General features: G+C 35.4%; 1 protein-coding gene and 1 long non-coding RNA gene across 5 annotated transcripts; one reads left to right on the top strand and one right to left on the bottom strand.

Moving 5' to 3' along the window:
- Positions 1-50,731: 50,731 nt before the first annotated feature.
- On the top strand, positions 50,732-205,845 carry SNCA (synuclein alpha). 4 transcript variants are annotated; one of them, XM_019464356.2, is made up of 6 exons: positions 50,732-50,948; positions 52,664-52,809; positions 62,629-62,670; positions 70,690-70,832; positions 196,023-196,106; positions 205,326-205,845. In XM_019464356.2, the coding sequence occupies exons 2-6, from the start codon at positions 52,689-52,691 to the stop codon at positions 205,356-205,358; spliced, it is 423 nt and encodes a 140-aa protein (XP_019319901.1). In that variant the 5' UTR covers positions 50,732-50,948; positions 52,664-52,688; the 3' UTR covers positions 205,359-205,845. The 4 variants fall into 4 exon arrangements, with proteins under 4 accessions (XP_019319901.1, XP_019319910.1, XP_019319928.1 ...); XM_019464365.2 differs by having other exon boundaries at positions 50,733-50,916; XM_019464383.2 differs by lacking the exon at positions 50,732-50,948 and adding an exon at positions 50,955-51,093.
- Positions 173,952-177,638, bottom strand: LOC109275952 (uncharacterized). Its single transcript, XR_002084456.2, has 3 exons — positions 177,542-177,638; positions 174,588-174,697; positions 173,952-174,412 (listed from the first exon to the last, which is right to left on the bottom strand). It is a non-coding gene; the product is annotated as an uncharacterized LOC109275952 (long non-coding RNA).
- Positions 205,846-288,358: the final 82,513 nt, after the last annotated feature.

The raw sequence follows: 288,358 nt of genomic DNA on the forward strand, positions 1-288,358 counted from the left end.
AAGTCAGGTAAAAAAAATCAAATGGAAACACAAAAATCGTAAGCGTGTAGAGAACAGGAAGGAATAGTGTCTAAGGTCTGTGGGACATCTTCATACAGTAGACATACATATAATCTGAGTAAATATGAAAATAAAGGAGAAAGATTAGGACCAAAGAGAAATTTTTAAAGATAACAGACAAAAATTTTCCAAAATTGATAAATGACATCAATCCAAACACTCAAGAAGTTCAGAAAACTCCAAGAAGGAAATTATGCCTGGGCATATTGCAGTAAAATCCTGAAACACCAAAGTAAAAAGAAAATATTGAAAGCATTCAACAATTAAAAAAAAAACAATTGTATTACAAAAAGGTTAGAACAATTAATGTTGACTTTTCATTGCAGTTAATGCAAGATGACAATAAAATGACTTTTTTAAAGTATTCAAAGGAAAAACTGACCTGTTAATTTAGAATTATATATCTAGTAAAAATATCTTTCATAGTAAAGGGGAAATAAAGACATCTTCCTCAGGCAAAACCTGAAAGAATTTGTCTCCAGAAGACCTGCATGCCAATCCACTGACAATTTAAATGAAATGGATGTATTCTTTTAAAAAAAATTACTAAAAGTGATAGAAAGAGACATAGAAATCTAAAAAGCCCCATTCATAATGAAAACTTTTCAACAAAGAAAACTCCAGGCCCAAATGGCTTTCCTTGAAAATTCTATCAAAAATCTAAAGAAGAAATATCACAAGTCTTCATGAACTTTGATAAAAAAAAAAAAAAAGAAGAGAAAATAATATATCACAGCTCAATTTATGAGGCCAGAAAAACATGAATATCAAATACTACAAAATCAAATATTTCAAGAAAAATAAAACCACAAACCACTATCCTTCACAGAAATGAAAACAAATACTCTAACTAAACAGCACTATGTAAAAGCTAATATATCATAACCACAAGGGGATTATTCTAAGAATTCAAGGTTGGTTTACATTTGGAAATCAAGCAATGTAATTCTAAAAACAAAAGAAAATAAATTAATGTTTAAAAAGTATGTGTATGTTTCTAAATAGGTACAGAAAAAGCACTGGAAACAATTAAATACTGGTTTATATTAAAATCCCTGTGAACACTAGAAATACAAAAGCATCCACAAAAAAATGTACTGATAATATGTTTATTAATCATGGAAGATTACATGCTTGTCCCTAATATAAAGAGCAATCAAAAATATTTGCTCTTACAACTTCTGCTCACTATTGTGTTTGAAGTCTTAACCATTGCAACCAGGTAAACAAAAGAAACAACAAGCAGAGTGATTGGAAAGGAAAAAGTAAAATGCCATTATATAGAGATGGTGTAACTATGCACGTAATAACTCTATGTAATCTTCAAAACTAAAAAAATAACAACAACCACCTACTAATTAGGCAAGTTCACAATATAATGAATCTAAAATAGTCAATTTTTAAAAAGAACTAAATCGAATTGTTCACACTGATTTTAAGATTTAATCTACAGTAGTTAGAAGAGTATAATAATGGTGTTCTAAATGTAAGGGAAAGAGAGTTTTCTCTAAAAATAGAACACTCAAAGAAAAGAGTGAGTCCAGAAATCAACCCACACGGATTTTGAACAAAAGCACTGTCAACTCAATGGTAATAATAAAAAAATCTTATTAACAAAAGATGCTGGAGCAAATAAATATGTAATTTTTAAAAGTCAACCTTCACCTCTAATGCACTCAAAACTTAAAATTAATTTAAGATGGATCATAGGCTAAATACTAAATAAAAACTAAACCATAACCTTCAAGTAGCAAACATAGAATAGCTTTATGATCGTTAAAAAGATTTCTTTGATGGGGCACAGAAAGCATGCACCATAATAAAAGGTGATGCATTGAATCCCTTCAAAATTAAGAACTTCAGCTGATCAAAGGACACAATTAAGAAAATGAATAGCAAGTCCTACATTGGAGAAAAATTAGGAATTTAGATATTTATCCATCCAGAATATAAAATGAATTCCTATAAATCAATAACAAAAAGACAAGTGATCCAATTAATAAATAAGCAAAAGCCCTTTGCAAAGACACATAACAAGGGAAGATATACAAATGGCCAACATACATATGAAAAGGTATCCAGCATATTCATTTATCAGAGCAAAGCAAAGTAATTAAAACCATAATTAGATAACATTTCTAGGCCATTAGAAGAACTAAAAACAAAACAAAACAAAACACCTCACAGCACTAAGTGCTGGAAGGGAGTAAGGCAATCAAAGCTCTCATATATTTCCAATAGAAATGTAAAACGGGGGGCACCTGGGTGGCTCAGTCTATTAAGCATCCAACTTCAGCTTAGGTCATGATCTTGTAGTCCGTGAGTTTGAGCCCCACATTGGGCTCTGTGCTGACAGCTCAGAGACTGGAACCTGCTTCAGTTTCTGTGCTCCCTCTCTCTCTGCCGCTCCCTAACTCACATTCAGTCTCTGTCTCTCAAAAATGAATAAACATTAAAAAAAAAGAAGAAATGTAAAATGGTACCACCACTTTAGAGAACTGTGTGGCAATTATAAAGTTGAAAGTACATGCATCTCACCCTTGACAAAGGAATTTTACACGGACATATTTACCCAAGAGAAATAAAACATGTCCACAGGGGCGCCTGGGTGGCTCAGGTTAAGTGTCCAACTACGGCTCAGGTCATGATCTCATGGTACATGAGTTCAAGCCCCACAACAGGCTCTCTGCTGACAGCTCAGAGCCTGGAGCCTGCTTCAGATTCAGTGTCTCCCTCTCTCTGCCCCTCTTCTACTCATGGTCTCTCTCTCACTGTCTCAAAAGTGAATAAACATAAAAAAAAAAAAAAAAAGTTCACAAAAAGACTTGTACAAGAGGATTTAGAAAAGCCTTATTCATAGTAGTAGCCCCAAACTGGAAACAACCCAAATGTCCATTAAGAGAAGAAGATATAAATAAAGAGTGAAATGTCCATACAATGAAATACAATTCTCCAATAAAAAGAATAAAATGCGGATATATGTAAGAACATGAATGAATATCAAAACCAATATGTTGAGTAAAAGATTTGAAACAGAAGAGAATTTCTGTGCTATAGTTCTCTATGCATATGAAGTCCAAGAACTGGAAATGCTAATTTATGGTGGTAGAAATCAGAAAGTAGTTTCTTCTGGGAGTAGGAGGATTTTTTTTAATGTTTATTTATTTTGGAGGGGAGAGGAAGAGGCAGAGAAAGAGGCAGACACAGAATCCGAAGCAGGCTCCAGGCTCAGAGCTGACAGCACAGAGCCTGACACGGGGTTCAAATTCATGAACAACGAGATCATGACCTGAGCCGAAGTCCGGCGTTTAACTAACTGAGCCACGCAGGTGCCCCGTGGGAGTAGAAGGATTTATCACAATGGACATGAAAGATAGTTCTGGGATAATGGAAATAATTTACATTTTGCTTTGGGTTGTGGGTATTGAATATATGCAATTGTCAAAATCATTGAATTGAACACTTAAGAGCTGAGCATTTAATTGTATATAACATATACATTAATTTTTTAAGTGTGAGAAAAATAATTTAATAAGCTTGAAATCAAGAATGTTTGCCCCTTTCTAGCAGTGAGCTGATCTTTCTTAAATCAAGTATACAGTTTTCCTTTTCCAAATACAACAAATCTAATTCTTCCATTCATCTGTGGAGCAGAGATGATCACCAAGGGCAGAAAGTCAACTTAAATTGGCTTGATATTTACCAAAAATTTAATATGCCTGGAACATGATAGGGAGGAAAAGAATACAGTGGGACACTAAGAAAACTTCACTGTTAGAATCAGGACTAAAATTAGGTTTTCTAAAACCAAGTCAGTAGTCTTTCTGTACTTAACTCTGTCTTTATAATATATTCTCTTTAAACTACCTAAACCCAGTTCAATTTAGAGCTTAGAAGATTTTTTTTCTAATTTTATTGATGGGGGAAAATGTTAAACTACTGTTTAAACAGCAAATATATTTACATATATATACACACACATATGCAATTACATACATCTATATATCTGTATACCTATATATCTATATCTATCTCTCTATTTACACTTAAGCCAAAATATTGGTAAAAATGGTTCAATATCAAGAATATGATATCAAGTTTAAAAGCAATTCAACAATTGTTATTTTTTTTTACCATGACAAAAACACACTTAAGGTAGGAAAATGAAAAGCCAATAATATTTCCCTAATTTATAGAACTAAAGAAGTATGGTCCTTCCACTAAATGTCATTGTAACATTTAGATGTCCTCAAAATATGAAAGTGATCTTTTGATGAGGATTACTTTTCTTAAGCAGCAGGAAAATGGTTAATATAACACCCAAATTTAAATAAACATAGCTTAAATTTAGAGATATATCAGCTGCTGACAAACTCTCATCAGTAATAAATTTAGGAAATGGCCAGATGTCATAAACAAGTGCAATAAGCAGAACAAAAATAGCTCGCCAGGCACTTCACTTTCACCTGAAGTATTCTCAGTAACTGTGATGTGTAACTTATTATACCCCATTCCTTCATTAGTTGTATCATTACTGTTCACTTCTCACAAGCCAAATTATAAATCAAAAGGTAGCCTTGTGGAAGTGGATTCAGTATATAATTTGTAACAATACATCAATAGATTGAAGAAGATGTACAGTATTAAGTATGTAGCCATACGAATTAATGCTAGGTACACCATTACTAGAGTTGTAGTAACAGTACTGATTACAATGACATCTTACGTTCACCCTGGGCAACTCTAAGGAACACAAAACACCTTTCATTACTATTCCTTTCTCAGGCCTTCATTTAAAAAAAAAAAAGAGGAAAGAAAAGACATATGATCTATTCGTGTATTATCATTCACACAAAATGAGAACACTTGCTTTTATAGTCAGAAGAACTCATTTTAACAACATAAGTATGCTCAACATTAATTCTCAAATTTTGGAGATTTTGTATGTCATGACTAGAAACAGCCACATTCCCTTGGAGTCCTTTAATACCTTAGAATAAGCAGTTCCTGAATTTAAGAAATGTGTTATAAATGTGTTGGCTTCAAATTTACAGGTGACATTTTAATTTGTATTTTAAATATTTAAGTATGTATTTAAGTATGCATTTGCCAGATTAGAATTTAAAGTCAATTTAAATTTAACAACACACCAATAAAATTAAGAAATTACCTCCATCGGCAGTTATAGTTTGGTGCTTCTCTTACTGTATGCAAATCTGTGTATCACTGGTGAAATTAGAGAAGCAGAAAGGGAAAATATCTGCTCAAAACATTCTGATGAATATGGGCAAGAAATTCTCCAGATTTTCATTGAAAAAGCCAAGAAATAACCTTCCCTTTAATTTTATCAGTCCTTTTGCCTCCAAATCCCAATAGATAATAATCTCTATTTTGAGTACGTCTACCCTAATAAACATAAAGTTTTTCGCATATTTCCATTGACCACTTTCTTCTGAATTCTTTAACTATTCCTTTTAGAACCATAGGCAGTACACTGTAGAAAGAGGGAAGCATGGCAAATGGCTTCAGGTTTGAACCTGAGATCTTTTTTTCTCATCCCTGCTCTGTCATGTACCACTGGTATGGTTTTAGATCCATCTCTTGATCTTGCCAAGCTTCAGTTATCACCTCTGTGTTCTTCCTCCAATGATTAAATGGCTCAGTGCATATGAGACCATTTTATACAAGGTAAAGTAACACATTGGTAAAAGTTGGAATCTTTTTATCTCAAGAAACCAGAGCTATACTTTGCCAATCCATGCTTAATTTCCATTAAGTTTCCTCTCCCCTTGCCTGGGCAAGAGCCTGGGCAAGACCCACCTACCCTTGAATGTCTTTAATCCTTATTGTTACTCTATGCACTAGAAAGCCTTCTGTGTGCCCACCCTGTTTTATAAACTCTCACTGAACAGATAATAACGGTTTCTGGATTTTCCCTTCTGAGGCCAAAAGAAGGACAGATTAGCACTGATTTGCCTTCTCCTGACAATTATAATACTTGCTAGCTCACTATGCACTGATTCTGTGCTAAGCATTGCATTAAGTGGCACGTTAGCAATATTAATCTTATTTAATTTCTCTAACAACCTGTGACAATATGACTCACAATCCTCATTTTACCAGGAAATTGATTGTCAAAGGTATAGTTGCTGATGGGGCTCCTGATGGGGCGCTGACTTTGGCTCCGGTTGTGATCTCAGTTCCTGAGTTTGAACCTCATGTCAAGCTCTGTGCTGACAGCTCAGAGCCTAGAGCCTACTTTGAAATCTGTGTGTCCCTCTCTCTCTCTCTCTCTCTCAGACCCTCCCCCACTCATGCTCTGTCTCTCTCTCAAAACTAAAATAAAACATTAAAAAAAAAAGGTATAGCTGCTGAAAAGTGTCAGACTGCCATTTGAATCCGGGTCCTTTACATCTACCGCTTAAACTAAACAAACCCTCTCCCCCAGGTTAACCTGATCTCATGTATTAATTTAGATTCTTAATTTTTGTTAACAATAGAAGTCAACTTCTCTTACATTAGGAAACTGGTGGAAACAGCAAACATAGATCCTGGTTTCAAAAGAGAGCAGCCGTATTTGCAAACGCACTGATTGTCTTCCCCTGTGGCTTCTACCCCAGAACAATTGGAATATGTGTAAAATTCAAGGAGCAACATGCTGGGTCCAAAGAAGCAACAGTTTCACAAAGCAAATGCTGTTGATTTAGATGATTCAGTCAATCCACTGGAAGAATAGGTGAACAATTGACTGGGCCACGAGCAAAAAATAATAACCTTGCAACAGTTTTCAGTATAATGTTTTTCTTAAGGTTATTTTCATAAATATTGTTAAATTCTGCCAGAAGATTTTCTCTACCCACATTCCTACTGGATTATGATGTGTCATACATTTTAAAGGAAATAAGTGCTTTAAAATTCTTTTTCATTGTATGTTACACAAAGTGCTAACACTACTAATACTCAAAATAGACCTGTAATCTCATTAGAAGCAACAATAGCAAACTTCCTTGTCTTGATTTTATTTTCTTTCAAGTAGCATGTTGATTAAAAAAAAAATCATTGGTCGCTCTTACCTTAATATCCTTTTCATGTGGGTATATACTAAATGCTGATACGTGGAAACTTCTGCTGGCCTCTCTTCAGGCTGTCTCCGAATATTCACTTATTTTCAGAAGCAGAGAAACAGGAGCTTAAGAGGGGCAGGGGGAAAAGCACCCTTACAATGGCCTTGCCATTATTCTCTCTGTGAATGCCTAGCAATAGAAGCCCAGAGACCAAGAAACTAAGATGCCTGAGGGCACTGACCCCAGCACGCCTTGTGTCTTTTCAGTGTGGCATTTGATCCTAGAGTCTTACTAAAAAGTGTTATCCAAGCTGAAGGTTTAGTCACCATTGTGATTAGCATATTCCAAATAATGCAAGGCTAAGAGACTTTTCTCAAAATTCTTGAGGGCAACATATTTTCATAATTAGCAATATTTAAGCCTGCATGAAAGCAGGCATGATATGGAAATCATAGTTATTAAGATTCAGACTTTTAATTCAATCCCATTTAGAAACAAGAAAAATAAAATGGAAACTAGGGTAAACTGCTCTAGCTTTTTTGATTAACACCCTTATTGCAGCCCTGGGCTGCATTCCTGAGAGAATTTCATAGTCACACCTCACTGATAAATCTAATGCTAGAGCATTCTATAGTTTCTTGTACAGATCCTGTAAGTGGGTGGAAAATGAGTTAAGAGTCTGCATCTTAGACAGAATTTTTCTAAGACAGAGAAATTTCAGTCAGCTGAATCCCTTTACTCAGCTTCTGTCTGTTTCAGCCTTTGTCACCTTTCTTCTGTTGAGTAAGCAGATCTTCCTCTGTGAGCTGGGGCCAGGGCCTGTGCTTTGTCGTCTTTTAAATTCTTCAGGACCAGTCTTGCACAGGATAGGTGATCCATAAATACATAGTGTCTACCTCGTAGTTAAAGTAGTGGAAACTTTGACATACGTTTGAGTTCTTCCTCACATATAATGTACTCCCTTAGAGATTTTTATTTCCAATTAGCTGAAACTCCCCAACTAAGCATAATGTTCATTTTTGAAAAACAGTCTCCAGATTTTAGCACATTCAAATACCTCTGTGTGAAACATTTTGGGAAGTTTAGATGCATATGGGTGGAAGTTTGATTGTTTGTAACTACATTTCAGTGAGTTTTTAGTGTCTGCTTTTGAGGGACTATATATATATATATATATGTATACACACACACACATATGTGTATATATATGCATATATATATACATATATATCCATTCAGAAAAAAAGGAACACAGTAGGTTTTTTGTTTGTTTTGTTTGAGGCCAGTATTCCATTAGCTACCTAGCTTTTAGGAACTAGGTAGAACCATAACATAATATCATTAATCTCTCACATGAAGTAATTCATTTTTTTAATGTTTATTTTTGAGAGAGAGAGAGAGACAGAGAGACAGAGTGTGAGTGGGGGAGGGGCAGAGAGAGAGGGAGACACAGAATCTGAAGAGACTCCAGGGTCTGAGCTGTCAGCACAGGGACTGATGCAGGGCTTGAACTCAAGAATCGCGAGATCATGACCTGAGCGGAGTCGGACCCTTAACTGACTGAGCCACCCAGGTGCCCCTCACATGAAGTAATTCAAAATTCAATCACAGAACTCTATAAAAATACAAAGTCTCGGGGCGCCTGGGTGGCGCAGTCGGTTAAGCGTCCGACTTCAGCCAGGTCACGATCTCGCGGTCCGTGAGTTCGAGCCCCGCGTCAGGCTCTGGGCTGATGGCTCGGAGCCTGGAGCCTGTTTCCGATTCTGTGTCTCCCTCTCTCTCTGCCCCTCCCCCGTTCATGCTCTGTCTCTCTCTGTCCCAAAAATAAATAAAAAACGTTGAAAAAAAAATTTAAAAAAAAAAAAAAAAAAGAAAAAAAAAGAAAAAAGAAAAAAAAAATACAAAGTCTTGAAGAGCATGGCATTCAGCCCTCCTCTGTGCTCCACTACACTGCCCTATTTAGAGTCTAGGTAGAAAACTCCCGAATTGCTTTGTAAATACATTATCCCATCACAAATAGGATGAATTAAATAGTCATAGGTGAATAAAAATATGTTTGCTCTGACACTAATGTCTGACTTAAACATTACACTGTAAAATTAAAAATTATGCCTGGATGCCCATAATTCCACATAAAATTGAAAAAGATGAAAAAGTTTTTGAAACAATAATTGTTTTTTATGAGAAAAATATAAAATGATTTTCATAGAAATGTGAATTTGATAGAAAATATTGTGTGACCATTGGGCATGACAACATTGAGATTCTACTGTTCAAATTATTCTGGTAAAGTTAGTATCTTACTCAAATTTTTTAAAAATATGAAAACTCAATATTTTTACATAATTTAGTATACAACACATGTTATACAATGTCTATGTATTATTATGTATGTACTATATCATATCTGTATACATGTATCCATACATAATCTACATGCATAGCATATAGAATATATAAATAATTTAGTTTGTGTGTGTATACACACACACACACACACACACACACACACACAGAGGGAGAGTATATGTGTGTATATATATCCCAAATAACTCTAATACAAAGTAAAGAAATAAGCATTTTAAAGAGCCCAAAGGAAATAAATAGGGGAGTCATTCAGAGGTCACTTTTCATCCATTCATTCTCATAAATGTATGTGCATGTGTGTGTATGTATGGAAAGAGAGACAGAGAATCTGTGTGGAAAAGTAACTTTGTGAGTCAAATTTTCTTTCTTTGTATCTCATCACTGTATCTCTAGAACGTGACACATTTATGTATTTATTAAATACTTGTTGAAAGCAGTTTTCAAAACTAACGTCAAGTTTTCTGAAACTTTCTCAGTCCCCAAATATCACTTTTTCTATAGCGGCCAGAGGTAATTTATGTAAAATGTTAATCAGATTATGTACACTCCTGTGTGTATTAAATTCTTGTCTTCCCCATTACGTCTAAAACACAACCCAGATTCTCAGATGCTAATGATCTTACCACTTCAATCTCATCTGACACCACTCTCTTCTCTGCTTATGATGTCCCTGTCACGTTGATGTTCCTTCAGTTCTCAAACTTGTCACTTTGTCATTGAACATTTGAGGCCCCTTGCCTACAAATCTGTCTTCCCAGTCTTCCCAAGCCTGCTTTTTTCTCATGATTAATTCTCAAATTATATAGTTCCCTCGTCCCTACAAGTATCTCCTTCAAATATGTATTTTACAATTAGTTGTTCATTTACTGTTCATTTCCTTCCTACTATATATCACAATTAGCTGTTATTTCATTTATTTATTTGTTCTCTTTAAAAAAAAAAGTTAAATGTTTATTCATTTCTGAGAAACAGACAGAGCATGAGCAGGGGAAAGGCAGAGAGAGAGGGAAACACAGAATCCGAAACAAGCTGTAGTCTCTGAGTTATCATCACAGAGCCCAACCTGGGGCTCAAATTCACAAATCGTGAGATCATGAGCCAAAGTCAGACACTTAACTGAATAAGCCAACCAGGCGCTCCTTGCTTATTTATTAGTTTTTAAGCATTGTCCCCCAGACGAGTCACTAAATTCCATGATGGCAAAGGAACATGTTAATCACATTCAGTTATTTTATCTCATTGCTTAGCACAATATCTAACATACAGTAGGTTCTTAATAAGAATTGAAATTGAGAGGCACCTGCGTGGCTCAGTCAGTTGAGCATAGGACTCTTGATTTTGGCTCAGGTAATGATCCCAGGGTTGTGGGATTGAGCCCTGTGTCAGGCTCTGTGCTGAGCATGAAGCCTGCTTGGGATTCTCTCCATTTGCCCCTCCCTCCTGCTTGTGCTTTCTCTCTGTCAAAAAGAGAAAAAAAAAATAAAATTGAGTGAATTAAAAGTAACTTCTGAATACCCATAACTCTTTATTTGTATTTCTCTTTAAACAATTCTTTCTACTTGTGTTAGAGCTATTTGGAATATAATTGGAATATAAAGTGCTCACGTATCCAGGGCAAGACATGCTCTTTATTTCCTTTTTTTATTATCCATAGCACAGATATGCAGTCTTCTGAGGTAGATACTGTGATATGCTACTCAGTTTCCTCTCCAGGAATAGAGAATTCATTCCCCCAACTGCTGGAAGACAGCCTACAACCATCAGCTTTCTTTGGGAATTATCTCAGCCTTGCTCAGTGCCATACCTCCTTCCGACAGTTGCCTGCAAAAAACAATCAGAGTTGAAATATGAAGACTCAGCTTCCTCAGTCTGACTAGGGCTGATTCTAAATGGGATTGACTTAAGTCTTTGCTGGGACTGAAAAGCATCTCACCTTGTCTCTCAACCCACAACTATTCCCTCAACCTTATGTAAGTGTTGATCTCAGGAACACTCTCTAATAAACTTCCTTGGAAGTAATCTCCATCTCATAATCTGTTTTCCAGACAACTTGACCTGCATCATCTGCAAATATTTATTTCCCCCTTTTCCACAGTAATAGAGACCCTTTTTTTTTGGCTGAATTAAAGTCACATGTCCTAGTATTCCCTGCAGTCAGTTGTGGCCATGTGACTAAGTTTAGTGGGTTATAGCAGAAATTGTGTGTCCACCTGCCAGAATATGTTCTTAAAAATTTCATTTGCATCTTTCTTTGCCCCTTCCTCCTTCTTACTGGATGGAATATCTGGAGTTACCTTGAATCCTGAGAATAACTTGGAATCAAAATCCATGCAGGGCATAGCATTAGCATGGAGGAGTCTGGGTCCTGGAAATTGTGATCTATCACTCCAGTGCTGGACTGACCATGTCCAGGCTTCCTGAATAGAGAGAAAAGTAAACTTCTATCTAGTTTAAGCCATGCTTAATGGGGATTTCCAGTGATTGGCGTCCAACCCAAATGCTAACTGAGTACATGACACAGAGCTTCAAACATTGTTTTGAAAGTTGAATCAATAGGGGTGCATGGGTGGTTCTGTCAGTTAAGCAGTCAATTCTTGATTTCAGCTTAGGTCGTGATATCGCAGTTCATGAGTTTGAGCCCCGCATTGGGCGCTGTGCTCACAGCGTGGAGACTGCTTGGGATTCTTTCCTCTCCCTTTCTCTCTCTCTGCCCCTCCCCCACTCATACTACCGCTCTCTGTCTGTCTCTCTCTTTCTCAAATATAAATAAACGTTAAATATATACAAAGAAAGTTGAATTAATAAATGAATAATTATAGGAAAGTTAATATTTTAGGCAAATTTTCACTGTGAATGTGAATAAGAAATAATGAGAGAACAGACGAAGGCAAAGATACCTTAACAATGGGACTCATTCCTTGAATGGCACCTTAACAATTTATATTTGAAGGCAGAAAAAAAAGTAATATAAAATGTTATGCTCTAGTTAAATCACCTTGAATAAGACTATAAAAAATCTATTCTCTATAGTGCCCCAATTTCCCTCTTTGCTTGAATCTTTACTATAAACATGAATTTATGTCTTCTAAGATGTATTTGGTAAGGCCTAAAAAAAGAGGGTATTTTAGACAATCCTCTAAGAGCAATACTATTAAAATCATTCAATTTCAAAGGGAATAAATCATGCTAAAAATGTTGACATTCTCTCTGCACTTGGTGAAAAACAATTGGCTCCTAAGAAACTAGTGTGCTAGTAAAATATAACAAATTTAACTTTTCATCTGACGATAGAAGAAAAAGAGAATTTGATACTACAAAATGATCTTATTTATATTAGAAATTTCATTGTGATAAAATACATCATTATACAGGGGAGAAAAATAGTCCCAGGTGTTGACTCTGGAGCTGGAATTCAGTCAAATCTGAGTTCAATTCTTGACTCCAGCATTTATTTGCTATATGATCTTGGTGAACTTTTTCAGGTACCTATATTTCAATTTCCTTATCTCTTAAGTGGGACATACCTACTAATGCTTTCTTCACATATCGAGGCTATAATAGGTTAACTTGGATCTTCAATTTTTCCTAATTCTTGAGATCATACTACTTATTAAAAAAAAATAATGACATTGACATAACCCATCTTTTCAACTTTGTGTCCCCAAACTCTCTCAATGGAAAAACTCATGATACCTTACATTTAAAGCATATCTATGGAAGTGAAAAAACAATTCCACCTATGGGAAGTTGATGTCATGATATTCAATGTTAGTCAGAGATCAATCTACATCATGAAAAATTTACATGGTGGCTTGAACATGTCAGAATTCTCAGATCCCCTCTTCCTCATACTTGAGTGACACAGGAAAGTTTGCCATCAGTTAGCATACAACTTTTGGAAAAGGAGAAGAGGGTTAATTAAAGTTGTCTCCTTCATTCAGTTCAGATTCAATAATGTACACTGGAAGATGACACAAAATCATATTTTTCTGGTATTTAATAAATGGGGTCATCAGCATCAAATCATTTTCTACATTCTCTATACCAAGTAGTTTGCTATTGAAGAGTATTTAATGAAGGAAGGTGAAACTCAACACATACACGAAAAGAGAGAGAGAGAGAGAGAGAGATGTTATCATTGATTTTGAACTAAAAAGGGAGAGAAACTTTTAATTTTTATAAAAATGTATCCACAAGCTTGAGGAAAATATATGAAGGGAAAATTGGAGGCTTTTAAGATTCCTGCTAAGTGTTCATATGACCTAAATCAAATGCTACTTTGTAAATGCATTGCAATAATGTTGGAACTAAGACCTAACACTCCTAATTGTAATATATAAAATAAATGCTTATTTGAAAGGACACTGGGCCTCCACTTATCCCCACTGGGGCCATTTTCATGTTCTATGATGTAATCACCTGTGCTGCTATTTTAATTTTCTTTTCTGTAGTGATTTCATGTAAAGTTAAAATGTATCTAAGCTATATGTATGTAAGCCAAGTCCTTTATGACTAACAACAAATAATAAAACAACAGATCTATGATTTAGGTAATAGTATAATAAATTAGTTGTATTAGTAATAATAATGATATTAATGCATTATTTTTGAGCATCTTCATTTAAAGTCACATATAGTATAGAATTCAAGATGCTTGTAATTATAATCAACATCTTAATTCTCTAATTTAATACTAAAATATTTTAATAATAAGATGATTCAAGGTGAGACTACATGGACAGTAAAATTGCCATTAGTTTTTAGGAAGTGTCATTGTGTTTGGATATTGGTGCAAACCATTTGCAAAAAGACATTTTGAAAAATCAGGGAGGGGCGCCTGGGTGGCTTGGTCGATTAAGCATCCGACTTCAGCTCAGGTCATGGTCTCACGGTCCGTGAGTTCGAGCCCCGCCTCGGGCTCTGTGCTGACCGCTCAGAGTCTGGAGCCTGTTTTGGATTCTGTGTCTCCCTCTCTCTCTGCCCCTCCCCTGTTCATGCTCTGTCTCTCTCTGTCTCAAAAATAAATAAACGTTAAAAAAAAAAATTAAAAAAAAAAAAAGAAAAATCAGGGAAATTTGGTTATGGACTGAGTGTTAGATGAACAGGAATAATCTGATATAGTTGCATGTGATAATGGTTTTATTGTTACATAAGTATATGGCTCTGTTTTTAGAAATGCAGACTAAAGTATTTGGGTAAAATGGATAGATCTGGAATTGCTTTAAAATATTTCAGCAAAGGAGAAAAAGAATACAAAACACAATTTTATCAAAATATTTTTTTGAGTATAGGATATGTGGGAGTTTATATTATTATTTTCTCTTTTTCGAATACATTTTTAAAGGAAGACTGAGTGCAAAAGCAATAAAAAGTTGATGTCTTGGAAATGCATTAAAGAAAAGAAATATCTTGCTAATTTTTTTAAATGCTATCTATTTTGCTTTCTTATATTATTGCTCTTGCAGAAAGTGCAATAATGCTAACTGAAAGTTAAATTCCCTCCATAGGAATTTGTGTCATGTGTCACCCTAGACCACTTGATTACCTTTACAGATGGCATATGTGGCCACACAGCTATGCCCCAACCACATCTGACCATGACTCTACTCTTGCTTACTGTGAGCAGCACAGGTCTCTTTGGATGGTTTTACCACAAGGCCTTTGCACAAGCTGCTTCTTTGGTCAGGAACATACTTCTCCAGATATCCACATGCTTGCCCCCTCATTCCTTTAGGTCTTTTCTTAATTGTCTCATTGAGGCTTTTCCTGATTATTTTATGTATTCACTTATTTTTAAAATTGAGGTGTCATTGACAAATAAATTTAAGATATTTAAAGTGCATGACATGATGATTTGATAGACGTATACACTGTGAACAGATTCCCTCCATCCAGTTAATTAACACTTCTATCACCTCACATATTTACCTTTTCGTGTTCGTGAGAGATTTATGTTCCATTCTTTAGCAGTTTCAATTATGCAATACAGTGTTATTTATAGTCACATTACACATTAGATCTGATTGTTTTCTTTAAAACAGTAACACCCACCTGCCTTATCCCAATATTCTGTATCTGCTTTATTTTTCTTATATAGCACTTATTATTATATCATATACTCTATAATACACTTATAATTTTGTGTGTTGTCTGCTCCTTCTCCACAGCACTGTAAACGCCATGAAGGCAGAATTTTGTTCCTGTGTAGTCACTATAGTATTTCAAGTACTTGTTAAATACGTTAATGGGGCAGATTTTGAAGAGAGAAGAGTAGAGATACAGCAATTGTTACATTTTCATCACTGGTTACTAGGCAAGGATTTTGGCAGTGGGAGAGGGTATTGAAGACAGAAGAGCGGTGTTGCAAATGTGGTTCATCTCAAAAGGGCCAAGAAGCACAGAAACATTCTCCTTGTTCACAAATATCTCAGACAACATTCCACACCATAAGATTCCATTTGAGTCAAAGTTATGTTTTAAAATATAAGCTCTTTGTAGAGTTAAATCTTTTATTTTTTCATACTTTATGATGAATTTCTTAGATGAGATTAAGTACAGTGACAATTAAGAAATGATGAATATTTTCATGTGACAGTGATGAATGAAGAAGTCATTTGGAACATATACCAGACAGGATGGAGCACTTTAAACACAGAGGCCTGTGGGAGACAGAGAGAACAAAGTGGAAATGGGATCCCAAGTATGTAAAATACTGGCACTTTAATCAATTTTATTTTATTATTTCTAAATCAATTTTATTTTATCTATAAATATAACCTATAAATATAAAATATATCTATAAATAGTACATATAAGATATTTATACATTATGTATGTTTTGTACAACATAATATATTAATTATGAAATAAGTATAATACCTATAAATATTAATATATACATTTTTATAACAAAATGCTATGTTAAGAAACTGATAGCTTAAAAAACATATTTGAAATCTGAAACCAAGTCAGCAAAACTAAAAGGCAATGCATGGAATGGGACAAGATATTTGCAAATGACATATCCAATAACAGGCTAATATCCAAAATATACAAAAAACTTATAAAACTCAACACCAAAACAACCAAATAACCCAATTTAAAAATGGGCAGAAGTTAAGAATATACATTTCTCCAAAGAAGACATCCAGATGGCCAACAGACACGTGAAAAGATGCTCAGCACCACTCATCATCAGGGAATGGCTAAAATCAACAACACAGGAAACAATAGATGTCGGTGAGGATGTGGAGAAAAAGAAACCCTGGTGCACTGCTGATGGGAATGCAAACTGGTGCAATCACTCTGGAAAATGGTATGGAGTTTCCTCAAAAAATTAAAAATAGAACTACCCTATGCTCCAACAATCACACTACCGGGTATTTACCCAAAGAATACAAAAACATTAATTCAAAGGGATACATGCACCCCTATATTTATAGCAGCATTATTTACAATTGCCAAGATGTGGGAGCAACCCAAGTGTCCATTAATTGAAGATATGGTTTATATACGCACACAATGGAATATTACTCAGCCATGAAAAAGAAGGAAATCTTGACATTTGCAATGACATGGGTGGAGTTAGAGAGTATAATGCAAAGTGAAATAAGTCAGAGAAATAACATGATTTCAGTCCTATGTGGAATTTAAGAAACAAAACAAATGAGCAAAGGGGAAGAAAAAGAGAGAGAGAAAGAGAAATCAAGAAACAGACTAAATTATAGAGAGCAAAATGATGGTTACCAGAAGGGAGGAAGTTTGGGTGATGAGTTAAATATGTGATGGGAATTAAGGAGTGCACTTGTGATGAACACCAGGTGATATATGGAATTGTTGAATCACTATGTAGAAAAGAAGGGGGGATCTGAAACCAGAGTCATCATCCTATCTGTAAAGTGTTATTAAATATATTTAATAAATGTATTATCTCATAGTTCACAGAAATATTCTTTGAAATACCTTTATTTCTTTATGGTTTTCATATTTTCTGAAATTTCACCTGAATACATGCTTGAATTGTCTTGCACCTAAATCTGAGACAAAATTTTCATCATATTTAATATTACATTTTCTGGTCAGGTACCCATTTCAACAAATATCAGAGCCAGAAACAGATCCTAAGTAAGAGAAGTTTAATAGAAAAAGAGTATAGAGGGGAAAGAGAGAAAGCAACAAGATAAGGAAAAAATGATAGATGAAGACAATGATACTCATTTAAAGGATTTTCTTGTTTTGATTTTCTAAACTGTTTTTTGCACTAGTTAGCAGTAGGCTTGAGAAAGTAGTAGGACCTCAGTTGCCTTAAGTATAAACTAAAGAGGTCCAACTAATGATCTCTAAAGTTAGTGATGGTAAAATGTTTAACCACTGTTTTTGTAGGAGGTGAGGAGAAGCCTTGAAATCAAGTTTCAACTTGAAATCAACTGTCATTTGTCAGTTTCTTGTATATAAACACTTCTGCCATAGCTACCAATATGAAGGTAGTGAATGCAAATTTGCTTTCATAAACTGGTGAGCTGGCTCCATCACACCACTGAGGTTCTCTCCAAATCTAAATTATGTGACTCCAGTCCATATGAGCATGGGTGTATCCCAAGACTTGAGCAGCACCTCTACTTTCTGATTAATTGATTCCCTTAATGGTGCCTTTCCCTTTGAACTCTAAATAGATACTGAATATAACCAAAGTATTTTAGACTCATGTGAACAATAATTTTACTGCATGTATGCATCTGCTCTTTAAATCTAGTTTGGTTTACTTATCTCAGGAGTTATTTTTTTAAATTTACATCCAAGTTAGCATATAGTGCAACAATGATTTCAGGAGTAGATTCCTTAATGACCCTTACCCCATTTAGCCCATCCCCCCCTCCCACAACCCCTCCAGTAACCCTCTGTTTGTTCTCCATATTTAAGAGTCTCTTATGTTTTGTCCCCCTCCCTGTTTTTATATTATCTTTGCTTTCCTTCCCTTATGTTCATCTGTTTTGTATATTAAAGTCCTGATATGAACGAAGTCATATGGTATTTGTCTTTCTCTGACTAATTTCGCTTAGCATAATACCCTCTAGTTCCATCCACGTAGTTGCAAATGGCAAGATATCATTCTTTTTGATTGTCGGTATACTCCATTGTATATATGTATCACATCTTCTTTATCCATTCATCCATCGATGGATATTTGGGCTCTTTCCATACTTTGGCTATTGTTGATAGTGCTGCTATAAACAATGGGGTGCACGTGCCCCTGTGAAACAGCATGCCTGTATCCCTTGGATAAATATCTAATAGTACAATTGCTGGGTCATAGGGTAATTCTATTTTTAATTTTTTGAGGAATATCCATACTGTTTTCCAGAGTGGCTGCACCAGCTTACATTCCCACCAGCAGTGCAAAAGAGATCCTCTTTCTCCATATCCTTGCCAATATCTCTTGTTGCCTGAGTTGTTAATGTTAGCCATTCTGACAGGTGTGAGGTGGTATCTCCTTGTGGTTTTGATTTGTATTTCCCTGATGATGAGTGATATTGAGCATTTTTTCATGTGTCGTGTGGCCATCTGGATGTCTCTTTGGAGAAGTGTCTATTTGTATCTTTTGCCATTTCTTCACTAGTTTATTTGTTTTTTGGGGTGTTGAGTTTGATAAGTTCTTTATAGATTTTGGATACTAATCCTTTATCTGATATGTTGTTTGCAATTTTCTCCCATTTCATCAGTTACCTTTTAGTTTTGTTGACTGTTTCCCTTGCTGTGCAAAAGTTTTTATTTTGATGAGGTTCCAATAGTTCATTTTTGCTTTTGTTTCCCTTGCCTCCAGAGTTGCTGCAGCCAAGGTCAAAGAGATTATTGCCTGCTTTGGGAGTTAACTTTTTTAAGGTAGAATGTAGAGTATGCTTATGTATCCACAAATTTAGAAATATTCTTAAGAACTTCAGGGAATAGAGTCCAAATTATTTTAATGCCAAGAAAAAAATGGTAAATTAAATATTTTCTTTCATGTTTTAATTGAGACATAATCATCATACAATGAGTTGCACATACTTGAGATGTATAATTTGGTAAATTTGACATATGTGTGCAGCCATGAAATCAACACTTTAATCAAGATGATAAATATATCTATCATTCCCAAAACTTTCTACATACTCCTTGCAATCCATCTCTCCCACTCTCCCCATATTCCATCCTTATGCAAACACTGATAGTATTTGTCACTGTAGATGAGTTTGCATTTTCTAGAATTTCATGAGTAAAATTGTATTACTATTACACGATTACACTGGTTTCTTGAGCTCAGCAAAATTATTTTTTATAGTTATCTGTGTTGTTGAATATATCAGTAGTTCATTTATTTTTCTTGCTGAGTAGAGTTTTATTCTCTGCATATACTCCAATTCATTTATCTATTTATCTGTTAATAAACACATGGATTTTTTCAAGTTTTTTAACTACTACAAGTAAAGCTGTTATGAATATTCATAAATAAATCTTTGCATGAACATATCCTTTCATTTTTCTTGGGAAGATATCTCGTATCAAATGGCTAACTCGTGTGGTAGGTTTATATTTAACTTTAAAAATTTCTTTTTAATGTTTTTATTTATTTTTGAGAGAAAGAGAGAGTGAGCAAGCAGGGGAGGGGCAGAGAGAGAAGGAGACACAGAATCTGAAGCAGGCTCCGTGCTGTCAGCACAGAGCCTGATGTGGGGCTCGAATCCACAAACCGTGAGATCATGACCTGGCTGAAGTTGGGCGCCTAACTGACTGAGCCACCCAGGCACCCCTGTATATTTAGCTTTTAAAGAAACTATCAAACAGCTGTCAGCACAGAGCCCAATGTGGGGCTCAAACTCACGAACGCTGACATCATGACCTGAGCCAAAGTCGGACACTTAACTGACCCAGGTGCCCAATTTACCTTTTTAAATAATATGTTTGTCTGCTCTTGATATCAGAGTGGTGGTGGTCTCACACTATGAGTTAGAAAGTATTCACATCTCTTCAATGTTCTGGATAGATGTTTGTATAGTATAGATGTTTGTGTAGTATAGATATTATTTCTTCCTTAAATGATTGGTAAAATGCTCCAGTGAAGCCATCTGTGTCTGGGATTCCTTGTGGGAATATTTTCATCTATAATTTCATTTCAATTTCTCTAATTAATATAGAGGAATTCAGATTATCTGCTGACCTAATTTCTTCTTGAGTGGTATCGGGTTGTTGGTGTCTTTCTAAGAGTTCACTTATTTAATCTAAGTTTTGAAACTATTGGCAGGAAGTGGCTCAAAATATTTTCTTATTATCCTTCTTATAGCTATAGATTCTCTAGTATTATCTCTTCCATTACTGAAATTTATTCTTCTATTGTCTACTTCACTGATTGCACTCTAATCTTTATTACTTCCTCTCCTTTTGCTTATTCTTGGTTTTACTTGCACTTATTTTCCTAGTTTTATTTCTTTTTAATATAGGCATTTAATGCTGGAAATGTCCTTACTTAATCTGTAATTCCCAAATTTTTATATGCTATTTGTTCATTTTCATTCATTAAAGGTACTTTGAAGATCCCTTTTTGCTTCCTCTTTGACTCATGTGTTATTAAGAAGTGTATTATTTAATTTCCCAACATTTAGGGATTTTCTGGGGAAGCTTTTGGTCGTTGATTTGTAATTTAATTTTATAATATTCAGAGAACATGCTATACATGAGTTTAATTGTTTTAAAATGTATTGAGACTTGCTTTTATGGCTCAGGATATGGTCTATCTTGTTAGATGTTCAATATGCACTTGAAAATGGTGTGTGTGCAGTTGATTTGGGGTGGAGTGTTCTAAAAAGATCAATTTGGTCAAATTTATTGATAATGTTATTTAAGTCCTTTATATCCCTAACTGAATTTGTGTCTACTTATTTTATAATTATTGAGGAAAGAGTGGTGAAGCCTATAATTATGGATTTTTCTATTATTCCTTGAAATTCTAAGATTCTAAGGCCCCAGATCTTGCCTTGTGATGTGCATGCCATATTATCCTGGAGTTTTTCCTCGATGGATCTCATTTAATCAGGTGAACCTGTAAAAGGAAAAAGCGTCCAAGTAAGAGGGATTTGAAGTAGGATAGGAATTCTGTGTGAGCGAGGCTCCCTGTTCCTGGCTTTGAAGATGGTGGGGTCCAGGTACCAACATCCAGCCAAGAACTGGGGACCTTAGTCTTGTGGCCACAAGAAAGTGAATTCTGCCACAATCTTGTCAGCTTGGAATAGAACACTGACCTCTAGATTAGAATATAGGTTATCTGACATTGATTTCAGCCAACTGAAGCTGAGTAGAGAACACTGTGCCCAGACTTTGACCTATGGAACTGTGCAACCTAATAGGTGTTTTAAAGTCATTAAATTTGTGGTAATTTGTGATGCATCAGAAGAAAGCTAAAACAGTGCATAAACATTTAAGATTTCTATGTCCTCGTAATCAGTTGAGCCCTTCATTATTATTAAATAAACTTATTTACCACGGGTAATATTCTTTGATCTGAAACCTACTTTGTCTGATGTTAATAGAACCACTCTACATTTCTTTTGATAAATGTTAGCATAGAATATCTTTTACCATCCTTTACTTGTAAACTGTGTTTTATATTTAATTTGGATCTACCAGAGGCAGCATGCACTTACTGTTTAATCTGATGTTGACTGTCTTTTAATTGGGATGTTTAGACCTTTACATTACTGTGACTCATCATTATATGTGATTATTATATAGTTGGATGTAAAGTTGCCATCTTGCTATTTGTCTTCTATTCAACCCATCTGTTCCTTTGCCACCACTCCAAATCCCCTTTTTTTGCCTCTCTGACTTCTTTTGAGTTAATCAAGTGTGTTTTATGATATACTTATGATTTTTATTTGTTGGATTATTAGCGATAACTCTTCATATTATAATTTTAGTTTCTGTAGTGTTAATAGTACCTATCTTTAACTTATCACTGCTTCCCTTTAAGGGATGTTGTTCTACTTATACTTAAGTGTAAGAACCTTACAAAAGTATTCTTCCTATTCTGCTCTTCCAGAATTTGTGCTGTTTTGCTATATATTTTTCTTCTACATATGTTATGAACCACACAATATGCCATCATTAATTTTTGAATTAATAATTATCTTTTAAAGAGATTTAAATAATAAGACAAAGAGCCTTTATATTTATTCATGTGGTAACCATTTATGGTGCTCTTCATTGCTTTGTAGAGGAATTCATTTTCATCTGGTAGCATTTTCCTTCTGCTTGAAGAACTTCCTTAAAATTTTCTATAGTGCAGGTTTTCTGCTGCTGACTTCTTTCAGTTTTCATATGGGTGACAAAGCCTTATTTCACTATTGTTATTATTATTATTACTATTTTACAATTTAGTGATACATTCATTATTATTTTTGAAAGATACTTTGGCTGAGTGAGGAATTCTAATAGTCTTTTTCATTCAGTACTATAAAGATATTACTCTAAAGTCTTCTCACTTACGTTGTTTATGACAAAAAAAAAAAGAAGAAAAGAAAAAGAAAAGTACTGACATCCTTATCTTTGTTCCCCTATATAATGTATCTTTTTCTCTAGCTTCTTTTAAGAATTTTTCTTTATCACTAGTCTTAAGTGATTTGATAGTGATTTGCACTGGTGTGTTTTTCATGTTTCAAGTGCTTGTGGCTCTTGAATCTATGGGTTTAAAGTTTTCACCAAATTAGGGGGGCAATGACCATATTTTCTTCCTCCACCTTTGAGGGTTCCAATTACACATATATCTGGCCACAGTCCATTGATTTTTTTTTCAGTTGTTTTTCACTCTAGGTTTCATCATGGGTAATTTCTATTACTAGGTCTTCAAGGTGATTGATCTTCTTTTACAATGTCTTATCTGCCATTAATAATCCCATCCAGTGTATTTTCCATCTTGGATATTATTTGAGTGTTTTTTTTAATCTCTTCTATGTCTACACTTACCATGTTTAATCTTATTTCTACCTTATTGACCATATTGAAAAGAGTTAAAAGCATTCAATGTCCTTGCCTACTAAATCTATCTTCTGTGTCATTTCAGTGTCACTTTTAATTGATTTGTTTTTCTCTTCATTATGTGTTATATTTTCCTTTACTTTGCGTGCCTGGTAAATTTCAATAGTATATCAGACATTGCGAATTTTTCCTGTTGAGCAATAGATATATTTGTATTGCTTTAAATATTAAGAACTGCTCTAGGGTATGGTTAAAATACTTGGAAATAGTGTGCTCATTTCAATTCTTGCCTTTAATTCTTCTTAGGCAGAACCAGAGGAGCATTTAGTTAAGGGCTAGGTTTTCTTGACTACTGTGGCAAGATTATTGTTGGTATTCTGGCGTCTTGTGCAGTATGTTGTTTTCCACTCTGGGTACCAAAAACAGGCACTATTCTTGGCCCTGTGTGATCTCCGACATTTGTCCCCTCTACATCATCTGCGTGTTCCTTTTCCTGGCTTCAGATTGTTTCTTCATACATTTATACTCAACAGTACCCAACTAAATACTTGGGGATGGCACTCTGCAGAACTCTGAAGGTTTCTCTCTGGATAGCTCTCTTCCCAGCAGTACTCTGTCATGTAAGTTCTAGCCATTTTTGCTTTCCCAGTTTCCCAATTCCATCCACTAACTTCAAAGAGAACCCACAGCTCTGTTTAGGATCCTTCCCTGTGCCATGATCTGGGGAATTTCTGCAGGCAGTAATCTGGGACAACCACGAGGCTCGCCTCAGCTGTTGCTCCTGTGTCAACAATCACTGTTGCCTGAAATCCAACGTCCAGAAAGCAATTGTTTCATATATTTTTGTGTTTTTGTAGTTGTATCAAGCAAGAGGATAGAGCCAATCCCCGTTACTCTATCTTGGATGGAAGCAGAAGTTTGCTAGTTCAGTTTCCTTTGGGGTTTATATCTGCTTGAGAGATATAAGAAGGAAGACTTTTTTTTTAAATTTGTTTTATTTTAGGGAGAGAGACAGAAAGAGGGTGCGCAAGTGGGGGAGAGGGGCAGAGGGAGAGAGGAAATCTTAAGCAGGCTCCATACTGAGTTTGGTGCTTGATCCCATGACCCTGGGATCATGACCTGAGCTGAAATCAAGTCAGATGCTTGGGGCACCTGGGTGGTTCAGTCCATTAAGCATCTGACTTGGCTTGGGTCACAATCTCACCGTTCATGAGTTTGAGCCCCATGCTGAGCTCTGTGCTGACGGCTTGGAGCCTGGAGCCTTCTCCAAATTCTGTGTCTCCTCTTTCTGCTCCACCTCTACTCACACTCTCTCTTTCTGTCTTTCTGTCAAAAATAAATAAACATAAAAAAAGAGTCAGATGCTCAACCTACCGAGCCACCCATGTGCCTCATGGCATCATTTTTTATAGTTGCTAACTTCTGAGTAAATAGTTATATAATATTTATATTTATAAAAATCTCAAAGCTATAATGCCTGTTATACAATATAAAAGAAATGACATGAGCTCTTAAAGCCAAATTTAGAAATATAGCATGAATAAAGCACCATATATTTCTCTCTTTTTAATGTGTTGATAGCACAGGATAAAATGATCTTATACTATTTTTTCTTGAAACCTAGCAAAGAAATTGTAGGTTTAAAGGACATGCAATTTTATTTCAAAACAGCAGATGGCAGTATCAAATTCTAGATTCACCTTACAATTTTTTTTTTCTTAAACTTTTTTTTTTTTTTTTTTTTAACTCATAATGCTTGGCTTACCCTCAGAAACACAATTAGCTTTAATTCAGGAAATACAGGTTTACAGGCATTAATTCCTGGAAAAAAACAAAGGTTTGCAGTATCTAGAACAAAACACTTTTTTTTTTTTCAGAATTAATATCTAACTGTAGTTAAAAAGCCAGTTGATCAAATTTTAGAGGCATTAACATCAAAACAAATGAAATCAAACTCCTAATCCAATTGATTACACTAACAGCCCTGGAACACTCCACTTTAAAACTAGGATAATCTTTTCTGAGCATCAGCAGAGATTCCTGAGGGAAAAGGCTGAACTAAAGTCCATGAAAACAAGGTGGCCACCAGGAAGCCCAAGGCCTGATGGTCCTCTAGATTCTAAAGGTAAAGTTAAAATTAAGATTTAGAATAAATTAAAACACTGCAATTTGCCAAACTGTTCTTTTCTTTCCCTTAAGAACTATAGTCCAGGGTAGAACATATGGGGAAAGAGCTGAGGAGAAGGAGGAAAGATGGAAGAATAAATAGTTTCATTCTCACAGAAGAGAGATATTCCAGTCTGGTATAGGAAGAACAGATTTATTTCCTGTGGAATTATGCCATAAACACGACTTCTTGATAGAAGGGTTTAGTCAGCGACTTTATCCCGATGACTCCCTTATTCTTATTCTGGTCCATCCTGGAGCTGCCAAGGAGGGCCAGGGGTAGAGTCGCCAACGTCAAGTGCTCATCTGTTCCTGTGTCTATGGTGTCCCACTTGCAGCAATGCCAGTGATATATCATTCTGTTTTGCCAAGTAGTTTGCTTAGTACAACATTCTGGAAATTTAGCCTCAAATATTCTCTTGATCTGTCATTATCCCATTTCTCCTGCTTATATCTTTTTTTTCCCTCTCTTTTCTTTATCACTCAAAAGTGAATTATTTACCTTTTTCTCATCACTTAGCAAAGTATTAATAATTTGGCTTTTTCCACATTTCCTACCTCATTCTTTTCAACTTCTTATTATGCTTGTTAAAATAGATTTCGGATGTAACTTTTAATTCCATTTAATATAAACTTTTTTACTGTTTCAGTGTATCTCTACATGTGTAACTTAGAGGAGACCCCTGCTGTGGTGTGTACAATCACTGTCGTCACTTCTCTACTGAATTGGTATAAATGTCTTGTTCAATTATTTCAACCGCACTACAAACAGTGTGCATTTGCTACACGGATTTAGTGACTTCAAGAATAAGATTTAATTGCCTTTACCTATATTCCCGGGGTTTAAAAACAAATAGCCTTAAGTAAATCACTCACTCTCAGTTCCTGGTTGTGCAGAACTCCACGGTGTTATTATCGTGACATGCCACAATGTTTTCAAAACAAAAACAAAAACAAAAACATAAACATGCAAATAAACCGAGACAAAGTTCGGTGATGTCTGGAGCTCAGTAAGGGCAGGACTGATACCCCTGGCACAGCGGCGGGGGTCTTGTTAACAGTCTGTATTCCACCAAAAGGGTAAAAGGAGGCACAGGAGTAGCAGATTCAAGTGTTCACAGTGACAAATAAGTATAGACACAAGTGAAGGAAGATTAATTTTTCTTGAAAAATACACATATATGGTGCTGTCTTTCCTATTTGCACTTTTCACGGAAATGCGGCACATTAGGGTTAGTTTCCATTGCAAAACAAAAAACAAAAAGAAAAAAACAACCCAGAGAAATGAAAAATAACAATTGCTTAAATAAAGAAATAATTTCTCTCTTGTGGAGAAGTTCAGAGATAACCAGGTGCTGGGATGGCAACTCTGTTCCAGAAAGTTTTCAAAGTCCAAAGCTACATCTAATCTACTACTCTGCCATCCTCAGTATATGTCCCAAGTCCTCAGGGTCCAAGATTGCAGTAAAAGCCTTCCCCATTATATCTGTGTTTTAGAAACTGGAATGAAGTACTACATGGAGAATAAAAGGAGGCAAAAAGCTGTGCAACAGTTGCCTTTAAAGGAAGGTTCCAGAAACTGTCATATGACACTTGTGCTAACGTTTAATTGACCAAAACTCAATCTCATATCCCACCAAGCTGCAAGAGATTATAGAAAAATGTGCCTTTCCTCATTCTATCTGAATGGAGATCCATTATCCCTGAATATTTCTCAACACAGAGATCTATGCAGCCAATATCAAAAAGTCAGTATGGACACAAACCTAGTCCTTTAACTTTGAATAGAAGTACAAATGCTGTGTTGATTGTCTCTGTTTCATTTTTGGTTGTGACAATCAAATCCAAATGAATTTGACTGAAATTAAAATAAAATAAAATGCATTGTATTCTGTTGTTATGGTAACTAGAATGGTTGAAATGCATGCATTATTTTCACAGCATAAATGATACATTTGTAACCATGTATTTTAAAACAAATTGCTGTGGGATTTGCCTAACAGCCAGAGTATAAAGGAGTATTTGTTTCTTAGTTGGCAAAAATCACAGTTTTGACTAATTTGACACATTTTTAGCAGTTCTGTAATCCATTTGATTTAATTAAATCGCCAACTTGTTTTCACAATGAGTAATGGAAATAAAATTTAAAGGTCTAAATAGAAGAAAATTAAACTTGAATTTCCTGATTAAACGACCTAAAATTTTTATTTGCAATTTACTAACTGAATGAATAACTAATTTCACTGGATATGAACCATCTCAAAGAGAATATGGCCACTTGCATGTCACAAAGGATTTAAAGTAAACTACAGACTATGTTCTTAGAGTTGACAAAATGTTAAAGCCCATGTATTTGGAAAATCAATATTTTGCTTATGACATGTATGTGTATGAGATGTGCATATGGATAAGTGGATATAAAGTTGTAAAGATAAGGCAAATTTTAAACTTTTGACAACAGTGGTAACTTTAATATTTCAAAAACTTTCAAATGCATTCTTTTGACAAATGTTCCATGGTTAAATAAAATGTTAACAGAAGAGTGAAAGATATATAGGAACTCTCTGTGCTTTATAGCTCCTCTGTAAATCTCCTAGTTTTTCAAAATAAAAAATGTTTTTAAAATGTTCAGTCTTGGAATGCATTAGAAATGTTAATTCAAATTTTATCGGTGTTACAACTAATATATTAATATTACATACAGAAAAACAGAAAGTGAAAAGGTTAATTTGAATATGACTGTTGTTTTAAGCCATTCACATTCAGCCTTAACAACTTTACCTTGAGTTGGTCCATATCACTTCCCAACTCAGACACATGGTAAAGTTACGGTAAACATTTAAAAGTAAACAGGGGCACCGAGATATCAAGAATTCACCATATGTCAGGAAATGATAAATTTCCACAACCTCTTAGCACCAATGCCAGGCTGTCTTAGAGAAATCATATCTCACATTCATCAACAGTGGACTCACAGCTTTGTAAGGCAAGTGTGAAAGGAAGTATTTATTTCAGTGATTCTTAAAAATGTTGAAAAAATAACCCCTAATTCAGTTTTCCTCTTCACTCAAGTTTTTTCTTACCCCCTTTTTTTTTTCACAATTAAAACTACCACCATTTTTCTAGATGTCCAAGAGAAAAAATTAACTCAGAGATGTATGATTTTTGTTGCTGAAATACAGGTTTGTATTTATATTCAACCCCTCCTTTCCATCAAACCTTCCAGTTCAGCATGCTTGTAATCTGGACTGCCGGGCACCTGCTCCCACATACCCTCTACCTTTTATTGTTACACAATTCATTCCTGGAAGCACCATTAGCTTTTTCAAGTGCATGTCAATATCTCTGTGCCTGCCCTGATGCACTCCCTCCCCGACTCCCCTCCACACACACATATTCAAAGATTTTAAGGCTTAATACTGAGTTCCAGCATTCATTCTATTCAGTCCAATAAATCAAAAGCACGTTTTACTACAGGCTGTGGACTAAACACTTTTATTCGCAAAGAATTAAGACCAAATGCCTGCACTTGTGAAAACAGTGGGGAGTTGGCCATCCAACATTGTATTCATTCCTATTGCCCAAATTTTTAGTCTATTTTAGGAAAAATGGACACTAAGCTCTCTAGATCTGCTCTCCACACTTCTCTCTGCACTTAAAATACCTACCCTTTCTCCATTTACTTTTTTTCCAGTTATCTATAAAGATCTATTTGAAGAACCTCTATTGCAGTTTTTTTTTTTTCTAAACCATACAGCAACAAATGGTCTTCCCATTTGCTTTTAAAGAAAACTTATTGGGGCGCCTGGGTGGCTCTGTTGGTTGAGCGTCAGACTTTGGCTCAGGTCATGATCTCACGGTCTGTGGGTTTGAGCCCCGCCTCGGGCTCTGTGCTGACAGCTCAGAGCCTGGAGGCTGCTTCCAATCCTGTGTCTCCCTCTCTCTGCCCCCTGCCACTCTCACTTTGTCTCACTCTGTCTCTCAAAATTAAATAAATTAATTTTTTTTAAATAAAGAAAGAAAACTTATTTACACAATGAATATGTGCCTATTAAGCTCCAGGACACAAGACATTTAGAAAATGAGATGTGATTATGTAACAATTTCAACTTGTACAAATCAAAGACTGCAGAAGCAAAGTTCAATAATAGGAAATTTTGGAATTGTTTAGACACAAAGAAAGCCTTCTGGCACATGCTTAGCACATTCTATTTAATATTAATATAATCCTTGTCTGTGTTTTTCATCCTTTACTAGTTTGTAAGCTTCTTGAGGAAGCAAGGATATTTTTAATTTTCTTTTTTTATAATACTTTCCATTTTATCCCACACAGCCATATAATGAATTGTTTGTTAAATGTATCATAATCTATTTACCAAACCTAACAACAGATTAAATGTAGGCAACATGCTGAGAGACAATTCTCCATAGGTCTCTTACCTCTCTCTATGTCTTATAAGAAGGTGCACTCACTGCCTTAGTTTCAGAATGTATTTCCAGAGATATTGGTATGCGGAATGCCTTGGACTATGATGAGAGTCTTTCTCCAGAATAAGAGCAGATTTTATAACAGTTTTTGGAAAATAGTCATAACGTTTTATTCTAAGGAAATGGGCAGACATGTATATTCTTCATTATAAAAGATTTGGGTGTCTCAATATAAAGGTTTTCCTCCTGTATGCAAACACCCGCATGCACAGGCAACACTGTGCTGTCCCGTGGGGATTTGGGTGTGTAGTCTGGGCCCTGCTATTACTAAGGGTAAGGAACTGTCTTTCAGCTCTGACCCAGGAATCTTGGATCTTCCGTAGCATTTGTGAAACTGTGGCTGGCTAGAACTTGCTGGTTGCCAGTAGCTTAAAATCTTGGACTCTTTGTAGTTCTTAACTCAGTATTTTGAAAAATATAGAAAATTGGAATTGGAGAGAACTGAGGCACACGTCATGGTCCTCTTCTTCAGGATAGCAAAAGCCAAGAAGGACAAAAATATCAAGTACTGACAACTCTCATCCACATCTGTTAAGAGTACAATTTGATATCACCACTTTGAAAAACCAGCAATCTCTACTAAATCTGAGTATATGCATACCTTATGATCAACAATTCCATCCGAGAATGAGGACCCCCCAAAGACGCTCACTTCTCTCTGGGATGTATGAGTGTTATCTTAGCAAAAGGGACTTTAAAGATGTGATTAAGGTTAAAGACCTTGAGACTGGGTGCTTATCTTGGGTTATTCAGATGTGTGTTTAGTCTATGTCTGAAGGCTCTTTGTGTTTTCCTCCCGTGTTTTAACATTCCTTGATGTTTACACCTGGCGAACGTGAAACAAAGACCTTGTGCAGTTTGCTGCTGCTGCTGCTGCTGCTGCTGCTGTTTCGCTGGCAGAGGGAGCCCTGCACGTTGGCTCAGTCTAAGTGCCTGAGAACTTTTCCTTCGGTGCGTGGCTACAGACCTTATTTGGAAATAGGGTTTCTGTAGATGCAATCAAGTTAAGATGAAGTCATGCTGTATTAGAGCGGGCCCTAAATGCAGTAACTTGTGTCGTTGTCAAAGAAAGGACAGGAGGACTTGGATACAAAGGTGTAGACACACACAGATGTGAATACAGAAGCACAAACTGGAATGATGTGTCCATAAGCCAGGGAATGACATGGGCCCAGGAGAGAATTCCTCCCCGCAGTCTTCAAGGGGAGTGTAGCCTTGTGGACACCTTGATTTCAGACCTCTAGCCTCTGGAACCAGGAGAGGATAAATGTCCATTGCTTTAAGCCAGCCAGTTTGTGGTGCTTTGTTAAGGCGGCCTTAATAAATTGATGTAAGTACCCATCTCACATGTTTTTTGAGATAGGTTGATGACATGATTTATATGGCAGTGTTTGAAAAGAACTGTCCACTGTTTCACCTCAACATCCTCATGGGACTGAGTCTTGAGGTAAGATGTATTCCTCTAAGCTACACATCTAAATAACAGATTAATCCTCCTGAGACAGAAAAAAGGAATGAGGTGGATGGGCAGAGAAATATATTACAAAATCAGTTGACTGGAAGGTTTTTATACTCCTTTAGCTTTTAGCTTTTTACTTATTTATTTATTTTTAATGTTTATTTAATTTTGAGAGAGAAAGACAGGGTGTGAGCAGAGGAGGGGCAGAGAGAGAGTGAGACACAGAATCCAAAGCAGGCCCCAATGAGTTGTCAGCACAGAGCCCAATGCGGGGCTCAAACTCGCAAACCATGAGATCACGACCTGAGCCACAGTCAGACAGTTAACTGACTGAGCCACCCAGGTGCCCCATCAGCTTTTTATTTTTTATTCTTCACATATGAAAAGAAGGGACATCGATGTGGGGTTCGGTGTCTAAGTGGGCCCAAAGTATAGCAGTGGTTTTCTTTATCTAGATTCGGAAATTACTAGGAATACGGCAAAAGAGAAGAAAGCAGAGAATAAAGAAAAATATTACCTGTATTAGTACTGAAGCTAAGTTGGAAATTGCAGTTTAATTTAAGAAAGCAACAGGCCTACTAACTGAATCACAGAATTGGTAAATTTACTCCCTCATTCCTCAGTACCACAAAACTACAACAAGCCTCCTCCAGGGCCTGCACAGGTAAGATTTAGGGCAGAGCCCTAGGGTGTTCTGGGCTTCTGTCTATAGAAAATTCATTTAGAAATGTATTACACAACCCATCGGTGCACGAGGGGTATAGTGATTTATTGATAAAGTTAGAATGGAAAAGAGGTACATAACTTTTCTTATTGTACATTTAATGCAGGTGAAGATTCTTCACAGTATCAGACATCACTCTTCTTGTTCAGATCCAGGAACTGTGTCTCCATGCTTATCGTCAAAGGCATGGTTCTGGGTAAATTTCATATCTCCCACTTTGAGAAAAAGGTAGTAACATGTTATTCACAAGGCATCGGTTCTTCAGAATCCATTTGTATTGAACTGATATGGGTTGCCTTGCCTCTGCAGTTGCCTAATAGCATTTATTTAATGCCGCTTACAGAATTACTCATGATGTAGCATCATGGTGGATGCACCACGCTGCCTGTGAATACCAGCTTCTGAAGACTCAAGAGTTATTACTATGCTTTGTGGATGAGGATCATACAAGTCTTAGAGTATATAGGAAAATGTGAACAATTTTTTCTCCCCCTCACGTTAAATTTACTCTTGGGAATTTTATATCATAAACCTAGAACAACTCATCTTCCACGTCTTCTCTTAAACTCTTTATGATATAATCACTGACTCTCCAGAGTGTGATCTCACCTTGCCTCTCACACATCATCACCAACGAGGAGGACAGGGGACGGGTGGGGGGAGGGCTAGAGACAGAGAAAGCATAGAAGCCACATTTGCACAAGAATGTCCATTTCCATCTCTAGCACCATTTAAGACCAACTTCCTGGGGCACCTGGCTGGCTCATACGGCTAAACGTTGGACTCCTGGTTTCAGCTCAGGTCACGATCTCACAGTTTCATGAGATTGAGCCCCACTTCAGGCTCTGCACTGACAATGCGGATCCTGCTTGAGATTCTCCCCCTCTCTCTCTGCCCCTCCTCCACTTGCACTCTCTCTGTCTCTCTCAAAATAAATAAATAAACAAACAAACAAAAACCACGCACACACAACAGACCAACTTCCTAAGAACATGACTTTGGGCTTTACCATGTTGAGAAGCAAGAGAGGACATTGATCAGAAAGACTCAAAGGCAATGTAGAGCAATTAACTTGAAAGCCCTCAGAGCAGATATGTGTAGCTACCTCTGGCAGTTCGCCTGATGGCTGGTCTGGAGCTTGCAGTGAGTGGCACGATGGCTGTGGACAAAGGGTACCTTCTAGCATTTCCGTTAGTGAGAGTTAGTGAGAGTCAGTAGGTAGCCCATAGTCCTGAACTGGTCTCATGTCTAACATGAGTGAGTGGTCACCCTACAAAGGCACATCAGCACAATTCTGACTGAATCTTTCTTACTAAAGAAATACTTCTCTAGCCAGTGGGAAGTGATTCATGACATGCTCTGACCATAAGGCCCCCGAACAAACCTATAGATTGAGCCCTGGGATTCTTCAGAGCATCTGGTTGACTGTACAAGGCTAGAGGGTTAGAGAGTGAAACCTCAAAAGGGAGAAGGAACTAGCCTGTGAGAATCCTATTCTAGGCTGGGAGTGCCCCTTCTGGAAAGCTCTGGTTACCTGGCTGATTCCAGCACTGAAGGAAGAGAGAGTTGGAGAATTTTGAGGAAGCACTCCAAAGTATGGGCAGTGTCAGGAGTAGACTTCTGTCATGAAGAAATAGGAGGAAAGCTGCTATTCCCCATGTGGTAACAGAAGAGGTTGAGCCAAGCCGAATAGTGTATCCTTCCTATTTTTACCCATTGTTTAAATGACCCCATCTTCCTAGGGCAGAGTAAGAGAGAAAGAATTCAGGAGAATTTAGGAAAAATCTCTCCTTATGGAAGCCCAAGAAATGAAGGGAAACTGTTTGACCTTAACAGTAGAAATAGCTGCCTTTTCTTCAGCCATCAAAATAAAATTCAGAAAGTTCATGCATAACTACACTCTCCTGGTAACACCTTGCTCATCTGAAGTGAATCTCAAAACAATATGTTTTTAAGTTTATTTATTTTGTGACAGACAGCACGGGTTGGAGAGAGACAGAGAGAGAGGGAGAGAGAGAATCCCAAGCAAGCCTTGTGCTGTCAGCATAGAGCCTGATATGGGGCTGGAACTCTTGAACAGTGAGATCATGACCTGAGCCGAAACTAAGAGTCGAATGCTTAACCAACTGAGCCAGCCAGGCACCCCTATCCTCCACCCTTTTCAATCCTTACTCTTTTCTGATTATCTTATAAATAATGCTTAAGAAACTGGCTTACTAAAATTATAATTTCAAACTCTCTTGCTGTGGGTTTGAAGGTACAAGTGCCTCAGTTGTTCATGTTCACCCCCTATGTCAACAGAGAGTGTGGTTCACGTGAAAAGCTAGCTAATTACAACCCACTTGGACAAGATGAAATTTTACTTCTCTGCTTTAAGTAACTTCAGTCTGATGACCGATCTCAGCCACAAACCTCCGCTGACTTGTAAGAGGAGGAAGCCTTCAAACTAAAGTTTGGAGCATTGTCATATGTTCTTGGTATATAACCTCCTCCTTCCCCCTCCCTGTTTGGGATCTTTGCCACAGAGCCCATAAACAGGGATTTACAGAAAGTTCTGCCATTTTCCAGGGAACAAATTAAGGACCATGAAACTGAAATACCCAGTGCCATTTAAATATATAAATATGTACAGCAGCTCAGTGTGCTTTTCACTGGATTAACAACATGCTGTTAAACCATGGTGCTGCCAAAGGACCTGATATTTCAAAGCAGGAAACATTAGTGCTAGAAAAAGAGGAGAAGTAGATCTAGGTTATGTCCATGATCCCTTTGTGAATATGTTGTCTGCTTCATTGCCTAAAGCAGAACAAAAGAACGTGGCAAAAAAGAAGAAAATTCTGGATCAGCCCAACCTAGGTCCTTCGCCCCAATGTATGCCCTTTGCTAGTCTGTTTCCTCATCTGCAAAGTGTGTATCATTATTAATACTCAACACAAGTCGGATGACTGAATGAGGTTAATTAATTTAAAGCACTTAGGTCACAGCTTGAGCCATAATAGGAATCAATAAACACTTAGCATTGATGTTCGCAATCTTCACTTTCATTTGGATGATGGAACGATAGTATACTTATAACTTATATATTCATAGGATTAATGTAAAGAAAAACCAATTGTTATAAAAATAGTCCAAAGAGCTAAAATAAACTGAAAGTAAAGTAGTAAAATTTTCATTTACTTTAACTTGTGTTTATTTGACATCAGCCAAGTGACCATTTCAGTCAGTGTAATTCAAGGGTTCTCCAAGTATGGTTCAGGGGCCAGTAGCATCAGCATCATCTGGGCAGTGAGTTAGAAAGGCACATTCTAGGGACCCATTCCAGGCCTGCTGAGAACCACTGATGTGATGTAGTTGGGGGAAAACCAACCAAAGCACTTTATTTAGCATCATGCAGGGAAAAAAAGAAATCTGGTATTGATAAGTACTTCCTCAACCTTTAAGTACTTATTCTTATGGAAACCAGATCTGACTATATTGTTACAAACAAAGTTTTACATTTTTTTCACAATGTGTTTTTCTTTTGTGATCTATGTTTAGGGAAATGCTCATCCCTGAACCCAGATATAAACTCAGGATCAGCCTGTTTTCTACCTATATGTCTCTCTTTTCACCCCCCCTTCTCCCTGGACCCCACTCTCCTCCCCTGCCTCCCAGAACTCATTTTCCTGGAGCCCTCAGCTTATTCTGCTCTATCCTTCTATCCAAATATGCTGTCCAAAGCATTCCTCTTCTCTTTCCCTGTCTAAACAGCCAGAGCCTTCATTGCTACAAGAGAGCCCAGAGCAGCTCCTGAAGACAAAGTCTCCACAGGGAATGAAAGATTCTCTGTCTTAGCAGTGGTGGCTCTGTGTCCATGCTGTGCCTTCTGCCCAGACCAATATTTCTTAATATTTTTCACATCTTCACTCAGTCTCTTCAGTAGAGTCTCTGAACTTCCTCAAGAGTCCTTCTCTAACCACTCCATATAAAAAGCTGCTCTCCTCCCTCCAGGAATTTTACAAGACTTCCCTCTGCTTTGTTTTTAAATTAATTATCTCTCTATTATGTAATATTTTTTTATTGAATGTCCTGTCATTAGATTGCGAGCAGGTCTTTTCCTCAAAGCAATACACGCCACAACACAGGCACACAGTGAACACCACCAGCGTTCAAATGTAAAACTCCGAAATGCCCGCCATTTTTTGCAAAAATAGCATATACCCAGTGCTTACTTGAGTTCACAAATATTTATGGAGTGCCTAATGCCTACCAGACATTTGGCAAAGGACTAGGTAGAAACAATAATAGGGTATGCTCCTTGCATTGGAAGAGTGTGAACTCAAGTGGTCATTGGCATAATAACAAGAGCATACACAGTAGCATGGGAATGCTAAGGCCAATTTTACAGATAAAGAAGTGTTTTCTAAGAAAGGGTGATGAAAAGCTGAATCTATTTTAAAACTGGTAAATATACTTTCAAAAGGCAATAAGCATTTATAAGTTCTATCAATATTATAAATGCCATGCTTTATTCAAATTAGTTCAGACCACATTTTCAAGAACAAAATAGATTTGTCTTATGTATGTATGTATGTATGTATGTATTTATTTATTTATTTTAGAGAGAGAGAATGGGAGAAAGCACATGAACGAGGGAGAGAGGAACAAAAGGAGAAAGAGAGAATCCCAAGCAGGCTCCATGTTCAGCTTGGAGCCCGACCTGGGGCTCAATCCCAGGATCCTGAGACCATGACCTGAGCCAAAATCAAGAATCAGATTCCCAACCGACTGAGCTAGCCAGACACCCTTATTCTTTCTTTTAAATAAAAAATTTATTGAGTTAAAAGCATTATCAAATACGTCTTGTAGCCATCTTCTACTCATAATCCCTTAACATCCTCACAAATTTCCAACACAGAAACTGGAAAGCCTTTTGACTTCCTTCTCTTTCAGTTCTAACTTGCAAACTATCTTTTAATTATATCCAATACACCTCCTATGTTTGCCAAATATATTTCCTCCCTTTAGTGCCTTTTCACCACCAGTGCCTTCTCTTTAGCTGGAGTTTCAGCTTCTAGACTAGGAACCATGAATACTGACATGAACAGGACCAAGCTTTGCTTCAAGGACTCATGGTCCACAAGAACAAGTCAAACATGTAAGGCAAGGTAGCCACTTTACTGACCAAATTCACCTTGTCTGAATACAAATGTGAAGGTTTTTTTTTTTTCTTTATTGCCTTTAACCATACTATGTTCACTTCTTCTTTCCAATCCTTTGGTAGAATCTTGGTAGAAATAATATTTTCCTGACAAATTTCGGCTATCCAGTTATTCAGTCCAGAAGATGTTAAAGCTTCAATAGCATACAATCAAACTTCCTCTTCCTCCACAGAATGCCAAGTCTGTGGCTTACAACCTGAGGTGAGGTGAGAGTATTTGTAAATACTCTCCATTTCAGGTCCTTTAAGGATTTTCTAACAGCCACAGTTGGTGATAATATTGAATTTAACTGTAGTAGCAACAGTTTGGCTATTCTAAACATGAGCAAGTTTATGTTACCCAAAGCATCATAAAACTTTCCTATGGTGTGTAAATTTTTAAGGGTGACCGATAAACTAGACTGGAGCGTTTCTAATTCTGAAAGCATTGTATAATGGAGCGTCAATGTCAATTGGCTATGGGGCTTGAAAAAAAAAGGTGTTTGGAGATGAGGAAGAGCTACTTCTTGAACCTGAGAGATGACAGCACCATGAAAGTCTTACCTGGAGTCATTACTTTTGGGGGAAAAAATCCTACTGTAACCACTTGAAATATCATTCTTCTATCTTGTGAACATTCCATATTTACTGAGAAAGTTGCCAGAAGGGGCCATTTGTCATTTTGATCACTTAAAATCTAGCATTATGAATTCAATACTGCTAGCTCCTCTGAATTCAGCATACTCTCTAGGTAGAAACTGTCTGACACTTTTTCTTGTTGGAATTCCTTATATTTTAAGTAAACACTAAGTGTTAATGCATGTCAAATCTCTTCTTGGCATTTTGAGATTTTCAACACCTGCCAGCTCTGAAAGTTAAAATCAGGTGAAAAACATGCAATAGATTAAAAATCGAAATCTCAGAGCATTGTAGATATAGTTCAATAATTTTAAAAGTTCAAATGTCTTGCCAATAAACAATAAATAATAATTTATTATTTTGTTTTATTATTTATTTAAAAAATTAATGTTTATTCATTTTTGTGTGTGAGAGAGAGAGAACATGAGCAGGAGAGGGGCAGGGAGAGAGGGAGACACAGAATCTGAAGCAGGCTCCAGGCTCTAAGCTGTCAGCACAGACTGCGACGTGGGGGTGGAACCCACAAATTGAGACATCATGACCTGAGCCAAAGTCAGACGCTTAACCAACTGAGCCACTCAGGAGTCCCTAATTTATTATTTTAAAGAACAAAAACAAAGAATGTGTGAGACAATTGAATCACTCAAGCAACAGCTTTATTAAATTACTGAAATGAGTTCAGAGAAACATAAGATATTTATATTAATATACTTGGCTGTTTCTGAAAAGGGGATGAGTCAAAAATTTCTCGACAATTGATATTAAACAAAATTTTTGTTCAGACACAAATGAGAATTTAATTTGGTGTTCTCAATTTAAATCATGTACTTCAATTTAGACTGTCTGCCAATTAAAAATCAAATGAATCTGCTATGAGAAAGCTATTTTAGGAACTAATACAGGTGATGAAAATTAAGGTTATGCATTATTGCTATGAATTTCTGATGATCACTATGTTGACCATAAATACATGTACATTCATACATATATATGTATATGATGAATGCTATATGTAACTAGAATTTAAAACAACAACAACTATGCATTAGTAGGAAAAAAACTTGAACTTTTCACAGATTTTAAAAGCAAACACTTGTGAAATGAACAAAGAAGAGAAGCTAGAGGTGGAGAAAGAGCTGGAGATAGAGGAAGGGGAGGAAAGAGAGGAGGGATATGGGAAGTACCCCTTCAATAAACAGAGTGATAAATCGGCACATTCTGAAAATGTTATGTAATATACAAAGTGAGACTTGTTGGCAGCTACAGGTTAGACTTGTTCTTTGTGTAGCGACTGTATTGAGTACCAACTAGGCTAGGGATACAATAATAGAAAAAGCACAGGAACTGAAGGCAGGAAATCTGGTTGAAATCTGGGCCTGACACTTAAAGCTCTCTAAGGACTCTGTTTTCTCATGCTTCAAGTGAAAAGGAGAAAGCGATTAATGATTCATATCTCAAAAGGTAATGTGAGAATTAAGTGCTATATGAAGCCATAAGCATATTACCTGCCCCAGGTTAGTGTTCAAGAAATATTATCCCTTTTCTTTTTCACTACGGGAGATAGTGGGTTCTTAATTTTTGTACATTTTCTTGTCTGTTTTACATATAGGTATGGGAAGGCAAGAAAGTTTCTTGAGTTATTTATAAATTTATGACTTGGAGAAAATATGTTTTCAATCAAATCATCTTTGTCCACTGAGTGTGCTATACTAGCTGGTGAAGAGCGTTGGTTTGTGAGATTTGGTGTGGCAATAGTAAAATAGGATTTTATACATCTGTATGTTTAAGCAGGATTTTCACTGTGGAATTTCAAAATGCCTTTTCTTGTTTATATTCTCCTAATTCAAATGTCTAAATTAGTTACTGAGGTATAGACTAAAGTTTACCTCTTTTGGCCTTATTGAAAGAACTACAAAAATTACATGGAAAAACATACTAGAAATATTATTGCACATTTGATTCATACATTTATTATTAATTATTTTAGGTACTAAGTAAGGCTAATAATCCGAAAGATTTGTTTACTGAATCTGTTTATGTTTTTACGATAAATTTTTTGTAAACTATTCTATAATTTTATTAGTTAAGAATAGTGTCAACTTTCTTTTATCCATATCACTGAGTATATAAGTAAAGTTTTATTTAGGAAGACAGGATCAATAATAGATTTTTCAATAGAGACAACCTAATATAAGAATTGTTTACATTGTGTTGAAAGGCTGAAAAAGAACCTAATGGGATAACACAGAGATTAGTAAATATAAGAAACAGGTGTTACCCATAGGGCTGGGGCAATGAAGGTCAAAGTTTGAGTTACCAGAACCTAAAATCTCAAAGCAGGACTCCTGTCAAGTTGGTATGCACACTTCTGAGGAGAGGGTGCTGGCATCTCCGGAGCTCAGAGCTGCAATCAGACCCCTGAGGAAATGAGACCCACGAGGAAGGGGCAGTGCCTGGCTGGCTGGTGCTGATAACTCAGAAGCTCAGGAGAAGAGCCCCACCTGGTTCACCTCAGGCATTTGAGGAAAGAACGCTGCCTTCCTCATCCTGGAAACCCTGAGGGCAGCAACAAGATTGTTACCAGAAATCTATGAAGCACATCATGGAGCCAATTGCTTCTACTGGCATGAAGGAAGATGGTTGGAGTCGGGTGATAACAGCCAGCAAGTAAGGATCAAATCCCTTCTCTTCTGTCTTCCACTATGTCTCTCAAGTCCTCAACTGGTAGAATCTAACAGCAGGCAAAGGAACATGGTTTGTGGATCCTAGCCCAGCACCAGTGAGGAAAGAAAGGAAAAACACACTTGGACTGAGGAACAGTAGCTTTGTAACTGGCACAGTGATGGGTTGTAAGTTTATAAAAATCTTTCTCATCATCAGTTTTGCTCGGCACATTCACTTATTTGGATATCAGTGTGTGTTGGGCGCCTGAGTGGCTCAGTCCGTTAAGCAAACATCTGACTCTTGATTTCGGCTCAGGTCATGATCTCAAGGTCATGACAGTGAATCCCTCTTCAGGCTTCATTCTGGGCCTAGAACCTGCTTAAGATTCTCTCTCTCCCTCATTCTCTGCCCCATCCCCTGTTCACACATGTGTATGTGCGCTTTCTCCCTCTCAAAATAAAATAAAATAAAAATGTATATCAAGGTGTTTATTTTGTGATAATTCTTTGACAAGGAATTGAGTATTTGGTGTTCATGAAAAGCAAATTAATATCTTAATACAAGTTTTAATGCAATGTTAATTGTCTTGATTTAGATACAGGGAACTGTCAAATTACCGTCATCTGTTCGATTACTCAAATATGAGAATCTAGTTGTAAAATTGGCATTCATTCTGGTAAATTATTACTTTTGTATCAAAATTTGGATATTCATTAGTAAGATATGTTTTCTACTTTAGGACTCTAAAGTTTAAGTAATAGTTTATTATTGTTATCATCATCATCATATCATTACATCTACTGCACAAGTACCCTGCTATGGTCTTTATTCATACAACCGTATCCTGTGTCCTGAATTGGCCCAGTGTGGAAGTCAAGCATCTCTATTTAATGTGTTCAATGGAGGAAAATGTGACAGTGATTTGATTAGGCACATATGTATATGTTTTTAGTATACAAAGGAGACTAACCCTTAAGGTTGCCAAACTGCTTCCTGCTTGTGTAATCATCTCTATTTTCAGTGCTTCTTTTCAACACCTATGAGCCTGCATTTATTTAAAAGTTCCACTTGAATCACAATTTTATCATGGAGTATACATAGCAGGAACCAAAACACAGTCTATTGCAGTTGGAAGGACAGGAAATCTGAGGAATATACTATAAAACCAACATAGTAACCAGAGTAGTCTAATGTTTCCCAAGGGATCCGTGAATCTACACCTTACTGGATGGTATCTTTCAAGTTTTATTTTTCTTTGCAGAGTGTCCAATAGTTCTGTCTTTGAAAGTGTTTCTGCCAAGATTGATAATTTCAGAACTGAGTCTGGGAAGCAAACAATCCAACATCCAGGTAAAAAGAATGGAGAAAGATGAATACATTTTTCAAGTTTGTTCTTTTTTTTTTTTATTCTGATGTTTCTTCACCCTACAAGAATAAATGATTCTACCGGCTGGATAAATTTGTTTCATCATAGAAGATTAAGAATGATAAAATCAGTAAAGGTGGAAACTACAGGTTAGAAAGGGAAAGAATCAAAATGCCTGAATGAACCTTATTCTAATGAAAATACCAAACAGCCAAACTAGAAAGGTACAATAATATTTTGAATAATATTTGAATCAAAGTCAAAATAACATTTGAATATTTTCACATACACATTTGCCATTTAAGAAGCTTTGGGGGCAAATTGCCAAGTTCTAAAGATATATACTGTCAAAGTCAAAGAAGAACCCTAGTCCTCACAGGAGTTGCTTAGGTGAGTAGACAGTTTCCTACAAAAGGAAACAGTGGAACCAATGTCTGTCAATCATTTGACGTCAATCATTTCTTAAGGAGTTTTAATTATCAACAACAAAATTGAATGGTTTTAAACAAGTTATTCTGAGAAATTTGTAATAAATACAAGATGCACTTGGGCCACTTCTCTTTTGCTTCTAGGTGGACTCTTTTTGTTTATTTATTTATTTTTAATGCTTATTTATTTTTGAGAAAGAGACAGAGCATGAGTGGGGGAGGAGCAGAGAGAGAGGGAGACACAGAATCTGAAGCAGGCTCCAGGCTCTGAGCTGTCAGCACAGAGCCTGACGCAGGGCTCGAACCCATGAACTGTGAAATCATGACCTGAGCCGAAGTCAGATGCTTAACCGACTGAGCCACCCAGGTGCCCCTAGGTAGACTCTTTTTGATGCTTCACATTTGTCTTGGTGCTTTTTTGCCTAACTGGGAAAGTGTCTTCAACCTTGCTTCCTTTTCATCCAGTTAGTAGCTCATTCCTGTCCAGAACTAAATCTATTCTTTACTTCCACAAACACTATTTCATCATAGGTGGCATTTGTCTCAGGAGATGAGCAGTAAAATGATTTTTTTTTCCTTTTTTTCCACTAAAGTATGCTTTATAAGTTAAGTAGAATTAGCTATTTCACACACCATCATGGTAGTTATTTACATACGTTAGCTCTACATTTTCACAAGTTTATTAGGTAAACATAGCTAACCTTTCCTTCTTAAAGAGCAGAGGGCAAATGGAGGAAAAAGTCGATTGCAAATATCTGGGTGCATTGTGCCACTTAAGAAGAAAATATGGAGACACAGGCTTCATCATTTACTAGTTATGTCACATATCACATAAAGAGTAAGTGGTCTTAGCACAATATGTAATCAGAAACTTAACTTGGAAAATTACATTGCTAATTTTATGGGAAAATGCAGGAATGTTCTTACAATTGTAGTAAACAACATAAATACCTTTCTTTGAGTGTACTGAGGATAGATCTCATTATTTTCTGAGCATAGATCTCTAGAAGTGAAATTGCTCAAATGTACAGACATTGCATGCTTTGGGTACATATTTTTAAATTATCTTTTTAGAAAAGGTAATTCTTAACAGGAGAGTCAACAGGTTATCTCATGTGCCTGACACAGTGATACTTTGTCTGTTTTTCCTTTTCTTGTATGCATTTATTTCTAGTAAGCTTGTGCTATTTGTGTAACAACAAAAACTAATATTTGTGTATCTTTTCAGTCAGTCCTATCATGGAAATCCACTTTGATTTTTAACATGTGTGAGAGTGTTATTTTAATCATTTAAATGTTCCCTACAGGTTAAGACAATAATCCAAGATGATTAAGGAGATTGAATTCTCATTTAATTGATTGTTGTTATAGACACAGAGAGATAAACTAAGCCATTAAACATGAGTTGCTTTTACTACCTGGCAAATCTTTTCACTGCTATTCTTTCTTCACTGCACATAACATCTACATTATGTGTATATGTGTCTATTAAAATCTTTTATCAGTATTTTAATGATCTTATGGGTGTATGCTACTTCCTTACTTGAAAATTGGCTGTACGCGTTTGAGTAACATCAGTGAGATTTTTTTTTTTTTATGTGAATTAGATTTTCCTTTTGGTGATTGTGTGAAGATGTTTGAGTGTTATTTTTCTTTGTTATATATGAACTTGAAAACATACCTGTGAAATCTCTAGTTAGATTTCCTGTAGGAATTAAAGATTTACATACTGAAGCAGATTTATTTCTGCACTTTAAATTTTGATAATGTAAAATAAAAATATATTTTTTAACCATCCTCAAATGTTTAATATCCACTGCTATCAAAAAAATCCTTCATTGTGATAATCTGATTACTCAGAATTTCTTCCTATCCTGATCTACAAACAAAAACAAAAACAAAAACAAAACATCTTTGAGTCTAATATTTTTGTGAGGAAAATTAAGGGGAATTTATTGATTTTTTAAAAATATAATTTATTGTCAAATTGGCTAAAATACAGTGTGTAAAGTGTGCTCTTGGTTTTTGGAGTAGATTCCCATGGTTCATTGCTTACATACAATACCCATTGCTCACGAAGGGGAATTTAAGTCAAAATGGGCTCAGCAGAGAATCCATGAGACTTAAGGAACAATCATTGCTTACCAGAGAAGTTGATTTAAGAGGAACTCATTCATAGTACATAAATATATATGAACAATTATTAGGCTGAATATATAGACAAGCTCTTGTCCCCTTCTTGTGAAGATAATAGAAGACAAATTGAATTCAAGTGATATTTATAAAAATTAAAAATGAAAATTAATTTTAAAAGGATGATTGATTACATACATGATACAATAAAATTTTCTTAGTCAAGTGGTGTTACAAATATGTATTTATTGGTGTCATTATGTTTAAATGCTAAACTGTTTATCAAGTAGCCATTAGATAATAATTTCTTCTCTGAATAATTTCCTTTTCTTAATTTCTTAATAATGTAAATTTTTAATTTTGGGTGGGATAGCAAGCTTCCAAAATATTAATGACATGCTTTTTATATACAGTTGAAAAAAAATAAGTTTATTTATTTTGAGACAGAGAGAGTGAGCACTGTCCTGCTGTCGGCATGGAGCTGGGCTTGAACTCACAAACCTTGAGCTCGTGACCTGAGTTGAAATCAAGACTTGGATGTTTAACCGACTGAGCCATCCAGGGACCCTAAGAAAAATTCTTACATGCCACTTACTATTATCTACAATCAAATTATCTACAGAGGGAAATATGTTAGATGCCTGTATAATTTTGATATTAGAAGAAAAACATGCTCATTTTATTAATTTGCTGTGATTTCTGTTTACAAAGCATTATAACTTCAATTCAAAACACTACACAAGACATTATAATTTCTCCTAAAATATTTTTTTCATCCATTTATTTTCTCCCCTGCTGAACTCAAATGCTCCTGAAAAGTAGAAGCAGATCTGTCACTGTGTTATCAGTCTGTCCATTTTTCACTCACCTGGAACATTAGAGGCTGAGTTTATCTCTGAATTGGATATTCATTCTGAAGTTTTTCAGAGCTGCTGTCTCAATGAGTCTGGCAAATTTGGAAACCATTTGTTTTGCTTTTATTTTTCTCCCATGGCAAATCAACATAATTCATACAGAGTTCTGCCACCACCCTTTTAAAGAAACCAGGTTTCAAGAACGCAAAACTGCCGATAAAAGATAATAAATGTTAATTCTATTGCTATCACTATTATTTCTTCAGGCTGCTGAAGCAAATTCTATGAATGATGTTGCTATTGTAATCCATACACTAAGGAGAGAAAGAGATACCCTCTCTCTAACATCCCACAACCTCTCTACCTGGCTGAAAATGTCTTACTTCCCATAGTAAACCAAAGTGATTGATAGGTATCAGATATCTCAGGTATGTTGTGGGTGGGACGGGAGGTTGGGGAAGGCTTAGAATAATGTTGAAACTGCTGTAGTGAAAAAGTGCTTCCAAAGGCACCTTAAAATAGGGGGACTAGGTAATAATAACAACTACTTATACTGAGAGATTCCACTGCGCTTGGTTCTTTGCTAAGAACCATATTATTTATTCCTTACAACAATCACACAACTGAGATATCCTCATTTCATAGATGAGAAAATTAGAGGTTAGAGAGATTGGATATTTGCTCTCAGTCACTGCTACTAAGTGGTAGAAACTTGGTAAGTCTCTGTGTTTAACCTGTACCTAGTACCCCTATTCTCAGAAATCTACCAGGCTCACTAGGGTTTAGTGCATTTCTTAAGCTGATTAATATGTTTTTTTCTTCTAATACTAAAACATTTGAACTTTTTAAATCCTAAAATATTTAAATATCTTTCCTATCTGGCTTCAAAGTCTGTATCTTACAATTGCGCATGTCTATATACTTAGCACCACAAAAACCGCAGGGATATTCAAAATGATATGCAGTTTAATTTTACCTATTTCACAGGGCACTTTCTCATGGTCACAATTTATATTTATTCTACATTTTTGAGGATATATTACAATATTAGTAGATGTGATAAATTACATCATGCTAGAATAAATGTCCATTATTTTTTGCTGCCTACAGTATTGTAGAAACAGTATTGTAGAAGTTGTTGATGGGGTCAAATTAGAGAATCTTCTTCGGACACTATGCTCCCTCTTCATTGTTCTTCATATCTTTTGGAGTAACTCTATTGCCCTGTCTCAAGCTCAACCCCTTTTAAAAATCCTATGCAATGTCATCCCAACTTTATCCATTAGGCTTTCCCTCCTGTGCTCACTATGAAATTAATGATTAATTTCACTGTGAAATTACAAGAGAAGCCTACCAAGATACTTTTCACACATGTGCAGAAGATGAGAAAAAGGTACTGATAGAGAATAAGATACAAGTGACCCAAGAATCAACATTACATTGCCCCTTGTGTCCAAAGATAGTAAAGATTGTATTTTCCTCACTTAAACACATTAAATCAGCTCTTATCAGCTCTTTAGTACTTGGTCCTAAGAAGCTTCCTTATTTATCATGTCGTTCCATTTTGCAGCACAAGCTTACCACATGGTACACCTAGAAAATTAGTTGTTGTAAGGGGAAGACAAAGAGAGTCTAGGTTAACCATGCATCTCATATAATGTTAATCTCTAGTTAAATTACTGTATTAAACTCAGATAAAACAATCCTATTAAAGAGTAGCAAAATATATAGATTTCATTTATCAAAGAGAAAAGCAAACATATATGTAGTAGTTGCTAAGAAAATGTGCACATCAGTAATGTCTCCCAATAGGTTATTCTTCCATATTCTTTATGAAGTACAAGCCATTCAGTGAGTCAATTTTTTTTTCGAGTTTAAAATTTAAAGTTATACTTGTACAGTTAAAAAATTACTTAAGAGTATGCTGTCAATCAATGATGAAAAGAAAAATAATATCTCATTAACTTCCAGTTTCCTTTTTTGTCCGTGAGTAATTCCATTTCCTTAAGAATACAAAGCTAAGAGACTATAAATAGAACATAAGCAATGTCACTATTGATATCACCAGTAATTAAAAGTTTATTGAATGCTTACTATGTTCAAGGCACTTTGAAGGAAGAAAAGAGGAGTAGAATATAGAATTATAACTATAATTCTAAATGACAAAAAATTGGTTTACAATTCTTTCTTTTCTCTTTCTTTCTTCCTTCTGTCCTCTCTCTTTTTTCTTCTTTCTTTCTTTCTTTCTTTCTTTCTTTCTTTCTTTCTTTCTTTTATTTCTTTCTCCTTCCTTCCTTCCTTCCTTCCTTCCTTCCTTTCGTCATCTTCCTCTACAAAGAATTACCAATGTAGAAAAGGCAAAATTTCAAATATGAATGCTCTGTTTTGTAATAACTTAAGTTCTTCTTGATTTCTATGGTCAAATCCAAATTCAAAGGCTATTGGGTCCCACCTTTTTCCTCCCACCCCATACCACATCCAATCTGCAGGGTTATAGAGAGTAACTGTCAATGGAGGAGACTATTGCACCTTTTGGAACAGTTCTTGCTATATTATCTCAGCTTTGCCACTTTCAGCCTTTACCAAAATACTTTGAGCTTCAGGTTTTCTGACTATAAAAGGTACATAATAAAACTTAATTTACCACTTGTTGTGATTAAATGATACAGTACATTAGTCTTTTGTGAAGCATAAAGTATCATATAAAGGTGTTTTGGTATCATGCTGTGCTATAAGAAGCACAAAAATTTAACAACCACTCCCAAATAATTCTCTCATTGGTCTGCCATGAGACCCAAGAATATACCCCTTTGACCTAAAGCACTAGGTTCCCAGGAGGTCCCTTTTAAACTATAAATATATCATATCACATATTAAATAATTGTCATAATAGTCTGCCAAGGTAACTTGCAGTGTTAGTTCACAGTGGAAAACATTATTGCAGTAATAAAAAAAAAAGCAATAAAAGGAAACAAACTACTGACACATGCAACAACATGAATAAACTTCACAAATATGTTGAGACAAAGAAGGGGAAAAATTTCATACTGTATGATGCAATTTTTGTGCAATTCTAAAATATGTACAACTAAAAAGAGCAAAAGGGAATTTTCTGGGGTGATGAAAATGTTCTGTCCGCAAAACAGTGTGGATTACACTAACACATGTTTTTCAAAACTAATTATTAGGAACACTGAAGATCTGATGATTTCACTGTATGTAAATTATAATTGAATTTTTAAAAAGCCCATCTAAGTGTTATGGTGGTTATTTAAAAATAGTTCTTATATTTTATGCATAGAGTATGAAATATTTACAGATAAAAGGATATATGTAATTCTTGGGATTTAGTAAAACATGAGGGGTGGTGATGAAAAATGGGAAGTGGTTGAACAATATAGATGAAACATGATTAGCCATGCGTTGAAAAATGGTGGCAGTTGGGTGATATTCACATGGAGTCATTTATTCTTTCTGCTTTTGTTTTTGTTTAAACATTTTCCATAATAAAAAGTTGAAAAGAGAGAGGTCATCTGCATTAATCTCATTTACAAGAGAAAGCTGTGAACAGAGGACATAACTTGTTTAAAGTCTCAAAGCCAGACTGCAAACCAGCTCTTAAGTTTAACCTTTTTCTGATCCCAAGGAAGCAAAATAGCGTTTGGAAAGGCTGCTTTTAAAAAAGGCAGACCAGGGGCGCCTTGGTGGCTTAGTGGGTTAAGCATCTGATTTCCGCTCAAGCCATGATCTCACGGTTTGTGAGTTTGAGCCTCGCGTGGGGCTCTGTGCTGACAGACTGGAGCCTGCTTCAGATTCTGTGTCTCCCCCCATCTCTCTGCCCCTCCCCTGCTTATGCTCTGTGTCTCTCCGTATGTCAAAAATAAACGTTTAAAAATTATTAAAAAATGATGAAAAAGGCACACCAATAATGCAAGGACTTGTTTAAGCTATATATATATATATATATATATATATATATATATATATATATAATTTGCTTCCTGTTTCTCTTGGTTTCAAGGGGTTGTTTTGTAGATTTAACTGTATTTTACTCAAATTTAAGATAAAACAAAACAAAACAACAACAACAAAAAACATACAGCTAAGACTTGTTTTTCCCCCTTTCAGTGCTAAAATCATCCTCTCAATTCAGGCAAAAACAGCAAATGCATTCTGTTAGAGGGAGGAGATTGCTTCTCCATTCTGGTGTGATCCAGGAACAGCTGTTTTCCCTCCAGCTCTGAAAGAGGTGAAAATGTGTTAACCGATGCAAAAATTGTCAAGTCCGCGCGTATGTATGCGTGTCTGTGTGCGGGATGGGGTAGGTGGGGTGTCAGCTCCGAGGGCAACGTGCATCAAATCAGAAAGGTGAGCCGTGTGTGGGAGGGACCAAGAAATTGAGTAATGTTTCGGGAGAATAAACCCCGCTAGATTTGTCTCCTCCATCAGGCACTTGAGTGTGGAAAGTAAATTCCATTTCGAGAACGAAAAACCTTATGACCGCTTGATATCGACGTCTGGGGAATATTGATTCCGTATTCCACGGATGGGGGGAAAAAAAATCGGCGTCTGGCAGCCGCTGATTGGTGGACAGGAAAATGGTGACAGTGGGGTGGGAAGAGGACTCCGAGAGCCTCCTCCTGCCTCAACCTGTAACTCTTCCTTACTAGTCTCCTCTGCATCCGCCGGACCCTTTCGAGCTCACCTGACGTTAAGAGCAAGGGAAGATCTGAAGGATGTTCGAACAAAAGCATCTTAAACATTGTGTCCTACGGCCGTTAATAAAAATCACAGCGATCCCAGGGAAACGTGCTCTTCTTGGGAGGGCTTCCTGCGCCGCCTGCCTCCTTCGGTAGCCTCCCAAGAGGATGGCTCTATCTTTGGTGGTCGAGCTCCCAGGCCTCCGCTCCCCCAGGCTGGCTCCCACAAGGGGGTCCAGGGAGGAACCAGAGGGGAAGGCGGAGACAGCGAAGGAGGGGGGGTGGGAAAGGGGGAGAAACATCAGCCTAACAGCTCGCGATCGCCAGGAGAGTCCCCTTGATCCTGAACTAGAGCGGAAGCGCAGACTACCCCACCTCCCACCCCCACCCCGCCGGGCCCAGGCTGGCGTCTGGAGCCGGAGGTGCGGCCTTCCCCCCGCCCCCATCCCCATCCGAGCAGAGGAGTGAAGTGCACGCGGCTGGGAAAGCGGCGAGCGCCGGGAGAAGGGCGGGGAGAGGCGCTGACAAATCAGCTGCGGGGGCGGCGAGCGGAGGAGAAGGAGGAGGAGAGAGAGGAAGAGGAGGCAGACCGCGACGACCAGAGGGGACCCGAGCGAAGGGGTGACAGACCCAGCGCCGAGACGAGGGGCGAGGTGTGTGCTAGCTGCAGGGCGGACCCGAGGACCGAGCCGGCCCTTGGCATCCTGGGCGCTCTCTCCCCGCCTTCCCTTCCGACCCTCTGCCTCTTTCTCTCGGATCCAATTGTGCGGGGGACGGGGAGTGGCAATTCGACGACAGGTTCGTGGGTTCGCCTCCCACGCCCCCAGCCTCTCATCACCCGGCGGCGCTGACGGCAGCCTCCTCTGGGGACCACCCCGGTCCTGGTGCCGCCTCCTCCCTTCCTGTGCGCTTCTTATCCTCCCCCTTTCCATTTAAATAACATCGGGGAATTGTTTTGAACAATTTTGTGTAAGGGGCGGGTGGGGAGGAATTGTACTTCTGAGGATCGGAGGCACTCAGGTAAGGACCAATGGATCTGAACAGGCAGCTTTGGAAATGCTGGGGGAAACCCGGGGGAGAGGAGTCGTGCGCTTCTGGGAGGGGGGAGGTGGTGCTGCAATGAGGACCCGCTGGGTCAAGTCTCTCCGAGGTGGGTCCCTATCTCTCCAGCGAGCTGGACGAAAGTAAGTTGACCTCTCGCTTCCGACTCGGCTCTTCTCATCCCCAAAGACCGAGAGGTTAGGCTGCTGCTCCGGGGTGCGCTTTTCCCCTGGGGAAACGCGAGGATGCTCGATGGAGCGCGAGGTGCCAACTTTTATTTCTCTGTTACCTTAAATCCCCCAGTCCGCCCTCTCAGCGTTCCCGGTCAAGTAAGCAAGCTGCGTTTGGCAAATGATTAAATGGAAGTGCAGGGAAGGCAGGTCAACAGGTGGTAAGGGGTTAACAGGTGCGGGTGCCTGGTGGGTGGTGAATTCAGGCGCGCGGAGAACGCCCCCTCGGGTGGCAGGCGCGAGTCAGGAGACTGCTCCCGAGTGTGCACAGGCGCCTGCTCCTGGCAGATAGCTGGGGGCGAGCGTGGATGGTCGGGTAGATTAGAATGGGTGCGGGTGGGCTCGCTGTGGGCCTGAGGTTGGCCACACCCAGAGTGAGTAGTTCTCTTCCCTCCCTTCTCTGGGATCAACCAGTTAGCCCTCTTCTGGAATTCATTTTAAGACTGACTCCGACCCCATGCTTCTAGCTTCTTTTCATTTTCTTTTCCTGTAATCTTTTAACCATACTTATTTTTATTTTTATTTTTTAAGATTTTTTTTTTTAATGTTTATTTTTGAGCGTGAGTGGGGGAGGGACAGAGAGAGAGGGAGACACAGAATCCGAAGCAGGCTCTGAGCTGTCAGCACAGAGCTCTACGCCCGCCTGGGGCTCGGACTCAGAAACCCACAAACTGTGAGATCATGGCCTGAGCGGAAGTCACAGGCTTAACAGATTGAGCCACCCAGGTGCCCCTGAACCATACTTCTAACTTGTTTTGTCGCTCTTTGGACTCTGGGAAGTTCAAAGAGGGGTCCATCTTTTCATGCAACTACACTTGGAAGATACATTAAGAACAACTAGATGATTCATCTTAATCCATGTTTGGGCAGCTAGAGTTTTACTAGCCAAGATGGATGAGGAATGCTAAATTTTTAATGCAAAAGCTAAAAAAAGGCTCCCCCTTCCCCACCCAGTGGTTGAAATAAGAGTATGGTTAAAAGTGTCACACACTTTTGGGAGTTATACTGATCTTTCTGTGGTTTTTACCTTGGGTGGTTCTAATTTTATTATATTCTGCTCACAAGTTCTCATTGAAATTATATTTTGTGTTCTCCAGTGTAGAGTAAAGGAATTCATTAGCCATGGATGTATTCATGAAAGGACTTTCAAAGGCCAAGGAGGGAGTCGTGGCTGCTGCTGAAAAAACCAAACAGGGTGTGGCAGAAGCCGCAGGAAAGACAAAAGAGGGTGTTCTCTATGTAGGTAGGTAAACCCCAAATATCATTTTGATGTTTATTTATGACTGATGGGTTATGATGATTGATGCTCTAAAGGCTGGTATTTCTTGCTTGATTCATTTTTGCATCATCACTTGTCAAAAGGATAAACTGAGTCAGGGGACTGTGTGAGTAGATAAATGCGTATATTTAGAGCCAATAGTAAAAAAGTGAAGAAAATTTGTTTTCTCAGCTGATTTCATTTTTTGGTGTGAATGCTTCTGTGTATAAGTGACTATATTTCAGGAAAAGTTTTGAAAAGTCAGTCTCAAAAAATAATTAACATTTTTAAGAATCGAAATCATTCATAGACCTTTGATTTTTTATCATGAATAATATTGGCAAATTTTAGTGTATTCACATTTTAAAATAAGACCTTTTGATATGGCCCTGGGATATGTAAAAAGAGACCTACTGTGGCCCTAAAAAAGGAAAGGACAGAAAAATCTTTGGTACAGTTCATCCTTGCGACTACTTGGTAAACTGAAGATTAATTACCCCCCAAAAGTGCTTGATGCCTGCTACTAATATCCCAGAGATATTTGTCAAATGGCACACATACTAAATAATGAGATGAGTGCTTATTTCTACTTGTTCCACATTGCCACTTAGTAGTATTCATGCAGATCCTGACCCTCTTCTTATCTTGAATGGTGCCTGGTTGAGTGTTATTTTGTAAATCCCTTCGGCTTCTTTGGGGAAGGAATAGACACACACATAGTCAAACACTCGTCCACATGGACACATGCCCACAGGCACATGCTCACTTTCGGCCCATTCTGCCTCTCCCTTTCTCTTCTGCTCCTCCAAGCTCTTCCACATTCTCTGGTGGTAGCTGTAGCAGCAGTAGCACAGGGTATGCATAAGGTGGAGGATGAACGTATTGGGCGGCGAAGGGCGCTATGCCTGTGTCGGTGGGTGAAGGACAGATACACTGTCTCTCCAACGTGGATGCACTGAAGAAGAGTTACACTTGGAATGATTTTTAAAAATGCTTCTCATGTTATTTTTTCTCATTGTCCATAGACTCTATATTGGCTTGAGTTTACTGCAAATCTTCAGTTAAGTTCTTCTTTTTCTATCTTAAGACATATTTTCAGAAAATCATTGAACTAAAGAGTGTTACAAGAGGAAAAAGTGATGACTTAATTTCAAGTGGTTTTGTAAAGTGTGAATTAGATCTTTTTAGATGAAATTTGGAATACGGAATCAGTGATGTGCAGATAATCGATATCTTTATACTTGTCCTCAGTTTTCTAAATTGTAAAAGTGTATACTTAGAAATACTTTTTGATTTTAGTTTATAATTTTGTAACTTTAAATATTTTTTACAATGCTGGTATTTATGCCATTAGTTTGTAGTGAGTCCAGAAACTACTGAATATTAATTTAATACATTGCTCTTTGCTAGGTAATAAACACGTTTCATCATCTGGAAAACTTTGTTTTCATTGTCAACTATGAGTTTGGGCAAATAGAATGATTTTATTTCTTAGAGATTAATTCTGTTATTTACTCTGACACTATAATATAAAATTATAATTTTTTTATGTCACATGTATTTTTAAACCATCTTCAGTATTTATCATGATATTTAATACATAGTGCATTCTATAAATTGTGTATTGGTTGTGTCCTGAAGGATAATTAAAATTTGAACTCAAACAGAGGTTTTAGGATGAAAACTCACCCTAAGAAGACACAGTATGTAGGTCAGGGGTTGGGAAACTTTTCCTGTAAAGTGCTATACAGTAACTATTTTGGGCCATAAGATTTCTATTATTAATCAACTCTGCTGTTGTGGTAATGAAAGCAGCCATAGACAATAATTAGCTGTATTCCAGTAAAATCTTACTACTGGAACAGGTGGTGAGTCGATTGGGCCCATAGACCGCAGTTTGCTGAGTCCTGGAAAAGTAGAGAGAACATAGACTTGATGTCAGACAAACCTCAAATCTAGTCCAGGCTATGTCATTTATTGCCTTCAGAAGACTATAAAACTTAACTACCATCTATGAGCTTTATTTCTTCATTTGTAACAATGTGATTTAGATAAATGCAACTACCTTGCAGAGTTTTTGTGAGAATGTCATAATAAAACAAAACACATGAGTGATAAAGTACACTTAAAAAAAAGAGACTTTTTTTTTGTAGTGGTTTAGATTCACAGCAAGATTGAGAGGCAACTAGCAGAAGTTTCTCATGTACCCTTTGGCCCCACACATGCATGGCCTCTCGCATGGTCAACATCTCCCACCAGAATGGTACATTTATTAAAATTAATGAACTACACTGACACATTATGATCACCCCAACCAAATCCATAGTTTAAGATTCCCTCCTTGCGCTATACATTCTCTGGGTTTGGACAAATGCATAATGAAGTATATCCATCATTATAGTATCATCTAGATATTTTTGGTGTCTTAAAAATTGTTTGTACATCATTTATTCATCTTCCTCTATCAACCCCTGGTAACCAGTGATCTTTTTACTGTCTCCACAATTTTACCATATCCAGAATGTCATATAGCTGGTATAGAGACTGTTAAGATTGGCTTCTTTCACTTAGTAATATGCATTTAAAGTTCTTCCTTGTCTTTTCATGGTTTTATAGCTCATTTCCTTTTAGCATTAAATATTAATCCCATTGTCTGGATGTATCACAGTTCATCTGTTCACCTACTGAGGGACATCTTGGTTCCTTCAAAGTTTTGGCAGTTATGAATAAAAATTCTAGTTCAACATCCATGTGTGGGCTTGAGTGGATGTAAGTTTTCAATTCCTATGGGTAAATAGGAAGGATCACTACTGATGGATCATATGATAAGTACATGCTTAGTTTTATAAGGACGTAACAAATTGTCTTCCAAAGTGGCTGGACCATCTTGCATCCCACCAACAGTAAATGACAATTCTTGTTGCTCCACATCCTTGCCAGCATTTGGTGTTTCAGTCTTCTAGATTCTGACCATTCTAAGAGGCATGCAGTGGTGTCTGATAGTTTTAATTTACATTTCCCAGATGGCAAATGATGTGGAGCATCTTTTCATAAGCTTATTTGTCATCTATATATCTTCTTTGGTGGGGTATCTGTTACGTTCTTTGGTCTGGTTTTTAATCTGATTGTTTATTTTCTTACTGAGTTTTAAGAGTCCTCTATATATTTTGGATAATAGTTCCTTTTCAGACATATCTTCTGCAAATATTTTCTCTCGGTCCATAGCTTTTCTCTTTACTCTTTCATGGAGGTGAAATTTTTAATTTTAAGGAAGTTCAGCTTATTTATTCTTTATTTCATGGGCTGTGCTTTTGGTGTTATATCTCCAAGTCATTGGCATACCCAAGGTCATGTAGGTTTTCCCCTATGTTATTCTAGGAGTTTTATAATTTTGTTTTACAATTAGGTCTATGATCTTTATTGCATTAACTTTTTGTGAAGAGTGTAAAGGTGGTGTCTAGACTCTTGTCCTCCCTTTCCCCTGCCTCTTCTTCCTTCTCTCCTCCTTCTTCTTCCCCTCCTTTCCCTTCCCCTCCTTCTCCTCCTCCTACTTCTTTTGTTCCTCTTCTCCTTCTTCTCCTTGCCCCTTCTTCTCCTTTCTTTTCCTTCCTTCCTTCCTTCCTTCCTCCTCCTCCTCCTCCTCCTCCTCCTCCTCCTCCTCCTTCTTCTTCTTCTTCTCCTTCTTCTTCTCCTTCTTCTTCTTCTCCTCTTTCTCCTCGTCCTCCTTCTTCTTGTGCATGTGGATGTCCAGTTGTTCTAGCACGATTTGTTGAAAAGACTATCTTTGCTTTATTGTAGTGCTTTTGTTCCTTTGTCAAAAATCTGTTGCCTATATTTATGTGGTTTTATTTATAGGCTCTCTATTCTAGTCCAATGATTTATTTGTCTACTCTCTTGCTATTATCACACTGTCTTGATTACTGTAGGTTGAAGGCAAATAGTGTCAGACCTATGATTTTATTATTTGACTTCAATATTATCTTGGCTATTCTGGGCCTTTAGAATCTGTTGATATCTATAGTTTTTGCTCTCCCCGTAAACTTTAGAATCTGTTGATATCTGTAAAATAACTTGGTGAGATTTTTATTAAGATTACACTGAAATAGGAGCACATGGGTGGCTCAGTCGGTTGAGCATCCAGCTTCAGCTCAGGTCATGATCTCACAGTCCGTGAGTTCGAGCTCTAGCTCAGAGTCTGGGTCCTGCTTCAGATTCTCCCCCTCTCTCTGCCTCAACCCACTAGCATTCTGTCTCTGTCTCTCTCAAAAATAAATAAACATTTAAAAATTTAAAAAAAAAGATTGCACTGAAATATACATCAAATTTGGAAGAACTAAGATTGCATTGGACTATAGAGTAAGTTAAGAAGAACTGACATCTTGATAGTATTGAGTATTCCCATCGATGAACATGGAATATACCTCTTTTTATTTAGTCCTCTGATTTTGTTCATCAGAGCTTTTTCTTCATCCAGATCTTATATTCTATTCTTATAGAATAGATCTTATATTAGATCTTATATTCTATTAAATGTCTACCTAAGTATTTCAGTATTTTTTGGTGCTAAGATAATTGTATCCTGTTTTTAATTTTCAATTTCACTTGTTCATTGATGGTATATAGGAAAGTGGTTGACTTTTGTTTATTAACCTTCTATCTTGCAGTCTTACAATAATTGCTTCTTTGTTGTTTTTTTGTTTGTTTGTTTGTTTGTTTTTTTGTCGTTGTTGATTCTTTAGGATTTCCTACATAGACAATCATGTCATCTGTGAATGAAGACAGTTTTATTTCTTCTTTCCCAATCTGTATACCTCTTATTTCCTTTTTGTGTCTTGTTGCACTGGCTAGGACTTCCAGTATGACGCTTGTCCTTTTCCTGATCTTAGTAGGAAAGCTCTAGTTTCTTGCTATGAAATATGATGTTAACTGTAGGTTTTTTTGGAAATATTTATCAAGTTGAGGAAGTTCCCTTGTATTTCTAGTTTACCAAAAGTTTTTAATCATACATAGATGTTGCATTTTGTCAAATGCTTTTTCTGCATCTACTGATATAATCATGTGACTTGTCTTTTTTACCCTGTTAATGTGATGGATTACTCTAATTAATTTTTGAGTATTGAACCAACCTTGTGTACCTGGTGTGAATTCCACTTGGTTGTGGAGTATAATTCTTATTAAATATTGTTAGATTTGATTTGTTAACATTTCACTGAGGATTTTTGTAAAGCACACTTTTATATAGGAGCCATGGTTATTATTATCAAACAAGCTGTCCAACAGAATACTTACTTTGCCAACATATTTTCTTTTCATCTTTTCATTCTTCATTACAAAACTCATCAGTAGCTAGAGTGAAATACTGGAAGTGGCTAGAGAAAGTTTTGTAATTTCAGTGTGGCTGAAGATGTTTAGCACACTGTTTTCTTAAGCCTACAGATGAAAGTAATCTTATTCCTTTATAATATATTTTTGGCAGCTACCTTTTAACTAAGTGAGGAACTACCATAAGAATCAGTGTTATTTTATGATTTTTCTTCATTTGTGATATATTTGTATACAAATATTCAATCAATATACTTCAGTTTAATAAATAACAATTATCTCAATCAAATGGGTCAGACATTATAAGTATAGAGTCAAATTGAAAAGCAAAAACATTCATTTTCTTTATGTAATGCCAAGTATTATAACTGTAAAGGCAAAATAATTATCTTCACAACTCTCCCAATGCCACTTTGTTCAGCAAGCAGCAATGGTCAGGAGCATGGATTAATATCAAGCTCTCAAATAACAATATGCTCCAGATGCATCAAGTTGACAGAGTCAACATAACATGTACAATAGCAGTATATTTGAGTTCTTGCAACTCCTAGGCATTACTTTCAACCTTTTCCACTCTGTGCCTTTGTGAAGTCATGAGACATAAGATGGGATAGTTTTGGCCACCTCAGCTCATGCAAGCCATCAGCACTGGTCTCTCTTCAGTTTACTAGTCACTTAGCCTCTTGGTACCTACTTTGTAGCTATAGGTTTTCAATGACAGATTACTCATCAATAAAATGTTAATTATTAATTACAGATAATAACAAACAATTGACAGCAAACCACAGGTGATTGGTTTGATATGAAGCAACTTCGTTAAGACTCTCATTTATCTTTAAATCAGGATACATTCCGTGATTTAGCCCAAGGTCAAATTCTCAGCTATTACTCAGGCAGAGAGGAAAGACCACAGACCAACTGTTACACATTTATTTCAAATAGTTGTTTTTAAAAATATGGGGTACAAGGAGTGAGTAGTAGTGATAAGAAGTATTCTCTTAAATAAAAGGTGTTCTCCCCTTGTATAGTTCCAGGATGCAAGAAATTTCCGACACCACAGTTAGTTGAATAATACCAGTCCCTCACAACACAGTTGGAATTTCTGTTACCATAGTGCATATACTATGATTACATACATTACAAACTTTGCTCCTAGCCCTTCAGCCCACAAAATGCTACATAAACAACAGAGACCCATTATAATCCATGATCAAGTTACATCACTTCTTTCAAAGTTTTTCAGTGACTGGTCATTGTACATCTGCTATTCAGCTCATACAGACGGCAAAGCCTCTAGCTATATTGCTTCTCCCAGTGATAGACCCATGTGATATTTCGCAAAATGCATAGTTGAAAAAAAGAAATTGGCCACAAAATATGGAAATGCAGCAAAGAGATGAAGTGAAAATGGCTGGAAGTAAAATTTGAATAAAAAATATTTTATTTATACAACAAATAGCTGACTTTGGGAATGGTGACACTGCTACTGTTCAGGAGACGCAATAGATAGCCAGTGGAACTGATCCAAGCTGACTGAATAAATGGAAGAAGTTGTCATGAATAAGTTGAAGATGTTCCAGAGGAAGTGCTGCTGCAAAAGTACCCCATATTAGAGGAATGGTCAGAGATAGAGCGTGATGCTAAAAGGGTAACATTTTGGAAACTGATCTAAACTTACAAAAGAGTATGACAATTTAAGACTTAGGAAAGATGCTCACTCCATATAGAAAGCTATACAATGAGAAGACAGCAGCACTGTTTCAACTGCTCTTGATAAGCTTTTTTTTACAAAGAAATGAAACAGTTTAATTCTCAATGTCTTAAATTACAGTAAACAAAGTAAAGATTTTGCTAGTTTTTCACTTCCCTATAAATTTATAAGTGAGTATGAGAATTTTTAATGTTTTGAAAAAAACATTTAAAGGTCATGGGACAATTGTAATGTTTACCACCAATTAATTGTCATTTTCTTCATTGATTTTTAAGACCACTTTCTACAGCTTCACCTCAGCTTATGCATGCTCACCTTATAATCCCACAGTACTGTGCAAAGTGAACATTGACTGTAAAATATGCACGTGTACATACACGAACACATTGACACATCCTATGATATATATATATATATATATATACACATATATATATATATAAAACGTTATCTTGTATCCTTTTATATATTTAATAACTGCACAATTTCATTTATGTGAATTTTTGATTAATGACTTGTCCTATATTTAACCTGCAAATCCCTTTACAAATATTATATGAAAATAATAATAATGATTTCTTACTATTTCCTATGTATTAAACACAGTTTTAAGAACTTTATATGTATATTTCCTTTAGTTTCATGTTAACCAACATGATGTATATTTGATTATTGTGACAAAGGTTTAAATACAAGAAATCTAAACCCAGGGCCCACATTTAAAAAATTTAATTTAATTTAATTTTTATTATTGAAATATAGTTAACATTCAATGTTACATTAGTCACAGTTGTAATAGTGATTTGACAACTCTATACATTACTCAGTGCTCACCATGGTTAAGTGCAACCATCTGTTGCCATACAATATTACTGCAATATTATTGAGTATATTCCCTATGCTGTATTTTTCATCTCTGTGACGTTTATTTTATAACTAGAAGAGGTTGTACTTCTTAATCCCTTTTACCTACTTCACCCATCTCCCACCCATCTCCCCTCTGGCATCCACCAGTTCTCCATATTTATGAGTCCATTTCTGTTTGTTTGTTTTGTTGTTTAGATTCCACATATAAGTGAAATCATATGGTACTTGTCTTTCTCCATCTGATTTATTTCACTTAACATAATACCCTCTATTGTTCATCCCTACTGTTGCAAATAGCAAGAGCTCATTCTTTTTTATGACTGAGTAGTATTCCATTATATATATATATGTGTATATATATATATATATATATACATATATATATACACATATATATATATATATACACACACACACATACACACACCATATCTTCTTTATCCATTCATCTATCAGTGGACACTTAGCTTGCCTTCATATCTTGGCTATTACAAATAATGCTACAATAAACATAGGGATGCATATGTCTTTTTGAATTAATGCCTTTGTTTTCTTCAGGTAAATATTCAGTAGTTGATTACTGAATCATATGGTATTTCCATTTTTAATTTTTTGAAGAACTTCCATACTGTTTTCCAAAGTGGTTACACCAATTAATGTTCCCACCAACAGTGTCCCAAGGATTCCTTTTTCTCCACATCTTTGCCAACATTTATTTCTTTCTTTTTGATAGTCACCATTCTGACCAGTGTGAGGTGATATTTCATTGTGATTTTGATTTGTACTTACGTGATGATAGTGAAGTTGAGCATCTTTTGATGTATGTGTTGGCCATCGGTATGTCTTTGGAAAAATGTCTATTCAGATCCTGTATCCATTTTTAAATTGGATTATTTGTTGTTTTTGATCTTGAGTTGTATAAGTTCTTTATATGTTTTAGATATTAACCCCTTATCAGATATATCATTTGGAAATATCTTCTCCCATTCTGTAGGTTCCCTTTTCATTTTGCTGATAGCTTCCTTTGCTGTGCCAAAAGCTTTTTATTTTTCTGTAGTCTCAATAGTTTGTTTTTGCTTTTGTTAACTACTTCAGGATACATATGCATAAATATCTTGCAAGGATTGATGTCCATTTTGACTTGATTTTTGCATATTGTGTAAGAAAGTGGTTCGGTTTTACTCTTTTGCATGTAGCTGTCCAGTTTTCTCATCACCATTTATTGAAAAGACTGTGTTTTCCCATTGTGTATTCTTGCCTCCTTTTTCATAGTTTAATTGGCCATGTAGTGTGGGTTTATTTCTGGGGAAAAAGTACATTCTCAACTACAATGCTATAGTTTATTTTATGTTTTATCTTTATTGGAAGTCCGTAAATATATTCAAATTGAAACTTCTTAACTACTTTGAAATTATTTTATTAAATATGATACTTTTCTTGACTGTTTAGCAAAATGTAAGTTTAAATATGATACATCCAAATTTCACTTAATGCCTTATTTATATATTTTCATAAAAATATTTAGTAAACATTTAGTGAGAACCAAGCGATGTATGGAATTGTTGAATCACTATATTGTACACCTGAAACTAATATAACACTATATGTTAACAAACAGGAATTAAGATAAAAACTTAAAAAAAATTGTCTTAATTGGGGGTTAAAATTTAATGGGAGACAACTTCCTGCTAGCTTTGCTTTCTTCTATTTGTGGTGTGATTACTGGATTTCCTTGTTTTAGTTTTTTGTTTGTTTGTTTGTTTGTTTTAACCCCTAAAGATATCTTTCCATATGGGCTTCTTCAGATTGAGAATTTTTTTTTATTAGTTGTATTTAAAGCTAGCTAATCAGCAATATAAGGAAAATCTGAGACTTATATATGTTTTAAATTTGTTTTTTTATAGGCTCCAAAACCAAGGAAGGTGTGGTTCATGGTGTGACAACAGGTAAGCTCCATGGGGCTCATATCCAAGAATGATATGGAAACTAGTAAGCATTAATCATTCAGAATGTAATTGTAAGCAACCACTGTGCTCATAGGAAAGCATTCTAAGGGAACATCAGCTTTGTTTAACCTTAATTCTTTATTACATATTTTCAGTAGGTCAATATTTATTATCAATAAATAAAACACAAAATATTTCACTGTCAAAAATGATGGCTCTGAATTGACCAGAGAGGTTTAATTTATGGTAGTAATAGCATTTGAATATTCTGACCAACATAACATTTTGGCAAACTGCTGCCATAAATTACATACAGGAATTGCCATCTTTCAAGGATTAATATAAAATTTTCTGTAGAGTATATTGAAACATTCTGACATTGAAGTATACTCAGTATAATATTTCCTTGATGATTCAGAAAGCATTTATGGAAACACCCTTGGAATGATCAGTGAAGTATTTATTGTATTTATCTCTACTTGGCATAATTTCACCAAGAATCTGAATAGGTCTATTAGAAGATTATAATAACTTAATATCAAAATGATGAAAATGATGGTGGTGATGAGGAGGAGGAGGAGTATGATAGGGCTAGAAATAGAAAAAAAAAATGATAGGGGAACTGAAGTTTAATAATCTCAAGAGCCCACAGACTTGCTGTGATTCAGTTTCATGTTGTATGTATTCCAGGCTGTCTGGCAGATGCGGTAAAACAGGGTATATAATGAGAAATATAATTCATAGGATAAGAAAGCAGTAAGTGTAATAGTGTCTCAGAATATACCATGTTCTTATTACTGAATTAAAAATGGAAGTGGGGAAAATCAAGTGGGAGTATTAGTATAGTATTGTGCTTGATCCCATAACTCTGGAGCCAGACTTCCATGGTTCAAATTTCTGCATGTCGTTTATCAGCTGTGTGATTTTCTGCAGGAATCATAACCTTTTTGTGATTTAGTTTCCTCATCTATAAAAGAATAAAGAGAATTAATGTATACAAACACCTAGAGTAATGAAGGCAAGTAGTGTGTACTATGTAAGTGTTATTTATCCTCACTGTATACTGGGTCTATCTTGAACAACATTTTTACAGATAGTGGAGAAAAATGTTTCATATGACTATTTTATATATACTTTTGATAAGTAAGTGAGGGTGCAAAATTAAAACAGAACGCTTTGAAACTGTTTCTGCTAGAAGGTAAATTAAAGTATGCTGTTTGTTTTGCTGTGTTGGCAATCCAATCAATATGTAATGCCCAGAACTAAGCAAGTAAATGAACTGTATTGCCTTGTAGGGACCTTTCCATAAATATGATGTTATTAAGCATGATTTTAATATGACCTGGACAGCAGACAGTTGGAGACTACTATCTGAAGGGCATAGCTAGATTAGTGGTGTTCCAGTTGGTAGTTGAAGAATCCCTGTAGTTTAGAAAGCAGATAAGCTTGTGGCCCAATTTGGAGTCTGTGTCATTCTCCAGAATGGCAGAAAGTAAATGAGTTTGTGTGTGTGTGTGTGTGTGTGTGTGTGTGTGTGTGTGTGTGTGTGTGTTACTGAAGTTTGTACAATAAGGCAACATTTTAGCCTGCCACCTTACGTTTCCCTGATTTTATAATATTGAGAAGTTTGCATATCATGTCTTTACCATACTGAGGAATCTAAGATAACCCATAGTAACGATGTTTTCATAATTTAGTTTAATCCAGGGCTTCTCAAATGTATTTGACCTTATTTCAATAGTTACTAGGATTGAATGAAACCAAGGTTCCACACAACACTATGGAAAATGCTGCTAAGCAGCAAGGCCATGATGATTTTGATGTGGGTAATATTCACAGCCATTATATCAATCAACTACCCTGGCAATAGTAAGATATCAAAAATGCCATAAGTAGTCTGACCAGGAGGAATGCATTGGGATAAATCTGCAATAAATACTACCATCCTTCTCCCATATCAGGTAATGAGTAGGATTATTTAATATAAAATCCAAATTCCAAGTGTAAGGATAAATAAGATAATTACCTCAATAGTTAAGGAGAAGAATTGGTCTTAAAGCAGAAATGAGAAACTATTATATAGAATATAACATTATCAGCTAATGTGAAAGGAAAAATTTCCTCAAGATTCATCCCATTACTTATTTTTGCAGAAATATCAGCTTCAATAAACTTACTTAGACTAGGAGTTTTCTACCTCAAAAATTCCAAGAAAACTAAATCCCCCCAGTTAGATAATCTCATGATAAAATCTAAAAATCTCTACCTTAAACCCTAGCTTTTTTTTATCTCAGTTCATTATTGTTGTAGTGGTCAACTTAATGCATTATGTTATAGAAAAATATGAGAGTGTATTTAATCTGGACTTACTGAATGACAAATCTTTGAAGGTGCTTAAAAAAAAGTAAATGTTGAGGGGCACCTGGGTGGCTCAGTCGGTTAAGCGGCCGACTTCGGCTCAGGTCATGATCTCACGGTCCGCGAGTTCGAGCCCCGTGTCGGGCTCTGTGCTGACAGCTCAGAGCCTGGAGCCCATTTCAGATTCTGTGTCTCCCTCTCTCTCTGCGCCTCCCCTGTTCATGCTCTGTCTCTCTCTGTCTCAAAAATAAATATTAAAAAAAAAAAAAGTAAATGTTGATTGGGGCCCCTGCGTGACTGAGTCGCTCAAGCGTCTTGACTCTTGATTTCCGCTCAGGTCATGATCTCATAATTTGTGAGATCCAGCCCCGCAACTAGCTTTGTGCTGGTAGTATGGAATTGGCTTGGGATTCTCTCTCTCCCCCTCTCTCTCTTCCCCTCCCCTCCCCTGCTTGCCTTCTCTCTCTCTCTCACTCTCAAACTAAATAAATAAACATAAAAGTAAAATAAATGTTGATAAAAGCTTACTTTTTTTTTCTCATGGAAGTATGGTTTAAAGAAATTCCAATTATTGGAGATTTTCTGAAGGTTTTGATTCTTAGAAACAAAAGTTTATTACATGATAATGAACACAGCCAATTTCGACATGCTATAATTTAAATTACCGTATTAAAATGTTTCATGATATAAATTTATTTTCATCAAATATATAATTTGTACTGTTAAAAGCTAGGTATTCTTAACTTTATAATTGTGTTTAATAACAAGGTTTGGTTTTACTATATCTATTTGAAAAGTTGGTGCCACATTTCCTTTCTGAAATTTTATTTTTGACTTAAATCTAATGATTGAAGTTAATGAATAAATTACAGAATACACAAAATTTCTCTTAATGCATTCAAATAATTTATTGGTGTCTGCTGTGAAATAATATAAAGAGAAATAACAGGATCTCTGATTTTAATGAACTCCAAATAGACTGATGGAGGTGGATAGACATAATGGGAAGTGAATAATTCTGGCACAAAGTTCAATAGCAGAGATATATCTAAAATTTTATGAGATCACAGGAGAAGGAACAGGACACCTGTTGGGAGGAAATGTTTTTAACATGGAATTGGACATCTGAGGTGGGTTTTAACAGCAGTTTGAATTTGCTGAGTAAATAGGGAGATATCTGAGAAGGATCAAAGCTCCTGGCCAGAGGGAACTATATGAAAGAAATTGGGAAAGACTGGCACATTTGGGGGAAAACATAAAATATTATACTATCAGTAAGTTGGAAGGAAGTATCTGTTTTGATCCTGGTTATGAGGTCTTTTCCCTTAAAAATGAATATTATTTATCAGATGAAAAATGACTAATTTGAATGTGTCTCCTTTTGTTTTGTCATCTTTTGTTTGGCATTATCAACGGAGAAACAATGTTCTTAAGAGAGGGACTTGGGGCTTGAGATCAGTGGATAATCCACTAGATAAATCAAGTCCAATGAAATCTTTTAAAATGTGTCCATTATTGCTACAGGTATGCTCTGTCATTTTGTAATGTAACTAATTTACTTATTCTTACAATGATAAAACCTGGTGAATTATAATAAAGTACAAAGTGCATTTTACCGTGAACTTTATGTGCATTAAAAGTAAATTAATGTGTATACATATACAAAGCATGGTCTAGATATTGTAAAAATAACCTTTCACGGCTGGCAGAAAAAATACAAGTCTATAAAAAGATCAAAATTTATTCTTGTCTTTGAGATACTGTAACAAGAAAGTGTTCATTTTTCAAGCAAAATTTTCTATTGATGTTCTTGGAAAAGAAAAAAATGACAAGTTAAAGCCCATAATTCACTATTTTTAAAGGATCAACATTCTGGAAATGTTTTAAAACATGAAATCTCCAGTACATGTTCTCACTGACACTGAAATTGAACTTTGCATTGGGAATAGCCATTATTTGTTAGGAGGCATCAACGGTATCCCTAGAAGTGGCAAAACGCAAATATCAAGCAACATCTTCTGGGGACTCTTCCTGGTTTTAGACGCTAGGGCCATTTCAATTTTGCCATGTTGCCCAGAACTGAAGAGTAAGCATCTATCCTTACAGACCACCTTACTTCCATGACCTGCTATTTCAAAACCCTATTGCTTTGTCCACATTGTTCAATCATTGCCTTCCTCCAATGAGTGACATGAAATCTGTACAATAATCATGTGATTAGCATATCACACCGACTTAACAGCTGACAGTGTAACTCATCGAATTCCTTGGGGTTGGACTTATCTCGAGAGGATGTACACAAGCCTAAAACATAACCTCCCGCCCTCCAAAAAAGTGTCTCTATTTGCTTAGGAGAGGGCCTTAGGAAAAGTATCACTCAAAGCCGCAAATTCTTGAAATCTGGGGGAAAAGCAGAAAAGAAAGAGTTTATGAGGCAAAATGAAGGCAAACGTTACATAAATGGAGATAAAAGGTGCAAGATGTAGACTTTATAAGTGTTATAAGGTTTAGATGAAGAGAGATTGTTTTATTTCTCTATCAACCTTGAGATTATTAACAGAGCAGAAGATCTTGTGTTTTGTTTTTTCATAGAAATCTTCATTTAATTGAAACAAACATTTTTATTGGAGTTTCCTTTATTTGGGAATTGCATGGAGGTAATATACAAAGATTAAAACAGCAATTATATCAGATATGGTTTTAGAGAAATTTTGATATGAGATTAAGTTTTGCTTCCAAATCTAATCCCAAACTATTTACACTGTCTTCTCTAAATTTTTACCTTATTAAAAAAATCTACTGAATCACCATATTGTATTTTGTTTTATGACAATAAATTATAAGTTTGCTCAACAAACTTCATTTTCATACTAAACACCTAGCTCTTTTGTTGCCATTAAAATTGTTGAAAATCAATCTTTTTATTTCAAACCCTGTTTCGACGCTTGAAGTTTCATAAAAGGATTAAAATTTCTTCATAACCATACCTTACTCTATTGTTCATTTTTTTTGGCTTAAGTTTTATTTTAATTCCAGTTAGTAAACAGACAGTGTTATATTAGTCTCAGGTGTACAATGTAGTGATTCAATAATTCCGTGCATCACCTGGGGCTCACCATGACAAGTGTACTCCTTGATCCCTGTCACCTATTTAACCCATGCCCATCCCTTTCCCCTCTCGTGACCATCAGTTCTCTATAATTAAGAGTCTGCTTCTTGATTTCTCTCTCTCTCTCTCTCTCTCTCTCTCTCTCTCTCTCTCTTTCTTTCCCTTTGCTCATTTTCTTTGTTTCTTAAATTTCGCATAGGAGTGAAATCACTTATTTGTCTTTCTTTAACTGACTTATTTTGCCTAGCATTATACTCTCTAGCTCCATCCATATTGTTGCACATGGCAAGATTTCATTCCTTTCTATGTCTAAATAATATTTCATCGCATATATTGCATCTTCTTTATCTATTCATCAGTCAATGGACGCTTAGTTTGCTTCCATAATGCTACTATAATCATTGGGGTGCATGCATCTCTTTGAATTACTGTTTTTGTACTCTTTGAGTAAATATGTAATAGTGTGATTGCTGGATCATAGGGTAGTTCTATTTTTTTAACTTTTTGAGGAAACTCCATCCTGTTTTCCACAGTGCCTGCACCAGTTTGCATTCCCACCAAGACTGCACAAGTTTTCCTTTTACTCCATATACTCACCAATACTTGTTTCTTGCATTGTTGATTTTAGACATTCTGACATGTATGAGATACTATCTCCTTGTACTTTTGATTTGCATTTCTCTGATTGTAAGTGATGATGAACATGTTTTCATATGTCTGTCAGCCATCCAGATCTCTTCTTTGGGGAAATATCTGTTCATGTCTTCTGCCCATCTTTCATTTGGATTATTTGGGTGTTGGGTGTTGAGTTCTATAAGTTCTTTATATATTTTGGATTCTAGCCCTTTATCAGACATGTCATTTGCAAATATCTTCTCCCTTTCTATAGGTTTCCTTTTAGTTTTGTTGATTGTTTATTTCACTGTGCAGAAGTTTTTTATTTTGATATATTCCCAGTGGCTTATTTTTGCTTTTGTTTCCCTTGCCTCAGGAGACATATCTAGAAAAAAGTTGCTCTGGCCAATGTCAAAGAAGTTATTGCCAGTGTTCTAGGATTTTTATAGTTTCAGGTCTCACATTGAGGTCTTTAATCCATTTTGACTTTATTTTTGTGTAAGTGGTCCAGTTTCATTCTTTTGTATTCAGTCTTCCCAATACCAATAGCTGAAGAGATTGTCTTTTTCACACTGGATATTCTTTCCTGCTTTGCCAAAGATTAATTGATCATATAGTTGTGGATTATTTTCTAGGTTTTCTACTCTGTTCCATTGATCTAATTGTCTATTTATGAGGTAGCATCATATTGTTTTGATCTCTATAACTTTATAGCTTGAGGTCTAGAATTGTGATGCCTCCAGCTTTCCTTTTCTTTTTCAAGGTTACTCTAGCTATTTGGAGTCCATTGTGGTTCTATTCCAATTTAAAAAATTTTTTTTAACGTTTATTTATTTTTGAGACAGAGTGAGACAGAGCATGAATGGGGGAGGGGCAGAGAGAGAGGGAGACACAGAATCGGAAGCAGGCTCCAGGCTCTGAGCCATCAGCCCAGAGCCCGATGCGGGGCTCGAACTCACGGACCGCGAGATCGTGACCTGAGCTGAAGTCAGACGCCCAACCGACTGAGCCACCCAGGCGCTCCTCTATTCCAATTTTAGAATTGTTTGTTCTGCCTATGTGAAAAATACCATTGGTATTTTGAAGGGATCACATCACACTGCTTTGGGTAGTATAGACATTTTAACATTGTTTGTTCTTCCAATCCAAGAGCGTGAAATGTCTTCCCATTTCCTTGTGTTGTCTTCCATTTCTTTCATCATTGTTTTATAGTTTACAGAGTACAGATCTTTCACCTCTTTGGTTAGGTTTATTCCTAGGTATCTTATTATTTTTGGCGCAATTATAAATGGGATTATTTTCTTAATTTCTCTTTCTGATGCTTCATTATTGGTATATAGAAACGTAAGAGATTTCTATAGATTTATTTTGTATCCTGCAACATTACTGAATCCATTTATCAGTTCTAGTAGTCTTTTGGTGGGGCCTTTTGGATTTTCTATAAATAGTTTCATGTCATCTGTATTGTTCATTTCAGAGGGTAACATGAGCACATATGTGTTGTGTGACTAGGAAGGTATGGTGAAAATGGGCATGCTCGGTGAGATTAAAGAATTGGCGTTGAAATTGAAATAAATAAATACTTACTTCATCTCATAATAACTGCACCTGGAATCGTTGCTTTCTGTAAACTTTCCTTAATAAAATGTTAACCAAACCTCAATTGCTCAAAGGCTTTCAACTTGTGATCATTACACTTGAAGCACGTTTTAATATTTGCAGGATTACAACAACATATCTTAGCAAAGATTTAATGTTTGTCTAAACGACACTCACTTAAAAATCTCTGTAGTTTTTATTTCTTCTGACACCTCAGTTATTTATGGTATGTGTAAACACAGGTCTTTAGAAGTTAACAGCTAGTGGAAGTGAAATTATTTTAAGTCCCAGTTGTTCCACTGTCCCACTGTTAATCTGCTGTTCTGGATTTATCCCAGTGGCTGAGAAGACCAAAGAGCAAGTGACAAATGTTGGTGAGGCGGTGGTGACAGGGGTGACAGCAGTTGCACAAAAGACAGTGGAGGGAGCAGGGAGCATCGCAGCTGCCACTGGCTTTGGCAAAAAGGATCAGTTGGGCAAGGTATGGTTGCATACATTTTATGTTGCATTTGCAAAGTCTCGGGATCACAATGCATTTTCATGGAAGGCAAGAATAAGATGCTTATTTGAAGGAGGGCTGACTCACCCTCCTCTCGTTAAAAAAAAAAAAAAAAAGATCTACCTTCATGTGTGCATTCTTTTTGGAGGCATTAATCCAGATAAATGCCGTGAAAACTGTACAGTAATCATGATTGTTTCATTTTCTGGAAGAAAGTTAATGAAATGAACAAATGTAATAAATATGAAAAGAGCTATGACATTTCAGAAAGAATGGGTGCTTTCACGTTAGCTATGAGTCTTGCAATCTCTCTTTGTTGAAACATAACAAATGCTTTGTGCCCAAATGACAGATTTTCAAAATGAAGATCTTTTAGTTGATTTCTTTATAATGACATCATCTCTTATTAAATGGTACATTTGCTTATCGCATAGCAGTTCATTTGCAAATACATGTTTGTGGGAACGAAGAGACTTAAATTGTATACCAACTGGAGATTGTGCTTTTGGGGTGATTTTAAAATTCTCAGAACTTTGAATGCATTTCTTGACAAATATGAGACGCTAGTAAGAATATACAAAAGATACTATGACTTTCATTTTGACAGGTAAGTGATAGAAAATGAGATGTCAACTGGAATATGAAATTTCATAAATTTCGAGACCACAGCAGCAGACATTTTTGCTGTTTCTCTGACACCATGGCCTCCTTGCTACTCCTTAAACAAACCAAGAACTCCCTTGCCCTGGCTCCTCTCTCTGTCTAGAAGGCTCTTCCCCAAGGTTGTATACTTGGTTCACGGCCTCATCTTCTCAGGTCTTGTTAAATGACACCTTCTCAGTGAGGCCTACCCTGTACTACTTGAGATTGGAGTCATTCTCTTCACCTCTGGTATTCCCAGTCTCCCTACTGTTTATTTTTTTCCTTTTATACCAAAGCATGTATCACCTTTAAGAATCATGAATAACTTACTTTTTTTTTAATATCTGTTGTTATTTTCTTTGCCGCCTCCTAAAATATAAGCACCATGAGGGTGGAATATATTGATTTTGTTCACTGATATTTCACAAGTATCTGGAACAGTACCCGACACATAGTAGATAATTAGGAATATTTATTAAGAAGGAAAAGAAGGAAGGAAATAAGTAAACAAGCAAAGTGATTTTTATTTCTGTATCTAATAATTATGTGGATAGTATAGCAACTGTGGCTATTCAACTATCTGAAAGTTATAACCAAAGAGATTTTGGAATAGATATTTTGAAAAACTATAAGAAAATAGCTTTACTTGCTGGCAAACTACTCTGGGTTATTTCCACTCCATACAATGCTATGTAGCAGGCCTGCTTTGATGGATCATTAAAACATTGATATTAGAAACACAGGACTAAAAACCTGTGACATACTGAAATTTATCACATGTATTTATATCATCTGGGAAACTTATGCTAGTTATAGAAAATCTGGGCTGGGCTTCTAGTGAAGTTCTTCAGCCTACACTGAAATGTATGGCTGGTGAAGGTAGTATTCTTCTGTGTGGATTACGCTTTTCAAATAATCATATTTCTTGTGCTAATAGTCATACAAATTTCTACGTTCTGTCTCAATTTATAATTATATTTGTAGCTTTAGTACTTTTCAAAAGTTAGGAGGGACCGCAGGTATTAGTACAGAAGCAATTAACCTGTTTGGTGTCCTAGATTCTTCTGCCAAATTTGATAGAAGCTGTGGACTCTCTTCTCAGAAATATACACAATGAAAGGCTTAGGGGGATCTTGGAAGCCCATAAATAGACAGAGTCCATGATTTAGACCAATTCTCTGTGCAGATGGGGAAAGTGAAATCTGCAGAGGGAAAGCGAGCAGTCCAAGATCACATGGCCAATTGTAATTGATTGGATACCAGTACGGCTTTTCCCATCCACTATGTCCCTTCCCTAATCACTTACCTTCCCTTTGAGCTTTTATAGCTGACTTGTGGACAACCAGAAATAACTGGAAAAATTCTATGCTTCAGAATATTAAAAACAGGGAAACATGTACCATCCGCTTCCCACCCCTATGTAAGGCCTACAGTGTAAATTGCAAATAAGGCATGAAAGTGCTTCATTTCTTAAGAAATTGGGCTTGGTTTTTACTTTTCTAAAAATATTACTATTATCTTCATACTTTAAAGCAGAAATCTAAATGATATAACAAAATTAACCATTTGGAGATATTTCTCTTATGTGTACTTACAAGTTCTTCCAAGTTTTTAATATGAAAATGAAGCCATAATACCTAGAAATTGCAGTATAGTTCTATAAAAAAAAATTAAACTAGAATTTAAATAGCTGATTTTCATCCTTGCTCTATCACCAACAGGCTGGATGACCTTTTGAGAATCTCCTAAAACTCTTTCTCAAATAATGAGAAACTATACCAGAAAACTGTTAAAGCCCAATTTAGCAACAATGTTCTGAGTTTCTATTATAACTCAAGAAAGATGCTAATAATCTTTCCGTTGTGGCTGTATCTATGAAATCCCCCAAATGCTAGAGAGTTTAGATAAATCATTCAATTTGCTCATTATGAGATTGTGAAGTAGTGTAATTTCATCATTCAAACTCTGATCAAAATGATTCTGGTAAATGGAAATAAGCAAATTATCGAAGCTTTAACCACTTGTTAATGATTCCATCGACATACTCATTCTTCAGTCAAGAAATAATGCTTGCTCACTGTATGTCAGAAAACTATACACTGTTTTTTCTCTTCATTAAGCTTACAGTCTAGTGACAAAGATTAATAATAAGCATCTAATTGCCACACAATATGTATGCAGTTCTAAACTGTGAAATGCTATGGAGTACATAATGCTGAGGATATCCCAGCTAGTATGCAATAGGGGTAAGGGAGAACATTACAAAGGCTTCCCTGAAGAAGTGATGTTTGCACTGAGATCTAGAAAAATGGCTGGCAATTAATAAGCAAGTGGAAGTTGGAGAAAAAACATTGCAGGCAAAAGTAACAACATGAGGAAATCTCATGTGGTAGGAGGGGACTATGGACTGTAGCTGGAGCCACAGAAAATAAGGTAGAAGGAGCTGGAGAGGTGTGTGGAGGTCACATCCTGGTTGGCTGGGTTGAGAATGTTGGTCTTTATTCTAAGAATGAAGGAACCTATTAAAAATTTTTAAGCAAGGATGTCAGCTTATAATTTTGCCTGTTGAATAGATGTCTCTACCTGTCAGGCAGGAAACAGATTAAAGGGAGGGAAGAGTGGAAACCAGGGACAGTTAGTGGGCTATGATGGAAAGAGGAGATGAGTGCATATTCTAAGATGTTAGTGGGGGAAGAGAAAGGAAAGGATTAATTTGAAAACTATGTAGGAGGTAATATCAACAAGATTTGGTGGTTCATTTCATGATACTGGAGGGAAGAGGGATATGATTAGCAGGACTACTGGGTTGTTGGAGTGGACTGTTGGCTGTGCCATTCTGTTGGCAGTTGGTGCTTCTCTTGAATATCAAGAACACTGCAAAAGGAGTGGCTATATTGATGTTTAGCCCTCATGCCTTTTGAGAGTATTTGGCTCATTACTCCCTGATTAGTGGAACAAATCTCCCCCCACCCCCCGCCCGCCCATTTCTTTCCTCCATCCTTCTCTCCTTCTTTTCCTCCCCTTCTCCCTTCCACCCTTCCTTCTTTTCTTTATTTCCTCCCTGTGGTGTTTTCTCTTCCCCTTTTTTTTTTTCTTTAATCAAGAGCTCCAGTAGCTCATTTTGGTTTTTCTGGTTTTTGATAAGTTTATTTCTTTGGGAATGTTTGCTTTGGTGTACTCTATCTCCTTTTGATGTTAACAGAGAGATATAATGACAGATATGTAAGTATTATTTTGAATTTGAATTTCATATGAATGAAGCTATCCTTAGATCTAATTTCTAATTATAAGACATTAGATTAAAGGACAAATAGGATGTCTTGAATTTTAAGAATTTACTTTATCAAATATTATTAGCTCCTCTACTGAATACATTAGAATAATACATCTACTGATCTATATTTTTACCTGTGTGCACACAAGAGGTTATAGCTACACAATTTATTTCCTAAAGCTTATTTGATTGGCATGGTAGAAAACAGGCTGCAAATGCACTGGCAGAAATACTCGATCTTTAAGTTCAAGCAGAGTTATATAGACAAAATTTGTTTACTACTTCTATTGAGAACAAGTTATCTGCTGATACCAAGACTATTACAAACCAACAATCAAGTAAGAGGTTCTGTAGTACATTTATGTGTGCAGTATACAGCTAGTCACTACATTGACTCCATTACAACCCCTCAACAGTGCTTTGCATGTGGTTACTGCTTAAATAAATCCTTGCTGAACAAATGAGCGTTTATTTATTGCTTTCTGGAATACTCTAGAAGAGCTGGATCCTCAGTGTCCCTGAAGTCTATACTTTTGTAAAATATATATTTTTCAATTTATAGAGAGTGAAAGTTCTGCATCTCCTATAGAGCCACTGACTGACAAATAGTACAGGAGTCAGCTTCATTATCACATGCCATTTAGGCATTGAACTATCTGCATGGAAATTAATAGGTTTCATTCAGGAAATAAGCTTGAAATATCTATAGCCTCAGATACTTGAAATATTCAAGTTCATCTGTTTTTATTTTTCCTCAGAATCAGAGTGAAGTGCCTAAACAGTATGAAAAAAATAGATCAGATTTTAAGAATTTTTTACTGGCTCCAGCCTACTTATCTGGAAAATATTGATTTCAAATGGATAGTAGCATGCATACGCTGTGCTCCTGCATTAATTCATAAGAAGATAGCTAACCAAGTTTGTGCTGGAGGAGTAAAACACAGCAGGAATGAAAAATAACAGGTTTGACATAATTTATAACATTTAAATGTCCTTCTACTTAACTTTCCTTTGACTTAGCAGAGCTACGATGTCTAGCTTGATGCAGACTTATTTTTAAACACTTGAGTATTATAGACTTTCTAATCAAATAATCAGATGATGGATGTTGACATCAGCTAACTCATTTATGCTGATTTCATAAATAAGCCAAAGGTGACAGTCAATCTTTCAGATTTCTTTGAAGAAGCATATACCTATTATAGGTATAATCTTAATAGTGTATTGTTTATAACAAGGTAACAGGAGATGTCAAGATTAACAGCATCATAATCTTAGCTTAAAGCATGTTGTAACTAAAGAAAAAACCTAATTGATCTGATTTCTTTGTTTTAACATGTCTATAATCAGTAATATTTTGCAATGTGGCATATAAAAAATCAATATTTGAAGCTCATATGAAAGTCCACTAATATTACATGGAGTCTCTCCACTTGGAAACACATCTGTTATGTTGGACTTTCTTTATATCTCATAATATTTCACTGGGTTCGGGAAGGACTAATCATGATTCCTAATGACACTTAATCTTGTAAGGTTGTGAATGGGAAGGTGCACAATAATTGTACATGAAGTTGTAAGGAACATAGGCTTATGGTTATGTTTTCATTAAAATTCAATAGCATTCATTCATTTAATGGGTACTTTGTATGTGCTGGACACTCAGCTGGGCACCATGAGGAATACAGAGGTGGATAACACACGGATAGCTCCAGCCTTCAAGAAATGTGGGGTCTTGGCATAGCACTGACATATTTACCCCTGGGAAAAAGGAGCATCTCTGCTCTTTGAGACTGTGTATGTATCTGTAAAAAGTACATATCCACCATAAGGGAAAAAATGCTTGTTGTTAAGAATGAGAGAGAGATCTGTACTCTCAATATATATTCTACTTTAAATTTTGTTTTTGTCAGCAGGCCATGAAATTACCTCACACACATAGAGATAACAGCCACAATATTTTAGCTGTTTAGACAGAAACATAAAAATTCTCCCACCTGAGTCCTAGGACCAGTTGTTAATAATGTGTAAGGATTATAACCCCGCAATAGATACATGACCACAAATCCAATTTCTGTCTTCAAAGAACCAGTTGTGATAGTAGTTGTGTTTGTTAGAAAATGTATTATAGGAAGAGTCTGATAGAACTGCTTCAAGGCACACCAGCAAATAGCTTTAAACCATATTTCTGAAATTGGCTTATTCCTTCATAAATGCTTAATGTGAATTAAAATTCAGTGAATGCACCGTGAAAGCAATAACCATACTTTTATGAATCAGTCTTTACTGTGCATGTGGCTAACACCTATTGCAAATGTCCCTTCACCTGCAAAAAGAACATGATAATTTTGATAGTTTCATGAATCAGATACTATTATATGTAGAAAGATTTCAAGCTAAGGTGTTTTCATTTTAAAACTCTGCTACCATCTGAGCCGTATTTCCACCTCGTAATTCAATGGAAAACCTGGAAAAAGAATATTAATATGTTTCGGTGACAGGAATAAAGGTAATAGATGTATTTTTTTCATTATGACATACAGTAGTCATTTCCCAAACTTCAATGATAATCAGTTTTCTTGTTTCTAAAAAGTAAGAATAATTCGAATTTCTGCCCTTTCAGATATAGGCTTTTAGTTTTCCAATTTTCAGGGAGATGGTTGAGGGTGTTTGCTTTATCAAAAGAAAATAGATATTTAAAAAACACAAAAATCTAGGGCAAAATATATTTACTTGAATTCAAAGGAATAGAAATAAGGTAAATGAGATGCCAATTGTGTTTTGCATGCAACTACACAATTATGGAACTAGAGTTGAATGATATATCTCATCAACCCAATTGTTCCCTGATGAGGAGAAAATAAGTAGTTTGTAAATTCAAATAGGAGGTAATTCTTTTATAAGAAATTTTATCAAAACTTTGCAAAACATTGAAATCTTTAAGTTACAATTTTTTAAAGTTTAAATTCAAGTTAGTTAACATACAGTGTAGTCTTGGCTTCAGGAGTAGAACCCAGTGTTTCATTATTTACATATAACACCCAGTGCTCATCCCAAAAAGTGCCCTCCTTAATGCCCATCACCCATTTAACCCTTCCCCCTACCTACTGGCCCTCCAGAAACCCTTAGTTTGTTCTCTGTATTTAAGTCTCTTATGGTTTGCCTCCCTCTCTGTTTCTATCTTATGTTTTCTTCCCTTCCCCTATGTTTAACCATTGTGTTTCTTAAATTCCACATATGAGTGAAATCACATATCTGTCTTTCTCTGACTTATTTTGCTTAGCAGGATACACTCTAGTTCCATCCACATTGTTGCAAATGGCAAGTTACAATTTAAATATTCCTCTATCAGGTGATTCTAGAATCACTAAACAGATATTTTGAAAATTCTCAAAGTAGTAATTAATTCTTAATATGGCTATGGTGGTACATTAATACAAGGAACACTGAGCTAGAAATTATGTGTTTTGAATAAATAAATAATTGAATGAATAAAAAAGTTTTTTTAAAAGAATATATATTTTATCTTCCTGGTTAGAAGTAGAAACTACCTTACTTTTCCTTTGTGTTCTTCACACTAACACAACATAATAAATTTATTTGGAACTGAATTCATAAGAATGAATTCATTTGGCAGCTTTTTAAATTGTGAACTATAACATGTGAACTGTTAATTTATGAATTTTAGAATTTAAGAGTTTAAGACTAGAATTTAACTGTCTGACAAGCCATAATAGCAAATTATCTCCAATTCACATACGTATACACACTTTATCCTATTTAATTGTTGGAAATCCTCAAAAAAGTGGAGAATTGTCCTTTCAATATACACTGTGCTAATTTATGCCACAAGAGTTTTCTGAGTATGTACATACAGCTTTGTCTGAAGGGCCCAGTTTTTGGCCAGTAGACTGTGTATTATTTGCTATCTAGTGAAATTGGAGAAAGCACGTGCTCCAGCTACATCACTGAGTTTGAAGATTAATATAATTGTCATGAAAAGCATACAATGGCATTAAAAATACTTCATCTTCAATTTTTACCATTATGATGTATGTAAAGTAGGCACCTTAAAAAGTAATCTTCACTAAATACTAATAACTGCTTAAAGTAATAACCTTTCCCTCGTAGTCTTTCTGCAAGGGAAACTAACACTTGGGAATTTAAAACAAAAGCAGTTCACAAGTTTTCTAATTAAAGCTGCTCTATATCTGTTCTTTTGACTCCCCATGATAGCCACTGACCTTTATCTTTGTACTGGGTTTCTGATTTACCTGCATCATTTGATTTGGTCATGTGTAGGAAAAGCATGGCTCAAAGCTCAGGGCATGGGCTTTAAGTCAGGGAACATGGAATTGGTCTTGTCTCCCTCTGCTGAGTGATATCATCTCACCCCTCTGAGCATGGATTTTCTCATCTGTGAAATAAAAGGGCTGGATTAAATGAAGTCAAAATGTTTTAAGTATGTTTAATGGCTTGAATTTTAGGCCAGTTTGTTCAGTTACACATTGCCAGACCTCAGAATTCATTTAACCTTTCTAAACCAAAGCTACTTGAGTGTCTGTAACTGGTCAGCCACCGCACAGAGTCTTTGTGAATGAAGTGAAATCATGCACACAAAAGATAAACATGAACTGTAACATGTTATACAGTGGGGACATTTTATTAAGAAGCGGCTGTATTTTCATTGAAATGTGTTAGATATATAATTAAAGGTCTCATTTATACAAGTAAATTGTAAACACAGAAAATGTAAAAACCATTCAATGAACATCCTACTTTATTTAGCTAAATAAAATGAAGTTACATTACTGTTATTTTTCCTTTGATTTCCTCAATGTGGTTCTACTAAATATTACACACATGATATAAATAGAAAGAAATAATTTAGGGAAACAGGTGTAAATGAAGTTAAAATTTTTTTTCTTTGAAATAGAAGAAAATCCCAGAGCCCTAGTATCTTATTAGGAGTAGAGGTGCTGTCTTTTCTAAATGCCTTTTTAATACCAAAGCCATAGAGAGTAGTTCTGGGCGTTTAGTGGAGCTCAGGTCTGGAGCTCAGGCTGACTGAAATTGTTCTCATTCACTCTTGCTGTCTTTTTCTTAATAAGGTTGGTGTGTAGGTCCTGGGTTAGAGATATTTAGAGAGATCATCAGGACTAAGCATCTCATATTTAAATCCTATTCTTTTATAGCCATTTTCTATAAAATCTCTTGAACAAGGCAAAAGAAATGACTTTCTTCATTCCTATGAAGTTTTTGTACCAAATGCTGATGAAGCTTCCTGCTGACCTGTATAGGGACATGTCTAAGATTTGTCCGTGTATCTTCTCGGCTCCTTCCCTTATACTCAAAGGAAGGAAAGTCCATTGAAGGGAAGAAGGCCAGAGAGTTTTTCCTGAAGCTAATTTTCTATTTCAAAACTTTCTAGAATGGGAGCTTCCAGAGGAGGTACAATCCCAAGCTTATCTGACTTTGACACCTTCATGATAAGCACTAATGCTTAGTTCATAACATTTAAGGCCTTTCATTTAATGTTTAGTTATTTCCCATGTTAAGCAGACTTATTGTATAAATATTCAACCAAATGCAAGGTTTACTTGTTGCCAGAACTTAACATGAGCTCAAAGTTTCCTCTCCCCAAGTTCACCTGAAAATGAGGTGATATGTCTGCAAAGGGGGAAAGAAGGAAGGATAGGAACAACAATATCCTTGCTCTTGATTGGGCCTGGTTTTCATTTAGCACAGCTATTAATGTCCTGGGGTGACTCTCTGATGTGGTATGTGGTATGGTCTAAATGTGCCCATCTATCCACTCATGTTCTCCTGTCATCCCCTGCTTCTGTCATCCACACTTGGCCACCAGAGCCCATATACTCCTCTTTTTACCTGATCTGGGCTCAGGGGAAACTTAGGAACCCCTGCCACACCAGCCTCAACTCTCAGGAATCAGGGGATGTAGGTGTGAGGGGAGCAAGATTAAACTCTCCAACTTGGTATGTCAGCCCCCCATGTCTGTGTGATTATTTGCTCATACTCTATTAGCATTAGGAAAATTATTTGGTCTTACTCTTCAGGCAGAGTCCCACCAGGGAATGAGATGTGAGCTTGCCCAGCTCACAGACCTCTCCAACTTCATGAGTTACCACTCATAAAGAAATATTCAGAGAGAAGTATTCAGAGCAAAATACAGATTCTGACACTCCACTAATACTTTCTTTCAAATCTATTTGCCTAGAAATCTCTCTCCTCTTTCTTTTTATACTTTACTGTTGGGAAAACAATGGAAAAGGGTCTGGCACTTGAGCTTTTATAATTTACTTTCAGTGGCTCAACTGTGATCTTATTTCACAGCAATCCTCACACCTGTTTAAATGTGGGATAGGGAATTGCCTAATACAGCTATTACCCAAGGTTACAGTGCCTTCAGTTGGTGTTTCACATTTCTGGCAACTTTATGTGACAGATGTCCACTCAATCACCAACATGATGGTTGGAGCACAAATTGATACATATCATTCTTGAGTACATGTTGGAAATCTATATTAAAGGCACTGAAATTATGTATATTCTTTCAATCAACAGTTTCACTTCTAAGAATTTAAATGACCATTAATTTAGGGGCACCTGGTGGCTCAGTCAGTTGAGCGTCTGACTCCTGATTTTGACTCAGGTTATGATCCCAGGGTCATGGGATTGAGCCCCACATCAGGTTCTGTGCTAAGCATGGAACCTGCTTGGGAGTCTCTCTCTTTTTCCCTCTGCTCCTTTCCCCCCAGCTTATTCTCTCTCTCTCTCTAAAATAAAATTAAAAAAAATAAATTATCATGAATTTATTTATTTATATTTTTTGTTTATTTATTTTTGAAAGAGAGATGGAGTGTGAGCGGGGGAGAGCAGACAGAGAGGAAGACACAGAATCTGAAGCAAGCTCCAGGCTCTGAGTTGTCAGCACAGAGCCAAATGTGGGACTCAAACTCACAAACTGTGAGGTCATGACCTGAGCTGAAGTCGGATGCTTGACTGACTGAGCCACCCGGGGGGCCCCACTGATCACGAATTTAAATATAAGGATATTCATCTCAGCATTGATTATAATATTAAGTTGAAGAAAATTGTTAGTAGTTTGACAATAGGGTTTTAGATAAGGTTGATAAGGCCTAAGATATGGGTGATCCATACAGTGGTATGCTGAACAGCCATTAAAATGTTGGAGTAGAAGAATAGAATACTTCATGGAGTGGAATGACGCTCTTGTTGCATTAAGTGAAAAGAACAGATTACTAAACAATATGAACAGTTTGTATAGTATTACCTATTTCTATTTAGAAACCATCTGTGCCTGGTGTATGTATGTATAAAGACCTCAAGTAAATGCATCAGGCTCTCAGTTTTTCTCAGTGAAGCACTCTTTGCATTTCTGGTTGAATAATATTTTGCTTTGGAGAACTCTCTCATTCACAGGCATTGCCTGTGAGATGCCAGCACTATCCCTCAGGCATTACAGCAACCACAAAAAGTCCTCCCACGATGTCCTTGAGGAAACACTACAGTAGACTTTTTCTGGGTCACGGATTATAGTCATTTTATTGGCTCCCCTTGCTTACTTATATTTTCTTTAATTTCCTTTAATAAGTATGTATCAGACTCATAACAAAAGCATAATAAGCGGTGTTTATAATATTCCACTATATTCAACATTTATGTGACTAAACATTCTGCTGGTTTGACCATAATTAGAACTTAAAGAAGCCAATTTTCCTTCTTAGTGTCCCAGTTCTGTTTATGTTTGTTCAACGAATTAAAAAAAATCAGTTTCATGGGTACTTAAAAATATAGTTATACTATTAGTTATTCATCCATTCACCCATTTACTCATCCATTCATCTGGTCCGTATTTGTTAAAGTCATGCTGTGTGTGAAATGCTATGCCAGGCATCATCAGAAATATAGTGATGTACAAAACCAATTTATTGTGCTCTAGGCATTGATATCTAGCTCTTCATCATGATGAGTATATGTAGGAGTTTGTTAGTCTATTGGTTTCACAGACTGCTTGAAGATTGCTTCCCCAACCTCCTTCCGTTTAAGTTTAGAGAAAGGCTGTCTCTGAGTGAGGTATCATAGCACTCATAGTCTCTTATTATTTCTCAGATATATCTGGCTATAGTCCTTATTTCTCTTGATCCCAACTGTCAAACCAAATTAAAATACCATTTCAGCGATTGTCTTTTTATTTATCTAATAATACTGGGTACTACCTCCAAATTTCAAGATAAATTTGAACAAAGATTTTTGCAGAGTAATGAGTTATACTGCCTGAATGAGTTTAATGCTTTATTCGTTCTTTCATTTTTGGCAAGTTTATCTTGCCTTACAAGATTTGACTTTGCAAAATTTTAATGCAAATCTTTTGGGCTCTGAGAAAGCTGTCATCATTTTATATTCATGTATACTCAGATCTCCTTAAGCTTGCAAATAAACTTTTAATGCTTTTGTTAATCTGATGACATATAGAAAGTTGTAAAAGTAGGGGCACCTGGGTGGCTCAGTCGGTTAAGCGTCCGACTCTTGATTTTGGCTCAGGTCATGATCCTACAGTTTGTGGGTTCCAGCCTGTGTCTGGCTCCATGCTGGCAGTGAGGAGCCTGTTTGGGATTTTCTTTCTCCATCCCTCTCTCTCTCTGCCCGTCTCCTGTTCGCGCACACACATGCACATGCTCTCACGTGTACACTCTCTCTCTAGAAATAAACAAAACAAAAGAAAAAAAAAGAAAATTGTAAAAATATACTTTTTTTAACTGGAGTTTACTTCTCTTGGAATTAGATAAATTCATCCACAGTGTACAATTTATTTTATATATGAACAAAGACCTTGTACATGGACTAGGAAGACCTTTATATGCTTTAGTCTTTCCTATAACCTGTGAGTATCTCATTAATAGACACTGCCTTTTGGTCCTAACTAGAAGATCTGATCATCCCAAATGCCTAAAGTCACATTTTAAAATGTTGTATTTTTGGACCTAAGAGTTTATTGAAACATAATAAGAATGACATATGTATTGAGGAGACGTAGAATTCAGTTGCAAATAGAAATTTGAAAGTAATTGATACCGTTCTAAAAAGAAACTACAAACAATGTGACTTGAGGAAGGTACTATTTTATGCTGTGAGTGGTGGGTTAGTGTTGTTGATGTGTGTATATACACGAGGGTGGGTGCGAGGTGTGTGTGTGTGTGTGTGTGTGTGTGTGATGAAATTTATGGTAGCAATTTAGAAATCTTCTTGGTCCTTCTCAGAGTTCAACCATTTTATAAATGCATCTACATTGATCTATCTTTGGAATCTATGAAATGGCTTTTGGCAGTACTTTCCTTAACATAATTTGGAAGTTACAAGCTAGATTAGTTCTGGAAAAATTAGCCAGTGGCTGTCCACTATCTATAGAATCAAGCCCCAAGACATAATCTTGTTATTCAAGACCAATTTTCTTTGGTCTCTCTTTCTTTTTAATCAGAGATGTCACAATTGCTCGACAAAACTCTTCAGTCTAGGCAGACAAGTGTTTTCAAAATACTTTCCAGTTACCTCATCTAATATGTAATTTTTAACTCTGCTTTACCTTCGAGAAGGCTTTTAGGCTTCCTGTCTGAATTTTACCTGGTCTAAAAAGTCCAGCTCAAGCCTCCAGAAATACAAAACAGCATTCTGTAACTGCTGAAATGTGTAGCAATTTCACCTTACTTAGTGTTCCTAGCATCTGCAGATATACTATTCATATTTGGTTGCTTAGGTGAAAACATTGAAAGAATCCTTGATTCTTTTTCTTTCACATCCTCCATCCAATTCTATAGCTAATCAGTTCACCTGTATTTCAAAATATACCCCTGATCTTACCATGGCTCCTTTCTCTGTTCCACCATCCTTGGCCAGGTGTTCATCATTTCTTCACCTGGACTCCTTCCCTGGCCTCTGAAGTGACCTCCCTGCTTCTACTCACACACCCCACTCTGTTCCCTACCAGTCACAGTAATTCTTTTGAAACAAAACCCAAATCATCCCTCCCCTGCTGTCAACCATCTAGTGGCTTCCTTTCACAGACAGAATGAAATCCAAATCCTTACTGTGGTTTACAGACCCTACATCCGGTGGCTCTCACTAAGCTCTATGTCCTTTCCCTTTTCCACTGGTGCACTGCCCTCCAGCTATGCTGGCCTTCCAAGTACATTTCCAATACATAATAAGTGTATATAAAATGAATTTTATTCATTTAAATAGGGACTGTTTTTCTTCTTCTGAAAGCAAAGGCAAATGCTATAGTCTTCTGCAAAAAAACTAAATAACCAGAAAATTTTTTTATCTTAATTTAAAAAGACAAACTTCAAGAATGTATAAAATGGCAAAGGTCATTCTCTACTTCAGATTTCTGTGTGATTTTTGGTGCATATTAGTAAGTTAGTATATTATAGAATGTGGGCCGATTCTAATAAAATTACTTGTATCTCGCATACTTATCACAAAAGTTCTTGCTTTTCCATGCTTGTATAACAATTCTAGTTGATCCTACATGGGTATGTGAAATTAACTTTCTCCCTAAGAACAATGTAATGTTTTTACTCGTAAGATAAATCTTGGAGATTTAAAAAACTGTTTATCACTATATATTATTCATATTCCATTAAATGTTTTCCTAGTAAGTCACATAAATTAGATTGACTGTTGGACAGATGGGCAGATCCACATGCATCCAATATTAGGCAGTTGGTGAGCATGAGATGCCAGAAAGAAGATGAGGAATATCAAGGCAGGAGGCTTCCTATTGCTCTTGAAAAAGAGGATTCTTTTGCTCCTCACTTTCTACTACATGTTTTCCTTTGAAAGTAAAGCCTTCCAAAGCAACTTTCCACACTTTCTATCTAAACACACACTCAGTGTTTTCTCATGATAATTGATATGTAAATAATAAAATGGAATGTTTAGGCAGATTGATAAAGGGATTTTCCCTTCCCTCTGCCTTTTATGCAAGGATGACAGCTATGAAATGTGTTTCCTTTGCAAGGAATGTGACAGTGTTCAGCTATGAGAAGATGAGAGGGAGAGAAAGGCTGCATATGGAGGAATAGTGTGTCATTTGTCACTGCCTGGATTCATCAGCCATGTGGAACTCCGGGAGGCACTGGCTGAGATACCAGTCTTCTTTATTTATTTTTTCCAGAATACGTCAGCAATACAGATTTCATTAGGAGCAGAGAAAAACATAAAAAACCAGTTAGCCTTTGTGATGGGGAGCAGTCATCTCAGAATATTGATCAAGAGTCAAAAAGAAGGCTTTTTGTAACTTATTTCATCCATAGGTTACACTGATTTATCTAGAAAATTTTAATTTCAGGATGTATCTTTGGATAAAACAAATGAGGATCTGTCTAAAACTACAGATAAATTCTACCAACTGTAATGTTTGATCTGGTGGAAACCATTTTAATTTAACAATCCCTTCTCTATAAGAGGGGATCAATGGATACCCTACAGCAAAATTATGTATAAAGGCCCCTAGTTTCACATCCAGTGCAGATTTTGCATATATTTGATCTTTCTTAATCCAAAATATATCTCTCAGATCTAGATGTCAGTGAAAATTGAGTGAGCAAAAATGCTTCAGGGCCACAGTCTTTTTCTACTTCCTGTCCCCAGATCCCTTCTAATTGATAGAGTAAAATGTGATGAGCCAGAGAGCAGACCACTGTGGCCTTTTCCATACTGCCTCACAAAGGTAGAATTAATGGCCACAGTGATGGTGATCATCCTCACTTTTTATGTTCAGATAAATTTGGATATTTGCTTGGAGTTAATACTTTCTACCACAGTAAAAATTTGGGGAAATTAGTTATATAAATCAGTGTGCCAAATTTTGTTTTGTTTATCCATTTTATTTTGAGTGGTATTAATTCAGCGCTAAATTTTCATTTAGTTATTCTCTACCCAAACTTTGAACCCATATCAGCCAAACATATAGAAAGAAATGGCTTTTGCTACCATCATGGTTAATTCTTCTTTTATTTTGTATTTTTTGGTTAATTCTTTTAAAATTACTTTTAAAAATTTGGTAAAATATGCTTTAAAATTTATATTTATTGAATGTTTTTCATGAACTCTTTTTTCCTTTGAATACATGTATAATTGATTTGCAACTTACTTTTTTGTTTGTTTTCTAATTTATATTTCTAATTTTTTAATGTTTTTTTAAATTACAATTCTGGTGTAGTTAATATAGTGTTTTATTAGTTTCAGGTGTACAATATAGTGATTCAAAAATTCAATGTATCACCCAGTGCTCATCATGACAGAGTCCTTCCTTAATTTCCATCACCTATTTCACCCATCCTCCCTGCCCACCTCCCCTCTGATAACCATTAGTTTGCTCTCTATAGTTAAGAGTCTGTTTCTTCCTCTCTCTCTCTCTCTTTCTTCCCCTTTGTGCATTTGTTTTCTTAATTTCCATACATGAGTGAAATTGTATGGTATTTGCCTTTCTCTGACAGATTTATTTCACTTAACATTATGCTCTCTAGCTCCACCCGTGTTGTTACAAATGGCAAGATTTTATTCTTTTTCATGTCTGCATAATATTGCATTGTGTGTATATAGCACCATCTTTTTTATCTGTTTCTCACTCAATGGACATTTGGGCTGCTTCCATATCTTGGCTATTGTTAATAATGCTGCTAAAAACATAGGAGTGCATGTGTCCCTTTGAATTGGTGTTTTTGTATTCTTTGAGTAAATACACAGTAATGCAATTACTGGATCATAGGGTAGTTCTATATTTAACTTTCTGAGGAGCTTCCATACTGTTTTCCACAGTGGCTGCACCAGTTTGTATTCCCACCAACATTCCGCGAGTGTTCCTTTTACTCCATATCCTCACCAACACTTGTTTCTTTTCTTGTTGATTTTAGCCATTCTGACAGGTCTAAAGTAATATCTCACTGTAGTTTTGATTTGCATTTCTGATGATGAGTGATGTTGAGCATCTTTCCATGTTTGTTGGCCATCTGGATGTCTTCTTTGGAGAAATGTCTATTTGTGTCTTCTGTCTATGTTTTAATTGGATTATTTGGTTTTGGGGTGTTGAATCATATCAGTCCTTTGTATATTTTGGATACTAACTCTTTATCAGATATTTCATTCGCAAATATCTTCTCCCATTCTACAGGTTGCCTTTTAGTTTTGTTGATTGTTTCCTTTGTTGTGCAGAAGCTTTTTATTTTGATAAAATCCCAAAGGTTTACTTTTGATTATCAACTTGCTTTTCATGTTAGTTTCTATTAACTTCTGAGTTCTAATATTCTTTGCTTAATTTGTTTTCTACTTGTTTCTTTTCAGACTATTGAAGGACGATTTATTAGGTTTTTGGGTTTTTTTTAGAATTATATCTGTTACTTTAGGGAATGTGTGTGTGTGTGTGTGTGTGTGTGTGTGTGTGTTTAAAGTTTATTTATTTATTTTGAGAGAGAAGGAAGAGAGGAGGGACAGAAAGAAAGGAAGAGAGAATACCAAGCAGGCTCCCCATTGTTAGTGCAGAGCCTAACATGGGCTCTCTCTCACAAACCAGGAGATCATGACTGGAGCTAAAATCAAGAGTCAGATGTTTAACCAACTGAGCCACCCAGGTGCCTCTGGAATGTGTTTTAAAATATTTTAAATGCAATCACCAGTTAATACAGCATTGAAGTTTTTCTTGTTAGAGATACGTTATTTTCTCTATGCCTTACTGGAACAGAAGTTGGCATGATACTGTTACAATGTATTTAGCTGGTGGGGCGCCTGGGTGGCTCAGTCGGTTAAGCATCCGACTTCGGCTCAGGTCATGATCTCACGGCTCGTGAGTTCGAGCCCCACGTCGGGCTCTGTGCTGACAGCTCAGAGCCTGGAGCCTGTTTCAGATTCTGTGTCTCCCTCTCTCTCTCTGACCCTCCCCCGTTCATCCTCTGTCTCTCTCTGTCTCAAAAGTAAATAAACATTAAAAAAAAATTTTTTTTAAATGTATTTAGCTGGTATTAACTCTTCTAAGGTGCATTGTTTCTGGGAATACCATTGTTTGGCTTCACTGGGGTACATTTAACACAAGCTGATAGAGCCAGTACTTCTTTTCAGGGCCTATTACCGCATAGACGTTAAAACTTGGCAATCTTTCACCTGCCTATTTCAGAATCTTTATGTAATCTCTGTTAGACACACATTTAAGTTTTTAGTTTTCTTTCTTTTTAAATGTATTTTGAATGAAGGTTGAGGTGATCTCTTAAATAGCAACCAATAGTGATTCTAACAGCAAAATAACTTAAAAGGAACCTTGTTGCAAGTATAGAACATAAGTGAACCCACAAAAATTATATGAAATTATAGTTATATCACCAACTCCTTTCACATCTGATATTCAACTAATATTTGATGAATTTCCATATGGTGCCATACACTATGGTAAATTTTAGGATACAAGAATGAGTAAGAAATGCTCTTAGATCTTAGGGAAAAAGAATATAGCATCTCTGTGTAATAGTTAAGCCTGAAAAATCTCAGGAAAGCTAAGGAATAGTTTTCTCGAATCTGTTTTATACTCTAGACGGTTCAGTGTTTTCTTTTTTTTTTTTTCTCCTTATCAGACTATCATCATTACAAACCTATTAACTTCTTGGAAACCATGAAAATGAGACAGACAGGATACTAAATCTGCCACAAATTTATCCTGATATTCTATCAGTCTTACTTGGTACTGAAGGTCATAAAGAGAATGAGATAGTTTTTATGTGTGTTGGTCTTTCTTGCTTGCTTGCTTTCTTGCCTTCTTTCTTTCACTGATAGAAGAAAAACAAAATCAAACAGCAATATGAATACAGAGACAATGACTGGAACTGATTATTGAGTAAATAGGAATCCTACCCTTAAGAATCTCCATGTAGGGATGCCTGAGTGGCTCAGTCTGTTGAGCATACAACTTCGGCTCAGGTCGTGATCTCATGGTTTGGGTTCGAGACCCACGCTGGGGTCTCTGTTGTCAGTGCAGAGCCCGCTTCAGATCCTTTGTCCCCTCCCTCTCTCCACCTCCTCCACTGGCTCTCAGAAAAAAAAAAAAAGAAAAAAGAAAAAGAAAAAAAGAATTTCCATGTAAAGATCCTATACTTATCAACTATCAACAAGCTATGAAGTAATCTATTGTATGTAGTGCAGTTTGAATTATAGTAAATTGAGTTCTAGAAATGGCCCCTTTAGTTAAGGATATATAATGTAGCTTTTTCCAACTTTCCTTGAAAAGTGGAATTATACTAACTTCATTAGCTTTGTTATCATGAACAAATTGCTTCATTGTTCAGTTACATTCTCTATAATAAATGAGAATAATAAAATTCACATCTAAGAGATGTGATAGACTGTACATGAGATAAATATGGACCCAGAACCTGGCACAAAAAAGCTTAGTATCTATAGTCTTCAATGATTCTTTCTTTGTATTCCAAAGGAAACTTGTACCATGTTTATAGCAGTGATCAGTTGTAATGTCATTAGTTGAGTGCTTTCTTGCCAAATTGTGAGCTCTTTGGGGTAAGGGCCATCACAGATATGACCCTATATTTTATATAGTGTTTTATGATTTTCAGTTGTTTGCATAGTATCAAATACATAGCATAGTTAAATGCATATTGTTATTACAACAGTTTCATGCTAAGATGGGCAGAATGAAAGAATATATTTTTCATTTTGCAAATGCATATTCGAGGCTGAAAGGAGTCAAGTGAACAAAGGTCACATGTTTGTGAGTGGCTCCGATGGAGGAAACTGAATCCACTGACTCTAAGTTCAGTACTCTACTCTCCCGTTGAGACTATCACATATCCCAAGAATGTTTCCAATGCTGTATCACATGATTCTCAGCTATATATTTGTATACATCAGAAAAAAATGTCCTGCTACTCAACATTGCTAACAATTATCAGGTACTGATGGTCATTACTGTTGAAATCTTTACCAAATGATACACTGATATCAGTGCAAGAAAGGACGAAGAGAGGTTTATATCCTGTGTATGTCACAAATCTACTTTCTTCAGTCTCTCGTTAGTTAGACAGTGAAACTGTTAGAAAATTCTTTATATTTATCATACAACCTTTTTATAATTTCAACACATTTTCTTGTCACTGTAATTAAAAAGCAAAACTTTGGTTGTCTGATCTTTTCTTGGCTACTCGCCTGTCCATTTCAAGCTGTAAAGCCAACTGTACACCTACTAGAATGACTAACACCAAAACACTTGCACCTCCTAAGGCTGGCCAGGATGTGAAGCAATGGGAGCTCTAATTCATTACTGGTGGGGATGCAAAATGGTACAGCCACTTTGGAGGTCACTTTGGCTTCTTACAAAACTAAACATACTCTTACCATATAATCTAGCAATCGCATTCCTCAGTATTTACCCAAAAGAGTTGAAAGTATATCCACATAGGTTTATATATGCAATGGAATACTACTTGGCAATGAGAAAGAATAAAATCATTCCATCTTCAGCAACATGGATGGAACTGGAGGGCATTATGCTGAGTGAAATAAGTCAGTCAGAGAAAGACAAATATCATACGTTTTCACTCATATGTGGCTCTTGAGAAACTTAACAGAAGACCATGGGGGAAGAGAAGAGGAAAAAAATAGGTACAAACAGAGAGTGAGGGAGACAAACCATAAAAGACTCTTAAATACAGAGTAAAAACTGATGGTTGATGGGGGGTGGGGGTGAGGGGAAAGTGCGTGATGGGCATTGAGGAGGGCACCTGTTGGGATGAGCACTGGGTGTTGTATATAAGCCAATTTGACAATAAATTATATTTAAAAAAAGGAAAGTACATCCACATAAAAACTTGAACATAGATGTTCCTAGAAGCCTTATACATAATTGCCAAAACTTGGGAGAAACCAAGATGTCTGTCAGTTGGCAAATGGATCAACTGTAGTGTACTCAAACAATGCAATATTATTTGGTGATAGAAAGAAATAAGGCATCAAGCCACAAAAATATGGAGGAAGCATAAATGCATGTTTCTAAGTCAAATAAGCAAGTCTGAAAAGTCTAAAGACTGTATGATTTTAACTCTATGACATTCTGGAAAAAATAAAACCATGGAAAGCATAAAAAGACCAGTTGTTGCCAGAGGTTTGGGGGAAGGACAGAGGGAGAATAGGTGGAGGACGGAGCTTGTTTAGGGCAGTGAAGCTATTCTTTTTGATACTGTGATGGTGTGTGCATGACACACAATTGTAAAACTCATAGAACTATACAGCAGAAAGAGTGAACCCTAAGATAAATGATGGATTTTAGTTACAGTAATGTATCAATGTTGGTTCATCAGTTTTAATGAATGTATCATATTAATGTAATATGTCAATGATAGAAAAATTGGGAGAAGGGGGAAAAGCTGCATACGGAAATTCTCTGTATTTTCTGTATTATTCTTCTATAAATCTAAAACTTCCCTAAAAAATAAAGTCAATTTAAAACATTGTAAAGCCAGATGAACTACAGTACCAATATAGTAGGAACCTTATTTTACATTATTTCACCTATGCAATATATATAATTATGCTTCACTTTGGTAAGACTCACCATACAAATACCTGGATTTAAGGTTTATGGGGAAATTATTTGAATTCCAAAATAATCCTTAATTGTCTTCTTCTCAACTAAGACAAATGGAGCAGTTAATGTTTCGTTTATTCACAGAAGATTGATGCACGTAAGATATGCCAGGAATGCATTCAGAAACTGGGAGATGGTATACTGACAGCTCCCACACAGAACTTTAGGGCACCGTGTGGTATTTTTTTCCTTCCTCCTTCAAATTTCATTTAGCCACACATTCAACTAATACTTACTGTGGGCTTGGGATCTGGCACCTCGCCGAGTACTGACAATACTCTCTTTGCCATCAGGGTGATAGAATGTACAAATACCACCTTTACCTATAGTCTTACTTTGGTTTTTGTTTGCTTGTTTTTGTTTTTTTCTTTTTTGTTTGCACCTCAGGAGATTGTAAGTTCTTCTGAGGATAAAGACCACATTTTAGTCACCTTTGTAATCTCCATAGTATCTAGTACAATGCCTTAAAAAACGATAGGCTCCAAGAATTTGTTGACTCAGTGAATGAGTACATGACTAAATTAACAAACATCTTCATATACTTTCCTGCTTCTTACAGAGTGTGACCATTAATACTGAAACCGTCTCATTTCTTTATGATCTCAATACTTTCTTCTTGGGAATAGTGCAGTTTTATAGTTCCTACCTGCTTACTGCTCTTCATTGTAAGTTTTTTTTTTCCTTTTTGTTAAATTTAAATTTTAGTTAGTGCAATATGGGTTTCAGGAGTAGAATTTAGTTATTTATCACTTACATACAACATCCAGTGCTCATTACAAGTGCCCTCCTTAGTACCCATCACCCATTTAGCCCATCCCCCTGCCCACCTCCCTCCATCAACCTCATTGTAAGTTTATATCTCTATTTCACATGAGAGTAATAAGGGCAAGAAAGCATTCTTAGTAAACTTTTGTATTCATAACGCTTTTTATTAAATCAAAGTGTAAGAGGTAATATCGGTGTGAATCAGTGATTATTTCAAGGCTGTGTGCACAAAATATTGCCATAATTGGGGCTAATATGGAGAAAACACCTCAATGACTATTGCTAAAGCAAATGTAATTTGCTTTGCTGTAAATATTTTGATATGAACTTATTCTGTATCAGTTATAATTCCTGCAGAAACAGATGGTACACACAAATTAGGTAATTTGTGGAGACTTCCATAAAGTGAGTAGTTATGAAGGGTTGGATAGAATTAAGATGTAGTGTAGTACTTCAGGATAGTAACAGTGTACATCATTATAACCACTAGGCCTAACTGAGGAGGGGCAGGAGAGGAGTTACAGGTTCTGAGGGAGTGGGAGGAGGAAGAGAACAGGTATATGTGCATGTGGAAGGAGAGAGAGAGAAATTGAGAGCATGAGAGAGAGAGAAGGAGAAAACATGTGAATAAGCAGAGGTTGTTTAAAGACAGCTGCCTGCCAGGATCTGTGACATTTGGATGGACACAGATTGCTTACACTGACCTGGAAGGGAATGGATATTTGGGAAACAAACAACTTGATCCTACTTTCCTCCTTCCATTTGTTCTTCTGATGCTCCCATTGGCCAAGCACACATGGTAGCCACATTGATATAACCCTATGGTTCTCATTGCTGGAAGATGAAGGCAGCAATTTTGTTCCCAGGGGACATTTTTGGCTGTTTCAACTTTGGGAGGAAGGAGGTAGGTGCTAATGGGTTCCAGTGGGTAGAAGCCAGGCGTTCTGCTAAAGTTCCTCCAACAACAGAGAAGTATCTAATTCAAAATGTCACTAGTGCCAAGGGTGAGAAACCCTGATGTAGTTCATGCAAGTTATCTTCCCAGGGCGCAGAGCAAGAGTAGAGGGGAGTGAGTTTCTAAGGAGGAAAAATGAAGAAACCAGCATATTTCACAAAAGAAACTAATAAAAATAGCAGACATGGGAAGAGATAGGACTGAAAACATAGAAGTGTCAAATATGTGACTGGTAGTCTTTTACAGACGTTATTAAAATTCATCCTGGAGTGCGTAATATTTAGCAGACCAGGTTTGTCTTTAGAGAAATAGAAATCCTTGTGAGATTTATACAAGGGTTGATTAATAAAGGGCACACACAATCATCAGATTACAGTCAGTCATGTTATGCAAATCATGGGCAAGAACATAATAGAACAAAGAATTTCATGAGTATGCAGGCAATTCTTTCTTCCTTTCATTTATGTACTCTGAAACGCTATGGTGTACATTGTACAATAGCCACGTAAAACGGTAAACTTGACATTTAGACGGCTCTATATGTTTGCACATACCAAAATTCATGGTCTTTCCACCTATTTGATATTTGATTCTTTTATTTATCTCCACTTTATTTCCTAGAGCACTCTTCGACAAAAACTGTTTCTCATGCTTTTACAGTTTAAGGTGTGTAGGTTCCTGACTTACTCTCTGAGTTTTGCTTTTTCCTCAGCAATATCATATATTCTCATTAATGTTTATCTCTTTATATATTTCTAGTGGGCTGTCTTTCTTAATATACACTCTCGTATTTCTCTTTGTCTAGTGCACATTTTACTTTAGATATCACATCATCACTTCGGTCTAAAGTTGGGCCTAATCTTTTTCTCAAACAAGGATCCCCTCCATATCAGTTATCACCTAAGACATCGGTATTTTCTCTATGACCTATGGCATAAATCTTTGGTGTATTCACAATCTCCTTCTCACATTTGCTATAATATGATTCTAAGGATCCTTATTTTTTCCGTTTGTTCTTTCAATCTCTTTCCTGTCCCTTCCATTATGGTTTGGATAGGAGTCTTACTAACTCATGCCTACATTAGTGCATAGGCGCTCAGTTCATCTTATCTGTGGCTTACCTTGTCCTCCCAGTAAATTTTTAACTACCATCTGCACTGATTCATACATCATTTTCCATTCAAACATATGCAAAAGTTTGTCATCAGATCAATATTTTAGTGCTCACATTTTTTCTTACGTTGTTAAATCTTTTGTTCATTTTTTATTCACACATTTAAGAGTTGGCTAACATTTGAACATCCACAAAATGTAGTATGTATCATATGAACTCTCTAATATCAGTTCATTCATCGTCACCAGAACATATCAGGCTTTTCTATGTTCCTGTATATACTTAAAATCTTTTCTTAATTCACAAATATCTCAGGCCTATACTTTTGCTCAAGATCGCAAAAATTCCTGCCATAAATCTTTATAGAACCATTTGCCTACACTACTCCTATTGAACTTGTCAGAAATGGCTGTTCATATTAATTATCTTTTCAGTACAAAATATTTTCCCTATCTTCATTGTAGTTACTTTAGTGTTGGACTGTGATTTTTTTCCTCTTAGTTTCTCTAATAGCTAGTACAATTTCTTGCACATAATAGGTGCTCAGTGTTTCCTGTTCACCTCCTTGTCTGCACTGTCCAATATGGTAGGCACTAGACTTACATATTATTAATCCCTTGAAATGTAGCTAGCCTGAATTGACATGTGGTATAAAATACACATAGGATTTCAAAAACTTGAAAAACATAAAATTTCCTAATAATTTTTATATAGATGACACGTGGATATTTTGAATGTTACATTAAGTATAATATTCAGCTGTTATTTTTAGCTTTTCTCATGTGTTACCTAGAATGTAATTTCAAATTACATATGTGACTTACCATATAATTGTATTGGACAGTGCTGTTCTAGGCAATAATGTGCATGAGTGGTTAATGTGCACTATAAGCATGTGATCACACAAAATATTTCATATTCCTTGATGGCACATTATTCTCAAAGTTGATTCTGTTGTGTATGTATATAGTTAACAATGGTAATGGGAGAGAGCAGGGTAATAGCAGGTTTCCATCCTTTTTACTAACTTGTAAAGCTATACGTGATACCCCAAGTATCTGAATACTTAAGTAATTTTCATTCACTTGAAGAATTCCAAGGATGTGTATGGACCTTCATACTGCTTTTAATTTTGTCTCAATGAGAATTTTCCTTGAACTGAGTATATGGTATTCAAACCTATCCCCGTTTTCTGAGATTGCCTTTTTATATCACTGTGATTTCCAAAAACATTTAGGGTTGTGTACTGCATGTTGCACAATTTGATTGATTGCACATGTATCAGATGCTCATTATTCTAATATTTCAAACCCCTGGGGTGTTTATTTGAGTTTTATACAACTTGTGTCCCAGATTTTGCTGTTTTTAACCTACATATTTAAAATTTTGATTAAACATTATGGAATTTCTAAGTGGCTCAGCAAAAATAACTGTCCTTCCTATGAGGAGCTATACAGTGTAGTGGTTAAGAGTATTGGATCTAGAGTCAGCGAACCTGTGTTGCCAGTCTGTGCAGTTACACACCTGCTGTAGTACTGTTTCTTCACCTGTAAAGTGATGATAACAGCAATAGATTCCAGAGTGTTGCTACAGGATTAAACGAGATTAAGCATCCACACTATATGTGATGCATAGTGAACTTTCAAAGAATGTTAGGTATCACTGTTGGTATTTTAATCCTTTAAGTATCTCAGCTTCTTCTCTATCAATAAAGCTAAAGTTAATATTTCATATAAAACTTGTAGATAAACAATGAAAAGTTTCCAAGTACAGTGCATATTTTCTATTTTCTGAACATTGATTTAAAATTTAATAGGAAAAGTGTAATATAACATTTGATCTTTTATTTATTTATTTAATATTTATTTATTTTACAATTCTTTTTTAATGTTTATTTTTGAGAGAGACAGAGACAGAGACTGAGTGTGAGCTGGAAAGGGGGGCAGAGAGGGGGGCACAGAATCTGAAGCAGGCTCCAGGCTCTGAGCTGTCAGCACAGAGCCCAATGTGGGGTTTGAACTCACAAACCACAAGACTGTGACCTGAGCTGAAGTCCGACACTTAACCAACGGAGCCACTCAGAACTTTTAACCGACTGAGCCATCCAGGTATCCCTCTTTTATGAATTCTAACACCATTGGAAGTAAAATTTCTGAACAAAATTTTCACAAATCAAATTAAGCAACATTTTTAAAAGATAATGTGTAATGACCAAGTGGAGATTATCCTATGAATGAAAGATTGAATAAATATTTAAAAATCAATTGATATAATTTATTCAACATTTGGCCATTTCAATAGATTCAGAAAAGCATGTGACCTAAAAGAACATCCATTCCTAATTTATTTTTTTTTAAGTTAGCAAAGTCAGCAAATTAGGAATAGGAGGGAATTTTCCCACTCTAATAAAGGACAGTTATCAAAAACCTAACATCATATTTAAACATGGAATACTAAACACTTTCTAAGATAGAGAATAAGGCAAGGATGCTTACTTTCACCATTTTTACTTAATGAGAATATTAGGAAAAACTATATGCCAATAAATTCGACAATGTGATAGTGGGTCCATACTGTAGGTCCTAGAAATACAATAGGGCAGGAAAAAGCAATTAAAAGCATAAAAATTGGGACAGGAGAATGAAAAGTGTCTGCATTCACCAATGATCTGTTTGCGTGTGTAGGCAATCCTCATAAATCAATAAAACAAGTGGTAAAATGGTTCAAGGTTGCAAGACAGAAAATACAAGATCAATATACAAAATCAATTGAATTTTTGTATACTAGGAAAAACAATTCAGACATGAATTTTTTTAAATGTCATTTCTAATAGTGTCAAATAATGAACTATTTCAGAGATAAATTTAACACAATATATACAAAACTTCTATACTAAAGACGAAGAAATTTCCATCTGGGTTTTTATAGACATTGACAAACTAAGTTTATAATTTATAAAGATACTCGAAGGACCTAGAGTAGCCAAAACAGGCTTGAAAGAACAAAGGATGGTATGGTGTTAGAAGAGATCCATTAACAACTTTTAGAATGTACTCTAAAGCTACAACAACCACAACTGTGTAGTATTAACAAGAATAGACATATAGCGGGGCACCTGGGTGGCTCAGTCAGTTAAGCATCCGACTCTTGATTTTGGCTCAGGTCATGATCTCACGGTTCATGAATTTGAGCCCGGTGCCAGGCTCTCCGTTGACAGTGTGGAGCCTGCTTGAGATTCTCTCTCTCTCCCTCTGCCACTCTCCCACTCTTTCTCTCTCTCAAAAATAAGTACATTTAAAAAACATTAAAAAAAAACATTTAAAAAACATGAGTAGACATATAGCAAAAGAATGAAACTGGACCACTTTCTTTTTTTTTTTTTTTTTAATTTTTTTTTCAACGTTTTTTTATTTATTTGTGGGACAGAGAGAGACAGAGCATGAACGGGGGAGGGACAGAGAGAGAGGGAGACACAGAATCGGAAACAGGCTCCAGGCTCTGAGCCATCAGCCCAGAGCCTGACGCGGGGCTCGAACTCACGGACCGTGAGATCGTGACCTGGCTGAAGTCGGACGCTTAACCGACTGCGCCACCCAGGCGCCCCTGGACCACTTTCTTATATCACACACAAAAATAAACTCAAAATGGATTAAAGACCTAAATGTGAGACCTGAATCCATAAGACTCCTAAAAGAATACATAGGCAGTAATTTCTTTGATATTGGCATTTACGATATATTTTGAGATATGCCTCCTCAGGCAAGGGAAACCAAAGCAAAATTAACTATTGGGACTACACCAAAATAAAAAGTTTTTGCACAGCAAAGAAAACCATCAACAACAAGAAAAGGCAACCTACTGAATGAGAGAAGATAATCTACCAATGAACTATCCAATAAGGGGTTGATATTCAAAATAGATAAAGAATTTGTACAACTCAACACCAAAAAATCAAATAATTTAAATAAAACATGATCAGAGGGCCCAAATAGACATTTTCCAAAGAAGACATACAGATGGCCAATAGAGAATCACTAAAATAAAAAGCACAAAACATAACAAGTGTTGGTGAGGATGTGAAGAAAAACCAACCCTTGTGCACTGTTGGGGGTAGTACAAAATGGGGGAGCCATGGTGGGTAATTATATAAACATTTCTCAAAAAGTTAAAAATAGAATTACCATAAGACCCAGTAATTCCACTATTGGGTATTTTCCCAGAGAAAACAAAAACACTAATTCAAAAAGAGATATGCACTCCTATGTTTATTGCAGTATTATTTATAGCAGCCAAGATATACAAGCAACCGAGTGTCCATTGATAGGTAAATAGCTAGAGGAAATAATATATATATATATATGTAAACCTTTGACAAAGAAATAACATTTTTACAGCATAAAGTTGCCTTATTTTTGTGAAAGGATTAATTTAAGATTTATTTTGACATTAAAACTTCAAACTAAAGCAAAAAGTGGGGGAGATGATCTTCCTGGACATTGCTGCCTTAGTGTGCCAAATTGCCTTGACCAGTCTCGGAAAGAGGTGCATGTTAAGGGGAGAATATTTTAAAAGAGGGAGTCTGTAACTCAGTTTTCACAACTGTATTTACCAAAACAGTGAGGTCAAATGTAAAATTGATTACAATGTGTGTTCAGCATTATCTTATTTGAAAATAAGGGGACATCTTCACTTTGAAATACATGTTTATTAAAAAATTTTAAATATACATTTTATGCCTGGAAAAAAATACTCATATGGAGATGAGTAACTTGTTCTGTGAGTGTTCTGCAAGACACACAAACATTTGTAATAAATTTTAACTTGATAAATGAGTGATGTCTTGTGATACGAGTAGTCCATGATACTGAACATCACATGATCACAACTGAGCTAATGGTTCTTGAAATTCGCTTTGATATACAAGAGCTTTGGATGACAAGCATGTTTCCAGAACAAATTATGCTCAAATTCAAGTGAGCATATATATATATATATATATATATATATATATATACACTGATATATATATATATATATACTGATATATATAGTGATATATATATATAGTGATATATATATATATATATATATAGTGAGATATATATATATATATATATATATATATATATATATATATATATATATATAACTCAGCCATAAAAGAGAATGAGATCTTGCCACTTGCAAAAACATGGATGGATGTAGAGGGTATGATGCTAAGTGAAATAAGTCAGAGAAAGACAAATACCATATGATTTCACTCATTTGTGGAATTTAAGAAACAAGACAAACAAAAAAGGAGAAAACAAAAAGCAGATTCTTAAATATAGAGAACAAACTGGTGGTTGACAGAGGGGAGGTGGGTAGGGGAAGGATTAAATAGGTAGGAAGAATTAAGAGTATATTTATCTAAATGAGCACTGAGTAATGTGTAGAATTGAATCATTATATTGCACACCAAAACTAATATAACACTGTATGTTAATTAAACCTTAATTAAAAAAATAATAGGCCTGGGGCGCCTGGGTGGCTCAGTCGGTTAAGCGTCCGACTTCAGCTCAGGTCATGATCTCACGGTCTGTGAGTTCAAGCCCCGCGTCAGGCTCTGTGCTGACAGCTCAGAGCCTGGAGCCTGCTTCCGATTCTATGTCTTCCTATCTCTCTGACCCTCCCCCGTTCATGCTCTGTCTCTCTCTGTCTCAAAAATAAATAAACATTAAAAAAAAATTAAAAAAAAATAATAGGCCTGAAGATAAGTGAAATATTATCATAAATCCAGATATAGCCCCACTTGTATATTGTCAATTTATTTTCAGCAAAGATGAAATTCACTGGGAAAAAGAAAGTCTTTTCAACAGCCAGTGCTATAACAACTGGATATCCATAAGGGGTGGGGGGGGGGGGGGGAGAATCTCTACCTTTTCCTCATACCATATGCAAAAGTGAACCCTGTATGGATCACAGATTATATGTAATATAATAAAAAATTTTGTGGTATATCGTACAGTGGAATACCACGTAGCAATAGAAATGGAATGAACTGATAACCTCAGCAACATGGATGAATCTCAAATGCTGAGTGTAAGAATCAGGCAGAAATGAGCATATACTGTAATTCTAGAACACACAGATCTCATTCCCAGAAACAAAAAGTAGATCACTGGCTGCTGGGGGCAGGAGTTGAGTATTGATTAAGTCATCTTGGAGGTAGATGACAAGATGGTATTAGAATTACAAGAGATTAATTGGGGGCAATATCCGTGAAAGCTAAAAAAAGAGAATGGGAGCAAAATTAGGCCAGGAAGATCTTGAGACCACAATGCAGTTTCACTATCTGTGCAAAGGGAGGTAGAGGGACGAATTGGGTAGGAAGAGCCCCTGGCTGCAGGGCAGCTCTGAGGCAGTCATGGCTTCTGACAGTGGGGTCTGGAACATAGATTAGTGGTTCAGTCATGCGCTGGGCAGAAATCTCCCAGCATTAGTTTCCATGCTGTTCCCGGTCTTTGGCAGGAGGCTGCCTCGGTTCATATGCAGGTGGATCCCATAGCTACTGTGGCAGGAGACGGACAGCACTGCCTGTTGCTCTTTGGCTTCTGAGTAGAGATCCAAGAGATGTACCTTCATGGCCACCACACTGGGCCAGGGCTGAGGGGCCTGGAGAGCGGGGATTAACTAGAAAAAAACACAAAGGAAATTTGGGGGAGATCAGAAAAATACGTGAGTTCTTGATTGTGTTAATGGTTTTTTGGAATTATACAATCAAAATCAAAACTCTAGAAATAGACATTTAAACTGTGTATATCATTGAAGTAGATTAAACCTCAGTACAGTTGACTAATTTTTAAATTATAGACTTTCCTTTATATATGAGAACAAATCTAAGAGCAACCTCCCCTCTAAAAATTAGTTGCCTAATGATCAGCCCTGCAGGAGTTACCTTATAAAAGACTAATGAATGAAACATGATATTTAGCAAGTGGAGGTGGGGGGGTGGGTAGGAGGCTAGACCTTGTCCTAAGTTCACAAACTTCAAAAGGTCCGCTAATAATATACATTTTGAAAAGGCCACGGTGTCTTCCCGGTATAAATTTTGGGTCCATGAAATGTTTAGATTTTACTTCGAAGATCTATTGAGGGGTCTGGAGAAGCAAAATACGAAGGATCTCTTTGCTAGATGAGATATTTGGCTTTGGGATGAGGTCGTGTTAATTACACAGTGGTGCTTTCCTATCACTGGTCACATGATGAATTGATCCTCTTTGTGCTAGGCTTGCTCCCCTTCCCATAATCTGTTGTTTTCATTTTTTTCAACTCTCTGTCTTTACCGACTTCCCTCACTCACAGTCAGTCATAAAATCTGTGATTTTATTTTCTATATACAAAATTTCTTGGATTCACCTCAGGACTTCAAAATCTCTTTGGTGGATGTTTGCGGTTGTCTCCAACTCAGCTCTGTTTTTCTCTCCCTGCAGCCATCCAAATTCATGTCTCATAACTTGGAGCTGTCTGCTGCTTAACATGCAGTCAGCAGCTCTCCTCTAGGTTCAGGACAGGCTCCTAGGTATTGACTTAGGAGCCCCTCTGTGTGCCAGCTCAGGCTTTCTCTCTTACCTCATCTCTTATCTCTGCTGCCCTGCATTTTCCCCTCTGCTTGTTTGGTGCTCCCTCAGCATACCCTGCATAGCTTATCATCTTTGATGATACATGGTAACTTTGTTAAATGCTGTTTGCCAAAATTTGACAAGGATCTTCCTAAAGGCTAGGGTCAATTGTGTTGTTCTCATTCTTAAAAACTCCTCAGCATTTTACCAAGTCGTTAAACAGAGAAGAGCCCCAAATGAAATAAGTCAATTGTTATTTAGTGGGTGATTTCTCTTTTGCTTTACATGATTTTAATAAAAAGTAATAGTTGTGATCTTTTCTATTATGTAAAATACATAATATGAGTTTGACGTAAATTTTAGGAAAACTAGAGATATTTCTTCCTAAAAGTTTTCTTTCTATAAGCTTCCTGTTTTTCCACAAGATGCAAAATAATAGAAAAAAAAAATTGAGTTTCAATATCCATCCATGAAGTGCTATTATGACAAATAACACTCAGGAGGTATTTGTCTTTTTTTTTTTTTTTAATTTTTTTAAACGTTTATTTATTTTTGAGACAGGGAGAGACAGAGCATGAACAGGGGAGGGTCAGAGAGAGGGAGACACAGAATCCGAAACAGGCTCCAGGCTCTGAGTGGTCAGCACAGAGCCCGACGCGGGGCTCGAACTCACGGACCGTGAGATCATGACCTGAGCCGAAGTCGGACGCTTAACCGACCAAGCCACCCAGGTGCCCTGCTCAGAAGCTATTTGAATTCTCACCACATTTATTAGGGGCAGACTCTAATCTAGATTTTTCTGTTCTAATGTCGAGTAGTTTCATGGGAACGCTATACAAAGGCTTCCAAACTGGTATTTTTTTTCTCAGATACTGGGTTTATTTTCTTCTCTCGGAATATTTAAGAGGACCTAATTTTCCTAGTGAATTCCTCCATGTAAACTTGAGCCAATTTTAGTTGTCAGCCTTCCATCCAAAGAGAGCAAGATTTACCCTGCCCCGTGGGCACTGGAGGTTGTGTCATGTGAAGTGAACAGCTGCTCTTTATCTCTCTCTGCTGCTCAAGTAGCTCAGAGTCTTTCCTTAGCCCCCTCACAATAGAAATAGGAATATTATGCCCATTGCATGACCTGGTGATATTTTTAGCTATAATACTGTATGCAGTTGTAATAGATGCGGTTCCATGGGCATTGCGGACTTTTTAACAGTAGTTAAGTCCACGTTTAATAGATCAAGGAATCCCCAAATAATAATCCTGTGGTAAATGAGGTCTAGATTGTAAAATGGTAAGAACTAAACTGGCGTTAAGTTTATTATGTCCAAACTAAATAGAGGAAAATTTCATTAAAGTGCTCCTGAACTTTTATTTCTTTCTTCACAATTTCTTCTCATAGCCCAGTTAAAAGAAAAAAAAAAAAGCTACATTTTATGTGAAAAATACACAAAATATGTGTCTATTGAGGATAAAAATATTGGAATCAGGATGATTTCTTCCCTCTTGCTCTCCAAAACACCCAGACTACTGACTTGGCTTTGCCTAAGTGTTTTCTCTACCTCCAACATTCCATGTCTTTTCAGGTCTTCAAAATTTTTCAGTTGGCTTGTAATAATAACTTTATAATTGCTTTCTGTAACTATACACATTCCTGCTACATCAACATAATATATTGTATTGGTCGCACCCTATCACCTCAAGGTAAGAGCCTGCCCTAAGTGACTGAGACTTGGAACATCTGTTACATTGACTAATAGTTTTCAGGACCTCTCAGGGGCCTTTGGGAATTATGCAAAATACTGTGAGTTTGGTAGGGATGTGCAATTTGAAGGAAGTGTTCATGCCTGCTTTCAGGTTTTAATAGGCTTAAATAACACTTAAAACATTAAGAACTTTTACAGTATGGAGAATTCAAACTTCTTTTCATCATTGTCACCAACTCAGCCATCACTCTTTATCCTATTTTGAGTTCTGCAACAAAACTTTTAAGAAAACACACACAGAACCAGCTTTAAATGGTAGGATAAAAGCCTCCCTGAGGTTCTTTTCCTACACACAACTAATACTAATTCAACAAATATTTTTTTCATCTCCAACTTTGTACCAGTTGCTATTCTAGGTACTAGAGATACAGAGATGAAGCACAAAAGATTTTGCTTTCATGGGACAATTTATAAATAAGTAAAGAAATAAACTAACTTGGATAGGTCTAGGTGCTATAAAGAAAATAAAGCAGGGCCACCTGGGTGGCTCAGTCAGGTAAGCATCCGACTTCAGCTCAGGTCATGATCTCCCAGTTCATGGGTCTGAGCCCCTATCAAGTTCTGTACTGACAGCTCAGAGCCTGCAGCCTGCTTTTGACTCTGTGTCTCCCTCTTTCTTTGCCCCTTCCCTGCTCATGCGCTGTCTTTCTCTCCCTCTTTCCTTGAAAATAAACATTAAAAAATTTAAAAAAAAGAATGTATGTTACTTTAATTAATAATATTAATAATGATAATAATACCATTTGTTGATACTATGTGGCAGGTACTATGCTACCAGTATTCATAAATGTAACCTCAATTAATCCGCAAAACAATATCTTGGTATTAATACCTTTAGCTTACATATAAGAAAATTGAGGTTTAAAACTTCCTTCTGATAATATGGTTACTAAGTGACAGTATAAAAATTTTGGCTTTCATTCATTAATGTAAGTTGACTGAGAGCTTGTCCAGCAGTGTTCTAAGATACTAAGATACAGTTAAGAACAGAACAAACAAAATGCCTGCCCACAAAAAATGAGCACTTTTATAGTGGTTAGGCAAACATAAAACAAAGAAAACAAGTATAATTACATGATGTTGGATTATGATAAGAGCTATGAATGGCCTTAAGCTAGAAAAGTCAAGGAAACATTCCCCCTGAGAGCTTCCAGAGATGAACCGAGCCCTGTGAACACCTTGACTTTAACCCAGTGAGACCCCTGTAAGACTTCTAACCTGCAGAACTCTAAGCTCATCAATTTGCGTGGCTTTAAGCTACCAAGTTTGTGGTAATGTATTTAACAGCCACAGTGGAATAATAGTATGTCAAAATAGTTGTATCACGGAACAATAAACTGTAAATATGGCAATACCTATGGAATTATTGTAAATGCTGAAGAAGATAATGGATTAAAGCTCTAAGGACAGTATTTGACATAAAGTGTTGCATGCTGTAATATCATTGTCAAAATCTAGGGGCTAAAACACTTGGCATACATGTAAGGAGATATAAGATTTTCTTTCCGAAGTAGAGGTTAGAATAGAGTATATCCTGATAGATAACAGCTATCAAATAAGAAGAAGCTGAATGTTTGGGTTAAATCTAATTTAAAAGACAATAAGAGATCCATTGTAGGCTTTTGAGAGGAAAATGCAGGCTAAAGGATAGATTAATCTCTGACTACAGTATGTATAAAAATAAAGACATGATGGAAATACCGGGAGACTAGATTGACACACTGTATATACGTGTGACAGTGATGGCCAGGAAATTAGCATAGGAATAAAGGATATCGGAAGTAAACCAAGGAGATTGTGTTTGGATAAGCATCCAAGAAATAAACACAAATAATGTTTAGTTTCTATATGTCTTTATTTCCCTTCAAAAGTGTCCATGATACAAACAACTCAGAGGTGAAAAAGTGTCATGATGTTCTTAGCACAAGTTGGAAAATTTTGCTCTCCTGAAGCTAGAAAGCCCTTTTCATTTTTGAGTGTTTTTTATTTTCCCAAATGAAAGAAATTTGGAAGGGTCAATGTCTATGTATGAGGGTAGCCAGTTCAAAATTACTTGTTTGCAAAACATTTTTACCCATAGAAACCATTGTCATATAACATAGAAGCAAGCAATTCAGTTGTAGGTATATTTATAAAGTGCTGGAAAATTGTAATCAGCATGATTTGAAACAACTGTATATCATCATTTTTGAAAGTGGTTAGAGTTAAAAACATTTCACCAGGCTAAGTAATGATGATGGGGCAGGGTAGCAAGGGGACGGGATTTGTATTGTGCTTTCTTTGTGGACAGAGAAACACATTCTTCATTTTTGTCACACTGCTAAATCACAGCCGTGCAGAATTTATTAATGTATTCTTGTGAGGCAAGCAAAAATCCACCAGAGGAAATCAACAACTTGTTCTCCTCACACCCAGAAAGCAAGATGAGAAACATATCTATCAGTGACTTTAGTTTTGACCTGTGGAATAACTCCTCTTAAGAAAAACAAATTAATTCAATGGCTATCTATTTAATCTTTTGACCTTTATTTTATGAGAGATTTTTCCATATGACATGCAGAGCTGTCCCAATTATGTCAGCGTGTCCCTGAGATAGGTGAGACAGGACTACAAATATTATATAGCACAAAGTCTTTAACAACAGTTATATACCAAAACATTACTTAAATTCTGTATAGTACAAATAGTACTCATTAAATCAGAAAGAATTTTATAAAATAATGAACTAAAGCAGTTAGAAATATTGAATAGTAACTATTATTTTGAACTAGTTTGTGATGTTCCAACTGTCAATATTAAATTGATAACTGATGAATGTGTGTGTGTGTGTGTGTGTGTGTATGCACGCATGCATGTGTATGTATACATATACATACACAGCAGAGGTGATATCCTAGAGGGCGGGATTCATTTACCCACATAGGGTGTTTCTGAAATTGTCCTTTCTTCATCCCATTGTCTTTAGCCATTGTTTATATGTGTTCCCATTGTTCTCCTACCATCATTTGTCACAAAGACATGGTCCTCTCCCTGCCAAGTGCTACTAGAGATCTAGGATATGGAAATTTAGACAGCTTTCACTACCTACCAAGAATGAGACCATGAATCCTGCATGTTTGCTCATGAAGACTCAGTCCCTTTCTGCAACAGCCAGGAACCCCTCTCCCCTGCCTAGAGCTTCAAGACTTCTTATCTTGCTATTGAGAACTAGGAAAACTTACTGCTGAGGACTAGGATAACTAGTACAACTAGTCACTAGTAGAGAAACCTGGGTGTTGAGAATGGACCCTTAATATTTCTTGGTTAGGTACATAGTACTGATGATACACTGTTACAGTTTCATGACAGTGAATAAGACACCCTGTTGTGGACTTGCTTTGGGAACTAAAAAACATCCTTAATGTAATTTCTGTGGAAATAAGGTCATTGTTTCAGCAAATGACTTACAAACACAGTTTTGGAGCAGACACATTTATAATTGAGGAGACAGTGCCCTAGGCAACAATGTTCTCTTTCTGTTATTATCATGTCATAATTAGTTTTCTTATATACCCTCACATGTATTGGTTATTTTTAGCCCAGTTTGGTTGTAGTATTGCAGATATTACTTTTCTGTTAATTTATCAAAGTCCTCAGTAAAATTTTATATGTAGTACATTAATCATGAGATTTCTTATAAGATTACTTAGAATAATTAATAGATGCTGAAATTATTATATAAAATCTAATTTATTATTGCATTAAATAAAATACTGCTAACCAGCCCTGTCTTTATTCATTTGAGATAAATTTTGGCATTTATTGTGAATATTCACAGAAGGGAATATATTTTTAGCAGGAATCTTGTATACCTCCTACACAGAAATGGAATAATTACTGAAACAACTGAGACAAAATGTTTTAGAATGTATACAATACACTTCCTATAACCTCTTTTGTGACTGCATTTGCTTTTACCAGAAAAATCATGTTGGCTTACACATATGTGCTATAAGTAAGCAGTGTTTTAGTTTGTGATAAAAAAAAAAAAAGATTAAAATTTTAAGCATATAAATAAGGTCTTCTTTGTAATCTGAGTTATGCTACTGGAAAATTGGGGGAAAAAATGTCATGTTCTCATGTGGCCCTTGACTTTCTGAGTCTAGGAAGATATTTCATAACGAAGGGACAAGAGAATAAATATTTTTACTTTAATCTGACTGAAAAATACACTTTTGTGTGCTTGACCCTGCTATTTAGGAAAGTAGCAAGATGCTGGTCATCAAAGGCAATTATAAGTCTGGGCAGCCAGCTCTGATTTTTCAGACGACTCAGGTATTCTTTTCAATTCAGACAGAATTTTGAGAGAAATATAAATGTTCATATTAGGTAGTCTCTCGGGGGATGTTTTTACTATCAACTTTTAAAAATGTTCCTTGCTAACATTTTCTTTCATGCACTATGTTAAAAATGAATTAATTCATTCATCTTCCCATGTTCTTCTTGTTTTTTCTTCCTTTTCTCATTTCCCTTTCCTCTTGCTATGGAGACACACAAACATGGGTGCCTGATATCTGAGCAAGCCTGAGGAAAGGGGTTGCCAAAGACAGCTCAACTGCAGTGTGCCCAGAGCCAAAGAAGTGGGAGAGGGAAAGGAGAGAGCCCGAGATGGTTGGTGGAAGAGGCAGCCAGAGTGATTATCATATTTGTCACACTGGACAAATAATTGAACAAATGATAAGTGCATAGTAATTTTAACACTCTGGTTTGGATGGTAGAGGTGTAGCATTGTTGACTTACTGGTTGTAAGAGTTGTATAGTGTCAGTTGGATGGTGTCTTTTTGTTTTGAGGAGGTAGATATTGGGGTATTTAGGTTAATGCACTATTGTGCAGGGAAAAAAGAAATATATATATATATATATCTGTGTGTGTGTATACATATATATATACACACACATATATATGCATGTATATACACACACATATATATACATATATATACATATATATGTATATATATATAATTTTTCTTTAAACCCAAGTTAGTTACATTATAGTGTAATAATGATTTCAGGAATAGAATTTAGTGATTCATCACTTACATATAACACCCAGTGCTCATGTCAACAAGTGCCCTCCTTAATGCCCATCACCCATTTAGCCCATCACCCCACTCAACGCCCCACCAGCAACCATCAGTTTGTTTTCTGTATTTATGAGTCTCTTATGGTTTGTCTCCCTCTCTGTTTTTTATATTATTTTTGCTTCCCTTCCCCTATGTTCATTTTTTTTGTTTCTTAAATTACACATGTGAGTGAAATCATATATCTGTCTTTCTCTAACTTATTTCAAATAGCATAATACACTCTAGTTCCATCCACGTTGTTGCAAATGGCAACAATTAGTTTTGCTAATTATTTCCTTGGCTGTGCAGAAGCTTTTTATCTTGATGAGGTCCCAATAGTTTGTTTTTGCTTTTGTTTTCCTTGCCTCCAGAGATGTGTCAAGTAAGAAGTTGCTGTGTCCAAGGTTAAAGAGGTTGTTGCCTGTTTTCTCCTCTAGGATTTTGATGGCTTCCTGTCTTATGTCTAGGTCTTTCATCCAGTTTGAGTTTATTTTTCTGTATGGTATAAGAAAGTGGTCCAAGTTCACTCTTCTGCATATTGTTTTCCAGTTCTCCCAACAGTATTTGATGAAAAGACTGTCTTTTTTCCGTTGGATACTCTTTCCTGCTTTGTCAAAGATTTATTGGCCGACATTTGTGGGTCCATTTCTGGGTTCTCCATTCTGGTCCATTAATCTATGTGTCTGTTTTTCTGTGAGTACCATACTGTCTTGATGAATACAACTTTGTAATACAGCTTGAAGTCCAGAATTGTGATGCTTCTATCTTTGATTTTCTTTTACTTTTTTTTTATATATGAAATTTATTGTCAAATTGGTTTCCATACAACACCCAGTGCTCATTCCAACAGGTGCTCTCCTCAATACCCATCACCCACCCCCCCTCCCTCACTCCTCCATCAACCCTCAGTTTGTTCTCAGTTTTTAAGAGTCTCTTATGGTTTGCCTCCTTCCCTCTCTGTAACTTTTTTCCCCCTTCCCCTCCCCCATGGTCTTCTGTTAAGTTTCTCAGGATCCACGTAAGAGTGAAAACATATGGTATCTGTCTTTCTCTTTATGACTTATTTCACTTAGCATAACACTCTCCAGTTCCATCCACATTGCTACAAAAGGCCATATTTCATTCTTTCTCATTGCCACATAGTATGCCATTGTGTATATAAACCACAATTTCTTTATCCATTCATCAGTTGATGGATATTTAGGCTCTTTCCATAATTTGGCTATTGTTGAAAGTGCTGCTATAAACATTGGGGTACAAGTACCCCTATGTATCAGCACTCCTGTATCCCTTGGGTAAATTCCTAGCAGTGCTATTGCTGGGTCATAGGGTAGATCTATTTTTAATTGTTTGAGGAAACTCCACACTGTTTTCCAGAGCGGCCGCACCAGTTTGCATTCCCACCAACAGTGCAGGTTTCCATTTCTCCACATCCTCGCCAGCATCTATAGTTCTCCTGATTTGTTCATTTTAGCTACTCTGACTGGTGTAAGATGGTATCTGAGTGTGGTTTTGATTTGTATTTCCCTGATGAGGAGTGACATTGAGCATCTTTTCATGTGCCTGTTGGCCATCTGTCTGTCTTTTTTAGAGAAGTGTCTATTCATGCTTTCTGCCCATTTCTTCACTGGATTGTTTGTTTTTCGGCCATGGAGATTGGTGAGTCTTTATAGATTTTGGATACTAGCCCTTTGTCTGATATGTCATTTGCAAATATCTTTCCCATTCCGTTGGTTGCCTTTTAGTTTTGTTGACTGTTTCCTTTGCAGTGTAGAAGCTTTTTATCTTCATGAGGTCCCAATAGTTCGTTTTTGCTTTTAATTCCCTTGCCTTTGGGGATATGTCAAGTAAGAAATTCCTGCGGCTGAGGTCAGAGAGGTTTTTTCTTGCTTTCTCCTCTAGGGTTTTAATGGTTTCCTGTCTCACATTCAGGTCCCTCATCCATTTTGAGTTTATTTTTGTGAATGGTGTAAGAAAGTGGTCTAGTTTCATCCTTCTTCATGTTGCTGTCCAGGTCTCCCAGCACCATTTGTTGAAGAGACTGTCTTTTTTCCATTGGATATTCATTCCTGCTTTGTCAAAGATTAGTTGGCCATACTTTTGTGGGTCTAATTCTGGGGTTTCTATTCTATTCCATTGGTCTATGTGTCTGTTTTTGTGCCAATACCATGCTGTCTTGATGATTACAGCTTTGTAGTAGAGGCTAAAATCTGGGATTGTGATGCCTCCTTCTTTGGTCTTCTTCAAAATTACTTGGCTATTTGGGGTCTTTTGTGGTTCCATACAAATTTTAGGATTGCTTGTTCTAGCTTCGAGAAGAATGCTGGTGCAATTTTGATTGGGATTGCATTGAATGTGTAGATAGCATTGGGTAGTATTGACATTTTAACAACATTTATTATTCCAATCCATGAGCATGGAATGTTTTTCCATTTCTTTATATCTTCTTCAATTTCCTTCATAAGCTTTCTTATGGTTTTCAGCGTACAGATCTTTTACATCTTTGGTTAGATTTATTCCTAGGTATTTTATGCTTCTTGGTGCAATTGTGAATGGGATCAGTTTCTTTATTTGTCTTTCTGTTGCTTCATTGTTAGTGTATAAGAATGCAACTGATTTCTGTACATTGATTTTGTATCCTGCAACTTTGCTGAATTCATGTATCAGTTCTAGCAGACTTTTGGTGGAGTCTATCGGATTTTCCACGTATAGTATCATGTCATCTGCAAAAAGTGAAAGCTTGACTTCATCTTTGCCAATTTTGATGCCTTTGATTTCCTTTTGTTGTCTGATTACTGATGCTAGAACTTCCAACACTATGTTAAACAACAGCGGTGAGAGTGGGCATCCCTGTCGTGTTCCTGATCTCAGGGGGAAAGCTCTCAGTTTTTCCCCATTGAGGATGATATTAGCTGTGGGCTTTTCATAAATGGCTTTTATGATGGTTAAGTATGTTCCTTCTATCCTGACTTTCCCGAGGGTTTTTATTAAGAAAGGATGCTGAATTTTGTCAGATGCTTTTTCTGCATCGATTGACAGGATCACATGGTTCTTATCTTTTCTTTTATTAATGTGATGTATCACATTGATTGATTTGGGAATGCTGAACCAGCCCTGCATCCCAGGAATGAATCCCACTTGATCATGGTAAATAATTCTTTTCATATGCTGTTGAATTTGATTTGCTAGTATCTTATTGAGAATTTTTGTATCCATATTCATCAGGGATATTGGCCTGTAGTTCTCTTTTTTTGCTGTGTCTCTGGTTTAGGAATCAAAGTAATGCTGGCTTCATAGAATGAGTCTGGAAGTTTTCCTTCCCTTTCTATTTTTTGGAACAGCTTGAGAAGGATAATTATTATCTCTGCATTAAATGTCTGGTAGAATTCCCCTGGGAAGCCATCTGGTACTGGACTCTCTTATTTTTGGGGAGATTTTGACAACTGATTCAATTTCTTCACTGGTTATGGGTCTGTTCCAGTTTTCTATTTCTTCCTGTTTGAGTTTTGGGAGTGCGTGGGTGTTTAGGAATTTGTCCATTCCTTCCAGGTTGTCCAGTTTGTTGGCATATAACTTTTCATAGTATTCCCTGTTAATTGCTTGCATTTCTGAGGGATTGGTTGTAATAATTCCATTTTCATTCATGATTTTTTCTATTTGGTCATCTCCCTTTTCTTTTTGAGATGCCTAGCTAGAGGTTTGTCAATTTTGTTTATTTTTTCAAAAAACCAACTCTTGGTTTCATTGATCTGCTCTACAGTTTTTTTAGATTCTGTATCTGTTTATTTCTGCTCTGATCTTTATTATTTCTCTTCTTCTGCTGGGTTTGGGGTGTCTTTGCTGTTCTGCTTCTGTTTCCTTTAGGTGTGCTGTTAGATTTTGTATTTGGGAATTTTTTTGTTTCTTGAGATAGGCCTGGATTGCAATGTATTTTCCTCTCAGGACTGCCTTCACTGCATCCCAAAGCGTTTGGATTGTTATATTTTCATTTTCGTTTGTTTCCATGTATTTTTTAATTTCTTCTCTACTTCTGGTTGACCCATTCACTCTTTAGTAGGGTGTTCTTTAACCTCCATGCTTTTGGAGGTTTTCCGGACTTTTTCCTGTGGTTGGTTTCAAGGTTCATAGCATTGGGGTCCGAAAGTATGCATGGTATGATCTCAATTTTTGTATACTTATGAAGGACTGTTTTGTGACCCAGTATGTGATCTATCTTGGAGAAGGTTCCATGTGCACTCGAGAAGAAAGTATATTCTGTTGCTTTGGGATGCAGAGTTCTAACTATATCTGTCAAGTCCATCTGATCCAATGTATCATTCAGGGCCCTTGTTTCTTTATTGATCCTGTGTCTAGATGATTTATTCATTGTTGTAAGTGGAGTATTAAAGTCCCCTGCAATCACCACATTCTTATCAATAAGGTTACTTATGTTTGTGATTGTTTTATATATTTGGGGGCTCCCATATTTGGCACATAGACATTTATAACTGTTAGCTCTTCCTGATGTATAGGCCCTATAATTATTATATAATGCCCTTCTTCATCTCTTGTTACAGCCTTTAATTTAAAGTCTAGTTTGTCTGATAGAAGTATGGCTACTCCAGCTTTCTTTTGACTTCCAGTAGCATGATAGACAGCTCTCCATCCCCTCACTTTCAATCTGAAGGTGTCCTCAGGTCTAAAATGAGTCTCTTCTAGATAGCAAATAGATGGGTCTTGTTGTTTTTATCCATTCTGATACCCTATGTCTTTTGGTTGGAGCATTTAGTCCATTGACATTCAGTGTTATTATAGAAAGATATGGATTTAGAGTCATTATGCTGTTTGTAGGTTTCATGCTTGTAATGATGTCTCTGGTACTTTGTGGTCCTTGCAACATTTCACTCACAGAATCCCCTTTAAGATCTCTTGTGGGGCTGGTGTAGTGGTGATGAATTCCTTCAGTTTTTGTTTGTTTGGGAAGACCTTTATCTCTCCTTCTATTCTGAAAGACAGACTTGCCGGATAAAGGATTCTTGGCTGCATATTTTTTCTGTTCATCACATTGAAGATTTCCTGCCATTCCTTTCTGGCCTGCCAAGTTTCAGTAGAGACATTCATCACTAGTCTTATCGGTCTCCCTTTATATGTTAGAGCATGTTTATCCCTAGCTGCTTTTGGAATTCTCTCTTTATCCTTGTATTTTGCCAGTTTCACTATGATATGTCATGCAGAAGATCAATTCAAGTTACATCTGAAGGGAGTTCTCTTTGCCTCTTGGAATTCAATGCCTTTTTCCTTCCCCAGATCAGGGAAGTTCTCAGCTATGATTTGTTCAAGTACACCTTCAGCCCCTTTCTCTCTCTCTTCCTCCTCTGGAATCCCTATTATATGCATATTGTTGCGTTTCATAGCATCACTTAGTTCTCTAATTCTCCTCTCATACTCCTGGATTTTTTTTATCTCTTTTTCTCAGCTTTCTCTTCTTCCATAATTTTATCTTCTAATTCACCTATTCTCTCCTCTGCCTCTTCAATCTGAGCTGTGGTTGCCTCCATTTTATTTTGCAGCTCATTTATAGCATTTTTTGGCTCCCCATGACTGTTTCTTAGTCCCTTGATCTCTGTAGTGATTGTTTCTCTGCTGTCCTCTATAGTTTTTTCAAGCCCAGCAATTAATTTTATGACTATTAGTCTAAATTCGTGGTCCGTTATATTAGTTAAATCGTTTTTGATCAATTTGTTAGCTATTGCTATTTCCTGGAGTTTCTTTTGAGGAGAATTCTTCTGTTTCATCATTTTGGATAGTCCCTGGAGTGGCGTAGAACTGCAGGGCACTTCTGTGCTGTCTGCAGTAACTTGTGTTGGTGGGCGGGGCTGCAGTCAGACTGTTGTGTACCTTATCTTCCCTTCTCCCAGGGGCAGGATTCACTGTGGAGTGGTGTGGCCTCTATCTGGGCTACTTGCACACTGCCAGGCTTGTGGTGCTGCTTTGATGGGATCTGGCATATTGGCCGGGGTGGATCCACAAGGTGCACAGCAGAGGGAGGGGTAGGCTTAGATTGTTTTGGTGTTGGTGGTCCCCTGCAGAAGGCACCCTGCAGCACCAGGAGGGAGGCAGACCCGTCAGAGAGATGGATCCATAGAAACAAAGCTTTGGGTGTTTGCTCAGTGCAAGCAAGTTTGGTGAAGGGAACTGGTTCCCTTTGGAATTTTGACTGGAGGATGGGAGAGCGAAATGGTGCTTGCCAGTGCCTTTGTTTCCCTGCCGAGTTGAGCTCTGTATTCCAGGGCTCAACACTTCTCCCTCCAGGTGTCCTCTTGCCCTCCCGCTCTCCGAGCAGAGCTGTTGACTTTTAACATTCCAGATGTTAAGTCCCGCTAGCTGTCAGAACTCACACAGTCTGGCCCCTCTGCTTTTGCAAGCCAGACTCGGGTTCTCTGCTTTGCCAGGTGGCTGGGCTGCCCCTCCACCGCCCCGCTCCCTCCTGCCAGTCTGTGTAGCGCACACCGCCTCTCCACCCTTCCTACCCTCTTCCGTGGGCCTCTTGTTTACACTTGGTGGTTTTCTGGGTTATTTAGGCAGATGTGGGTGGAATGCAAGTGATCAGCAGGACGCGGTGAGCCCAGCGTCCTCCTACGCCGCCATCTTCTCCCTATTTATCTGATTTTCTTTTTCAACATTACTTTGATCAGAGTCTTTTCTGGTTCCATACAAATATTAGAATTGTTTGTTCTAGCTCTGTGAAGATTACTGATGTGATTTTGATAAGCATTGCATTGAATATTATGTAGATTGCTTTGGGTAGTATTGACATTTTAATAATATTTCTTCTTCTAATCCATGAGCATGGATGTTTTTTCCTTTTTTTGTGTTTTCTTCAATTTCTTTCATAAACTTTCTGTAGTTTTCAATGTATAAATTTTTTCCCTCTTTTGTTAGGTGTATTCCTAGGTATTTAATGGTTTTTGTTGGGAAAAATATTTTTATGCTGGAAAAAAATCTATAGTTATGTTGCATGCCATGTATACATAGGGATATACATATGCATATGCCTATACATATATAGATACATATATATGTCTTGAGTATTTTGTATATGTATTTGAGTTTTTAAAAAAGAATTTGTTTTAAAGGAATTTGTTTTTTAAAAAATTAATTTGATTTAAAAGAATTTGTTTTTAAAGAAACAAACAAAAAAGAATTAATTCAGTGAGTATCCATTGAACATGTGTATACTAAAAATCATGCTATGAATTTCTATAAAAATAATCAAAAACAATAAAAGTTTATTTCTCATTCGTATAAGTCCATGGTAGGTATGTTGGGCTAGGGGGTGAGTTTCCTGCACGGGGTGACTGAGGGACCCAAATTGTTCCCATTTTACAGCTTCACCATCCTCTAAGGGGACATATCTATTCCCAGTTTGAAGTAGCATACATTATTTCCTCTCTTCCTCCACTGGATATTGGACACAATTAATTCAAGACAGACTGGAAAATGCAGTAGATAGCCACATGCCCTGACAAAGAAGGAAAAACAGATTGTACTAGACAACTACCAACCTCTCATACAACCTATTATTAAGCACGTTTGTAGATACATGTTGACTAGAAGGAGATTGTTTTTGTTTCACCAAACATATACTGTACAACTTTTCTTTTGTTGGAAACGAATTAAGTTTTGGGGATATTGAAATTTTATAAACAGACATAGTAATTCTTGTCAATGAGCTCAGAAAGGATGGATATGTGTAAAAATATCATACCTACGTAGGGCTTGTGTCATTTAAGTAAAATGAATATTCATGAGTATAATTTTTAGCAGTAAGTTTCTGTGAGATGGCTAAAAGTCATCTTTAAATGTTATTATGCAAAGGAGAAGATGATTTGGGTTTGGAAGTTAATAATAATACTTAAAAACAGTTCTTAAATTTTTTAGTCTTACTTTGCTATGTGTAAACATATTTATACCTGCTAACATTCAGAAGGTAGAGACTGTGGTTTTACAATCATGACAAAAATACAACATGGTAATAATGCAAGTGCTCCATTTTTTACAACCAACTAAGTCATGTTACCTGTTTTGGACCGAATTGACCATTAAGATTGATCTGGCTAAGAGTGCAGACATGGCCAAATGTGGAGAACCCATCTGTGTTATAAGTTTCCTTATGCATTCTTATCCAAATGCTCCTTAAATTTTTATTAGAAATGTACTCTGGAGACCAGACACCCTCTTGGCTGGATCATCACTTTTATAACAAATATATATGCTATTCTCACTGAGATATTTTTAGACATTGCCCTACTGGGAGTTTTTTCAAGTAATTAATATATAGCTTTTGTAGCAGCTTGAACTTGGCTTCTTGGAAATAATTCACTCTTAGCAGAATCTAGTGCCAGAAGAACATTGAAAGCTTCTATGAATGTTAGCTAGCTCAGAACTTCCTTTCTTTTCTTTTCTTTTTTTTTTTTTTCTTTTTTTATTTTTTTAATAGTTTGTCTTGAGGACAGGCCTTGTTTAGTAGAAGAAAAGTTTATTCTATTTATTATCTTCAAGTTACCTCCTCTGTCATTTCTCTGATTTTTTAAAGGAATCCAAGGTACTATTTTGGTAAGTAAAATTTATGAAGAAAAACCAGGTGAAGTATTGACTTTGGCTTATCTCTTACCTTCTAATAAACTTAGCCTTAAGACGCTTTTTAACTCACTTAGTTTTGATATGAATGAGAAGTTCTGCATTCAGTTTTTAGTTCCTACCAGAGTATCATACTATACTGTGACTGCTCATGGAGAAAAGACCTTAAAAATATATTTATTTCTTCTAGGTTTATTGACATATGATTGATAAACAAAAATTATATATAGATTATTCAGCATGATTTTTAAGGTATATAATGTAATGATTTAATATACATATATATTGTGAAATGATTACCACAGTCAAATTAACTAACACATTTGTCACCCCACATAGTTTCCATTTTCCTTTTTTATACTTGTGAGAATGCAAATATACAATACAATGTTAATACAATACTAATAATACAGTATTATTAACCATAGTCACCATGCTTTAAATTAGATCCCTGGAACTTATTTATCTTATAACTGAAGGTTGTACCATTTAGCCAACACCTCCCCTATCCCACTAATCCCTTGGTAACCACTTTTCTACTCTGTAGTTCTAGGAGTTCCATATTTTTAGATTCCATATATAAGTGAGACCATACAGTGTTTGTCTTTCTCTAGCATATTTCACTTAGCATAGTCTTCCAGATTCATCCATATGGCCGCAAATGACAGGATTTCCTCCTTCCTCATGATTGAATAATATTCCATGACACATATGCACGTACACACACACACACACACACACACATTTTCTTTATTTGTTCATTCATAATGTATACTTAGGTTTTACCCATATCTTGGCTATGGTGAATAGTGCTACAATGAACATGGCTGTGTAAATATGTCTCCAAGATATTGTTTTTATTTCCTTTGGATATATACACAGAAGTGGGATTTCTGGATCATATGGCAGTTTTATTTTTAGTTGTTTTTTTTTTTTGGTTTTTTTTTTTTTTTTTGAGTAACTTCCATACTGTTTTCCATAATGGCTGTACCAATTTACATTCCTATCAATAGTATACAAGCGTTCTTCCTTTCTCCACATCTTCATCAACACTTATAATCTCCTTTATTTTTGATAGCAGACACCCAACAGGTGTGAGGTGATACGTCATTGTGGTTTTGATTTGCATTCTTCTGATAACTAGTGATGTTGAGTACTTTTTTTCATATACCTGAGCCATTTGAATATCTTTTTTGGAAAAAAAAATAAAAAGTTTATTCAGGTCTTTTGGCCTTTTTGTGATTGGGTTATTTGGGATTTTTTTTGTTTTTTTGTTTTGTTATTTATTTATTTATTTATTTATTTATTTGCTATTGAGTTGTAGGAGACTTTCATATATTTTATGTATTAACCCCTTATTAGATACATGGTTTGCAAATATTTTGTCCCATGTTATATGTTGCCTTTTCAATTTGTTGATTACTTCCTTTTTTGTATAGAAGCTTTTTCTGTAGTTCCTCTTGTTTAGTTTTGTTTTTGTTGCTTGTTTTGATGCTGGTAGTATTATAGCCAAAAAATCATTGCCAAGACCAATATCATGGAAATTTTTCCCTATATTTTTTTGTGGAAGTCGTGCAGTTTCAAGTCTTATGTTTAAGCCTTTAATCTGTTTCAAGTTAATTTATTTGTGACTGGTATAAGATAGACATCCAGTTTCATTCTTTTGCATGTGGATATCCAGTTTTCCTAACACCCTTATTAAAGAGACTATCTTTTCTCCCTTGTGTATTCTTGGAGCCTTTGTCAAAGATTATTTGACCATATTATGAGCTTATTTCTGAGTTCTTTATTCATCTATGCATGTATTTTTTTTCCAGCACCATTCTGTTTTGATTATTATGGCTTTGTAATATGGTTTTAAACCAGGAAGTGTGATCCCTCCAGCTTTGTTCTTTCTCAAGATTGCTTTGGCTGTTTGGGGTCTTTTGTGGTTCTATATGAGTTTTGGTATTATTTATTCTATTTCTGTGAAAAATGTAATTAGAATTTTGGTAAGAATTGCACAGAATCTGTAGATTGTTTTGGGTAGTATGGGCATTTGGACAATATTAAATCTTTTAATCCATGAACACAGGCTATCTTTCATTTATTTGTGTCTTCTCTAATTTCTTTCATTAGCATCTGGTAGTATTTAGTGTATATATCTTTCACCTCTTTGGTTACATTTATTCTTAAATATTTTATTCTTTTTAATGCTGTTGTATATGGGATAGTTTTCTTAATTTCTTTTTTGGGTAGTTTTTTGATAGTGTATAGAAACACAACTATTTATTATATGTTAATTTTGTATCCTTCAAATTCACTGAATTTGTTTATTGGTCCTAAAAGGTTTTGGGTTTTCTATATATAAAATCATCATCTTCAAATAGAAGCAATTTATCTTCTTTTCAATTTGGATGTCTTTTATTTATTTTCCTTGCATAACTGCTCTGGCTAGGACTTCTAGTACTATGTTGAATAGAAGTGGTGAGAGTGGGTATACTTGTCTTTTTCCTGATCTTAGGGAAAAGACTCAGCTTCTCATCACTAAGTATGATATTAGCTATGGGCCTGTCATATATGACCTTAATTATGTTGAGGTACATTCTTTCTACACCTTGAAAAGTATATTTAAAATTAAGTATATTACAAAGCATTTGGTACATATGGCAGCATAACAACCTATTATTAACTGTGCTATAACCTATTTATCCTCCCTTTCTTTTAGCTTAAAAAAAGAATTATTTTCATCACAATTATACATAAACCCACATCCAACAAACATCTGGGAAAACCATCAGTACTGCAGTTAGAATATGACATAGAGTATCCTGGTAGAGAGAGTTCTATATCTAGTGATATCTAACATAAATTTGAGTCTCAAATCTGTCCCTAACTACTGCTGTGTCTATGATCAAATCATGTGACCTCTTATCATCTCAATTTACTTATGAATAAAATGCCACTCTTTATTTATAATTTTATATATTATAAATAATGTGATAAACATCCTTACATTTAAATCTTTGTTTATATATTCATTAATTCCTTAGGAAAGACAGGAGAAATAAATTGAAGATGCATGTCTGCTGCTCAAAATATTGAAAACTCTTTATGTGCAATCAATGTAATGATATTTAGTAAATATTTCTCATTTTTAAATTTATTCAAAAAAGGACTTGCTTAAATGAAAGTATTGGACTTAGCTCTTAAAAGTGATTGAAATTCAGGGCACATTTGTTTTGAATTGAATAGATGAACAAATGAATGAGCTGATGTAAATGAACAAACAGATAAAGCATATAAATTTTATATTGTCTATAAACAAAGATTAGGCTTTTAATTCTAAAAAGTAGTGGAGTCAAGAAAAGCTAAGTTAGCTTCTTTCTTTCTTTCTTTCTTTCTTTCTTTCTTTCTTTCTTTCCCTACTTTAGTAAGGAATTGAACATATTTGAAGCAGAAAAGTATGAAGTGGGATGTATTAAATTCATTAAGAAAAAATTGGTTACATGTAAGATTTTGGTCTAGAAAGGTTGAGGAGAATGAGATATAGAAAATAAATGGAATTTTAAAGTCAAATATTTTAAGAAAAAAATAATCTAAAATAGATTTAGGAAACCAAAGCCAAACAAAAGATTGTATAGGAAAATACCTTTCTTTAATGATAGGCTTAAGTTCAAAGTGGCAAAAGTTAGTTCAGAGTGGATTTTCCTGCTTATAATGGATTACTGTGTTTTGTTTTAAATCTGTTCAATTGTAATTTATGGGCTAAATTAAAGTAACAAGATACTTCTTCATAAAAAAAAAAAAAAGTTATTCACCGTCTTGCTTTTGTAGTAGTTTCCTGAACAAACACATACAAAGTCACTAAAAAATTAGCAGAATTGTACAAAGTCATATAACGGAGTATTTCTTTTGATGTCTATATAAGTAGTTGATCCTGTAGAAATGTTTTAGGAAATATACTCAGTATCACATAATTTAAGAGCTCTGTGACTTTTTTGTGTCATTTACCATCCCTCAATCTTTTGTGTAATATGAGAATAATATTATTTAGCAGGCAGTGTTATATGAGAATCAGATGGAAACATACATGCGAAAGCACTTTACAAGTGGTAAAACAATATATATATTTTTATTACTGTCATTAATGTTTGATAGATAAAACTTTCAGCTTCACTGAATGATCTGTATTTTCAATTCCTGGTTACACTGGTTTCCCTCTAACATTTCCTGAGATCAATGAATAAGACATTTCTCTTAAATATATTGACCACTGTCTTTCAATGAACATACTGGTACATTTTTATAGTAATGCCAAAACATAGTGAAATTTTGAAGCTCTTTGTACAGGATAAATTTATGAACAGGATTAAAACTAATGAAATGAACAAATGAATTTATATGAAGCATGTCCCAAAACATTTCATGTCTAAGAGGGGGCCAATTTCAAGAAATGTCTGACTTTTTTTCATGGACATTTCAAAATAAACGTAGCTCATATGGTACAGTTTTAAGGAAAGGAAAGAAAAAAAAAGCTAAGAATTTCTGGAATCCTGCCAAAAGTATAATTTGGCATTTTATCCCACCTTCTGGATGCAGTTGATCAGCACATTACATGATGCCAAGGGCACAGTGGAACTAGAAGAAAACCAGAGAATTCAGTGTTCTTGCTCTCGAAGATCAACATGTTTTGTTAATAGCAATAGAATTCTGTCATTCCATACTGCAAATCTATATTATAGGATTTCTGGAACCAATCTCTTTTATGTTGCTAGACTTTCACATTCTCTGCCCACACTAACTTAGAAAAGTAAACATTTCTTGATACATATTGGTTGATAGTCCCATTCCGTATTTCTAAAAATAGTTCCTTTAAAGAGAATTTATGTATTCAGATTAAAGTGATGAAATACATATTCATGTATTTCAAATAAAATATATTGATATCTTAAAAGAAAATAATTAGATTCTTAAATTTTTGGTCAAGTAGAATGATCAATCTTAAATAAGTATCTAAGATTTGTTTAGCTTCCACTACGTTAGGAAGGAATAACTTAAGGGAAATTTTAATAAAGACATCTCTTCATACATGTGGCAGTTTTATGTTTAGGAAATACTACCATAGGCATTTTATAAACACATATTAAATTCTTGATACCCTTGAGAAGCTTCCAAAATGCCAGGGAAATTTCAGACATAACTGTGATTGCAGAATCTCCAGTCTTAGCATTGGAATGGACCATAATAGGCCCTCTTCTTCAGATTCATTTTTAAACCCAGAGTAATTAATCTTCCCAAGATCACAAAGCTAGAAGGTAGTGGCATGGGCACTAGCACAAGTATTACTCTCCTAAGTGCTATATAGTCTTCCTACTACTAAGCCTTCTATGTTTTAAAAGTATTGAAGACTATCTCTACTATTGATGTTCTTTCATTGATATATTTCATATTTTTTGTCATTTGTTTTATATTTTTAAGCAATTGAGATATAATCCCCCTGTTCCCTATTTCCAATTCAGCTTAAGGAACTTAGGATAGATAGATGATATATAGATATAGATATACATATACATATACATATACATATATCATCTGCAAGATGATTGATAGTGATGCATCCCGTACAAATGTTTCTCTCCAAGTCGGGGGTTTCTCTGCTGATAATAGAAATATTATATATTATCAAGTGTACAAAAATCTTCTTCAACAAGGAATTTTCATGCCCCCCGCCTTATTATAGCAATCTGAGTATTGTGGTCCCATGTTCTCCTAGTGTCTGTGTTTAAGTCTTTTTGTTCACAGGTGAAGGAAGCGTGTATACGTAATTTGTCTAAGAGATTTGGAGTGCTCATGAAAGATGGCAAAGGGTCCCTTTTTCACTGATAAAAGTAATTCAGAAAAATTACCCAAAGATCATGTCACAGACTATATGACTATAATACTATGTCAAATTTATAGTTTAAGGTATTTTAAATACAGACATTGAAAAAAGATATAGATCTCATAAAAATAATATAAGTAGTTTTTTATTACTCACCTCCCTATTATGTGGGTCAATAATTTTAAAAAAAGAAAAAAATAGCTTTCTTTGATCTACCAAAAATGTGTATGTAAAAATTAGAAAGAAATGTGTATTTTCTCAAGTCAGCTCTCTAAAAAATTTTGAATGTGAGAATAGAAGTTTGTCCTTGAAAATTCATCACAAACCCAATCTGTATGCCTTTCCTGTTCCCTGGTGGGCTGTATCAAATAACTGGAATCTGGAGCTACCATTCTCATTCTTAAAATCTTTCTTAACATTCTGTTGATTACTGGAATAAATAATTTTTGTCTTACCTGATTCCTCTAACATCATAGTGATTAGGATCTTAATGTACCCTTTGGTCAGCAGAAAATAATTTAACCACTGATGGAAGTGGTAAATTAGTCCAAGAACAATTAAAATTAAGCTTAGAATTCTAAGGAGTAAAATAATTCTAGGGAAATTTGCATTTAAGTCATTAGTATGACACAACATGTTTGCCCACGCATGCCGAAACAGCCAATTCCATATGGATATTTTTATTCACAAATAAGTAACCACATGGGATCCCACTGTTGCTTCCCAGCAGCAAGAGTATTTTTCTAAAGGTAAAAAGATATTTAAAAAAAAATTATGTGTTGCTTCAGCTAAAGCAGGATATTTTCCATTGGTAGTGGCTTTTAAAATTAAAACAACTTCAGTATGTAGGTCATTAACCTTGGGTATGTTCTTTCTCGTCATGATCTTTAACCATCGGTTCTCAAATCTAAAGTTTTTGTTTTCTTTGCTAGATTATACTCATTCTCACAATACTGATATGATTTCATTATATTTAAAGACAAGAAAACTGTAAAAGTAACACCTTGCACCTCATTATATTTAAAGATGAATTCCTAATGAAATACTTCCCTCTGAGATTGAGAAAGGAATCAAATGACATCTATGCTACTTGGATAGACTAGTTCTAAGTGGTTTCTGGCTCTTTTTTTTTTTTTTTTTTAAACATGTGTCTTAATTTTTTTTTTTTTTTTTACCGTTTATTTTTGAGACAGAGAGAGACAGAGCATGAACGGGGGAGGGTCAGAGAGAGAGAGAGAGGGAGACAGAGAATCCGAAACAGGCTCCAGGCTCTGAGCTGTCAGCACAGAGCCCGACAAGGGGCTTGAACTCACAGACTGAGAGATCATTACCTGAGCTGAAGTTGGACGCTTAACCGACTGAGCCACCCAGGGCCCCTTTTTGACACTTATCTTAAGGAAAAATAAGAAAGTTGGTTATTCAGCCGAATTTGCTTTGAGAATATGTTTATAACATAAATATTATATTAGGAAATGTTTTCCTTTTATGTTCTTGTTTAAGAGCAAGGTATAAAGGATTTTAAAAGTATCTACAGCAAGTATGTATGCCTAAAGTAAAGGAAAGTTGGGTGCCAATGACATTAGGTGAAACAGTGTACTATTATCTTACTATAAAGTTATTTAACTGAAAATATAAGAGTACCTCTTGTTTACGATTAAATGTCAGCTACAATCAGGATTCTACCTTCACTAGGATACATAGTTTGCTTTTTCCATACGTGGTGTTGAATGATACTGAGATACGTGCCTCTTTTGTGGCCACAGCTTTGTTCTAGTGCAGTCAGCTAGGCTTAGACATGCTCTTTTAGTGTGTGAAAAAGTGATACCTGGTGTGAAGCTATGGGTCCAGAAGGGTGTGACTATGAGCTCTATGTTAAGCAGGAAACCATAAGACTTCCAGTTGCATTTGTACAAGTTAATGAAACACATTTCACTCTTTTCCCATAACATCTTATTTATGCCAATCTTGTTACAAACTAAAACCCGTTGATCAATGTTGTGTTTTTTATTTTGCATTAGATGTAATATATACGTAAGGCCTTATTATGTGAGGCTCTCTATACAAAAAAGTATAATTCAATTCATCAATCACATATTGGACCTGTATTCAACTGCCCTTAGATTTTATAATCCAATTGACAAGTGGAGATGAATTAATCCATCACTTAGTCAATTAAACAAACCAATTAATAATATAACTAATACTTAATTTCTTTAATAATCAAACTATGATAAATTAAATCAATGTGTTAATAAATGTTTTATGAGTATTATAGGCAATAACTTTGGAGAATAGTGATAGTAAAGGGTTGGTTCTCTGAAAACTAGTCACACAATAGTGAATTTTAATCAGATTCTTGAAAACTTTTAATGAGAGAAATAATATTGAAGGCTTCAAATATTCTGATGGCAATGCATAAAAATGCTTTGAAGAGAGAAGTTAGGGGTAGGAATAAAAATTTGAAGGCTATAACAGAGTCATCTGAAATCTCAAGATTTTGGAGTGCTTATTTATATAACTGTCAGTTAAATACTTAAAGGATAGTTTCTTTAAGAAAAGAAAATTCTGCTAACAATGGCTTATGCATAATAATTTTACAATAGTATTTTCCCTAGTTTATGCAATAGATTTAAAAGGCTTCTGAAATGATTTTCATACTACTAATTGATGGGCTTTTACAAAATGATAAGCTGGTAAAGTATTTTTTAAGGTCCCTGTTATAAATAATATGTGAAATATTTGTCATTGGTTCTGAGGTACTAACCACAAACTATTCTATACATTCATATGTTTCCTGAAAACTCTTTAGAAATTTTTGTCCTCTTTAACACTTGTTATCTCTGTGTTCAGGTTTGGAGTAGGGATGTATATTTCCTAATAGCAGAAAAAACAATCAGTGTCTAAGGGGTATAACATGGGTCAGAAAACCCAGTGGCACCAGAGGTCTACACTGAGGACTTACCAAAAGGTAACAAAACACATGGATAGAGATCCTTGAAAGGTCTTCCTTTGGAGTGAAAACCATGCACATACCCTCACCTTCATACACACACACACACACACACACACAGAACCAGTAGGCCTCTGTGAGGTAGGAAGGGATGGCCATGATAGTACAGACAAGCATTCTGAATGGCCATTTAGGAACAGGTTTCAAATTTCCACAGGGACATGGCATGGACCCAACCTAAGCTATTACAAGTACTTGGCATCGAGAGGCAGGATTCAAAGCAGGAGCCTAGGTGTACAAATTGAGGAACCTTGGACAGGGGAACTATGTCACTGAAATATGGGTTTAAAAATACCCACTCCTCTTTGGACAGGGCCTTCAATGCCATGCAGGGTTTGTATGTGTGTTGTGGGACATAGATGGCAGGGAGATGATTCTATAAGCCAGGATGCTGCCATTAGCTTATGAACAGATAAACATTAAGGAGGAGTTAGGTAAAAAAGCAGATGCCCCATGATCAGTGCTGGGCACTTCCATGATGAACCTAATAGAAAGGTGACTTTGTGTCCATTGTGCCCCAGATCTGATCACCAAAGAGAAGTAAATTAAGAACAGATTATGGACAGGGGCACCGGGTGGCTCTGTCACTTAAGAATCGGACTCTTGGTTTCGGTTCAGGTCATGATCTCACGGTTTCATGAGTTTCAGCCCCATGTTGTGCTCTGTGCTCACAGCATGGAGCCTGCTTGGGATCCAATCTCTCTCTCTCTCTCTCTCTCTCTCTCTCTCTCTCTCTCCCTTTCTGTCTGTCTCTGCCCCTCCCCCACTCATGCTGTCTCTTTCTCTCAAGATAAATAAACTTGAAAATAAAAAGAACAGATATGGACAGAGAAATAGGGAAGAGACCCATTAAACAGTGATATCTTAGGCATTTTCACCTGCTTAAGTATTTAGAACCTTAAATCAACCTGGTTCTGGCATGTGAGAGGAGGATAAGCATCATGGGAAATCAGTAGGTCTGGCAATTCCAAGAATTTCAGAGAAATGCTATGGAGTAGTTTGTTGTTTTGATTATAACTAACCTCACAATTGAGATCCCAAATACTAAATTGTTGGGGATTTTTTTTTTAATATGATCTTTTGCCTCATTTTTTTAAACATAGTTTTCAAGATTCAACATAGTTTACAAGCATAGTTTATGAGCACATGCTTCTTAACAGCTGGGACTTTTTCTCTGCATATCTCTGTGATTCCATAACAGGAGGTTTGAAAAATTTCAAACCCACTTAACCATCCAATCTTATGCAACCCGTATATTCACAAAACATTTGTGGGTCACACTGTGGGTTAGAGATACAAAGATAAACAGAGGTCATGGTGTCTCAAAGTATGTAATACAATGTGATAGGTATAGTATTGAACATCTGCAGCACCAAATCACTTCTAACTAGGCTTTTTTTTTTTTTTTTTTTTTTTTTTGCCTCGGTACCCTTGTACCAGTCTCTTCCTTGCCTTCCTTCCCCTTCTCTTAGCCAACTCTTCCCTCTACTTCAAGACTTCCTGCAGACATCGCATGCTCCAGTCAAGTCTCCCTAACTTTCTTCTTCCCAGCCTGGCTTATTATATATTCTTCCTCTCTGCTTCTGTGGCACCTGTGTTCACTGCTGTCATTGCACCACCAAGTTACTTTACTACCTTTCTGTCTCCTCCAGTTAGACTCTGAGCTCACTGAAAGCAACAACTACTACATTCACCTTCGACATTCATCCTGGACACCATGCTAAGACCGTGAGAGGGAACACCCGGAGATGAAGCTGGGAAGTAGGGTTTGCCATATAGCGAGTCACTCTTTATGTCATGTGCATCTCAACTCTAGCCGGTAGCAATATGAACACATTGACAGTGTTTCAAAAGGGGTGAGGTGAAATCACATTTCGATTTTAGAAAGAAAATTCTGAAAACATACATAGAATTAAGGGAAGAGATTAGAAATAAAAATTCCAATTAAGAAATTTAAGCACAAGTATGGGTGAGACATCACTGCAGGTCTGACCCAGATTTCAAATGTGGCAATGGATAAAATAGGTAGTAATTTGAGTGTGAGGGGTGAGAGGGAGGAAAAGAGAGGGGTGTGAAGAATACTAAGTGTGGAACTGTTTTTAAGGAACAAATGAAAATTTGAGTATTTGAGTTAATCAGGCCTAATACCCACTTTTGGAAAAAGTAAAATGCTTGGCAACTTACATTTCAGCCATGGGCTAAGAAATAATACATATAAATCTTCACTTCACAACCACCTTCATATACTGGATTTGACAAAGGAGTCCAGTCGGTTCCATTGCTTCCAAACTCCATTACAATCCAAAGCTAACAAAACAAATGAATTCTACTTACCCCAAGAATCCTATATAAAAAGTTATTGCCTTTTTTTTTTCTAACCACGTGTCTAAGTATGGGTAGAACTTTTACCTATGTTTTAAGAAATTTTTACTATAACCATTTATATACATCAATGTTTCAAGTAAACAAATCATTTCCCTAACTAAAAAAATTATAACTGGGTAAAAGTATTTTTTCCATAAGAAACATAGAAATGTTATAATAAATCATTTTAGAATTAATCAATTTTTTTATAAATTAAAAAAATTGATATTTATTTTTGAGAGAGAGAGACAGAGAGTGAGTAGGGGAGGGACAGAGAGAGAGGGATACTCAGAATCTGAAGCAGGCTCTAGGCTCTGAGCTGTCAGCACAGAGCCTGACGTGGGGCTCAAACTCACAAAGGGTGAGATCATGACCTGAGCTGAAGTCAGACGACATTTAACCGACTGAGCCACCCAGGTACTCCAAAAATTAACGAAATAATTTTTAAATATTTATTATGTAAAATATGTCAGGTCACTTTAAAAGTAGTACGATTAAAAAAATACTTCAGTTTCATCTGCTAGCTATTTCTCAGGATGTTTTTTCATATAATTTCACATTTCATACCACTATTACAGTTTTTTTTTCTTCATATCTTCATAAGATATACTTTTGTATACCCCAGACCACCATCCTGGAATCCATACTTATATCTGAATAAACATTATTAGCTTAAGGCTATTGTTAACATAGTTGTAAGAATATGCGTGAGTTTTACCATCAAGCAAATAATTGCATTGTATTTTATGTTCAATCCGAAAATACAAAATTTATTTTCAAACCCATAGAATGCTGATAAAGAAAATGGCCAGAAGACTCTGGGCTTGATTTTTAAAAATCTGAGACCATTCGTTGGTGGATTAGTGAATACTGTACAGGAAGATGATGAATAATAAGAATTAGTGAATACTGTATAGGCAGAACATTAAGGCTGGCTACAGGATTCAGAGGGTCAGGAATGGATGCATGATCCAGCAAAACATCCACATCTGTGCTCTTCTGTAATGTTTTTCTGAAACTTTAAAAGACAAAGAAGAAACCTTGGGAAACACTAGGTATTGACAGCTCTGGGTGCTGATGAATAAAAATGTAAGTTGCAGAGCGCTGGCACCTTGCCCAGGCACCATTGTATTGGGACTGCTTTGCAGCAAGGCTGACTGACAGAGGTGAACGAAAGCGACACTTGGTTCTAGTCCCTTTTTCCTTCAGACTGCACTTGACGCCTTCCCCAGGTTACTATCTGTAGCTGTGAAGCCTGAGAAAAGATGCCCATCTCATTTTCTTTCTCCCTCACCACCTATCTCAAGTTACATTGGGGAAATATTAGTTTCTTCAAGACTTTGGCCATGTGTGTTCTTTTGGTGAGTCAGCTTCCTTCATATTCTTTCATCCCACAAATATTTCTGAGCTGCCATTCAGTACTTGATGCTGTAACTGTTACAAGTGTGTTTTACAGGTCTGTTTCCTAAAGCCCACAGTTGAACAAAAAGTTTACAAATGAGAATTCTGCGTTCATTTATTCAATCATCAAATATCTACTGGACATCTGTAGTTTGTCAGGGATTGTATTAACACTAGTGAGTCAAAGATGAACATGAGAAAACCCATACTTAAAGAAATTTCTGTTGCTAAGTTTTATAGTAGAAGTAGGTTCTGGGACCTGAAAGCACAGAGGCAGGATATGTTTCAATAGGAGCGGGGCCTTGTCTTAGGTTTGTTGGAAGCTGGAAGCTGATTTTGCAGTATAGTGGAGGATGCAGGTAGTTTATCTGGGTAGAAATCCCTATGAAGAGGGGAGAGTGTGACAGGTCAGGTGAAAAGCCGATATAAAGCAATGTTATTGAGGGCAATGGAGTCTCAAATTCTCTGTTATCTCAAGAATCATATGGACAGTTTCCCTGAATTATCTGTTGAAGGACAAGAGAAAGAAACTCATGAACTTCTATCTCCCATCATGTGAAAGCTGCCACTAGGATATGAATTCCGTGATTTGCTGCCGGAGTCCCTCTTAGGTTTGGCACTGCAGAAACCCCTCAGCAGAAATAAAAAAGGCACAGCATTTTAAGGCAAGATGCTGGCACAAAATAAATCAAAGCCCATGGGAAACTGCATCCAGCACTGGCTGGAATCTGAGGAGTTGGCAAAGGACTGTGAGAGTGACACTTTTGATGTTCCTTTTGATCTGATCTGTAGTTCTTCCTGTGTAGAGGTGAGCAAAAGCATGCTGGACAAGTGGATTAACAAATGAAGAAACATGGCAGCAAAGAGTAGGTCTTCAATTCAGGAAAAGTCAAGATGCGATGTGCTTTTCCTGACTCTGAGAGTCAGAAAGAGAATGTGTGTGAAAGAGGAAGAAGTTGAGATAAAAAGTTAGGTGGGGTGAGACCTCATGCTGGAGAGAGTTGACTTTCTCCTACAGGGGAAGAAAAGCTCCTGAAGGATTTTAAGATTTGTATTTTAGAATGGGACCTTTCTCACCAATATTGAGGTCTGACTTAGGGGCAGCAAAACTAAGGGCAGAAAGACCATTCTGATGATTGATGATGCAGAAATGAGAAAAGTGTCATCTGGAAACAAAGCATGAAGCTACCTAGGATATATAATCAAGAAGATTTAACAGGTTGGATATGAAAGGAGAAACAGCAAACAAGTCATTTGTTTTGTTTGTTTTTGTTTTTGTCTTTCCACTTCTTCTCTCCAAGTGTGGATGAACTCTATAAACACTTATACCAGAAAGTTCTGGGCATTCATACTTGTCTCTTTGATGAGACAAGTAAGCCCTTATATATTTAAAATGCATAAACCAGTTTAAATGTCAGGAAAAACATTTAAAGCATAAACAAATTCCCTGGATGGGGAGAGGGGAGAGACCTGGTTTAATTTTTTGCTGGCAATAAGGTTTGTGATTTTTGTACATGATGCTTATATCTAGACTCACATTTTGCTAATTGGAAAGTGTTTCTCTTTGTAAGTACTGCTACCACTGTTATATGTTTTAATGTTCCATTTTTTGCAAACTTAGAAATCTATGATCAAATAATCATCTCTGACAACTTTTAAAAAACATATTTAAATATGCAATCTGCATGGCTAATATGTAGAGGCACAAAAAAGAAAGTCCCATCAGATTTGGGAAAAATCTATAGTTTATTTACTTGTAATTGCAGTTCTAGCTCTGGAGAAAGGCAGCTCTTAGGTGTTTCAGCATCATACTTCCCTAAATGAATAATACAGAGGAAGAATTATCACTAGAGTATAGTTGAAGTAGCAGTCAGTTGTCAAGCACAAAGGCCAATCCAGTAAAAATGTCCTTGGCTTCCACGGCCTCAGTTGAAACGTTGGCCTTTCTGTAAAAGATGCAAACAAACAAAAACCAACTGAAAAGAATCTGTTGCAATCAAAAAAAAAAATTTTAACGTTTATTTATTTTTGAGACAGAGAGAGACAGAGCATGAATGGGGGAGGGTCAGAGAGAGAGGAAGACACAGAATCAAAAATAGGCTCCAGGCTCTGAGCTGTCAGCACAGAGCCCTATGTGGGGCACAAACTCACGGACCGTGAGATCATGACCTGAGCTGAAGTTGGACGCCCAACCAACTGAGCCACCCAGGCGCCCAAGAATCTGTTGCAATTTTGAAATACGTTGAAATTTTATTGGGGTGAAGCCACCTTCCCTTAAATAAGGGACAATTTGCTGGTTGTTTTCTTCCTAGGCAGATGGGACTAATGCCCTCTTTCTCTATTTAGTCTCAAAACCTCATCTGTTATCCTGTATCAGAAAAGCAGGACACAATAAGTGGAGATGTTATGTATGGGGGTAATTTGAAAAGGGACTGGTAAGCAAATAAGGAGATTAGTATGGACACAGGTGGTTTGGGCTGGGGGAATGATTTGAAACCAAAGAAATAATAATTAGCAGAACCTGGTGCATGGTGTGTTTGTTGCATCAGAATGCAAGGAAGAGAAAAACAGGCAGATTTTTGTCTCCAAAGATTAATCTTCAATGAAGTCCTGGGACTCTTTTATTATTGGGGGATAAAGAAGTCCCTGACCATTTCATGTAGAATGTTGGTCACTTGGAGATGTCATATAAACATAAATTTATACTATATACTAATTGAAAACAAAGAAATTGCCTGAAGAATTTCAAAAGAAGGTGACTCAATGATTTTTAGAACTAGTATTGTATGATAATTCAAAACATGGAAACTGTTGAAGAAAAAGGAATCCAGAAAATGATGAGATGACCTTTTATTTGTGTCATAGTGGACTCTTTTCTATGATTGTGGGACAGGCCTGGAATTAAGAAAGGATGGTCAGCTGGAAGTCAGCTACTGATGGGTGAAATCTATATTGAAGCCAGTGCTGGATGCAACACAAATGTCATCACTATTTAATATTATTGAAATAGTAGGATTAGTTTTGATGTTTACTGCTAGTACCTGTACATTTTACTACTTAATTAATACTTGTTAATCTTAGTTTCTACCTAATTCCTAGTAAAATAGAAGGCATAATACTAAAAAACAAAAACAAAACAACAAAAACAAATTTTATTCTTCTTTTAAGAATGTCATATTAATGTGGTGGGCAGGATAATGCTCTCTGTTCCCCCCACCCACCCCTTATTTGATATTTATTTATTTATTTATTTATTTATTTATTTATTTATTTATTTTGAGAGAAAGAGCATGCGAGTGGGAGAGGAACAGAAAGAGAATCAGACCCAAGTGGGCTCCAATGCGGGCCTCAATCTCACCAACCTGTGAGATCATGACCTGAGCAGAAACCAAGAGTTGGACGCTTAACTGACTAAGCTACCCACACGCCCCTCCCTTCCCCCCTCTTTAACCTCTAAAAATGTCCGCATTCTAATCCCTGGAAACTGAGAATATGTTGTTTTATGGAAAAGGAAAATATGGTTGCATTTGGAATTAAGTTTGCTAATCAGCTTACCAAGGATTGTCCAGGTGGGGCATATGTAATCACAAGGGTCCTTATAAGTGAAAGAGGTAGGAGAGAGCTTCAAGGTTATGCCACTTGAGAAAGCGTTGACCAGCCATTGCTGGCTTTCCAAGAAAAGCCATAGACCCAGAGGGGCATGTGCCAAGGAATATGGGGAGACTTGGGAAGCTGAAGCAGCAAGGAAGTACTTTCTACTCTAGAACCTCCAGAAAGAAATGCAGGCCTGCGGACATCTTCACATTAGCCTGGTGAGACCCATTTCTGACTTCTTACCTCCAGAATTGTAAGAGAATGCATTTCTATTGTTTTAGCCAGTACATGTTTTGTGATTTATTATAGCGTCAATAGGAAATGAATATAATTAAAAATCCTAAAAGACAATTCAGTGGGCATAATACTAAAAGAATTTAGAAAAGATCATAACAATTTTGTTACCAGTTAGGAATTTAAAATTCATTGTTCCTTTTAAAGCACAGTCCTTTCAACTATGTAAATATCCCTTTGAATTTCATAGAAATAAGTATTATTTGATGACTTGTGAAAACACAGAATTTAAAATGTAAGTTAATGCTATTAAAAAAGAAACAGAAAGAACATAGTACACAGAAAGTCTGTCTAATGGACTTCATATCATACACCTATACCAGTGTTCATGGATTCAGAGGTGGGTTATGAAATATGATCCTCAAACAAAAATCTTAAAGGAAAAACATATATTATTCAATGAAAACTTAATACACCTGTTATGGGTATAATACACCTGTTATAGATGCATCTTTTGAACACTAGGCTGTATTTATTTAAAATTTTAAAGATTAAATCAAGGATGGTAGTAGTTCCTAATTTAAACGTCTAATCTAAGACATAGTTCTGATGTGGAACAGTTGTTTGATGTTTAAAGAAAAGAAAAGGCTAAAGAAGTCCAGCTACACAGTTATACTGTGGATACTCCATAACTATTAATTAAATTTTACTGGTTATACATTAGAGGAAAATGTTTCATTTTACTGTCCTTTAAAAAGACAAAACCCAGAATTTTTACACACTGCTAAAAGAAAAGAAAAATCAGTATTAAGTGTATGAAAGAGGAAAACTATCTTTTATTCACTTGTCTTGCATATTTTAGAAGTAAAGTTCAACTGCCCTTTATGTGAAAAAAAATAGTGAAATAGTTTAAGGAAAGTCTAAGATTTTGATTTTAAATAATCCACTCAAAATAATATTTTCCTTAAATGTTCATGCTCTCTCTTCCACCAAGTCCAGGTTTAAAAAAATAAAACCTACTTGGACTTTAAGGTGGAAGAAAAAAACTAGGTGTTTTGAAAATATCACACTTTCTTGCCTCTTTTTATTTTTAATACAGAAAAAGAAATTGTATGGATTCAGTTTGTCCTGGGATCTCACAAGTATCAGTATTTCTCTCTCCCCTTATCTTGATAACAACTTGAAATAGGATCTCAGTAACTAAAGCAAAATTGGGCTCTGAGATTTGGTTAAAAATTATTTGGCTGGGAGCCTGTTGCTGAGGGAAGAAGTAACAAATCCTGAGCATATTTTTGGAGCCAAATGCCAAATTGTCTGTGCTTAGTATCACAGAATCAGCCTTACCCTTCAAAATGATTCCAGACCAAATGCCAGAAATGTTCTGGTTCTGGTTACAGAATTTACAAGGAGCAAGAGGCAGAATGCCACTTCTATGTGACCCTTCATGTTTTTCAGATTCAGTGTCTTTTGCTTTTTAATCCTTTACCATTCTGATTTTCTTTACATTTCATAATTTTTAAGGTGATTACTTCCATAAGAAGCACTCTGTATATGTATATATTTTAAACACTCAAAAATTGCTCAAAGTATCTTGCAGTATAAAATAGATGTGGGGGGAGACTTAAAATGTTCTTTCCCTATGCTGCCCCACTTTAGCATCTGTATTTTTTAAATTTTCCATTGTTAACACTTAATTTAGTGATAGTAACTGTTACCAAGGCAACTCTGTGACTCCACCCAGATAAAAACAAGTCTTTAATCTTGAGGATGAGTTTCTATGTCTCTGAGCATAGATTCAGGATGCTTACAATTGAGCAAGTGTGTGTGTGTGTGTGTGTGTGTGTGTGTGTACATATATACACGTATATATATATATTTCACATATATATGTGAAAAATAAAAGAGAAGCATCAAACACATCTAAACTTTTTTATCAGTTTATAGATATACATTTATAGTTATGCCTTTTTAGTCTCAGTTTATACAAATAATTATACAAAGCAATTGCTCTCTGTGTAAATATCAAGTATTTCCAACAGACTGAAGACTTTAATAAGGCCACTCTTGTAGCCATCTATTTGTTTACCTTATTTCTTTCTTAATCTTGCTGCTCATTTTTGCTTAAGTCTTTCAGCAAATGCTTGTGACCTCAATCTTATCCTGTGGAAATACTGGTAATGACAAAGTACATATTTCAGATTAAGGTAAAATAGAAACAGAATGACAGTTCATGGAGAAAAATCTCCTTCTGTACTCAAATAATGCCCTTTGTTTTGTGTTTCTTAATCTTGTCTTGCTTAATCAATTGTAACCACCTTGAATATAATTTATACATTTAGGAATAATTAATACAGAATCAGAGATAATTTAAAAGTGGAGATCTATAAAGAATTAAATGAATTACAATAAATTCTCCTCACTTTCAAAAATAGATTTGCACTCATTTTTAATTTTCACTTTATTTTGACTGGAGCAGTACCCCTTTCATCTAAGGAATTAACAACATCACCACATTTGAGTGAGAAAGACCTTTAGTATCTTCAAGACTGAAGGTACCACATGACTACCAAAATCATAAATTTGTCATCTACTAGTGACTAGGCACTTTAATTACACTCAAACGTGCAGTAAGAATTCCTCAAGCAAATTCTTCTTTCATATTATTTTGAGATCCTGTAGGTGCTAGCATCTCATTCTTTCCAGAATCTCTAACATCTAGCATTGTGTTGGTCATAGAGCAGATATGTGCTGATGAATTGCATAAGGATATATACAAGGGACAGAATTAGCACTGTTGGAGGAGATGTAAAAAGATAAAGAGAACCTTTGGAGGGTTCATCTTCAAAGCAAAAAGTAATATCTCCTCATTTCCTGCTTAATTGCCCTTTGATTTCCACATCAAAGGGCACATGCAGCACTATACTATTTCCGTGTGTCTTGAATCTAACACCTACTCCTAGGATATACTATTAATTTAATAATACTTTTATTAACTACAAATCTAACTACAAACATGCAGCACTATACTATTTCCATGTGTCTTGAATCTAACACCTACTCCTAGGATACACTATTAATTTAATAATACTTTTAGAAGAACTTGGGGAGACAGGCAGAGAGGAGACTATATGTAATAATTTTAGAAATGTATCCCAATATTAGAAACCAGGAAAATATGGAAAATTGTGGGTCATTGAATCAAAGAAACAGTATTTTAAACTACTTTGTTAACTATGACTTGGTAGCAAATTATTATAATCACTGACTTATATTGGGCACGTAATATGTACCGGGCATTGGGTTATGGCCTTTATATGTATTATCTCATTTAATTTTCACAATAACATAGAATGTAGGCATTTTGAGAAATTAAGCAAGTTACCTTTGTTCAAAGACTTACTAATTAGAATTCAGAAATATCCAACTCCAAATCTCATACTTTTTAACCATCGTACTCGCTACATTAGCTCTCAAATTTATTTGCAACCCAAATATTAAAAGGCAAGTTATAAACTTAGAGGCACCATTGTATCTACTTACTAAGCTTTATCTTCAAACGGTGGTTTTATTTAGTTTATAGATTAAGAAGCATAGCATATTTTTATATTATGTAACAAGAACTTATTTATATATATATATGCACGGGCATGGTTACAGATATGTCTATCTCTTATGCTGTTTCACAATGGCGGAAAATAACAAAAAATGAAACTCTATACATAGATATTAGGCCTGTGGTATCTGAAGAGAAAGAAATGCCCTACAACAGAGGAAGGAAGTATGTGAAGTATTCCAGTAAACAAAGGCCCTTCAGTCACAGACTTAGGAAAATAACAACCAAAACACACTTAAAATTTCTCATGAAAAGTACATAAAAAGACCACTTTGTTTAAACAAACTATGTTCCATAACTACGTAAAATGTTCTGTCAAATACTGCAAATTTTTTTCTGAGATCTCTCCTGCCTGTTTTAGATTAATAGGACATGGCATACTTTTTAATTTGCTTTAATTTCTTAGATGGCAGATAGCAAACATGTTAGAACAGTGGTCTCTGGGTTGGTGTTGATGTTAGAGTTTTGCTTTCCCACTTCCCAACTATGCCATCTTGGGCAAGTCACTTTGCCTCTCTCTCAACTCTTTCCGAAGAAGAACAATAGGAATACTCACCTCAAACAAAAAGCTATTAACTGTTTAGAAATATGTCTTGTACATAGTGAGCACCCAATGCATGTTGGATTTTATTGTACTCTGGAAATGGAGCGTGGGATTATCAAAGTTATGTTTCTAAAATTCTCCTAAGTGACAGATTTGGAAACAATTATGGGTCTGTTTAAGAGAGATTGGCATGTGTTTTTAGGATAAGACCATTCCACTTCAGCTTCTGATGAAAGGGCATATCTGAGTTCTTACCTTTCAATGTCAGCCTTCTTGCCTCCATCCTGAGATACAGAAGCTTTGATGGGACAAGGTAGAGTTTTCATTGTCTGCAAAAAATTTCCTAAATCTTTATCTGCTTTTTTAAAAGTTTATTTATTTTGAGAGAGAGCACACAAGCAGGGTAGGGACAGAGAGAGGGAGAGAGAGAATCTCAAGCAGGTTCCGTCTGCATTGTCAGTGCAGAATCCCACATGGGGCTCAATCCCACAAACCATGAGATCATGACCTGAGCTGAGATCAGGAGTCAGACACTTAACCGACTGAGCCACTAGGTGCCCCTACTGCAAAAAGTTTCCTAAAGGAAGTAGACACCCCCCTTCCGTGTAGCCCCAGAGTCTGATCCAGCCCACTATATATATAGTGTGTGTGTGATTATATATATGTATGTAATTATATATATGTAGATATATATAGATATCTATATATAGATATATAAGTTTATTTATTTTGAGAGAGGGATAGCACACAAGTGGGGTAGGGAGAGAGGGTGAGGAGAGAGAGAGAGAGAGAGAGAGAGAGAGAGAGAGAGAGATTGAGGGGGAGAGAGAGAGAGAGAGAAAATCCCAAGCAAGCTCTGCATTGTCAGAGCAGAGCCTGATATGGGGCTCGATCCCATGAACCACAAAATCACAACCTGAGCCAAAATCAAGAGTTGGACATTTAACTGACTGAGCCACCTATGCGCCCTTAGATATATTTTTAAGTCCAGGGAATTCTGTGTGTAGTATATTTTTACTATATGGGTGTGTAGTTTCTGGGAATAAAATATTCAAAGTCAGGAACCAGAGTCAAAGTCGTAAGTTAGGTCAACACGTCACCAAGTCGATTTGTGTGTCACTTGCATAAAAGCCCCAATTGCTACTAACTTGACTTCCGTTCTTTATTTACCAGCTATTCAACAAGTGCCTACTATGGGCCAAGTCCTTGACTTGATCTGTCTTTTCTTATATTGTTGTCTTCTGCTGCCCCACTCTTCAAACCATAAACATACGAAGTAAAAAAAATGAAAATCTGTCTTCTCATCAAAACCATGTTTTAAACAAGCCATATTTTTTTATTGAAAATGTATATTTCATCCTAATGAAACTAGTGTTTATGGTGTACTATTCAGAAATTTCTGTTTGTATCTGGACAAATATATTCATGTACATAATTTTGGGGGGATTTTCTTATATTAATGTATTGTACCCCATTTTGCTTTTTACCTGATTCCTTGATATTGTCTTAGTTGAGTCTTGACCTAGTTGAGTATTAACCTAGTTGAGCATTACGGGACTCCAGAGCCTTCTAACCTGGGCTGCCTGGTATGAAGCATGGTGGCTTATCACAGGATTTCCTATGTAAATCTAAAAAGACATATTTGAAAATCAGGTCTTCTGCTGAAGTGGTAAGGTAGAGTTATGATACCTATTTTATTTTTGCAAAGAGCTAAGTGTCTTGCAGATCACATAATTTTAATTATATAGGATTTGTGTGTACATGTATTAAAAAGCTATAAATCCCTTTAAGTTATAGAAGCATAGCCATGATAATTAGTTATCTAAATTTGGTAAGCATCTGTGGTGCTCTAATGTTGCTTCAGTGCAAAGTGGAGTTTTACTTAGAAATGTAAGGAACCATTTAAATCCTATTTAATAGAAGTCTGTCAGTGGCTGAAATATATACCAATACACAGGCAAACCTGCAACCTACCTGTTCAGTCACAGCTCAGCATCCTCAGACTTCATTTTTTTTCTCTCATTTCTATAATCCAGATGTGTTGGGTAATTGGAAAATAGGAGTTCTATTGCTTAGGGGGGCAGCCCATGCAGAGGGCTCAGTCCAGGCGGAGAGTGGAATTAGAGCAAGCTACTTTGTAGTGCAGAGACTGTGATGGCCCAAGTGTTGGAGGTGTAGCCATCAAAGACTCCTTCGTCCCTCCATCCAGTTGATCATGGGGGCCTAGAAATTTCACTTTCCAAATATTTTTTGATTCCATTTTTCCTCCCAAGCTTATCAACATTCATGTAGTTCAGACCTCCTCATCTCTCCCCTAGTCTCTACCTAGAGGTCTCTGAAAATGCAATTGTGCATAATCCCAGCTACAACACTTCCATAATTACTTACCACACACACACACAATAAAGTCCAGACGTCTTTTTAAGGCATCCAGATACTCTATGACCTAGCTTTGTTTTCTTCACACTAATTTTCTAGCAATTGACTTCTAATGACAATGCAGACCTAGTCATGACTGCATTATAAATAAATTTGAAGCTGAAGATCCCAAAAGATGATGCAATGAAATTTTTACATTGGTACTGCAGGAAGCCTTATACTATAATGGGTGAAAGCTTGCTCTTTACCGTTTCACATCCCATTTGCCAACTATGAGACGTTGGGTAAGATGCTTTAATCTTTTCCTTTTTTTTTTTTAAGTTTTATTTATTTATTTTGAGAGAGACAGAGAGAGTGCAGGGTGAGGGAGGGGCAAAGAGAAGGAGACTGACAGCACCGAGCCCTAGTAGGGGCTCAAACTCACAAAACTGAAGTAACTCACAAGACCCAAGATGAAATCCAGAGTCAGACTCTCAACCAGCTGAGCCACCCAGGCACCACAAGATGCTTTAATTTTTACGTGCCTCAATTTCTTTAATAAAGCTTTGAGCACAGTACATGTGTTAAGTGTTGAATAAGTGTTTAGCATAACAGTGACAGATTTAGTGGTAGTGGTTATTATAATGAGAAGATTATTGATTCGTGCTTAAAATAGTTTGCTGGGTGTAGATCTATGGCTATAAAACGAAGGTTAATGACAGAATGACCTGGAAAGAATTCGCTTCGGGATAATCAAAGGTAGTGATGGCAGAATAAATAAGGACACCAAAGTGTGAACCCACAATAGCAGAAAGAATGAAGCCACTGGTCTTGCCGAACTAGTGTTGGGGAAAGACAGATCAAAAAGGCTATCATGTCTTTTTGACCTCTTTTGCCAAAATGGAAATGAGAAATTTGGGACTTAAAAATTAGGGCAATTGTAACATCTGGTTTCCAGATAATTCTTATCCCTAAAAACAATTCTATAAGAAACCCAGAGGATAAGAGGCAACTATGGATAGCATTGCATTTCAAATCGTCTTCTACTTACTAAAATTATAGCTTGTTTCCAATATGAAAATAAAGTTTGCAAATTAAAAGAAAATGAGTTCCAAATTTGTGACAGGTAACATGAGGATAAAAACCTTTTAAGAGATGAATTCCATCTCTTTAGAGATCAAGTACATGACTTACCAACGTCCAATCATGCCTTCAGCTAGTGTATTTAAAATCATAATTCCAAAATGTTAATGATGCCAATTAACAGTACAGTATCTCTGGATACTACTGAAAATAACTTGTGCAATTTTATAGTTAGTAAAACTGAGAAGCAAGAAATGTTAATATTCTACCTGAATGTATATGGAAATCCAATATCAATGAAATTATTATCTGTTGGGACTAGAAATAAATGAGAACTCTTATAGCTTTCCATTTTCTATTTTCCTCAATGGTGCAATCCCATTGAAGATAGTTCTGCATAGTAAGGTGTGTATATTCTTTCTCTGAGGTTAAAAGAGTGAACATACTGATTTCAGGATAACTATTAAATTAGTTTATAGTTAGGTAGCAATTATATTACTAGCTTTGGCCCTGTTACCATTTTCCATTTGATTTTATACAGTGGGGTTTTTAAAAGTTGAACGCCTTTTGGTATCCATAAACTTTACTGAAAGATGTTTTTATTTGTTAGAATCCACTTATTTTTATAATCATAATTTCACTCTTACAGATTTCTTATAGGATTACTACAAATGATTTATAAAGTACTAAATTTCATTGTACATATAAATAAGCTTTTACTCATGGGAAAAAATATTGATCTGCAGTTACTGAAAAGGCTAATCAAAAATGTTATAGCTTTAAATGTTATAGAATTTATATTTTGAAAGTTAGATGTTGGGAAAAATCATGATCTGTGGGTATATTAGAAGCTACCAATAATTCTATCAATTATATAACTATCCAATACCACATTCCCTTAGTGAATAATATTAAATTTAGTAGTGAAAATATATCAATGTTCTAATCCTGCATAATTCAGCTAATTTAGAAGTGATATCTAAACCCATTTTAAATTTCATGATATTTTTCGTCCAACCTTCACTTATTTACTGAATGAACTTATTGAATGCCTACAATGTATAAGGCATTGTATTTAGCCTAGCATTTACACTGTTATGTAGGTTAATCTTTGAAATATTAATGAAGATACTGACAAATAAAACGTCTGAGGAAAGACAAAGGGTTAATTAATTTTAAAAAATGACATTTGAGCACTAGTTTTTTGTTTTTTGTTTTTTTGGTTTTTTTTTTTTTTTTTGCATGGCATAAAGTTACCACCTTTACTAAAAAAAAAAATTAATGTTTATTTATTATTGAGAGATAGACACAGAGCATGAGCAGGGGAGGGGTAGAAAGAGGGGAAACACAGAATCTGAAGTAGGCTCCAGGCTGTGAGCTGTCAACACACAGCCTGACGCGGGGCTCAAACTCACAAACTCCAAGATCATGACCCAAGCCGAAGTCGGTTGCTTAACCAACTGAGCCACCCAGGCACCCCAAGTTACCACCTTTATTAAGAGTAGATGTTTCAGATTTAGGATGTAATACTGAAAAATCAAGCTCACTGAATAGTTGCTACGCTGATGACCTTGTTACATGAACACAAAGTGATGTTGTGTACTGGCTACATGCTTCAGCTTCCATAATGGTTAATTCCTTCCATCCTCATTAGTGATTTTTCTGAGCTTTGGGATTTCCTATATTGTCTAGAGTATAAAAGCCTATTTATCTAAATGAAAAACAAAGACTAAGATATAACAAATGTGAATGAAATATAAATGGCTTTATCAATTTATTGTAGCAGAAAATGGATGTTTGAGAAATTAAAGCTGACGCTAGATTATATAAGTGCTTTTTAGCTAGAAAATATCCCATGTCAAGTTCTATGTACTTTGGGGTTGAGAAAGAAATAGAATTTATTTTTATGCACTGTCATCTGTTTTCTAGAAGAGCTCTCTGATGAAGGAGCACCATGTAAATATAGTAGATATGTAATTATAGGCTTTCTTGACCTAGTTCCTAAATAATAGATGTCATTTTAGGAACGAGTCTAATACTTTCCTTTTGTTCCAGACTATATTCAGACACATATCCACTCTGAATCCCAGAGTGGGACCATACTGTTCACATACCCCGTTTAGTCCTCATGCATATAACTCCTACCAAGTGGACCATAGGATAGTGACTGGCTGTGCCTACCCAGGTTCATGGTGTTTATTATTATGGTTTCATGGGGAAAGGCAACACTTACAGATAAAGTGGCATGAAGAAGAATAATCCACCAGACAACTGACCCATTGATTTACCATCTCTTCCCTTCAAATGGTTTTCTTCTGAAATTGCAGCTGGCACAGGTCAAAGTCAAGTTTAAAAAGCTGTGGTTCTCCACAAACCACTATCTTCCTTGGCATAAAAGAGCTTAAGATCTTAACCATTTCCTTCCTAATGGTAGTAGTTTGTATTTTCATGTTCTGTTAATAGTATTAAATATAATTATACTAAAATATCAGCAAATATGTAAAATAGGGTTAAAAGGGTAAATTAAATGGGATATCTGTGTTAACTATAAATAATGAAAATGATGATAGTATGCATGTATAAAAATAACCTATTGTAGAGAAAGGGGCCGCATTATAAATAAAAACACTTAGAAAACAACACTTTTGGGGTGGCTCAGTTGGTTAAGCATCCAACTCTTGATTTTGGCTCGGGTCATGATCTTGTGGTCCTGAGACTCATCCCTACGTGGGGTTCCACTCTATGTGTGGAGCCTGCTCAAGATTTCTCTCTCTCCCTTAGCCCTTCTCCCCAAGTCATGCATATTCTCTCTAAAATAAAAAACAAGCAAACAACAACAAATACACTTTTTAAAAGAGTACAATTCAGTCGTAAGTCAGGAAACATATTAATAGATGTGTCTGTAATTCGGATTGTTTCCTCTGTGTGCATGTAAGCTTTGTCTTTTTTTTTCTCATAAATAAGAATGCCAAAGTAGATAGCATGCTTTTTTTCTATACATGTTTCTAAATGGATTCCTCAAAAGATGGGTGATTGATTAGATTCTCTTACCCTGTGAGAATATATAAAAAGTCCCAGTTAAATCAGCTGGGGCCCTTATTTATTTCCTGGGGCGCTAAATAGAGGGAGCCATTCCCGATGTATGTTGTTCCAAAATTCACAAAACTAATGTGGAAGTTAGGCAAAGAAGCTGATGTAGCCCAGTGAAGCGTTTGCCTGCTTGTTTGTGATTATACAAGCACAATTAATGTGTAACATATGTTTAAAACTTCTGTAATAAGGGCTTTTTTTTTTTCCACATACTGCATCATAAAAAAGACTAGATGTCAAACAAATTCAATGATGGAAAGGATATGAGTGAGAACATTAGACTAGGCAATTGAGCATCGCTGTTTTTCACCACAAATCTGTTTCATGCTTTGCTCACTTAACGCTGAATCCACTTGAACTCTGATGGCTAGATTATATTCTTTGGGATAAATTTTTGTGCTCCCATATAGTGCACAGAATAGCATTGATCATCGGTTATTTTCTTGTCTTTGAAGACCTCTCTTTCATAACCATCTTAGAATGTTTTAATCATCCTTAAAGTACAGCCAAAGACCACCATCCCTGGTAGGGTTCACATGGACAAAATGTAAAAGGGATTTTAAGTGAAGGTCATTTTAGTCCTCAGATAATGTTAATCACATTGAAAACAAATCTGTCACTGAACAGAACTCCAAATACTAGAGCCATTTGCCAAATGTGATCTGTTAAAATAGGAGTTCTGGCAGTTAAGATGTGTGTTCTGTCACACATGAGAGCATTTGGGTCTCTGAAGATTCATATGAATGCTTAGCTGTTATTGAAACATCTCTTCATAGATGACTTACTAAATGTCTGTTTTTGCATCAGATGATGGTTTACAAGTTAATCTCTTGCTCTCAGTTACACACACACATGCATACACCCATACCCTTTCTTCCCAAATAGCTTATAAAGTGGGAGAAAAAGACTTTGATTTCTGACTGTGTGATTTGATAATATTACACAGGCTCTCTGCTCATCATCTGCTGGTCACACAGGCAAAGTTTATGGTATCAATGATACTGAAAACAATGCACATATTAGGAAATTAGCAGTCTTCCGAAATAAGTTTTATTGTAGTTTTAAAATTACCCAATGTTTTTATCTCATGCTTTATAATATTTAATAATAGAACTGACAAATTCAATTTTTAACTGAACTGTTCAGAGTAACTATCCATAGCAACCCCCTAGCACCCAAATTTCAAATCTTCTTTTCCTGCTGTAAATAGTTTGCCTAGAATAGGTAACATGGTCAGCTCCAAAAAAATCCATATCAGGATTCATCGCATTCAAACAGAGATTGTTTTAAAGGTGATTTCGTGCCAAAGCTGTCAGTGAGTCAAGCACACCTTAAAAAGTGACCTAGAACAGTGAATTCCAACCTCTCAAAACACATACCTATTGTTTTTAAAGATATCCTTGTTCTTTCCTGATACATTGCATTATGCACATATTCCTTATAGTCACAGAATGTTTATATTTCATTTCAGCATCTCTGAAATAAACATCTATATTTTAATCTTTCTCATTCCATCAAAAATGTCTCATGTAGAGATACTTCTGCAAGTTACATACTGTGCTTACAACACTAGGGGTGAAAAGAGGTAATAAACAAAACTCCCAGTGTAAATGTGTGGGAGGTGTTTGAAACTATAGACTGAACGGTTCCAACAAGAAATACATTTGTCCAGTCCAGATTGCCTTAGCTTCCAGATTAAAAAAATATTTTGGGGGGCATTGTATACCTGATTTTATTAAATGGCTGGTTCTCTTTTTATATACACAGAATTTATATTTCTGCCTATCTTTGTAACTGGTGCCTAAAAGCTATTATTGAATAAATGGCTAGCAATAAGGACCAATATCTATACAAACTCACCCTTTATTTGGGTGTAATTCACTATTTTCAGGTGCTAATCGCCTCTAAGAATGACAGCTGCAATTAGTTAAATAAACCGTATGTTTACTATTAGAGCATTAGGCTGTTTATAAGCCCAAATAACTAATAAAATTGCTATCTCCTATTATTACTGTTTACATTATCAGATGCTGAATTTTATGGCCTTTTCCAATTATTCCACTTAATTTTTTGCTGCTCATCCATTTGCTGAACATCAAAATAAAACCAGTCAAAGAGAGAAGGGTTTTTAAAAGCCTAGACAACTGTACTTAAAATGAAAATAAATGCCTTATTTGTAAACACTTATTTTTATATTGTATATTATCTAGGCCTTTTAAAATGTATTATTCTTATAAGTCTAGGATTCCTATAACATTTATTTAGACTGGATGATTTTTTTAAAATTGCTTTTAAATTGCTTTTGAAATTATTGAAGAATATAACTCTGCATTCCACATTTATGTCCAAACATTTAATTTTAGCAATTTCGCAGGCTCCCTAGAAAACCATCATTTACTCTTTTACAATGTAAGGAATATATGACAAAGGTCATCTTTCAACTTTCTCTAAACACTTCTTTTCTATCCCCTTTTGTTAGGAATTCTGAAAGACTAAATTTTGTCTTAAGTTTCACAAAGCAATTTAGGAGAATATTTAAGCTGGAATTCTTTTAAAGCTGTTATTTTCAGGACACATTAATATTGCATGTTTTGGGGTTATATATGTAATGAAGATCCCAAATATTGGTTAAATAAGATTTCTCATTTGTTAAATATATTTACTAATTTAAAGTTATGAAAGATATCTAAGTGTTTATACTTTTTCCATGCTAATAATCATAAAGAGTCTTACCCAGTGGTCATATTGGCTATACTTTGTGGAAGTTTTTTTTATTTGTTTGTTTCTTGTTTGTTTGGGGTTTTTTGTATACAAAGAATTCACATATTTGCCTTCCTTAGTGGAGCTGATGAAACAAAAATATAACGAATATATTCTGAGTTATATTTGCATTTTATGATAATTATGTTTAGAACGAACCTTTAAAATCTTCCAATGATTTACTTTACATTTGTATATTTCTAAAAGATATACTTTTTACTGTCAAAATATGTGACTTTTTAGTTCTACTCAATGTTTTTAAATGTGGGTCTACAAACAGTGCATTTAAAAAAAAATTTATCAAACAATAGAGGACAGTTGCCTGAGCCCCAATTGGAGACAGAAATGGATGGCTGAACTTTATCACTTTAAACCCCCCACTGTTATACAACATGGCCACACAAGTGAGCACACAAACCCATCTGAGCCTCAGTGCTATAAATGTTTTAATAGTTTTCTTGAAATCTGCAAATGGAACAGTCCACAGATGATGCCTCCTCCTTTGAATGTCATTATTATGTCCTTTACAAGTTAATTAATAAAAAAAAAAAAACTTAGATGTTTCATTAGCATTTGATGAAACCTTATTATGCCTTGATATTTTGATTCTGTGGGTGAATAAAAATCCTTGGAGAAATGAAAATCTTGGAACATGTGCAAGAATATCCACGAGGTATCAAATACAGTTTTTAAAAGGTTTGCAAACATTTACTATTACTTTTAAAACGTGTTACATGTGATTTAATAGAAAGTATCATATAGTTTAACTTGTTTCGAGATTAAAAAGTAAATGTTTACTTCTTTGTTTAAAATGGTAATTCTAGTGATGAGAAAAGCAATTTGCCCATTATAGCTTAGTTAAAAATAATCTTTATCAGTTACAGAATGTAGAATTACTTCATTAACTAAGGTAATATTTCAAGTAGCTAACCCTAAAAAAAACAAAAAATTTCCATGCTCTGTTCCGTTTCCACATAAACTTATTTGTTTCATCTGTGGTGGGGGAGGGGTGGAATCTAGCCATGGCCATAAACTCTACTATCATCACTTTCCTCTCCAATGCATCCTACTAGATCCATAGGGAAGTAGGAGAGATAGAAGATGGTTCATGATAGTTCATCAATATCACAAGAGAGAAAAAGATACTGGTAGCACATGTTGTGCTGACAGCAGCATATGCATGCCAGTGAGAGCATACCAGTATTGTCAAATCAGTTGCAATTTTTCATGGTTGAGAATCAAATGAAATGCTTAAATGTATTGAGTCATTGGACTTAGTGACTAATTACAGCTAGATTTATGGCTGTGCTAAAATAAAGCTACTTAGAAAACAGACTAAATTCCCTGAGATACCCAGCCTGACTGATGACTCACCTTAAATTTGGAAAGCATCATTTATCCTCACTTCTTTGTTTGTCTGTTTGACGGCTTGCCAGTATCCATTAAGTAGCTGTGAGGAAAGGGAAAAGTGCTGTGTGGGTGCATGACAAGACACTGGGATTGATTTGTGGCTTTTGATAATTCCTGGATGCTTTTATCTGCTTTAGTGTAGAAACAGATCTGCAACTGCTGATAATCGCTGGCTGTTACTATCCCAGGCGTCACTTACTTAACCCAAGTAACTTCAAATCTGACAGCCTGAGGATAGACATGATTCCCCTCCATTGCAGAATTGCATCTGCAGGGCCTGAGCCTCCCCTCTGGCTCCCCACTGATGTACTGGAATCTCCAAGGGTATCTCACCTGTGCTTGAGAACAAGTCTGCTCACTTTTATCTGCTTTGCTTTGCTTGCTGAAATCTGCTGCCCCCAAGTTACTAAGGGAGGAATCCTTCCACAGCCACCCTGGCCAGTGACCTTGCTTCCTGTGCCCTCAATCAAAACAGTGCCTTCAGCATTTGCTGTGGTTCTCTCTCTCTTCCTCCTTAAGCTCCCTAGAACCAAGCTGGCGAACAGACTAACAGACTACTATTTACACTTTTGCACCTCTATACCAGCACTTTTATCCTCCTGAGACTACCTCCCTTTTATCATTTTTTTTTTTTGAACAAAGCATCATAAAATAGATACTTTGAGCACATAATGAAAATAGGAGCCTGTTAGGCATTTGGATTCAGACAATCCAGTTTATGGAAACTTCATACAGGAAGGTCACATTTAAATTGAGATGGAAAGAATGAGAAGGGGCTGACTATGTGATGAGAGAGAGAAAGAGCATATGAAATTTTGGGGTGGGGTGATGGAAAGGCGAGACAGAAGGCAGGACATGTGAAGGCCTTGAGAAGGGGAGAATCTGGTCGTTTTAATGGCATGAAAGGGGCCAGACTAGCTACAAGCTTTGAGAGAGAAAGGAACAGAGGCTATAGATAAAAACGACCACAGGTTGTATAAGTTATAGTAAAAAGGATTTATGTATAGACTGGTGGGAAGGCATTTAAAATTTCTACAAAGGGGATTAATATTGCCCAATTTATGTCATTTATGATATAAAACCAAAAATGTATGAAAAACAAGTTTTTTTAAAAAAAGGAACAACAAAACCGTGGTGATATTTTTGGATACAAAATGCTTATATACCCATTTTCACAATGTAAAAATCTTTTAATATAAATGTGAACATGTATGAGCTTAGGAATATGAAGGTTTATTGGGGAATATTGTTAAAGGTGGGATTTATTACATGAATAAAATTTATTAGGAGGAAACTTCTCAATATCTATTGAGTTACTGCATGCACATTTTTTGTCTTCTTAGAAAGCTGTGAGAAATTATTAAGTAATGTCCATAAAATGCTTTTCATTTCTTTGAAGAAAGCAACATTATAAATAGAAAAATTGCAACTGGTAAGTCCTGACAGTTTCCAAAGTCCTCATTCAGAAGCAAAGGGGAATTTGCTTATTGAAATTGCTCATATTCAGCTAAGTTCTCAAAAGCATTTGTTTTCATAAATTTCTTCAAAACATAAGGAATCTTGAGTTTAAGTTATTAAAAAAATCTGACTGTATTATATTTTGAAAAAAAAAACTATACTTATAACCGTATCATATAAAATGCTTTATATCATAGTGAAAAGGACTACCATTCTCTTTGTGCCTTTATAAGCATATCTGTCTGTGGCATCACAACTATCCATTTATTGAAGGTTCTCAGATCTTGACCACATGCCATAATAGTAATGTTTTAGCTACTGTTGTTCATTTTACATAAGCCTCTTAAGAAATAGACCCAAATTGGCACAAAAACAGTAGATTATCAGTACAAAATTTCATTGTTGTGTACTTTTTTTTTCAAAAAAAAATGTATGTTTGGGGCATCTGGGTGGCTCAGTCAATCAAGCATCTGACTTCAACTCAGGTCATGATCTCATGGTTTGTGGGCTCGAGCCCCACATCAGGCTCTATGCTGACAGCTCGGACCCTGGAGCCTGCTTCAGATTCTGTGTCTCCCTCTTTCTCCTCTCTTTATCTGCCCCTCCTCCACTCTCTCTCTCCATGTCTCTGTCTCAAAAATAAACATTTAATTTTTTTTTTTAAATGTATGTTTTTCATACTTTCATCACAAATACAAATTTCTTTGGCTTTAAGCAATAAAGCCCAATGCTTTTCTCTTAGAATATCTCCCTCCTCCTTTGTAAGTTTTATACTTATTCACAAAGGACTATTCCAATATCGGATGCTATTGTCTGTGGTTCTTCCTGGAGCAAGTGTTAATTAATCTCTGTGGGTGTGTATGTAGACTAGAGATGGGGGAGGGGGGAGGAGGGGCAGCTGTCAAGGGAGTTGACCTCATCTTTATAGGAGAGCAGACTGATGTTCTATATAAAAAGCTTTTGGAAAAGGAAATGGAGCAGCCACTTCCCAGGGGCTCCCCCAGTGGTCAGAATCCTTCATTGCTTTAGATACTCTGGCTTTTGTTCTTCTGAGCCCACTTGATTGGATGGGTTGCCATTGTTCTTGTTCATAATTTGGCATATTTTTACCTGTGCTCTTCAGAAAAGATGCTTGGGATAGGATAGATGCATGCTTTCTCTGAAAACACCAAAGTACATAATACATTCCAAATGGAAAGGGAAATGAAAGAGAAAATATATTTAAAAAATAATTTATAGAAACACCCCATGGGATGTATGTTTTTAAAAATCCATCTAATGTTCTTGCTGAGTTCCTACTAAGTGTATTATACTGAGGAGAACTTAGATATCTAGAAAATAGTTCATACCTTTTTATATATTTACTTTTCAGTGTGAAAGTTTCCAAAGAATTCTACTTATTGAATTCAGGTAACAAATTATATTACTTGGGGAGATTATAAATAAAACATTTTCTGAGGTTTTAGGTAACCTAAAATTATATAGAATATAAAAACTAAAAGAGGAAAAAATAATTCAACAATGCTTCGGGTGAATATAGAAAATGGTTTTTCTATACTGTATTATAGTTTCAACAGTAAAAAATGTCTTTCAGACAAAAGTAGCATGAATACAAGTCAAAGATTTTATTCAACTAATTAATATAAGAGCCAGGAAGCTGGTAAGATTGGTTCAAAGGAGAAATTGAGGAATAAAGATTTACAGAAACAGTGAGTCAAAGAAATTCTAAAATGAATTGGCTAATAGATGCAAAACTGGTTGATATTTTACTTGTCAATGAACCTTTAGAATTATGTGTTCTACTGAATGAAAGTCTGCAATTTAACATAAAACTTCAAAGTGTTTGGGCTCCAATCAAATAGTTAATTGCAAAGTCTAACAGCTCTCGTCTCTTAGATAATTTAATTGTTGGCAAGCTGTTTAAAAATATTTTAAAAATCTATAGTAATCCTTTTTCTTTGTTCCCCAGCTTTAAATTTCCTCATGAGCATAAGTGCTATGAAATTTTTAAATAATAAAGACATCCCATAGGCTCCTAAACACCTCCAAAAAGGCATTCTAGTCTATGGTATGTATGTGCACTTACACATTTGTTTGTGTATTTGTATATTAACTAAATAAGTGATGCTTAGAGTCTGTTATTAATTGATTTTATAGCAGATGGTGTGGTCGAGAAAGAAAGAAGGGAGAATGAAACATTATTATAATAATTACTTATCTTGTATTCAGTTTGTTTTCTTTTTCTAAATTCTTTAATAGAAGTCAGAAGGTAGCAGTTTCTGGGAAATGTGGCAAGACTTAAAAGTCATCTTCAGGAGAAACTAGAGATTTTTGAGTGGACGTTAAATGGGGAAAGTGTTTCTTCTTCAATGTCTCTTGTACTTGCGTTTGATTCATAGAAAGGTCCTCACCTGTTAAATTTTAAAGGTACTGCTGAAAGGGATAGAGACTATTAATGAATCCCACTAAAATTTTGATGGTTTAGAAGATACAAATATTTTCTCATTTGCCTGGAATTCCAATCATTAATGTAAACACTGGTAGACAGATTAAACACAAGTAGCATGCTGGTATGCATGTATCCCTAAAGGTACACCCACACATATCCAGGTGTTCTTTGAAAGGCAATGTGGCCTGGTACTGGAGAGCATGGCTTCCAGAGCTCACATACTTGGTTCCATTGCCTATAAGTGGATTGAATTGGGGCAAATTAGTTATGTTTGTAGAGTGGACCTCATCTTAGTACCTACATCCTAAGATTATGGGAAATAGCCCGATGAATAACAAGTAGTAAATCGTCAAAAAAGCATTAGCTACCATTATTACCTGGCCTATAGTTTCATTCTATAATCAAGGTACTTTAACTTTAAGCATTATTTATACTCATTCATTTTTTGTAATTTTGAAAAACCACTTTTTTTTTCCATTGTTAAATACTTTATAATTAATGCATTCTTTTTTATCCAGAATGGACCATCTGTAATGGTTTTGGGAGACTTCTGCAAGGAAATTGGGGCTAAGGACTAGAGGCCACTTCACTGCCTTGGATGATATAGTCACTGGGATCAAGGTTTTTGTAGAATTGTAATCTCTCAGAAAAGCTGATTACATTTTAATTTTCCCCAGAGAAAAAATCTTTTCTCAGAGAAAGAAAATTTAATAGCCAATGAATATAAATTTTGCAATAGCAGGTAAAAAACAGAGTCACTTTTAATCCTAACAAAATCATCCTAAGAGCTTATTTTTAAAATTCAGATTCTTATTGGTTAGCCCCCCAAAATTCTGATTTAGTAGTTAACCATCAAAGCTTAGAAATCTGCATTTATAATGAGTACCTCAGGTGATGGGCATGCATATTGGCTTTAATGTACCATAAGTGCTTATACATAAAAGGAAAATAAATTAAACAATTTAAATTTGGCATAAATATTTAATATCAAAAATATATATTTGTACGTATTATACAACAAATCATATTATGGGGTATTAGTATCTATTTTTATTTGGATCTGAATCCTAATTTCTGCTATAAATCACTAAGGGATTGCTATTTTACACAATTTAATTCAGTTTATTTTTTAATAACTCTTGGTTTTCTGTTTTCTCCACTGGTGTCTTTATATATATTTATTCATTTTTAATTTTTTTCTTGGCATTATTTGCTAGGCAAAGAACTATAGAAGATAAAGATGAATATGATTTTATCCCTGCTCTTAGGAACTTAAAACCTCCTAGAGGACATCACCTACACCAATAATCTTATGACCATTTATGCTGAACTAGATCCCTGGGGAAAGCATTTAGCATGGCACATAGCAAAGGGAGATTAGCTCTGACAGAGGATATCATGGAAAATTTTATAGAAGAGGTATAGTTATTCAATGATTGCTTTTACTAGGTGCATTTATTATTCTAGAATCTAAGGATATGGTAATGATGAAGACTTTAGGTCACTCTTCTTAGATACCTTCTCTTCTGGTGGGCATGAGAACTGGCCTTAGAAATAGGTAACTAAGGAAATTGGTGAGGAAACCGAAGTTCTTATCACTCAGTTTGCTTGCTTTTATTTGCATTTTTATTTTAACACAGCACAATGTAATAAGATATCTTCCAAATATCCATGGGTCAACTTTGGTTGACATTCCTGTAACCAAGAGCCAGGTTCTCTGATCATTACATTAACCTGGGAAGGCCCCCCCCCCATCCCCAAAAGTAATGTTGTACCACTCTCACGCTAATGAATTATCAGTTTGCTTCTTGTTTCACTAAGTTTTCACATCTTACGGTGGTGATCTAGTCTAGGTATAACTTTAACATCTTGATCACAACAAGCACCTGATTCATATTTTTTTTACTAGCTCAGTTGAAATCTGATTAGATAAGTACATTATAGGCTATAAAATGTGTGCGAAATTCATAATGACCTCCTTTAAAAAATTGCAGAAATAAGATTAAAGCACATTCTGGAGATCTTTTTGAGAATATCTGTATATCAGAAAATTTGGCTGAGAAGCAATCTTTTTCTTAATGTATTTTTTTCTCTTCTGAAAATGAAGAACTAAAAATACTTAAAGATGCAGAACAGCAACCTGTCTCCAGTGATCCTCTCTTAATTAATGTGGTGATCTATGTGGAGAAAAGGGACAATTGCAAGAGTCCCTTAATAATTATCTAGCCAAGGGCTTCAGATAATTACAGCAGGAAGATTTTCAAGACACAAAACACTATGCCAAATTTGACCTCTCATTTGATTCAGGCATTTGTTTTAAAAATCTTTTATTTCGGGGCGCCTGGGTGGCTCGGTCAGTTAAGCATCCGACTCTGGCTCAGGTCATGATCTCACGGTTCGTGGGTTTGAGCCCCGTGTCGGGCTCTGTGTTGACAGCTCAGAGCCCGTAGCCTGCTTCAGATTCTGTGTGTCTCTTTCTGCCCCTCCCCTGCTCACACTCAGTCTCTCTCTCTCTCAAAAATAAATAAAAACTTAAAAAAGTCTTTTCTTTCATGTTGATGCTTATGCTTCATAAAGTCAGCCTGATATCAGATGGATCAGGAAGGAAAGACAGTGCTCAGTTCACAGTTGGAGGATTTCAATATAGTGAACCAGTCTTTAAAAACACCAGTAGTGAGGATAAGAAGATGTAGTGGAAAGAAAATCAAGTAATGCTCCGGTAGGAATAGGGAAACGTGGAGTGGAATAATAAAACATATTCAAAATAAGAAGTATTAACTCTTGGCAAGGGAAAAAAAATAGTACCAGGAAATGATATGTTCCATTTGTGTAGATGATCATTAATTAGTGTTCTTGCTGTGGGAAACATTTGGAAAAAATGCTGAACCATCACATTCATGAATATTAAACCACCCATTAGCAAAACTTCCCTTTTGCTTAATTTCACAATTGATAGTCTAAATAATATTCGGTCCCCCCCCCATTGCAATTAAATAAAAAAAAAATTAAGCCTTTGGGTGAGTTTCTGGACTTTATAAATTCAGTTAGAAACTGCATAAAAATACTTTGTTTTTGTTAAAAGCCAGCTTGCCTTTGTGATCTTTCTAAATCTTTAAAAGGTCTTTTATCAGCCCTCTCTCTAACTTGAATAATGGCATGCTTTCTGAAAATGATAAACTCTCTGCTTGGTGTGCCTCAAGATACAGAGTATATAAACCATCCTTGGAGATCGAGCTCTCAATTCTGAATTGTCCTTTGGGAGACCAGGCAAGGACACTGCTTTGTATTAAGTGGCCCCAGTATTAAGTATAGCCAGAGGCAACACTACATTTTCTAAATACCTTATATTCTTTTAAAAATGACTGGCATGTCAATGAGATTTAAGTTGAAAAATGCATAGATGTTATATTTTCAGTTTCCCATCTTCCCCGCCCCCGCCCCCCCCCCCCCCCCCGAGTTATTTCCCTATTTTAGCAGCCTTTTCTCTCAGGTGCCTTGCACTCCACAGTGGTGTGTGTTCACACTAACCAAGGCAGTTGTCTTGCCTGCCAGAAATAGCTGTGACATTTAAAGAGAGGACCAGACGAGAGAGCAGTCTTTAACACCCAAGGCTGAATAGCTAATAGTGAAATTGGGACATCAGTTACAGAGATTTAGGGGTAATATGATTACAGGTCCATCTTTACATGTTTTATGGAAGTGATTTCTATCCTAAATATGATTAAAACTAACCCATGTTTATCTTGTTTATTGATTTATTAATTCATCAATACATATTGTGCTATACTGTGAAGATAATAAAACTGAAAGTCTAATAATTCACATCTAGACACTCACTGTATACATGTTGTATAACACCTACCTGTAACTGATGTATGTATGTGGTTTGAAAGTCTTGTTTTATAGGTATGCAGATGAAATACAGATTATCTAATCTGTTAAATTATAATTTATACCTTGAAAGAAGCTTCAAGTTTCTAAACTACTGATACCCTATTGTATCATGCTGCCCTTTTTCCTGAAGTAATGTTTGTATGTTTCTTTTGATGAAGTATGTATCTAGTTGATCATTGTGGTTTTCATACTTGCTTCAAGGAACTCTGTATTCCTTTGATGTGCCTAAATACCCTGTCCCAGGCGGAGAGGAATTGATGGAACCACGTCTATCTATTTACACAGAGATTTTAAAAACTTTCTTATGAAGAGATAGTTATATTATACTCAATAACAATTATGCTATGATAATGATACAGAAGTTTAAAATGATTGGCTTGTTGGGGTGCCAACAAAAAGAAAAAAAAAAAGAATGCCAGAACACTGGAAAAGTTAGGGCAAGAGAAGATTAAATAGTTCCCCAGACTTAAATTCCAGAGATATTAAAATTAGAAGAAGAGTATAAAATGAAGGTAAATTGGGGCACCTGGGTGGCTCAGTCGGATAAGCATCCTACTTCGGCTCAGATCATGATCTCACGGTTCCTGAGTTAAAGCCCCGAGTCGGGCTCTGTGCTGACAGCTTAGAGCCTAGAGCCTGCTTCAGATTCTGTATCTCCCTTCTCACTCATGCTCTGTCTCTCTCTCTGTCTCTCAGAAACTGAATAATGTTAACTTTTTTTAAATGAAGGTAAATTAAGCAATAAAAGTTTGTATAGGAATGTGCAAAACAAATACAATAATTCAGAATAATTAAATGTAGATTTATATTGAATTGTTTTTAATCTTAAAAATCAAATTTCATTTCTTCTCATTTTAAAATGTATTATGGATTGGGGCGCCTGGGTGGCTCAGTCGGTTGAGCGTCCGACTTCAGCTCAGGTCACGATCTCACGGTCTGTGAGTTCGAGCCCCGCGTCGGGCTCTGGGCTGACAGCTCAGAGCCTGGAGCCTGGTTCCGATTCTGTGTCTCCCTCTCTCTCTGCCCCTCCCCCGTTCATGCTCTGTCTCTCTCTGTCTCAAAAATAAATAAATGTTAAAAAAAAAAAATTAAAATGTATTATGGATAGTCTCTTTTGCATATGTCAATTTTATGCCAAAGTAGCTTTTTTCTTGTTTGCAAATGCTTGGAATTATTAAAAAATGTTGTATGATTTAGGAATTTGGGTGAATAGAAAGTGGTTTGGTATATAAATATAGTGTGTGTACATATGTATGTCTATCTATATATCTATGCTTTAGACTTGGCTTTTAGTTAATGTAACAAATCGGGCCATTCAAATGATTTGTTTAGAAACTAGCTATGGGTCCAGAAAGTCACTCTGTGACAAGAAACTGGCAGTAGAATGCTGTGGTGGTTTTTCATCTATTAAATCCTATTATTGCTGTAAAACAGTTGACAATGAACTCAATCATGTGCGTAGTTCAAAAGTTAGACTAAATCCTTTGCCTACTAAAGAAAAATCAGGATATTGTGCTGGTTGGTTCAACGAAAAAATAACGATACCCAGATTCCACTTGGCACTCATTACTTCTCAGCAGCTGTTTCTTTCTTTCTAATTGATATTTTATTTTTCAGAATCCATTATAAAATTTTTCTATTTAAGACCACAACACCACCATAGCAATTAAAAACATATCTTTAGCATAAGATGAGGCTTTTGAAGTCAGTTTTACTGTTAAGCATCTTTGTGACTTTAGGCAAACATGCAATCTTTGATATTCATGTTTATCATCAATAAAACGAGATGATTAACCATGAGATCATCCAATAAATATAAGCTGCTTCCGCTGCCTTTGTCACCCTTAGATCCTTCATATTTATAACCTCATTAACTATCTTTTTGTAAAAATAGAGACCATATGTTTCAGGCTCCTTTGGGTTCTCCTGTTTCCATTAAGAAATATATGTCCAGACACATGTCCTGCCTCTTCCAAAGTAAACATCCCTGTGTTCTTGACTCCATCCTTTTCTCTCTCTTTTGAGATTTTTATGTTACCAACAAAATCCCTGTCTTGTGAAACTCTATCCCTATTGAAATCATTAAAATCTCTCCATTTCTTTTGTTGTCATTGTTTATTTTTGAGAGAGAGATAGAGTGCGAGTGGGTGAGGGGCAGACAGAGAGAGAGACACAGAATCTGAAGCAGACTCCAGGCTCTGAGCTGCCAGCACAGAGCCTGATGTGGGGCTCGAACTCACAGACCGTGAGATCATGACCTAAGCTGAGGTCGGATGCTTAACCAACTGAGCCACTCAGATGCCCCTCTCTGTTTCTTTAAAATAAAAACAAAGCAACGAAACAAAAAACAAAACCCAAAAGACTAGTAGTCATTGCAAATCCCATTACCCTAAAAATTAATTGTCCCGACAACTTTCTCTACTCATAACTTCTCAGTTTTGTCTCCAAACCTGGCCTCCCACTGTCCTATTTATTCTTTTGTTCCCTGAAATCTGACTTCTTCAACTTTTCTGGATTATTCAACAAACGTAAATATTTAATAAACATATATGCATCCCATTGCATAAAATAGTTAGTACTAAAAGTGTACCTGTGTTCTTCTTTTATTTTCTTTTTTCAGTTTTTGAAACCGCCAGTGATAGTACCAATCTGTCAGTAAAACTATTTTCATTTAGCTTCTAAAATATTGTTTCCTGTCTGCCTTTGCTTTTACCTCTTTTTCCTGCCTTGCCTTCCAGCTAAGAAGTTTCTTCATGTGATACTGTAATGTTTTCTTTCGCTTGTCTCTTTTTCTCTTAGTTTTGTGAGCTCTGATGACTTCTATGGAGTATTCAAAATATACCTATATTTCCAAAGCCTCAACTCTAATCTCATATTTTCAACATATATTTATGGAGGCACCTCAGCATCAATATAATAAAAAATGACTGGCATTAAAATTTACTTTGTCCTCTTTTTCTCTGTTACAACTACTAATGGTCCCCATCTTCCTAGTCAAACTCAAAGCTTGTTTTTATCCCTTTTCCTTGCGTCATCTGTGCATTCAGGTAATGTGGGAGCTTAAGAGCCTCACATTTTTGTACATTTTGAAAGTGAGGCACTAGCTGCCTTCTGTTGGAGACTGTATTTCAAGGATTTTTGTAAAGTGAACAGCCTTGGAAGATAAAGATAGTTTCTTTGTCTAAAGCAAAGGGTGAGTGTGTTTATAGCCTTGGTTAGAGATAATGTCCCATTCTGGAGCAAAGGAAAGACATGTTCACTGCCTACTATAAAAGATTCAGGTTCCTAGACCCTGGATTCCTCCTCTGTAAATGCAATTCACTGACTTGAGGTGTCACCTGAACTTCCCTGTAGGAATTAGGACTTAGAGAATCAACTCAAGAAAATGATGATACTTTGGCTACTACTGTTGTTATAGGTAAAAAAGACATTTACCTCTGACCCAGAACTCTTGTGTTTTTGGCCAGTATCTGTAAAACTGTGGGAGACTACCTTGTTAGCTTGCAAGTAGGATAAAATCTCAGACTTCTCACAGTTCTTAAATATCAGTGGCTAAATTCTGTCCATTCAACTTCTACATCTCACCAAGGCAGTCCCTTTGCTCCATTTCCATTCCCATTCCTCTAGTCACCAGACCACCTCTTTCCAGATTATTGCTGTGGCTAATCCACTTCATAATCCTTCCATTTAATAATAATTTCTATTAGTTGAGTAGGTTGATATTGGCAATAAGATTGCCTGTTTGATAATAATATAACATAAAATATATGGAAGCTCTATCTCTGAATTAGATTATAGAGAAACAACATTTTCTGTTTCATAATTTATAATTCGGAGGAATTTATTGATAAATAATATAAAAGTTATCATTGGTCAATTCATTGTACAAAATAGGGTTAATTCTACATTTGTCTTCTCAAATTGTATAGCCCCTTAAACACAAATACATTACACATTTTTGGAAACAAGTCACAGTGTTACCAAGTTATTGTGACACCTCGTCTTAAATACTAATGTTGCAATATTGGTTTTTGCCATTTTTTTAATAATTTCTTTTTTAATTTATATCCAAGTTAGTTAGCATATAGTGCAACAATGGTTTCAGGAGTAGATTCCTTAATGCCCCTTACCCATTTAGCCTGTCCCCCTCCCCCACAACCTCTGTTCTCTATATTTGAGTCGCTTATGTTTTTGTCTCCTTCCCTGCTCTTATATTATTTTTGCTTCCCTTCCCTTATGCTTATCTGTTTTGTATCTTAAATTCCTCATCTGAGTAAAATCATATGATATTTGTCTTTCTCTGACTAATTTAGCTTAGCATAGGTATTTGCCATTTTTAAGACCTCTGTACTCTATATTTTTTTCCCATGTATGTCTCTCTGTCAAGGTTATAATTACCTGATATAGCTGTCTACAGTTTCATAGACACATTACTAACCCTTCTGTGAGATTGACCCAAGAGTCTACAAAAATAAGTCATAATACAGGTTTTGCTTTTCTTCAATTATGAGAAGTTAGTTATTGCAAGGATAAGAGGTGCTTCTTTACCAGCATTATAAACATCAAGAAAAGTACATTCTTCTTTAAGTACTGGTGCTGTGAATATTTCTTATCCTCGGTCTTGTTTAAATATAACATTACTTGTAAATCTTTAGTTAAAAGCAATTAGGACAGTGTCCTTGTAGCATTTGCACTGATATATAAAAGGCAAATGCTATAGAGCTATCTCACTTGGATGTACTCAGAATATAACAACCTCAATCTACTACAAGTTTTCAGCTGCATTTCTAGGCAGCTGAGAGAAAGGAGACAAAAAGGATGACTTGTGAACCAGTTTGAGAAAGGCAAAACTCTGAGGTCCAATGGAGAGTCGCATGTAGCCAGTCAGTGAAAAAGGCAAAAGCTTCAATTCTTAAAACAGTTGTTTGTTTCAATCATTCCCCCCACACAAAATCTTTATAAAAATTAGCAACAAGATGAAAATATAACAGGTAATATGTATTGAGACAATATAGGATGTACATTTATTGGGATACTTAGATCACAAAAATAAAATGTTTAGGGGCAGCTGGGTGGCTCAGTTGGTTAAGTGTCCAGCTTCAGCTCAAGTCGTGTTCTCATGGTTCGTGGGTTCAAGCCCCACATCTGGCTATGCACTGACAGTGTGGAGCCTGCTTGAAATTCTCTTTCTCTTCTCTCCCTGCCCCACCGCCACTTGTGCTCTCTCTCTCTCTCTCAGAATAAACTTTAATATATATATATATATATATATATATATATATATATATATAATATATTAATATATAAAATCAGAAATTTAATATATATTATATATATATATTTATATATATAATATATATATATTTAAAAATAAAATGCTTAAGACACTCCAGAACCAAGTAGATGCCTAGTAAATATTTGTATTGTTCTGACTGCACTGGTCATTATAGGCTATTTTATGTATATCATTTCATTTATTACAACAGTCTGGGACAGGTTTTATTATTATCATTTTCCATTTGAGACATCTCATAATCTCACAGATACCATCTACTGCTAGGTCAGTTGGCTACCAAATCCCATGCTCTTAAAAGCATATTTTTTCCTTGTCTTCCCAACAACAAATAATATATACAATTGTTGGAGGGAGGGGACTATGACACAAAGTATTTAGAATGATTGTGTAACCACATTTTTAGTTCCTCAAGAGTAATAAAATTAGGAATCATCCTTAATGTATAGTTTCCAACACACACACACGCACGTGAACCCACCCCACCTACTCTTTGTAACTGTAGAGACAGTTGCAGCATCTTAAATACAGAATATTCTGTGTTTTTTTTCCTCCTTTTTATACAGAAATTTAGGAGTCTCCACTTAATAAAAGCCAAAAAGAGATCTAAATAAATCAAATTAAAGAAATGAGAATGGTTGAAAATTAAATCCAGAACTCCAGAAATAATGGATGCTTTAAAAGTGATTAAAGAACACAAATAAACATTTAGTGCCTAAAGAAAGGAAAAAAAAAAAAAGACAACATTAAACAGAGCAAAGGGTATTCACTTGTTGTGATGAGGAAATAATCTTTGATTCCCCTTCAAATTCTCTGTGGGATAAGGCAGAGTAAATAAATAAACATCATGACTAAGTGTAATATCTGCCCCATGGACTTAACGGGCCATTATGTTTTATTATGATAACCAAAATAAATTTGGTGTAGGGGCTTGGGAGAGATTGCCATTTCCAAAGTAAAGCTAAGGAAGACAAGGCTATGACCCAGGCAGAAGCTTTATTCGTTGATCAAAAGGATTGAAGAAGGAAGCTCAAGTGATGATATTGCAAAGCATTCTAAAAAACTGTGGTTTCTGTGCCACATATTTGGGGGCAAAATGAACAGTATTTCTGACAATTTTATCATCTTTATTCTGTTAAAAGACACTAAGGAAAAGGTTTAAACCAGAAAAATGCTATGCATTGAATTAATAATAAGCTATTTTTCTTTATAAAAATTAATTAGCTTAGTGTTTGCAGATTTAATAGCTATATGGTAAAAAATACATTCTATCTGGTTTTGTCCTTGTAAATACATTTCTCATAGACAAAGAGATAGGCAATTCTTTTAGTTCCTTTTTTTTTTATTCTGATAAAAAGAGGGACAAATTTCTAAGTAGTAATAGACTTCAGATATTTAATCATAAAATATTTTGTGTGTTTTAAACTCTTCATTTTTCGAAACTTGATTTTATCTTGTGTAAGCTCAGATTAATGTTTCGATAAGAAGTTTGTTGTTGTTTTTCAAGAATCTTGACAAATAATATTGCATAATAGCTAAGTGCCTTTGGAGCCAGACTGCCTATTTCTGTTAATTCATTGATAAAATAGAGATAATAGTAGTAACTTTCTCATAGAATTGTTTTCTAAGATCAAATAATGCTTGTGAAACTCTTGAGACAGTACCAAATATAGAGTAAGCTATAAATGAACCTTAGTTGTAAAATGGAAAATTAAGCATTTTAATATTTTACTTGAATGACCTTATAAGGATACACCCAGGCCATTACCTTTCTTGATAATCTTTTAAGTAGATTTCCTTTTATCTCCGATGTGTTGAAACATGGATAGAGGTTTTCAGAGGAGACTTTTTCTAAGTAACCAAAAGAAAGTAATGACCGTAATAGTGTGACAAAGCTTAACAATGAAATAATTTACAGGATAGGGTAATTACAACACCCACAGAAAGTGACAACTGTGGGGCCTTGTTCCCAGAGTTCTTTTGTCAGTCATAGATGCTACTGTGACATATACATGGTTTATGTATACGTACACTATAGAATTCCAGATACTATGGAATATAAAGATATTCCAACTTGAAGGCTGAGATCCACTTGAAGAGTTTTTCTTCCATTTCTTCAAAGCCTTTCACATGTGACTGGCCTCTGTTCCCAGTAGCAAGGAGACTCTTGGAACCTCAGATATCACATGCATCTGATTACATGTACTGTGCTGTGCTCTGGCTTTCTTACGGCCTTTCCTAGTCTTACTTTCTTAGATGAAGAAGACACATCTTTATACTGCTCTTTAAGATTCTCCTCCCAGATTTAACATCCACTAGTCTTGAAGCTACTGTATTCACTCTGTGCTTCAGAGCCCTATTGGTCCCATCTAGTCTTTGGTGTATGAGCAGTTCATTTTGCCTGACATATTTTCTCCCAGTCAGATATTAAGACCAGTTTCCCCCGAGTTTTGAAAACAAATACCTGGATCTTGGATCACTGAGATTTTGATGGCAGATTTTTTTCTTTCTGGGAGCCTTTTAGCATTCCTAACATCCCTAAAATATAGAAGAAGACTCCTGATCTCTAACTCCTCATTGATTCTGTACCCAGTTGCTAGTTTTAAGACTTGCCTCCATATATCAGTGCATTTGAAAGGTAAAATGACTGGCTGCTTCTGAGCTTAACACAAGAGTAGATCTTTCTTAGTTTGACCTTTTATTTTGATGTCTCATTCAATCACTATCCAAGGGGGTGTTTTTAAAATTTAAAATAATAAATTTTTAAAAAATGTGTGTGTGTGTGTAGTAGCATTTTTCATTAATTGAAGAAGAGGATTAATTTTTATATGTGAAAACAAAAAATAGTTTATTCCTAGACTTCCCAATGTACATTAGTGTTTGGAACTAGGTCTATAACCAAGTAACAGGAAAAAAAAAGCTGGCGGTGTTGCTCTCCTGTGAAGTCTTATTAGGTGAGTCAGCTAATTACATGGCATGGTCATAAATATGGCAGTGACTGAGCTGCTTGCTATGCTTACCAAGAAGAATAAAGTTTTAAGATAGAATATTACCACTTGGCTATACAATGGAAATTTCTTCTAAAATATGATTTCACACTAATTCTTGATTTATAGAACAGTTATTTTGTAATTTATGATTCAATGTATTTAAAAATGGGTTGAGAGGTAATACTGATAAATGGCATCCAAAAAAATTCCCAAATAGGTTAATGTATTAATTTTGCACTCTCCTTCATTTTAAGCCTTTAAAAAGTCAAACTAATTTTAATTGCATCTGTTACCTTTATCTTTCTCTCTCTGAGTGGATTGCCAAGACTCAAAAATAAAAGGGCAGAAGAAAATAAATAGTATGCTAAGAAATTATCCAAAGTAGGGTATAAGTGGCTTCTAAATACATATTTCTATTGAAGACTGGTTTCTCTAAAAGTATCATTTAATTAAAATAGATTTGAATTTTAAAAGTTTATTTACTTTGAGAGTGAAAGAGAGTGCACAAGCAGGGGTGGGTCAGTGAGAGAGGGAGGGAGAGAATCCCAAGCAGGCTCGATGCTGTCAGCGCAGAGCCCAACACGGGGCTTGAACTCACAAAGTATGAGATCATGACCTGAGCTGAAATCAAGAGTTGGTTGCTTAATTGACTGAGCCATCCAGGTGCCCCTAGATTTGCATTTTTAATCTGAAAAGATTCCCCTGTAGGTATGAACTATGTGTAGTGTATAATGTGTTTACTGTACACTTATGGTGTTCATCAATTTGACTGTACCCAAGTGATACAGATGGTTGATGACATAGTAATTTGTAAATTTGCTGAGACAATCTGAGTAGGTGTATAACGCATGAAGAGTGTAGGTTGCTTTGCCACTAAGAAAGCCTAGCAGATGACCAGGAACTATATCTTCCCTCAGTCTTGTTGCTAGGTTTTGTTTACCGTGGCATATGCAATTTATGATGAAAATCATGTGCTGTAGTTGCACTTTTTAGTTAAGAGAATTACAATGGTCTCAGGAGCTAGCCTCAGAGATAATCAGTGGTCTAATATAATACATGTGGTATGTGTGTGTTTTCCCACATCCTAAAGCATGCTTATACAAGTGAGTAGTAAATGGTGACAGAAAAATTGTGGGCTAAAACATCTAAAGGACAACAGGAGATCATATTATCAAAACTAAAATGTTCTATCTTGTTGGAAAATTAGGCCAACAGAATCTAAAATACTGCTATATTGAAAAAGCAGTGCAAAAAATTCAAAATATTGTACTTACAGATTTGTCTCTATGGCTGTACTAGGCCTATTACCTTTTAATTCCTGCTGATGCCTTGCCCTCCCACTAACTCATTCTCTTTTACATCTATCTCACTACATAATTGAACAGATTAGTCCAATAGGCCTCAACCCCAAGGTCTCTAATGGCAAATAGCCATTAATGCTTATGCTGCCTTATTTTATGCATTCCTAAAGGTATAGCATTGAATGGGCCAATTCTGCTGATCATTTTAATTCTGCCCTAGATCTAAACCATAACTATACCCTACCCTTAAAAAATAGAATTTTAATTTAACCATACATATTTGGAAAAGGGGGTAGGAGTTCATTAAGTGTCTCTTTAGCAATATTTTTTATTCTTTGGGTGTTGATTACACCAGAATATGTCAATTTTCATGGTTTCTCATGTCATAGCAGTTAATTACTAGAATGCATTTAAACACTCTTTATAGTCTGGGAACAAATATGATCATTACATCATTTTTTAATTTTCTATTCATAACATTAAGACTTAAAGTACCGTGGTGTTTCTGAAGTACAAATATTGTTTTGGTTTTAAAGATTAAATAACATTGTCCAAAGTTTTTTTTATTAGTATTATTCAACTTCTTTTTTTTATAAAATTCCTTGTTTAAAAAAAAAGAATCTGATTTTGAATCAGATGCTTTTTGCTCTCCATTTCAAATGACATTATTAGAACACTAAGAACTGACAAAAATTTGAAAATATTGAATATATTTTAGCCTTATTTTTAAAAATGATTCTTACACCTGCCTACTTCATTTTATTAGTTTTGAATAAAATAAATGTCGCTTAGCCCTGTCTGCACACATTTCATTTACTTCCTTTTTAAAAATCAAGAGTATATGATATGCACATTATTTTAACAGTCTATGTCACTTTCCTTGGAACAGGAGTTCTGAGCTTGATTTCAAATCAAGCTATATCAAATACTGGATTCTTTAAGATGGGTGCTATGTTGAACCTTTTTTCTCTCTTAAGTTGGAGTTCTTTATTTAGTTTCTTTATCATTAGAGTTACTCTCTTTTGTTTGAGCTGTTGAGTTATTTGGGGTTGATTAACATTGTTTTACAATGCAGCAAAATAACAGTTCTACCCAAAATATCTTTCAGTGTAAACACAGTGAGGAAAATGTTTAAGGCCTAGATGACTGGCAGTGGATGAAGCCATTATTAAAAACATGATCAGGTGTTGCTTCTTAGAGTCTTTAGAACACCCTATCCATTTGCCAACAATCTTCATAGGTTTCCAGCTGAAAGATTTTTTAAAAAGTGGTTTTTTGATATATTCACACTGACAGCAAGTACATTGCTCTACTCTAAACCAAACGATGCTGCAGAGTTTACAGTTGATGATGTGGAGTAATAATTTCCAAGGAACATATAAAACATTTGCAGGGCCCTAGAAACCTACATTGTTAACAACCCCAGATGATGGTAGGTTTTGCTTGAGAGGATTGTTTGCAGAAGCAATTTTCATCTCCATTGTGCATTAGAATAAATATACAAAAAACTAAAAGTCCTACAATTGAACAAAAATAATTTTGTTATGCCAAGTATATTAACTTACATTTGTTAAAAGAATAACTGAGGCATATTAACAATTTTAAGGGTTTATTTGAGCAAAAAATTAATTTGAATCGGGAATCTTCCAATCTAGCAGGTAGAAAGGAGCTCGAACTGTACAAAATGAAAGACTAGTAGGCAGAAGGGAGTGGGAACAAGGAAATTATATGTAAGTAAAAAAAAGCAGGTTGGTTATGGGAAGGTTACTTTCCTTTAGGAGATGGCAGGGCATTTATCAGGCAGTGAACCTAACTAGTGTTCATCAGGAGATTCCCGAATGACTCCTTTAAGATTCCCATTTCTGGGAGAGCTGAAACTTTAATGAAATTAAGTCTTTGTTTGGTGATATCAGGCTTAGCTTAAATGACTCCATTCTGGGCCTATCTCAGTTTTGTTGTTGTTGTTGTTTGTTATTAACCATTTCCCCCTTTTGATCAGATTCTCAACCTAATTAAGAGATTTGATACTTTAAGGCATTAGCACTACTTCCAGTTACCACTCTGGAGCTCTCATGGTTTTTGCTGAATCTCTGCATAGTACTCACAGCTCACAACGTCAAGTTCAAATTTTTTAAGTTGGTCATTTTCTTTGTTCCTGTTATGATGTTCTATTCTTAGGGAGGTCATTTGCTTGGTGGTTAGCAGCTGTTAACATGCATTTAAATCTTTTGAGAAACTACAGTGCACCGGGGAGACTACTATGATTATTATGGGCAGGATCATTCTTGATGTGTGGAGTGCACTTTACAGCCGTGGTCCCCAGGACCCAAACCAATCAGACTCAAGTCAAAGAAAGACCCCTTTGAAGGGGTCACGTTTTTAAACCAATTGGATTGTTCAGTAATCTTATGTAGCTGAGTCTCAGCTTCCTCAGAAATGTTAATCTAGGTGCAGCAAGTGCTGTTGGCCACAGGAGTGGTTCCTGAAAATAGATAGCCTCATTTATACTTATTCCTAGCCAGGGGAGTAGGGATCTGCCAAAGCTAGTAAATCTTGAATCATGTATGCCTTCTGGTAATTCCTGTTTGAGCCTGTGGCTCAGGACTGGAAGCATGACAGCCATGGAGGCTGGTAAAATGTAAGGGTCTATAGACAAGTGGTTTTATTTTCTTTACCCTTGCCTTGTCTCACTCTCATTGTATAGAGCCTGGTTGCAAAATTCTCCGGATTGGGGTTGTTAACTAGAGATAGGGAAATGGGCCTCTAGTGTTAGGGAGTCTGACATGACAGAGACAGGAGGTGTGAGATATGCACCTGAATTTTTATAGCTTGGAATTTGGCTGCAATGTCAGTGGTCAAGAGTCCTTGGTAGGGTTCTTTCCATGAATCTCATTTTTGCAAAAGCATTAGAGTAACACAATGATGGTCTATAAATAACAAAAGACTTTAAAATGCCCATAGATAAAGATCTGATGACAGTTCATTATAATGGAATTGATGAGGAATCTTGATTATTTCTGTGACATACATTTTAAGATAATAGCTGGAATTATGACCGATAACATTACACCAGAATATATCATATTTTTATGAATTTTGTACAAATTTGAGAACACATATTTATAACATGCATCTATTTATCTCTATATAGATGTATATATAGATATATATGTATATAGATATATATGTGTGTATAAATATATATCATATGTCCACAAATATAATCTAAGAAGGTTTATCATCAGTTAATAATGCTTAACACATAATTTAACATACCAAATAAACCTAATTGTTTTATCATCTCTCTTTTACAAGGTGAGAGACAACCTCATTGAGATTTTCCAGGGTTCCTCTAGGAATTCTCAAAATTAGTTTGAAGTTAGAATTTGATTTTAAGAAAATGTCAAAAGGTTTGATTAATTAGGATTACAAACCATTATAAAATAGGACTTAATCATCTATTTAACAAAAGTGACGAAAGATGTTAAAGGCAAATACACAGGCTACATAGTGATGGACAAAAACTTAGCTCTCTTAATAGAAGATTGGGTCTTATTAAGTAATCAAAAACCCGATCAAGTCAATGTGAAGCACAATAAGTCACTTTGGTAAGACACAAGATCTTTGCTAACCAAGCAGATGACTTAAAAAGTAAAGAGAAACCTATGTTTAAAATGTCTTATTATGAGCAGACCAATAATCTAAGGGAATTTTTTCCTTTTAACAGACAAAACCAACTTCCAGTTTTGTACCAGTATACTTTTGATATTAAAACTATTTTAAAAAATTAAATCCATTCTGATCTTAGCCATCATGACCACACATAAAATTCCTTCTCCAATATTCATTTTCCACAAACCTTCTACAACTTTCATGTAGCCATTCAGATGTTTTCCTCTTTCTCATTCTGAAACTATTATTTTACATTCCTTAGCAACTTTTCATATATAGTGGTTTCCTTTGATCTTTATTATTTCTAAGTAGTTTTAACAACATACATTGATTAGAATTCTTAACTCTTAGAATTCTTCATTCCTAGTGAAAACTAAGAAATCAGCAACTGTGGGTTGTTACACGAGCATTCTGTGGGATTGGTGAATTTATAAACCATTTAACACTACCTAGAAGCATATTCTTCTTGTAGTAAATTTTCCAGTGTGGCATCTTTACTAATGGACCCAATTATCTTTAATTCCTCTGTAAAAGAAGGTTTCTCTTACTACATCTATACACTCTATTGAACTTTGCATGCAACTTCTTTTCCTAAACATGCAGGTATATGTGTAATCTAGGCGTGTTTTTCCCATGTATCTTATTACTGTAATATATTCTGGCTTGATACACTATAATAAAAACTTGGGAACAAAAATGTTTCCAAAAGTGTTCAACATTTGTTATATAACTTTTGTTGTTGTTGTTTGCTTGTTTTTGTTTTTGTTTTTGGTGTGGTAAAAATGAATAGAAGCTGAATTTCATATTTTATGATATGGATTATGTTTTGAAAACAAGTCTTTACTATCCATAAATATGAAATATTAATGTTATTTAACATTCAAAGCATAATTAGGCACAGTTCTAAATTGGAGTTAAAATTGAAATTTATTAAGAGATAAAGTGGCAAATATATAAGTTAAAGATAAAATTATATCTGGTAATTAAAGTGTTTCTTGTGATAATCTCTTTGGAATAGCTGCTAAATGTTTTAGTATACTTAAAAATCTACTAATACATGGAGTTGGCAAATATAGATCACATAGTCATATTCTGAAAAACATATTAGTGTTAGAGACTACTGAAATGAATTTTATTAAATTTGTTAAGAAAAAGGACATACACAACTGATCATCAACTGATAGATGCTGTTTCTTCTATACTCCATCCATTCCTCCCCACCCAAACCTGGATAATTTCAAAGCAAATACCTAGATATCTTATTTAATAAGCAAACATTTGATTATTTAATTTCTAAAAGTTAAAGACACTTTTTTTTAATGCAAAAGCCCAATATATGATCATCCTTAAAAAGTAACTCTCTACCCAGTGTTCAGACTTCTCTGTTTCATATTTGCTTAAATCAAGATTCAAGTAAGACTAAAATAACATTCTTAAGTTGCAATTTTCTGACGCTCTCATCTACTTTAATCTATAGCTTCTTCAAAACTGTTTACCTTGAAATTTACTTGTTGAAGTATCTGTATTATTTGTCTTGTATCACTCCCCATAGTCAGAAAATTTGCCAGTTACATCTAATGTGAACATGTTCTTCAGCCCCTTGCATTGCTGTAAATTGTCAAATCTAGTGATAGATGTGAATCCAGTTCAGATGTTTGGCAAGGATATCTTATAAGGAACACAGAACGTGTGGTTATATCTCAAGTCTTGTTAGCAGCCATTGCCAATCATTGCCTAGATTCCATGTAAAAGCATGATACTCTATTTTATCTTCTTTAGAGTATATCTAAAGAGAAAAGCTTGTACTCACCAACTATTTGTTTAACCTAAAGTATAGTTTGTACAGGAAAGGAAAATACATTCCTGATGATTTCTGAGATTACATTTCTCCTTGTCAATTCTGACTCTAATTTTTTTCCATAAAATAATCTATCTCCCACCTATTCTGTGCCTTTCTCATCCCACAGCATCCTATTCTGATTACCGTGTAATAAACGTTACTGAAGATTTTGGGACACCAGGCTATGAGGGGGGAAGGTAGGACAGTGAAATCATATTGTAGCACAGGACTCCATAGAAAACAGGATGTTGAATTAACAGTTATCCTTGTCCTTAAAGGATTTTGCTTACTTACGTAGCAAGAATCATCATGGGAGTAGGCCTTTTACACTGTCACTTCATTCCTACCAGTTCCTTGACCCTCACTAATTTCCCAGGCATGTCTTTGAGGTAGATTTTTATACACACAGGTGATTCATTAGAGTAGTTTGACACAATTTTCACCTATGCTTTAACTAATATTGTTTTTCCTTCTGGGTAGACTTCTATAATATGAAAGATGCAATGGCCCCATAGAATATATAATATTACTGAATAAAATTCTTTGATGGGTTCAGCAATCAAATTACAAGAATTTCATTTACCAAAAATAGACTCTTAACTAGGTCTTAAAAGGATAAATTGGACATAGGGACATAACAGAAAGTCAAATTTTTCAGTTACTGAAATCTGCACTTTTCAATTAAAACGTTTGAATGCCAGAACTCTCCGAGAACTTCAGAACAGTGGTTTAGAGCATAAGTCACCTGTGCCATTTTGACTCTGAGTAAATTATTAAACCTCTCTAAGACCAAGTTTCCTATGGAAGATGTGGTTGAGGATAGTTGGTCCATAGTTCTGTGAGCTGTCCCTGTTCTATGTAATATAAAATAGTTATTTAAGATTTTTAGTCAGTTAAAAATTTATTCAAATATTAATGTATTCAATAATTTCATTCTCCAGAGAACAACACTTATAAAGTCCAGCAGTCAGACTTGTGAACACAATATATTTATGCCTTTAATGAGTTAAAGGTTTCTGAAAGTATAAACCTGTTCTTGTTACATGCTGATAGTTGTTGAATACCCTGGGATTCTTTTTGATTGCCTACTTTTATCTTTTCCCCTCTTTTTTCTGTTAGATAACAAAGATTCAGCTGGGTATATTTTAAAGATCTAATTGGCTTTATTAAACAAATACTGAATGGGGCAGCATACCACCTAGCAAGTAGAGGGAGGGCCCAGGGAGATACACAAAATGAAAAGTTTTCATAGAAAAAGTGTGAGGCAAGAAGGTTATTAGAAAAAAAAAAAAGAATTATTTCAGGTAACCCCACTTTCTAGGGGAAAACACAGGGTTTTGTTTGTTTTTTATTATTTTTTTTTTATCATGCATATTACTCTTCCTTTGAGGGATGGAGAGGACCCAGGTGGCAGACTGATTGGCACTGACCAGTATTCCTGACTGGTGAAAACTACATTTCTGGGGGAGGTTGAAGCTGAAATTAGAATAGGTATCAAGCCCTGCTATAGGAACTTAGTCTAAGTGACACCATTTTGGGCCTGTGGTTTTCTTTATAACAATTCTTCACTTTTGAGCAGACTCTCAGCTTAACTGACAGATGTTATCAAGCTTGAAGGCATTGGCTTCTCTCTAACCTATCTCACTGAAGTTCCTACAACTTTGTTTGCTCCTCTGTGAGGCATCAATAGGCCATGACATTTTTACTTAACCTCTGTGATATTCATAGGTCACATTTTCCAGTTGACATTTTTTAAGTTGATAATTGTTGTTGTTGTTCCTTAAATGTTCCAGTCTCAGGGGGATAATTTGCTTGGTGGTTAGTAGCTGCAAACATACATTTAAAGTTTTTTGAGAGAATATAATGGACCAGGGAGATTATTATGATTACTATAAGCAGGATAATTCCCCAAATTTAGAATATACCTTGGAACCATGGTCCCCAAGACCCAAACCAATCAAAGTCAAATAAGTCAAAGAAAATCCCCATGGAAAGGCATACCTTTTTAAAGTCAAGCAGCTTGTCCTTATTTTGAGTTTTAGCTTCCTCAAAATTGTCAACCTAGACATGGCAGGTGATGTTGTTCAAAGGACAGACACCTCCTTGATCAGCTAAAAGATAATCAAGAGCTCTTCTGTTATCAAGGACAACTATGGCTGGAGAGTTTAAAGACATTTGTTGGGCTACTATTACTTTGGCAGATTTTTTAATGATTTCAAGAAGTAGGGAGACATTTTTGATTGTAGCCTTATTTATATTTATCCCTAATTGGGGAAATAGAGACCTGCCAAAAAGAGTGAATCCTGAATCACAAAAGCCTCCTGAGAAGTCCTATTTAACTCAACAATGTAAATTTAGGAGAAACAACTAATGAGATGTCTTATTTTGCTTGTGAAAAATTAGGGGCACATGATTTTCTCTTTGCCTGAAATCAAAGATTTCCCTGCCTTAGCAATGGCCTGAGAGATACAGATGAGGGTGTTATCTTTCTAGGCCAATGCCAGAGGAAAGGAAAGGAAAGGAAAGGAAAGGAAAGGAAAGGAAAGGAAAGGAGAGGAGAGGAGAGGAGAGGAGAGGAGAGGAGAGGAGAGGAGAGGAGAGGAGAGGAGAGGAGAGGAGAGGAGAGGAGAGGAAAGGAAAAGAGGAAGAAGGGGTTTTATGTTCAGTTAATGTATGAAGTCTTAATCTGGAACCTTGGCAGGAAGCCATCTACCTCAATGTCAGCTACTTCTCTTCCTTGTCAATTTGATTTAGAGGTCTCTACCATCTTTTAGTTTTGCAGCAGTGTCAGTGGTCAGAGGCACTTGTTAAGGTCCCTGTCAGTGGGGTTCAAGGGTTGTCTTCCTCTGATGACATTTTAGACCAGCCACCACACTGTAGAGGGTGACCAACAGGTTCTTTTAAATTAGGATCTAGCAAACCTTCTTTATAGATGACATCCTATGGATGACAGGCTTGAGCATAAGACATTAGAGATTTACGGTAGCTGATCATACTAGCATGAAACAACAAGGGATCAGCAAAAGGCTGTATACTGATAGGATTTCAAGTTGATAAAGTTTTTGGTAAGGCTTCTAGGATTAGGCCAGTGAAGTGGATGCCTTAATCACTGGTGATAGTGGAAAGTACACATAAATGGGAAACACATTTAAGTTTTTTGTTTTTTTGTTTTTCCTGTGAGGGCATCAGACTTGGAGCAAGGAAAGACTTTAATCCATCTAGAAAATGCATATACAATAATAAGAACATATTGATAACCATACAAGGTAGCAATTTAGTGAAGTCTAGTTGCAGGTGTTTTGTTGAATTTACAACCATTATTTCTCCATATGAAATTTTCTCATTCAGAAGCAAACTGGTGCCATGTCAGAGGACATTAAAATGGCAAAAGTCTGGCAATGAGGGGCCATTTTTGCAGGAGAATGGACTTCATCACATGTACCACAATCCTATAAATATAAAAAAGGCTTAGTATTATTTATTTGACAGTGCTTCCATATAAATTACATATGAAATGCCCAATTTGTTTAACAAATCTTTTGGCATATTTCAAGTTAAAAAGGCATTTAAAAAAGGAATTTGATTTTGGGGGCACCTGGGTGGCTCAGTTGATTTAGCATCTGACTTCAGCTCAGGTCATGATCTCACAGTCCATGAGTTCAAGACACCTGTCAGGCTCTGTGCTGACAGCTCAGAGCCTGGAGCCTGCATCAGATTCTGTGTCTCCCTCTCTCTCTGCCCTCCCCTGCTCATGCTCTGTCTCTCTTTCTCTCAAAAATAAACAAACACTAAGAAAATTAAACTAAATTTAAAAAGAATTTGATTTTGGAAGTTTGTCAAAAATACCAAAAAAGGGATTTTAAATAAAGCACTTATTCTAAATAGGATCACAGATAATTATGAAACTTAATATTTAAAAGGTAAAAAATCTTATACAATAATTTTACTAAAACCAGACTAAAAGTCCAAGAAAACTGTCCTTTTAAAAAAGACAAAACCAAATTTTAACTTTGCACCAGCTTTTGATATTAAATCTATATTAAAAATAAATTTTTTAAATCTTAGCCAGCTTGACCATATATTAATTTTCTAAAGGTTTGCTTATAATTATTTTTTATATTCTGATTTTGTCCTTTGTATTTTTCTCCTTAAACTAACCTCTATTTAGGACAAAATTACTTTTTTTCCACCTCAACAAAAAAATGCATCTTAATTTTTCACTTCTTTTATTATTTATTTATTTATTTATGCTGAAAATGTATCCTTTCCTGGCATACAGAGATGTTTCCCCTATTTTTAGTAGTTTTAATTACAAATATTGATTAGAACTTTAACCCTTAGAAAGCTTAATTTCTAGTCAAAACTAAGAATAAGCAATTGTGAAGGGTCACATCAGCATTTTTTAAATTTTCAAATTTATGAATATATTTTAAAATTTCTAGAAGCATGTCTCTTAAAGTTTTCAAATGTAGCATTAACATTTCCAAATATCTTCTAGTTTCTCTGTAACAAGCCAAAAGTAGAAAAACCTATGTTTATTAATTAATATTTTAGTATTTTGTCTTATTTGGAAATTAGATATTTATATTGTTATGGAACCAGGCTGGAACACTGTCAGAAAAACCAAGCAAAATTTGGAGATCTTGGTGGGTTGGAGATTTATTTAACACCAGCGGGCTCAGAGGAGACCGTTTCTCCAAAAATCTGAGCGCTGAAGGCAAGTGGGAAGTGTAATTTATAGTTGTCAGCTTCCATATCTGTGGTGGGTTTTCTCATGTGCGGCAAACAGGGCAAGAAGAACCCGGAAGAGGGGTCTCTAAGCTAGAGACCAGAGCTTGTTTTAGTCCCCTCGGCCATCTTTGGCACAGTACTTTATTCATTTCTCCAACATTCCCCCCTTTGATGCCTTTAAAAAAAACTTGCCAAATACTTGCCATCAGACAGGCCTACAATACCTGTAGAATTGGGCATATTCCTCTTCATGAGGTCCCCAAAATATCCTGAGGTTCCTGCACCTGCCTGGAAGTGACCTTCATTACTCATCTGGTGAGGCTTCTGGGAAATCTGTAAGCAAGGTATCAGGCCAACATTTCCAAGGGGCTTTATGGCTCCATGTTTCATAAAGCCAACCTTAGTTCCTTAAAGCTATCTGGTCATATCTGAGTCTATGAATGTCACTCTGAAATATGACATTCCAGTCAAAGCCTTGGTAAAATAACCAGTATTTCCAATGGTGAACTGTTACAAAATGAACAGATTCTTATTGAACTTATGCAAACAATTATAATTGCCATGAAACAAAGAATATTCACCGAGAGTTTTTGAATTTCAGGAAGTTATGTAGAGAAAAAAGATAAATGCTTCAGTTTTCAAATGAATGCTTTATGACATTTCTGTATATCATAGATATCTTAAAAGAAAACTTTCCTTATTCTGAAAGAGGAAACATTAGAGAACCAGCAATATTTTCAACCAGAATCATAAAACTATAATCTTCTTCAGTTCATTTAATCCCATGTTCCTAATTGTTGTTCAATTTGAATGCAGCTTTTTAGTTCTGGAAATTCTTACCCATTTTAGTATCAGCCTTAAAGATGTTGAATACCTGTATTTGTCCCCAAAGTCCTTTTTATAAATCTCCTTGAAGAAGAGACACGTTTTGTGAGAGAATAAGAATAATTATAAATGACAAAATCTTAGAAATAGACATTGTTAAAGATCTGATGAGAGTTCGTTATGATGCAATCGACAAAGAAATTCAGTTATTTCTGTGACACATAACACTTCAAGTAATCAGAATATTAACTGATGACATTATACCAAAACACTAAAACTTTAGGAATTGCATATATATATGGGCAGTTACAGCATTTACCTGTGCAATACAACCTAAGGTTTACCATTGTATGACAGTGCTTTTCCAAGTAACTTAGCACCCAAAATAAAAGGGCCTAATTGGCCAAAAAGACTTAATTTACCATTTAAATCCTGGGAAGTTTGTTAAAACCTTAGGAAGTTATAAGCACATCCTGAATAGGATTACAGATCATTACAAATCTTAAAACTTTATTTATTCAACCAAGGTGGCAATAAGAGACCCTAAAGGTGAATGTATAGCATTATATAGTTGTTACCAAAACCTATCTCCTTTAACATAATCAAAGACCTGATAAAGATGAAACCTAAAACTTTGGTTTTCCCGGAAGACAAACCATTGTTTGAATTGTCTTATCAAGAGCAGATCAACAGTCCAAGAAAACTTTGTCATTTGAACAGAGAGAAAAGCAGAATTTCAACCTTATACCAGTGTACTTTTAAACTTCCATTCATCTCAACCTTAGTCCATCCTGAGCACACATAAAATTCCTTTCCAAAGATTTCCCTTCATGAACCTTCTACAACTTTCCGTTGCCTTCAAACTTTGTCCCAAAGCCATTTCTCTCCAAATAACCAGTCTCATTTAGGACAAAATTATTTTCTTCTACCATCAACAAAAACAAATTTCCATCCCTTATATCTTTCTTACATACTTCCTACTTTCCTATATACAGGGTTGCTTTCCGTATTTCCATCAGTCTTAAATACACTTAGCAGAATTTTAACTCTTAGGAAACCTTGGTCTCCATTGAGGACTTAGTAACCAACTGAGAGGTGTTTACACCAGAGTTTTTTTAGATGGTAAATTCATGAACCAATTAAGTACAAAGCATGTTTTCCAATAGATCCAAATAGCCTTAATTTCTCTGCAGTAAGAAGTTAAAAACACAAACCTATATTCAGTAATCAAAGCTTTAGCAATTCATTCTATTTGGAAAAGACCTAGTTGTCCAAGGGGGTGTACTTTACTCCTTGACCTTGAGGATGGGAGGAGGAGCCAATGGTGCCTGAGGCACTGAGGAGGGTATTGGAACCAGCTACGTAGACCACACCCACGTTGATGCAGAAACATCAGGGGGAGGGGAAGGCAGAGGAGGAAAACCTAATTTAAAACCTTAACTCAGAGGAGCAGCCACCATGTTTTTCCACCAAAGTGGAATATCCACATCAGGCTAAAGAAGACCAGGAATTTCCCCGAAACAAATGGAGTTTCAGCAACTGCTTGGGAACATTCTTTAAAGTCCCCAGCCCGAGGCAGACTAACCACAGTTGGCCCCAATTATAGCTATTAACCTGGGAAAGGAGGGAGAATCCTTCACATTATGAGGCAGAGGAACAGGGAGAGAGAGTCAGTGTCCCCTTCAGTCTGATTCTCTCTTGGCCAGACCAATAAGGTCCCCTTCTCAGCGTTCCTCCTGATATCGGCTGGGTTTTGAGGGCCCCTTCCGATTCGGACATTCATTCTTCCAGTGTCCCTTCTCTTTGCAGTATGCACATTGGTCCTTTGCTAAGGGGGCTCTGGGCTTCCCCCATTTTTGTGGTTGGGGTCTTCCCATCTTTGCAGTGTCTGTTTCTTTTAGTGCTGCTGCGAGAAGGGTGGCCTTCTTTTTTAGTCTTCTGTTCACTTCTCTTTCGGCTGCGGCTTCTCTGTCATAAAAACTTTATTGGCGACCACTATCAGCTGAGTGATAATCATCCCGGCAAAGCCCTCCAACTTCTGGAGTTTGCTTCTGATATCTAGGGCAGCCTGTGCCACAAAGGAGGTATTTACCACTTGTTGACTTTCTGGTGTATACACGGTATGCTTCACATAGTCTTTCATAGTAGTCTCCGGGAGTTTTGTTTTCTATGCTCTAATAAAACTACTTTTTTGTACTGAATTTAAGGTTATTGGTCTAGATAGCTAAATTTTCCTTTAATATTTGTGGAGGAGACAATTAAGATTTGTATTTGGGGACACCTGGGTGGCTCAGTAGGTTAAGCGTCCAACTGTGGCTCAGGTCATGATCTCATGGTTCATGAGTTTGAGCCCCTCATCGGGCTCTCTGCTGTCAGAGCCAGCTTCTGATCTTCTGTCCCCCTCTCTCTCTGCCCTTCCCCACTCATGCTTGTGTGTGTTGTCTCTGTCAAAATAAATCAACATTAAAAAAATTTTTTTAAAGGTTTGTATTTGTCCTTGGCAAGTCAAGTTCTAAATGGCTTTAGCCCTTGTTTTTTCTTGATAAAAATTACCTCTCTGAAATTTGCATTTTAAAGAGATGGACTAATTTCCTGGCAAAGACCAGGCAGCACACTGAACATTTACAGTTCAATAGCATAGGAAAAAAAAAAAATGCAAGCACTTTCTAGAATGACTTATTCTCTCAAGGCCAGGATTTTTACAATATTTATACATATTTTGAGATAAATAGGAGGTTGTGGGATGGGCAAAAAAGATTGGTGATCTTTGAATTGCTTCTGTAATCACTTCTGATCCTGCCAAGACTAAATTCATAAAATAAGAACAGCTTTTTTTTTTTTTTTAATTCCTTAAAGAATTGGGTTGCTGTGTAATGATATCAAAAGACTGACACAACCATCCACCTATGAAAATGTCTTCTTTTCCTCTGGGTACTTTGAGCTTAGCTGAGAAGGCCTAAAAGTTTTATATCAGGTTCTGAATATCAGCTTCCAATTTGGCCAAATTTCTGATTATACAGTTGTTAAGTCTTTTCGAATATCTTCTCAGGTTTTAGCTAGGACAAACAGTAAATATTTCTGGCAATATCAAACTTCATGCACCCAAGAGGAATCCTCAAAAAAGGTGTAAAAGATACAATTTTTTTGATATCTGGAATTACTCCCATAGATAGCCAAAAAAAGAACTGACAATCTGAATGTCCCAGGCAGGCAGAAGCTCAAACCATTTCTTAAGATGTAAAATGAGAAAAGCACAAAGAAAATACTTAGGCCTGGGAGGGAAAGAATAAAAACCTAATAGGTCTAAATTTGGACCAGAAGAGATAACATGAATTTTTTTTTAAGGTTTTATTGTAATCACCCAGTTCTCAGATCAGCAAATTCATTCCATAACCCCCATCACCTATTCACCCCTCCCCCAGGACCCTCCAGTCTGGTAACCATCAGTTTGTTCTCTATAGTTAAGTCTGTTTTTTTGTTTGTCTCTCTCTCTCTCTTTTTTCCCTTTGCTCATTTGTTTCATACATTCCACATATGAGTGAAATCATATGGTATTTGTCTTTCTCTGACTTATTTCACATAGCATAATATATTCTAGCTCCATCCATGTCCTTGCAGATGGCAAGATTTCATTCTTTTTTGTGGCTGAGTAATATTCATTATGTATGTATGTGTGTGGATATACATACATATATATATGTATCATGTATATATTTATATATAAGATACATATATATTTGATATATTTGTATATAAGATATATATGTATATATATCACTTATTCTTTATCCATTCATCATCTATTGATGGACACTTGGGTTATTTCCATATCTTGGCTATTGTAAATAAGGCTGCAATGAACATAGGGATGCATGTATCCCTTTGAATTAGTGTTCTTGTATTCTTTGGGTAAAAACCCAGTAGTGTGATTGCTGGATCAAAAGATAGGTCCATTTTTACCTTTTTGAGGGACCTCTATACCGTTTTCCACAGTGGCTACACCAGTTTACATTCCCACCATCAGTGAAAGGGTTCCTTTTTCTCCACATCCTTGCCAACACCTGTTGTTTTTTTGTGTTGTTGATTTTAGCCATTCAGATAGGTGTAAGGCAATATTTCATTGTACCTTTGATTTGCATTTCTCTGATGATAACTGATCATGAGCATCTTTTCATGTATCTGTATGTCTTCTTTGGAGAAATGTCTGTTCATGTCTTCTGCCCATTTTTCAATTGGATTATTTGTTCTTTGGGTAGTGAGTTGTATAAATTCTTCATATATTTGGGATACTAACCCTTTATCAGATACCTCTTTTGCAAATATCTTCTCCTTTTCTGTAGGTTGCCTTTGAGTTTTGTTGATTGTTTTCTTTGCTGTGCAGAAGCTTTTTATTTTGATGTAGTCCCAATAGTTTATTTTTGCTTTTGTTTCCCTTGTCTTAGGGGGATTATTTAGAAAAAAAAGCTGATCTGGCCGATGTCAGTGAAATTACTGCCTGTGTCTCTTCTAGGATTTTTATGATTTCAGGTCTCACATTTAGGTCTTTAATCTATTTTGAATTTTTTAATGTTTATTTATTTTTGAGAGACAGAGAACATGAGAGGGGGAAGAGCAGAGAGAGAGACAACATAATCTGAGGCAGGCTCCAGGCTCTGAGCTGTCAGCACAGAGCCCAATGCAGGGCTCGAACTCATGAACCGTGAGATCATGACCTGAGCCGAAGTGGGATGCTCAACCGACTGAGCCACCCAGGTGCCTGGTCTTTAATCTATTTTGAGCTTATTTTTGAATATGGTAAGAGAAATTGACCCAGTTTCATTCTTTTACATGTTGCTGTCCAGTTTTCCCAACACCATTTGTTGAAGTGACTGTCTTTTTCACACTGGATATTCTTCCCTGCTTTGTCAATGATTAATTGATCATATAGTTGTGAGATTCTTTCTGGGTTTGCTGTTGTATGCATCTGTGTGTCTATTTTTGTGCCAGTAGAATACTATTTTGATTACTGCAGCTTTGTAATATAACTTGAAGTCTAGAAATATAATGCCTCCAACTTTTCTTTTTCAAAATTGCTTTGGCTATGTAGGGACTTTTGTGGTTCTATACAAATTTTAGGATTGTTCTAGTTTTGTGAAAAATGCTGCTGATATTTTGATAGGGATTGCATTAAATCCATAGATTACTTTGCGTAGTATAGACATTTTAACAATATTTGTTCTTCCAACCCATGGGCATGGAGTGTCTTTCCATTTCTTTGTGTCATCTTCAATTTCTTTCATTAATGTTTTTTGTTTGTTTGTTTGTTTGTTTTATTTACTTTGAACCAGTGCAAGTGTGGGAGGGGCAGAGAGAGAGGGAGATAGAGAATCTCAAGCAGGCTGTGTTCTGTCAGCGTGGAGCCCACATGGGGCTCAATCTCACGAACCATGAGATCGTGACCTGAGCCCAAATCAAGAGTTGGATATTTTACTGATTGAGCCACCCAGGTGCCCCATCAGTGTTTTATAGTTTTCAGAGTATAGGTCTTTTACCTCTTTGGTTAGGTTTGTTCTTAGGTATATTATTATTTTTGGTACAATTGTAAATGAGATTATTTTCTTAATTTTTCTGCTGCTTCATTATTGGTGTATAGAAATGCAACAGATTTCTGTACATTGATTTTGTATCCTGTGACTTCACTGAATTAATTTATTAGTTCTAGCAGTTTTTTGGTGGAGTCTTAGGTTTTCTGTATAGAGTGTTATGTTACCTGCAGTGAAAGTTTTACTTTTTCCTTACAATTTGGATGCTTTTTGTTTCTTTTTGTTGTCTGATTGCTGTCTCTAGGACTTCTAGTACTATGTTGAATAAAAGTGATGACAGTGGACATCCTTGTCTTGTTCTTGACCTTAAGGGAAAAGCACTGACTTTTCCCCCTTTGAAGGTGATGTTAGCTGTGGATTTTTCATATAGACGTTTATTATGTTATCTTCCTTCTAAACCTACTTTGTTGAGGGTTTTTATAATGAATGGATGTTGTACTTTGCCACATGTTTTTTTCTGCTGCTATTATAATGATTATATCAACAAGACAAAGGATAAAAACCATATAATACATCATGTTGATTGACTTGTGAATATTGAAACACCCTTGCATTCCAGGAATAAACCCTACTTCATCGTGGTGTATAATTTTTTAATGTATTGTTAGATTCAGCTTGCTAGTATCTTGTTGAGGATTGTTGCGAGATATATTGGCCTGTAGTTTTCTTTTTGTGTGTGTCCTTATCTGGTTTTGGTATCAGAGTAATGCTGGTCTCATAAAATGAGTTAGGAAGCTTTTTTTAATCTTCTATTTTTTTTTTAATACTTTGAGAAAAGAATAGGTAAAAGGCTTATGTAAATGTTTGGTAGAATTTGCCTGTGAAGCTGTCTGGTCCTGGATCTTTGTTGGAAGTATTTTGATCACTGATTCAATTTCATTGCTAGTAATTGGTCTGTTCAAATTACTGTCTCCTACTCTTACAACTAAAAGAGCTAGAGAAAGAACACACAAAACCCCAAACCAACAGAAGAAAGAAAATAATAAAGATTAGAGCAGAAATGAACCAAATAGAAACTAAAAAATAGAAGAATCAATGAAACCTGGATCTGGTTCTTTGAAAAGATCAACAAAATAGATAAACCTCTAGCAAGACTTATCATGAAAAAAAAAAAAAAGAGGGAGGACTCAAACCAAACCAGAAATTAAAGAGGGGAAATAACAACCTATACCACAGAAATACAAAGTATTATAAAAGTATGTTATCAAAAATTATATGCCAAAAAATTGGACATCCCAGAGAAATGGATAAATGCCTATAAACATATAACCTACCAAAACTGAATCCGGAAGAAATAGAAAATTTGAACAGACCAAAATTTTCCTAATTTTTCCTAAGAAAAATTAACTTATACTTTTTATGGTTTCTGCTTTATTCACAGAAAATTTATCAGTGTGGTATAAAACATGTTTACTAATAGATGCAAATATTTTTGATTCCTCTGTAAAAGTGAATAAGCCTATGTTCAGTGATTAATGTGTCAGTATTTTACTTGGAAATAATTTTGATACTTAATGAATTTAACTTAACTCATCACTTAGCAAAACTTTAAAGTTTAAGGTTATCAAAAAGATTTGGGGAAATGATCTTAAAATGTCACCTAAACTTTTTTATTTAATTTATGCCTATTCAGTTTGCTTCTTAATTATGTTTAGATTTGGAACATTAGACAAATCAGCTCTATTCTAATTTTTTTTTCTCTGAAAAATTTTGCAACATAGTGTGAACCTGTTTGAATAGTAAGCCTAGGCAGAATAAAAAAGTCTATTATAGTATATAATACTATAGTCAGTATAGTACTGACTAGTATTATAGTCAGTGTTGATAAGTCTAAGATATGTTTATTATAATCAATGAGCAAACTGAAATTACCTTTAATACTAAAACTTTTCCCAGGTCTCGTGAAATTGACAAGCAGTTCCTTTAGTTTCTATTATATTTCTGAGATTTTTCTAAAAAATTCTTAAGTTATAAGCACTTATATTTAGGCCAATTAAACAGAACTCTTTACAAATGTTTGTAGTACCATCCAGAGGTAGAAAATATCACATTCTATAATAGAAACACATAAACATATAATCAGAAACCTTATTGTTTAAAAATGTTTAGCCATGAGACGAGTATGATAATGCAAAACTCACAGGGGGCCCTCATTCTAAGGTAGATATGGGAGTGCCTGTAAGGTCATTAACTTGATAGACTTCTGTTTATGCTCATGTAAGGCAATTTAGAGAGAGGAATAGGATGAGTATTGAACTAAAAGAGGATAGAGGGAAGTAGTAAGAATTGTCTGAGTCTTACAGTCTTTTGCATTACTTTTTGCATCTTTTTATTTTTTTATGTTTTTTTGCAATGAAATTTTCAGTGAAGCTATTTTTGGAATTTTGAAGGTTTTACTTTTAAGTACACTTTTTAAATGATCTTATCTAATTGGAACATTCCTCATAGTGGCCATTGTAATTTTATTGTTTTAAATAAAATTTTGCCATTTCTGTAGATATTCACGCATTCTGGGACCATAGTTTTTAGAAATAAGCAGGTGTGCTAGAAGGTGGTGTGCTTGACTGTTTAGAAAAGGATGCCAAGTCTTTGGGTTTCTCAGAGCCAAGCTGTTATCTAAAAGGGATATGCAGGTGGGTTGGGAATCGTGCATGTTTTACAGTGTATCTTGTTGCACAGAAACGTTCTTAAAGTCAATGGCTTACCTAGTATCTAACCCACTGTGTAACCAACTTATACTAATGCGGTAGTCTTTGTATTAGGTGGTGTGCACACTAACATCTCTTAAATGTTCAACCCATGCCCACCAATTTTTGCAGGTTTTTGGTGTCCAAGATTCCCTTTAGCAATTAGCTTTTATCTCATGTGCACATTAACAGGAACCAATAGTTACCAAGGAAACAAAACTGTGGACACCAGCAGGAAGCAAAAAGGATTGAACCAGCAGACCTCAGAGAATGGGGACTCTGGACTAATTCCAAATGTAACTGCCACCAGCAGTTCTTAATGTGGAATCTGAGGATAGAACCCAGGGCCAGGTTTCAGAAGTTACTGTGAACTTGCCAGTAGAAGTTCCTATACACATCAACAGCATTTCCAAATGTGGACTAAACCAGCAGACTCCATTAATGGAGACTGTGGACTGTAACTGGGAAAGGATTCCAAACTGAAATTGCAGACTGAAATAAGAGCTAAGGACTAGCGTTCTGTTAGTGATCCTCCTGTCGGTCTACACTGTAAAGGAAATTAGATTGGGAGCTAGATGCAAAAAGAACAGAGATCAAACTCAGAGGAATCACCAATGGCCCTCAGAAATGGTGAAAAAGACAATGAAGTCAAAAGTGTTGGTGAGGCATTGGGCCTCTGTTTCTTATCTCAGAACGTTGTCAGAAGTTTATGTCAGTTGTCAATACTGCCACAAAATTTGTTATAAAACAAAATTCAACTGAGTAAATTTGGAGATCTAACTGGCTTTACTCAATGATTCATGAATTAGGCAAATAGAAAGGAGTTCCATAAGCTGCAGAAAAGGAAAGTTTTTTAAAGGCAGAGAGGGAATGGCAGGAGAAGAAAAAAAAAAAACGTTGTTTAGGCAAGATCACCCTCTTAAAGGGAACAGAAATGGTCTAATAGCAGATTACCTCTAGTGTTGACCAAAATTAGTTTGGATGGTTAAAGTTTATATTCTTGGAGGTGCTAAAACTGCAATTAGGTTAGGTATTAAGACTTGGTTTAGTGACATGGGTCCTTAACATAAGTGGTTCTATTTGGGGCCTGTGGTTTTCTTTTTAACAACAGGTTTGCCTTATTTTCCTCATACTTAACTATCACTAAAAGTTACCTAAATACCAGTAGTGGATTAATGATGTCATTTGCTCTTCCCTGTTAAAAAAGGTATTATTGCCCCATTTTTTCACTGTCTATTTGGTGCTTAGAAAAACTTAAGAAACTTGCTCAACATCACAAAAGATCTAGAATCTGGGATATCAGGAAGATATGGCAGAGTAGTAAGTTCCTAAATTCACCTGGTCCCATGGACACACCAATATAACAGCTACATATGTTATCTGGCACAACAAACCTTCCATAGTTAATCATAAAGCGGAGGCCACATGGAATAGTGTAGAAGGCAGACACATAATTGGGAACCAAACCCCCCAATGAGACCAATCACAAATGGGAGAGACATCACAGATAGAAGAATGGGGGGATCAGCACTGAGAAGATGAGTCCCTCATAACATTTGGCTTTGAAAACCAGCAGGGCTTAACTTAGTGAGCTTTTGCTATCAGCAGAGCTTAATTCCAGGCACTTTTAAAATCAGTAGACATAGTTCTGGGAGAGCTAGAGGGTGATAAGGTACTGAGTCCCTGTCCTAAAGAACCAGCATGGTAAATAACCACTGGGAGTAAAAGCATAGAAGCGCAGTTAAAAAACAAACCAAACAGACAAAAAACCAAAAAACTGTTATATATTATGAAGGAGAGTTATTTACTAATCTCAGAACACGTGCTGAAGGGACAGGGATCTTCAGGAGAATTATCCAAGAACAAAAGTGCCAGAAGATACCACTTATCTTCCTCCTTGCAAGACTAGATAGCTGGACACTTGCCAGAATTAATGTGAACACATCCCACCTCTCTTGCTAGCACCATGTGCGAAGTGCCCACATTCCCCTGCAGACTCACCCTATGCAACTCACCTGTGTCAACAGGGCATCCCTCCAAAGCAGCTCCTGCCCCAACACACCCTGTAAGCAGCCCCACCAAAGGCTGTTGCCATTGCAAAATGATTCTTTCCCTGGCATGAGGAGAAGAAAAAAACATATATACCCGTAAACTCACAGTTCCTGCACCTGAGTCTTTTAGCTGGCTGTGCAGGGATAGTGCTTTGCCTTTTGGTTCATCTGCAGCCCTGGCAGACATACTGGGTGCGACATTGGGTTTGACTGACAACCTTGCCCACCATTGAAAGCCTCTCAGGGGCTCCACAGGGAGAGCATTTTGCAGTTTGGTGCATGTGCACCTGTGGCAGACAGACTGAGAGCAGACAGCAAACCTGCCTGCTGACATGCCCTACCTAAAAGCCTGTAGCATCCTCAGACAGACCTTTCAACAGCACAGCAACCAAATACTGATTATTGCATCCACAGTGGGAAAACTGGGTCATTACAGCTGACTTGACTGAAGGCAAATGCAGCTCAGCCACAACAGGAGAGTATACATGCAGCCCACATAGGAGACACCCCTGAAATGCCTAGTTCTGGTGACCAGGAGACATCGTGCTACAGGGCATCACAGGACTTCTTCATAAGGCCACTACTTCCAAGACCAAGAGACATAGCTGACCATCCTAATACATTGAAACAAACACAGAGAGTGAGACAAAATGAGCAGAGGGATATATCACAAAAGACCAAGACAGAAGCACAGCAAACTAGCTAAATGAAATAGAGATAAGCAATATGCCTAATAGAGAATTCTAAGTAATGATAATAAAGAAACTCACTGGACTTGAAAAAAGAGTAGAGAATCTCATTGAGACCATCAAAAAAAAAAAAAAAAAAACCAAAAAAACAGAAATATAAAAAAAGAACCAGGTAGAGATGAAGAACTCAATAACTGAAATTTAAAAAATACACTAGAGGGAATCAATAGAAGATTAGAAGATACAGAAAAATGAATCAGTGATCTGGAAAACAAGGTAAGGGAAAGCAAGCTAAACAGCAAAAAGAAAAATTAAAAATGAGAATAAGTTGAGGAAACTCAGCAACTTCAAGTCTAATAACATTTGCATTATAGGGATATCAGAAGGAGAATAAAGAAGGGGATAAAAATTATTTGAGAAAATAATAGCTGAAAACTTTCCTAATCTGGGAAAGAGACATTCAGATCCAGGAACACAAAGAATGACTACCGTCACTAAGGAGGTTCACACCGAGGCAAAATATTAAAATGACAAGAAAATAGTGATAAACAGATAATTTTAAAAGCAGCACGAGAAAACAATTATATACAAGAGAACCTACATAAGACTATCAGCTGATTTTTCAGCAGAAATTTTGTAGGCCAGAAGAGTGTCATGATATATTCAAAGTGCTAAAAGAAAGAAACATGCAACCAATAATACTCTATCTAGCAAGGTCATCATTCAGTATGGAAGAGATAAAGAGATTCCCAGACAAAAAAAGTTGAAGGAGTTCATCATCACTAACCCAATCTTCTAAGAAACATTAAAAGGAATTCTTTTAATGGAAAGAAAAAGCCATAACTAAAAAATGAAAGTTATGGAAGAAAAATATTCATAAGTAAATGCAAACATATAATAAAGGTAGTAGATTATTTATAAAACCAGAATGGAGATTCAAACACCAAAACAGTTAAATCAATTATATTTACAAAAATCAGTCAAGGGATTCACAAACAAAAGGATATAAAATATATCACATACATAAAAACTGGGGAGTCCATGATGTAAAAATTTAGTGCTTTTAGAATGAGTTCAACTTAGCTGACCATCAACTTAATATAGTCTACTATACACATAAGATGTTATATATGAACTTAATGGTAATCACAAATAATGAACTTATAATAAATACACAAAAAAGAGAAAGGAAACCAGGCATAACACAAAAGAGAAAGGAAACCAAGCATAACACTAAAGAAAGCCATCATACCCAAAGGGAAGAGAGCAAGAGAAGAAGAAAGGAACAGAGAAGAATGACAAAAACAACCATAAAACAAGTTACAAAATGGCGGTAAGTACATACCTATCAATAATTATTTTAAATGCAAATGGACTAAATACTCCAATGAAAAGACACAGGGTGACTGAATAGATAGAAAATAAGACCCATCTATATGCTGTCTATAAGATACTTCAGAAGTAAAGACACATGAAAATTGAAGGTCAAGGAATGGAAAAACATTTACCGTGAAAATGTAAATGTAAAAAAAAAAAAAAAAAAAAACCTGGGGCAGTAACACTTCTTAAATAAAATAAACTTTAAAACAAAGACTAGCAAGAGACAAAGAAAGGTACTATATAAAGGAAAGAGGATAAAACAATTGTAAATATCTATGCACTCCACATGGAAGCACCTACATACATAAAGCAGCTATTAACAGACATAAAAGGAGAGATTGACAGCAATGCAGTAATAATAGGGGATTTTAACATTTCATTTACATCAGGGGATAGATCATCCAGAAAGATAGTCAACAAGGAAAAAGTGCTTTTGAGCAACAGATTAGACAAGATATATATAAATATATTCTATCTAAAAACAGAAGAAAACGCATTCTATTCAAGTGCTCATGAACCATTCTCCATGATTGATCACATGTTAGGCCACAAAAAAACATCTCAATGAATTCAAGAAGAAAGGAATTATTTCATGTATCTTTTCTGACTATAATGGTATGAAACTAGAAGTCAATTACAAGAAAAATTATGGAAAGAACACAAACACACAGAGGCTAAACAACATGCTACTAAACAATGAATGGGCCTACCAAGATCAAAGAGGAAAAATAAACAGAAAAAAATGAAAATGAAAACACGATAGTCCAAAATCTTTTGATGCAGCAAAAGAAATTTGAAGACAAAAGTTTATGGCAATATAAGCCTACTTTCAACAAGAAAAATATGAAATAAACAACACCAATCTTATACCAGAAGGGCCTATAAAAGGAAGAACCCAAAGTGAATAGAAGGAATGGAATAATAAAGATTAGAGCAGAAATAAATGAAATAGAGATTAAACAATAGTAAAGATCAATGAAACAAAGATATGGCTCTTTGTAAAGATCAACAATATTAAAAAAAGAACTCAAATAAAATTAGAAATGAAAAGGAATAACACCACAGCAATACAAAAAAAAAATCATAGGTAAATATTATAAAAAATTATATGCCAAACTGGAAAACCTAAAAGTAGTAGACAAATATCTAGAAAAATATAACCTTCCAAAATGGAATCAGGAAGAAATAGAAAATTTGAATTACTAGCAATGAACTTGGATCAGTAATCAAAAACTCTCAACCAAAAATCAGGACAAGATGGATTCATGGGTGAATTCTACCAAACATTTAAAGAGTTAACAACTATTTTTCTGAAAGTGTTCAAAAGAAAAAGAAGAGAAAGAGGGGGAAAGGGGAGAAGGGGGATGGTAGAGAGTGTTGAAGAGGGGGGAGGAGGGAGAAGAGGGGCAGAAGGAGCGGGGAGGAGGAAGGAGAAAAGGAAAAACTTCCAAATTCATTCCATGATGCCAAAATTACTCTGATATCAAAACCAGAGAAAGACACTGGGAAAAAAAAAAGAAAACTACAGGCCAATATATATGATGAACATAGACATAACATCCTCAATAAAATATTAGCAAAACAAATTTGATAATACATTAAAAAATCATTCACCACAATAAATTGGAATTTATTCCAGGGATAAAAGTGTTCACTATTTGCAAATCAACCAGTATAATACATCACATTAACAAGAGGAAGGATAAAACCATATGATTATCTCAATAGATGCAAAAAAAAATAATTGACAAAGTACAACATCCACTCATGATAAAAATCCTCAACAAAGTTGGTCCAGGGAGAACATACGTCAACATAATAAAGAATATATATGAAAAACCCTCAGATAATATCATATTCAATGGAGAAAAAACAAAAGCTTTTTTTTTCCTAAGAACAAGACAAGGATGTCCATCCACCACTTCTATTCAACATGGTACTGTAAGTCCTAGCTACAGTAATCAGACAAGAAAAATAAAAAGCATACAAATTTATAGGGAAGAAGTAAAACTTTCACCATTTGCAGATGACATGATGCTATATATAGAACACCCTAAAGACTCTACCAAAAAACTACTAAAACTGATAAATAATTTCAGTAAATTTGCAGGATATAAAATTAATGTACAGAAATCTGTTGCATTTCTATACACTAATAACAAAGCATCAGAAAGAGAAATTAAGAAAAAAGTCCCATTTGCAATCACACTAAACAGGATTAAATACTTAGGAATAAACTTAACCAAGGAGAAAGACCTATACTTTGAAAGCTATAAAACATTGATGAAGAAAACTGAAGATGACACAAATAAATGGAAAGAACTCATAGAAGAATTAGTATTGTTAAAGTGTCCATAATACTCAAAGCCATCTATAGATTCAATACAATCCTTATCAAAATACCAATGGCATTTTTCACAGGACTAGAACAAATAATTTTTAAATTCATATGGATCGACAAAAGACCCCAAACAGCCAAAGCAATCTTGAGGAAGAATAAAGCTGGAGGTATCACAATCCCAGATTTCAAGATATACTACAAAGCTGTGGTAACAAAACAGTATGGTACTGGTACAAAAATAGACACATGGATAAAGCAAAGAGAATAAAGCACCCAGAAATAAGCCCATGCTTATATGGTCAATTAATCTACTACAAAGGACACAAGAGTATATAGTGGAAAAAAGTCTTCAATAAATGGTATTGGGAAAACTGGATGACTATATGCAACATTATGAAACTGGACCGCTTATACTATACACAAAAATCAACTCAAATCAATTAAAAACCTAAATGTGAGACCTGAAACCATAAAACTCCTAGAAGAAAACATAGGCAATAATTTCCTTGACATCAGTTGTAGAAACACTTTTTTTAGATATGTCTCCTTAGACAACGGCACTGAAGCCAAAAAAAAAACTTTTGAGACTACACCAAAATAAAATGCTTTTGCACAGCGAAGGAAACCATAGTCAATAAAACTGGGACACATGGGTGGCTCCGTGGGTTAAGCATTTGACTTTGCTCACACAGTTTGTGAGTTCGAGCCCCACATCAGGCTCTGTGCTGACAGTTTGGAGTCTGGAGCCTGCTTCAAATTCTGTGTTTCCCCTCTGTCTCTCTCTCTCTCTCTCAAGAATAAACAAACATTAAAAAAAAAAAAACAAAAACAAAAAGGAGCCTACTGAATGGGAGAAGATATTTGCAAATGCTATATCCAATAGGGGTTAATATCCAAAATATATAAATATCTTATACAATATAAAAAAAAAAAAACTAAAACTAAAACAATACAATAAAAAAAATGGGCAAAGAACCTGAGTAGACATTTTCCAAAGAACACATACAGATGGCCAACAGACATGTGAAAAGATGCTCAACATCAGTAATCATCAAAGAAATGCAAATCAAAACCATAATATTTATTACCTGACCTATCAGAATGGCTAGAATCCAAAAGACAAGAAATAACAAGTGTTGGTGAGGATGTGGAGAAAAAAGAACACTTGTGCACTGTTGATGGAAATGAAAATTGCTGCAGCCATTCTGGAAAATAATATGGAGTTTTATCAAAAAATTAAAAATAGAAATACCATATGACCCAGTATTTCCACGACTGAGTATTTACCCAAGGAAAATAACAACACTAAAACTAGTGCATAAAAAGATGTATGCACTGCTATGTTTACTGCAGCATTATTTACAATAGCCAATATATGGAAGCAACCTAAGTGTCCATGGAAAAAATGAATGTATAAAGAAGGTGTGGTGTATGTACACACACACAATGATATATTACCCATGAAAAAGAAAGAAATGTTTCCATTTGCAACAATATTGATCTAGAGGGTATAATGCTGAGTTAAATAAGTCAGACAAGAAAAACAAATACCATATGATTTCACTCAAATGGGGAATCTAAGAAACAAAAAAAAATGAACAAAGAGACAGTCTCTGAAATTCAGAGAATAGGTGGTTGCCAGAGGAGAGGTGGGCGGGGCAATGGATGAAATAGGTAAAGGGGATTTAGAGGCACAAACTTCCATTTATAAAATGAATATGTCACCGAGATGAAAAGTATAGCATAGGGCATATAGTCAGTGAGTTTATAACATTGTTTGGTCACAGATGGTGATTACACTCGTCATAGTAAGCACTGAATAATGTATAGAATTGTTGAATCATTATGTTGTACACCTGAAACTAATATAACACTATATGTTAATTATATTTCAATAAAAGAATCTAGAATCTAGAAAAGCTAAGATTTGAACTCAAGGCTTGTGATGCTACAGACCTCATAGCTAACCACTATTCAATAGAACCTGTATTCTTGGTTTGTGCTAACAGGTGAAACACTATAGAAACAATATCTTTATTCCACATTTAAAAAATAAATGGGCTTTTTGGTGTATAAAAAGGGAGGGCAGGAGAAGATGATATATAAACTCCTCAGCCCTGCTAATGTAGGCATGAGCTATAGTTTGACCTTTTCTCGTGGGCATCCATTTCTTTTCCTTCTGCCTTCCTGTCAGTCACTGATAAAGATAGGAAGAACTATTATTTGCACAAGACATATTTTTAAACATAACCTACATTGGCTGAGGGACTATTTGATCTCTTTGAGTAAGTCCGTTTTAGGCTCCCATTGCCCCCTCTGCTTTTTCAACTTTCAGTGAACTTTATCTTTTTATAATCACTTTACTGGAATCAATGCAAAACAACAAAAGGTATTAATGAAGGATACTAGTAGAGACATAAGTTCAAGCTGAGTTTTATGGCATCTTGTTTCTAAAGAGAGAGATGTGGTAAATTTGAGGATCATGCGTTTGGTTTGTGTGTGTGTGTGTGTGTGTGTGTGTATGTATGTATATATGTATGTGTGTGTGTGTGTATATATATATATATATATATATATATATATATATATGGTTTCAGTTTTGAAACTTCAGAAAACAATTTCTTTGCCAACACTTAAAAATAAATTATAAAATATGTATACTTTCACATTACAAATGGTTATATAAGTTAACTTACAAAAAACTAAAAACATAACTACCCGATAAAACGTACTTTTAATATTTTGTTGGGTTTTCTTTATCTTTTTAGCTTTGTATCTGAATTATACACTGGTGATATCTATAATATATACAATTTTGTATCTTTCTAAACATTATATCATGAATATACTATCATTTTTTCACTGCTGTCATTGATCCAGTAAAAAAAACATATTTGGACTATAGCTTTGGACTATTTCCTGGGTAGTGAATTACTTGGGAAAAAATTCTGTACATTTTTAGGTTAATAATACACCACCATAATGTTTCTGCAAAGGTATTGCATAGTTTAGAATGCCAGCAGTAATATTAAGGAGTGCCATTTTTACAACATTCTTACCATTTGGTATATAAGATATTTTCAAAGTGTGCTTAATTTTTAAAAAGTAAAAAATGGTACCTCATCATATTCCCTTGTGCTTCCCATTTAGAATGAAGAAGGAGGCCCACAGGAAGGAATTCTGGAAGATATGCCTGTTGATCCTGACAATGAAGCATACGAAATGCCTTCTGAGGTAAAACTTTATATACATACAACTCTGAAAGTAAACTTCAGGAGTTCAAGTTGGGTCTTTCTAATAAGCAGTATCAAAAATCTGTCCCTCTCAGATTTTCATTACATTTGTTTTTATTGAAAATTATTTACTCTCTAGAGGGATAAGTTGGCCAAATCCAGAATGTTTTGTGAAGACAACTTGAAAACTAGAAATGGTTTTTACATTTGTAAAGTATTGTTTAAAAAAAAAAAGAAAAAGCTACAGAGACACTATGTTGTCCACACAAACTAATATTTGTATTTGCTTAACCTTTACAGAAAGTGTTTGCTGAACACTGCATTGGAAAATTATTTTATTAAATATGGTGTTTTTTAATTTAAATTTTAGTTAGTTGACATACAGTGCAATATTGGTTTCAGGCATAGAATTCAGTGATTCATCACTTATATGCGACACCCAGTGCTCATCACAACAAATGCCCTCCTTGATACCCATCACCTATCTAGCCCATCTCCACATCTCCACTTCATCAACCCTCAGTTCTCTATCATTAAGAGTCTCTTGTGGTTTGTTCCCCTCTCTTTTCTTTTTGGTCCTCCTCTTTCTAGAAGTTCATCTGTTTTGTATCTTAATTGCCACATATGAGTGAAATCATATGGTATTTGTCTTTCTCTGATTGACTTATTTTGCTTATCACAATACATTCTAACTCCATCCATGTAGTTGCAAATGGCAGGATTTCATTTTTTTGATGGCTAATATTCCATTGTGTATATATACCAAATCTTCTTTATCCATTCATCAGTCAATGGACATTTGAGCACTATCCATAGTTTGGCTATCATTGATAATGCTGCTGTGAACATTGGGGTGCATGTATCTCACTGAATCTGTAGTTTTGTATCCTTTGGGTAAATATCTAATAGTGCAATCAATGGATCCTAGAGTAGGTCTATTTTAGTTTTTTTGAGGAACCCCATATTTTTCTCCAGAGTGGATGCATCAGTTTGCATTCCTAACAACAGTGCAAGAGGGTTGCTCTTTCTCCACATCCTTGCCAACACCTGTTGTTTCTTGTGTTGTTAATTTTAACCATTCTGACAGGTGTGAGGTAGTATCTCATTGGGGTTTTGATTTGTATTTCCCTGATGATGCATGATGTTGAGCATCTTTTCATGTACCTGTTAGCCATCTGGATGGCTTCTTTGAAAAAGTGTCTATTCATGTCTTCCGCCCATTTTCTTAACTGGGTGATTTGTTTTTTGGGTATTGAGTTTGATAAGTTCTTTATAGATTTTGCATACTAATCCTTTATCAGATATGTCATTTGTAAATATCTTTTCCCATTCTATAGGCTGAGTTTTAGTTTTGTTGATTGTTTCCTTCACTGTGTAGAAGCTTTTTATCTTGATGAAGTCCCAATAGTTCATTTTTGCTTTTGTTTCCCTTGTTTTCAACAACATGTCTTCTTACTAAGAAGTGATTCTGGTTGAGGTCAAAAGGATTGCTGCCTCAGGGCACCTGGGTGGCTCACTCGGTTAAGCATAGGACTTTGCCTCAGGTCATGATCTCATGGTTTGTGAGTTCCAGCCCAGCATTGGGCTCTGTGCTGAGAGCTTGGAGCCTGGAGCCTGCTTCAGATTCTGTGTCTCCCTCTCTGTCTCTCTGCCCATACCCCACTTGCACTCTGTCTCTGCCTGTCTCTCAAGAATGAATAAACGTTAAAAAAAAATAATTGCTGTCTCTGTTCTTCTCTAAGATTTTGATGGTTTCCTGTCTCACATTTAGATCTTTCATCCATTTTGAATTATTTTTGCATATGGTGTAAGAAAGTGGTCCAGTTTCATTCTTTGGCATTTCGCTGTCCAGTTTTTCCAAATCCATTTGTTGAAGAGACTGTCTTTTTTTCCATTAGATACTTTTTCTTGCTTTGTTGAAGATTAGTTGACCATATAGTTATGGGTTCATTTCTGTGTTTTCTGTTTTGTTCCACTGATCCATGTGTCTGTTCTTGTGCCAGTAGCATACTGTCTTGATGACTACAGCTTTTAATATAGCTTGACATCCAGAATTGGGATGCCTCCAGTTTCATTTTTCTTTTTCAGGATTGCTTTGGCTATTCGAGATCTTTTGTGGTTCCATACAAATTTTATGACTGTTAGTTTTAGTTCTATGAAAAGTGTATATTTTGATAGGGATTGCATTAAATGTTTAGATTGCTTAAGGTAGCATAGACATTTTAAAAATGCTTGTTCTTCTAATCAATGAGCATGGAATTCTTTTCCATTTCTTTGTCTCCCCTGCAGTTTCTTTTATAAGTGTTCTATAGTTTTCAGAGTACAAATCTTTCACCTCTTTAGTTACATTTATTCCTAGGTATCATATTGTTTTTCATGCATTGCAAATGGGATCAATTCCTTGATTTCTTTTTCTGCTGCTTTGTTATTAGTGTATAGAAATGCAACCAATTTCTTCATGTTGATTGTATATCCTGAAACTTTGCTGAATTCATCTATTACTTCTAGCAAACTTTTGTGTAGTCTTTTGAATTTTCCACATAGAGTATCATGTTGTCTGCAAATAATGAAAGTTTTACTTCTTCCTTGCTGATTTGGATGCGTTTCTTCCTTTTCTTTCTTTATTTTGTCTAATTGCTGAGGCTAAGACTTCCAGTGCTATGTTAAATAGTAATGGTGAGAGTGAACATCCTTGTCTTGGTTCTTACAGTAAGGGAGAGGCTCTCAGTTTTTCCCTATTGAGGATATTAGGTGTAGGTCTTTCATACATGGCCTTTATGATGTTGAGGTGTGTTCCATCTATCCCTACTTTATTGAAGGTTTTTACCAAGAATGGATGCTGAATTTTGTCAAATGTTTTTTCTGCATCTATTTACAGGATCATATGGTTCTTATCTTTTATTTTATTAATGTGGTGTATCACGTTGATTGATTTGTGAATATTTAACCAGCCCTGTAGTCTGGGAATAAATTATAATCAATCATAGTGAATAATTCTTTTAATGTACTGATGAATTTGATTTTGCTAGTATTTTATTAAGAATTTTTGCATCCATGTTCATCTGGGATATTGACCTGTAATTCTCCTTTTTAGTGGGGTCTTTATCTGGTTTTGGAATGAAGGTGATACTGGCTTCATAGAATGAGTTTGGAAGCTTTCCATCCATTTTTATTTTTTGGAACAGTTTGAGGAGAATTGGTATTAACTCTTTTTTAAATGTTAGATAGAATTCCCCTGGGAAACCACTTGAGCCAGAACTCTTGTGTTGGGAGATTTTTTTTTTTTTTTTTTTTAATATTGATCAATTTCTTTGCTGGTTATGAGTCTCTTCAAATTTTCAATTTCTTCCTGTTTCAGTTTTGGTAGTTTGTGAATTTCTAGGAATTTGTCTATTTCTTCCAGATTGCCCAGATTGTTGGCATATAATTTTTCATAGTATTCTCTTATAATTGTTTGTGTTTCTGTAGTAATGGTTGTGATCTCTCCCCTTTCATTCATGGTTTTATCTATTTAGGTCCTTTCTCTTTTCTTTTTGATAAGTCTGTATAGGGGGTTATCAATTTTGTCAATTCTTTCAGAGAATCAGCTCTTAGTTTCATTGATCTGTTCTTTTTGTTTGTTTGTTTCTATATCATTTATTTCTGCTGTAGTCTCTATTATTTGCCTTCCTTTGCTGGCTAGGCTTTATTTGCCTTTCCTCTTCTAGCTCCTTTAGTTATAAGATTAGGTTGTGTATTTGAGACCTTTCTTGCTTCTTGAGATAGACCTGAATTGCAATATACTTTCCTCTTAGGACTGTCTTTGCTGCATCACAAAGGTTTTGGACTGTTGTGTTTTCATTTTCATTTGCTTCCATGTATTTTTTAAAAATTTCTTCTTTAATTTCCTGATTAACCCATTCATTCTTCAATAGGATGTTTTTAACCTCTGTGTACTTGAGTGCTTTCCAAATTTTTTTTTGTGGTTGACTTCAAGTTTCATAGCATTGTGATATGAAAATATGCATGCTTTAATTTTTATCTTTTTGTACTTGTTGAGGGCTGATTCATGACCAGTATGCAATCTATTCTGGAGAATGTCCCATGTGCACTCAAAAAGAATGTGTATTCTGCTGCTTTACGATGAAATATTCTGAATATATCTGTTAAGTCCATCCAGTCCTGTGTATCATTCAAAGCCATGTCTCCTTGTTGATTTTCTGCTTAAATGACCTGTCCATTGTTGTAAGTGGGGTGTTAAAGTCCCCTACTATTATTGTATGATTATCAGTGAGTTTCTTTATGGTGTTAATTGATTTATATATTTGGGTTTTCCAAGTTGGGGGCATTAATATTTATTATTAGATCTTATTGTTGGATAGATCCCATAATTATGATATAATACCCTCTTCATCTCTTATTATAGTCTTTGTTTTAAAATCTAGTTTGTCTAATATAAGTATGGCTACTTCAGCTTTCCTTTGACCTCAGTTAGCATGATAGATGGTTCTCTATCTCCTCACTTTCAATCTGCAGGTATCCTTAGGTCTAAAATGAGTTTCTTATAGGCAGCAAATAGATGGATCTTGGTTTTTTAATCCATTCTGCTACCCTATATCTTTTGGCTGGGGTATTTAGTCCATTTACATTCAGAGTGATTATTGAAAGATATGAATTTAGTGCCATTGTGTTACCTGTAGGGTTTGTGTTTCTGGTAATGCTCTCTGGTCTTTTATAGTCTTTGTTTTGTCTTTTTTTTTTTTTTTTTTCTTCACTCTAAGAGTCCCCCTTAAAATTTCTTGCAGGGCTTGTTTAGTGGGCATGAACTCCTTTAGTTTTTGTTTGTCTGGGAAACTCTTTATCTCTTTTCTTATTCTGAATGACAGCCTTCCTGGATAAAGACTTCGTGGTTGCGTATTTTTGCCATTCAGCAAGTTGAATATATCCTGCCACTCCTTTCTGGCCTGCCAAGTTTCAGTGGACAGATCTGCTCAGAAACTGATCTGTCTTCCCTTGAAGGTTAAGGCCTTTTATTCCCTTGCTGCTTTCAGGATTCTTTCTTTGTGTATTTTGTGAATTTGACTATGATATATCTTGGCAATGGTAGCTTTTGTTAAGTTTAATGGAGTTCTCTGTGCTTCTTGGATTTTGATATCTGTGTCTTTCCCCAAATTAGGAAAGTTTTCAGCTATAATTTGTTTGAATAGACATTCTACCCCTTTTTCTCTCTCTTCAACTTCTGGGACTCCTCTCATACAAATGTTACTACATTTTAACAAGTCACTGAGTTCCCTAAGTCTGCCTTCATGATTCATGACATTTGTTTCCCTCTTCTTTTTAGCTTCATTATTTTCCATAATTTTATTTTCTATATCACTAATTTATACCTCTGCCTCATCTGTCCTTGCTGTCATGGCATCAATTTGGGTTTACATCTTGATTATAGTATTTTAATTTCAGTCTGACTAGATTTTAGTTCTTTTATCTCTGCAGAAAGGATTCTCTGGTATCTTCTATGCTTTTTCAAGCCCAGGTAATATCTTTATCATCGTTTTAAATTCTAGCTCAGACATCTTACTTATATCTGTATTGATTAAATCAATAGGCCATGAGTTCTAATTCCTGTTCTTTCTTTTGGGGTGAATTTCTCTGTCTCATCCTTTTGTCCAGAAAAGAAGAGAGAAATAAAAACAAAAACAGAAACAAAACATTCCCCAGAAACAAACAAAAAAACAACAAACCTAGATCCTGGGTTTATTTTTGTCTGCTTATTAAAGGAATCTAGATCCAAAAATTAAAAAATATATATATGTAATATATGTGAAAATAAAAATAAAAAAGAATTAAAAATAAGAAAGTAAATGAAAAAGTAATAATTAAAAAATAAAGAATCAAAATAAAGAGGAAACTAGATCCTATTTCCCCTAGAGCTGAAGCTTTGGTGCACTCTATGATTAGTAGACTTGGTGCAAGAGAGTCCATGCTGCTCTTCTGGGGGAGAGGCCTGTTGTACTGATTCTCAAGCTGACTTGTTTTCCTAGAAATGTGCCTCTAAGAGGCAGAAGGATAGGGCTCCAGCCTCCACTAGGTGGTGCTTGTTTTCTCCCTGAAGGCTTTCAGAGCTGATGGGTGGGATGAATATAGCAACATCCTACTCTCTAGCCTTGGAACTGAAAGATCAGTTCCCCACTCTTCAGGGAGCCCTCACAGAAGAGTATTCAATCACTCTTCTTGTGTTCCCAGTTTCTGTCAGAACCCTGTGTTCACTCTGCCTGTGTTCGAACTTTTTTATCTCAGGCACATAACTGAGTTTCAAAACTCCAGATTGTAAAGACTTCCACGGCACCTGCTCTGTTCCTCTGGGGGAAGGTCTTGCTTCATTTTTTGCAAGCCCATGCTAGGAAAGCAGTCACAACACCCCATGGCAGTTCAGAGTTTATGTCAAAGAGCAGAAAGCTGGCACCCCTGCTTGATGCCCTCAGCCCAAGTCCCAGCTCCTATGCCTGGACACAGCTCAACACATTGGTGCCTCTCAGACCCATGGGATCCTCAGACCATGAGATCCATGGGATTCTCAGACCACACTGCCACTCCTTGGATTCTGCTCCAATTGGCCATGCGAGCACCTTTAAGGCATGCACATCCCCCACTGTGAGGGACTTCTAAAAGTTCAGATTTTGTACCCCACTGCTATAATACTTTGCAGTAGCCTCCGTAAGCAGGTTTCCTCCCAGCCGCCATACTCACAGCTTTGTCTCCCCCAAGTCAACACCTTGCATCTCCCACCTTCTGGAAGGTGGTTGCTTTTTTACTTGTAGACTTGCCATTTTTGTTCTCTCACACCTCTGATTGATTTCTTGGGTGTTATGAATGATTTGATAATTATCTAGCTGTGTTCAAAGGATAAGACAAGCTTTTGCCATCTTAACTCCCTTCAAAAACTTACTTTCTAAAATAAATCCCCAGATGGAACTTTGTATAAATCAACTGAATGCCTAAGGAAAGTAATTATTATTGCCATACATTTCCAGCAAGATATTTGCATAGTAAAATAAAAGTTGCCCACAAAAATTATAGAGTAAAAATATGATAAGTGCATGGTTTGCAACATTGACGTATTTCAATTTAGCATTTTAAACAGCTAATTTACCTATGTTAATTTGGAAATAAGTTTTTTTTAAATAGAAAATGTATCACAAGGAAAATTGAAAAATACTTTTAGATTAATGAAGCTGACACAAGAAGAAATAGAAAATCTGAATAGACCAATAACAAAGTAAAGAGACTGAATTATTGTTAAGAAAATCTACTCACAGGGGCACCTGGTGGCTCAGTCAGTTGAACGACTGAATTTGGCTCAGGTCATGATCTGACATCACGTTTGTGGGTTCAAGCCCCATGTCAGGCACTGTGCTGACAGCTCAGAGTCTGGAGCCTGCTTCAGATTCTGTGTCTCCTTCTCTCCATACCCCTCCCCTGCTTATGCTCTGTCTCTTTTTCTCTTTTAAAAATAAACATTAAAATATTTTTCTTTTAGAAAGGAAAAAGAAAATCTACACACACACACACACACACACAAAATCCCAGGACCATATAGCTTCACTGGTGAATTCTATCAAACATTTAATTAATAACTATTAATTATAATTAATACCAATTAATTTCTCTTCCAGAAAAAAAAAAAGAGGAAGCAATACTCCCAAATTAATTCCATAAGGGCAATACTACACTGATGCCAAAACCAGACATCATAACCAAAACACATGTAGTATTCATTAAAAATTAAGTTAAAACTAGTAGTAGTTAGGTTAGATATTGGCATTAGTAAAAGACATACTGATAATCCCATTTATAGAAATTGAAATTAACTTGGTTTTTTTGCTTAGATTTTTACCAATAATTTTGAGTCTTTTTAAGTTCAGCACAATGCTAAACACTATAGAAAATACGAGAAGGTTAATTGATAGTACCAGGACACAAGTAGTCCATCCTAATAAGTTTGATAAAAACAAATACAAATTTACTGTTTCATTTATTCATGATGATTCCTTTAACAGACATTGACTGTCTTCTATATATCAGGCATCACAGGGCAAAATATGCAAGATACACAAAAAAGTATAATATTTTACAGAATCTGTTTAGAGTCATCGGGAGTTTTATACAAGAGTTGATGTTGATTGGTGTGGTAGGGGATGGGAGATAATGATGGCCAAAATGAAAGGAAGATATTCTAGAACAGGTAATATTGGAAGCAAGGCATGTCTGAGCATGCATAAGGATATGTTTGAGGAACAGTGAATAATTAAACAGGATTTCAGTTTAGGGAACAGAGAATTGTGACAGATTAAGACTGCAGAGATGAGTCAACGACAAATTGTAGAATACTAGAAGAACCTTCACATTTAAGTTTGTACTGTATTCAGAAAGCAACTTGAGTTATTGAAGGTACATTTATTTGTTTTAAAGCAGGATCTTGATTCAAGTTATTCTTTAGGACGACTATTCTGACCACTTTAGTTAAGGCCTTTAATATTTTTATTGTGGATGTTATCTACATATTGTTTGGGGACAGGGGGATTTAGAATAGAAGTAATAACTGAAGCCAAGGATGAAGAAAAGATTTTCAAAACGTCACCTGCCTTAATGTCTTTGTCTCCCTTTAAGAATTAGAACATTTTAGCCCTGGAAGAGGATTTTAGGCCACTTGATTTGGCTCTCATAACTTACAGTTGAGGAAACTGGGAGCAAGATAGACCACCTAACTTGTTCTACACGATTAGAACATATGATTATTGGGGCGCCTGGGTGGCTCAGTTGGTTGAGCATCTGACTTTGGCCCAGGTCATGATCCCACAGGTTGCAGGTTTGAGCCCTGCATCGGGCTCTGTGCTGACAGCTCAGAGCCTAGAGCCTGCTTCGAATTCCTTCTCGCTCTGCCTTCCCCCCCCTCACACTTTGTCTGTGTCTCTCTCAAAAATAAATAAGCATTACAAAAAAAAAGACCATATGATTGTTAAATGGCATCTGGATACCCTAACTCTGAGCAGCAAAATTCATTTTTATATTTGACAGGAAGACAAAACTGTTACAGAATAAGATCATATTGTGTATAACTGAATAGTTGCAGAACCTTTATTCAAGGTGGTGATCCATGTCCTATCTCATTCACCCTAAATCCTTGATTCCTGATGACTAATATTAACACTGCATGTTTTCTTTTTGGTTTTCTTCATATTAGGAAGGGTATCAAGACTATGAACCCGAAGCATAAGAAATACTTTTACTCGCAGTTTCTTGAGATCTACTGAGAGATGTTCCATCCTGTACAAGTACTCAGTTCCAACGTGCCCAGTCATGACATTTTTCTCAAAGTTTTTACAGTGTATTTTAAACTCTTCCATCAGCAGTGATTGAAATTATCTGTACCTGCCCTTACTCAGCATTTCAGTGCTTCCTTCTCACTGAAGTGAATATATGGTAGCAGGGTCTTTGTGTGCTGTGTGGATATTGTGGCTTCAAATCTAAAAGTTAAATTAAAACACCTAAGTGACTACCACTTATTTCTAAATCTTCACTATTTTTTTGTTGCTGTTCTTGAGAAGTTGTGATTTATTATCATATATTATAAGATTTCTAGGTGTCTTTTAATGATTCTGTCTAAAAATAATGATGTATTGTGAAATTTGTTAATATATACAATACTTAAAAATATGTGAGCATGAAACTATGCACCTATAAATATTAACTATAAAATTTTACTGTTTTGTGATGTGTTTTATTAACTTGTGTTTATATATAAATGGTGAAAATTAAAATGTCTCATTATAAAGATCTTATTTTTAATCCCATCTCATTTTAAATAATAAAATCATGCTTATAACAATGTGAACTGAGAACTCCCACAATTAAAGTTCTTGACAGCCATTTGAAGGAGAAGGAATTTTGGAAGAGTTAAGCAGACAAGATGGAACATTAACCCTTTACTCTGGGAATTTACTGAAGCAACACTACCCAAAGTATGTTCTGATGTGCAGTGGTGTCTTGAGAAGCTATACAGAAAAAATGGGTTCCACCGAACAGTGATTTTAAGAAATAATTTTGACTGTCTGCTTCAGATATTAATAAAACATATTAGTACATTAAGGCTCTGAGAGAATCTGGTTAACTTTGTTTAACCCAGCATTTTATTTTTATTATTTCTAAAATCAAACCTTCCTATCACTCACCCTAGGAAATGCCTTTAAACATTTCTGGGAACTCCCAGACCATTACCTTAAGAAATGTCCATTCAAGTGGATAAATTCCTAGAAATGATATCTTTTAAAACTAAATCAGGAAGAAATAGAAAATTTGAAAAAAAAAGATTACTAGCAATGAAATTGAATTAATAATCAAAGAACTCCCAACAAACAAAAGTATGGGACCAGATAGCATCACAGGGAAATTCTACCAAATATTTAACGAAAAGCTAATAGCTGTTCTTCTCAAAGTATTCCAAAAAATAGAAGAGAAAGGAAATCTTCTCAGATCATTCTGGAAGGCCAGCACTACTCATTTCTCAATTTACAGTTGTACAAAAAGAATAAAGTACCTAGAAATAAATTTAACTGAAGAGATGAAAGACTGTAATCGGAAAATGTTAAGTCACTGGAGGAAAAAAAATTAAACACTATACAAATAAAATTAAACACTATACAAATAAATGGAAAGATATATTGTGCTCATGAATTGAAAGAATTAATATTTTTAAAATTTCCATACCACCCAAAGCCATCTACAGATTTAATTCCTATCAAAATGCCAATGGCATTTTTCGCAGAACTAGAACAAAGAATCCTAAAATGTTTATGGAACACAAATGATCCTTAATAGCCAAAGCAATCCTGAGAAATAAGAAGAATGCTGAAGGTATAATACTCCCTGACTTCAAGCCACATTACAAAACTATAATAATAACAGTGATATGATATGGCACAAAAACAGACCAGTGGACTAGAATAGAGAGCCCAGAAATAAACGTATGATTATATGGTCAATCAACCTAAGAGAAAGGAGGCAAAAATATACAATGGGGAAAGACTGTCTCTTTACTAAATAGTGTCAAGAAAACTAGACCACTATCTTAAACATATACAAAGAGAAATTCAAAATGAACTAAAGACTTAATGTAAGACCTGAAACCATGAAAGTTCTAGAAGTAAACGTAGATGGTAACTTCCCTGACACTGATCTTAGCAATATATTTTTGGGTCACTTTCCTCACACAAGGGCAAGAAAAGCAAAAATAAACTATTGGGACTATACAAAAATACAAAGCTTTTGCACAGTGAAGGAAACCATCAACAAAATAAAAAGGCAGCCTAGTGAATGGGAGAAGATACTTGCAAATGATATATCTGATAAAGGGCTAATACCCAAAATATATAAAGAACTTCTTCAATAATAAAAAAAAAAATAGTCCAATAAGAAAATGGGCAGAGTACCTGAATAAAATTTTCCAAAGAAGACATACAGATGGCCAACAGACAAATGAAAAGATGTTCAACATCACTCATCATCAAGGAAATGTAAATCAAAAGCACAATGAGATATTACCTGACTCCTGTCAATGGTTAACAATAAAAAAGACAAGAAATAAGTGTTGGCAAGGATGTTGAGAAAAATGAACACTTGTGCACTATTGGTGGGAATGAAAATTAGTACAGCCAGTCTGGAAAACAGTATAGAGTTTCCTCACAAAATTAAAAATGGAAGTACGATATGACTTAGTAATTCCACTACTGGGTATTTACCCAAAGGGGGGGGAAGAAAACCTCCAATTCAAAAAGATATACGCACTTCTATGTTTATTATAGCATTATTTACAACGTCCAAGATATGCAAGCTTTCCAAGTCTCCTTTGATAGATGAATAGATAAGATGTGGTATATGGGATATTAGTTATAAAAAATGAGATCTTTTTGTGTCAACACTGACGGACCTAGAGGGTGTTATGCTAAGTGAAATAAGAGAAAGACAAATATGATCTGATTTTACTTATATGTGGGATCTAAAAAACAAAACAAATGAAGAAACAACAACAAAAACAAAAACCAGGCTCTTAAATACAGAAAACAAACTGGTGGTTGCCTGAGGGGAGGTGGGTAAGAGAATGGGTGAAGTAGGTAAAGAAGATTATGAGGTACAAACTTTCAGTTACAAGACGAGTCATGCAGATTAAAAGTACAGCATAAGAGATATAATTAATGAGAAAAATATTGATTCTCTAGGTGTGTAAAAATCTTATGACTTTTGAATTCTGCTACATATATGAGTCTCAGGATACTTTTTTAAGCAAAGGTTTTCTATTTAGGAAAGATTCATTAACTCCCTAGGGGTGCCGATAGTAAATTTGACTATGAAAACCCTATATGAATTGGTTGAAAAACTATTTGGTTTACCTTTTTAGTTATTCAGGAGAAAAATAGCAGTTACTTTTTAAAGTCACCAGTACAAAGTATATTTTTAAGTAAGAAGATTCTAGAGGTGCTAGGCAGTTTTTATGTGATTGTGAGTAATTTGATGTATATTGGGCATTGGCAAGGAAAGAGAAAGGAATGACTGTAATGACTCTAAGCATGATCACCATAGAAACTTCCATTTTTGCCTAATTGGAAAGGGACCTCTGTGAGTGTTAAACCGCCTATGTGGTCTTAAATTGGAAAGAAGTGATGTCTCATGTTTGATTTCAACACATTAATGAGTATTTTTAATTAGGAGAACAACATGAAAAATTAAAATATCTTTGTTCAAAAAGCATTCTAGTACTAATATACACCAGTGGTGGTTATCTTGTACCAAGCACTTAAGCAAAAAGTTGTATAAGACACACAAGCCTTTTCAGAAAACTTATCTCCTAGCCACTGCTGAGGCATCCATCTGAGAAGTAGTCTGAACATTAGACTGGTTCTAGGTTTACTTTGCAGATACCATTCCCTCAAGTTTGAGTTATTCAGCCTTATATGACTCTATGGGGACTTTAACAAAACAAGTCAGGGTGGGCTTTGGCACCCAAATGACAACATAACAATCTAATATATGGTTTGGCCTTAAAAGTTGGATTGTTATCAAAATCTCCCCCTTAGTATGAGATGCAAAATATGTTTTCTCATCTTTCTGGCTCATGGTGTAGGCAACTATTGGATTAAACACACACATATCTCAAGGACAACCATCAATTTTCAGAGATAGTGCTGTCTACATCCGTACTGAGGAAGAAAAGCACACTTTTCTAACAGCAAACTCTAAAGACTTCTCTGTCCATTGTACTGACATTACTCTGTTTTATCCAGGATGAGTCATCTCACTGTATTCTTTGTCTTGGGCAGGAGGGCAATGGGGGTGGCATTTCCCTGTGAGCTCTGCCCTGGCATTGGAAGAGGAAATTTTTTTTTATTACTGTGTCAAATATAAATTTAAGTCATTTATCAATATTAGCTCATTTAATTCTCAAAACAACCCTAAGAAGTTCCATTATTATCCTCATTTTCTACATGAGCAAATTGAGGTTCCTGCAGGCTAAGTAACTTTCTCATAGCCACATGGCTAATAAGTCACAAAGCCAGGAATCCCAGTTATTATAGGGCCAGAGTCTGTGTTCTCAGCCCCTAGCCCACATTGTCTCTGAGAGTAAGAACATACAGCTGTGTGAGAGAACCCTCTAGAAGTTTAGGGACTGGGGTAGCGGCCTTGCTTTTCTACATATGATTATTAGAATATTCCTATTTTTCTTCAGATGTCTATGTCCAGAATAAGTGATACTCATATATATATATGTATATATATATACATATATACATATATATATATGTATATATATATACATATATATATATATGTATATATGTATATGGAGATACACTTCTAAGAGAAAGCAGTGAGACCCTGATTTCCCTGATTGACATTTCCTTGTAATTAAGTGTGCATATCCTGACGATAGAACTAAGTTATTTATTTTTAGTAGAAAATAAAAATGTTAAGATAGTAAAAAGCAGTCCTCAGTAAGGTACACTTTGTCATTTTTTCTGTTGAATCACAGGCCCTTACTTTCTGTCAAATGGCGTACACATATGCCCCACACAAAGTATACATATATATCATATAAGTAGTATTTTCAATGATACGTACTTAGGAATATAATGCCTGAATTTATAAATAAACTAGAAAGGGCAAGCATTAAGAATTTGTATTTTTAAATGTGGACACCTTAACATTTCATAATACTTTGAGTTTCTAGGTATATTTTTTGATACAGTAATATTGCATTTAATATTTGAGTAAGCCTAGATTTACATAATCCAAAAGGAATAGAATAGATGTAATGCAAACTATTTCAAAATATAATATTAGTTCTGATGTTTCTTGTATAATTATCTAAGATTTCCTTTAATGTTTCATTGTTGCTACAACACTATCTTTGATTATTTTAAGTCCAATAGCACAGATGGTGTATTGGAAGTAGTTAAAAAAATGTTTCTTCAAAAAGTGGGAGTTTGAGCCTCTAATAAGTTTTGCTGATATAATATACTTCTCAAGTCAGGTGGGATTGCATAGGGGATTTCCAAAGTTGTCCTGCAACTAGAAGTTAATATACTGGGATTGCTTCTCTTATGAACCCTATGAAAATTTATCCTCAATTTCCATTAAAGGTCAATGACCAGAAATTCCCACTGTTTCCATGGCAACACAGCAAGATATGGTGCCTTGGAAATGTGCTGCATTTTAATTAGGTTCCTCTAGGGCTTCCTAACTGCCTTTTGTAGGTAAACTAAATACCAGGTTGCCCTATATCTTGCAGTGAGATGAAAGCTAACCCATGTCTGCAAATGTCAAAGCTAAGCTTGGCTCCAGTAAAGTCAGATCTAAACAAATAATAGTAGCAAGTCTATGTGTTTACCTTAGAAAAGAATATAATACTTTTTACCTAGAATAGTCGAGGATGTTTGCTTAATTAAGCTGGCAGGAGTAGTAGGAAGAATATTGGATTTAAAACCATTCTAGGCAGGCTGACTTTCAGTTATGTCACTTCCTACCTTTTCTACTTTGAGCAACTTACTTAATCTCGCAGTGCCTCTATCTCCTTGTCTGTAAAAAACATAATACTGCCTCAGAGCATTGTCATATGGATTAAATGAGTTAATATAAGTAGAATACTTAGAAATATGCCTAGCCCAAGATCAATGACTTAGTGATGCTATTAGGAGTAGTAATACCAGTAGTATGGTAGCAGTAGTAGGGTATAGAAATAAGAAATATTTAAAATATTCAGATATAGTCAGTAAGAAATATTTAGCCAAAGTAATAGCCAAAGTAATCTCAAGAAAGAAGAACAAAGCTGGAGGCATCACACTTCCTGATTTCAAATTGTATTACAAAACTATAGCAATCCAATCAGTATGATATTGCATTAAAACAACATAGATCAACGGAACAGAATAGAGAGCCCAGAAATAAACCCATGCCTGCATATGGTCAACTAATTTGCAATAAAGGGGTCAAGAAAATAAACTGGGGAAAGGACAGCTTTTTCAACAGCCACATGCAAAAGAATGAAACTGGACCAATACCTTACACTATACATAAAAATGAACTCAAAATATATTAAAGACTTAAGTGTAAGACTGGAAACCATAAGACTTCTAGAAGGAAACATATGCTATACGCTGTTTGACATCAGTCTTGACAATGATTTTTTTGGATCTGACACCAAAAGCAAAGGTAACATATGCAAAAATAAACAAGTGGGACTGCATAAAACTAAAACGTTTCTGTACAGCAAAGGAAACCATTAACAAAATGAAAAGGCAACCTAATGAATGGGAGAAAACATTTGCAAATCCTGTATCTGATAAAGGGTTAATATCCAAAATATATAAAGAACTCACACAATTCAAAAACAATATGATTTAAAACTGGGCAGAGGATCTGAATAGACATTTTTATAAAGAAGACATACAGATGGCCAACAGCTACATGAAAAAGTGTTCCACATCACTAATTATCAGGGAAATCAGCCACAATGAGATATCACCTCACACCTGTGACAATGGCTATTATCAAAAATACAAGAGATAACAAACATTGGAGAATATGGGGAGAAACGAAAATCCTTGTGCACCGTTGGGGGGATGTAAATTGGTGTGGTCACTATGGAAAATAATGTGACGTTTCCTCAAAAAATTAAAAATAGAACTACCATATGATCCAGCAATTCCACTTCTAAGTATTTATCTGAAGGAATTAAAAACACTATCTTAAAAAGATATAAGCATCCCATGTTCATTGCAAGATTATTTACAATAGCCAAGGTATGGAAGCAACCTACATGTCCATGAATGGAAGAATGGATACAGAAAATGTGGTGTGATATGTATATATAGCGGAATATTATTCAGCCACAAAAAAGAAGTAAATCTTGCCATTTGAGATAACTGGGTATTATGGTAAGTGAAATAAGACAGATAAAGATAAATATTGTATGATCTCATTTAAACATAGAATCTAAAATAGTGGAATTTATAGATGCAGAAAATAGGTGAGTGGAGGGGGAGGGTGTAAAGGTGGAAAAGGTAGTCAAAAAATATAAACTTCCAGCTATAAAATGAGTAAGTCATGAATAAGGATGTAATATACACTATGGTGACTATAGTGAACAATATTATATATTTGAAAAATACTAAAAGAGTAGATCTTAAAAGTTTTCATCACAAGAAATAAAATCTGTAACTGTGTGTGGTAATGGATATTAACTTGGTCTGTTGTAATCATTTTGCAATATATGCAAATATTAAATCATTATGTTGTACCCCTGAAACTAATGTTATGTGTTAATTATATCCCACAAATAAATTTATATTTGTATTAATCAAGATTAGGATGATGTAGAAACACTTAGGAGACTTGAACAGAGGCTATTTACTAATAGCTACGGGAGCATTTTAATGGTCTAATAACCAGTATGGATACTAGTAGACTAATAACTAGCACCAAAATACATCAGACAATTAAGAGGTAAATATGCACCAAAACCATAAATACTAGCTTTACAGAACACATCTATCTTTAGATTCAGCTATACTCACCAAGCCACAGTATCTTCGTATTGAAGTGATATATTTTGCTGTTCATATTTATACAATATGTTCACTGATTTTGGTTCTGATCACCAGGAAAAAGAAGCATATATAAAATTAAAACACACTGGTCCAAAACAGGTTATCATCAACCACAAGGGGAAAAAAGGCAATTGAATCCCATCCATTTCCCAAAACTCATCCATTCCCTAATATCTTTCCCCAAACACCTGCCATTTGGTAGGCTCATCTTGGGCCCCAAAGAAGCAACATTTTACCTGACAACTTCTGCATTACACTAGAAGCAACAGAAATACCAGCAATCAAATGGTTCCAGGAAAAGTATTGTTTCTCTTTATGTCTTTAGTGAGTCCCTGGATATCATTGCTGCAAAAGAGCAAGTGAGCTGGTAAAATATTGTCAGATCATCCTCTGTAGCAAATGCTAAACGTCAATCAGTAGGACCATGCACGCTTGTCCTTTTACCCTCGGGACTGTTTGGCACAGACTAGGAAACTAAATTATAGTAGCAGAAAATTATTATTCAGTACTGTATTTCCCAACAAAAATCAACCCTTGTGGTAAAAATAACCGAAGACTAAATCCAGACAGATGAGCATCTAGAACATATTATTTGTGATGTGAGACCTCCCCCTAATCTCTATGGAAATGGTTAAGACAAGTTTTGAGAGGCTGCCAAACATTTGTAATTCAGCAGGACCGACTCCTGCTGTTGAAGATGAAGTGCCATGTTGAATGATGAGAAGTCTGGCAAGTTGTTTTGGCAAACGTCCCCAGCAATAAGCCATGGGTACCCTTGGTGGCTTATACCAAACTTTTAGCTAGGACATTTGCCTGAAAATTATGAGCAACAGTGTAAAACTGAGATAAAGACCTTTTTCATAAATTTTAAAATCTCATCTGAACCAGAAGAAAATACCTGATTTAAAGCAATTGTAAATTATGTATTGTTAATAACTGATTCTGAGCTCTAATTATCACAGCAATGTTTAGATATGAAATGCAGTGGATACTCACTGCCATTCTAATAAGAAGTTTGGCACAACTCAAAGTTATGTCCAAGAATAGCTCTGGAAATCAATATTAAGGAGTTTTGATCTGGCTGTTTTGTTACCGCCCATGGGGAGGATAGACATTCTAATGCTACACTCTGTTGGCTTTTCACTATCAGCCTGAGTTCCAGGCCATTAGACAGAGCTTTCAGTCATCGTTTTCATGCCAACAATTCCTGGATGCACTAGAAGTAGTTCGTTCAAAGTAATTCTTTCTGGAATAAAAAGGATTTTCACATAATAGACACCTTTTTATAGATGATAACTCATATTGACAGTTTGTAATTGACTTGAATTCCTCGAGCTGTTTCTTTACTGACAACCTTTCCCATTCTTACTCCCACACAACACCCATCACCAGTTTAATGCAGACCAATCTATAATGTTGCATATTTAACTGTGGAATACATTCAATATGAAGGTGTTGATGTTGTAATCTTTAACACTTAATATCTGTATAATGTTTCTGACTCTGAATGCATTTATCATTTATATCAAATATACCTTCAACAAAGTCAGACAAGAATTACAACAAACAAACAAATCACCAAACCAATGAACAAAAAACCCATCACAGTGAATTGTAAAATAAGGCTGATATTTTTTAAGTGACAAATTTTTTATAGAGAGTTGATAAATAAATCTACTGAGAATATGGTGTGGAATAATATATTTAAGCCCTACACTGACATCTAAGTTTGTTGGTAGCACTATCTGAATGGGAAACACAAAGACTGTATAATTTTCAGTGTCTGAAGAAGGAAGATATTTTGTTGATGGAGGTGGTTAGTATCGTTATTTTGCAGAGGAATATAAAAGTCCTTTTAATTTTTCCTGTTTTTATATCCAGTAGAAATTTATCCCCAAACAACTATTTTAAAAACAAAACACAGCAAATGGAACCCTTCAAAATCATAACTCCTGGTAGTCAGAGACATACTTATAACCAGAATCATTGCTGAAGAAGAAATAGTGAAAGTCCTAGGCCATCCTAAGGATGGGTGGCTGGGAAAATTATACTGTCCTCCTCTTCAAAGCAGGCCCACATTATGGGCAGAACAGACAGGGACAGATGTTTCAGTTTATCATCTCTTCTAGGTTTCTAAAAGCAGTGAGCCAAAGTCCCAAGCACTGCCTACTCAGTGACAGAATTAAAAGCATTACTTTTCCTCGAGGAGAAGGCCCTGTGAGGTGATCCATACAAATTAGGAAGGCATCTCATGATATTCAGGTATAACAGGCTCAGATACTTGTAGTATAGGACATTATTGGGAGGAACAACATTGTAAGGAAATGCTGGGAAGAAGTCTAGATAGAGAGGCAATAGGGAGATAACTACACAACAAATGACAAGAAGCCAGGAACATGCATGTGAGATACAATACTAAGAATATAGGAACAAGAACTGTTTGTCCGGACAGCAAAAGGAAAGTCTGACAGCAGGCAGCTGCATTCCGTCCACCCCAAGCCAGGAATCTAGCAGTAGAATTCCAGAGCTTTCGGTACATTGGCAATATTAGGGTCAGGCTACAGACCAAAAGACCAGGGTTTTGAATAGATTAACAAAAAGCTCTACTTAAAGTGCCTTATCAGCCTAGATAGCCCAAAATGTCAGCCTTGACTGAGAGGTACTTGGCAAAATACTAAGCAAAGTTCTTACCATGGTTTCGATGCTCAGAAAAATTAAAAAATTTTAAGAATTAGTGTTGAGAATCTTATGTAGACGCAAATGATGTCATATATATCTTAGGCTGAGGTAAAGCAGAAGTATGAAAAATGTCATTTTCCCATGTATTTGGGCCTACAATCTCTATGATACAACGCATATTTTAGTTCATTTTTTGTTTTGTTTTCTTGCAGGGAAGAATCAAAGCCCCCAACATACAAATTCCAAGGAGCAGATTAATTGGCATTGTGCTTTCTGAAAATCCTCAAAGTACACATTTGAAAAGTTTAAATTCCTGGCTAGAACCTTGACGGCATTTGTGTTTCGTGTGGTTATCTAGTTAGTTTCCTTTTTGGTGGATGCCTTCATCTTGTTAAGTTCATACAGGAGTTGTGATTAGGTTTATTGTAGTGAAATTCCCCCACACGACAGCAAAGAGAAAGAACTGTTCAAAAACAGTCTAGATTGTTAAAAGGTACAAAAAACAAGGAGTGAGACCAGCTCAAGATTTAGAATCCAATGCAGATGTAGGAAGAAAAATCAATCTCCATAGCTCTGAACGTCAGTCTATCAACGAGGGCTGACAGCTTTCTCAGAAGATTAATTCTACCTTTCCTCCCCCATTAGCTCCTCCCAGTGGTAGAGAAGCCCTGCCCACCATGACCACAAAGTTATGGGCTAAGGCTCAGAAAACTATCTAATTTTGTAATTGTCCAATTCCTTTATTTTATATAAAGAAGTAAACACCCAAGATTGCATGGTCTTGCCATTTTGGACAGAATTAAACTTTCAACCAATAAAATATTGCAGTGAAAGCTAATAAAGGTGAATTCTACCCTAATTCATAACAATACTCTAAAACATAATTTCTAGAAGGCATAAAAATATTAACACTAAAAATCCTCCAACATACACTGGAAGCATAATAATGCTCCCATATGGTGATAATTATTCATACAACAGATTCCGGATTTACTATTTCCTGGTCCTTGGAGCCACTGTATCCATTCCTACCCCCATACTTTCCTTATTGCTTAAGAGGAAAAAATGTAATCCTTAAGTAATTTCTTTAAAAAGTATAGTAAATTTGGGGTGCCTGGGTGGCTCAGTCGGTTAAGCGGCCGACTTCTGCTCAGGTCATGATGTCGCCCTCCGTGTGTTCGAGCCCCACGTCGGGATCTGTGCTGACAGCTCAGAGTCTGGAGCCTATTTCAGATTCTGTGTCTCCCTCTCTCTGACCCTCCCCCGTTCATGCTCTGTCTCTCTCTGTCTCAAAAATAAATAAACGTTAAAAAAAAAGTATAGTAATTTACATACAAATATACAAGAAAATAAACATAAATTTTTATGTCTGAATTTTAAACACAAAAATAAGAACTAAATATATACGTAAAGAATGACCCATATACTCATACAAATGTAATCTTATCAGGTTCTTTACTGAACATATTCTCAGGCCCTTATAGTCCAGTTCCAGGTTGAATCTTGCACACAGTAAATATCTGAATGAATGAATCAAGCTATTAGATGTTATTCCTAAACATAAAATATCTTGTCCTGGATATATTAAGATTGAGATAGAAAGAAACTCTTTTGTACATTCACTAATGTGAAAACATGATTAAAATTTGTTATTTCATTCAGGTGTAAAATTAATATAAGTATGGCATGGATAAACTTTCAAGTGCCTACCATCAAGTAGAGTGACATTTACTTTTGAAATGCTACTTCTCTGTCCTTTAAACCATGACCAAGTTACCTTGATCCTTTAAATAAAGGGACTTTAGGTCACTGGAAAAAAAAAAAAAAGGTAAGTGCTTATCTTTAGGAAAAGAAAAACTCAGTCATTTCAGGACACCATCAGCTTAAAAGGAGGCAGCACTTTTTTGGGACTATGTTTGACATTTTCCACATATTTCAAGAAGGTCTTAGTGATCTAAAATTGTAGCAGATGGAATAGCAGCAGGTGTGAACTCAGCAAATATACAAGAGATAAGATTCTAAACTAGGCCAGTCACTTAAGGCCTTTGACAATTGAGGACTAGAAAAGATATCAAAGGATATCAAAGACAGTGGATAGACTAGAAAATATATCAAATAGTGTGTGTATGTGTGTGTAATGCATTAAAATTTATAAATTTTTTTTGACATTCCATGGATCTAGATCCTAGTACAGAAGACAATAAGCATAGGAAAACAGAGGTAAGAGATACCAAAGTAAAAAGAGGAAACTTATTCCTAACTACTATGTAAACTAACTCAATTACTGTACTTTTAACCTTAGGCAAATGCTTCTCTAAAGGCAAATTCTTATTTATTTTGAAAAGTTCATCCCAAATACTTGTTCTATCAGTTATTTTGAAATTGTCCAAAAAAATGAAAACATATTGACTATTTTTAAATCAGAATCTTTGGGTTCAAGTCTTACCTCTACCACATTCTAGCTATGACATCCTAGGAAACATCTTAGTCCCTCTGAAAATAACATGTAAATTGGAAATAATGGAACTCACATACTTTGTTGTAAAGATTAAATAAAATCTATTATAATTAATTACTCTTAACATCTAGTATTTCTTCATTTCCATTTTCTCATCTTCAGTGTTATGAGTCAAAATTTTAAAAGATGGAATATAATTAAAATGTTATAGATATTATTCAAATAAATATGAATTACAAATAAATATATCTGTTTAGGTTTAATGCGTAGTAATTCCTTACATTACTATGGTGAATATTATAAAGAGGGGGAAAAACACTTTGAACAATAAGAGCTTAGGGCAAAAGAAACAGAAAGAAAAATGTTTTACATACATCCCAACTTTGTTATCAGTGTAAAATTACTTTTCTATACATTATGTTGGAGAGAACTGGGTAATTTCCAAAAAGCCTTTTGATTCAGTAAGAAACACATAAACAAAGAAACTTAAATTAAATTACAAAGTAAAATCTTATTGTTTACTTACATCATCCTAACTTATGTAGAGGAAAAAGAAAAATGACAGAAAACTATAAATACTCCATCCTTAGACATACATTTGAAATAGACTGCACACTACCCAAATATAGCATGCATTTTGTACTTTTGGCTGTAATAGAGCACAGAAATGTTTTACAAGCTGTTAAACTGACTAAATATTATGCTTGTGAGTATCAGTAATATAAATTCAGTAAGGAAAGTCTAATATATCTTTAAACTTTATCCACTAAAGAAATACACTTAAAATTTTGTATTCTAAATACTGTATTCCAGAATATATACAAGGGGGGTGGAAATAATGCTTGGCTTTCTTGTTCTTGGTTCTCTGATAAATGCTTCTATCTTTTCACTTGCAGGTGATTCATAAGGGCAGTGACAAGGGCAAAGGCACACATTATATTACGTAAAGGGCAGGAGTAAAACTGCAAAACTTCAGTTATCAAGAGCTGACTAACCTTCATAGTAGCAGTTCCAAAAGGGAGGTTTAATTTGTGAGTGAACCAAGAGGTTCAAGTACCAATGGTAGGTTTTAACAATCACCGTTAAATATATGCCAAAATTTGAATTTTATATAAAATTTAATATACACATATATGTGTAGCTTTTTCTGGATAAAAATATTTATGACCGTCTACTTCTAAAGTGGATGTGACTCAGGAGAGGTTAAGAAATTAAATAAGATGCCTGGGTAGCTCATTCTGTTGAGTGTCCGATGCTTGATTTTGGCTCAGGTCATGATCTCACAGTTGTGAGGTTGAGCCCTGTGTTGAGCTCCATGCTGGGCATGAAGTCTGCTTAAGATTCTCTATCTCCTCTCCCTCAGCCCCTCCCCACTCAAAACAAACAAACAAAAATAATAAAAGTGCACTTCCTGCCCAAATATTCAGTGATAGATAATCAAGGAAAAATTTTATAATACAATTCAAATCAACCAAGTTTTAGTGAGAAAGATAGCAACTGTGCCTTTGACATCATGCTATTTTCCAACAACCAAATAACCATAGTTTTGCACAACTGGGTAAGCTGACTGCTAGGTCCCAGCTGATGAGTAATTCTTTGCATTGACCTTTGAAAAGTATACTGCCTGGCTCTGTCGTCACTGGATCCTTACTTCTTCCTCCCTAACTGGTCACTAGGTGAACAGGAAAAACAACAACAACAAAAATCCAACACATCAGAAGAGCTAAAGACAGTGCAGAAAAAAACAAAAGAAACAAACAAACAAAAAGACCTTTTTATCAGCAAGCTGCACATGTTAGAGTCATTGGGGAAATTTAAAATGTGATAAGTATAGCCAAGAGCTATATTTTTTGCTACAGAATTACCAGAATTTGAAGTTTAGTCCATTGGAAACCTATGTCAAAAACAAACCAAACCGAAAAGAAAAACTCTGCTAATTAAACTTGAAGAGGAGTGGATCTACATTGTCATACTTCCTCAGACTCAAACATTCTGTGTAACTGCTTCTAGTGTTACAAAGACCTATAGGACTGATGTCCCTTGTGAATGAGTTGGAAACACATTTTACTTCTACAAGAATCACAGCTGTAACCTAAAGAAAGAAAGTAAGAGTGCAGATCATCCTTTTTTCCTACCTATTTTTATGAGCTGTTCAATTACATCCACAAACTCCATTTAAGCTGACAACTGGCATTTTTCTTTTATTCCCTCTGCTCATACTAATGTTTTTAAGCTTCCATGTTCTCCTCTAGTTGCACCATCTTGTTTTTGCCTACATCTGTTCTTCATTAGCCTCCCAGGGCGGTAAGTTTTTATACAACAATATTTATGGAGCACCCATGATGAGCACGAGACTGAATATCCATTTGGGAAAATTTGTTTCAAGACTCACAAAGCTAACGATCTTACAAGAGAGCAAAGGACAAAAATAGCTGCTCCTTTATCCAACAAGAGTAAGATGAATTTTTTGATAAGTGGCTTTTTTGTGTGTGCAGCAATGAGATAGGGATTCACTTCCTTGATTTCTCATTCATAAAAGGCTATTTTGATATTACCTAAGGTTTGCTTTGGAAGCTATTGCTTCTCATTTGTAAAATGGCAAGCAGCTTTACATTTAAAAAATAATTACAAATATTTTTAGAAAATCTTCATTGTTAAAAAGCTGTATGTTACACATATAATATTATTTAAAATGCTGAGCTGATTATTATTACACTGTGTCCTTTAATAGCAATCTTTATACTGCTGTTATTAGATAGGATATTGAATTACGAAAACATTTATGTGGTATATTAGAAATGTACTGAAATGAGGTAAGAATATAGTTGTCCAAAAATATAATAAATGAATTGATTTAAATTCATTAGATACTGACTGAATACTTTCTGTATACTTAGATTAAGGGCATATTCTGTCAACAATTTTATTGCAGTAAACTGTAATATTAAATGTGGACTTTGTAGTATGGATATCCTTGGAATTTTGTTTCATTGTTGTTAATGTAAGCATTCTAATTTGAGTACAAAATTTTGGAGAGAAGTATCTGTAATACATTTGTTAGGAGGTAGGAGAAATGTAAAAGGGGACATTAACATTTACAATGCAAAAATAGATGCCAACACATGATAAATACAGTTTAAATATATTACTTGAGATATATTTGTTCGCAAGTAACAGACACCAAACAGAGGTAGATTAAACAAATAAACATACTTTTAGGAAGATACTGCCACATCTCACACAAGCTAAGCTAGAGCTGAAGTGGGTCTCAGGTAAAGCAGATATTCTTTCAGAATATCTGAGCAGGTTCTTTCTGTGGGAGTTCATAGGCCTCAGGGTATTGCCATCAATAAAACTCAACTACTAGAAGCTCCTAGTCTCTGTGTCTCTCATTCCAGCTTCCTAAATCACTGGGATCAGGCAATGGTCACTGGTTACATGAGGTGTCCACCTCAGACCCAATAAACCACAGCAGGCCTATAGAATAGCCATGACTGGTGGAGACCCCCTTCTGTATCAGTTTCCAAAGGTAGAGAATGGTTGTCATCTAGACACTAAGCCAAAAGATGTTTCTTATAACCAAAAAGAAAAGAGTGTGATAGTTTACCAAATTCAATTTTAATGATAATTAAAGTTGATGATCATACTTTAAAGAATATCTGTTCACCAGTTATGGGCAGAATATTTCCTAGTTCAGCAACACAACTAAAATGTGTGTTCAGTCTTCCTTTGTAGTACACAGAGAGATACAGTATAAAATAAATTCAATTTTATTCATATAAGTAAACACTCAGATTTTTAAAACCCAGCTCAATAAGCTTTAATTTTTCTCTTTGCGCCTTCCAAAATCTTAGATGTGAAATGCAATCATTCAACTGTATTAAATTTTATAGAAAGTTGAAAACCTAATGGTATGAAAAAAGAATATGGTGACTTTTTTATACACTAATGCGTACATAAAGTAATATGTGGGTATGCTAACTTTTAAGAAATAAGCTGTGGTGGGGGGACAGTTCCTGGATGGCTCAGTTGGTTAAGTGTCTGACTCTTGATTTCAACTCAGGTCGTGATTTTACAGTTTGTGAGACTGAGCCCCACAACCAGCTCTCTGCTGGCAGCGCAGAGCCTTCTTGGGATTCTCTCTCTACTTCTCTCTCTCTTCTCTGCTCCTCTCCTTCTCGCATGCTTGCTCACTCACTCTCTCAATAAATAAATAAATAAGCCAGCAAGCAAGCAAGCAAAAAAAAAAAAAGCTAGGGTTCCCTTTTAAACATTACAAGATACTAGAGTTTCTGATTGCTCTTAGATTAAATGATGTTACCCTATTACTGACTGTACTTGATGGAGTTAGTGAAGAAGTTGTTTTTGTTTTGTTTTGTTACTTGCTTTCCAAGAAATAATAATACCTCAGCCTTATGTGCTTTAGCATTCAGAATTTACCAAAAACTTCAGTGGCTATACAAGTAGCACATAAATAAGCAATGAACAACAACAACCAACCCAGCAACAAAAACACTGAGTTCTTTGAATAGTTACATAATCTGCCCTTGGTTTTTAAACAACACAAATCTGCCCATTCTACAGTGGCATAATGAGATGACCAATAGAAATCATGGGTGATTCCTTATGATTACTATAGGTGAAGAAAGCTGATTTCAGTGGCTTGTGAAAGACTTCCATGGTCAAAAATAGCTGGATTTGTTTTCTCCCCTCTGATAATAACCAAGCACTTAACTCCTTTAATGAAATCCTTTTGTTGGATCATGAGAGTGAAGAATGGAAAGCAGGAAATTTCAAGATGAAGAGACAGACTCTCTTTGTCTGAGCAGCTGACTGCTGGGCCAGAGCAATATCAGGGGGGCTCAAGCTAAAAACAGAAATGACAAAAAAATACAACAGGCTCCTTTGTACATTCAGTGGCATGTTAGATTCAGGGCCAGATACTAGCAGTGAACAGACGACAGGAACCAAGCATGGATGTCTGTGAGGAGATGAAAGCCTTGCTGTTTTGCACACTGGCAAATGACATGCATGGAAACACCAGGGATTTTTCATGAAGTTCCATCTTTCTTGTCCTGCCTTTCATCAAAGAAGGAAATCAATTAAATTGGGAGCCCTTGACCTTCACCCTCAAGGATGCAAATTGGCAAGAATGGCATTGCTTCTGTGAGAGCATGCCAAGCCGCCTAGAAAGGAATTGCACTGGGAATGAATAGCAAAGATTTCTGGCAATATAGATGAGGGAGGGTGTGAAAACAGATTCCATTACGTTCCACAGGTTAAGGCAGCTTTACTAGAATTTTGACACAGTTGATTCTAAAATTAACCTAGAACTATTACTAGGTCTGTCAAGAATCCTAGTGTCTACTTCTAATAAGCTTGAGCAACAGCTATGGCCTAGAACTCTCTGGATCATTCCCTAACACATCAAGTTGTCCTGGCTAGGCCAGTTTTAGATCAGTGGAAACCACTAGCTTAGTTGCAATCTATGTCTTATTGTGAATCAGAGGCATTCCAGTAGATAGAATCAAATTCCAATATAAGCTATTAAAATTAGCCTTATTCTATTTGTAATATATTAAAAAGTAACCAGTGATTGGACTTAGTGAAAATCCTCACACAGGTCCAAAAACATCTAATACTTACATATTTAATAGAGTAATTACTCTGCTCTTTGCTGAAGTAGGGGCTTGTAACTCAGTTTGAATTTTGTTTACTGGAAAAGGCATCAAGTAAAAAGATAGAATGAAGTTTGATGCAATTGGTTGTTATTAAACTTTATTCAGTTGAAATGGATGAAACGCCAGAAAAGGGAAATATACAGGCTGCTACAACATATCAGGCTTTTGGAAGGTTCAGTGGAAGTACTAATTATAAGGACAATGGAATCAGATAGCTCTTGCTGAGCATAATTGATGCATTGGAGAAAGACACTGAATGCCTAAAGGTAATTTCACAAATCAAAAGCACAATGTGAAATTCAGCCTCTAAGACTGCATATAAAGTAACTCTTATCATTTACAGTCTACAACAGAGAAAGTAGAGGATCCCAGCCAATAGCAGATCTCCAAGGGTTGAAATCTCAACTACATAAAGTCAAGGCTTTAGTTGGATAGAGGTGGAACTCTGAGACATGAGAAGGCCATGTAAGTAGAGAATATCAAAGCCTCAGATCCACTTCAACACCCTGGGTCTATAGGAATTTTCTGCCCCTCTCTGTTAGAGGAAGAATCAAAGGGTTCTAGTTTCCCCTTGCATAAAGACAATGCATCATCCTCTAGATTGTACCCCATGCTGCCAAAAGAACCTAATCCCACATCCCCTCCTAGCCACCAAATCAAGATGTAGCATCAAGCCACAGCAGAGCATGGCCAGTCAAGTGCTGGGACCAGAGGAGAAGAAATGGCTATATCCTGAAAAAGCTGCATGATTTAGGCAACATGTGCTAGCAGAAGCCTAGAAATTATGTATGGGGCTGGATTCTGAAGGTGGCAGACCATGGAGTTGCAAATGGGGAAGGGAGGTGGGGGTGTGGATGAAACAGAAGGTTGTATAATTAAGAGTTTACTGACAGCAATATTCTCCCATAGTACAGGATCTCCTAATCTGGCAATATTCTCCCATAGTACAGGATCTCCTAATCTGGCAAGGACCTCAGAAGATGGTGCTGGTATACTGATTTTTCAGTATGCTAATTAGAGCGTTCTAATTCTAACTTGGTTGACACTTAGAAGTTTGGAGAGAGCACTGACCCACAGTATGTGAAATAGAAATGGAGTAACTGCAGTAGCAGATAGTGAAAGCAGGAATGCTAGATCGGTATCTACAGGAGTTAGAAAATCTACTAGCTGACCATGTTTCATCGGTGGAGTTGGAGGATACTTCTACCAAAATGATAAATTATGCCAGTGAGAGGGGAGCATTAAAACCACTATCAGTGGTTACTTTTCCTCTAGAAGAAAACAGTAGGAGATTCTGCTATAATTGGGCTCAATCGTAGAACTGGGAATTTTAGAATCCCAGAATAATAGATGCCAGGTAGTGGCACTTAACTGTCAGAAATAAAATAAACTCAACATTAGGCTGTTAGAATGAATGTAATGAGCTGCAAGGTTGGTATGGCAAACAGGGGACCTGAACCACAAGGTACCATGGAAATGGTTGATAAAACACAGTTTCTTAGGGGTAATCTAGATGGGCAACCAACAAGGATATTGTTCAATCCATGTAATCAAAAGAAATCAAGAAAGGAGATTAAGGGCACCAGGCCCAATAAAATATTTCAAATGCTTGCTCAGGTTTCAGATCTAAGCCATTTTGCAGATCTTAAATAATGACTAAGGTCCTCAGGAGAAAGGGCCCTGCAAGACTCTAAAATTGGGAGAATATGTAGAAAAATTACCCCTACAGGCCTCAGAGAGGTAGACATTTACTCAAGTAACCATATAATAATGAGGAAAAGGGAATACAAAATATTTCAAAGAAGGTTCTTCACGGGCCTGAGTTAATGTGATCATCAGTAATGTGAAGAATATAATAAAGGTAATACTCTCTGAGGTTCAGTTTATAGGGAATTCACTGGGTTCCCAGACCATCCAATGTTTAGTTCTCTGGAACCTGGTCCTGAATAAATGGTTGTTCTTAGGATTCCCACATAAATTCCTCCTCCTAATTCATAGATTATGTTGTTGTGAGAAAGGCCACATGGAAGCATCTAAAACTGACATCATCGCACCCCAACCCCATTGGTCAAGTCGGTAAATCAAAAACAATGTTGCATGTTGGAGGGAATGGCAGTGATTAGTGCCACCTTTAAAGGTTCAAAGGACAGGAATGATGGCCCCCATTATATTCCAGATGAATTCACTAGTCCAGTAGATGAATTCTGTTTGCTGTGTAGGATATGGATAATTAACATGGGCTCAGATACATGGTGTGTGGCCATTGATCTAACAAATGTTTTCATTTCTATTCCTATTAAGAAGGAGGATAAAAAACAAAGTTGTAGTAATAATGGAACAGACAGAAATATACTTTTATGGTCTTGCCCTACGGCTACATTAACCCTCCTACCATCTTTTATAATATATTTGGAAATGATCTGGACTGTCTGAATATTTATAGAATATGAGTACACATGTGAGTATACTTTATGGGTAATATCATGTTAATGGAACTGGCTGAGTGAGAAGTCACAAAGATGTGAGAAGTTTTGATTAAATGCACAAACTACAGAGGATAGGAGACAGACCTTATGAAGAATCAGGGTCCAATACATTGGTAAAGTTTTGAGGGGCTCAATGACCTGGGTCATGCTGGATGTCCCCTACAAAACTATTGCATCTCACACCTAAGAGGATTTTGGTGTCATGCAAGCTAAGAAGATAGCACTTTTGAGTCTGTGGCAAAATATCCCACTGGTGGGAATAGTGCCCTGACCTTTAGTAGATGGCACGAAGCTGCCAAACTGGAGTGGAATCCAGGGAAGAAAGGTGCCCTGCAGCAAGTCCAAGCTGATATGAAAGCAGTTCTACAACTAGGGCCATTGTCATGTGAAACTACTATTTTCACATTTCTGCACGATCCAGGTTAAAGTAAAGGACGGTTTAAAGGATGGTTGAATAACAACTCTAAAGACAGATATCCCCTGGAGCCATTTGTTTATATTCCAAAGTGGTGCAGAAAAAAACCTAGAGATGATTTCTTCTCCTCCCCCGAGAAGGTTTGTTTATATCCCAGAGCAAAAGTCCCTTCTGGAGAGGAAGAAGGCAGATGTGTCATGATTTCAGAGTTCCTCTTCTATATTGCAACCTCTGTATGTGCCAAGTAATATCTGTCCCTCACTGTGTGGCTCAAAGGGGAATTAGGGCCCTGCTAAGATGCTCGGTGAATAAACTGTCTTATCCAGAGGCCTGCAGTTTTTGTTAGTAGCTAGACTGGTAGAAGAAAGACCAGCTAACTCATTAACTTCACAGTAGAATAACTCTCAGATCCTTCACAGTTTCAGACTTAAAAATGTGACCCATCATTTGGGGTGGAAAAAAATATGTTTTATGCAATTTCTGGCAAGTCCTAGTTGGAATTTCACAGCATAAATCCTAAGGATTTTGGAACTAGAGAATACTACCTACCTACAACAGAGAATTAAACGCCATTAAAAACAACACACACACACACACACACACACACACACACACACACACACACACACACACACAGCTTCTGGGTTGGTTTTTAGCCCCAACAGAGATGAAGATTGTATAGCTGGCTGGCATGAGCCACGAAAGATCATAAAATTGTAGTAAGGAAACAGAAGACTAAGTCTAAAGTTCCAGTGAAGAGCACAGAGTGGGCAATGCTGCCTCTCAACCCCGAGAGATAAGAGAACACGTAGCTCTGCTTGAAAGAAGAAGAGGTTAATCAAGGTCTTCTAGGGAAAACAAAATTTATTTAAATCCAAATTATGCACAAAATATTTTGTAAAGAGTTTTGGGATCTGGAGTCCATTGCTAATGGAATTGGAGACTCAGGGAAGAAGGAGTGTAGGAGGCATAGAAGAGGGTGTATGGGTCAAGAAACAGAAACATACAGTGGTACTGATATGAGATAAGACAAAGCACCACTTACCCAAGAATCTACACTTAAATAATGGTTGAAAAAATAATAATGGGAAGCAGATTGATCTTAGGTCCCAAAGATCAGTGCATGATAATGAATGACAGGCATTTGGTCAATGAGATGATTCATTTTATGTGTCATCTTGACTGACTGAAGGGATGTCCAGATAGCTGGTAAAACATTATTTCTGGGAGTGTATATGAGAGTGTTTCCAGAAGAGATTAGCATTTGAATCAGACTGAGTAAAGAAGATTCACCTTCCCCAAAGTGTCTGGCATTATCCAATTCTTTGAGGACCCAAAAAAGAATAAAAAAGGCCAAGGAAGAGTAAATTCTTGTTCTCTTTTTTTGAGCTGGAACATCCATCTTTTCCTGTCTTCAGACATTGAAGATACTGGTTCTCTGACCTTCAGACTCTGGGACTTACACCAGCAGCCCTCTAGCTTTCAGGCCTCTGGCCTCAGACAGGGAATTTACACCATTGAGTACCCTGGTTCTCTGGCCAGTGAACTCGGTCAGAATTATACCACCAGCTTTCCCGGTCCTCCAGCTTGCTAATGGCAGACCATGGGACTTCTCATTCTCCATAATGGAGATAATAAATAATCCCCTGTCATAATATCCACAAAAAGTATTTTATATTAACTATATATATCCTATCAGCTCTGTTCCTCTGGAGAACCCTAACTAATACAGTCAGCTTGGGACTTAACAGTCACCAGAATGCAAGGCTGAGCATTAACAGCCTCACAACAGAATGGGGCAATTTTTAAATGGCCAGCAACTGACAGCAGTAACAAGAACATTGGAGGCAAGCATTCCTCTTCTCCCTGAGATGGATAGGAACCCAGCTGGGTATTCTTTTTCCCAACCTGACTGTTTTCAGAAAGAATTAATGAAACTCTAGAAGACTGCCAGGCCCACAGTTCCCTTTTAAGAACAAATGATTGTCTTGAGCCAGCGTGAGAAAAGCAAACAAACCTCAATTGACTAGACACATTGCTAAAGTAACTATATTTAGGTGAAACTGCAGAGGCCAGTGCAGATGATAATGAAACTAACCCAAAGAGATTCTTGGGGAGGCTTGAGAGGTCACACAAAGGTGCATAGAGAGGCCAACGTCAGTTGCCCTCATGCTGTATTCTCAATGATACTAGATTATTCTCCTAGGTCTCCCTGAAGCCCATTCTGCTAGAAGATTCCATGTCTGAGGATGGAGCATATACTAACACTCTCAACCCTATTTCCCCATGTGTCCACCCTCATTGTAAAGAAACTGGGTGGCATTTTTCTTATTAGTAAAAGTAATTATGCCATAAGAGCTAACATTTTCTGAAAGCTTAAAATATGCCAAACGCTAGGCTGTGTTTTTTTTTAAGCTTTATCTTCTTTTATACTTAAAGATTTGTTTGGTCCTATTATTAATCTTACTGTCATATAAAGGAAACCAAGGGACAAGGAGGTTAAATAAACAAATCACATAAATGGTAAATTGTGCAACTTGATTTCAAACTCAGGTGGGTGACCTCAGAGCCTGTGCACTGCAACTACTAACCATGTTGCACTGTGTTTTTCCTTTCACTGTTTATTTCCATTTTCACTTGGGAATCTCTCTGTTAGGACAGGTGAATGTGTCTAGTGCAGTCAAATATTATGTTTGCTCGCATAGAAATAAATAAAATTGCAAGATAGAGGTAACCAAAAGTAGATAACTGGTTAATGTGAATTGAGCCAATTCATTTAGAAGACAATTTTTTGTTCGGAAGGGCAGAAAGTAGAGAACAATTAACTATCATACTTCAAACCTATAAAATAGAGCACAGGTCAGATGCCACCTTGAACACTTTTAGCCAAGTTGTAAAAACATGCAAGTCTGTTTTGGTACCATAGATACAAAACTTAAATTTCAATTCTAGATTTTATGTTCAATAAAAAATGGAACATTTGTCACATATATGCATTTTTTCATATATCAATTTCCATGAACTTTATTTGTCAAATATCATTTATATTTAGATCTCTAGGAAGGAAGTGATTAAAGGACAGATTTACAAGTAGGTTTTATCGTGCATTAACTCCTTCTCTTTCCCCATCCTTGAAACCTAGCCACTATTGTTGTGAGGATTCCCAGGCTATAAGGAGATGCCAAGTGTAAGTGTTCCAGCTGCTAATCCCAGTTAAGGAGTATATATGACAAGGCTGACAGGTAAATAAATGGGCACACACTCAGATGATACCAGTCCCCAGGCTACAAGGCTCATCTCTGAGTGTAAAACCTATCTTCTCATCTTTCAGTTCTCTAATTAAATGTTACTCCCTTACAGAGGTTTTTTTGAACTCTCATATTTAATTAAATTGCCCTTTTATACATTATCATAATACTTTGTGGATTCCCTCCATGATGCATATGGAATATAAGTATAGATCTATTTCTATAGTTATTCATTAAAAATTCTGTGCTCCCCACCCATAAAGAGGTCAGGAGGGGTTCTTTTTGGTAAAGAGGTCAGGAGGGGTTCTTTTTGGTTCACCCTGTGTCCCTAGTGTTGTAATTCAAATACTTAGGAGACATTCAGTACATATTTGTTATGTAAATCAATTGTTATTCCAATTACTCCAATATTACTTCTAAGGAGCTGAGGCACCAATGTTCTGAGAATTCCTAGATGCTCAGAAAGACGATTGTGTTTGTTGCCCTAGGAGATTGAAAGGGTAATGGTAGAAGACTGAACAGCCCAATTTTCCATTTTGCATTCCTATTTTAGTTAAGCGTATGTATGTTTGTTTGTTACATAAAGAAGTACCTCATCTGAGCAGATTTTATTGTAAACTCTTCTTCTTCCTTTGGAACATACAAATGACTTCTTTTAAAATGACGTTGCTTCTTTCTCTGCTGTGCTCTAACATCATTTATCATTCAGAGAATGAAGCTATGGTATAAAAGATGAAAAAAAAAAAAAAAGGAGGGAGTCCAGAAGACAAATTTAATTGTAACTAAATGGATGATGGGCTGGGTGACCTAGACCTGGATAGGTTTCAAAATTTCCTACATATATGGCTCTGCAAAGCTGGAAAAGCAAAGGCTTCCTGATGGAAACAGATGCACATATATAGGCAGCTATATGTGTGGTGCAACTTAACGCCATGCAAAGTAGTGATAAAGACCTTGGAGATCTTTCCCAGGGGCAGCATGTTATAGTAGAAAGAAAAAGGGCTGTGATGTCAACAGAACCTGAACCTGACTCTTTTACTATTTAGCTGGGCCTCATTTCCAAAGGGGCCTAATGAAATTAGAATTAAATGAAATAATGCATAGAAAACACAATATACATTAAGCTCTCAAAAATTTTAATCCTTTTGTCTGATAAATATTAAAGAATCAAATTTATAGCAAGCTGTATGTATCTTAACTGAATCAATATAAATTTTCTGGCTGTAATATTGTCCTATATTTTCACAAGTTGTTACCTTTGGACGAAACTAAGTAAAGAGGAAAGGGGATGGCTCTGTGTTGCTTACAGTTCATGTGAATCTATTATTTTAAAACATAAAGTTTAATTTAAAAAAGTCTAGCGAGAAGGAGAACCTCAGTTCATACAGTGCCACAGCTGATAGAATCTTTAAAAAATTCAATTTTGGGGGGGAGCCTGGATGGCTCAGTTAATTAAGCGTCCTACATAGGCTCAGGTCACGGACTGGTGGTTCATGAGTTTGAGCCCCACTCAGGCTCTGTGCTGATAGCTCAGAGCCTAGACCCTGCTTCGGATTCTGTGTCTCCCTCTCTGTCTGCCCCTCCCCTGCTCATGCTGTGTCTGTCTCTCTCAAAAATAAATAACAAAAAAAATTTCAATTTTTTACTCACCATTATTTTACAAATTATATAAATGAGTCATTCCACAAGTGTAAGTGTAAAGAAGCTCAATGCTGTTAAGTGATGGGCAACATGTAGCTAGTTATTGATCAAGTCAGAAAAAATGTTGTGTCCTAGTTCCCAGTTGGTTTTATTACCCAAATATAAGTAGATTTTTGAAGAAGAGTCCTTGACATCTAAGTATGCTTTATTGTTCTAACTCTGGGGTTGCTGTATTTGTATCTATAGACTTTTATAGAGATGACTATTTTTTATGAACAATCTTTGTGATTCTTAATATAGAATTTCACGAAATCACTTTATGTTATACATTAGGAAAGACTCTTTTGGCAAATAACCTTGAAATCTCGGAAACAAGTTTGAATAACTTGTTTAATAAGATTTCTGGTATCCATTTTCTGTTGCTGCTTTTAGACAGAAATGCCTTTCAGCGGTTATATGCATTGAGTCTTACCGTCTACAGGACAAGAATAATGCTATAGCCAGTAACATATCCATTCTCTTATTTGTTGAAATATAATGAATGGGAAAAATTCAACATTACAAATAGAACACATGGGATGTACTAATTTAAACACTTAACTTGAAACATCATTTAGGGCTAAGAAGGGCTTTGGGTAGTATGTCTTAGCATACCCCAGACATCCCCCCTCTCAAAAGGCCCTATTTCTTTGGCTGTCTTTAATATTGTCATTGTTTTTATTCCTATTGGTTACATCTGGATACAAACATCTCAGAAAAGGGTGTTTGGTTACCACCAGTGTTTTAGATTGCTTCCCAACAGAAGACTAGCTGAAACTAACATCCATCCTAAGGTTATAAAACACAGGATAATTAAATTTTGTTGGAGGACACATTAAACCATGGTAAGGAAGGGCTGGTCTTTATGGACCAGTACAATGGGACCTAATGCAGTAACACATCTTAGTTAAGGGTAGAGGGTGGTAGAGGGCAGTAAATCAAAATGGGGAGAGAAATATTGAAAAGGTTTCAGAGAAGAACATTTTAGAAATACATTCTACTATTTTACTATTATTATTACTATTTACTATTACTAAATACATTACTACTATTTTATTGTCATATATATAGTAAAATAAAATTCTTCAAAAATGTTAGGTGTGAGTCTCATAAAAACATACTAAAATTATTGGGGCGCCTGGGTGGCTCAGTCGGTTGAGCGTCCGACTTCGGCTCAGGTCATGATCTTGCGGTCTGTGAGTTCAAGCCCTGCATCAGGCTCGTGCTGACAGCTCAGAGCCTGGAGCCTGTTTCAGATTCTGTGTCTCCCTCTCTCTCTCTGACCCTTCCCCGTTCATGCTGTCTCTCCCTGTCTCAAAAATAAATAAACGTTAAAAAAAAACTTTTTTTAAATAAAAAAAAACATACTAAAATTATTAAAATTAACATTAAAGTGATGGGATGGGGAGGTACAGGATATAAATGTCTTCCCATAAAAATTATTTGTGTTATTAAAAGAGAATTGGCTATATTTTTTTAATGCACTGTAAGCTCTGATGTTATAATGAAATCTCTTTTTTTTCCACTACTTGACTTAAGGTTCCAGCTAGAATAATATAAGTATACTCTTCAATTCTACAAAAACAATTATTCAAATTTCTTTTCTGTCATTTTGGCTATCTATTAGAATAGCCCTACATAAGTGGGTATGTCACCCTGAGCCCTCAAGAGAAGAATCAGGCTTAAGGCAAACAGCATAAATCAGTCTGACATGAAAAACTACATAGTAGTTCATTCTGCTGCCATTTTGGTATAGCTACAATCAAGCCATTGCTTGAATTCGATTTGAATTTACTGTCTTTGGCACTGCATTAGAAAACATGAAAGCATTCTTTAACATTTTCTTTCAAGTATATACAATTCCTTATTATTGAGAATGCCACATCTAAATGAAACAATGTGTGAGGACAAATGATGCATGACACTCATAATATCTTAGCATATGTGGCAATGTTTACCTAATATATTTCTCTGATATGGAGGAAATCTCTACCATGGTGAAAAAATACTTAGGGCATTGCTTTCAGCACTACTTGGTTTCTATAAACCTTTTTTTTTTTTTAAATCATAAATGGATTAAACCTCTAATGCTACAGAAAAAAAGCAAAACATGATAGTCTTTGTTAACCTTTAACTCCATCTACGGTTGACCATTAAATCATTATAAAAGTTTACTGGGTATTCTTAAAAGTCTACAATACCCACAGATCTTACATGCAAGCATGCACACAGCACACACGCACACACACACACACACACACACACACACACACACACACTATAGCATACTATTCACATTATTTTGTGACTTACTTTTTTACCCAACAGTCTATACACATTAGATAAATTGTTATCGGTGATATTTAGGGTATTTCCAATTGCTATTAAAAACATAATGGGATGAGTATCCTTTTACATATTTTTGTATATATGTAAAAATATGATTTTGGTAGAGTTTCCTAAAAACATAATGCACTTAATTCATTTTTAACTTTTTAGATATTGCCATATCTCTCTCCAAAGAGGCTAGAAAACATTTACACTCCCATCAGTAGTCAATGAAGATCCATTTTCTTCCACCTCAATTTAAATCTTATAGACCACCTCTGCCCAATAGAATCTTCTGTAATTATGGACATTAGAATGTTCTATAATTATGGACATGTCTTATATCCATGCTAATACAGTAGCCATTAGTTACACATCACAGTTAAACACTTAAAATTTAGCACCAAAATTAAGGAATTAAATCTTAAGTTTCATTTAAATTATTTTTAAATTTAAAAAGCCACATGTGCCTAGTGTCTACATATTGAACAGTGCGGTTATACACTGTTCAATGTGAGATGAGATCTGATTTAATTTGTACTTTCTTGTTTATTCACAAAGTTGATCATCTTTCACACTTTTAAAGTGATTTGTCGCTTTAAATTATTTATCTGATAAATTTTGTATACTGTGCTATTTTTCTATTGTATTGTCCTCATCATGATTTGTAAGTAATATTTCTATTGTATGTTTATTTCTATTGGATATTTATTAACATTTAGTCTACTATATAGATTATAAATCTTTGTTCCAAGTTTTTATTTATTCACATATATTTTGCACAGTAGGTACTGTCATGAATTACACATTTTCTTTTCCAGTATAGTATCTCACTGGTAATGACTTGCATATATGACTATTGTGTTTTGTATATTTATTTTGTATCTTGTCACTTCATTTAACTATGAGTATTTTTGGTAATTTCATTAAAATTATATTCTACTAACTTATTTTCTCATTTTGTCTTTTTTTCTCATTCATCTCCCTCTGGGAATCCCAATTTGTATATGGTGTCTCACATGTCTCTGTTTCTACTTATTTATTTTATTTCTTTTCTGTTTTTAGAATAGATCATCTCAAAAGATCTGTCTTAAATTCCACTTATTCTTTCTTCTGCCATTTCAAATCTTTCATTGAGTCCCTCCAGTAAATTTTTTATCAGTTATTAAGTGAAATATTTCTACTTAATTCTTCTTTTCGCTTATTTCTATTTCTATTCTTAGTTTGAGATATAATTCTCATACTTTCCTCTAATTCTTTATATATGCTAACCTTTAGTTCTTAAAGATATTTGTAACGCTGATTTATAATCTTTGTCTACTAAGTCTCATGTCTGGCTCTTCCTCAGGGGCATTTCTATTGACTTGTTTCCTCTGTATATACAGTGGATACTTTATTGCAAAGACAGACATTTAAAATAACTAATTTTAGCAACTCTGGAAATCAGATGAAAATTACATGTCTTTCACTTTCCAAGGTTGTTGGTATTATTGTTTGTTATTGGTTAGTTATCTTTGTATGGCTTTCCTTTTGTTTGTGACTTTCCTGAACTAATTCAGTTAATCTGAATTAGTTAATCCCTGTTATATGCAGCCAATTAAGTACTTGTTTTGTTAGTTTAGTCATAAGCTAATGATTAGACAGATTTTCTTAAATGTTTTGGACAACTAAGTCTCACAGACTTTGTAAGGCTCTTTGTGTTAATGTTTTGGCATATCTTCAACACCCAAGCAGACAATTTACAACTTTGCCTTAACCTTCAATTATTGTTTATGCAGACTCAAAGTCAACCATAGGTGAGAAACAGCCCTCTCAGCTGTTTCTTCTTAGATGTGATCACAGTCCTGCACATGCATCTAGCCTTTTAAATTATCAGGAGATATAGCTAACTTTCCTAACACAGAGAAACAGACACAGAGAGTTGGACACAGGAATATGTCTCAAATAAAAGAACAAAACCACAGCAAGAGACCTAAGCAAAATGGATATAAGTAAGATGCCTGATAGAGAATTTAATGATCATAAAGATGCTCACTGGACTTGAGAAAAGAATGGAGCACAACAGTGAGACCCTTAACAAAGAGATGAAAAAAGAAGCAATCAGAGATGAAGAACACAATAATTAAAATTTAAAATACACTAAATAAATAGTAGGCTAAAGGAAGCAGAAGAATGAATCACTGACCTCGAGGACAGAGAAATGTAAAGTAATTAAGCTGAGCAGATGTGAGAAAAACATTATGCAAAATGGGAATAGGGAACTCAGTAGCTCCATCAAGTGTAATAACATTTGCATGATAGGTATCCCAGAAGAATAAAAGGGAAATGGGGGTCAGGAAATTTATTTAAAGAAATAATAGCTGAAAACTTTTCTAATCTGTAGAAGAAAACAGATATCCAGATCCAAGAGGAAAGAAATACCCAAATGAAATCAACCCAAGGAGGTCCACACCAAGACGCATAGTAAATAAAATTGGCAGAAAGAGAATTTTAAAAGCAGCAAGAGAAAAAAAAAACACAGTTATATATGCAAGGAAAGCCTCATAAGGCTATCAGTAGATTTTCAGCATAAAATTAGCAGGTCAGAAGGGGATGGCATGATATATTCAAAGTGCTGAATGGGAAAAATCTGCAGCCAAGAATTCTCCATCCAGCAAGGCTATCATTCAGTTTAGAAGGAGAGATAAAGAGTTTCTCAGACAAACAAAAGCTGATGGAGTTCATGACCATGAAACCATCCCTGCAAGAACTGTTAAAGGGGACTCTTTGAGTGGAAAGGAAAGACCATAAGTAAGAGTGAGGAAAGTAGGAAACAGGAAAGCAGTAAAAATAAATTTATCTTAAAAAATCAGTCAAGGGATTCACAAAATGAAAAAAATGTAAAATATGACACCATATACCTAAACTATGGAGGAGGGAAAGAACAAAGAATAGTTCAAACTTAAGTCACCATTTAATACATACTGCCATATGTAGTAGATGTTATGTACAAAGCTAATGGTAACCACAAATCAAAAACCAGTAATGGATATGCAAAAAACAAAGAGAAAGAAACCCAAATGTATTGCTAAAGAAAGCCCGCAAACTGAAAGAGAGGAAGAGAAGAAAGGATTGGAGAAGAACTACAGAAGCAACCACAAAACAAATGACAAAATGGCAATAAATACATGTTTATCAATAATTACTTTGAATGTAAATGGACTAAATGCTCCAATCAAAAGACATAGGGTGATGTAATGGATAAAAATACAAAATCCATCTATATGCTGCCTATAAGAGACTTATTTCAGCCCTAAAGACACATGCAGATTGAAAGTGAGGAGATGGAGAAACATTTACCGTGAAAATGGATGTCAAAAGAAAGCCAGAATAGCAATACTTAAATCAGACAAAACAGATTTTTTTTGAGAGAGTGTGTGCACGCACATGAGTGGGGGAGGGGTAGAGGAGAGGGAGAGACAGAATCTTAAGCAGGCTCCATGCCCATCACAGAGCCCAACACACGGCTCAGTCTCACCACCGTGAGATCATGACTGAAGCCGAAATCAAGAATCTGATGCTTAACCACTTAGGGCCCCAAGGCTTTAAAACAAAGAATGTAACAAGAGACAAAGAAGGACACTGTATAATAATAATGGGGATAATCCAAGAAGAAGATATAAAAATCGTAAATATTTATGCACTCAACATGAAAGCACCCAAATACATTAAAAAAAGTTCATAACAAAAAGGAACTAACCTATAGTAATAGAATAAAAAATAGTAGGAGACTTTAACACCACACTTATATCAATGGACAGATCATCCAAACAGAAAATCAACAAGGGCACAATGGTTTGAATGACACACTGGACTGCTGGATTTAACAGATACATTCAGGAAATTCCACCCTAAGACAACAGAATAAACATACTTTTCAAGTGTACAAGGAACATTCTTCAGAAAAGACCACATATCAGGTCATGAAACAAGTCTCAACAAATTTAAAAAGATGAAAGTCATACCATGCATCTTTTCCGACCATAATACACTATGAAACCAGAAATCAACCATAAGAAAAATATATGAAAAGAGCACAAATACATGGAACCTAAACAACATCTTACTAAACAATAAATAGGTCAACCAAGAAATCAAAGAAGAAATGGAAAACTTTAAGGAAATAAATGAAAACGAAAATACACTGGTCCAAAATCCTTGCAATGCAACAAAAGTGGTTCTAAGAGAGAAGTTTATAACAATACAGAGCTACCCCAAGAAACAAGAAAAATCTCAGGCTCACCTTACACTTAAAGGAGCTAGAACAACAACAAACAATACACAAAAACAGCAGAAGGAAGGAAATAATAAAGATTAGACAAGAAGTAAATGAGATAGAAAGTTAAAAGCAATAGAACAAATCAATGAAACCAGGAACTGGTTCTTTGAAAAGATCAACAAAATTGAACCTCTAGCCACACATACCAACAGTGAGAGAGAGAGAGCGAGAGAGAGAGAGCGAGAGAGAGAGAGCGAGAGAGAGAAGGCCCAACTAAACAAAATCATGAACAAAAGAGGATACATAACAAACAACAACTGTAGCAGAATATTGTGAAAACCTATATGCCAACAAATTGGACAACTTAGAATAAATGCATAAATTCCTCGAAACATATAGACTACCAAAATTGAAGCAGGAAGAAACAGAAAATTTGAACAGACTGATTACCAACAATGAAATTGAATCAGTAAGAAAAAAAAAAAACAACCTCCCAACAAACAAAAGTGTAGGCCTAGTCAACTTCACAGGGGAATTCTAGCTAACATTTAAAGAAGAGTTAATACCTGTTCTTCTCAAAATTTTCCAAAAAAAAATAGAAGGGGAAGGAAAACTTCAAAATTCATTCTATGAATCCAGCATTACCCTGATATCAAAACCAGATAAAGACACTACAAAAAAGGAAAATTACTGGCCAATATCTCTGATGAACACAGATATAAAAATCCTCAATAAAATATTAGCAACCTGAATCCAACAATGCATTAAAAAATTCATTCACCAAGATCGAGTGGGGTTTATACCTGGGAATACAAAGGTGATTAAATAATTGCCAATCAATCAAGGTGATATATCACATCAATAAGAGAAAGGATACAAACTGTATGATCATTTCAATAAATTCAGAAAGAGCATTTGACAAAGTACAATGTCCACTCATGATAAAGCCCTCAACAAAGCACGTTTAGAGAGAACATACCTCCACATAATAAACGCATTATATGAAACATCCACCACTAACATCATCCTCAGTGGGGAAAAACAGAGCTTTTGCCCTAAAGTCAGGAACAAGACAAGGATGTCCACCCACACCACTTTTATTCAACATAGCACTGGAAGCCCTAGCTCCAGCAATCAGACTACAAAAAGAAATAAAAGGCATCCAAATTGGTAAGGAAGAAGTAAATCTTTCACTATTTGCAGATATCATGATACTATATAGAGAAAACCCTAAAGACTCCACCAAAAACTAGTAGAACTGATAAATTCAGTAAAGCAGCAGGATACAAAATCAATGTTCAGAAATCTCTTGAATTTCTAAACACTAATAATGAAGCAGCAGAAAGAGAAATTAAGAAAACAGTTTCATTTACAATTGGACCAAAAATAATCAAATACCTAGGAATAAATCTAACCAAAGAGGTGAAAGACCGGTACTCTGAAAACTATAAAGCACTGATGAAAGAACTTGAAGATAACACAATGAAATGGAAAGACATTCCATGCTCATAGATTAGAAGAAAAAAGATCATTAAAATGTCTATGCCAGCCAAAGGAATCTACAGATTTAACGTAATCCCTATCAAAATGCCAACAGCATTTTTCACAGGACTATAACAAATTATCCTAAAGTTTGTATGGAATCACAAAAGACTCCAAATAGCCAAAGTAATCCTGAAAAAGAAAAACAAAACCGCAGGTACCACAATTCCAGACTTCAATTATATCGCAAAGCTGTAGTAATCAAAAGAGTATAGTACTTGCACAAAAATAGAACATAGATCAACAGAACATAATAGAGAGCCCAGAAATAAACCCAGAATTATATGGTCAATTAATCTTTGACAAAGGAGGCAAGAATATGCAATGGGAAAAATATAGTGTCTTCAACAAATGGTGTTGGGAAAACTGGACAGCTACATGCAAAAGAATGAAATTGGACCATTTTCTTACAACATACACAAAAATCAACACAAAATGGATTAAGGATGTAAATTTGAGAGCTGATACCATAAAAATCCTAGAAAAGAGCATAGGCAGGGATTTTTGACATTGGTCATAGCAACATCCTTCTAGATATGTCTCTTTAGGCAAGAGAAACAAAAGCAAATATAAACTCTTGGAACTACATCAAAATAGAATGCTTCTGCACAGCAGAGGAAACAATCAACACAATGAAAAGACAACATACTAAATGAGAGAAGATATTTACAAATGACATATCCAATAAAGGATTAGTATCCAAAATATATAAGGAACTTATAAGACTCAACACCAATCAACAAATAATCTAATTTAAAAAGGGGCAAAAGACAAGAGCAGACATTTCTCCAAAAAAGACACACAAATGGCCAACAGAAACATGAAAAAATGCTCAACATCACTCATCATCAAGAAAATCAAATCAAAACTACAATGAGACATCACTTTGCACCTGTAAGAATAGCTAAAATTAAAAACTCAAAAACTCAAAAACTCAAAAAAATGTTGTGAAGAAACAACAAATGTTGGCAAATGCACTGCTGGTGGGTATGCTATCTGGTGCAGCCACTGTTGAAGATGGTATGGAGCCTCCTCAAAGAATTAAAAATAAAACTACCCTGCAACCCAAGCATCATACTACTGGGTCTCTACCCAGTGAATACAAAAACAGAATACTAATTTGAAGGGATATATGCACCTTTATGTTTATTGCAGCATTTTTTACAATAGCCAAACTATAGAAGCAGCCCAAATGTCTATTGATAGATGAATGGATAAAGAAGATGTGGTATACATACAATGGAATACTATTCAACCATAAAGAAAAATGAAATCTTGCCATTTGCAATGACAAGAGAAATAAGCCACTCAAAGAAAGATAAATGCCATATAGTTTCACTCATATGTGGAATTTAAGAAACAAAACAAAGAAAAAAAAAGAGACAAATCAAAAATCAGACTCTTAACTATAGAGAATAAATAGATGGTTACCAGAGGGGAGGAGGAGGGAGGATGGATGAAACAGAATTAAAAGCACACTTATCTTGATGAGAACTGAGTAATATATGAAACTGTTGAATCACTATATTGTATAGCTAAAATTAATATAACACTGTATGTTAACTACCCTGGAATTTAAAACAAATAAATTTCTTTGTCAACTTTCTATGAGCTCCATATCTTCATCTCAGGAAGTCGTGATTTGAAATAACTGTCAATGATTGTTTTAGGCACATACCCTGTGGATATGGCTAGATAAGCACAGAGTATGGAGTTTTTCAGACAGCTTCTGTAAAGAAAGTTCTGAGCCCCTGTTCCCCCCTCCAATGACTTCTACGCTAGTGGTTTCACAGCTACCATGGTTGCAGTTGCAAGTCTGTTTGCTTTTAATGCTACCACAGAAATGGTGAGATGGGAATGAGAATAAGACATGTAAAATATCATAAAGTTCACACTTTTTACCAAGATTCAATGGTTTTTCTAAAATAAACTTCTTCTGGGGCACCTGGGTGGCTCAGTTGGTTAAGCGTCCGACTTCAGCTCAGGTTGTGAGTTCGAGCCCTATGTCTGGCTCTGTGCTGACAGCTCAGAGCCTGGAGCCTGCTTAAGTTATTTTTAACTCCTCTGTGGTTACCTCTGTGTCTCCCTCTCTCTCTGCCCCTCCCCTGCTCGCACTATGTCTCTCTTTCTCTCTCAAAAATAAATAAACAATAAATTTTTTTTAAATAAATTTCTTCTAACTGTTGAATGTTTTTAGTTAGCTTCCAAGTTTCTAAAAAAATTTAATTTTGATAATTTTTCCCATTGTTTCTACTTCTTTTATGAAGGAATGGTCTTGGAGGGCTTTACTTCACCATTCTGTCAATGTTTCTCCCTCTTCCTTTCATTTTAAACTTTTTTTTTTTTACATATTTATTTTTGAGAGACAGAGACAGACAGACAGACAGACAGAGGGTGAGTGGGAGAGGGGCAGAAAGAGAGGCAGATAAAGAATCCCAGGCAGGCTCCAGGCTCCAAGCTGTCAGCATGAAGCGTGATAAAGGGCTCAAACCCACAAACTGCAAGATTATGACCTGAGCTGAATTCAGATGCTTAACCGACTGAGCCACCCAGGCGCCCCATCCCTCTTCCTTTCATTTTTTTTTTTTTTTTTTTTTTAACAATTATAGAAGAAGGTGAGGAAGGTATGTATATATATTATATATAATATATACATATTATATTATATATAATATATATACACAATAATAATGAAAATATGTATACTAGACAGTGTTTATATTCAACAAAATAAAATTCAAGGTGAAAACATTAATGGCACCAACTGGACATCCATGTGCTAAAAAACAAATCCAGACACAGACCTTACACCTTTCACAAAAATAAACTTAAAATGGATTATGACGTAAATGTTGTTAAACACAAAACTGTAAAACCTGTAGAACATAAATGAGAAAACTTAGATGATGTTGATGAAATTTAGATACAATATCAAAGGTATGACCATAAAAAAAAATCACTGATGAGCTAGATTTCATTAAAATAAAAAAATTCTGCTCTGTGAAGGATGTTGTGAAGAGAATGAAAAGATAAGCTACAGACTGGGAGAAAATAGTTGCCAAAGACATATTTAATATAGGACTGATATCCAAAATATACAAAGAACTCTTAAAACTCAAAAATAAGTAAACAAACAACAAAATAAATAATGAGCCAAAGACCCTAATAGATACTTCACTAAAGAAAATATGCAGATAGCAAGTATGCATCTGAAAAAGTGCTCCACATCATGTATCATCAATCAAAGAAATGTAAATTAAAATGAGATACCACAACACACCTGTTAGAATGACTAAAATCCTGATTGCTGACACCACCAAATTCTGATGAAGATATGGAGCAACAGGAACTCTCATTTATTGCTGGTGGGAACGCAAAATAATACAGCCACTTTGGAAGACAATTTGGTCATTTCTTATAAAATATCATATTTTTTATAATGTAATCCTGTAATTGTGCTTGTTCGTGTTTAGTCAAAGGAGCTGAAAACTTATGTCCATACAAAAATCTACACACAAGTATTTATAGCATCTTTATGTTTAGTTTTGTAACTTGGAAACAACCCAGGTACCCTCCAATGGTAAATGATAAAGATGTACATCTAGACAATAAAATACTATTCAGTATTTAAAAAAAGGAAGGAAGGAAGGAAGGGTGGGGAGGGAGGGAAAGAGCTATCAAGCCATGAAAGACATGGAAGTACCTTAAATGCATATTACCAAGTGAAAGAAGCCAATCTGAAAAATCTACATATGGTGTGATTCTAACTATGTGACATGTTGGAAAAGACACAACTAGGGAGATGGTAAAAATGTCAGTGGTTGCTAGAGTTTGGGAAGGAGGAGGGATGAATGGGTAGACCATGGAGGATTTTTAGAGAAGTGAAAATACTCTGTATGATATTATAATGATGTATACATACCATTCTACATTTGGTCAAACTCATGGGAGGTACAACCAAGAGTGAACCCTGATGTAGACCATGGCTTTAGGATGACAATTATGTGTCAATATAGGTTCATCAATTATCACAAATGTATCTCTCTGGTGGGGATATTGATGATGGGGAGGCTTTGTAAGTGAGGAGGCAAGGAGTACATGGGAGCTTTCTGCACTTTTGTCTCAATTTTGCTGTGAATCTAAAGCTGATAACAAAAAGTCTTTAAGTATGAAAAAATATTAATGGCTAAAATAGGTATTTTATTTTGATGACATGTGAAGTAATTATGGTGTTTGTGTTGCAAAAAACATGCTTTTGAAATCGAAAGATGTAGAGGGAGAAATAAACCTATAATGGTCAAGGCTTTAACATACTACTCTCAGAAATAATTATACACAGCTTAACTTTATATAGTATTGTAGTTTAATATTATAACTAGGTTTCATAAATCTTTATATCTTGGGACGCCTGAGTGGCTCAATCAGTTAAGCATCCAACTTTAGCTCAGGTCACGATCTCCAGGTTCAAAAGTTTGAGTCCCACATCAGGCTCACTGCTGTCAGCAGGGAGCTCGCTTCAGATCCTCTGTCCCCCTCTTTCTCTGCTCCTCCCAACTTGCACTGTCAGATCCTCTGTCCCCCTCTCTCTCTCTGCTCCTCCCCTACTTGCACTCTGTCTCCCAAAAATAAATCATTAAAAAAAATCTAACTTAAAAAAAGAAATCTTTACATCTGGCAAAAATTATAATTTACAGTCTTTTTAAAAGTCTTATAGAACAATTACAAAAATCTTTCGACTACGAAGAAAATCTCTAAAAATTATCCTAATTAGAATTTCAATGCATTACATTTTCTGAGCACAATAAATCTCTAGTTTAATGGGGAAAAAAGACAGAGAAAGTAGTAAAATAAACCTACCTAATTTGAAACAAACAAACAAAAAAGGACTTTTCTAAATAACTTGTAGGTTAAAGACAAAATCAAAACTGAAAAAAAAAGATTTTCAAAGATATGACATTTTATCTTTTCAAATAGCTACTATTCTTTTTTGGATACATTAATTTGTTGAAATTCTCTAAGGATACAAATTTCAAACAAAACCTTTCTTTTTATACCTCCTCTTTCTTAAAAGCAGATTTTGACAGTACAATATTATAACATCCATAATCACATTTCCCAGAGGCAACTGCTTTTTCCACTTCAATTTTGTGCTATGCTGATGGCTATCTCCTTAACTGTGAATAAACTATTTATATCTCTATTTTGTGGATTAACAATTTTAGACATTGTCTATTGTCTTCTTTCAAAAGATCAGGATTTGCTCACATTACTCGTCACGTCTTTTTTATCTTTGTCATTTTATACTAGATATTTTATTTTAACTCCTCTGTGGTTACCTTAGTAATTTTTTTTTTGATAGAGAGAGAGAGAAAGAGAGAGAGAGAGAGAGAGGGAGGGAGAATCCCAAGCAGGCTCCACTCCCAGTGTGGAACCCAACACAGGACTCAATCCCACAACCTTGGGATCATGACCTGAGCAGAAATCAAAGTCAGACACTCGGCCAATTATCCACTCTGGCATTCCTTAAATAATATCTCTAAGCTTATGTTTCTTATGACAATATATGACTTTAGACCAGGAGCTCAAGTACCCACTATGTAATGGGAGGATATTATTGACCCTACAGCTTAATTTTCTTCTTGTCTCAAGCTTCCATGTAGACACTTTCATTATTATGTCAAAAGGATAATAATATTACATTTAATTTCTCTGTGCTTAGTCATAAGTTTGATCAAAGTGTTCAAAACTAACAAACTGTAGTTTCATTATTATATCTATGTATTGGTCACTCCTGAATCAAGTACTGTATTAGATTTATCCTTAATTTTTGATAGGCATAATGCATGGACCCCTGTGACTCTGAAACATCAAGTTCAAATATATTCTTTACTCTTATATTTCTTTGACATCTCAAAATCATGCCATGTTTTAACTTTGTTTAATATTACGACCATTTTTTGTGCAGCTTTTGATATTTTTCCTGGTATTTTTTAATTATCCTCCTTTTTGTTGTTAACAAAAAAATATACTTTTTGCAACATATCCTCAAAAGTATCAAGTCTTTTAGAGACCTTTGACTATAAATTATAATTGGTTGTGTTTTTCTTTCGGGCAATTGAGTTTTTGCAAATTTTTGGTGATCGTTTCTTTTTCTTCATTATAAAGGAAGAACTAATATGATTAATATTAGTGTTGGCAGAGGGTTTTATGGTCCTTATGTACATATGTTTCTTTATGGGTCTTCTTTGTTAAAAAATAAAAAAAAATACAATCTCTGGACTGCATAAGGAAGGCTTATGAATTTTAGGTTTTTGTTTTAGAACACTCACAGGCAGCTCTAAGCCAGGCACACTGACTCTCACCTCACCCCCCAATAAAACGATTTGTATTTGTTTCTGCCATCTTGGGAACTGCTAATTGGCCACCTCTTTAAATTAAATTTTGGGTTGAACGTTTTTGAGTCCCACAGGCATTGTGGATTCAAAATTCTATTCCATGCTTCTATTGTCTAGCTTCTGATTACTCTGCTCAATTTTTAACATCATGTGTCATTTAAATGTGACTCTTAAAAAGAGTAAAAACTTATGTTTTTTGTCTTTGAAAGAGGAATTTATCTAATCAATATGTTTAAACTTTTTGCTGCCATCTTGTTGTTCATGTTCTTGAATGGTTTTTTAAAAAAAAAAACTTTTCTGTGTTTAATCTAACTTTGTTACTTCTTTCTCTCTAATGAATTGTAAATTCTGTATCTTATTTTTATTATTCTGTTAGTTATCCTTAAATTTGGAACAAAGTATTTCAATCCATTTTTCCTCAATGCCAAGAATTGATCATTTGAATTTCGATACATTATTAAAATTATTTATTACATTGTGGATCATCGGTTTTATGAATTCTCTTTTGAGAATTACATTAAATTTTGGAGTAGCATCCTCAATAATTATTTAGTTAACTGAACATTTTCTGGCCTTTCTGCTCATCGTTACTTCTTGAATCCAAAACTTTCCTCTTCCTTGGTTGTAGTTATCTTTTTTCTGATATTGTGTTCTCTAACCAAGTGTATGGGTGCCATCACTAGCTAAATAATGGCTGCAGAAATACAACCATGCTCAAGTCTTACTTAAAATTCAACTATAAACCCTACATAGGCTCTTAATGCTTGTCTGTAATCATACTACATTTTCCTATTCTATTCATTCCTATATTCCTCTATATCTGTGCTATCCAATGAAGCAGCCACTATCCACATGTGGGCGTTTAAATTTAAACTTAACTAAAATTAAAGTAAAAAAAAAATATTGTTCCCAGCTTCACTAGCTATAGCTAGAGTCCAATCACCATATGGTGATAGAGGCCACACAACTAAAATGAATAATGGTCCCCCCAACGTTATGTCCACACCTAATCCTCAGAACCTGTGACTGTGTTACCCTACAAGGCAAAAGGGGCTTTACAGATGTGATTAAGTTGACACTGAGATAGGGATATTAGCCTGCATTTATACCGGTGGGCTCAATATAATCAGAAGGATCCTTAAAATTGGAAGCAGGAGGCAGAGGAAAAGATCAGGGTAATGAGATCTGAGAGGAATCAACAAGCCTCACTGGCTTAGAAATTTCATGAAGGGAGCAAAGCCAAAGAATGCAGGTGATTTCTAGAAGCTAGGACAGGTGCATTCTCTATTAAAGCCTCCAGGAAGGAATTTTATTCTGTCCACACCTTGATTTTATCCCAGTGAAACTGCTGGACTTCTGACCTACAGAACTTCAGGATACTAAGTCTGTGTTGACTAAGCCACCAAATGTGAGGTTAAGTTGTTATGGTAGAAATATAAGACCAACACAGCTTCCATATCAGATAGTGCAGACAGAAAAATATTTCTATCATTTCAGAAAGTTGCTTTGGACAGCATTGATTTATACAAATTTAAATAATCGAAGTTGTGGTAAATGGAACTCTCATTCACTTCCTGTAGTCTTCTATTTTTCACATATGCTCATTTGTTTGGGCATAGCATGCCCAAAACTGAATTCCTGATTTCCTCCATTGTAGTCTTACTTACATAGTTCTCACTTTAGTTATTGGATATTATACAATTTTTAATTTATCAGGAAAAACAGGAATCATTTTTATTTCTCTCATAACATTTGTAAAACCTATCAGGAATGTTGTTCACCCTACCTACAAAATATATCTTGAATGTGATGATTTTTGTCACTTCCATTACTACCATTCTCTTTCAAACCACCATCATCTTTAGTCTTGAGTACTGTAATAGTCCACTCTATTAGTCAAGGTCCAGTGGAATAAGAAAACCTACTTTGGGGTATTAATAGAAGCCAATTAGTTACAAAAAATCTTAGAATATCTGAAAGAACAAACAAAAGAGTTTAATTAATCCAGGTGATAGTTATTACAGACAGCTGCTACCCCACCCCTAAAGTTAGTTTTATTGGAACCCAAGATCCAAGACTACCCAAATAAAGTGGCTACCAGAGCGGTCTGCCCAGCAAGGACTAGACAAAGGAATATGTGCAACAGACACTAGAAGCGCAAACCAGAACCAATTAAGAGAGGGAGCAGTACCCTAGTTCTTCTTTCTTTCTGCCTTTAAATTCATGACAGTGTTTCTCTTTATTCAAATTTAGCTTTGAAACCTGTTAGCATCGTAACCTGGGAAGTCTACTTCTCAAGGATTAGACTTCTAATATATAAATCTGATCAGAGGAGGTACCAGGAATGGATTTGAAAAAAGGAACATACTTCCTAATTTGGCCCCCAGCTTCCATTATATAGCTATCTATCCACTACCACTCCCCGACACACATGTTCTATTCCAACAGAGTAGGCAAAGTGATCCTATTATAAATAAAAACAAATCATTTCAGTCTGCTGCTCACAATTCTGTAATTGGCTTCTCATATCTCAGAATAAAAGTCAAACTCATTATTGTAGCCTACAACTTCTTTATGACCTGCTCCTTCCCTGCCCTTTGCCTCTTTGACCTATTCTCCTTTCTCCCCCGTAACTCAAATTTCTCCAGCCGCAGTAATCAGCTGGCTGTTCCTAGAGGACATGAATCTCTCCTAACTTGACCTTTCTAACAGCTCAGATTCTCTTCCCCTGATATCCTCATCCTCTTCAAAATATCATATTTTCAGGCTGAAGAGTGATCCTTGGTTATTAGAGCTATGTGATTAGAACAGTGAACATTATTACATTGTAAAAGAACGGAACTGAGAGTTCTGTGTAGTGCCCACTGCTTTTACTGATGCTATTGACTCCTTTATTATATTAAACTATGCTAACTTAACTCACCTTTGTTGTTTTCTTCTCTGATTTGATATCTCATAAAAAAACATTACATTATTAACAAGGTAATAACCGTAAAAGGAATTGAACAAGCAAATGAAAATTCAGATGTCACCTCAACATTTTTGTTGTTGATGTTGTTCAATACAGTTCATTTCATGGTTCAATTCAGCACAGTATCTTGCTTGAACAAAATAATAGAGGAGAATGCAGTAGACTAAAGCAACAATTTCATTATTATACCAAAAACAAGTGCTATCTGAATGAATCATAGACTTGACAGATTTTCAACATGAAGAAGCTAATCTAGTAGAACAGTCTTGATTGTCTGTAGGTCCTTCTCATCTCTTTCTCTTGTCTCAAGGAAATTTTTACTAAATGCTGCCTGAAGCATACAATTGCATGCTGCTACATTTTAGAAATATCTTGTTTTTTCTCAATAAACAACAACAAAAACAATACACGATTTAGAAGTACAATCTGCTGACAAAGCAGGGATTAATGTGTATATACTTCTCTGCCTCATACCTGCCCCACACCACACCATATAAGCGATCCCTTACCTGAATGCAATATTAGCTAAATTGCCGCCCTCGATCAAGATCAGTTTTTCCAATGTTGATCTGCAATCAATCTTCCTGGCCAACGGCAAACATGGCACTTTGCAAAAGTGATCACAATCCTCGCTACTTTCTATATCCGTGCCCTTTTCAATGTGATTTTCAGCTCTTCCCCTTAAAAGGTAGAGGCTATTTTCTCATCTGTATACCTGCCCTGGCCTAGTGAAGAGAATGTGGTAGGAGTGACGGTGTGCCGTTTCCAAGCCGACATCTCCTGAGGCATTGCATGTAACCATATATTTCAGAACTCTGCCACTACCGTGTGTGCAAGGCCAGGCTAAAGTCTGCTGAAGGTGAGAGACGCCCAAATGAAGACAGAAACTGTCCCAGCTGAGTCCATCCTGGACAACCAGCCCCCCGATCAACCCAGCAGCAGACCATTCACACATAACTAGCCTAGAAAAACCACACAGCTGATCGCAGCCCAAATTGTTAATCTGAAGATATGTGAACTGAATGAATAGTTGTTGTTGTAAGCCTCTGTGGGGATTGATTGGTACATGGCAGCTGTTAGGTAGTCTTTTTTTTTGCTGGCAAATGAAAAAAAAAAGTTCCCGATTTCATCTCAAATTATAAGTTGGCTTTTAATTGGAAGAAGAAGCAATTCTCTTTTAGGTACCACAAATTATAAAAAAACAAACAACAACAACAACAAACAAACAAAAAACAACTTGTTATTGCCCCACAGTGTCTCCTCACTAGACCATGATTCTACATGCAGGTGGCTGTCAAGAAGTCACCCCAGTGGCGGTAGAGGGAGTCCATCCGCATAGAGCAGAATTGCTGTTAGAGCAGAACTATTACTGACAAAGCCGCTGAGGCCATGAGTACCAAATCTCCAAAGTTAATCATTGTAACAAATGTATTGCTTTGGATGTCTAACCTTTGCTTGATTGAATCATCTCTTCTGTGAAAAAGGAGGCTAAAATCCTTCACACACAATTGAGGGAAGAATTCAAACTGAAGAAAGAATTCATAAATCAAACACCAGAGCTAGGGCTCAGCTAATTTGGCAACACTGAGTAGGGAGGGAAGTCACTTCAACACAGTCCTCAGACCTGAATATAATTGTTGTCGTCGCTACAACTTGGGGAAGGGTAGGAGAACCATCCTGATACATTCTGCCAAATAATGGACTGTGTGAATTTAAATCTCAGTAGCAAGAGCCTAAGTAGAAAGCAGACAAAAATAATGAAATAAGATATGAAAAACAGAATTAACAATCTTCATCTAAAAGAATTTCTGTGCAGAAAATTTTTTGCCATGTACTTCCTCAAGTCTGATGGATTCACCTCTGCCCTAATAAGTGCCCACAAATCCATTACTTGCCTTTTTCCCCCCAGGCTCTTTTCCGTTTCTTCCTAATTTATCATTAGATTTTCAGGTTAAATGCTGATTTTTTTTTTCTTCAGGAGAGCCTTTGGCATTTTTAAATTAATTTCTGATAGTGAAACTATTCTATGAGTATAATTCCATTTGAACAAGCCAGCTAAATCAGATCCTTTTAAAAAACTTCAAGAAAGCTCCACCCACTGACTTCCTGTTATGTATTACAGGTCAGGACTGTGTCACCTGAACATTCACAGTTTAAAAGCAATTGACTTTCTCTAACAAGGTGGTAGAAATCCATTATGTAATATAAAAATAGTAACACTGATCATTAAACTATAGGAAAATAAAATAAATGAATACATACATACATGCGTGTGTGTGTGTGTGTGTTTAGCACGGTTCCCTATGATAGATAAAAATTGCCTCAGTTTAGATCTCATCATGGCTATTAGTCTTAGGCATTTATAGTTCACTTTTATACTATTGTATCAAGTGAAAAATCTTTTTTCATGAAAACATATCATTACCTCACATAGGTCTTGCTAATTTTGTAATATGCTAAATTGGACTTTTGCCTTTTAAATTAATGTACTTCAAAATAAAATTAGAATCAAATGATGAAACTAAGAATCTTAGAAGTCATTTGGTGAACAACACATCATTTGGTGAACATCACACCAATCAGTCTCCATCAAGAGGCTGAAAGTCTGAGATCAGGGTGCTACCAGGGTTGGGTTTTGATGATGGCCCTCTTCTGGAAAAGAAAAGTTGCAGACTACTGATGTATCATTTTATCCTCACATACCAGAAAGCAGAGAGCCTGAGCAAGCTCCTGAGTCTTGTCTCATAATGTCACTAATCTCATTAATGACTTCTATTATTTGTTCACTATCTCTTATAACGTTTTTGTTCTGGTCCTCGCTTTAATGGCTCTAATCAGTTTTCATGCCTTCTTTGCCTGGAATGGAAAATTGTTTCACTATTATTATAATTTATGTCTTCCATTAGAATCTGTGAGGGGCGCCTGGGTGGCTTAGTCGATTAAACATCCGGCTCTTGGTTTCAGCTCAGGTCATGATCTCATGGTTCGTGAGTTCGAGCCCCACACCGGGTTTCATGCTGACAGTGGAGCCTGCTTGGGATTTTCTCTCCCCATCTCTCTATGCCCCTCTCCTGCTCACTCTCTCTGTCTCTCTAAAATAAATAAATAAACCTAAAAAAATTTAGAATCTGTGAAACTTTGACAGGATAACTTACTAATTTTCAAGAAGACTGAAGTTATATACACTTTTCAGTTCTTAACACAGAAATCAGAAAGTGGTTGCCTTCAGGAAGGAAAACATTTAAGTGGAAAGAAGCACAAGGTAACTTTCTGTGTGAAAGAAATGATCTATTTCTCACTTTGGGTGGTGTACATAATTGCCAAAGGTGAACACTTAAAAAATTGTGCATTTACTATAACTTATAAATTTTAGTCAGTGATAAAAAATAAAATTTAAAAATAAAAATTAATTAATTGAAAGCTTATAATTTATAAACTCATTTTAAAACAGATACAAATAAATTAACAAAATTTTTCAAAGTTTCTAAAAATGCTATACTAAATGTCATTATATCAATTCTTTTTCCGAAAATTTTAAAAGTTATTAGGAATATTGTCACCATTGATACACAATTTTTAAGTGACAAAAATTAAATAAATATTTATGAATAGTTGGAAAGCAGCAGTTACCAAATTAATTAAATGAATGCAACTCAGAGGGATAAAAATATCAGTTTTCAACCTTGAGAAAATTAAAGATAAAGAAAAAATCCTGAAAGATACCAAAAGAAAGCATCTTATCTGTAAGGGAACAAAAATAAGAATAACACTGGATGTCTCAGAAACTATACACACAAGAAGAGAGTAGAGTAAAAATTTAAAGTGTTGAGAGAAAAAAAGTTCAATTTATAATTCTTTACTCTGAAAAATTATCCTTCAAAAGTAAAGGAAAAATAAAGATTTTATCAGAAAACAAAAATTGAGAGAATTTGTTGCCAGCAGACCTTTTAGGAAATGGTTAAAAAAAATTCCTTAGAAAGAAACAAAATGACATAAGTCAGAAACTTGAATATATAAAAATAAAGGAAAAGCACTGGAGAAGTGAAATTAAAATGAAACCTTTTATTTTTCTTATTCTCAATCAATCCAACAGATAATACTTTCCTCAAAATAATAATAGCAACAATATATTTGATTATGTATGCATATGTATATGTGTGTGTGTGTGCATGTGTGTGCATGCACAGTCTAATGTATATTTATGCAGAAGTAAATTAATGACATCAATGATATGAGAGATGGGAGGGAGGAATTAGGATTATTTTGTTATTATAATGTACTTGCGCCACCCATGAAGTAGTATAGTGTGATTTGAGGTGGACTTGGATTAGTAGTAAATGCATATTGCAAACTTTAGAGTAACTAAGGCTAACTAAGGAAAAAAGAAAAATAATACAGATTAGTAATAGCAAAAATGAAAGAGGAAATATCACTACAGATCCCATGGACATTAAAAGGAGAATAAAGGAATACCAAGAACAACCCATAGATATGATAACCTGGACAAAATGGACCAGTTCCTTGAATGACATAATCTTCCAATACTCACACAATAAGAAATAAGCAATCTAATAGGCCTATATCTATTTAAAATTGATTTAATCATTAATAACCTTCCAAAACAAAAAGCACCAGGCCTGGATGGGTTCATTGATGTATTCTACCAAACATTTAAAGAAGAAATTATATCAATTCTCTATAATCTCTTTCAGAAGACAGAAGATAAAAGAATACTTCCTAGATCATTCTATAAGGCTACCATTACCCTAATATCCAAACCAGACAAAGCCATTACAAGAAAAGGAAACTACAGACCAATATGTCTCATGAACATAGGTGCAAACCTCAATAAAATATTAGCAAATTGGATCCAACAATATATAAAAAACTTACCCACCATGTCAAAGTAGCATTTATTTTATGTATATAAGGCTGGTTCAATATTTGAAAATCAGTTAATATAATCCATTATATTAATAAGCTAAAGAAGAATAGTCAACATGATCATATCACTAAGTGCAGAAAAAAGATTTGACAAAATCTAAAACCCATTCATGATAAAAACTCTCAGTAAATTAGGAGTAGAAGGAAAGGTCCTCAACTTGATAGAGAATACCTATAAACAAACAAGCCAACAAACCAATAAAACAACTTAATGGTGAGAAACTTGAAGCTTACCCACACAGAGTAGGAAAAAGGCATAGATGTCCTCTCTCACCACTGCTTTTCAATATCTTTCTGAATGTTATGGCTAGTACAAAAAAAATAAAAAAGAAAATTAAATCAAAAGTATACAGATTAGGAAGAAAGAAACAAAACTGTCATTACAGATTACAATCATTTATGTGGAAAACTAGAAAGAACTGAAGAATACACACCCATATCATCCTATACACTATTGATAAACAAGTGAAATTTGAAATTAAGAAGTAATACCATTTACATTAGCATCAAAAAAAGAAATACTTAGGTATAAATTAAACAAATTATGTACATGATCTATATGAGGAAAATACTGCATATTTGATCAAATCAAAGATAAATGTAGAGATGTTTTGTGTTTATGGATAAGAAGAATCAATATTTTCAATATGTCAGTTCTTCCCCACCTGATATATCGGTTCAATTTGTTCCCAATTAAATTCCTAGCATGTTATTTTGTGGATATTAACAAACTGATTCCAAAGTTCATATGAAGAGGCAAAAATCAAAATAGCCAACATAATACTGAAAGAGAACAAAATTCAAGAACTAACACTATCAGACTTCAAGACCTACTATATAGCTATATTAATCAAGACAGTGGTATTGGCAAAAAGAATAGACAAATAAATCAATGGAACAGAATAGAGAGCCTAAAGATAGAACTACATAAATATAGTCAACTGATCTTTGCCAAAGGAGCAAAGGCCAATGAAGCAAAAATGATGTTTTTAACAAATGGTGCTGGATCAAGTGGACAACTACATTCAGAACAAGAAAGAGGAGGACCATTTCAACACAGAGTTTACACGATTTCCAAAAATATTAACTCAAAACAAAACAAAGCTGTAAATATAAATAAAACTATAAAACTCCTAGAGTATAACATAAGAAAAAATGTAGATAACCTGGAGAGTGGAAATGACTTTTAGATACAACACAAGAGGCATGATCCATGAAAGCAAGGATCAATGAACTGGGATTAATTAAAATTAAAATTTTCTGCTCTTCAAAAGACAGTTAAGAGAATAAAAAGATAAGCCACAGATTGGGAGAAAATGTTTGCAAAAAAAAAAAAACGGTAAAATACTGTGACTTAAAATATATAAAAAGACTTTAAAAATCAACAATAAAACAACCTAATTTAAAAGGCAAAGACAGCAACATACACCTCACCAGAGAAATACACACATAACAAATAAGCATCCAAAAGATACTTTACATCACATATCATCAGAGAAATGCAAGTTAAAACAACAATTAGATATCACTACACAACTATTAGAATGGCCTAAACTGTGAACCCTGACACAGCAAATATCATTGAAGATGTGATGCAGCAGGAACTCTCATTCATTGCTAGTGGGAATGCAAAATGTTACAGCCATTTTGGAAGACAGTTTGGCAGTTTCTTACCAAACTGAACATATTTTTACCATGTAATCCAGCAATTGCCCTCTTTGGTATTTACCAAAGTTGAAAACATGTCCACACAAAAACCTGCACACGGATGTTTTTAGCAACTATATTTAAAGTTGCCAAAACTTGGTGGGGCACCTGGGTGACTCAGTGGGTTAAGCATCTGACTTCGGCTCAGGTCATGATCTCCCAGTTTGTGAGTTCAAGCCCCATATCGGGCTCTGTGCTGCTGACAGCTTGGAGCCTGGAGCCTGCTTTGGATTCTGTGTCTCCCTCTCTCTCTGACCCATCCTCTGCTCATTCTCTGTGTCTCTCTCTCTCTCTCAAAAATAAATAAACATTTAAAAAAGAAATAAAAAAATAAAGTTGCCAAAACTTGGAATCAACCAAGATACTCCTTAATAGGTTAATGGATAAATAAACTCTGGTATATCTAGACAATGGAATATTATTTAGTGCTTAAAAAGAAATGAGCTATCAAGTCACAAAAAGACAGGGAGAAATCTTAAATGCATATTCCTAAGTGAAGAAAGCCAATCTGAAAAGAATTCATACTGTATGATTCCAACCATTCTAGAAAAGCCAAATCTATGAAGAAAATAAAAATGTCCATGATTGCCAGGGCTTTGGGGGGAAGGAAGAATGAAAGAGCAGAGAACAGAGGATTTTTAGGGAAGTGAAAATATTCTTGATACTGTAATGGTGGATATATGTAATTGTGGATTTGTCCAAAACCATAGAATGTATAACACTAAGAGTGAACTCTGTAAAACTATGGACTTTTGGTAATATCAATGTAGGTTCATTGATGGCAATAAGTGTACCACTCTGGTGGGAGGAATTTTGATAATGGGAAAGGACTATGCAAGGCAGGGAGCATATGAGGAACTTCTCTATCTTCCTCCCAATTTTTCTGTAAACTTGAAACTGCTTTAAAATTATGTATATTAAAAAATTTTAATTGAGCAACTATCTTCTTTGAATGAGATAGAGTCTAGATTAATAGATAAAATGCATAGACAAAACAGGACATTAAAGAAGCCCGAGACATCATAGAACCAGAGTTAGTGAAATCTGAAGAAATATATAAATACAAAATATGTAGGAAGGTAGAGATGGGCTAGAGATTGGATGTTTAAAGTAGGAAAATAATAACTTCATTATAAGTATAATTTAAATTGTCCCAAACAAATTTTAAAATGGTGTATTATAAAGATGCTTTTGAGCATTTTAGAAATGGGTGATTCCATGAAACCAATATATGTTCATTCCGTCAGTCAAAGCACTTCCAGCCAATTTGAATTTCTCTTTAATCTAGGCCAGTCATTTTCTAGTGGTAGTTTCTAATCTGTTTCACAATTTTTTCAATAAAAGAAAACAGGAGAAAATACTGGAGTGTACTGCATGTGATCAAGGATAGTATTGTTTTGTGAAGCTTGTATTTCCATTATATATATATATATATATGTTTTCTGCTTCACGGTGTAAGATACATTACTTTTTAAAAATTTTTTTAATGTTTATTTATTCTTGAGAGAGAGAGAGAGTGCGAGTGGGGGAGGGGCAGAGAGAGAGGGACACACAGAATCCTAAGCAGGCTCCAGGCTCTGAGCTGTCAGCGCAGAGCCCAAGGCGGGGCCTGAACCCACGAACCTGGAGATCATGACCTGAGTCAAAGTCAGACCCTTAACTGACTAAGCCCACACGCACCCCTGTTTCTTATTTTACGTACAAGGTCAGAAATATTTAAAAGCTACTATTCTAGTTAAGTTTATATAGTATTTGAATAGGAAAGTGCTAGAAGAAGGTAGCTACTATAACTGATTTGTTCCACGTACTAGCTTGAGATACAAACTGTTGTTTTTAATATGTAAAAACTAAATGACTCTGAACTTTCCATCAGTAGTGGCATCTCATTTATCTTGTCTACAATTGCCTGAAAATAACAGGATGCAGCATTTACTTGTCCTTGTTAGCATCATCCCACTAACAGCTGCAAAGGATCTGATTGGCCATTTGCCTGGAGGGAAGAATTCTTAGCTTGTTTGTGTTATGTTCTCAAGGATGTGTGATATTGCCGTGAGACAAGGGTGGTTGACTGATCAGCACAGTGACTGAATGAGGCAGAAACTACCTCTGCTGGTCTGGCAGTGGTTTCTCTTTTTAGGGTGATAGTGAAAATGCTCCTCCTCCCCAGAGTTCCAGTAAGCAACGGTCACTCCATGCCACCCAAACCATGAGCTCTCTGTGTTAGAGCATGTCACAGATACAGCATTTTTTGTTCTCTTCCACATAGACATCCAGTTTCTTTATGTAGGTGGATAGTGATGGAGATGTTCGATGGTCTATGCCATCCACATGCTGTGCTCAGAAACATCCTTTTCCTATGATCTCAGGGAGAAGGTGCTACTTTTCTAATGTCCAAAGAATCAGTCTCACTAATTATTTTATGATGCTGGAAGTTAGACATGACCTAGGATTTTCACCATGGGGGTGTCAGGAGGTAGCCCAGAGACTTGGTGACAGTGTTGCTCACTCTGGCTTGTCTTCAATGTCAAGGCCACCTCAACCCCCAACACTAAAACCATTCTTCCAGTATTCCTCCAGCCTCCAGGACCTGGATCCATAGAAGGTCCTTTCCTCTGCTCCCTGCTTCAAGAAAAGCAAGCTCCACCGCGTTTCCAGTCACATAATTTTTGGCAAGTGGGACACACTCTTTCTTTTACACATTCATCTGAAGTGTTTTGGATTGCTGAGGCTTTACCTTTGCTATTTAGTCATACCCCTAACTTTCTGCACTCTAAGAGATTTTTCTATACCTGGAAGCAGGATATTTTGCTGAGTCTTTTCTCAGTCCTCAAATTACCCAGATTTGAAGTTGAACCCTGAATCTATTACTTCAAAGCTATGTAGGTATATAACTTTGGGAAGCTTGCTTAGCTACTCTGAACTTCAAGTAAGGTTATTTATGTTTAAATGCTAAAACCATAGCAGATACTCCAAAACTATGAATTACTTTTATCTTGTCTTTTGTCATCCAAAGGTAAACACATGGTAGAATCTCACTAACTAGTTGATTTGCCTTATTCCATTAAAAGAAAGAAAGAAAAAAACTTTTCCCAGTTAATAATTGATGTTAGGATTGGGATACCATCTGTCACTGGGAAATTATCATTTTGGTAAGAAGAATGTCAATCAAGGAATTATCTTTAAATTATTGGTAACAGTGAGGTCGTCAAAGGTTAATTTGGGAGTGGAAAGGGAGGCAGTTGGATAGAAATATGTCATGTTTTATGAAAGGTTCAATAAGAATGTGTATGCTTATGAAGGAAAAAAACCCAAATGTACTGTGCTTTGAAGAGTGACAGGAATAAATTATTCTAGTAAGAATGACAATTACTAAAAATATCAATCCTGGCTGTGATTGCTATATTTCTGCCTGATCCTCTGAAAATGCTTTTTATTTATTTATTTTTAAACAGATGGCCATTTTAATTTACCGGGTGAGTTGTCACAGCTATCACCTTTCTGGATTTCCTCCCAAATTAAAGCTATTCCAATGTAATAAAGGAAAGCAATACAGTCTGTTGAATTATGTTCTCATGTCTCTCCTGAAAACTCTATAATGGAGGATCATATGGCCTCTCATGACCTTAAGGTAGAGAGGGGTAAAATGTGTTGTTGGCATTGTCTACATTATGTATCTGGTGGCAGTAGCCAGAGCTAGTCTTATGCACAGATGAGGTATGTAGCTTTGTAGTAGTAGTAATCCTCTGTATTAGAATTAAGGATACAACTGGAAGGAATGTATTTTCCCAATACTATGTTAATGCAGATCAAAATAGCATTAGTTCCCATAGGGCCTGTGAAGAAATTCAGGTCCATTTCCCTCAGTTTTTGTGGATTTAAAAAAAAAAAAAAACCTTCCAAGAAAAAATTGTTTTTCAGCTTCACAAATCTTTTTACCATAGGCTTCTAGGGTACCTGAAATTCCTCTTTTAAAGATTACTTGCACATCATAAGGATCTTTAGTTAAAATGCAAACAGCCCCACTAGGCATAATACAATGACTATTATCCTCCAACACCTGTAAAGATTTTCCCTCAATGGGATTACTAAAATAATACACAAAAGACAAGCAATTGTGATGACGGGAGGCTAAGTATATGTGTGAATGGCAGCATGAGTATTCTAGGAACTTGGCAGAGTGGGCCTGAGAAAGGAAGTTGTATGGGTTGAAAAAGCAAAGCCCAAATCAAACTTTTTCTATCTTATCATTGTATCTGGCCTCTGTCCTGAATATAGAAAAAACTTAAAATTTGGACTATATAATAAGAAGATGTAATAATGCTGCTTCAAGGACCTCAAGAGGAATGGGCTTATTAATATTTCAAGTCTAATCTCAGACTTCCTGAGACTTTAAGGAGGAGGAGGAGTCTAAGACCACTGGATGCAGAAACCCCTTCTTTGCCTATAGGTCTTTCACCTGTTCTAACCAACTTTTATTCCTGACCAAGTGATCTGCTGATGGGTGCATACTTAAGAGAGAAACCAGGAAACCCACCAACCTCACAGCCAGTCCTTCTCATCGTATTCCTGCTTCCTCTCCAGAGTCTCCCATTCTCTGCTCTCCAGGAAGTGCCTTTTTAGTAAGGAGTCTCTGATTCCCCCCACCCCCGCCAAAAAAACGTAAAGATCCCTGGTTTAAATAACTATCTCAAGCAACCACATCTCCTGGATAAAAGCTACTTTTATAATAAAGTCTTATTCTAAGCACAGCTGCCTACACTCACAGCTGAACATGACAGTTTCCTTAAATACAGCTTGCTTTGTCCCCACCCAGGTGAGGATAAGCAAAACAAACCCTAGGCAAAGTAGTCATGTCTGCAAAGCTCATCTTCCAGGTTTGTCCCTGGTCACTCTTCCCTGTTTACCTGCTTTCCAGTCAGCTTTTCTCTTTCATATGTCAAATACTCATGAAAGTCTCAACTTCCCTCACATACAGTGTGTGCATTGGAACAGAAAATATTGCATTTCTTCCTCTTTGACACCCCAGAATCTGTAAATTTCTCCCAGACCTTTTCCACCTGTTAGTCTGTTTATCATATTCCATTTGGTCCAGTTTGGTTGTCAGTCTAAAGGAGCTCCCTTTCTGTAATTCCCATAACTTTCTCCAGGATCATTAACCTAAAACAATATCATCTGCCTGCTCTGCCCCCACCATTATTATATAACAGACACAAGAAGAGTAACCTAGAGTTTAGTTCTTACTCTTCTGTTTGCCGTAGTTATATTTTTTAGAGAATGATAATTAGTGTCTCTGGGCTTCAGTTATCTCATTTGTAAAATGGGTAAAAATGCCTATCTCATAACAGTGTTGTGGAGATTAATACATTTACATATATAAAGCAACCTCAGGTAAATAGTTGACAGGCCAGTCTTCAAGACAAATTAGTTCTTAAATGAAGAAAAATAATTTCCAGTCACTGCCTTTCATCAATGACAGGTTTCTTTTGCAGTGTAGGGGATGTTAGGCATACATTATATTTTTTAGATATTTTTACAGATTTCCGGTAAGTTTTTATCATATCATATTACTTCATCTAGAACTCAGTAGATGTCTAGAAAATTATGGATGTTTCCTGATTTCCACACAGAGTTATTCATTCCTTTCTTTGTTCACTTATTGAACTTTGTTCACATTATTATTATTATTGCCATTCCTATAACACTATACTATTAAAGTATTAATATGAGAATATAACTCAATTCTACCTTAAACTGAGAGTTCTTATGGAGAAGAATTGTGATTTAATCACTTTCGGATTTCCAGTGTCCGTTTTCCCTAATGGGTAAATAGACGTTTAATAAGCATTTGTTAAATTGATGAATATATTATTTAATACCTTCTGGGATGATTGAAAGTAAATGTATCATATGCCAATTATACTTGCATAAATAAAGGCATTTTTTTTTCTTTTTTATGTATAATATGCAGGGTTATTTCCTAAGCTAAAGCATAAAATCTTTCTTATGGAAGGAAAGAAACAAAAATTCTATTTAAATGGCATAATGTAGTGTATAATATTATGGATTTTGTAGACAGACTTCTACCTTTTTTTAAAATTTTTTTTAATGTTTATTTATTTTTGACAGAGAGAGAGAGACAGAGCATGAGCAGGGGAGGGGCAGAGAGAGAGGGAGACACAGAATCTGAAGCAGGCTCCAGGCTCTGAACTGACAGCACAGAGCCCGATGCAGGGCTCGAACTCACAGACCGTGAGATCATGACCTGAGCTGAAGTCGGACACTCAACCAACTGAGCCATCCAGGTGCCCCCAAGACTTCTACCTTTTAATGGTTATGTTACCTAATCAAGTTACTTGACTTCTCTATGTCTTAGAATACTAATTTCTAAAATGGAAATAATACTGATATCATAATGTTATTAAAAATAATTACACATAACTACTACAATTAGTCATACTAATTATTACCTACAGTTATTGTATGAGTAACATTTTCAATCTCTTCATATTGGTAGTTTATATTTTCCTGAAGTTTTATCCATTTCATTTAGATTGTCAAACTAATCACTAAAAATTATGTCAGTTCCTTTGTACGAAAAAACATGAATATATATCAATAGTTATACCCTCTTCCTTATTCCTAATGTTTAATCCATTTTCCTTTTTCTTTTATCACATCATCCAATGGTTGTCTACTTTATCTTTAAGGTAATTAGCATTGTTTTTTATTGATCAGACGATTTTTGGTTTAGTTTGTTTTCCTTGTATACCTATCAATTTCTTTCTTCTTACATTATGTGAGTTTAATGTACTCTTTTAACTCATTGGCTCATTTAATGTAAAACATTTTTATTAATAAGTGTGTTTTTGGCTAGTGTATTTTTACATCTTAATAACATTGAATCTTCCAATCCATGAACATGGTCTATCTATCCCCTTATTTAGGTTTCCATTTCTTTCAGCAATGTTTTGTATTTTCTGTGTATAAGTATTGTACATATTTTATTAAATTTTGATCCTAATGTAGACAAGTTTCTTTATAATTTTATTTTACAATTATTCTCTTTTTCTTTTTAATTTTTAGTTTAATATATTGTATTAACAGAAAATACTGATATAATTTCTGCTTTGGAGAATTTCTTAGCGAATTAACATATGGTCAATTTTACAAATATCCCTTGGATACTTTAAAAGGAAAGGTTCTCTTGGTTGGTTATAAAGTTTAAGATATGGCTATAAATAAACCTTTATGATTTCTTTATTCAATCTTTAATTTTTAAATTTATTTTTATGTATTTAACTTGTTGATTTCTGAGAAAAATATGTTTATGTTCTCCATTAAAACTGAGAATTTATTGAATTATCTTTACATTTATATCATATTTTTCTTAATTTGTCTTGATGATATATTATTTGGTGTCAAACACTTTTATATTTGCTGTCAAAGATGTCATACATTCTTTTGTATGTTACTTATACCACTACTTCTATTGTTCTTGCTGCCTTTGCTGATTCTGAGATTTCTATTTCATCTCTTTATTTTCAGCCTTTTAATTCTTTTTGTATTCGGTATGTCTCCTGCAAACACCTTGTGGTTGTATATTTTATCTCCTACCAAATGTGATTAGCCCTCTCTTTTTAATAGAGTAATTTGTTGAACACTTATTATGGGAAGTGATACATTTAAAATTATTTCTGCATTTTATTTTTTATTTTATAAATTTTTACGAATTTTTTTATTCACCATGTTTTTTGCCATTTCTTTGTCTTACTATTTGTACAGCTTATTGGAATAGTTGTGTTTCTGCGGTCGTGTTTTTCTATCAGTGTATAAGCTGATCTATTTTGTATTCTTTTTTCTGACCATTTTAATTCTTTTTTTTAATGTTTATTTATTTATCTTGAGAGAGAGAGAGTGTGTGAATAGGGAAGCGGCAGAGAGAGAGGGAAAGAGAGAGAATCCCAAGCAGGGTCTATACCATCAGTGCAGAGCCCATTGTGGGGCTCAAACCCATGAACCGTGAGATCACGACCTGAGCTAAAACCAAGTCAGACACTTACCTGACTGAGCCACTCAGGTGCCCATTATTTTAATTCTTAATAAAAAAAAATTCCATTAATAAATGTACAATTAATATTGGCTCCAACTATATCAGAAGCCTTATTCTATCTGTACTTTCCTTCACTATGTTCCCAAAGTACTACCTGAAGGCATTTTGAATTTAAATTTGAAAATGTTACTAATTTGTTCATAATTCCATTAAAACTTGAATATTGTTGTTGATTTCTTTTATTATCACTGTTTCTTGTCTTCCATCTCATCTTTCCTAGAATTTCTTCCTTTTTCTGGAATAAATCCTCAAATAATAGCTTCAAAAAGGATCTAATGGTAATGTGTTAGTGAGGACTGTCTTTGTCTGCTAGTAAGATACATATGTAACAATAGCTTAGACAAATAGGGATTTATTTGTGTTTTGTAACTAGAATACTGGATATAGGTGGCTGATAGCTTTGTACAGGGCTATATAATAATAATAGACCAACAGCTCTACCACTTTCTTTTCCTCATGGTTATAGAAAAGTTACTGGCTCAGGCCTCAATGCAAACCTTCTAGTAGGAAAGACAGAAAAAGAAAACAATGGAATTTTCATCAATAAATTTAAAAAAATAATAAAACAACCTTTTTAATGAACCCTATGACAAAATCCCTTATCATTAGCCAGAATTATATAATGTGAGCAAACTTAGCTGCAATTAGGCTATGGGAAAAGAGGATGTAAAAGAAGGGATGGGTTCACCAAAAAACATTTGATCTAAAAGGCTAACTTTTAGAAAACTTATATGATTGAACAAAAAATTTTTTGTCTTCAATTTGATAATTTTTTGGGGAGAGGGGTTATAGTATTTTAGCTTCAAATTATATCTTTTCAATACTTTGAAGATATTATTTTATTTTATTTCTCTCACACAGTGTTGTTGAGGAGTAGACCATTGCTATTTTTGTTTCCTTGTAAGTAACTTGTCTGTTTGTTGATAGTAATGGTCATTCTGGAAGCTTTTGATTTCTTCTTCTTCTTCTTCTTCTTCTTCTTCTTCTTCTTCTTCTTCTTCTTTCTTCTCCTTCTCCTCCTTCTCCTTCTCCTCCTTCTCTTCCTCCTCCTTCTCCTTCTCCTCCTTCTCCTCCTTCTCCTCCTCCTCCTCCTCCTCCTCCTCCTCCTCCTCCTCCTCCTCCTTCTTCTTCTTCTTCTTCTTCTTCTTCTTCTTCTTCTTCTTCTTCTTCTTCTTCTTCTTCCTTGATGTTTTGGTTTGAATTTGAATTATATCCCCCCAAAATATATGTTTAAGTCCTAACCCCTAGTATCTGTGAATGTGACCTTTTTGGGAAATAGGGTTTTTGTAGATGTCGTCAAGTTAAGATGAGGTCATAAAGCATTAAGGGTGGCCCCTAATCCAATTACTGACTTCCTCATAATAGGAGATAAATTTGGACACAGACAGATACAGGGAGAATACCCTGTGATGACAGAGGCAGAGATCAGAGTGATGTGTCTACCTGCCAAATAATGCTATGGATTGATTGCCATCAATCACCAGAAACTAGGAAAAGGCAAGGAAAAATCCTCTCCTGCAGCCTTTAAACAGATCAAGTCTTGGCTGATACTTTGGTTTAAGACTTCTAGTCTTCAGGAGCATATGTCAACATAATAAAATGTTAATATGTCAACATATATAAAAAAGCTACAGTTAACACTACACTCATTGAAGAAAAACTGAAATCTTTTCTTCTAAGATCAGGAAGAAGACAAGGATGTCCACTCTTATCACTTTTATTCAACATAGTAAGGAATGTTCTAACCATAGCGATCATATAAGAAACAGAAATAGGAGACATCCATATCAGTAAGGAAGAAATTAACCTCATTATTTGCAGATGGCATGATATCATACATATAAAACCCTAAAGACTCCACCAAAAAAAAATGTATTTATTACTTTTAGTCAAGTTGCAAGGTATAAAATTAACACCCCCAAAATGGTAGCATTTCTGTATACTAGCAACAAAGTAGCAGAAAGAAAAATTAAGAAAATAATTCCATTTATCATTGCCCACCAAAAGAATTAAAATACCTAGGAATAAACTCAACTGAAGAGGTGAAAGACAAGCCCTGTACTCTAAAAACTATGAAATACTGATGAAAGAAATTGAAGATAACAGAAATGGAAAGACATTCCATACTCATGAATTAGAAGAATATTTTTTAAATGTCCATACTACCCAAAGAAATCAACAGATTTAATGCAATCCCTAGCAAAATACCAACAGCATTTTTCACAGAGCTAAGACAAATAATACTAAAATTTGCATGGAACCACAAAAGACCCCTAACAGCCAAAGCAATTTTAAATAAGAAGACCAAAGCTAGAGGTATTACAATCCTGTATTTAAGAAACACTACAAAGCTGTAGTAATCAAAACAGTATGGTACTGGCACAAAAGTAGAACATCAATTAATAGAACATAATAGAGAACCCAGAAATAACCCAGAATTATATGGCCAATTACTCTTTGACAAAGGAGGCAAGAATATGCAATGAGAAAAAGACAGTCTCTTCAACAATGGTGCCGAGGCATGCAAAGGAATGAAACTGGATCCCTTTCTTACACAATACACAAAAGTAATTCAAAATGGATTGAAGACCTAAAGACAAGACCTGAACCATAAAAATCATAGACAAGAACATATGCAATAATTTCTATGACATCGGCCATAGCAACATTTTTCTAGACATATCTCCTGAGGCAAGGGAAACAAAAGCAAAAATAAACTATTGGGACTTCATCAAAATAAAATGCTTTTGTACAGCAAACAAAACCATCAACAAAACAAGAAAGCAATCTACTTAATGGGGGAAGATATTTTCCAATAATACATTTTATAAAGGGTTAATATTCAGAACATATAAAAAGAACTTATACAACTCAACACCAAAAAACAATTAATTAATTAGTTAATTAATTAATAATTAATAAAAAATTTTTAAAAAGAAAACAAATAATCCAAAAAACAGAATCAAACCTATAAACACAGAGAATTACTGATTGTTGCCAGAGGGAAGGGGGTAGGGGGATGAGTAAGATGGGTGAAGGATAGTGGGAGATGCAGGCTTCTAATTATGAAATGAATAAGTCATGAGAACAAAAGGTACAGCATAGGTAATATCTAACCTATTGTCAAAAGCCATTCTTGTTTTACGGGTTTGTGCTTCATAAATATATTTTCTTTTTGTTACATCAATAGAATTGCCAGCAGCATACGGAATGAATGTGTGTGTTCAGTCGGTCATTATGAGTCAGGGCACTGATGGTTTTTAATCTACTTATTTACCTGAGTTTATATTTTTTCTCACCAGGTCTTTCAAGCCATATTGGTATTAAAAGATTTTCTGTTAATTTTTTGACTTTGTCCAGGATGCAACATTTGTGGCTGGTTCTGAATATAAACAGGTATTTCTTCCCTCTACAGGAGAATTATTAATTGATTTCATGCAAGCTTAAATTTAAAAATTCTCATGTATATTTATATTTAAAAATTCTCATGTATATTATATTTAAAAATTCTCAGAAATAGAGGTTGTATAGTATTGGAATCATATTCCCAACCTAAGAATAATTCCTTAATATCCTTCAGTGTGCTCAGGTTTAAATTATCTTTATGTTCCAAGCTAATCATGTATATCAATGAAAGCCCTTAAATTTAGGAGACAGCTAATCTGTCTTTAGTAAAACTGCCAATTTTAAAAACTGCCAATGTTTTTTTCCAAATGCCACAAGTAGTCCAGTTAGATTTTTCTGGTTCCTAGAAACAGACTCCAAAATGTACAATTATAATACCTCCAGTATTATTTCTTAAGGTAAATTTAATGCTAAAGAAAGATTCTCTATTTGCACTTATGCAGCCAGATAGTCTGAAATATGTGTAGCACAAAGCATCTCAATGATACTCTGCTTAATTATCAGGAGTCAACTAAAACAAACGTAAAATGAACATGAGACTAAGGATTCCAAAACTAAAAAGAAGCAAGCAATATACAAAAGAATATGAGCAGATTTTTTTTCATTGTTATTCCATTTTGTTTGATATATTTTTTTAAAGAAAACAGTTTTTCACGGATCTCCAATATATGAGCTCTAGGTAAATGCTTGATATCTCTTAAAACTTCAGAAGCAGAGCCTAAGAACAAAAGGAATTAATAAATTTGTAGTGAGATGATACTTTTTATTTTTGTTTTTCTTTAGTATCATTTTACATTTTGTGATACTCTAGTCATTCAGAAAATACAAAGAATAATATAAGGACTATGTACCAACCACCCACATTCAACAAATGTTAACATTCTAGCGTATTTACTTCATATCTTTTTGTCTTTTTTAAAATTTTTAAAAAATGTTTATTTATTTTGGAGAGAGAGAGCATGAGCATGTGGGAGAGGGGCAGAGAGAGACAAAGACACAGAATCCCAAGCAGTCTCCAGGTTCTGAGCTGTCAGTACAGAGCCTGACACAGGGCTTGAACTCATGAGCTGTGAGATCATGACCTGAGCCGAAGTTAGACACTTAACTCACTGAGCCACCCAGGAGCCCCCTTTTTGTCATTTAATGCACAAAAGGTTAAGATATAATCCAAAACCCCTATTTCACTTCTTGCTTTCTGATACCCTCCCTACCTAGAGACAGTCACTATTCTGAGAGAGTCATTTCCTTCCATTTCCAATTTTTCTTACTATGCATTTGTATGGTTTTATTTTCCCTGTTTATCCATTTTTTGCCTGTTTTTCCTGTGATGTGCAAAGTTATTCCTTATCTTCCTCCTAAATCAAACAAGGATCTTGGCTTTACCTGCCTCCTCCCACCCAAACAATCTGTTCTTATTGACAAATATTTTAGTTTCATCTTTTTAGCCTCTATATATTTATTGTAATCAATAGTTAAATAAATTTATCAACATATTTTATCAATTTTCATGCTTCCTGTTTTTTCATGCTTCCTATTCTTTTTTTTATTTTATTTTTCTGGATTTATTCTTCTTTCTACAGTACATCTTTGAATAGTTCTTTCTGGAAAAAGATGATTAGTAATTTTTATTTATTTTTACTTATTTATTTATTTATTTATTTATTTATTTATTTATTTATGCTTTCTGTGTCTGAAATTATATTATCCCTTCTCTTTTGAATATATCCTAGATGAACATTGGCTTACCTCAGCTCTTTAGTGGTAAAGTATTACTGGGTCTGGCTTGCTTTTCTGCTCTTGAGAAGTCTACCTGTAGTCTGATTATGGTTCTTGTATGGGAATATGACTTTCTTCTGTGGTAGATTTCAAGTGTTTTTTTCTTTATTTTTGATATCCTAGTTTCAATAGAATGTATCTAGCTGTAGATACATTTTTAATTTTCTTGCTTAGCACTCAAAGTTAACTGCCAAGATTAAGTCTCTTAGTTTTATTAAAATCTGAAATATTATAATTTTGAATACTTTTTTTCCCTCTTTCTAAAACCAAAATAAATGTTTTATTACTGAAATTTAATGCAATGGCTGTCTTTAAAATTTTTTCTCACATGGTTAGGAATATTGATTTGCAGGTAATATTGACCGTAATTCTCCATTTCAGCCCCACCCCTCCTGCCTAGAGATTTTATACCCAGTAACCTGTACAATACTGCTGAATTTGAGTGTGTGTGGCACTGTGATGTTGACCATACCTCAGAGTAGCCATTGAGCCAGGAGACCCTTTGGCTCAGGTCTTGACAAGGAGGCTTCCTCCTTCCTTCTCCTCAGGCCACAGCTGCAGGGGCAAGCCACAGCTTTGTTGAAATTTCTTCCATTTGAATGGAAATCTTCGGTTTCAGGCAGTGAATAGAGTTCTGTCCTCCATCTACAGGATGTGCATTTAGTTTCCATTATCCCAAAGTGTCAAATTTCCTAAAGCATCAGCTTGCTTCTGGCCCCAAAGCCTTGTGGGCCTGCAAGTTCTACCTTATTTATCACTTTGTGTTTCAGTTTCATTTCTGGTCAACAAAAATACTTGTCATGCTTCTGAAAATAGCTAAGCCATAATAGGCGACTGACTCTTAATTTTGGCTAGGGTCATGATCTCATGGATTGTGGTATCGAGGACAGCAACAGGCTCTGTGCTGAGGATATGGAGCCTGTTTGGGTTTCTTTCTCTCCCTCTCAACCTGCTCCTCCCCTGCTCACAATCTCTGTCTCTCTCTCTCTCTCTCAAAATGGGTAAATAAACATTAAAAAATGATAATTTGCATTTGAAAAAATCTTCAAATTAATATTTTTAAATTTCTCATGTCCTTATATCATTATTTGAAAAATATACCAAGTCCCAGAAGTGTGTTTGTCCATTCTTAAATGAGGAAATCTCTGTTTATTTTATGTCTTTTTGTGATATTTGAACGCAAATCAATTGGGGGACACTCACAATAAAATGTGAAGGAGTCCACTCATTTTCATATTCAGCAATTAATTGCTTATTTTCATGAGAATGAAAGTTTTACTCACTGAGATAAATAGTGCCATCTACTGGCTGAAGTTCTGTCGTTAGATACACTCCAGTAAAATGAGGGTTGACAGGAAATCACATCGCACCTAATCTGATTCCTTGCTTTCACCTTCATATAATGGCTCAGTGAAGAGCTAGAAATAGAACTCTGATCTAAAACACTTAGTTGTTTCAATTCAATAATGGGACCATCTTTCTAATGACTGAGACTATGGGAACTTGGAAGTAGCCATATTTGAACAGGTAAACAAGAATTTTTCATAGCACATTAGCTTTCTCTAATTCTTTAAAAATTATTTTCTTTAGTGAAAAAAATCTATTTTGAAATGTAATAAATTAAATATACTGAGTAGTCTTTAATATTATTGCAACATAAGGGGGCACCTGGGTGGCTCATTCTACCTAGTGGCAGACTCTTGATTTTGGCTTAGGTCATGATCCCAGGATCATGGTATTGAACCTCACATCTGGCTGGCTGGCACTTTACAGTGCCAGAGCCTACTTGGTATTCTCTCCCTCCCTTTCCCTCTGCCCCTCCTCTGCTCCAGCTCTCTCTCTCAAAAAGAAAAGAAGAAACACTTTAGCTTCTGGAATAAGGTGGCAGGATAGAATGATTGGTATGTTGAGCATATTCATGATAAAATGACTTGCCCCTTCTCAAAGGCTGGGGGTCAGTCAGGCTGCTTGGTGTCTGTGTCAACTTGAGGCTAGTTGTAAGTTAGAGGGAGGCAGCGGGTAGCAGGGATCAAAGCAGGAACTGATAAATACTAATACAAAGAAAACAACTAAGTTAGATGGCAACGACATATCCCAAACAAAATCTTGGTATATAGGTTAATGTGTCAGAGTTTTAAAATACAATGATAATTTCCTATAAAATTTATGTCAGTAAATAGTTATTTACAAAATAGGTTTATTATTTCTCACTTGAATTTTATTTAAGCCAGGAGACTCAAATCCCACCTCTTGATAATTACAGGGATCTGTAGCCTCTAAAGACAGTTATCACTGTTTACTAAATCCTAAGATTATGGGAGACCTTAATATTTTAGTTCATTGATAATATTATTTCTAGTCAACATATCCCTTATTACAATCTCCAGATATAATCAGCTATCTAGAGTCATAACCATAAGATTGATTAGCAAACAGCAAAATAAATCTAATTAGAGAATTTTGAAGACTCAATTTTTTTTTTAAGCTAAGTGTTTTAAATCTCATATTTCTAATAAGGCAAATCCTAATTTTATTTTCAAAATTATTTAACACAGCAAAATTATATACTAATTTTAAGAAAAAATTAAATTTTTCTTAGTCCAAGATCAGCTAAAACAAAACCAAAACCATAACTTATGAGTTGCTCGAAGAGGTAGAAAATGAGGGTCAGAACAATCAGACTTGATTTTCTCATCCAAGAGAGAAAATCTCCCGAGTATTAGAGACTGAGGCTAGGCGATCAACACCAGAGAAGTTTACAGGAACTTGGAGATGACATCTGACTGAGCCTCATACACCTACAGTTCATGCCCAGATATTTGCTACCTAAGCCAGGGAGCCCCCACAGACACTTGAAGTAAAACGTTTGTCCAGAAAAACATCAACTCAAGTGGTATAAGCTGTTGCTGTCACTAGTCAAGATAAACAATCAGCACGATTGTCCAGATTCTTCATTAAAATCAAACATTTTCCATATGGCGATGGAGCACTTTGGCCAACAGAATGGAAGCACCACAGCTTCTAGAGATAAATGTAATAATCACAAACACTAATGTTGAAATTATAAATGTGAAATGGTAAAGAGGTAAGCCTTTCCTCAAGTAACATGTATCAATGTGTCAGCTATGGAAAACCAATGAGAAATCTCTTAATTGATGGCTTTCCAATTTTTCTTCAACTGAAACGAAAAATAAAAGTTAATGGACCCAAATGTAGAAGTCTGATTCCTACAGGGCCCTATTAGCTTCCTTATCTCACATGACCACAATCTTACGAGAAACACATCCAACTGCTCTGTATGTTTTTAAACAAAATGATGTGGAAATTCAAATACAAACTGGTTATATTCCTGGAAGAATATTTAATTTCTTAATAGCCTGTATTTTTACATTTTACTTTTGAACATGTATGTATTCTTGTTTCAAAACTGCCATTTGAGGAAAAAAGTTGTCTACTAAGTGTTTTCATATATAACATATATGAAATCCATATTATTATATATATCATATATAATATATATCATATAGAATGACAGTGAACAATATTTTATTTCAAATTTTGAAAATAATGGGGCGCCTGGGTGGCGCAGTCGGTTAAGTGTCCGACTTCAGCCAGGTCACGATCTCGTGGTCCGTGAGTTCGAGCCCCGCGTCAGGCTCTGGGCTGATGGCTCGGAGCCTGGAGCCTGTTTCCGATTCTGTGTCTCCCTCTCTCTCTGCCCCTCCCCCGTTCATGCTCTGTCTCTCTCTGTCCCAAAAATAAAAAATATATAAAAAACGTTGAAAAAAAAATTAAAAAAAAAAAAAGAAAATAATATTCATTTTTGGATATTTTTGGTTGTACTTAGTTATCAAGATTTCTAAAAAAAGAGGAGGTGTTTTTAAAATTCTATCACCATAGAAGGGTATAAAATTGAGACCAATAATCCTACCACTAAAATTTTGTGTTTTATATTGCTAGATTAGAACTAAGACAAAAGCACACACACAAAAAGATCAACTATTTCTTGTATTCTAAAAATATTCAGGAAAATAAATAATACTTAAAGAGAAAATGTTCTACAATGTCTGGTTGTGGTAGTTTATTTGGAATTTTTTTTTTCCTTTTTTAGAGAAAAATTCATGAGTTTTATAAATATAACTGTGTAAAATAGTTAAACGTTTAGATATTTGTGATAAAATAATGATAATACATACATTCAAAGCTAAAAAAAAAATACCTGGAATTTACAAGTTATTGTGTTTTTTTTTTTGTTGTTTTAAGTCTATTTTGATTTATTTTGAGAGAGAGAGAGACAGGGTCAGAGAGAGAGAGGAAGAGGGAGAATCCCAAGCAGGCTCCACACTATCAGTACAGAGCCCAGTTGCAGGGCTGGAACTCACATACCTCAAGTTCATGAGCTCATCCAAAGTCCAAAGTAGGATGCTTAGCTTAATCGACTGAGCCACCCAAGTATACTACTTGTTTGTTCGTTTGTTTGTTGTGTTGGGGAGAGGTTGTTTTCTAGAATAGATTCTGTTGATAATGAATGTCTTTCTAACACAAATGTAACAATTGCTTTCCAGATATTTCATTAGGTAATATTTTTTTTCATTTACTTTTGGATCTTTCTCCCATTGTCTTATTATCTCTTCCTTTCTGACTGATTTTATGGTTGTGCTGGAATAAGCAAGGACCTGGAACACATCACTTGCATTTCTTACTAGCAAGCTAATTACAGACACATTAAAGACGCTAAGTCCTTGTCTTCATTTCAGTACTTAAGCAGTGTATCAAGAGAACCTAAGTACTGTGGACAATGGAGAGGCCTGGCCTTGGCCAAATAAATATGACACAAGATATAAACTAAGACTAGATGGTGTTTAGACTGTTAAATTATTTTGATTTTAGGACTTAATTTTAAATGTTTATAGATTCATTTAAACATGTTATTATCCTATTAGAGTGGAAGTCACATTCTCACGTGACTATGAGTAGGTCAGAGGGCAAGATCTGGAGCACAAATTCAGGGTTCATAATGGATTTACACCAGATGTGCCTAAAGCCATGTACAGAGAAGTGGTTCCACTCACTCTGGATTGAGCCTTCTCTAAGCACATTGTTCTGCCTGTGAAGCAATGACCACCAAGCATTGCTATCATACTGATCCATGTCAAGATAGCATTGAAAACAGTTCTGGTCAATGATCAGAGTGAATATCACCTTTTTAAATATTCCATGGTCAAGCTACTCCAAAAAAGCAAGTGTCAAACAGTAATTACTTAGAATTGTGTTTACAACATGACTGTCAGTGAATTTAATAAATTGTCCAAATAATGGTTCCATGAGAACTGATAGTAAAAGGTTTTAAAAATACTACTTGAGAACTGAAAATAATTATTTTTTTCCCTTTCAGAATGAAAATGTAATGATGTTGTTCAGAATTTTTAGGGGCGCCTGTGTGGCTCAGTCGGTTAAGCGGCCGACTTCGGCTCAGGTCACAATCTCGCGGTCTGTGAGTTCGAGCCCCGCTCGGGCTCTGTGCTGACAGCTCGGAGCCTGGAGCCTATTTCCGATTCTGTGTCTGCCTCTCTCTGACCCTCCCCCGTTCATGCTCTGTCTCTCTCTGTCTCAAAAATAAATAAACGTTAAAAAAAAAAATTTTTTTAAAAAGCTTAAATTTCTCATTATTGAAGTTATAGTAGGTTAATTCTACAACTTTATAGATTACTGTAATACTTTTTAAAAACCTTAAAATGACTTCAAAAGAAAAAAATAGTACATAGTAAGTAAACTAAAAGGGATGAAACATTCAGGTAATATACATTGGCCTCAGGGTACATATATAGATGTATATTCATTGTTTAATGAGTCAATCAACAAATATTTTCAAGTTCCTAGTGTTATGTCAAGGAGCGCTACTTGTCCAAGTGATTTTTGGTTATTCTGCCTTGCAACAGTACCACTCAGTTCTCATGGTGATTAGGGGGACAACCACCAGAAGATGAACGTAATTTAGGGATGTGTCCAAGTTTGGTTCTGGCCTCTGGATTTGGCCCAACTCTAACATTAAGATTCATCTTTGGTCTTATCTTTTGAAAGCCCAAATGGACAAATGTCTGCTGCAGTGTTATTTCTGGAATAGTCAGTAGGTGTATGATCAAATAGATTACCATCTATATCTAAGCAAGTAACATCATGATATGAACAAGAAACAAGGACATACACTTCTGATGCATCGTTAATGTCTCATTATTCACTTGCAAATATAGGTAACTTGGAGTGAAAATATATTTATAATAAAGTTCTATCGGTTAAAGTATGAATATATATTATTACAGTAATAAAATAGAGTAATAATTAGTGATGGTTGTGCAAGCTGTGAATTATATTTACATAAAGCTTTTTAACAACTTTCACTGTGAAATAAATAGGGAAATAGATTTAATAGATTGACCTTTATGAATGTTAACAGAAAACGTATTCCAAAGATAAATTTTAGGAAGAGCGCTGTGTTCTTTTGGAGCCAACAAACTGCTCTAAGTAATTTAATTACCAATAAATAAAAAATAAAGACTAGATCATAGTATGTTTCTATCTTTGTAGAAGTGTTTGGGGACTAGTATATTTAACACTAAGTAAAACAACCTCTAAGAACTGTATTTAATGTTCAATTATTTAATTCTCATTTTAACCATAGTGTTTCAATAAAAAGTTCTATTTGATAGTCCTGTAGTCTTAGAAAAGATGATTTAACAGATGGGATACCAACTTGGCCTCCTTTGTTTATCACATGTGACAGGTGGCAACAGTATCATAAGCAGGAATCTAAGCAAAATGAACGAAAATATTCTTTACATCAATTTGTACCCCAAGTGTGGTGTGGGAACTGGAAGAAACAGTCTTGGACTTCATGGTGATGAGATATTCTTGTTTCTGTACTATTAAGCCAAACAATTAGTTATTAAAATAATTGACCTATATATTAAAATTTCTGAATTATTCTTTTATTCTGTATGTTCATTCTAGAAGACAATAGACTGCTGTGGCCAAACACTGATTTTTGACACTTAGACATTTGACCTCTTTGTTAAAGTGTGTGCATCACATATGTGTGTGTATGCATATATACATATATATATAATTATCTTTGGGGAAAATAGTTTTTAACTATGACAAAATATAGAATAATTGGAAATTCAGAAGAATTTTAAAAAAATACAGCATATTCCTACATTCCTACAAAAGCATAGTATATAATTTTAGTTTTTTTTCCCCATAAGTATAATTCACATGTACATGCACATACACACACACAGACACGTTCACTCTTTTGGGGTTATGTAGATAAAAATTCTAAAATGCTGAGGGGATACCTGTTTTAATTCTTCAGGGTATTTTTATTTTTTGTGAATAATTCTTTTACATTGTTAAAAAATACATCTCTGTATTTGTTTACTAAATTGTCTGGAAAATTTATATATTTTTATATGAGTATCTCTTCACACTGCTGCCCTGAATGGGGCAAAATGACAAATTTTCTTTTCATATTTTAGAGTGAGAGTATAAGTGGGGGAGAGGGGCAGAGGGAGAAAGAGGGGCGCAGAGAGAGAATCTTAAGCAGGCTCCATACTCAGCACTTGGTACCAAACTGACCTAGAAAAAGCTGGATAGATATTTGATCTTGTGAGTATTTTCTCTTGTTCTGTATGATTAAGATGAAATACATCACATTTGCATAAACATAAACATATTCATATACAGGAACAATTTAGTTTATATTTGGACTTTAATAATATACTCAATCAACCTTTGCTGCCATAAAATCAATTATGAATTAATATTAATGTTTTTCTTAAATATTTTATATTAAGAGGAACATGGTTATTCCTCTTCTTTCAAGTTCAGTTTCTAGCATTGTTTCTTCTGAAGTTGAGGTCTATTAACTAACATAAAGATAGATGTAAGAGGTTCACAAGAGAGCCATCTTGTTTTGTCCTCAGAGGCTAAAATTTAATGTCTACTCTCATTATGGATATCACACCTAATCTACTTCCTAATGACTTTTTTTTTTTTTTTAACCAAGCTGTAATTATGTCCTCTGCATCAGTATCTAGTGATAAAAGGCCAGGTACAATTACCACACTGAGAGGGGGGAGCTGTGTACATTTTTAAGGTAATGTATTCCCCTTAATTTCTGCCCAAACACCCAGAAATTGATTGCCTCTGAGATATCTTAGTTTCAATGGAAATCCATAATTTTGAATGAACTTTGTATTCCCTCTGTGATTTATTACCTGCCTGTGGGATTTGAGGTTTTTTAGCCAGAGAGAATTTACAGAGATTTGTACAACTTTGTGTATCAATTTCTTTTTCATTTCAGTCAAAGCTTTAAGTAGTACAACTATTTCTAGGGTTATTTAAGATTATTTTTATTCTTCCAATTCTGAAAATCTCTAATTGTCTAGCCTGGTCTTTACATGTATACTTTAGGAATAGTATTCATTAAAATGGCATTTGAAAACAACAGCAGAAGAAAATACTTTATAGAAAAATCTTAAGTACTGAACAATAAAATAATTAGCCTGGATTGATTTACTTTGGTTTTAATTGTTATATATCATTCAAATTAAATGCTTTCTGTTTAATTATTCTAATCTGACTGAATTCAGGAAGAGAAAAAAAGAATTTAAGAAATCAAATGAATGGTAAAATCAACTTACTAAGCTTGATGTAGTTTAAAAAAGAATAAATAGAGGGACACCTGGGTGGCTCAGTTGGTTAAGTGTCTGACTCTTGGTTTCCACTCAGAGCATGATCTCACGGTTTGCGAGTTCGTGCCCCGCATCTGGCAGTGCAGAAACTGCTTGGAATTCTCTAGCTCTCCCTCCCCCTCTCTTCCACTCTCCTGCTCATGCTCTGTCTGTCTCTCTCTCTCTCTCTTTCTCTCAAAATAAATAAATAAACTAAAAAAATAATAATATAATTTAATCATAATCAGTGGAATTTGATAATAAATAGATATTGACAAGCTCTCAAATTCATAGAATCCAACTACAAAACAAAAGCTACACTCCTCTCTTCACTGTTTTGGCTAAGGTACTTTTTTGAGTAGGCTGAAGCACCATCAATAAAACAAGTTTAATCTCTCTACTTAGATCTAATCATTCCCTTCTTTGTAAATTAGACTTCTGAAGAGGTCTCTATGTGGGCTATAGAAAATGCTTTTATATCTTTGTGTGTGTGCTTCTTGTTAGGTGTGCATTTCTAGAAGTCACCTTGTATTTTTAGGAGTTGTATAAGTACCTTGAATGCAGGTGAATCAAAGAACTTCTCCCAGTAACAAGAATTATATATATCTTTGGGAATCACCCTATTAAATATTTGATAATTCTAATCATTATAAAGTGTTATAACGAGCTGAATTGTCTCTCCCTGTAGGATTTACTTAGAGACCTTGTTTTTGTTATTATTTTTGTTTTCTTGAGACAATACACAAAACCCTAAACTCATTGGACGTGGGTTATTTCATACGCAATTATTGAGGCAGTCAATGATATTTCCCTACCCTATATCCCTCTTCTACATGTTAAGTAAGTATCTCATCCCCAGTTATCCCAAACTGAAATCATGGGGCATGGTTTTAATAATTTTATAGAACCTCTTGGTTTTTCTCCATTAAAAGAAATTATGTAGGTCCAGATTACTTGGAAAAATGGTTCTCAAAAGTGACATACTATGTGTTTGAACACATAAAGCCAGACCCCTGTAGTTCTAGAAACTTTATTTCCTAAAGGGAATGATCTGCTAGTTACATGTTTACATGTAAAATCTGACTGTATACTTCTTTAGTTACGGCAACACTGGGGAAGAAAAGCTATCTTCCACGTGAAGTTAACAGGTGCTGTATGCATACACAACACATATACATAATTTGTTCTTTGATCAGATTAGCTTGGAAAACTTCCGGTTAACTCAAGTGCTGGCAAATTTAAATCTAAAAGGCTTTTAAATAGTAGAACACATCAGTAATTTTAACGTGCTACTGTGCCTGATGACTCCCTTAGGGATGAACATGGCGTAGTGTTTCCCAAACATTTTTGACACCAAATCCCTTTTAACAGCGTGTCTTGCAGTGCATATTTTGAATTAGAATATTGTTACTCTTTGGAGCATGAAAAATTATAGGAGGTACACAGCCATCTGAAAGGTGAAACTGAAGTTAGTCATGCAACACAAATCTGACTAATTATCATGGAAGATTCCTACTTTTTAGTCCTAAATGCTGAACTGAATAGTAGAAGTCTAGGATTTGTCAACAGAGTATGGTATTGGGCAGTTGGTTCTTGGAAAATGAGTCAAAAGATGGCATTCTCCAAGTGCAGACAAGTTAAGAGCTAGAGGTGACTTTAATTCTCCAAGGGGAAACTTTGGCTCTGTACATACAAAGCGCTATGAACTCATTCAGGATAGAAAGCTCCTTTTTCTTTTGGGACAACCTGTAAACTGAGGCAGAGTTTGGGCCTTGGCTGAAATCTTGTGAGTGAACCTGTTTCTATATTTCTTGAAGTCTCTGATAATTTCTCTTGTGTTTTCTCTTAGTGTTCAGTACAATCTCTGAAAATTCCAACCAGGCTCAATTTTGTAAGGCACATGCAAAATAGTTTTGTCTTTGCTAGTACTGGAGGAGAGCAATGCACACTAGCATTCAACTTTATGATGGACACCATATTAAGTGGCTGAATTCTGACAAAAAGGCAAAATGTACTGACAGGTTTATAAGGTCTGTTTTATCAGATGCCCTTCCCCATGTGGAGACCCTCATTTGTTACTAGCTGCTAAAATCTGAAAGATTCTGCACGCATTAGTGGAAATGATTTTCTTACAAACTGTTAGTTCAGTCACGCATTATTTATCTCCCCCCCCCCTTTTTTTTGTCTGAGGGAGCCACATTACCTATTGATTTGCCTTGAGCTGATAATTAAAGAAAACAACAAATCTTTCTTTTTATTCTATTTTCTTTACCTCTGTTTGCTATTTAGTTATCTTTACCTTTGGAACCCAAACCAAGAATTTATATTGATTGCTTTTAAATGCAATTTTAAGGATTTAGGCCAATCTTCTAATCTTTCTCCTTATTATTTCACCCAGCTTCTCTCCTCCAGTATAATGTTTTACATCCACAATTTTATCTGCAAATGTGATAAGTATCCTAATTCTTTATTCAAAGAATAAAATGTAACAGACTGGGATCAATCTAAGTGTCACAAGCACTTTATTTTCTCCTTAATTACATTAATATCTAGCCTGTTTCTTGGTATATCCCTAAGGATATCTTGAGATACCTTGTCAAATATCTCATCAATTGCAGATACACAAGGGAAACAAGAGCAAGCCACACATTTACTAATTGGGTAATATTTCTTAAAAATATTAAGATAATTTAAATGTTATAGTACTATTATCTTTTGCTTCTTAACAATTTTTTGGTGGAGCTCAGAAAAAAAAATAATCCAATAGTTATTGGCTTTCAGACCTTATCAAAATTATTTAAATATCCTGGGCTTCAGTTTCTTCATTTTTAAGTAAGGGATCAATCAAAATTATATATTTAACATATCTGGCAAAATCCCGGAACTCAGATTTTCAGCAAAGATAGGTTTTCTTACCAAAGTCACTATAATTACCTTGATAATATAAAGTATCTTTCTTAAAGATGTGCTGCTTTCCTTACTATTAAATGACATCAATGTAAATTCTAAGTATTATATGAACAGAGATTAAAGTGAAATAGATACATTTATCAACTGATCAGTAGAAACCTGCACTTTGAATTTAGAAGTATAACACAGAGTAACATTCAAAATAATGTTATACAGTTAAAAAGAATTGAATGCCTACCATATATTCCACCCTCCATTAATATAGGGGACAGGGGAAAAAAAGATTCAAATCTAAGATTTAAAGTATGGCCCTTTTTAAAAAGTACACCACAATCTAGTAAAGAAAACTTATCGAAAGCAAATAATTACAACTCAGTAAGCTGAGTTCTTCAAAAGTAGGTCGTGCAGAGAATTTGAGGAGTAAAAAAAAAAAAATGGCTCAGTTAACTGTCCCCAAAATACTCAGAGAATTCAGAGAAGAGGCATTTTTGCTGTTTTATATAGCAAGTGGAAGTTTTAAAGGGAATAACATTTCTTGCTTAGGAAATGGTGAAGGGTTTAGTGTGGCTATAACATATGGCTGAGTTGGACTCTCCAAAAAATTAAGCTCAATATGTTTTTGTGAACTTTATATATATATATATATATATTTACAACTTTAAGGCTTTTTTCTATAGGTGCCCTTGATTTAGGGAAAAAATACACAGTCAAGAAGCATTTAGGAGAAATAATGACACAAACTTTGGTACTAATTATTTTTGAACAATGAAAGAAGATCAGTGTGAATTTAAATTTCTGGTGACTAAACAGATAATAGTAAAATAGAGTTATGAAATGATGCAAGAGTAGCAAATTGGAGGTATATGTGGAGCTTGAGCTATTCAAGAAAATAACAAATTGTCCAATATTCAGCAGCCATGTGTCAATGAAGCCCCTGTGCTCATAAGAGACTATAGCTATAGATACAAATTTTATATACCATTTGCATCACTTGTCATTTTATTTTGATTATATAAGTCATATATATTCATTATGGAAAACATAAAATGTATGCAATAAAAAATAAAAGTTCCTCCTAATCCTACCATCTGTTAATAATTACAGGGATAATTTAGGCTTATGTCCTCCCAAAATTGGAGTTATAATGCTTATTCTTTCTTCACTTTATATGATAAGCATATTTCCATGCCCTTACATATTAATTTAAAAATAGTTAAATGGGGTTGCCTGGGTGGTGCAGTCAGCTGAGCGTTTGACTCTTGATTTCGGCTCAGGTCTCAGGTATGGGATCACGCCCTGTGTCAGTCTCTGAGCTGAGCATGGAGTCTGCTTGGGATTTTCTCTCTCTCTCTCTCTCTCTCTCTCTCTCTGCCTCTCCCCCACTCACTCTCTGTCTCTAAATAACTACACAAACATTTAAAAAATGAAATAAAAACAATTAAATGCTATATTGTATTATATAGACAGATCTTAGAATTATTTAATTCCATACTACTAGATATTTTAGGCATTTCATTTGTTACAGTAAAATATTGTTGTTTTTACTGTCTTTTTCGTAAATATCTGCACACATTTCTGATTTTCCCCTATTAACTACATTTCTAGCAGTGAAGTTAATTTAACAAAATATATAAAAATTTAAGGAGAAAAACGGAGAGTTTTCAATTGCCCTCCATAAAGTTGGTCCCATTTTGCATTTACTTTCCCAAGCAGTAAGACCCATTTCAGTGGATTTAATTGTAACTGTAAAGTTGAATTTCATGTTTCCTAATTGACTCTATCTTTGAAAACAAGATGCTTGTGACTGATCCTGAAAAGGGAACGCATGGCCATGTAGTAATAGCCTCTATTTTTATAATTATGTTAACACTAAAAACAGATTTCTCTTAGAAAACCCTTTTGAGTCAAGAAAAATGTTGCTATGGCTTGGAGCTACTAACCCAAATCAGGGATATTTCCTGGTTTACCACGTGGGTGTGAGCCAGTGATAAAGTGAGAGATACAAAGATGGCATACATACATATAAAAAATACCACTTATCAGGACACTGTTATTTTAAAGATAAAAGGACAGACATGCGAAATATAATAATGTTAATAATTTCATTATTCTTTATTTTTCAAAGAAACTCCACAAATTGTTGAGTAGGCAAAGCTGAAAAGATGGTAAGTTTTTAAATAGAAGAATTTTCATAATAATACCTGAATATAATAGATTAGGAAACAAATGTTAAGCGTGATATTCGAATTTCAAGAGAGTTTAGAAACTTTATACTAAGCAACTACTAATACAAAATGTTGTGCCTTGAGTGAATTTATTCCCTTATCACATTGAATTTTATACTGTGTCTGACTTTAATAAATGTACTTATTTTTTTGAATGATTGTAATTGTGATATCTAAATTTAAGGGAAGGACTGATGTAACTCTCCTGTATTTGCAATGGGTATTTATCTTGAATTACAGGATGGCAAATATTTTGTTATCAGGCTGCTGGATGACTCAAGCCCTAGGGAGATGCTGGCCATTTGTACAAATTAGAGAAATTATTACCAGAAATAATAAAAAGGGTATGTACATGATGTAAGACTGTGTTGTCATTGATTCATTTCTCTTGAGACTTTTAATTTGTTAAGAAATTGTGAGGTTTTCTTTGTTGTTTTTTTTTTAAAGATTCCAGTTCATTTTTTAATCAGAATTAATGCCTTATCTGTTTTCATTCAATGTATCAAAGTAAACACTGAGCAAGAAACTTTATGGCAAAACAGTTTATTTATTTTTATTACCTTTATGTGATTTTATTTTTAACTTACATCCTCAAAGTTAAAGAGAAATCTAACTGGACCACTTAGTATTAATGAAAAGATTTAAAAACAATATAAAGGTTTAATAAAGTAGTTACGATAGAAAGAGTCACAGTCTAAGTACATATCATTTATTGGGCACTCTGTGGCATTTAGAAGCTAAGCCACATATATACCAAAGTCACATAGTTAATAGTGAAACTGAGGCTTGGATTTTGAGTTTTTCTTACCTCAAAGCCCATGCAACAGCCATGAAGTGAGAGTACGATTAACTACCTGGTAACTGAAGGACTGGATTGGGAACTATGTTGATCCCAAATGAAAGGCTTGGGACTGCCAGGAACCAAGCATCTCCCCAAGGCATCCAGCCCCTCACCATGTTAAAAGAAAGCCAGAAAGGGTCAGAGAATCAGTCCAAGTAATCAGAATACTTTCTTATAGAATTTCTTATTTAGTTTAGCTTTCTGATCTACCTTTTACTTCACTGCCAATTTCTATCCAAATTGATCTGCCTTCCACCCCTGCTTTTGTACCTGACTCATATTTTCATTTGCCCCCATCAGCTATATTCTGTACACCTGCCCTTATCTCTGGAATATCTTGAGTTACCTGGACTAGAATACTGAGTCCTAGTGCTGTTCCCAGAGTTCAGGAGTTTGGATTATTTTATAATACCTCTATTTTTTTTTTTTAATGAAGAATCTCCTGTAAATGAGAATTTACCTCTTGCTGCTTTCCCATGTAGAGACTCTCTTCTCCTAGGCATTGTTAATTAAAACAGGGATCCCGGGGTTAGGAGTGGCAATAAAACAACTGAGAATCCTTCTTCTGAATTCTGATCAGCAACAGAATGAGTTCCTTTTAGAATTATCACTTAACTTTTCAATTACCCCACAGAATTTTACATTTGTTTTGTCAGAAATCAAAGAATTGGGTGAAAGTAAAATCAGTAAATATCTCTATGGTGATTAATGAAGGGGAAACATAATATAGTCTGAAAATCAAAAGACCTAGTTTTTGGTCTTACTACAGAGCAATCTTAATTCAGACACTCAACTTATGTAAGTTGTTAATGTCATTTGAGAAATAAAGGAAGTAAGTGATCCCTAAAGTATTTAACAGTCATAATAGTGTATAACAATATGATTCCAACGAGCAAAAGGGGAATCTAAAGATTACAAGTATACAGGAGTGGGCTTATTAACCAGGCCTCTAGTGAAGTAAGTGCACCAATTTAATATAACAAGATGGTATACTTATAACTAGATCAATGTTATTTCATTTACCCCTGAAGTTTCAACTTGACATTATGAAATTGTTTTTGTAGTCCTAATAACTTAGCCTAGAAAATATTAAGAAATGTTAGCAAAGTTCTCTTAATGCTCTTGGTGGAAAAATCTATGAATAGAAAATGTTTTAAGGAGTCTCAGACTTGAGTCCCAAGCACAGTTGATCACACATGATCTCATTTATGAGTTTAAGCAGTTTAAGATGGACCTTTTATTGATTAGAAGCATAAATTTGATTATGCAAATTTAACTCTTTTTTATAAAAACAAAATTATCATAAAATATAAATGTAAATGACAAACTACAGTATGTTTTAGAATATATACCGCAAATAATTTAACAAAAAATAAACACTGAACATATATATGAAATGCTAGTTCATAAAATATCTGGTTCACAAAATACCTTCAATTCATTACCAACTGAAAAAATGAAAATTTTAAATAAAAATATACGATATTTTCTCAGTTTGGAAAATTTTTAAAACCCTGGTAATATTAGGCCTTAGTAAGGATGTGAGAATACTCATATTTTCATATCCTGTTGGAAGTAATGTAACTAGATACCACTTTTCTGGTAGACATTTTGATATGTATTATTCTGCCTGAATTGGCATTGTATCTGAATTAGGAATTTCACTTCTAGAACACTATGCTAAATTTATATTTTTTTGCTACAGTATTAGCTATCATCTGGAAAATCTGGGGAAAGAAAACAGCTAAAAATATGGGTTAGTTAACTATTTGTGATATATTAGAATACTAGGAACATAGAAAAAAAGCCTGATGATACAGTTTTATATTTATTGATATTAAATATTATGAAATATTGTTAAATAAAAAGCAAGTTTATTATTATACATCATTGTTATTACTACTAGTATTTTTTATTTTTTAATTTTTTAAATTTTTTTTTAAATTTTTTTTTAATGTTTATTTATTTTTGAGACAGAGAGAGACAGAGCATGAACGGGGGAGGGTCAGAGAGAGAGGGAGACACAGAATCTGAAACAGGCTCCAGGCTCTGAGCTGTCAGCACAGAGCCCGACGTGGGGCTTGAACTCACGGACCGCAAGATCATGACCTGACCCCAAGTCGGATGCTTAACAGACTGAGCCACCCAGGCGCCCCACTACTAGTATTTTTTAAATTTATTTTAATGTTTACTTTTGAGAGAGAAAGAGAGAAAGAGAGACAAAGCATGAGTGGGGGAGGGGCAGAGAGAGAGAGAGAGAGAGAGAGAGAGAGAGAGAGATTGAATCTGAAACAGACAGGCTCCAGGCTCCGTGCTGTCAGCACAGAACCTGACACGGGGCTCAAACTCAGGAATCATGAGATCATGACCTGAGCCAAAATCAAGAGTCATACACTTAAGGCATCCCACAACGTTGTAAGATTTTAAATCAAAGGACTCTGCTAAATCATGTCTGGATTTCTGAAACTGAGATAATTAAATGTGTTGTTCTAAGCTGCTAACTTCGTGCTAATTTGTTACACTGAAATAGATATAAATGCATTTGTGAAATAAATTAATATGTCCAAGTTTCCCATCTGTAAAGTAAGAAAAAATAAAAATAATTACATTATGGACTTTGGTCAGGATTAAATAAAACACCTGAATGACTGTCATGCAGTAAGTGCTCAATAAATATTTGTCATTATAATGGGGTGGATAAAATTTTTTCTGTACTTGATTTCTATCTGAAATGTCTAGAGCTGTCATCTCAGGGGAATGGAGATGAAGTCAAAAGTAGAATAATAGGCATCACACTCCCTGATTCCAAACTATTTCACAAAGCTCTGGTAATCAAAACAACATAGTACTGGCACAAAAACAGATACATAGATCAACTGAACAAAATAGAGATTCTAGAAATAAACCCACCTGTATACGGTCAATTAATTTATGACAAAGGAGCCAAGAATATATAATGGGGAGGGAACAGTCCCTTCAATAAATGGTGATGGGAAAACTGCACAGCCACATGCAAAAGAATGAAACTGGACCACTATCTTATACAACACTCAAAAATTAACACAAAATGGATTAAAGTCTTGAATGTAATATCTTAAACAATGAAATAGTAGAAGAAAACATAGGCCATAACTTCCTTGACATCAGTCTTGGTGATGAATGTTTTTGGATCTGACACCAAAAGCAAAGGCAACTAAAGCAAACATCAACAAGTAGGACTACATCAAACTAAAAACCTTCTGCACAGTGAAGGAAACCATCAGCAAAATGAAAAGGTGACCTACTAAATGAGAGAACATATTTGCAAATCATATATCCCATAAGAAGTTAATATCCAAAATATACAAAGAGCTTACACAGCTTAAAAACAAACAAACAAATAAAAACAGCCCTATTAAAAAATGAGAATACTTGAAGAGACATTTTTCCCAAAAAGACATACAGATGGTTGACAGACACATAAAAACATGTTTACCATCATTAATCATTACAGAAATGCAAATCAAAACCATAAAGAGATATCACTTCATACCTGTCAGATTAGCTATGCTCTGAACTACATGAACCTCAGGAATCCACCTCATCTCACCAAACCTCAATAATCAATGGGAGCAACTATATTGCCTTGCAGGTAGAACTGAATCGAATAAACTATGTAAGCACTTAGCGCAGTTTCTAATTCAGAACTAGCACTCAATAAAGAGCAGCAAATCTTCCCTTGCTTTCTTGAATATCTTTGACAAAAAAAGGTTTTGTAATTCTGGAGCTCACAGCTTTCAAAAATATCCAATGGAGAAGTGGGACCATATTATTATGTATCTTTCATTATGGACTTAGAGCTGAAGTACCCTCTTGTCCTTTCTCGTCGGCCTTCTATTTTTTGCACCTAGCACACATCTTTCCCCTATAAGATAGGGCCTCTTTGGGTCAGTTTGTCACCATCCAATATGATGTCAACTCATCTTAGTTGCAGGTGGCTTTCTGTATAGCCAATCTTAGTGACTTAAAGTAAATAGACAAACACAGTAAGTCCCAGTTTGAAGACTACACATTAGTTCTTTGGTTTACCCTGGTGTGACAACAAAAACATTGCCTTTGGGCTTAAGATTTCACATCTATAAAAATGGATTATATCCACCTCAAAGAATTTTGGAGAGAACTAAATGATATAAAATGCTATGCTCATAAAAGAGTTGTTCAATGAATGACATCGGTTGCTTAGTTGTTAATGTCAATATTATTATCATGATTGCCATTATTTTTATAGCCACAGAACTTAAAAAGGCCCAGAACAATGTTTGCATGTGACTGAATGAATGTATGTAGT

The sequence above is a fragment of the Panthera pardus genome, unplaced genomic scaffold (assembly GCF_024362965.1).
Source record: "Panthera pardus isolate Hobbes unplaced genomic scaffold, ASM2436296v1 HiC_scaffold_13, whole genome shotgun sequence".
Classification (NCBI taxonomy): domain Eukaryota; kingdom Metazoa; phylum Chordata; class Mammalia; order Carnivora; family Felidae; genus Panthera; species Panthera pardus.

Excerpts from the sequence above, each read along its gene's own strand:
- SNCA (XM_019464356.2), top strand. The coding sequence starts at position 52,689 with ATGGATGTATTCATGAAAGGACTTTCAAAGGCCAAGGAGGGAGTCGTG. Across the intron at positions 52,810-62,628 it reads AGAGGGTGTTCTCTATGTAG|GCTCCAAAACCAAGGAAGGT; the intron begins GTAGGTAAACCC and ends GTTTTTTTATAG. Across the intron at positions 62,671-70,689 it reads GGTTCATGGTGTGACAACAG|TGGCTGAGAAGACCAAAGAG; the intron begins GTAAGCTCCATG and ends GATTTATCCCAG.